This window comes from Rhineura floridana, chromosome 17, assembly GCF_030035675.1.
Source record: "Rhineura floridana isolate rRhiFlo1 chromosome 17, rRhiFlo1.hap2, whole genome shotgun sequence".
In the NCBI taxonomy this organism is placed as follows: Eukaryota; Metazoa; Chordata; class Lepidosauria; order Squamata; family Rhineuridae; genus Rhineura; species Rhineura floridana.
In genome coordinates, this window is record NC_084496.1 from 28,411,512 (window position 1) to 28,649,813 (window position 238,302).

General features: G+C 44.8%; 4 protein-coding genes across 9 annotated transcripts; 2 read left to right on the top strand and 2 right to left on the bottom strand.

Annotated features, from left to right (window-relative positions):
• The first annotated feature begins 9,587 nt into the window (after positions 1 to 9,587).
• On the top strand, positions 9,588 to 42,348 carry LFNG (LFNG O-fucosylpeptide 3-beta-N-acetylglucosaminyltransferase). The gene is made up of 8 exons (XM_061599766.1): positions 9,588 to 10,149; positions 31,744 to 31,792; positions 32,275 to 32,374; positions 33,937 to 34,090; positions 35,383 to 35,468; positions 37,266 to 37,431; positions 38,813 to 38,898; positions 40,479 to 42,348. Exons 1-8 carry the CDS (start codon positions 9,763 to 9,765, stop codon positions 40,543 to 40,545), a joined length of 1,095 nt encoding a protein of 364 aa, XP_061455750.1. The 5' UTR covers positions 9,588 to 9,762; the 3' UTR covers positions 40,546 to 42,348.
• A 14,867-nt stretch (positions 42,349 to 57,215) lies between these two features.
• TTYH3 (tweety family member 3) lies at positions 57,216 to 151,204 on the bottom strand. The gene is made up of 14 exons (XM_061599331.1): positions 150,531 to 151,204; positions 107,932 to 108,101; positions 98,011 to 98,122; positions 95,781 to 96,001; positions 95,253 to 95,348; positions 91,524 to 91,596; positions 90,209 to 90,284; positions 81,045 to 81,100; positions 77,570 to 77,662; positions 77,354 to 77,446; positions 74,207 to 74,343; positions 69,983 to 70,159; positions 68,628 to 68,703; positions 57,216 to 60,521 (listed from the first exon to the last, which is right to left on the bottom strand). Exons 1-14 carry the CDS (start codon positions 150,654 to 150,656, stop codon positions 60,450 to 60,452), a joined length of 1,578 nt encoding a protein of 525 aa, XP_061455315.1. The 5' UTR covers positions 150,657 to 151,204; the 3' UTR covers positions 57,216 to 60,449.
• A 20,278-nt stretch (positions 151,205 to 171,482) lies between these two features.
• IQCE (IQ motif containing E) lies at positions 171,483 to 209,576 on the bottom strand. 4 transcript variants are annotated; one of them, XM_061600328.1, is made up of 20 exons: positions 209,267 to 209,576; positions 208,422 to 208,469; positions 206,028 to 206,070; positions 205,467 to 205,607; positions 204,240 to 204,374; positions 202,736 to 202,806; positions 201,178 to 201,291; positions 198,852 to 198,902; positions 197,116 to 197,186; positions 195,705 to 195,777; positions 195,096 to 195,145; positions 191,369 to 191,494; positions 188,310 to 188,458; positions 186,786 to 186,841; positions 185,819 to 186,009; positions 184,040 to 184,142; positions 182,477 to 182,641; positions 177,209 to 177,336; positions 175,692 to 175,810; positions 171,483 to 172,428 (listed from the first exon to the last, which is right to left on the bottom strand). In XM_061600328.1, exons 1-20 carry the CDS (start codon positions 209,306 to 209,308, stop codon positions 172,265 to 172,267), a joined length of 2,040 nt encoding a protein of 679 aa, XP_061456312.1. In that variant the 5' UTR covers positions 209,309 to 209,576; the 3' UTR covers positions 171,483 to 172,264. The 4 variants fall into 4 exon arrangements, with proteins under 4 accessions (XP_061456312.1, XP_061456311.1, XP_061456314.1 ...); XM_061600327.1 differs by having other exon boundaries at positions 205,467 to 205,637; XM_061600330.1 differs by lacking the exon at positions 191,369 to 191,494 and having other exon boundaries at positions 209,267 to 209,575.
• A 1,650-nt stretch (positions 209,577 to 211,226) lies between these two features.
• Positions 211,227 to 234,460, top strand: BRAT1 (BRCA1 associated ATM activator 1). Of its 3 annotated transcripts, none has more exons than XM_061600324.1 (14): positions 211,227 to 211,426; positions 212,068 to 212,247; positions 216,136 to 216,290; positions 218,176 to 218,323; positions 220,292 to 220,664; positions 221,861 to 221,980; positions 223,120 to 223,211; positions 223,613 to 223,731; positions 224,735 to 224,921; positions 226,122 to 226,201; positions 227,241 to 227,343; positions 228,887 to 228,985; positions 229,733 to 229,914; positions 231,555 to 234,459. In XM_061600324.1, exons 2-14 carry the CDS (start codon positions 212,121 to 212,123, stop codon positions 232,281 to 232,283), a joined length of 2,514 nt encoding a protein of 837 aa, XP_061456308.1. In that variant the 5' UTR covers positions 211,227 to 211,426; positions 212,068 to 212,120; the 3' UTR covers positions 232,284 to 234,459. The 3 variants fall into 3 exon arrangements, with proteins under 3 accessions (XP_061456308.1, XP_061456310.1, XP_061456309.1); XM_061600325.1 differs by lacking the exon at positions 211,227 to 211,426 and adding an exon at positions 211,440 to 211,693; XM_061600326.1 differs by lacking the exon at positions 211,227 to 211,426 and having other exon boundaries at positions 211,439 to 212,247; positions 218,179 to 218,323; positions 231,555 to 234,460.
• The last annotated feature ends 3,842 nt before the right edge of the window (positions 234,461 to 238,302 follow it).

Consider the following 238,302-nt stretch of genomic DNA (forward strand, 5'->3'; position numbering starts at 1 on the left):
GGGTCCTTGTGCAGCAGAGTGAGTAGAAGGGCCCACAGGTGCAGCAGGCCTGGCTTGCCACTTGCAGTACATGTTGCCATCCAAAGATAGCACCCCTCCCCCTTCCGTAAGACTATTAAGTTCAGAGTCTAATTGCACAGCCATCTGTTGCTGGCTTCCTTGAAGCATCTCGTTGGCCACTGTGGGGTTCCCATCTGATCAGGGGTTCCCAATCTGTGCTTCACAAGCAGTGCAGGTGGCCTGTGGCCTGTCTGTGGATATGTGGTCAAAGATGGGATGTCCATCACATTAATATTCATTTTGATCGTTGACTGTATCTGCATCTTTTATTTCTTACACTGTATTTGAATTCTATGGATTTTAACATTGTAATCGAAACGATCCATTATATAAGAAATTAAAGGAGCAAGAAAACTGCATTTGAAACATCACACAGCAAAGAGCACGGCTACAACAGGCAGAAAAGTCATTAAGTGTTCTGCCTAGATGACCCTCAGCAATTTTCAAATGGTGTGTGTGTGTGCGTGCATGGAAGTTTGGGAACCACTGGACTAGAAGGATGTTTGGGGTGAACCCCAGTTCTTCTTAAAATGCCTCTATTCTTTCTTTATCAGGCACTGATGTACAAAAGTCATGCACAACATTTGCAGAAGGCATACGGTCTCCAGTTTTGTTTGCCAATTTCCCTCCCGTCAATTACTACAGATACTCTACACACTGGACTATTCAAATTTCAGGTTGATGGTCCATCGGCCTGTTTCTCCAAAACGGTATATTGCATCCTGCAGTTACATACTTGACTTCAAGAGTCGAATTCTGCATGTGCCTGTTTCATTTGGGGACACAAGGCGTCATGGGCTTTGTAGTCTTAAGACTGCAAGAAACAAATACACCAGCACTCCAGAACATAATCTGAGGCAAAGCTCAGCCCTAAAAAGCTGTTTGAAACTCTTAGCTCAGCCCTAGAGTATGTGGAGCTATAATTAAAAAGAGGGGGCCCAGAGCATGTGCAAATGGCATTTCCCCCCCTCACACGCTAAACTAACCATCCCCATTCCCTATATATTTTGGACCAGGCTCCCAGGTCTTCCATTGCTATGTCTTCCACAGACTTTGCCCTTAAGAGTATGGATAGAAATGGTGAACCTAAGAAAGCCTCTGCTAGATCAGACCAAAGGTCCATTTGACCAGCATCTGTCTGACCCAGGTTGCTCAGCAGAGCGTTTTTGGCTGCTTGCTGTTTTACGGTGATCACTTGTGATGATTTTGTGGTGGGAAATGTGAACATGGAAGGAAGCTAAGGGCGATCACTTTTCAATACTGTTGTTGAAGTGTTTCAAATATTTGTTTATTTTGAAAATCCCCTTAATGCCTTCAGGTGTAAGGTGACACATAAATAAAGTAAAAACAACACCCTTCTCCTGTTTCCAGCATTGGCCAAACAGACACTCCGGGAAGATTATGAAAGTAACAGCTCTCTTCACTGTGTGTTCTCAGCATGATGAAGCCGAACATAGATTTTCCAGTTAGCCATTGCAATTAAAATCCACCTTTCTACCTCTCTGAGTAAAAGTCGGTATTGGGCAGGAACTGGGAACCTCTGTGTGTACTGCCTTCAAGTCGATTCCGACTTATGGCGACCCTATGAATAGGGTTTTCATGAGGCTGAGAGGCAGTGACTGGCCCAAGGTCAACCAGTGAGCTTCATGGCTATGGGGGGATTCAAACCCTGGTCTCCCAGGTCGTAGTCCAACATCTTAACCACTACACTTCTATGGCTGGTGGCTCAGACCTGGTCCACCATATCCTCTTAATCTATCTCCAGCACTCTCCCTAGGCCACATACTCCCCACTCTCCTGTTCCGCATTGAGCCGGCAATGCAGGAGAAGAGATTATACTATAGGTAGGGTACCTAATTCATGTCACATGCTTTTTAAAAATGCTCTTTGATACATGTTGCAAAGTATGTCAAAGGAAAGGCAGTTTGAATGCTGCTCATAAGCTGCTCATTAGCTACCGGGCCAAGGTCAAGGTTCTGGTTTTGGTGTGCAAAGCCCTATGCCACTTGGGACCAGGATACCTGAAAGACCATCTTACCCCTTATATACCCAGTTGATCACTGCACTCTGCAGGCGAGGGCCTCCTGCAGATACTGTCTTATCAGGAGATCTGTTCTGCACAACATAGGAAGCAGACCTTCAGTTTGGCAGCACCTACCTTATGGAACTCCCTCCCCTTAAATATTAGCCAGACGCCATCTCTGTTGTCTTTTTGGAGTCTACTGAAGACTCTTTCGATAAGACTTTAGAGACCCTATGCCAGTCTGCATCTCTGTTGCTTTTTAAGATGTTTTTAAAGTTGCTTTAAAAAAAAAGATGTATTGTTTCAACATGTTTTAAAGTCTTTTGTTTTTAAGATGTTTTAAAGTGCTTTTAAGGGTACACTGGGCTCCTTCTGGGAGGAAGGGCAGGTTATAAATTTAATAAATGAATGAATGAATGAATGTCCTCATCATGGTGTGTTATGTGCTGTACCTTGAATACTAAATTCAGGCTTCACGCAGGTACTGGTTACTTGATTAACTTGGTTATACACAGTTCCCTGGCAGGGCTGCTAATACAGGCCTGAACCAGAGTTTCTTCTAGGCCAGGATGGGAATCTGTGGCCCTCTTAAGATGCTGTTGGATTCCCACTGCCATTACCACTGACCAATGGCCATGCTGCTTGGGACTGGAGTCCAACAATATCTGGCGGGCCTCATGTTCCCCAGCCAAAGGTAGCAGATGGCTCTGGATGTTGGGTTGTAGTTCAGGGCCCAGGGCAGAGTTAATTCACAGTGGGTGCCCAAACACCTGGAAAGGGTCGTCTCTGGCTGGTTTGGGAATTTCCTGGTAAAAATGCCCCGCTTGGAGAAAAGGGAATTGTCTTTTGCTGCAGAAACTCATCTGCTCTGGGTTCAGCAGGCAGTCAAACGTTCAATCCAAGCCAAAAAACCCAAGCAGACGCCTGGAAGGGAAGTCTGGGGAGGGGACGCACAACTAGAGGCCACAATATCCCCTAGGGAGCTGTCCTCTGATGAAACAATTAGTCAAAGAGGGAAAGGGTTGCGTTTTGCCTTGCTGGAGTGGCTGCTGATGGCATGTGCGCTCTCGGAGCCCAGAGCCAGGACAGTAAAACTAAGGTTAACGCCCCCCACCCAGTCTTTTTGGCCTGCAGCCAAATGGGAAGAGCGGGTAGAACTTTGGGTAATCCCTTTACGTGGGGCCTTGAAGACTGGAGGCTTTGTGGAGCTGATGGTCCACAGGCTGTGGACATGCCGAACTGGACAGACAGATCATTGTTGCCGGTGGCACAGTGTAACAGCGGAGCAGGTTGGCAATGCAGTCAAAGCAGCAGCTGGCCTGACAGGGACCCGAACATCTGTCTGATGTATCTCCAGTCGTTTGGGAGATTTCCAGAGAGGGATTGCCAAGGCACTGGGAAAGAGTAGGTCCTTCTGGTCTGGAGTCCTTTGAAAGGGGCCTTTGATTTGTATGTGGATTTCTATTTCAGTATCTTTACTGATAAAACTCATTGCCGTATGTTTACTCCAGGGATTTTAGGCACTGAATTCAGAATCCTTAAAAATTAGAATTGCATTGCTTTCCCTCTCTGCCCGCCCTCCCGCAACTTGCTAAAAGGACCAACCTTTTGCCATGATGAGTTTAGATTAAGAGAAAGGTTGAATGGCTTTTAAAACTTCACATGAAACTACCCCATGTATAAATCTGGGATACCACAAATCTCTTATTTAAAAAACACTTCCGGTCTCATATGTGAAAATTCCCACACATTTATAACTGGACAACACTGGCTCTCAAATCTGAGCAGCACGCACTTTAATACGGACATGAACTGCAGGCCCAAAATACTGTTGCAAGCAGCATACAAGAGTTGACTTTTAAATCTAGGCATTTGTTTAGCATATTTAGATGCAGTGATGGACTGAAACTGGTTGTTTAAATGAGCACTGATGACCTTTGATGGCTAGTGGCTACTAGCTCAGCACACTCCATCTTCTTGGGTGGGTGCTGGAAAGAAGCAGTTTGGGATGTAGCCACCCAAGGAAGCATAAGTAAAGGTTGTTTACTCATTAGTCACCTTGGACATGTGATTTTCCCCCCAGACAAATAATGAAGTCTGAGGTTTTTGCAGCTGGTTGGCAAGAAGTCTCCTTGGGAGTAAAGACCCCCAAACACATGCTTTTTGCTTTTGAGAAACTGGTGCTGCTTCCAAAACTGCTTATCTGAGTGCTCGAGGTGCTTATTCTCAGGACATACATGCATTTATAACAATAACCATTCAGTTTACAGATACTGTACTAACAGTTGAACCTTCATTGCTTCATTAAGGCTCCACGCAGGAGTTGGTAATTAAACAGAGAAGCCTGCCTGGCATCATTTTTAATGTGTTTTAGTGCTATGAAAAGCCCTTTTTATTCTCCTAGGCTTTTTAAACCTGATACTTTAAACCCTGCTGTGCTGTGTTTTAATATGTCTGTCTTACTCTCTAAATGTTAACGGTTGAATAATTTGCTGCTGGGTATGATTTTTGGATCTCTTTTATAATGGTTTCAGAGATGTTACCATGTTTTGATTTGTGATTTTAATTTGTTTTGATAGTTCTGTGTATGTTGCCCAGAGAACGGCAATTATTTAAAGTCAGAAAAATATAGCAAAATGAGAAAACAAACTCCTTTATTTAACAAAGATATATACAGCAGTGTAGTGGCAAGATCAGAAATGCAGGGTCCCTTCATAGTGGTCACAGCCCCACCCCCTTCTAAGATTATACAGCCTTCTAAGATTATAGAATAATCTGGCCAGGCTTGAATACTTTCTGCTTCTCTACCACGGTCACCATCTCTCACTGTCAGAGATATTGCTTTAATTACTGAATTCAATCTCTACACGTTAATAGGATGCTGGAGACATAGGGATCCTGCTGGGACCTGGCTGCCCAAAAAGTAAGGGGTCTAAGACCCCCTGAGACCCTGGATGACTGCACCCCTGTATATGCAGCTCCATGCCAGGGCTTTTAATGCAGGCTTTATCTTACTTAACAGTGCACAGTTACTTTGCTGTGGCCTGAATACAACACAGGGATGCATGATCACCCCTGCCTAAGGGTGCAGATAGTAGGGTTTCCTTTTGTTTAGAATTGTGAGTAGGTTGAGAGAGGCCATGCTTCCCATGGCTAGAGGTGGCAAACCTGTGCCCCTCCAGATGTTCCTGGACTCTTCACTCCCATCATCCCCGACCATTGGCCATGCTGGCTGGGGCCGATGGGAGTTGCAATTTGGTATCATCTGGAGGGCCAGAGGGTCCCCACTCCTGGTGCACACATTTGTTTTGCCTCTTTCCCACCAATCATAATGAGAGCTTAGGCTATGGGGCGGTATACAAATGCAATAATTAAATAAACAAACAAATAAAAAAATGTGTAAAGGAAAATGCTGAGCACTACCTTCCAGCGCTGATAATCCCATGATAGGCTACCCAAACACACACACTCACACAGTGCTGCGTTTGCCGTTCCTGTCTGCGTGTATCGAAGAACACCCAGAACCGATCCTTGGAACAACCTTCTCTTACCTGTGTTCCTCCAGAAGTTCTTGGACTCCCACTCACATCAGCCCCAGCCAGCTGATGGGACCTGTGGTCGAAGCACAGGGAGGGCACCCGGATGGGGAAGCCTGCCTTGTCATACATGTCTGGTTCTGTGCTATCTCCGAGCGTGAGGCCCAAGCAAGATGCACTTGGCAACAGGGCTTGTTCTACTGCCTGAATTATCTCTGAGCCTCCCCGCTTGAAACGTACATCAAGTTCATTCCAGGAATAGAGTCCACACTTGTGACTTGGCTCGTTGTGAAAAGCCAAACTCCCAGGGCTATCAACCAACAATGTGCTTTTAGCTAACCGTCCTGCCTTGATAATCAAGGAATTAACCCATTTCACAATGCAATACGATGGATGTTTACCCAGATCTTCATCCCACTGAGTCGAATGGAGTTTACCTCACTTACTACAGCATTTTGACAAGAGGCAGTGTTTTTCTGAAGGTGAAGGCTGCAGTTTCTTGCCACTAAATAACAAGAGATTTTTTTCATTTATAATTTGAGAAATAATCTTGAACACATTCCCTGAGTCAGCAGATATACCAAGATTATTACAAGGGGCAGTGCAGCAATCCAGCATACTTTTGGGACTACCCATAAGGCAGCCACTTGAAAATGGAAATGGGCTGCCTTCAAGTTGACCCAGACTTCTGGCGACCCTATGAATAGGGTTTTCATGGTGAGCGGTATTCAGAGGGGGTTTACCATTGCCTTCCTCTGAGGCTGAGAGGCAGTGACTGGCCCAAGGTCACCCAGTGAGCTTCATGGCTGTGTGGGGATTCGAACCCTTGTCTCCCAGGTAGTAGTCCAGCACCTTAACCACTACACCGCACTGGCCACTTATGCATTGCTTAAAAAGAGGTTGTGCATTACAAAAAAAAAAAAAAGGCAAAAGAATACACAAATTTGCAGATAATTGGTGGATGGTAATGTATAATATGTATACATGCAAATGTAAGAATAATTACTGCATTTTAAATGGAAATACAGTCCATCTCACCACAGTGGAGAAGACTGTGACCGGATGACTTGTGTACTTGCTCTGTCTGTTGCCTGGGTGCTCACTATGGATGGGCGACTTCGAGGCCCCTGCTGCTCTTCCTTCTTAAGTTTCTTTATCTTGGGCTTGGACCAGACACTCTGCCATACAGAGAGCAAGGAAGCAGCGGCCCTTCAGATGGTGATGGATCCCAGCTCTCATCAGGACCAGCCAGCATGGCCCCCGGTCAGAGATGATGGGAGCTGGAGTCCAAAAAACATCTTGAGGGCCCCGGCTTCCTCGCTGCTGAAATACAAGTCACCTTCACATTGCATTGATTTTGACGTATAAAACCTCTTAATCAAAGAGTGCAATAAAATGCTAGCTGAAATCCACAAACTTATTAAAAAACAAACGTACACCAAATAGAGAACTGTCCTCTGTCAGGTGGGCTACATGGCCACCCTAGAGAACACATCTGGGCCTTTGTTCTGAATCAATACTCTTCTTACGTTATATTTTAGTCCATGGCAAGTGGTAACAAACTGTAGGAAAATTGGGCATGACAGCCAGACTCTCTTTGCTTTTCTATTTGCTGCGGGGAATGAAATCCTTGTTAATGCCTTCTCCCACAACAACAGACATCCCTAGGAGCCAATATGCATGAGAGAGTAGAGTGTTAGCTACTGAAAAGAGTCTTCTCAGTGGCTGACTCACTTCCTTTCACTCTGATTGGCTCCAATCAGCAGGAAAGAAGCATGTTAGAAGACTCCTCTCAGTGGCTAACCTACTCCCCTTTCATGCTGATTGGTTTGTAGGATGCTGGCGACATAGGGACTCCTGCTGGGATCCTGCTCCCCAAAATGTAAGGGGTCCAAGACACCCTGAAGCCCTGGACGACTACACCCTAGTCTACCTGGTCATATTAAGTTGATATGAACATACGAAGATGCCCTTTGCCAACTCTTGTCAGCCTGTTAGGACGGTGAAGGGTCAGGCCTGATAAGAGCTATAGCCCAACAACATCCGGAGGGCTGCAGGTTCTCTTGTGCAAAAGGGCCATAGCTCAGAGATACGGAGAACCTACTTTGCATGCAGAAGGTTCAATCCTTGGTACCTCAGGTAGGGCTAGGAGTGTCCCCTGCCTGAAGCCCTGGATAGCTGCTGCCGGTCAGTGCAAACAATAATGAACAAGGTGGACCAATGGTCTGACTTGGTACAAGGCAGCTTGCTGTGCTCCCTACCTCTGCTTTATACCATCCCCAGAGATTGGTCCATTTCATCCATTACTGTCTGCTCTGACTGGCAGCAGCAGTCTCCAGGGCCTCAGGCTGGGCCTTGTCCAACCCTCGACCCACCCGAGCCTTCTTATTGGTGATGGCAGGAGCTGATCCTGGGACCTTCTGCAGGGCAAGCCTGTGCCCTGCTGGCTGAGCCATGTCACCATCCCTTTACGAAACCATCACCTGCGTCGCTAGACAATGACACAGAAAATGAGGTCTAGGCTTTCCTCCTGCGTTCTTTTCCCTGATAACAGCTTAATGCATATCCCACATTTCTCCAAGGAGCTCAAGGGGGCGAACCTGGTTCCCTCCCCATTTTATTCTCACAACAGCCCTGTCAGGTAGGTTAGGCCGAGAGATGGTGACTGGCCTGAGGCCACCCAGCAAGCGTCATGACTGAGTGAGGATTTGAACCCTGGTCTCCCAGGTCCTAGTCAGACACCCCAACCATTACAACCCTGGGATGACCTCAGAGTGACAGCAAGATGCTGGCTGCACGGTCTGCATAACTCCCACACTAAGCCCACCAAGATCATAGTTAGACCACCTGTCTTGGGCTGGGCAGCTGACTGACTGCGTATGAACACCATGTTAAGTCATTAGTAAACTGCAACATAGTGGCAAATTCAGAAGGGCAGAGTCCCTTCATGTTAGTCACACCCTCTCCCCCTTTTTTGCTGTAGGATTGAGAATGAGATCCTTGTTAATACCTTCTCCCACAATAGACATCTCTAGGAGCCAATAAGCATGAAAGGGGAGTGTTAGCTACTGAACAGAGTCTTCTCAGTGGCCGACTCAACTCCTTTCACTCTCACTGGCTCCAATCAGCAGGAAAGGTCAATGAAACAGTGGCTAACACAGTCCCCTTTCATGATGATTGGCTCACAGGATGCTGGAGACACAGGGACCCTGCTTCCAAAAAAGTAGAGGGTCTAAGATCCCCCAAGACCCTGGACGACTACACCTCTGGTAGTAAACATGGCGCAGTGAGGAACTCAGAGTAGAAGTTTTGCCAACCTCTCCCATGAAGTATGTTGCACCGGAAATCTACCCTTAGCATTAATGCCGGTGAAATGTTTCACGACTTCTTTGCACCTGCCCGTTCCTGCCTCACATTCACTATGGATGCACCCATTTTTAGCTTGTTTTAAAACTGTTTGAAAGGGCAAGGCTGGCATTCTGCACGTGCTTAGAGAACCACTCTCCAGGGAGCCCAGCAAAGAGAAGGAGCTTTTCGCCTGGGCCCCGGCTTCAGATCAAATCTGGATTTCTTCGAGCGCTGTCTAGTCAGCGGCTGGAAAGAGACCTTTGCAGCAGTTAAGCATTTCAGGATCTTGAAGGCAGCAGCCCCCATCTGAAAGTGGGGCTCCCCTAATAACCGCTTCTTTTGCTCCAGATCACATCTTTTGTTGCTGCAAGCGAGCTTTGGGGGGTGGAGAGAGGGGGGTCGCCCTCTCCCTCTAGAGCCCCCGCCCCTCTCCAAGCTAAGCCACGTGGGAGACCAGCCACAAACCTGTCGCCCTCCGCCTCGCGGCGTCCTGAGCCCGCCCCTTCGGGGGTGGGCGGGCGCGACCTGGCCAAGCCCAGCCCCCTCTCCCCGTCCGCCCAGGAGGCGGTCCGAGCCGAGGGCGGGGCGGCGGAGAGAGGAGTTTTTAAATCGCGGCTGAGCCGCGGCGGGGCAGCGCTCGGAGGGCGAGGCGAGCCGGCAGGGCGCGCGGCGGGGCTTCCGAAAGACGCCTTGGCAGGGCTGTTGTGTCGCGCGCGCCCACTCGAGGGAGATCTGCCTGCCCGCAGCCAGGTAGCGGTTGCTTCTCCCCGGCAGGGAAGGCCCGTCCCGTCCGCGATGCTGCAAAGCTGCGGCAAGAAGCTCCTCATCTCCTTGGTGGGCTCCATGCTCACCTGCTTCCTGGTGCTGATGGTGGACCAGCCGAAGGGGCAGGTACTCAGCCTGGGGGGCGGCGGCGGCGGCGGGCCGGGCTTGCTCCGGCAGCTGCGAGCCGCAGCGTCCTCGGGGCAGAGCCACCCCGACGGCCAGAGCTTCACCGCGTACTTTAGCCACCTGGCCCGCGGGAAGCGGCAGCCGCACCCGGAGAAAGAGAAGCCGCCGAGGCCTCCGCTGGAGGAGATTTCGCCCCACGATGTCTTCATCGCGGTCAAGACCACCAAGAAGTTCCACAAGCCGAGGATGGAGCTGTTGCTGGATACCTGGATCTCCCGCAACAAGGACATGGTAAGGAGTGGGGGTCTCTTTTCTCTCACCTCCCCGTAAAAAAAGATGCCCCAAATCCCTCCCTTGCGGCTTGGTTGTGGCGGGCGCAGGGCGTCCTGTGCGTCCTTGGGGCAAAGCGGGCGGCCTTAGGAAGCCCTCTGGCCAGGTGCGGGGCTGCTCCCTGCGTTGGGAGCGTTGCCCACACTGCTTTGGGTCGAAAGGACGTTGGCGGGGGCCAGGCCCCGGGAAGCCCCTCGCTTTGGGTCCGGCGGCCGCGCGCGCTCTCGACTAGCTAGCGCCCATCCCCGGAAGGTGCGGGGGTGCCTGCAGCGCATGGAAGCCGTTGCACGCTGCCAGCCCGTGCCAAAGATGTCCTGATGAGCGGGAAGGACGTGGGCTGGCAAGTAACTGCAAGCCCGGTGCCTTGATCTGTACCGTCTCCACCCTTGCCCCCCGAGGGTGGAGGAAGGAAGGCACGCTCCTCTGCCACAAGCCCACACAGCCAGGCAGCCTCCCGAATTGTCTCGTTTGTGGGCGTCCCAGAAATGGTTTCAGTCAAGAGAGGCTTGCCTGACGCGCGCGCGTGCATGCACACATACCTTTGGTGGTGTGGCATTTGTTTCCGTGCCCCGCAGCAAGGCAGTGCTTGGCACTGGAGGTGGTGGTGTGGGTGAAGCCTGCCTTGGCAGCCTCTGAAGTGCATAGGACTGTGGGTGACTTAAGGGGGTGAGAGGGGCATTCTGCACACTTCCCTCAATTAATCCGATTCCAGATTCTGACTCTGCTATTGAAAAATAGTTTCCTGGTGCAAACTGTGCATTAGCCCTAAAGGCTGTCAAAAGAGGGCACAGGGACCGGCCTTCATTGAGTCGGACTCGCTGGTCCATCCACCTTGGTGTGGACTAACAGTATCTCTCAAGTCTCGGAGAGAGGAGATTCCCAGCCCTACCTGGAGATGCGGGGGGGCGGGCTGTTAACCTGGGACCTTCTGCATGCAAATAGATGCTTTACTCCTGAGCTATAGCTGGCCTTTTCTCCTGCAAATGGAGGTAGCTGTCAACGTAACATCTCTTCAGGTCATCAGATCAATTGCAAAGGGCCAGGGATGGGCTGAGAGGGACACATCATGGTCCTTATCCTTTACAGGGTGTTTGTTTTCCCTCGGAGTCTAGTTTCCTGTAAGCAGTCTGTCTAAGGTCTCTGCGTGTGCCCCCCTGTGTGGTGTCTGTTTACTGTTGGGGCAGATTAGCCTGCAAGGTTTTGAGTAGTTACAGGACTGTTCATCTGGCAAGAAAGCGCAAAGCCTCCCTCCTACACCAGTGCAAGCAAATATACACCCAGTGATCACACCTGAGCCTTTATGTCCTTCCTACTGCTACGGGTGTGAATGCTACCCTTAAGTCACTTAGCTGGGAATTCTGTTCCACAACATCAGAAAACACTATGCCTGCTGCCCCGGCTCCTGCTGGGAGGAAGGGTGGGATATAAAGCAAATAATAAACAAATAAATAACAGCAACCTCCCACCCCAAGCCAAATACAGAAGAAATGTGGTAATTGTGCTTTAGAGACTGGGTGCTTCCAATGACTTTTCAGATTTGGCCAAGTGTCCCAAGCGAAGAGCTCTTGGGGACTGCCTGCAGTTCTGTGAAGGGCTTAAGGCTCTCTGAGGGCCTTCAGCGTGGAATGATGAACAGTCTGAATCTGGCTTCAGACAGTTTACAAGTTGGAGTGTAGAGGAAGTCTTTGAGAAATGACCATGCTAGCTTGTGCCGCTGAGCATTCCGGTGATGGGAGGGTCAGATTCTGTGGACTCTGCCTAGTGTCCTTATAGTATTGGCAGTGGGCAGGAGAGCCTGGCTGGGAGTCCAGAGTCTGTGAGTTCAAATCCCCGCTCGGGTCTCCTGGGTGTCAGCTAAAGATCACCCCCACAGGGAGTGGCTCAGGGGTTATGTGCCCTGCCACCTGTGCAGCCGTGGGCAAGCTGCAGAGTCCCAAGGAGCCCAGTTGCCCCCCAGCTGGCAGTTGTGGACAAGGAAGGGGCTGGCTTGTGGAGCTGTGGCAAGCTGAGCAGGCCCTAGCCAGCTGGGGAGGACTAGCCTCAGAGGGAGGCAATGGCAAACTCCTTACCTTGAAAACCCTATTAATGGGGCCGCCATAAGTCAGGATCGACTTGAAAGCAGTCCAGTTCCATTTTGCCACCAGGTGCTCTCCAGATGTTTTGGACTACAACTCCCTTCAGCCCCATTCAGCCAAAACATCTGGAAAGTAGCAAGTTGGCAGAGTGTGCCTTATAGTGTCTCTGGAAAGAGCACATCGAGGGGTGCGAGTAAGGAATCCTTGAGAGATTTTTCTCGTGGTCTGACCTCCTTAAAACAGCTCCCTAGCCAGCTTTGCTGGCTTTTCCACAGCAGGCATTAAGGATTCTCATTTCTCCTGCTCAGATGCCTGTTTATTCTTCCCCCAAATCTGTCCCTCCCTCCCTTTCCTTTCCTTTTACAGTTTTTTCTCCCTCCAGAAGATTGGGGGTGAGGAGCATGAAATGCGATTTGTGTCGCTGGACTGGGCTTTGTCAGATGTAAAGCAGAGACTAAGACTGGGCTCTTTTGCACAAAGAAAAGGGGGGAGGGGGGAATCAGAATTCTCAGGCTTGTTTAGAGCCAAGGGGGGTGGGGGGGCCTTCAAACATTAAGTGCCTCCCCCCACTTGTGACTGGGATTCCAAGATGTCTCAAAAGTAATCAGAAAGGAAGACTTGGAAAGCGCTGTTTGTCTTTTAAAAGTAGCCTTCAGGTGCTAGTGATTTTTAAATTATTTGTACAGCAATCTTAGCTCTCATTCTTCCCCTGACCCCCAATGGAGGTGGATTTTTTTCACAGGTGGAGGCAGAGGGAATTACTCACACAAGACTTATGAGACCCAACAAAGTCACATAAGCCCATCATGGACCGTCAGTTTTAGCACAGGTTCCCACCTCTATCTTGTGGACCAAATTAGCACCTGATATTGAATCTATACAGATGATAGCCTGGAACCTAAGCTGTAGTATCTGTGTAACTGCCTGGTAACTGGGCACGCCTGCCAAGACTCGAGGGAAGCCTTGGTGCTTTCCTCCTTTTTAAAATCAGGTGCAAAAGTGTGGTAAGAGGCTCCTTGTCACTTGGCAGGGCAGCCATCATACCGAGTGAATGAACCCCTTAACAACTAAATGCTTGTCTTTATTCATCCATTGTTATATACAATACCTGCAGCAGTAGTAAATTGTTTTTCATTGTCAGGAAACTTGGTAGCCCTGCTCTGGCATTTAAAGATATGCAGGGATGTTCCCTCTGTGGCGTCTCTATTGTCCTCTCTGCAGCCTTCCTTGTGCTGCAGGATGACTTTCAGCAGCAGGGTGACTGAGGTACTTGTGTAGGTCCCCTATGTGATCTAGAACCCTACAGGGTTCTAAATGACACGGGAAGCTAGCATGACATGCATGTCTTTCAGTGCATGAACAAAGCTAGTATGTCCATCAAGTCTTGGTTCTTGACTGTCTATGTGACTTGTGCAACGTATTTAGCTTCTGCCTTATTATTATTATTATTTCCATTTCCATTTATATACCGCCCCGTAGCTGAAGCTCTCTGGGTGATTTACAGCAATTAAAAACAATAAAAACAAATATACGAATTTAAAAACACAATTTTAAAATTTTTTAAAACAATTTAAAAACACATGCGTTTTATAATTCATATATAGGTGTTATTGAAAGCCATGGGATTTGATGAAGTCAATAATTCATAGTATGCCTTAAGAAGATAAAAGATGTTTTCACTTTCCTTCCTCCAAGGAGCTCAACAGCTTCCCCTCACCTTTCTAACAACCCTGCAAAGTAGACCAGGCTTGAAGATAGTGACTAGTGCAAGACTTTGTAGTCCTGTTTTCTCCAAATAGAAGCTTTGCAGCCAACAAGTGGGGATTTGAAGGAAGGTACATCAAACCCCAGTGCTCTAGCTCTGGAATCACACTGGCTTTTATAAGCTTGCCTGTTACCCTCACAGATTGACAAAAGAGTCAGTTTATGGGTTGTCCAGTGGCCCGGATACAGCAGCAGTGGTGGCAGGAGGCAGCTGGTCTCCTGGCTACAGGTGGTGACCACATGTCTGTGGCTGCCTTCCATCCTTGCTCTCTTCTCAACACCAGAGGTTACTGTTTTGTTTTGTGTTTTCCATTCTGGGTCTACTATTAACCAGTGCAACCAGTCCTTTGACAAATCAGACGGCACTTGGGGAAAGGCTGAGAACGCCAAGTGAAGCAATATCCCTCCTATCCCTCCAGTGCACCAGTCTGGAACTCTTTGAAGGAAATCCTGTCCCTATTTTTTTTTAAAAAAAGGCTATAAAGCCATTTTTTCTTACAGTTCATGATGTTGCCTTGAGCTCACCAAGGCCAGGTGTACACAGCTTCCTGTAGATATGACATTCCTCTTTTTTTGTTTTGTTTCTGCTTTTCCTCCTCAGTTGGCTTTTTCTAGATCTCATGGGCAAGAAACCTTGCCAGTAAATCTTGGTAGCATTTAGGGATGGATGGGCCAGTCTGTTTCCGGCCTTTGTCACTATCACATGTGTTCATCCATAAGTCCCTTCAGTCCCATTTCTGAATAATTTTTTTTAAAAAAGCACACTACCATTTTATAAGTATTCCCCCCCCCCAAAAAATGTGTTTTTGCATGTACTTTAACCTAAAGTACACTGGGGACTGTGTTGTGAAATTCAGAGTATGAAAACCAAGAGATACCTGCTTTCGTCTCAAGGTATTGCCATGGGGAATAAGGCTATCCGGGGCTACAGTCCACCGGGGCGACGTTCTACCGACATTCTGGAGGTGGCATTCTCTGGATAATACCAGTTGCTGAGAATTGCAGGTGGGGAGAGTGCTCTTGCGTGCAGGTCCTGCTTGCAGGCTTCCTGCCGGCATCTGGTTAGCTACTGTGAGAACAGGTCTTGAACTAGGTGGGCTTTTGCTCTGATCCGGCAGGGCTCCTCTTACGTTTCTCTGTATTAGGGCGGGAAGTAGGAAATTGAGTTAGTCTGCTTAAAGCTGAGGTGCAAGGAAAACCTTTCACCATCCCTAAACGCACTTTGATAACTCTGTTAGCCATGGGAGTAGTGACTTGCTAGCGGTGAGCTGCTGGGTCAGGCTGGGTACCCAGGGCTTTAGACTAGAGCATCTTTCCATCGCTCTTAGTCCTGCTGATGCCTCTTTGTGCCTTGATTGTCCAGACTCCAGCAGAAACGCTTTGGCTGAGAGTTACGTCTGGATCTTCAGCTGCTATGACCGTGTGGGAGCCAGAGGTGGCTGATGCCCCCCACACCTACAGACATCCCTGGGAAAGGCGGGCCTTTTTTCCTCCTGGGCTCGGTCTTTCTTCTGGGTTTTTGTTCCACCTCGTTTGTCCTTTCGGCTTCCCAGAGCCTTGCAGCTCGGCTCTCACGCTGTCTCCCCGGGCGAGCTAACAAAGCCCCTTTTCTCCCGGGGACTGAGAAAAGACTTTGCAGCCGTCTGTGTGGTGCTTTTCCGTGGGAACGGGTCGGGGAGGGGAGGACTAGCTGGAACTAGCCGCGGCCAGGTCAGGTTGCCTAGAGATGGCGAGGGTGGGCAAAATGGGGGTAGCATCTTGGAGGGGTGCCCGTCAGGCAGGCGGCGGAGTGGCACCTCTCCTCCGGCCCTTGAGGGACAGGCTGAAGCCTCTTGCAGGTTGCAGCTGAGAGAGCTGGAGGAGGCTTGAGGGGCCAGTGGAGGGCAGCAGTGGGGAGGGGGCCGGAATATGGGTTGTGTCCCAACCTTTCCCTGCAGATTGGCTTGGTCAAGTTCAAATGCTGAGTTACCTCCAGTCTTAAAAAAAAAAAAAAGAAAAGGAGGACACCTGACAGCTTTGTTTAATGTTGTTGCTTATGATGAAGATCATCCTGGTGCCCTCCAGATGATTTCGACTACAACTTGCAACTCAGGTCCTGCTTGCCAGCTTCCAAAGGCATCTGGTTGGCCACTGTTGGAACAGGAGGCTGGACTAGATGGGGTGCTAGCCTGATTCAGCAGCCAGGCTCATAGATTCTTTAAACGTAGAGTTGGTAACCTCAGGCCCAAGGGTCAAATGTGGCCCCCAGGCCTGTCTATCTGGCCTTCAAAAACCCCTCCAGGCCGCACCCCTCCCTGCCCTCAGGGTAGTTTTGCCTGGCTGGAACTGAACTCTGATAACACCTCTTGCTTGGTGGGATAGAGGGAAGTGTGTGAATGTCTGCAGAAACTAGCTTACCATACAATGGGTAAAAATGTCCTCTGACCCCCCCCCTGGCATTTGGCCCTCGCATGGATGCCCAAGAGAGAATGCGGCCCCTGGGCTGGTAAGGTTCCCTGCCCCTGTTTGGACAGTTAAGCTCTTGCCAAGATTCAGGCGTCACGCTGCTTGGAGGGAAGTGACTGGAGTTGGCTGTAGCGCTTGGTTCAAGCTGGGCCTCTCTTTCTGACTCCCTTTTATCTTCCTCTATTCTACATTTGCACAGTTCCTCTTTTGCCGGCAGCCTCTGTGGCTCTGAGACTTTTGCATGCTTCAAGCCGAGTGGGGAATTCCTTAGGAAATGCCACACTCGCCTCTGGCTGAAGACGTCTGGCTGAAATCCTGTGTGCCCTTTTCGATTTCTGTAACAATTAGGAATCTTTTCTCCACTTCAGTTCCCGTGCATTGCCCTTGCGCACACACTCTACTTTTCCTGCTTTAAATGTCCACACAACCCCCAACAAAGCCAGTTCAAGGGAAACTGATTCCCCACCTTCCAGTCCCAGCTGCTGGCATTTACTCTTCTACAGCTGCACTGGGAGGCTGTCCCACCATGTGGGGTGGTGGTGGTTACAGCAGCAGTGGGTCCACCTTTCTGCATTGCCTTTGCCACCCTTCCTCTGGTGGCATTGACTAGCCTGGTTCCACTGGCAAAGTCAGGAGAAAGGTTTGTCAATTTCACTACTTAAGTTTTTTTTTTTTGAACTTACTACCCTGAGTTCCAGTGCTGGTGTGCCTATCTGTCCTTTTTTGGGGAAAAAACTGGGAGAAATGAAGAAGGCTGTCCACCACCACCTTGGGGTTGAGGGGAGATGAAGGGAATTATTGCTGCATAGAACTTGGATAGCTATTTTGGAATAGTGACTGAAAAGAGAGGAGAGGTGAAAAAGTGAAAAAGCCATTTGCAAATGTTTGAAGAAAAATTTCATTTCCTCTTTAATTTTTGCATACCGGCAGCAAGAGAGAAGCTCAAAGGGGGCATTAAGTGGAACAAGATGGGGGAGGTCTGTCTTAAAGAGGTTTACCTGAGCCACAAGGCAGGACAAGGCTTCTCTCCCCCTTCCCGCCGCTTGTCAACCTGCCATTTAAGAAAAATCTCCTAAAGCCTACCCTTCCCCTTTTAGCTGCCTTCAGAGGTTTGCAAAAGTGGCTATAAGATCTAAAACCAAACATCCTTCCTTCCTGTGGTTGTCACGCAAAGTGTTGGTAGGAGGGTGTTCAGCTCTGAGCTGTGTTTCAGAAACTGCAAAGTGGAGGACAGCAGTTGACTTATCCTGTTCATGCAGAATTAGTGAAATGTGTAATGTTGTAGGTGAGGGCTGCATTCTTCATCTGACCTGACATTCCTAAGAACCATTAGTAGAATCTCAAAATCATAGCTTAACCATAAAATCATGAGATGAGCTTATCAATGACAAGATTCTGACAGGAATGGGTGCTTCCTATACGAGCCTTTGAGGGCTGTTGTCTTGCAGACTTTTTTTAACTGCACATAGATAAGGTGGTAAGGAAAATGACCTCTTGGACCCCAGTTCAAGCCCCAGTTGGTTGACAGATCACTGAGCAGGCCTGAACAAGTGAGTCTTGTGATGTTGGTCCTGCATCTGTTGTGAGGAAAGGAAAGCTGTAACACTCTTTGTTTCAGGCTTGTAAATAGTGACTTCCCTGATCACCGGTGTGGTGAGTAAGAATCGCCTCCAGGTGACTACGCAGGGAAAGCTTTGCAACAGTTGGTTCATTGGCCAAATAATACCTGCGGGTAACTGGATATATTTTCTTCACCCATGTTACATGCATAGGACCATAAGCTATCTTGATTAATCCAAAACAGCTGAGATGCAAAATTCCCTTGCAATTATTTAGAACAATTAAAATGGGGTTGTATTCAACTAAGTTCTAAGAGTAAACCCACTGAAATTAATGGGCCTTAGTTAGTCATGGCCATTGATTTCAATGGATAACCATGAAGAGAAATTCCTTGTTTGCATTTCTTATCTGCCTCATAACTGAAGTTCTCTGGGTGGTTGACAATAAAGGCAAGCTACTATTAATGCATAAGAATGTGTTGTGGGTAAGGTGGTGAAAGCTCACCTCTGATTATAAACATGCTGGCTGAGCTTGGTTAAAATACTTTGTTCTTTGTGATTCTAAAGGAGGATGGTAGTGGTCAAGGTGTCTTAAACTGAGAGTAACACGTCTGCATTAAGGGATCTTCAGTATGTATTAACTGTTTTCTGCAAACAGATGTTCAGTGTACATCTGTATTGCTGTTTGCTAAGATCTTGTGGTGGCAAAGCCTCTTGTAGCAATTGGCTGAGCTGCTCTGATGTCACAGAGGAGGCAAGCAGCCAGGAAGGCCCCTGGCAGACATTGTCAGAACTCCCTTGATCTTAAAGGTCCCTTGGGCTCCATGGGCTAAATGCTCAGATCCAGAAAAGCCAAGTGCAACTGGAATCTCTTAAGAAACCTGAGTAGAAGGTCTGGGGACTCTGAAGGCAGCATCAGGCTGAAGGGGGGAGTGGAGGGGGAGAGAGAGGCTTGTGTTGGACTGCCTTTGAGTCGATCCCGACTTATGGCGACCCTCTGAATAGGGTTTTCATGGTAAGCCGTGTTCAGAGGGGGTTTCCCGTTGCCTTCCTCTGAGGCTGAGAGGCTGTGACTGGCCCAAGGTCACCCAGTGAGCTTCATGGCTGTGTGGGGATTCGAACCCGGGTCTCTCAGGTCGTAGTCTAACACTCTAACCACTATGCCACACTGGCTTGGTTAGGCCATTTGGAAGAGGAGGTGGTCCAGCAGAAGAAGTGGAAGAAGCTTGAAAGAAGAAATGGGGAAAAAGAGGAACATGGGAAGTTGACTCTACTGAGTCAGACCACAGTTCCGTCTAGATCAGTCTTGCCAACATCACGAGCCTGTAGACTGCAGTCCAACAACATCTGGAGGGCTGCAGCTTGCTGGGCTCCATCTCCCATCATCCCTGACTGTTGGCCATGCCGGCTGATGGGAGCTGCAGTATGGCACCATATGGAGGGCCACGTAAGACGCCTTGCCCAGCCCAGCTGAGAGAAGCCAGGGATTGAGCCTTGCAGCAACCAGCCAAATATATATAGCTGGAGGGCAGTTGTTTGGCTCCAGTAATTCAGCTCAGACTGTGTGTAAGGTTCCCTTTCTTACCCCCTCTCCCCCCACACACACTTCTGACATGTAAATTGCTTACGGAAATACCCTCCTAGACACCAAAGTGGCTACTAACCATTTTGGGAATTGGTGAAGTTTCCAGCAACTGTCAGCAGACACCACCAGTGGAGTTCGAATAATTGTTTTTGTTTCGGGTAACAGCCTACCCGGTAAAAGAATTATTGTTATGTATGGAGGGGGAAGGGTTGCATCTAACACCCTGTGCTGGAATGCCTGCGAGGGGTGAGCAAGTAACACTCTGATGGGGTTGGATCCTGTCCCTTGTTTCTGCAAACTCCCCAACCACCAATTTCCTGTGTTGTCTCTAACGGACGGATCTTGCACTGCTAGAATATTTAGCCCCCATTTCTACCGCCCTCACTGTTTCCTCCTTTGTCATCTAGATCGGCCTTCACCAACCTGGTGCCCTCTAGGTTGGACTGCAATTCTTATCAGCCCCAGCCTGCTCAGCTGTGGGAGTTATAGTCCAAAACAGGAGGGCGCCAGGTTGGTGAGGCCGATCTAGATCTGGAGGACATGTTTTTCCCTCTTCTACCTTCTTCTCCCCTCCCGCCCCCCTCCGAAAATCCTTTTCCTGCTTTAGAAGATCTAGCCTTGAGGGAAAGCCTGTGGTTTTGGCTTGTTGTCTTTTGGTCCTACTGGAAGCAAGTTCTTAGAGCCGTGGCTGATTCAGTGTGTAAATACTTAGGAAGCCAGAGGAGAGGACTGTAATGCCAAAAATGAGTTTGGGGGGGGAGAGAGAGAATTGGCTACAGATGCAAGCTAATCCGAACCCAGCAAATTCCTGCTGAGTTGAAGGATTTGCCTTAACAGGATCACACAAGAAAGTGCTCGGGCATGTGGTACGTAACAGGGAGAGAGCCCTCAGCGTGGGGGTTACGGAAGGTGGGTGGTCTGCTGTTTTCTGCCACTCGAAGGCAGAGCCAGTTGGGGATAAGGACTGTCTAATGTCCAGTGGGGTGGAAATGGGCTGGCACAGTTGGGTGATAAGCAGCCAGGCCTCCTGGCACCAGGCTCAGCCCTGGAAAGGGGTATTGTAGCGTGCAAGTTTTAAAATCTTCAAAAACTTTTCCTTGGCTGAAGTTCTCAGAGTGCTGTCTGGGGAAGCGGGTGCATCTTCATCCTTTTTTAAAAAAATGAGACTGCAAGAATCAGGCGTGCAAGGGGTCCCCTGGAAGGATGCTTGTGCCCCTTAATTCGAAACGGATGACATTTTTATTTTGCCCAAGCAGGGTTAGCACAGCACACGTGGTCCTCTCCACTGTTGCTTTATCATCACAACAGCCCTGTGAGGTAGGCTAGGGTGAGAGAAAAAGAGGCCTATGGTTGCCAAGTGCCAGCTTCTTGGCTGGCTGGTGGTGGGTGGGTTGAACCCTGGTCTCCCCAGGCTAATCTGGCACCCGAAGCATTGCACTACACTGGCTGTAATTGTTACAGGAACAGGCTGCAGGTTGCTCAGTGGAGAGGAGAAAAAGACAAGCTGAGAGAGGTGGACAGAGTTCAGGCTTTTTGGATCTACTTTGGGTGTTTTACTAGCACCCCACAGCCTACCAGCCAGAGCCAGGTGCTTTTAGGGTACCCTTAGAATGAAAGTCTAGGGTGCCTCTGAGCACATTCTGAGCCGGGGAATTCACTCCAGCTGAACTCGCAGCCCGTTCACAAACAACTTCAACCTTGCTTGGCCTTCACTTCAGCAGCCTAATTTAGGTGGGGAAATGTGTGTTGTCAATGTTTCAACAACTGAGAAGCAAGACCCCTTGCTGATCTCCTGCACATCGCCCAGAGATCTACCAAGTAGTTCCTGATCCATTTTCTGCCCACCCTTGACTTAGAGGGACTCTCTTTCCGTCATACATTTTTTGCTTGCTTGCTTTAACGAACAAGCATGGTGGGCGCGATGCTGATAAGGCCATGGGAGACAGGATGGAGACACAACGAGTGGCAAGAGATCGGTCTCTGCTTTTGCCGTGGCCTGCATTGTTCCATCTCACACAGTCCTGGCTCCTCTGACTGGCTGTGGCTCTCAGCCAGAGGTCTTTCCCAGCCCTGTTAGATGAAATCCTTTTAAAGCAAAGATTGACGCATTTGTGTGCAATGCATATGTTCTTATTCCGGAGCTCTAGCCCCCTCTAAAGAAGGGCTGTAGCTTAGTGGTGGGAGGACATCTGCTTTGCATGCAGAAGGCTTGAAGTTCAATTCCTAGCATCTCCCGAGAGGGCTGGGGAAGACTAGTCTGAATTCCTTGGGAAGCCACTGCCAGTCAGTGTAGACAATACTGAGCTACATGGGCCATTGGTCTGACTCTGTGTAAAGAGGCTTCCTCTGTTCCCCTTTGATCTTCAGAAACCATAAGAGCTAGAGACTTGGGTTTTAAAGAGCTGCACACGTTGAATTTTTTCAGTCCCACCCTCACTCAGACATGTGATGGAACCCAAGTACACATGCTCTCTCTCGCTTGTGCGCATACACCCGCCACGACCGATGGGTCCTAGGCTCTTTTCTGTTCAGTAATTTGCTGGCCTCGTTTCTTCTTTCTCTCTTTACAAGGAGTGCATTTGCCTTCGGGACAGCACATCCCTAAGCAGCTGCGACTCCCAAAATTTTCATAGCTCCTTGGCTGGAGTCCCTGCCCTGGGGGTTAATAGCTGGCTGAGGTGTGTGCTGTGCACATGTCCCACAAAGCCCGGTGTGCTTGTGTGTACAGAACAAACAGGGCTATGTTTACTGTTTATACTCCAAACACAGGTGTGGGCTCTGCTCAGCTGGATCCAGTGACCTGCAACCAGTTTTGGCCACTTCATTGCAGTGCGGCAGGTTGCTTGGAGAAGCCTGCAGGAGGAACTCAGGTCATCGCCCAAACATTGGGGGCCTTGGGGGGTGCGGAGTGCCAGCAAGTCCTGCTGACTTTCAGAGCGGGAGATTCCTCAAGCTGCTCCCTCTCATTCCAGCAAAAGGAATCCTTGAATAAAGGTCGCCTCTCTTTGCGCAGTTCCAAGTGTGCCTTATTTGATGCTGGCTGGTGAGGAAGATCCGAAGAAAAGGCTGCTTCTTCCCACAGCTCATAGCTGAACCAAGGCATTCTTTCCTACTGCAGGCTGTGGCAATGGCCAACAACTTGGGCAGGTTTCAAAGGAGGTTGCGCATATTCGTGGTGGAGACGGCTATCAATGGCTACTAGTCATAGAATTGAGTTGCCTATGAGGCCATTGAGTCCGCCTCCCTGCCCAGTGCAGGAATCCAGCTTGAAGCATTCCCAACAAGTGGCTGTCCAGCTGCCTCCTGAATGCCTGTCATGTGACCTCCAGTATCGGAGGCCGTGAGCAGACACCCCAGCAAGTGTTAACACTGAATCTGTTGCATTGCTGCCCATGTAGGGTTGCTAACTGGCTGCAGAGCCACCTGCTTGGCCTGCTTTTGTGCCTTGATTGCATTTTTATGCTACCTTCCTCCAAAGCACTCTTAAGCAGCATTTGTGGCCACCCACACCATCATTTATCCTCCCAACAACCCTGTGAGGCAGGTTAGGCTGGCCTACAGCAATTTAGTAAGCCAGAGTGTTTGAGCCTGAGTCTCTCCAGTCTAAGTCCAACAGTTGAACCACTGATGATGATGATGATAAATGTCCCGGGGCAGGTTACAACAATGTCAAATACACCCTTAAAAACAATGTTAAACAACTTCCACCTACAAACCTAGGCAGATTCCCAAAAATATATAGTGTCTTGGGTGTCAAAGGCCGGGGTAAAGAGGTGCTCCTCCTGCTATCTTGAGGCTCTTACCTTGTGTGCTAAGCTAGCCTGAGAGATACTGAATGGCTACATGGTGGGCAGGAGGCAGGGCCCAATCACGTCCCTGCCTGCGAATATCCCAGGGTTTAGGAATATAGGGAGTTTATTTTTATTTATTTATTTATTATTTGATTTATATCCCACCGTTCCTCCCAGCAGAAGCCCAGGGCGGCAGACAAAAGCACTAAAAACACTTTAAAACATCATAAAAACAGACCTTAACATACATTAAAACAACTTTAAAAACTTTTTTTTAAGAAGCTTTAAAAACATCTTAAATAAAAAGGGTTAAAAAACCATGTTGTTTAGGGGAAAAAAAGGTTTTTTTAAAAATATTAAAAAGCAATTCCAACATGCAGACTGGGATGTCACTCTGGGTCAGACCCTTGGCCCACATAGGGATGCCATCTTCAGGTAGGGATGGGAAAGGCTCCCTGTCTGAAAGCCTGGAGGGACCACTGCGACTCAGTGTAGTAAACAGCCCTGACCTAGGTGGGCCAAGAGTCTGAATCAGGGCAGCAGCTCCCTAAAGTGAAGCAAGGTTCCGGTCCTCATGATCCAGATTTAAACAGGAACCTAGGATTCTTCCTAAAGTGAGCCTGACCTTTGTTCCACCAACGTCACTTTTCTCTGCTTTGGCATTCCCAGTCCTACCAGGAGAGGCAGCTGGGGATTAGAGTTTCTTTGGTGTGGGTGACTGGCCACAGTGGGAGCCCAGAGGCCACCCCTTCCAAGCTGGCTTCCGGGCCCATTTGTCTCCTACTGCCTGAATGGCTTCTCTGCACTGCCTCTGTGCCCAGTGTCAGCACTGCTAATTGGCTGCCCCGGGCAATGTGGCATCTCCATTCAAGCCTCCATAATAGCACTCGAAACCAAAGTCCTGGAGAGGCATATGTGGAGGGTGAGGTGGGGGGGATGTGTGGGCACCTCCTTGCACAAGGCCATCATTGTCCTATGCTTGGGGAGGATCATTAAATATAATAGCATTTAAAATTGCAGAGGGTTGCACTCTTTCTGCTGCTCATAAGTGGAGGATAGAGGGAGCCCCCCGCCGCCTTTCTACCAATGCCTCATAACCTCAGGCTCTTCACGGAGCAGGTTCAAGTTCTGCGCTTTTTAGGGTCACCGTGGCGGCAGCAGCCCCGAGGGCAAAGCGAAATGGGTGTCTCTGTTGGTCTATTTTGTATACAAGGGCTGGGTTCAGATCCTGTCTTTTAGTAAATAATCCCTTGCTGAGGCAGGCAAGCAGAAGCTTTGTTCATTTGACTGTTGCTGTCTGTTCTTTCTCTCCCCCCCCCCACTCTTTCTTGGCATAAGTGGCTTTTCCAGCTGTCCAGGAGAGACTCGGCAAAAGGAACTGGAACTATCCAGCCCAGCTTGTCAGCCTATCCAGGGGGAATTTCAAACGTACAAGCATTCTTTTAGAAAAATCTGCCTGGAGCCATTTGGGGCTTAAGTCTGTGTCCTCCCCCCCCCCATAGCTACTACTAAGGGTGTTAGTCTGGTGAGGGGTGCTGGGGAGGGAGGTTCATGAAAGGATAATTCCAGATGATGTCCAAATTCTTCTCTCAAGACTGCATCAACCAGAATATCCTTTCTCCTCTTCTTTTTAAAGGGGTGATTGTGGAACCTCTTTCACTGGTGAAAAAGCTGCTTTCGGAAGTGTGGAACTGAAAATTGAGCCAGATTAAGAACAGGGAAACCTGCGTTCAAATCAAAATGACTCTCGTGGAAGTCTAGACGCAGCAATGCCACCACTGGTGTGCAAAATAAAACCGTTCGTGTGTTCAAAAGCCAAAAGTGCCATTTCGAGCCCCAGGGCACTGATGAGAGCAGGCTCTTGCTAAATTAAAAATCCAGGCTGTTCTTCCTCCAGAGAGGAACACGGGGTGCGTGCAAGGGTGTGTGATGCAATGCTGTGGCTAGGGAGGTCATGATCGCATGATGCTACATTTCTTCAGAGTCTCGAACTGAAATTGCTGTCTCTGCAGGAGAGGAGGATTTCTGCAATCGCATGCTTGCCTCATGTCTCAGCTGTTGTTGTTTATGCCATCTTCCTGGAGTTTTTTGTTGATTGCTGTGAAATGTAGCTGCAAAGAGCAAGAAGAGGAAAGGTCGCCCTCTTTGGGTGCCCGCCCGCCCACCGCCTCCTCCTTGGCCCTGTTGCTCCCCTGGTAGGAGGGAGGGTGGGCGTCCTTGCCAGTCAACTCAGGAGACTTGTTCTCCACTTGACGCTTGGCCTTTGTCGCTGCCAGGAAGGGGAAATGAGTCACAGATGAAAAGAAGTGGGGCCTGGGCAAGTGGGGAGAGTCCTTCTCACCCTCTCTCATTGTGATGCGGGTGGCGTTGTTTGGACTCTGCAGAAAAACCTCCATGCACGAGCAGCAAATCCACAACCAACCGCCATGCAGAAGCTCACTAAATCTATCGAGCGTAGATGCTGCTGGTCCCTATGCAGGCAGAAGCATGTGCATAGGCATTAATGCGTTACGAAGCATATAACGAAGGGTGCGCATTTATTGTAAACGGCTGGATTTGGTAACATATTATGTAGGGCGTAGTGTGATGTGCATTTAGGGTGTCTTCACCTGTTTCCGCTCTGCACAGCCCTCGGGTGTTTCACCCTGGCTGGAGTGTGTCTTTGAACTGTGGTGATGCCTCTTGCCAGCATGGAGGGGTGTGCTTGTGCCTGTGTGTGTGTGTGGCTGGAATGTGTAGCCTGCTGTAAGAAGGTAACGCTTGCCTCCCTAGCTCCACCCAGTTCTGCTTCTGGCCCCACCCATCACTGGCCCATAGCCCCCAGGAGGTTGCCCACAGGGGCACATGTCCCCCTTTAGGCTGAAAAAAAAGGCTGGCCACTCCTGGGCTACGCGTTCCTGCAGAGGGCAGAGAAACCTTTCGCAAAGTGTGTGCAGTTGGTGTGCAGGCAGTGATTCTTTGGTGTGGGAACATAATAGGGGCACATTGTTTTATCTGGCAGAGATGGGCCACCATGATGGCGGAAGTTGAAGCAGGCAGACAAAAGACTGTGTCATTGGGAGCGGCCAGGCCTGGCTTGGCAACCTTCCCCGGAAAGGTTTCAAAGAACGAGGCTCTTGTGGCTCCGCATCCCCCTTGAGCTCCGTCCCCTCGCAGTCTCCCAGACCTGAAGGGCTGAAGTTGCGTTGTCCTGGCTTTCTTCTTATGGGTGTCTGCTATTGTTCGCCAAGGCTTTTTTTTTGCATCCTGTGTTTCTTTAAATGGCAGCCTTCAGAAACAATGACGCTTCCTGCGTGTCCCCAAGCCAGGGTCCTCGGACAATGTGAGCCACTGAGTAAGCACCAGAGAGGAAAGAGAGCCCTTTTTCTTCATTTGAAAAGCTTGCTGGGGGGGGGGGAGCAGTGCAGCATTTATTGTTTATTTATTTATTTAATAGTTGCACTGAGATCTTTACTTAGAGGGCCTTAGCTCAATGCTAGAACAAACGCTTTCCTTGGAGAAGTTCCCAGCTTTGAGCCCTGGCCTTTCCGGTTGGAAGGGGATGGGAAGGGCCCCTGCCAAGCAGGGCTGGCGTCAAAGGTCGGCATGGTTGGGCACCTGTCGAAGGCCCACACTCCAGCTGCTCCTCATCACCATTCATCATCATTGTTTGTATTTTTATTTGCGTGCCGCCTTTGCATGGCAGCTATGCTCAAGGCGGCACACAACATTAAAAAAGCTGCCTAATTTTAGCAGTTGCAAACATAACATATAGTCCTGCATAATAGTCATAAACAATAAACTAAACATCTCAGTACATGCACAATGAAGCAATCCTCACATACTTCACAGTGACGTACAACATCAAAAATCCAAAGCCATAGCCACAAAAACAGCAAAAATGCATCTCCAAAATTAAATCGTGGCCCCAAAAGCAACTCCTGAAAGCCACCCAGCCATTGCAACCTGCTTCCATCGGTGCAGTGCTTCTTGTTCTGGCCCAGAGGGAGATGAGCGTACAAAGGGGTGGGTGGGTGGAGAGGAGAAGGAAACCCTGGTGGGGGGCGCTGCTGGTCAGTGTAGGCAGTACTGAGCTAGATAGGCCAATGGCCTGATTCCAGTATAAGGCAGCTGCCTGTATTCCTATGCCTTTCAAATGTATGCTTAAAAATGCATGTGCACCATTTGTTGCTGCATAACGTGTAAATAGGCCTTGCAAGCAAGCCACTGCTGGCTGCCTGCCTGCCTCTGGCAACAATCCATTTGCACAACAATGTTGTCATTGCCCCAGTTGGTGTCTGTGTTCTGTTTGCCCTAGAAAATTGCTTGGAAGCAAAAGGTGTATGCATGAGGTTAGGATCAATTCTCGATCATCCCAGAGTGCAGGACATGGAATAACAGGTTCAAGTTGCAGGAAGCCAGATTTCAGCAGAGAATCAGGAAAAAACTTCCTGTTAGAGCGGTATACAGCTGAACCAGGGACCTAGGGAGGTGGTGGGCTCTCCAACACTGGAGGCAACTGGATAGCCACCAGTCAGGTATGGTTTAACTTTGATTCCTGCATTGAGCAGGGGGTTGGACTCGATGGCCTTCTAGGCCCCTTCCAACTCTACGATTCTGTTATTTTACCTGCGACCTTTGGGACTGTCTGCACTCAGCCTGCCTGTGTGTCATGGAACTCGGGGCTCAGCTGTAAGAAACACAGTGTAAGTGGCTGCGTTTGAGAGAGAGAGTCTGTGCACACAATAGTTAGGATTTTAATTGAATTTCCTGGCTGGGTTCCTGCAGAAAGTCAGGAAGGGGATAGATTGGGGAGGGTGAGAGGCAGGGAACCCGCAGAGACAAGATTGTTCTTGGTGGTGACACTGAGGGTTGTGGACAGGCTGTACCCTTCCTGCCCAGGGAGCAAAGCAGGGAGGCTGCAACTTTCCGGCGTTGGCTTCCAAAGCATTGCAGGGGCTTTTCCTGTTGCAAGGACTCAACAGAGGATGCTGTATTTCCTAGGAGGATAGCTGCCCCCCTCTGCCCCCCTCCCTGTTTCTCCCAGAGTACAGGTTCAGTTGTGGTGGTGGCATGTTCAGGATAAACTGTTTTGATGCAGCCCAGTAATAAACAAACAGCATTATTATTACTATTGTTTTTATTAGTATTGTTTTATTATTATTATTAATAATAATATCATCGTCTCCTTTTGGTCTATTTACAGCAGCATGAGGATTAGCTAAGGGGCTATTTTTGGCAGTAGGCTAACTAAGACACAGTTGCTGGAGACACCACTTGCCTGATCTAACCATGTAAACATTTCCCTGTTTTCTTTAATGGAGTTCCCAATAAGGGATTGCCAGCAGATTCTGATCTCGCTTCTTTTCCTTGCTGGTTTGTTTCCTTCCCATCCATTTTGCCCCCCCCTCCCTCACAAACATGGGGAAAGAATGCACACTAAGGTTGGTGGGCCCCTGCAATCCCACCCTGCCGTCATCCCCACATTCAAAGGCTGTCAGGAGGAGTTTGCCATGCTTCTAGGTGAACATGGGTACAGCTTCGCTATCAGGGTCTCTTGTCCTCAGATGGGGCTTTACCCGCAAGCATACATAGTGTGTACATCAGGGATTTCAGCCCAAGGGCCACATTCCCTCCTGGGCATTGTTCCAGGGGCCACATGCCAAGGGAGTCGTGGGCCAGGGGATGTGACTCCAAAGTCCAGACACACAGAAGGTTCAAGACTTGCATCTCTCCATCCAGGCAACCGAGAGGCCTCATGTTCCAACCAGGCACAAGCATTGGGGGGAGAGTTAAGATCAGGGCATGGAGAAGTGTGGTCTGGTGAGAGTCCCAAGGGCCAGACAGAGAGGGCTGGGGGCCGCCTTGTTGTGGGAGGTGCAAAGAGCTAAGCCAGACACTGAGCCCCCCCCAACCACTGGAAGCCTTATTCTGCTCTGTCCCCTAGCACAGTGGGCTCCTGAGATGTCAGTGGGTTTTGTCTGTACACAGCCCAGCCAATGTTTAGAACTGAAATGGTCAGGAGGGTGAACTCTATATCCACAGCGCCAAATCCCGCTCCTGCACAACACTGAAGAATTGATCCGCACAACCCCTGCCGATTAGTTTTGAGCTGGGGTGGCAAAGCGGGAGTCCTCATCTGTTCCTAATCTGGGAATCTTCCTCAGCCCTCAGTTTTGCCTCCAGTGCGAATTCTCTTGCCCACCCACACCCAGTCTGTTTTTTTTTTGCAGTCCTAAGGACTAGAATGCTGCTTTTAAAAGAAAAGGACTGAAATGGATTGTGCCTGGCCCTGGCCCATCCGCAGACACTCCCTTTGTCTCCAGGGCTCCTGCGGGGTCTGCTCTTCCTCACTGGGCTCCTACCCTCCTCATTAAACTAAAGTTGTGTTAACGATGATCTCCTCCCTCCCTGTCCGCCCAGCCCTGTTAACCGGCCCAGCTGTATGCTAATGGAGAGCAAACACTCTTTCGGCCTCTCTTGCTTTAAGCCGGCTGCAAGAATCTATTGTTAACAAGTGCATGGCTTCCCTCCCCCCCCCCAGCTAGCTGCATTCTTCAAGGGGGGGAGGAGAAGAGCCACAGCTCAAGCTGAAGTGAATGATGGGCGGCCACAGACTGCCAGCCCAGATTGGACTTCTTTCTCCTATCTCCTTTTGTCTCTCTTTCTGCTTTTAACAAAGGGGGGGGGCAGCTGGCTGTTTTTTCCGCTTCCTCCCCCACCTTTCTCTGTCCTTTGTTTTGCTCCGCTCTGAATTACTTGAGATCCCCTCCCCAGGCGGCATGCTTGCCGCCACCCCCACGCCAGGCAACAGATGCCAGGAATTACCTGTGTAAATAAGAGAGTGCAGCCGGGCAGGTGGCAGGTAGAAGAGGGCGGGCAGAGCTTGCTCCTTTGGCTTAGGTTCACCTGGCACTTGGAGGTGAATCGGCTACACGCAGGAGGGGCTTTGTTGCTGGTTTCCCAATGTGCTTGGAGGGGGGGGGACAGGCTTAGGCCAAGGGCGGCATCCTCTGTCGTGCTGCTGTCTGGGCAGGAACTACCTTGGCAGCCCCTCCCCCAAAATGCAGCACATTTTGAGGTGTAACATACATTGCCATCCATAGAGCCCCCCAAAATGGAAATGGACTGCCTTCAAGTCAATCCCGACTTACGGCAACCCTATGAATGGGGTTTTCCTGGTAAGCGGTATTCAGAGGGGGTTTCCCATTGCCTTCCTCTGAGGCTGAGAGGCAGGGACTGGCCCATCATCTCCCAGTGAGCTTCGTGACTGTGTGGGGATTCGAACCCTGCTCTCCCAGGTCGTAGAGGCCATTAAGTCTAGAGTCTTAAGATTACCAGACTGTGGTACTGCCAGTGTGGTAGGCGAGGCTCCTGTCGGAGATCACAGAAGGGATCTAGTGCCCCCGGATTTGCAGGGGGAAGTTCTGTTTCTGGCACGGGAAGAAGAGCCATGGCAAAATGATGTGGGCTGAAGGAGGACTAGGACTCTGGCACTATAGCAGGTGTGCTTGGTATGCCAGTGTTTGTTGATTGAGCCACTGTCATAAGGATGGGAAACGGGGTGGGCAAGCGAGGCTGGGATAGTAAAGCAAGAACGAGTCGTTTGCTCAGGCTTGCTTGATGAAAACGTCTGAAGATGGGGTGCGGGTGTGTTTACTTCTCCCCTGTTCACATCTAGAATCACTTACCCCCACTGGCAAGATTGGGAAAATTCTCACCAGGAGGGCATCCCAATATGGAAAAGTCATTTGGGGAAGGGCCGTCGCTCAGTGGTTGGAGAACATTTTCTTTGCCTGCAGAAGGTCCCAGGTCCATGGAGAGACTCCCTGCCTGAAACCTTGGACAGCCGCTGCCAGTCAGTGTAGGCAATACTGAGTCAGAGGGACCAGTGGTCTGACTCAGTATAGGGCATCTTCCTGTGTTCCTGTGATTCTGCGTCTTGCGCCTGTTAAGGCTCTTGGAGCAGCTTCCAAATATCAGTCGGGCGAGGGTCCCTGCCCTCATGCGTTCAATCTAAAAAATACGACAGAAAAGGAAATGGGATATTGTGTGTGTGAGAGTAAACTTAGGCACTAGTTCTTTGTTACAGAATTCTTGAACCAACCAGCTGGATTGAGAGCCAAAAGTTGCTCTTCTCTAAGCTGACCCAAGTAACAGGCAAGGTTGTTTTGCAGTATTACGTATAACCCTACCTTGGTGGAAACGACATACTTGTCTCTTGCCAGATTAGCTGCAACAGTTTTCAGCCTGGTGGAATATGATGGTTGCAGAATGCAGCTGGGAAGGCTGGGAGGTGTTGATGGTGGCTCTGCTTTTAGTTTTCAACTTTGATTTCTCTCCCCCTCCTCTTTCAGACATTTATCTTCACGGATGGTGAGGACGAAGAACTGAAGAAGAAAACAGGTGGGTCCATTTGCAAAAGTCCCCCCCCATTAACTTTCTGGAGTGCGGGGGAGGGGGAACTTACTCAGCAAGTATTTATTGAGCAGCCCTTCCCACTCCAGCGGGGAGATCAGATCCATCTATTCTTTGGATGCTAATGTCTTCTATTCATTTCCCCTCGAGACATCCTAGTGGGTAACAGGTGGCAGCTGATGGGAAAATGCTGTCTGAATAGGCAGGCAAGAGTCTCTCTCCTGCATTCTCCCTCCCCCCCATCTCATTAAAGAGGACCAACAGGATTGAGTTGGCAAGTTACGCTTCCCCTCCTTTCTGCGTTAACTCTCACTGAGTTAAACAGCTGGCAGCCTAAAGATGCATCTGACAACCCCTGAAATTCTACCCTGCTTTTCAGCCAGAAAAGACTTCCAGAGCAACTTACAAATTACCAGCAGGGGGTACAACCTTGCAGTGCTAACCATTTGACTTCATTCGTTCTCATTTAGGAAATGTCATCAACACCAATTGCTCTGCTGCTCACAGCCGCCAAGCCTTGTCGTGCAAGATGGCAGTGGAATATGACAAATTCATTGAATCTGGGAGGAAGTAAGCACAGGGAAAGGGGGGCTGTGGGGAATGGGGAAATTCGAGGCTGTGTTTGCAGCTCCATATCAGCCGGCTTCAGTCAGCCCCTGAGCCAGTGTGAGCCAGGGCTGGAGCTCAGTAGCAGAAGGTGTGCTTTGCAGGGCGAAGGTCTCAAGTTCAGTCCTTGGCATCTCCAAGCGGGGCTGGAAAAGGTGCTGCCAGTTAGTGCAGACCAGTCTTCCTCAGTGTGACGCCTGCCAGATGTGTTCAACTGCAACTCCAGGCCAGCCAGCATGGCTAATGGGAGCTATAGCCCAAGAGGGCACCAGACTGGGCAACAAAGGACAGAACTGAGCCGGATGGACCAGTGGTCTGACTCTGAATAAGGCTGCTTCCCACCATGCAAATTCATTCTGAAATTGCCCCACTGAATGCAATGAGTGAGCTTTTTAGAGCAGAGGGATTATGGCCTCCGTTGTAGTCAGGTTTTAAGCCACTTTCCTAGTTAATTGCACTAAAATTGGAAATGGGCCGCCTTCAAGTCGATCCCAACTTATGGTGACCCTGTGAATAGGGTTTTCAAGGTAAGCAGTATTTAGAGGGGGGTTCCCATTGCCTTCCTCTGAGGCTAGCCCTCCCCAGCTGGCTAGGGCCTGCTCAGCTTGCCACAGCTGCACAAGCCAGCCCCTTCCTTGTCCGCAACTGCCAGCTGGGGGGCAACTGGGGTCCTTGGGACTCTGCAGCTTGCCCACGGCTGCACAGGTGGCAGGGCACGTAACCCCTGAGCCACTCCCTGTGGGGGTGATCTTTAGCTGGTCCTTGACACTTAGGAGACACTAGCGGGGATTTGAACTCACAGACTCTGGACTCCCAGCCGGGCTCTCCTCCCCACTGTGCTAGACCAGCCTACTAATTGCACTAAGCAGTGTTCAAAATTAAAACCACCAGTAAAAGCTGTAAAAACCATGTAACCTCAGATGAGGGCTGCGATGTTTAATCAATCAGTGAGATTAATTTAAAGGTTTTTAATGAGCTGATGGGCCCACATCTGGTAAAAGCCAGGAATAGGTCCACCTAATGCACAACAGTGTAGCAGTGAAACTGTTTTGCCCCTGTGGAGTTCTCTCACAATAGACAGAACCAACAGTTTCTGTTGGATGAAAACTAAGTTGGATGAAAACTAAGCACACAAGAGTGTTAAAGCCAACCCAGGAAAGCATAGAAATTAGAACTGATAATTAATTAATTCAGACTCATGGTGTAAACATGCAAAATGAAGTAATTTTTGTTATTAAGGCTGTTTAAGATGGTGATAAGCTGTGTCCCTAAATTAGTTGATAGATCTGAAACAATGTATTGCTCTGTTTTTTTGTACTATATGTTTTATTCTTGGATGTATTTAATGATAGCAATTACAAAAAAAAAAAACTAAGACGTTCTTGTTGCATGCTAAAGTTTGAAAATACATGCTGTAACTCTTGGCTAGGTAATCAGGTCAACCTACAGCAAACCTTATGTGCAAGTCTTGAATTTCATTGAGCTGCATCTAACTCATTCGCCTCTTGTTGCCATTGATGCATTAGGTGGTTTTGCCACATGGATGATGACAATTATGTTAATGTTCGGATGCTGATCAAGCTACTCTCCAGTTATGCCCACACGCAGGACATCTACATAGGAAAACCAAGTTTGGACAGGCCCATCCAGGCTACTGAGAGGATCAGTGAGAACAAGATGGTAAGTGAAGAGGGGGAGCTGTAATGGCCAAGGCTAAAAATAAAACTTTCCCTCATACCTGGATTCTCAACCCTTGATGTTGCTCTCATGGGAAAGGGGCAACTGTCTCTGTCAAAGTATTGTTTGAATACATGTGGGGTAACAACGGGAGTTCTCTCTGCGATGATGCACCCTACTCATTCACACATGCAGGTTGCCACTGAGTGATGAAAAGGAACGTGTGAACTGACCCAAAAGTGTCACATAAGTAGTCTTTTTTTTTTTTAAGGACTTAAAACATCAGACCCCTGTAAGTCCATCTAATTCATCATCCAACTTTTCCCACAACTGCTAACCAGATGCCTCTGGGAAGACCAAATGTCGGGTCCAAATTCAAGAGTCCTCGCCCATTGCTTTTGCCCCCAGCCTCCCCTATTCAGAGATAGACTTCTTCCTCAGTATGGAGGTTTTCCTTGGCTCTTATGGGTAATCACTTTAGACAGAATTATCTTCCTCTCAGAATTTGTCTCTGGATCCCCTTTTAAAGGCATCCAAGGCAGAGTCCGTCACTTCTTAAAATGGCAGTTGATTTTGTAGCTTAACTATACGCTGTGTGAAGTACTTTCTCCCACATGTGATAATTTGCTCTAAACTTAAATATTAGACAGGTGCCATCTCTGTTGTCTTTTCGGCGCCTACTGAAGACCGTCCTCTTTCATCAAGCCTTTTAGATAGAGACCTCATCCCAGTCTGCGTCTTTGTTGGAATTACTTTTTTAAATGTTTTTAAAAATTTTTTAAAGATTTTTTGTTTTAATTTGTTTTTGGAGATGTTTTGTTTTAATATGTTTTATTAACGTCTTTTGTTTTTTAAGATGTTTTAGAGTGGTTTTTAGTGGTTTTTGTTTGCCACCTGGGCTCCTTCTGGGAGAAAGGGAGAGATATAAATGTAATAAATAACAAGCACACGAGAAAGGCTTCAGCCCTTGATCCAGGGTCATCTAAAAATCCCGGGGAATATGGATTAAACTCTTGGTGCCATGGAGCTTGTGTGAATGAGCAATCCATGCAGGAAAAATTAACTTTCCAAGGGAGGACCCATCAGCTGAAGCTTGGCCAGAAGAAGAACAAGCTTTTTGAAACAGATGCAATATTCCCTCCCCCCAAGTCTACTTGGACTCGTTTGGGCTTCCAAAGGGTTGCTCCAGTTTATTCCTCTCTGCAAAAGATGCAGAGCTGAGTGTTTAATAAGCAACTGAAAGGGCAGGAGTTGGCTCTGATTCTTCTCTCTCTCGATTTTCTCCTGCTCTACAGCATACTGTCCACTTCTGGTTTGCCACGGGTGGCGCTGGGTTCTGCATCAGTCGTGGGCTGGCACTAAAGATGAGCCCCTGGGCTAGGTAAGAGATCTGTCGGCACTTCAGCTCAGTGGCGAAGAGTAGAGCAGAACAACATCATTGCCAAGGCTCCTGATGCTTCAGTGCATCTCAATGTCCAATTCCTTAAACAATTTATTGAGGATTTTATCTAATCGATCAAGGTCCATCTCATGGAATTGCAAAGCTCACCTCTTGAACCATATGTTCCTCCCAGATCTTTCCACTCTTTCTCTTGAATTTCCACTCTTTCCACTTTTTCTCTACGACACTGGAGGCATTCAAGAGGCAGCTGGACAGCCATCTGTCAGGAATGCTTTGATTTGGATTCCTGCATTGAGCAGGGGGTTGGACTCGATGGCCTTATAGGCCCCTTCCAACTCTACTATTCTATGATTCTATGAATTCCAGCCCCTAGCACCAAAATGGCTTTAAGCACAGTGAACAATTTTGTGTCTGCACTCTCTGTAGCATGGTTTTAAGATAGGGCTTGCAAACCCCAGTTCAGAGGGGGAACCTTGGTTATCATTAACCATGGTTGAAGTCAGTGCAGTGATGACCGGAAAGGGGGTAGCAGGCATTCCAAAGGCAGAATCGAGGCTTATACATATTTAGCATTTAACCCAAATCTATATTCTAAATTGGCCTTCCCAAACCTGGCCAGACACTGGCTGTGCTAATGGAGGTTGTGCTGCAAAACATCTGGTACCAGGTTGGAGAAGGCAGTTATAGAAATCATGCGAAAAGCTGGATTTTGTGGCCTGCCTAAAACATGTAAATCAAGGTTGTTCAAGGTTGTTGCTTGCCTTTCATCACTGATTCGGCATCTGTAAAATGGAGAGAGGTTGTTGAGGGGGGACACTGTGTAAAGCGTAGAAGCCTTGTCCTTTGAGGTTGTCTTGTGCAGTGCCCCACCTCCCAAGGCTTCTGAGATTTTCATCAGACATTGCCCACACCGCGCACATGTGCATTTATGGATTTTAGGAGAGAAGCAGGCAGAAAGGAAGGCAAGTCCACCAGTGGATCACTGGCCAATTTCAAGTTGCCCTTCTGTCTCTGGAGGGTTGCTAGCATTCTTAAGCAATAACAGGGGTAGCAAATATGATGTCCTCCACATCACTGTTCTTCAACATTGGGTCCCCAGATGATGTTGGACTACAACTCCCATCCTTGGCCATCGGCGAAGCTGGCTGGGGTTGATGGGAGTTTTAGCCCATCAGCGTCTGCAGATCCAAAGCTGAAGAACACTGCTTCAGACGTTGTACTCCACAACTCTCATCAGCTCCAGTCATTATGGCCAGTGGTCAGGGATGATGGGAGTTGTGGAGTTCAAGAACATCTGGAGGGCACCATGTTGGCTACCCCTGAGCAAGGCTATGCTCTTGACATCCCTGAACCCAGGTTAGCTATGCCTTAGATGTTAATGATGCTGTGTGGCCATTCCTACCTTGCAAACTTAAACACATTGGTGGATCAGGGGATTTGGAGCGGGGGGGGACACGATTTAAGGCAGAGGTCTCCTTTATGGTTATGATTGTGGTTTATTATCATTTGCGTACAAAGCACCTACAATGGTCTTAAGTGCTGTACATAGAATAAACATCACACTGGTATCCTATATGCTTTTTGAAAATGTATGTAACATTGAGGGTTTTTTATATCATTTAATATTTTTTGTTTTAAAAATTACTGTGTGTTTGTGTGGGGGGGGACAAATTGTGGGGGAGGGAAGCAATTATCCACCTAACCTGGTTAGGGAGCCTTGTCTGCTTTCAGTTCCTCACCATCTTGAATTTTTCTCCTTCTGCAATCTGCCTACAGCGGCGGACATTTCATGAGCACCGCGGAAAAGATCCGCCTCCCCGATGACTGCACCATTGGCTACATCATTGAATCTGTCCTGGGGGTGAAGCTTATCCGGAGTAATCTCTTCCATTCCCATCTAGAGAACCTCCACCAAGTGCCCAAGACGGAGATTCATAATCAGGTAAAGGACAAAGGAAAACCTCTAAGAGATGATCCAGTCCAGTGGGACCTGCAACAGAATGTTGCAGCATGGAGTGTTCCTGCTCTGCGCCATCCTCCAGGGCAGTCCATTCTGTGCCCCCTCCCAATAGATGGTCACCATTTTATGTCCATACTCAGTCCTTACTGAGTTGTTTTGTGTGTTCTCACCCCCCCCCTTTTTTTTTGCTTTGCATTTTTTGGTACTTCCTGTTCTTTACACTTTCTTCACATTTATAAAGATGGGGCAGTTCCCCTTTTTGTTTAAACTCTTAGGAACTGAGGAGACCTTGTGGCTGAAACAAAGTTTTGAGAAACTCCTTGAATTGCAGCCTGATGTACAGGACAATCTGGCCTAGATACCTACAGACACAAATATGTCTGTGCAGGTGTGTTTCACTCACACATACCAAATGCAGAGCGGAAAGTGGAGGAAATCTCTAGGTGCTCGGAACTATGTTTGAGCCCAACATGTTTCAAATATTTTCTTCAGGAGCACTCTCAAGTGCTACCAACTTGAGTTGTGGAAGGTATTTAAGCAGAGGCTGGATGGCCGTCTATCAGGGATGCTTATAGTAGCAAGAGTCCTGCATTGAGCAAAGCGGTTGGACTAGATGACCCCCAGGGTCTCTTTTAACTCTAAAATTCTGGGTGGCTCTCTGACACTGTTGCAAAAGGTCCTCTGATGAAGTTGCCTGGAACATGTCAGACTCAGAAAAAAAATATTTCTGTGTGCTCTTGCAGGCTTTCACCCTTTTCCCGCTCAGTGCCACTGTGCTTTGCAACCCCAGTGCTAGTGGTCTGCTTGTATCAAGTTACCTGGGAACTGCGAGAAGGGAACGTGGGTATAATAGGTGCACACAACTTCCGATCAGTGTCTGTGCCTGCCCGGTCAGCATTATCCTCAAATTGTAGTTTTCAACAATGCTGTTTAAAATCACAGGGACATCTGCTCCAGTGCCTAAAATCTGAGTTCCCCAATGTGGCAACTGGGGTCACCTCAGACACCACCATGGAGTCCACCAAGGCCTCAGTTTTTCAAAATTATGTTCTTCTGGCTTTTTGTTCTTGTGTGTGTTGCCTGTTTTGCCTTTATTTTATTTTTGATGGTGGATGTAGATGTTTTGCCTGTTTAGGGGAAGGGGGTTTCTGAGCATTGCCAGTTTTCCCCTGGTGAAATGGGTATTTTGTGGTGCCCGTGGCGGTTTCTGAGATCCACATGTCCACCCCAAGCCCCAAAATGTTGGGAACTCTGGCATAGGTCTTGAGATATGATTCTCTCAATTGTCAACGAAATGGGCAAAAACCCCTTGTCCTTTTTAATGAGTCAAAAGGTATCTGTTCTCTCCGCCGCCCCTGAACAGGTGACTTTGAGCTACGGAATGTTTGAAAACAAGAGGAATTCCATTCATATGAAGGGTGCGTTCTCAGTGGAAGAGGACCCATCCAGGTGAGCAGTGAGTTGTTTTGTAAGCAGGATGTGCCTCCCCCCTCCCTCACTTCCTCTGGAAAATTTAGAGTGTTTTTAAGAAAAGAGCTTGCCACAAAACTGTGCTTTCCGCGTGCAGAAGGGCCATAGCTCAGTAACAGACCATGTGCTTTGTGCAAAGTTCGGTCCTTGGCATCTCCAGCTAGTGCTGGGAGAGGCCCTTTCCTGAAACCCTAGAGAGCCGATCCACTGCCAGTCAGTGTAGACAATAGTGAGCTAAATATGGACCCAAAGATAGATCCTGAGGTAAGGTGGCTTCATGTTTACCCCTGCTGCAATTTACTCAGACGTGGGTCCCACTGGGTTCAATGGAGCTTATTCTCAGGTAAATGGGCATAGGCGCACCACATGGGTTGCTTGTCCATCTGCACATATGTGCAGATTTAAAAAGGAATAGGTCGGAAGAACAAGGGCTTGTATTTATTTATTATTCGATGTCTATCCCGCCCTTCCTCCCAGCAGGAGCCCAGGGCAGCAAACAAAAGCACCAAAAACATAAAACATCATAAAAACAAACGTTAAAACACAGCGCATGTGCATTTCATAGCAGACCGCCTTTGAAGAGGCATCCCCTCTGGAGTACAAAGTACATAGGGATGCTTCTTCTAAGATGGGTGCCTTTCGCTCATTGAAATTTTGGAAGTATTTGTGTTGTAAAAGCTTAGAACACACTGGGTTTTGAATCTGTGGTTACAGCACGGCTGGGGAACCTTGGCCTGGGGGTTGAAAGGAGCCCCTCCATCCAGATAATCCTCTCTGTCCAAACGTTTGGCATCTCCCTTTATCAGCTGTGCTCTGCAGCCTCCTTGAGTGGCTGGAAGGTGCCCTTGAACTGTGACGGTGCCTGTTGCCAGCCTGGGTGGGTGTGCGTGCGTGTATCTGCACACACATACCCATACGTAGAAACACCTGACTTTTGCATGGCTGGAACGTGGTCTTCCTTCAGAAAGAAGCTCCAGGCTCTGCCTCTTGAGTTCTGTAGGGGTGCTGTCCCGACAGAGGGCAATGCCATCCGGGAACCTCCTGTTGAAGGTTTCCTGGATTTGAGCAAGAGAGAAATCTCTGGTCCTCCAGACATTGCTGGACTCTCAACCCTCACCAGTCCCCACCAGCACGGCCCAGTGGTCAGGGAGGATGGGATTCGGAGTTCATCGGGAGGGCCAAAGGTTTCCCCATCCCTTTGCTAGCCTAGGACTGGTGAAATCTAGGTTCAAGTCTCCACTTGACTATGACGCTCACTGGGGGGGGGGGGCTTGGAGGAATCCCTCTCTCGGTGGTGGTGTGAGGAATAAAATGGGGCAGCGGGAAGAGAGGACTGTGAGCTCTTTAAAGGAAACCCTGGATTTAAAAGTAATAGTGAACTTACTACATAAGCAGAAAGGTGCCCCCAATTTAGTCAGGCAGCAGATTTTAAGCCTGTGAACCATGTGCTGGCTAAATGTTGCAGCCCTAATCAACCCAGTGATGTTGATGATCTGGCGTGTCATTTTTGGGCGTGGGGCTGATCTCTCTCCCCTTCTCCTCCTTTCTTGGTCTTGCAGGTTCCGTTCTGTCCACTGCTTGCTGTATCCGGACACCCCTTGGTGCCCCCTCAGTGTTGTTTACTGAGAGGCAAGACGGCCCCTTCTCAACCTTGTCCCAAGTTTCCCGGTATCCGAAGAACTCGTGGGACCCGTGTGTTTGTGTGCGTTTGCTGTGAAGCTGTTGGTTCTTAATTACTGTGGTTTGTTCACAGTGCGTGTATGTTTTATAGGCTGCTGTGCGGCCTCTTCATCGCTCGCTCCCGAGGCAGGCTGAGCACGCAGAGACTTTATTGGGTGCTCCCTGATGCTTTTCCCCTTTTGATGGGGTTGTGTGTGCTGCTCAGAAGCCCTAGTCCCTTTGGCGGGGTGGGTGGTGGTGGTTCTAGCTGTTTTTGTATGGGTGTAAAGTGACTGACCCACCCTTAGACAACCAGCCTGGGCATTTTTGAATATTGCTTTGCAGTGTTCTTGTAGAACCGTTGTGGGCTTGTTCCCTTTCCACAAAACATCTTTATCGCTGTGTATGTTCTCCTCTACCGCTGAATTCTTAAACAGCAGAATGAGCAGAAACACAGGGCCCAATCTCAGACAGAATTAAGCACTTTTTTAAAAAGCCCCATGGCTTTCATGGGAGAAGTTAAGCGTTCCGTACATCTCGCCTGTTACAATTGATCGGACGCTTCAAGTGCCTAACACTTCGCTGGGTCATGCCTTCAAGCAGTAGTGGTGAACCTGTAGCACTCCCCAGAAGTTCTTGGACTCCTCCCAGAGCCAGCATGACCAATGGTCAGAGATGATGGGGACTGTAGTCCAGCAATATCTGGAGGGCCACAGGTGAGCCACCATTGCCTTAAGCCAGTTGCGGGAAACCTGTGGCCCTCCAGAAGTTGCCAGACTACAACCTCCATCAGCTCCAGCAAGCATGGCCAGTGGCCAGGGATTGTGGGAGTTGTAGTCCCAGAACATCTGGAGGGTGCCAAAGGTTCTTCACAGCTGCCTTAAACCTTTAGCCCTCTACTCACTAGATTCCCAAATCTCCTTTGCTTCTCCCTGCTTTTTAGGCTCCGGATAACTTTTCAGATGAAGGTTTACAAACTAAAGTTTGTAATGGTTTTTTAAGTTCTCCTTTTTTTGGAATTTCCCTCCTCTCAATAGTGTATGTCTCCCTTCAGTGCAACACCTTTGCCCACCTGTAGTTTGCTCTGGGGCATCTTCTCCAATGATGATAAGAAGCTTACCAAGGTTGTCTCTCAAATATGCCCCTATCCATCTCTCCTGTTCATTTAGAGACTTGTCACTCCAGTCCAAGGAAGCATAAGAGCTGACTGCATTCTTGTATACAAGTCTCCAATCTCTTGTACAAAAACCTGTACAGTGTTTGCTTTATGGGTCCTTGGGCGGAGATAGCACTGTAAGCTTCCATTTCAAATGAAAAAGAAAAGAATGGCCCATACTGGGTAGTGTTTGTAAATATCTTATTGCAACAGTATTATTTACTGTGCCTTTTTATTGTTAAAACTGAGGCCTATGTAGCTTGTGTAAACTGTGGATTTTTAAAATTTTACTTTTTCTGTGGATCAGAAAAAAAATCTATAAAATCTGTTAAAGAATGAAATGGGGATTATGGAGGGAGTCTTTTGTGACTGTCACTTACCCTTAATTTATAATGTCCCAGTATCTGGGAATTTGTTCAGTTCTTCCCCTGTAAAGTAGTGTATATATGTATGTTTTGTGTGGGTTTTCTTTTTAAATGAGGGAAATAGAGGTGGGGGAAAAAATGACAAGGACAAATGTTCTCAGGGAATTAAACCTGATTGCTACCATGGAGACTGTGGTAGCCATCTTTTCTTGGCTCTCAATAAAGCAGCTTTTTGGCTGATTAATGTCATTTGACTGCAGTGTTTTGTGTGTACGTGTTTACAGAGATACCTGCAGGGATAAAAATCACAAATCTTTCACCGCAAGATGTATTTTATTTATTAAATGTATATCCCACCCTTCCTCCCAGGAGGAGCCCAGGGCAGCAACACAATGTAGTGTGAGGAATCCAGGCATTATTCATACAGCAGGAGCTGCAGCAGAGTGTTGTTGTGTGAAGTGCTTCTTTTCAAGGTGCCAGCCAGCCAGCAGTGAGGTGCAGCAGAGCGATGTGTTAGCTGGAGAAGTATTTGCTGGTATTGTAACCCAAGGGGGGGGGGGCTCCTGCACTCATTCATTTCCCTGGCAAGAGCTTTTGAGTTTTATAAGACACCAAGGGCTGGTGGCTTTTTTACATTAAATAGGTTAGGAAGTGCTGCTGCTAAGTTTGGGGGGGCCCTAGGCACAATGATCCCCCATTGTATAGCATTTTCTCTTCCCCCCCCTCACCTGTGCTGAACTGTGTCGTGGTGTGTGTGTGAGAAGGGAATGGGTACCCTTTTTCCTGTTGAGTGAAAGGGGGGGAAAAAAGCTCTCCTCCCCCTCTCTCCCTGGTATCCTGCCCTATAAGAAGGGGTGAGGGTGGGGAAGCGGGCCCTTTTTTCTCCAGCTCTTCAGAAAGCAGTTGGGACTCATTCTCTTCACCGCTGCCTGGTGAACCGGTGAAAGGTATCTTTCCTTTTCCCTTTCTTGGAAACTGGCTTGTTGAGGGGCTGTTGTGTGTGTGTGGGGCAATTCTCGGGACCTGTTGGTGCCACTGAGAGTATCTAATGCAATTGTCCTGCAGTCGTGGGCCTCACCAGTATGTGGAAGGGCCAGCTGTTCATATTTTTATCCTGCCCTTCCTCTGTTGAGGTCACAGATGTAGGTCACCCCATTTTAACCTTATAATAAAGTTAGTGCACTTCATGCCTTCTCAAGAGTCCTACCCCACCCTGAGCTGCCTCCCTGTAGCACACATGTTCACAGATTAACAGTTGCCTGCATTTTTGGATTCTTGCAGGGGTATGTCTATCTGGGCTGTCATGATGAGCTCCTCCACTGCAATCAGCCCCGCCCATTATATTCCACTGAATTTCCCCTCCTCAGTGGCCCAGGTCCGTCTCACCCCCCTTTAAGGTTGACTTTCTTAAATACTTTTTTGTCTTCAATACCTCCGAGCCTGTTGGTACCTCTCTTGCACTTGGGTGTTCTGACTTCATTCTGGAAATGCTGGTGCGTAGGAGCTAGCTGTCGGTATTTAGGATTACAAATCTTGGAAACTGAATGCTGGAAAATAGACGGTCCTTCGGCCTAACCCAGGACAGCATTTTCCTATCCACAGCCGAATGGATGGTTCGCAAGCAAAAGGGGGCAGCTACCCCTTGATAAATAGTTTGGCCATTGCAACTCTGGAGGAGCGATGGAGAGCCTCAGGTCCAGGTGTTTTGTGGCCTTCCAGTCCTTTTTATCTGGCTCTTGCAAGTCTTCCCAGGCCACAATCCTCCTTCAGGGCCACACACTCTGGCTCATGCGCTCAGGTGCTGTTGCCTGGCTGGAACGGTGGTGCCACATGCCTGTGGCTCACCTGCATGTAGGGGTGTGTGTAACCTCTGACTTTTGTGTGGTCTACTCTACAAAGATGAGTCAGATTTTTCCCTGTGGTGCCACCAACTTTTCCTTCCAGCTGTGCCCACGTCTGGGACGAGACCCTCTAATATTGTCCATAAGGGAATGCGGCCTTTGGTCTCAGAAAGTTTCCCCAGCTCTGCTCTGGAGCATTTTTACTCAGAATTTGAGTGTTGGTTTCTAAGATGTAAACTTTACGCTCCCGCTGTGGAATTGCTTGCTGCCAGAGCTGGAGCAGCTGTGTGGCTTCTGTGGGTTGGGGCACAGCTGAGTGTCTGCTCACCCTCCATATACAGTCTCCATTTTCTCATGTCTCATCATGCCCCCTCGCCCCTGTGCCTCAGACCACAATCCATTAGCAGCCAGGTGCTAAAGGCAGGTAGGAAAAATGTAATGTAATGTTTTATTTCTAGGCCGCCTTTCGGCCAAATAGGCCCTCAAGGCAGCTTACACACAAATAAAAATGCAAATACAAAATACAAATAAAAACAATACAATTTACAAAAAAAAAAAATCAAACTAACAAAGTCCTAACATCTCTAAAAAAAACAGGAGCAGCAAACCAAAAGCATTCATCTTCCTGGTAAAGGGCAGTCCCCAGAAAAATGTCACTAAGAGCAGGGGTGGGGGGCAAGGCAGGTGGAAAAGCATGCCCCTTGATGGTCCCAGCACAGTCTCATCTCTGCAGCAGCACGACTCAGCCTGCAGCTCCTCCTGATAAGGCCCAGGCAGAGGGGTGGGGCAAGGCAGATGGAAATGTTTGCACACTGGGAGAGGGGAACTCATTTCAGAGGGTCTCTCTGGCTGTATGAATTGGCAGCCGCAAATGTGTGTTCCTCTAAAGCTGAGACTTCTCTCTTGATGGTGCCTTTTACAAATATTCACACCCATAGGAAACTGTATTTGTATTATGTTGCAAAACTTTCTTTCCTTTTCACTTATTCCGTGGAGGGGAGTGTGTGTCTGTGTGTGGGAGAGAAATGATGCATGGCAATTTGGCTGGGAAAAGCCAGCTCCTGTTTGCTTTGCAATGCTTCAGCCACCCAAGATAGCAATGATAACGGACTGCTTCAGCAGGGAGGGTTGGGTGCTTCCCACTGGAGGAAGCCATTTTTCATCACCGTCTGGCCAAGGCCTGCAGCCTCTTGAATAAATCGTCTGTCCCTCAGTGAGTTATCAGAACAGCAGTATACCCTGGCAAAAAAACCCTACCTTTTGCTCCCTTTAGAAAGCTGCCTAACAGTGAATGCAAGAGGCAGAAGGCGCTCTGCGGAGTGTGAAAGAGCCAACTGTTTCAGTGTGCTTCAGGCCATCCTGCCTGGCAGCTGAACTGGGATTTGTGCTCTTGCCTTCTAGTGCTAGAAAGCCTCCCATTTCTTGGCCGTGTTTTCTCTTACGCACAGACACTCACTTTTTGCATGACACAAATACCCATGAACTAATTCCAAGCTATATTTTTAGGGCTACGCAGGAGAGCGCTGTCAATGGTGGTTTTTCACGATGGTGCGTCTACCTTTGAGTCCCATTGCTGAGGACTAACAAAGATGCTATTGCTTTTAGGTTCTGCTCAAGGGCTTCCCACTGGCCATCTGGTTGGCTGCTGGATTAAATAGACCTTTGGTCTGACCCAGCAGAGCTCTGAAGGCTCATGATGCCTCCATCTTGCTGCAGCTAAGCAGGTCTGGATCTGGGCAATGCCTAGATGGGCAAACACCTCAGAACCACAAATACTCTGCCTTGGGTTCCATGGCAGAAGAAACTAAATAAAACCGTGGCCCAAAATGCATTACAAGTTTTCATGTCCTGTTGCCTGAGGCTGAAATAATGTCTTTCAGTGATCACACTTGACATTGTGCATGGGATGCTTCCTCTTTCTTGACGTTTGAACCATGGTGACAGCATCAGTTGAGGTGTAACACAGCTAGGAAAATTGTTGTACATGGTACTGAATATGCATGAGGAGAGCTTCAGAGAGCGAGGACAAACGAACTGGTGTCCCTCCAGAGCAGGTATGGGGAGTGGGGGGCTCTTCAGATTGTTGGTTGGACTCCCACCAGCCATAGCTTGGTTAAGGGGGAGGAGAGTTGTAACCTAGCAACAACGAGAGAGCCGAAGGTTCTCCATCCCCGCTTAAAGTTCTACAGGAGGAATAGGGAAGTTGTGTAGACACATGATGACAATGCAGACAGAACTGGGCATGGATGGACGAATCTGCCAATTTTTGTTTTATTTTAATTTTTCCAACGTTAAATTCAGGTTTCCACATTTCCACTGCAATTTGCTTCAAAAAAAATCCTCACAAAAATTTTGTATTTTGTTGCAAATTTCTCCTGATAAAAACATTTTGGATGCATATTTACATTGTATGAGTTTATATTTTGTTGTATTTTGAAGGAGCACCTCCAGCGTCACCAACTATGCCGCCCCACAAGATCCGCCACGCAGGGCCTTCTCTCAATCCCACCAACAAAAGTAGTTAGGTTGGTGGGGACTAGAGAGAGGGCTTTTTCGGTGGCGGCCCCCACTCTCTGGAATTCCCTCCCGTTCGATCTTCGACATGCCCCTTCCCTGGATACCTTCCGCCGAGCATTAAAAACTTGGCTGTTTGGTCAGGCCTTTGAGACTATCGGGATGGGCTAATTATATACTCAATCCCCGCTGCTATGTATTACAATTGCTGCTATTCTGTCACTGATGATTATTTGTATTTTATTGTATTTATTGTATTTACTGTATTTTGTATTTTATTGAATTTAATATGGATGCCGCCTAGAGTGGCTTCGGCCAGATAGGCGGCCTAAAAATTAAATTATTATTATTATTATTGTTTTATATAGTTATATTCTTGTTCGCCGCTTTGAATTCAGTGAACGAAAGCGGGTTATAAATTGGCAAATAAATAAAAATAAATAAATATTAATACATTTTGCAAGCAATTTCCCCTTATATAAAACCTTTTAAATTTTTATTTTCATGAATATGTGCATTTATGCAATTTCCTCCTTATATATATTTGTACATATTGTTGAAGTGCATTGTAAAATTTGCAGAAGTGCCAATTTCAAAGGATAGCTGTGTTTTAATCTGTATATGGGTTTGACAAGTGCAAACTTAGGTTGGTTGGGATTAAAATGCAACCCAAAATGAATTTTTTCTCCATCTCTACTGAATACACAGAGCTCTCCTTGATTTCACTGGAATTAGTGAAACTTAAATGGGCTTACCTTTGGCTGAATTGTAGCCAATGTTTTGTCGGTCCAATAGGATCACAGCACTCAGATGTCAAAAGCAGCAGCCAGCCCTGATTAACCATCCTTACATGGTGGGACGTGTAGACTCCTGCCAACTACAGTTATCTCTGCGATAAAGTTCTGTTAAGTTTTTGACAATACTTCAAGTATTATTTATTTCAAGTTTATTTCTATTACAAAGGAAAGGCCCAAAAGCTTCTTATGAAAATCTCTGTCTGTATGGAGCCACTACATGTAAACAGGATGTCCTGTCCTAGAGAAAAGCTGCAAGATGAAAGTGCCGTGTTCAATAAGCTTAAAAAAATTAAATGAGTATGTTAGATTGATATCAAAGTAGAAGATGGGGCAGAAAGGGTGCTGTTAATAAAAAAAAATTGGCAGGGGGACAGGGCACTGTTCCCTTCAGTCACCTGACATCAGGTGACTAGGCACGTTGGAGTTCCAAAGTTGGGACTTCAAAGCTCCGTGCACAGCCCAGGCTTGGAGTCCCCTGTAGGGAACTCCCTCCCACACCTGATTGACTGGGGTTCAACACTACTCCACGTTGGCTGACAGATGGTAGACCCGAAGGCTGGCTTACCTTGCCAATGCACAGTCAGGAGTGCACTTTAAGGTTCCTGACTGGGCATTGACAACCACACCTCTACCTTCCCTACACCTGACGCCACATACAATGTCAGGTGTGGGACAGGTGGGTGCAGGTTGGGGGGGCTTTGAAGCATTGGCTGACCAACAACTGAGCTTGTAAGTGGCAATGTGGGCAGCAGAAAAACTCGGATGAAATCCATCTGGCTGGGTCAAAAACCAAAGACAGCCAGTCTGAGAGGAGGCTGAAAGGAGAAACAGCAAAGGTCACAGAAGCTGCTGTTCCCATTATCCACTCCTTGGATGGGTAGATCACATAGGGTAAAACATTCACAGGGACCCCCAGTAGGAGCGCCATTAATGCTGGAGCCATCCGATGCACCTGACTGCTTTGCATCCGTCTCCATTAAAGGTGAAAAACAATCTGGAGACAGAAAAACGCCAGCATTCAAAGGAAGAGAAAAAAAAAAACCCAAAGCTGAGAGAAAATTTATTTCTCAGGGAAGCCCAACACATTCCGGCCTCTAATATACTGGGCCTTTGTCAGGGGATAAAATTGTCTGTACGGATACTGAACAGCAAAAATGCTTACATTTTTAATGGCATTAAATGGGTTTTCCCCCTCTTTCTTTGTGGAAAAACTATCTGTGAAAAGTCTGCAGCCCCCAGGCTAAGTCACCTCACGCTGGAGGACAAAAAAGAACATCAAGCCCTAATAGCACCAAATGTTTGTCTTTCTCTCTGTGCGTGTTGTGCATTTTATTGATTTATTTATAAATATATTCCCATATCATTTTATTAAAACGTCAAAGCGGTTTACAACTTAAAAATAAACAAAACAAACAACTATACAATAAAATAATTAAAGATACAACAGAAACAAAGGTCACCTATTTTCAGCTGAGCAGAGGCTGAAGCATTGGCTTTGCCCATCAGCTATGCACCCGCTGAGGTGCAATGGGCTCTTTCACTCCTTCCCCTCCAATGACAGAGCCCTTCGGCCAAATCCTTCCTTTCAACTGCTCTTTCCCACTTCTCTGTGTCTTGGTTTGTATGCCAGAGTATCTGTGCATAACTAGGGCAAAGGCCTCTGCCAAGGCCTCTGTTCATACCATACGAGGAAGAGCCCTTTGCCCTGTCTCAGTTACCTATCATTTATAGAGAGAGCTACCCCCACTCTACACTTTGTCTTTTACATATGGCTGTCCACCGAAAACACAGAATACACCAAAATTCACATAGAGGATCTCTCCTATCCAGTTCCTAAAAGAAATTCAGTTGAATGCGTGTGTGCATTTTGGGTGTGGGGACGTTGTCAGGCATTTGAAAGCACAAAATAATAATTTATTCAATGAATATCCTGCACATCCTCCTAGGAGGAGCCTAGGGCAACAAACACGTCAATAATAATAAAAAACTTAATATGCTTTTTAATATGCTCAATAAAAATGCAAAAGCATGTTACCAGCTCAAACACTCAAGCTTCATCGTGTACATGCTTACTCAGAACGTAAGTGCCAATGAATTCTATGGGATTTGCTCCCAGGTAAGGATATTTGGGGTTGCAGCCCCTTTGTCTCCCCTCCCTGGTAGAAATGAAGGCATCATTTATATACACAGCAAAATGAAGGAGTAAGAGTAGACTATACCACTTCAGAGCATGGGGGAGGGAGAGGGATACAATTTTTAAATGTTCTCTAACATGAAAGGGAGGGGGAACCCTCCCTGCAGCTACAAATGGAAATAAAGCAGCACACCAGGTTGGGGCCAGCTCCTTCCCTGTATTGCTGATTTCCCACTTCCACATAAGTCTTCTGCATGCAAAGTCTTCTGCAGTCTGCTCTACCACCCCGTTCGGCTGAACGTGCAGACTAGGAATCAGTCAGAAGGCTTTCTTCTGGAGTTCAGTAAACTTGGCTTAGTATATGTTTTGTTGGGCTGTTAGCTAACTGTCTCGGGGCTTTCTCCTGCTGTTCTCAAATGGTTAAAATTACCCTTGACATCCTATTAAAAGCAGGCAACACTGAGTACTTATATGTTGGGATTTCTGTACACTGACGCATTTGGTCAAATAGATTGGCTTTCGCTCTAGTTTTACTAGTAACAATTTCCAGTGGAGTACCTGTGTTAATTTTGTGTCTTCTTAAGGCTGGTGTTGGATTGAATGGGCACAATGGATTTTTATTACACTGCATGTACAATGACAACACATCTATGCTATCAGCACAACTGTTTTGTATAAACGGGCACTGTTAGTAATGTGATTAGCACCATCTATACCTTTCCACATTTATTATTTTATTCATCTATGTGATTTATATCCTGCCCGTCCTTCTAGTAGGAGCCCAGGGCTGCAAACAAAAGCACTAAAAACACTTTAAAATATATTAAAACATCTTTAAAGGCATTTTTAAAAAAATGCTTTTAAAACATCTTTTTAAAAAAGTTTGAAAATATATTAAAAAGCAATTCCAACACAGATACAGACTGGGATAAGGTTAAAAGGCTTGTTGAAAGAGGAAGGTCTTCAGTAGGTGCTGAAAAGATAACAGAGATGGTGCCTGTCTAATATTTAAGGGGAGGGAATTCCAAAGGGTTGTTGCTATTACACTAAAGGCCCGCTTCCTATGTTGTGCAGAATGGACCTCCTGATAAGATGATATTTGCAGGATTGACTGGGTATATATGGAATAAGATGCAGAGCAGGGACAAGATGGTCTTTCAGGTATCCTGGTCCCAAGCTATATAGGGCTTTGTACACCAAAACTAGAACCTTGAACTTAGCCCGATAGCTAATAGGTAGCCAGTGCAATTCTTTCAGCAGTGGGGTGACTACTTCAAACTGCTTGCCCCAGTGAGCAGTCGCCCTGCCGCATTTTGCACCAGCTTTAGCTTCCGGACCAACCTCAAGGGTAGCCCCACATAGAGCGCATTACAGTAATCCAGCCTGTAATTGTTATTCCTTTCCTTTCAGTGTCACTGCTTACAATCTCACCCCCCCATTCTATCTCTCTATATACCAACTCAAAGTAACACTTCATGCATCTGATGAAGTGGATTGTAGTTCACAAAAGCTTTTCCCATCATAAATGTGTTTATGATGTTTATTATCCCAGCCTGCGTCTATGCTGGAATAGCTTTTTAAGATTTTTTAAAAAGCTTTTTAAAAAAGATGTCTTTAAAGATTTTTTAAAACATGTTTTTAAAGATGTTTTAATATATTTTAAAATCTGTTTTTAAGATGCTTTAGAGTGCTTTTTGTGTTTTTGTTTGCTGATCTGGGCTCTTACTGGGAGGAAGAGCAGCATATAAATTTTATTATTGTTATTGAGAATAATAACAAAGTTTCAAGATTTTTTTGTTGTTTTTACTAGGGGTGCTTGAAATGTTACATGGAATAATGCTGCCACCTGCTGGAACCAGTGTGGCACAAATACTTGAAACCCTTAGTTAGTGGTTTGCAGTTGCTGCTAAATGTAATGTACTGCCTTCAGGTCGATTCCGACTTATGACGACCCTATGACTAGAGTTTTCATGAGGTTGAGAGGCAGTGACTGGCCCAAGGTCACCCAGTGAGCTTCATGGCTATGGGGGGATTCAAACCCTGGTCTCCCAGGTCGTAGTCCAACACCTTAACCACTACAGGATTAATGCCGAGAGCAAACAGCAACTGGAAGAGACAGAGACTGGCTCCTTTCACATAACCAAGTCAATCTATCTGCTACCCCACCAGCTTCTGATTTGCTCTTTTCCAAATGCACCTTATTTTCTAGTCCCAGAATGGCCGCCTCCAGTTGTTTTGGACTACAGCTCCCATCAGCCCCAGCTAGCACAGCTGGTGAAGGCTGGCCTACTTCCTCAGCATGAGGGGCAGACTGGTCCAGCTATGCTATTTGGGGTGGGAAAGATCCATACCCAGCAATGGCATCACTGCAGCTTGTGCACCTTGACCGGGGAGGGCCCAGACCCACAAACTGAAAACTGCGGCAGGCATCTTTTGTTGGAATATATGGGGTTCAACTGCAACTTGTGGGTTGAGGCTGCATGGGGCTAAAGGCGTAGCTAGAGAGGAGACCTCTTGGTTGCTAGGCTATACCTGTCCTTTGATGTCCTGCTGTCTCTTCCTTCCTGCTAGACTGATATGCAAAGGATGTTGATCTCAGTTCCTTCTCTCCTTCCAGTTGTCGTTTCTCTCGAGAGGGGAGCAGACATCTTTCCTTTCTCTCCTCTCAACCAGCATGAGGGCTAGCACTGGGACCAGTGCCGGCTGCTCCAGCATAGCTAGTTAACTAGATATAGAACTCCTTCCTATCAAGTATGTACTTCCAGAATAAAGTAGTTATTTCTTATTTTTAAACCTTAAAGCCTTTGTCTGACTAATTTGCAGGGAAGGTAGAATCTTAGCAAAGATTCAAACACACACACATAAGCTCGCTCAAAACTCTCCGTTCCGCAACAGTACAAATTTAAGTCTTGGCATTCCTGCTGACCAGGGAATCTTCAGAACTGTCATTTTGGGAGTGGAGGGGGGCTTTGGGATCTCTAACCGAGAATTCTGATCACTTTCAGGAAAATACAAGCCATTGTGGCTGGAAATTTTATTGGGGGAGGAGGGAAATAATCAAATACCAGCCAGAGTGTAAAATACAGGGGGCTGATAAGTTTAAGTCTTCAATCCTACACCCCCCTCGAATGCAGAGCTTCTGAATAAATGTCTGTAAAAACATTTTGACAGCTGGTATAGCACAGTGGGGACAGCCTGGCTGGGAGTCCAGAGTTTGTGAGTTCAAATCCCCGCTCATGTCTCCTGGGTGTCAAGGGCCAGCTAAAGATCACCCCCACAGTGAGTGGCTCAGGGGTTACATGCCCTGCCACCTGTGCAGCCGTGGGCAAGCTGCAGAGTCCCAAGGAGCCCAGTTGCCCCCCAGCCGGCAGTTGCGGACAAGGAAGGGGCTGGCTTGTGCAGCTGTGGCAAGCTGAGCAGGCCCTAGCCAGCTGGGGAGGACTAGCCTCAGAGGAAGGCAATGGCAAACCCCCTCTGAATACCGCTTACCATGAAAACCCTATTCATAGGGTAAGTTGGGATCGACCTGAAGGCAGTCTATTTCCATTTCAAAACATGTTTTATGGTTTTGCGTTTCTTAAAAATTATTTATCCCAAATTGTTGTGGGTTCTTAGAATGCCATCAGTGCACATGGCCCTTTACAATGTAAAGGTGTGCACATGTCTGTGTGCTTCTCTTCAGACACCCCCACCCCATCTCTTCCCTGCTGATAAGCTGTTTCCCAATCAGCTGAGCAACAGGAAGAGGGCACTGCAGTGAGGGATGGGGGGGGGGGACAGGCCTGGCTACGCCTATTTTACCTTTGCCCGCGCCTAACACTGGCATGAGGCCCATTAAGGGTTGGCCACAAAAAAGGTTAGCCGCCCTTGCTGCTTTACAGAGGACATGTCCCTGCACTAAGGAGTTTTATGATCTAAAATTCAGCACAGGGGAAACCAGGGGACGCAGAGGCAGAGGGATTCAGTTACACATGCTTAGACGCAGTTACAGGCCTTTGCCAAGGACCATGCTGGCTGGAGTGGATGGGAGCTGTAGTCCAAAAACATCTGGACAGCACCAGGTAGGGGAAGGATGCCATGCAAGATGCCCAGAACTGAATGCAGGCATGTAGTGCCCCACTCCCCACTACCATTTCAGACTCTCTCATTGCAGAATCTGAGCAACCTGTTGCAGGATTTTGTGTATATACACAGTCCTGATGACAAGAAACAGTGTACAAATTTGGTTAAATACAAAATAAAGCTGCAAGGAACAATGACAACATTTTTTTTTTTAAAAAAAAGACCCATTAGCCTGGGGCTATGCCTTTTCAAAGTTTATTTTAAAACATTAAACCGAAGCTGAATAGAAACCACAGAAATTACATTTAGAACTTTTTGTTTAGCATTTACTGAACAGAAAAAAACCCCAGTAAAAAACAGCTACAGTACAATTTAATAAAACCAACTAAGGTAAAGGGAAGGATACAAAAACAGGCTCAGTCCTCAGTTTAAACCCCCACAAAATTTCAAAACATTTGGGGTAAGTGCAGAACACTTGAAAGGAATTAGTTATGTCCAAAGACTTTAAAAAAATTATATATATATATTTATACTATATATGTATATATAAAGTGGTATGATATCCAGCCACTGTGGTTTTAAACAAAACCAGGTTAAAAGAGGGAGGGAACTGTTGTATCTTACTGGTACATTTTTATGAAGATGAGAGTGGGGAAGGATGAGAGACAGAGAACCCAGAAAAGTTAAATCCACAGGTAATTGTTACTGTTGCTAACCAGGAATCTGGGACTAATGTTATAGTCAGAGTTGTCAACTGACCAGGAAAAACACAGCCTGGTCTATTTTTGTGGCATTCATAGCAGATTAGCACACATGGGAATAAATGCAGACATCTGCCAATTGTGCCTGCACATTGGTCTGCCAATAAAAAGCACAGCTGTTGAAAAAGTTGACAAATCCTAGTTGCAAATTACAGCATCAAACACTTGATGCAAAGTGCGTGTGTGTGATAAAGCGGCAACTTTTTTGCCAGCGACTTCAATGCTCTTTGGAGATGGAGCCCTTGCGGTAGAGAGATTCTGAATAAGAATCATAAGGGTGGGCATGCAAAATAGGAAAACCAACATTGCATAGAAAGGACAGTGTTCTTGTTGAATACACTAAGCACCTAGAATGATCCTCTTTAAGATTGAAAGGAATAATACTTCGCATTACTCATAGTTGCCTAGGTTGTTATGGTCACACTAAAACGGGTCTTCATTATTTTTTATTTGGTCTAAGTACACCCAGAAGGGGCACTGTTTTTCTGCTATAAATAAATAAGTTAATTAAAAGCACACCTCTGCACCTTCCATTGCAGGGTGTCAAAGCAAAACTTCACACAGTTGGGTGAGAGGAGTCACCCAGTTTACAGAGGATTATTGAGGACTAGCAAGGCTATGTGATCTCCCCAGTCCACCATGAAACTCACATAACTGTAAGTAAATATTATTAATAATAAAAAGACTAGGGGATCCAAACCCCCAAGTCAGTGGTCCCACCAGCTTTCCCACTCCTGTTTACAGTGGCACAGCTCTAAATGTTCCAGTCACTTTTAATCTACTACCTTCTTTAGAGGTTAAGGGAACTAGAGGTACTAGAGTACCTTAAGACAGAGGTTGCCAATGCAGCATTCTCAAGGTCTTCTCCTGGCACACACAAAGCTTCTGAGGCTCCCCAGATACTGCCCCCTTGGTCATGAAGTGGGAAGGTTGGATAAAATATATGTACAGCTAAAAGAGGAATTTGGAAGAGTGACACTCTTTCACACTTCCCTTTTTAGCTCTGTGAGCTTTTCAAGGCTGAGATTAATTCTACTGGCTTTTCTCCTGACCTCTTGGAAAAGCCAAGAGTGGGTCCGTGCACTTTCGGAGGGTTGGGCGTGATCGCTCAAAGATCTAAATGTGCCCACATTTAGCAGCTCCTTTCTTGAGCTGAACTTTTCTGGTTTTAGCAACTAGCACTCCAGGGTCAAACTCCTCTTGCAACTAGCCATGCATAGCAATGCCTCTTTCAGAAGCATACAAAACAGCTAGGATCCAAAGGAGCTACCCGAGGGATTTCCAAGGGTTTTCACATGCCTGTCTCCATTTGGACAACAAGCCCCCATGCCTTGTATGTGGCACGGGGGCTACTCCTCAAATCCAAAGGAGCACTTTGGGTCCTGGCCAGCATACGCAGGCATTAGTGACAACAGGGGAGGAAAAGCTGCAGTTGCAGTCCCCATCACCCCACAACCATTAGCGCTGCTGGCTGTGGCTGATGGGAGCTGGAGTCCAACAACATCTGGAGGGCTGTGGCTTCCCCACCGGAGTTACATGAAATGGGAGTAATAGAAAAGGGAAATATCATAGCTGAAGAAAGGGTTGGTGGCAGGGGAAACCCAAGTACTCACTGATCTAGCAGGCAAGGATTTTGCCTGGTTTTGCTGTCAATGCTTGTAAGCAAGAAAAATCTAGCACACTTAGTTTTTTTTTTTAAAGTACACAGAACCATACCCTGAAAATTCTAGGAATGTGTGAGACCAATGCTTGTATGGCACAGGGAGTTGAAATCCACCCTAGCCTCCCTAGTTGCTACTCCTCATGGGAGGCTGGTCCTGAAACAGAAAGAGCTTGCCAGATATTCAGTGCCATCCACCATGCGGAGGATGAGAAATCTACGGGAGAGACTTTGTATGCTCCCTTGAAACAGTGGCTGAGAGAAAGAGGCGGCAAGAACAGTAGAAGTCAATATTGGCTTGCATGTGTGTGGCCTTTTTAAAACAGCCTGCCTCCATTCATGGGTACTGCATGAAACCTTGTGTACGGTGCACATTTCCCTCTACAATGGAACTATCCCACAGTAGTCATAGGTTACACTCGGACACACAGCATCATGTAAAATGGTCCTGTGACTCTCAACCTTTTGTGTTGAATTTGTATTGCAGGCGAATGACAAGTCAAAAGAGAGCACCTCAACTCTCTTCTCATGCCCTAGTCAGCCACTGACACACTTATTTCTCCAAAATGCAGGCGGTGTTCCTCCCCTTTGCTTTAAGTTTATACAGGGTGGGACAACACAGGTGTCTATAAAAAAGAAGGGAGAAATAGCAGGGGTATCACAAGGTTTCTAAATTGTGTTCAGCACCAAGTTTCTCAAGGCATACACAGATTCAAGTGGAGCGCAGCTGGCCCACTAACCACTTAATAGTAGACTGCTAGGAGCACCAGCACTATCATTTCTGTAGCCCCAAGCAGGCAGCAATACCAAAATGCCCCCGGAGGCTTACTGAGCCCCCTTGGTAGGTTGCACTAGTAAGTCACAAGCGGTATGGCCCTAATATATCTAGGTGATACTATGCGTCTGTGCTGAGCAGGAATTCCTAGTGCACAAGATTAATTATTCCTGGAAATCGTACCCTTAACACATACACACAAATTTCCATGAAACACAAGAAACGTGTCCTCAGTGTGACTTGGGTAATTTTGGACCTTCCCTGTGCAAGAAGGGCAGGTCCACATTACTCGGTTGTATTCCTTCCATCGCTGCTAAGCTGGCCATACCCGAGGCAAGAAATTAAAGTATGTTTCTAGTGGTATTTTTTAACAAGGGGTGGAACAACAGAGGAGAATCTAACTCCTCAGGTCTGCATACATGGATGAATGTCAAGTTCTTACACTGAACCCTTTTTGTTAATAAGCAAAAGAGAACTCAAAATGGAGTCAGCTAATATTACATACAGGATACAAAACACTACACTTATTTCCAAGACAGCACACACGCAAAAAATAAATTCACAGCCAAGTCTTGATTCGGTTTCCTTTTTTAAAAAAACAATTACAATGCAGTCTTGAACACTGGACACAAGAGAGTCCAACATGCGCTATGTACATTTCACATTGTGGAGATGTTTGTGTGCTTGACAAGGTTCTTGGTTCACAATTCCTGTTGTAAAAAAAAGTGCTGTGACAATGCTGGGTGGAGGGGGGGGGGAAGAGAGAACAAGACACAATCAAAATACACCAGACAAGCAGATGGCCATGAATGTGCTGGGGTTGGGGGGGGGGTGAGGAGAAAGAAAAGTCTTTACCACCCCAATCTCCTATTCCAATGTACCACTGTCTCATTTAGATTCTACCCAAGCAGTACTAGACATTAGTCTCTTGTTTCTCCAGAATTTCAGGAACTTTGTACACAGTCAAAGTTAGGGTGATGGTTTTGAAATGATTTGAGAGTTGCTGAGAAAATCAGCCAGGACCCATTCCAAGCAATATAGTGTTGAGATTTTCCATCACATTACTCAAAATACAAATTAGGTCAGAGAAAAATAAAGTCTTTTGCTATACCAAAGATGCTTAAGAGTCCTGATAGGCACCCAAGCCATCTAAGAGACAAAACCTGCCAGTCACCACTTTGGAATCAGTCTGTTTAGAAGCTGGCCTGGAAGGTGGGGTGGGGAGGGGTGAAGAACCAAAGACGCTGACAACTCCTGAGAAGCCTATTCCCACATACATGCTGCAACTACAGATGCTCTGGGCTTGCACAAGAGACTACACGCAGTTACTTCACTTGCAGGCCACCACTGCGTGCACTTCTCCTCGTGCCAGTGCAAATGACCACACACAGTTCTTTTTCTGAAGTAGGCCCATTTACCCTAGCCCTGGGAAATCTTCATGTGCTGCTGGCATCACCCAGGAATCCATATTGTTTGGTTTTGTTTTTTTAAAAAATTGATTAAAAGCCAAGTTAAGTCTTGCCCACATTAGTAAAGACTTATACCAAGGTCCTGCATTGCATGCAATGAGACAGCTGGGTGCCGTGACATGATGGAAGATGAAAAAATGTCATGTCAAGTCTAGAGGCCCCAGATTGAATCCATGCAGTATTCAGAGACCTTGCCGCTTGCCTTTATAGCATCACATTTCTCCATATGGTCGCCTTCTAGAAATCCACTCCAAGATACCAAGCACATCTTCATTTGGCAGTTTGTGATCCACTAGTGTGCCCAGTTGTTACTTCGTCTTCAGAGCGTAAGTGGTGGCTATGCCTTGGAGGAAGGTAATTCTCACAGTGGTTACTGTAATGTAATTATTGGTTGCTTTGTTAGAATCAGTATGGACAGCACTTACCTACTCTATTCTCCTCTCTTTGCACTAGTGGCTTGGGAAGGAGGGGAGAAGGAAACAACCTATTTACAAGGGGAAGGCATAGAAACCTTTCCCTTGCAGGTGCAGAAACATAACAGAAAGGCATTGACGCAGCCCTTGCCTTGGCAAAAAGCCAAAGGGAGACAGAGATATGGATTGCAAGTCCGGAAGAATTCTGTAATACTGTCATGAGCAAAGGGAAGAATGCTAGACTGACTACATGGTCCAAACTCACAAGTTCTACATTAGCTTCAATGAGAACTCCCAAGTTCTGACAACAAAGGTGCCACGCTAAGTAGCAACTAAGTAGTATCTCAGCTGACATTGGAAGGAATTTTACTCTCTCTCTCTCTAGCCACTTCTTGTAGGAGTACACAGTATTGAAAAATCAAAGCATTAAAAGTGAAAAAAGCCTTCCCTGTTGAATATTTTCCATTATTCCCCTCCCCCCAGAATGGTTCTTATTCAAATAGAGCACCAATTATGGGATTGGTGCAGGCAAGCATTAATTGTGAGCTTTCTCAATGGGCCACTGATCTTTGCTGTCCACGCACAACATATTAAGAGGCAACTGGAACTGGCCGCATGTGCTTTGTGTAACCAAGGTGAGAGGTTAGCATGATGGGCTAAAGGAAAAAAGCAAACATTAAACCTGTTCTGACATTCACAATGTATTTGCTTTCCAAATCTGAGACAAAGGAGCAGCGTAAAACTCAAGATTGAGTATGGAGCTTCCAGAGGTCTGTATCTAAATTCAGTGCTTCCAAGATCTTGCATCTTGTATATATCCCAACACTCAGAACAACCAGTAAGTCTATTTGCCAGAGGAAAGCAAAAGCATTCGCATCGAACCCCCTTAGTGCTGGCACACTTTGTTTGCTCTTTTTGTACGTTAGACTCATGCCAGGTGGGTGACTGCAGAGACTAGATGCTTCCCCTGCCGCCCAATGCTCCTTAAATATTTTCCTGAAATATTTTGGCACCAGAAGGAATGCTGGCTCCAGCTTCACGTCTCTACATCAACGTGAAAGGATGTCTGCCGATTGCTGAGACGGTATAATGACACAGCGGAATGGAAAAATTCAGCACAACCAATGCGAGTCCATGCATACATGTGTGTGTGTACAGTATGTGCACACATGTGGTAGCTGGTGCAGGAAGCCCCCTATTTCTCCCCAGGAGTTTGTACCTGGGCCTAAAGTGAGAGAAGTAAACCTGTACTGGAAGTATCCAATAGCCACAGAAGAGGACGATTGAATCAGCAGGCCTTCTTTTCTAAAGTGGAAGGAAGAAGTGGCCTCCCGTATTCCAAGTGGGAGACTTGTTGATCCTGGAAGGAGGAAATGCTTCTCTAGAGTAGCACAGAGACGAGAAATGTACTGAAAGAGCTGGGTCACATGAACTTTATGACGGTGTGCGCATTAAAGACTGCTTCTTTAGATTAATGTGTCACATACATAGTGCTTCTGTAAGACGCTCCGCTTCTTCTAGGCTTGACTCATGACACCGTTTTCATCCTCTATGAATCAGAAAGAGGCCCGGAAGAGAAGATGGCAGACGGCTTGGAATTTCCCAATTGGCTGTCGACCAAAGCTGATCCCACAGATAGCAGGGCAAAAAGGGTGAACTGGTGAGCCTCCTACATGTGTACGCATGCCCTTGTCTCTCTCTCTCTCCACTCATACACACACAGGTGCAAGTAAACAGAGCCTTAATCAGTAATAAGCTTCCACCCCAAGTGCACATGTACCAGGCCAAAGGTGTAGAGAAGCAAGGAAAACAACTGAGCTGGATTCAGGGCAGGAAAAAAACAGGGTTGTTCTGCAAGGACAACGAAGGATGGCAGCAGTTGGCACGTTTTGTTCCATTTTTTACTTAAACCACATTCTAGTTTTTAATGCACACTGCCAGAGTCCGGCCGAGGCTGGTTGGTGGCGAGGTATTTGGCTCTCATGCTGGAGGTGTACTGGAGAAAGAGAAAAAACACACACAAAAGGAGGTATATCAATTCAGAGTGATTAGCAAGAAGAACTTAAGACCCAAGGATTGCTTGATGCACTCAGATTTGCAGTTATTTATCGAATGGTTACTTATCCTTTCAGACTCCTCAACAAAAGACTTACCAAGGCAATGCCAGATGCCAAAAACCAAGGCTCCTGGATGTAGAAAAAGGGTTGGTGGAAGGATATGTGCATGGCAAATCTACAGGCTGCTACTGCTGCCATACAGAGAAGCTTATCTACACTACAATTTTAAACCAATTTAAGTGTCACTCCTTCCCAAAAAGCTATAGTTGCATGTCAGATATGGAAGGAGGCAGCTGGAGTTCTCCAACAGAGGATTCTTGGCACTTTCACCAAACTGTAATTCCCATTATTCTTTGGGGAGGAAACCTTGACAGTTACCCTGGTATAAAAGCAATCTACATCAGTAATGGAGACAAGCCACGAGTGATATACCCATTACAAAATAGTTGCAGCGCTCAGTCCAAGGGCTCCCTGCTTCGATAGTAAGGAGAAAAAGTATCCAACTTACAAATGAGAAATTTGGCTTAACAGATTTCCTCTTTCAGCCATGCAGAGAAAGGAAGAGTCATGTGTGTGTGTGTGTTTATATGCGTGTGTCTACTATGAGAAAACACGGAAAATTCAAGGACACATTATTTATTGCAAAATGTGGCTGTCCAGGAAAGGACCACTGAAAATCCACAGCTAAACTAGGCCCATGCTGGAGTATAATGCTGGGCCAAGGAATTGCTGTAATAATTGGTACGAGGTGAGGAAGAGGCGTTGGGGGAGGACACACAACCCTGGGTTTCTGTCATCTAATGCAACAAAACACCTTGGGCCTGATAAGAGGCTGGTTGTGGAAGAAAAGGCACGATACAAATAAAATTTAATAAAAGTAAAAGTGTCTCCCAAGGAAGTAAGTTTCTTCAATACAGCCATCTTGGCATTGTCCCAAATTCACCATTTCACTCCTTGGCAGTGAATTGAATTGAAATGAAACTTTATTTTTACCCCGCCCTTTTTCCAAACTGGAACTCAGGGTGGCTTACAAATAAAACTACGTGTAGTTAAAAACATAGAAAAACATACAATTAAAATGCAATTAAACTATGCACAACCTTAAAACCATAAAAGGCACTTAAAAATCTAAAAACAATTTAAAATAATACAGATAATAATATAAAACATTAAAACAAGCCTTGTAAAGCCCAATCCCAAACACCTTCTATCCCAAAAGCCTGTCGGAATAAAAAAGTCTTTACTTGCCGACGGAAGGATGGCAAGGAGGGGGCCATTCGTGCCTCCCTAGGAAGGGAGTTCCAGAACTTAGGAGCAGCCACCAAGAAGGCCCTATCTTGCGTCCCGACCAATGGCACTTGCGAGGGTGTTGGGACTGAGAGAAGGGCCTCTCCTGAAGATCTCAGGGCCCAGGCAGGCTCGTATAGGGAGATACGGTCTGACAGATAGCCTGGACCTGGGCCGTATAGGGCTTTAAAGGTCAAAACCAGCACTTTGAATTGTGACCGGAAACAAACTGGCAGCCAGTGGAGCTGTTGTAACAAGGGAGTTGTATGTTCCCTGTAACCAGCCCCTGTTAATACTCTGGCTGCAGCTCTTTGTACCAGTTTAAGTTTCCGAACAGTCTTCAAAGGCGGCCCCACGTAGAGCGTGTTACAGTAGTGATCAAGTCAGTTTAGCTTGCTGAACCACTGAGCCAGCATACTAAAAGCACGGTGACAGACTCAAGTTGTGATGGTATGCTCAAACACTTGAGAATAAATATCATTGAGTGAAATGAGATTTACTTCTGAGTAAACACAGATAGGATTCCACTGCAAGCCTGCGTCCTCAACACAGGCCTAGAAAGATGGAAATCTCTTCAAATCATTATACTTAGAGCTTCTACTAGAATACTTCCACTTGGGATATTGCAGCACCTTCCTCAATAAGATTAACACCTGCATTTACTAGAAAGACAGATGTTCTTCTGGGATAGGGTCATGCTCAGCTATAACTGTTAATCATGTCCTGTTCTCAAGGTTGTTGCAGTTGCTCCAGAAGTACCCCTTACAGGGCAACAGGCAACACAGAGGTGATAAAATATGCAAGATAATTCATAATGGAATGTTAAGTTTGTTTTAATTTTTTTTTTAAGGGCCAGTGTGAAATCTTGGTGTGTACTAAGAGGTACAGAACAAGTTGACAGAGAGCTAGGTGGACATTGCTACATTTATTTTTGATGTATGCACCAGGTCAAATTGTAAAACGGGGAAGAGACAGCCAGAACAGGCATCTGTTTACATTAGAGAAAGGAGATAAAACCAATGATTCAGTTGCATTTCAGATGGCAGCCATCTTCCACAGGCCCATGTACGCAGCCATCACAGTCAGTCAGATCTTTCGCTACAGATGACTTATTGACAACCTGGCTGGTCTTCCAAATTTAATTAGATGTATACCTCCCAGTGAATATTTGTGCTGTTCTCACTAAGACAGACTCCTTTGGTTCTCATCTGTCTAAAGAAAAGTTATGCTGCACAGATAAAAAGTTTGCCTTCACAGTTCCCTTGACGGAAGTATCAAATCTTACATTTATTACACTTTTATTACATCCTTCCTCCAAGGAGCTCAAGGGTGTGTGTACATTATTCTCCCTCTCTTTTAGCCTCTCAACCAACTTATGTGGGCAATTAATATTTCTAAGAATGATTGTATTTAATTCCTCACCTGAATTACACTGTCGATATATATGCTGGTAACTTTAATATCTTGCAACTGCCATAAACCACACAGAAGTACAATATTTTGCTGATAACGCTTGGCTCCTTCAGCTACTGAACTTACACATAAGACAAAATATTCATGTCCAGTCTGTTTGGTGCTTAATGTTGCAGTCAACGTATACACATTTGGAGCGGCTGGAATATGCATCTTGTCTGCACTAAGCATGTTCGCAATGGAGAGCTCAGGTGACAGATTGTTAAATACATTTTAGGGACTTTGCTGATCTTTTGAACAATCATGGCAAAAACCTGTGCTCACATGTTCCAAGGGATGTTTCACAATTAAGACAAAACCCACTGCTCCATTTCCTTCTTTTCCTTTCCTTTTTGTTTTTTGTGGGGACCACCTCCCCTCTGCAGATGTAGGGGGGAAGGTGGATCTTGAGCAGACAAATGGTTGGCCCAAACCTATCTGCATCACCTGCAACAGAAAGCTTTTTTGAGCAGTTTTATGTAGGACTAAACATAAAATAATAAACATTTTCAAAACATGTTGGGAACAAGACTAATAGTTGCAGCTCTCTCCTTTTTTGTGTGTTTGTTCCAGCTGGTTTTGATCCTGGCTTGTTCTGTAAAATGTTAAACCTGACCGTTCCCCCTGGCAAAGAATCTAACCCTTCCCCCTGCCAGTCCCTGAGATGCCAACCTCTTATGGGAGCTTTTCCTTGGAACGCAAAACAAAAAAGAATAACAGAACCACATGGGATGTCTGGATTGGAAATTCAAAGGCTCTGTCCAACAGAACCACCACAGATATACTACAACATACCCTAACTGAAACCAAGTTTGGGGGTGGGGGAGAAGGATCACAGACATTTTATTCAGGGGTAGGGAGGGCGGTTTCTTCCACCCCCTTACAAAACCCGTGTGATTATGCCTACATTTCTTGTTAGCTCACAGGTTATAAAGGTATTGTTATAAATAATTGCAGGCCTATCTACCACAAGGAACAAGCATTTTGCTTCACACATGAAATAGGGTGAATGCTTGACGTGCTTTGATAAACTTGCTAAATTGATTATGCATTTTAGACTTGTTTATGGTCACACCAGAAAGCTTTATGCCCACTCCCACTGAAATGCAAAATAGGCCCCCTGATTTTTATGTATACATTCATTTATTTAAGGTAGTTATATACTGCTTAATTAATTTTAAGCATTAAGTGTAACTTGTGTTATTTTTAAAATTCAGATAGTGCTCTAATTTTATGAGGTAAATTCTGCACTATAAAACTGTCAAATTTTATCCCAGAAAAAAAAGCCTGAAATACAAAGTTTGCAATATAGAACATTTAAAAATACACAATGCAATGGACAACTGCATTAAACGCTATGCCAAGACTTGGTTGCCCAAGCAACGCCAATGCAAGACTGCTTACAAGAGAGGGAAACACAGTGGCATACTGGAGCGCACAAGCAACATGCATCGAATGACACACACACATCCCCATTCATGCACTTGATGGAGTGCACCTAGTCAAGGTTGTTCCTCTCAAGAAACCCACAAGCACAGCAAGACAATGGCAAGGTAGTGACAAGGATGAAGATCAGGCAACTGACACCAGAGAATGGAAGCCAGCGCAGGATGGCAGCGCAAAAGCCCCAGCAGGAACGGGTGATGTGGAGGAGTAACAGCTTGATGTATACAAACAGGTGTAGGAACAGGGATACAAACTGTGGCTAATGGGCCAAACGAACCAACCAACCCAAACGGAAAAAACAAAATAAGAACTTGCACGACAGCCAGTGCAGGCATTTTTCTGTTTTTTTCAATAGATAAGGGTGAAGGTTCATTGGTTATTTAGTTTTAAAGGGGGAAACTGCACTGGATTAAGCTCAGCACAAATATCTAGCTCTGGGATTCAGTATTGCACATGACTCTCCTCAAAATGACTAGGGCAATGAGTTCACAAACGACGAACATATGACGCTACTTTGTACTTAAGTCAGACCACTGGTCTACCTAGCCCAGGGCTGCCTACGGCTACTGGCTGCCAATATCTGAGGCCTCAGGAATTTCCCGGCTGTGCTACTTGCAATGCTTTTGTTACGAACATAGGAAACTACTTCACACCAAGTCACATCATCGGTCCATTTAGCACAGTATTATCTACATGGAGTTGAAGCGGTTCTCAACAGTTTCCAGCAGGGGCCTTTCCCAGTTCTAACTGGAGATGCTGGGGACTGAAAAAAGCACGTGCAGTAACAGTGAGCTACAGCCCTCTGCTTTTCTCAGGTGGGGATGCCAGGAATTTAATTTGGAGCCATTGCCATAGAAAGCTGGTGCTCTTATCACCAAACTGTCTATGTCCCTTTCCTTTTAAGATTCTACAGGATTTTTTTTAATGATTCTTGCCACCTAACATCATAGGAAGAAGAAAGCAATGTATGGCAACAACTGTGTTTACTTGTTACACCCAACTGTTAAGGGATAACATATTAGTATAGGAAACTCTACAACTAGCTTCTAAAAGCCAGGGGGGAAACTGTTTTTGAACTGGAACATGGGTAGTGATCTTCCTGTGAAACTCTGCTAGCAAACATTTTTGAAAGGGGGAAGGCCGTATGTGCAACGCTGCTAGGAGGCTATTTCAAAACATGCAGTGGCCAGAACTGAAGAGCTTTGGATTAAAACTTTGTTAGCGGGAGCTTTCATAGCAGTTTTATGCCTTTTTATTTTTAAAGAGTGTGTTCCACAGCATCGACTATGATTCAAAGTAAAAGAGATTCACTGAGAGTCCAAGGGGAGACAAACAGGTTTTTCATTGAGACAGCTTTGATATGTACAAGTTAGCTAAACTAGATTCTTACATGTGGAAATCCAACTGTTAACAAGTGCAACCTTTTTAGTTTCAGGTCCTCGGCAGCACCCAAATTTGAGGCCTAGTTAGAGAAGAAGAGACTCCACTTGATGACAAAACTCTTGTGATTCTGTTCATCTCTGAGAGGTGTGACTGACTGACTGACTGCCACAAAGACCACAGGAAGCTTTGCCAAGGAATGATGTCGACATTTCTCCATTAGTAAGCACCAGGGCAGGGCCAGCTACCATAAGCCCTGGGCAGGAAGCGGGTAGGGTGGGAAGTGCAGGGAGAAGGAATGTGAACACTTTGGCATTGGCCTGGGGAAATAAGTGCAGGGATGGCAGGGGGTGGGTGGGTTGGTGGGAGTTCAGCAAGAAGGACCTTATTTCAGTACCTGTTCGATTTTGCGGGTGCTGTTACCAGTACGTCCGAGCACTGTCCGAGGGCTTAAACTGCCAGCTCATATGGCTGCTACTGTCCATGGCAGCCAAATACAACTGTGATGATGCAGGAAAGAGAGAAAAAGAGAGAGTGCAGCCTCAACGTGCATGAAAAACACAGTGCAAGCCAGTGAAACGCTGTGGCGTGTATGTCAATGACAAGGGAGGGCACTACCATCCTATGGGAATAGACTCTGGAGCAAGGAGGAGGAGGAAACAAGAGGAGGGAACAGACAAACAATGAAGGAGACAACTCCTGTTCCAGGAGCAGTTTTGCCTTGGTTTCCACAACAGAAGCTGTGACATTATAAAAAAAACAAAGGACAAGTCTGGACTATACAATAAGCTATTTTGGGCATGTCCTATTTGCAGATTCCTTACCCTCCCCCCAGTCATGGCCAAAGTGAGTAAAAGATGGTACTACATTTCCTAAGGCTGTGGATTTGGGTCTTAGCCGGACAAGACCAATGGGCTGCATAGCTCAGAAAGAGGGCTTAAATCCTGTTCATATGGATCTTGTTTCTTGTTTGAAATGGACTTAACTGCATAGCTTAGGTAGCTGCCTGCTACATGCACAAAAGGAACTCTTCACTTATTTTTTTTACAGGCGAGAACATGACTTTCTTTTTCTTTTTCAACTCAAAAAGCAGGAACCCCTCTGAAGCCATCCTCTTTGCAAGTATCAGTTCAGATGTACTTAGGGTAACCTTCTCTTTCCTTACTTTGTTGGGATGGTGCTCTCCTGTCTTCACATATGTTCAGATAGGAGACACTCTGCCCATCCCACACCCTCAACAGTTCTGTTCCCATCACCCCTATTATCAGCTCCCTTGCTTTGGTGCTCGAAATGCAATTAAGGCCACTGATAGCAACAGGTGACTCTTACTTCCATGGAAAATCAAGATTCCCTTTGCCAAATGAATGAATGAAAGAGCTTTATGGCAAGCAGAACTCTTTGTCTTGGCCAAGTTATGCTCTGCAGGTATGTAAGATTATCAGATCTAGCATGCAGTATTAAGGGAGCAAAGTGTTTGCAGCAACATATACCAATACCACCACCACACTCCCAATCAAAACAGTAATCATTTCCAACAATGTGAATGTGCACTTCCTCTGGAAAGCTCACATCTTGGCTGAGAGAAACTGAACGTGCTCTGAAATAAAACACAATAAATATATAAATAAAGGCTAAGAAAGGGGGAGGGGTGCGGAAATACTGAAGTTTGTTGCTGAGAACTGGTCAAGGTAATAAATTGGGCTGGCAGTGCAGATTTGCTCTTCTAAAATTCTTGTTGCTTTTCTTTTAGCTTTGATGATGTATACGCTTTCAGGGAAGGCTGAAGGCACTTCCACGAGAGGAGATCAGGCAACCTTTTTTTGTAAAAGAAGAAGATGGATTTATGTTACTCATATCCCAGCTGGGTGCTGAAACACACCATCAATTCACCACTGTGAAGGCTGACATATTGCAGGATGGTACAAGGTTGAAACGAAAGAAACTAAGCAGTAAATAAAACAATGCTGAGCCTGAAACAGCTTGCAGGCCAATCAAAACCTCCCATGAAAGGCATTTTTATTCTGAAGATTAGATACATGAAAGAAAAAAAATACAAATACCAGAAGATGGAGCCCCCTAAAATCACAGGCCTGTATGCTTTTTCTGATTCCCTTCAAGGCGGATGTTGGAGAAGGATTCAGTGTTAATATCAAACCAGGAGTTACTTATGGCGAGAAGATACCTGTACACTTATTAGCAGAATTCTTCTAAAGATTCCTCTCTGTATACACAGCTCCAATGTTCAAAGCAACATGCATTTTTGCTTTCCTTTATAAAAAGGAACCTAGACATTTTACCAGAAGACAGGCTGTATTCATGTACATGTGTGTGTAGTAGATCCTGCTCTTGGCTGCCGGAAGCGCTCAATTTTTAAATTTTAAATAGATGCTTCTTCACGAAGGAGTACATAGGAACTGACTACATGCATGTCCAAAGCAGATTTGTTTTACCCTTCAAAGCAGTAATTAAAAGAGACTTACAGAGGGAGGTGGAGACTCTCGGCCAATCAAAGGCGTATTCTCACAGCGGGGGTTCTGGAAATTTGCATTCTGGCTCCTGAGAGGAAGGGGGGAAAGAGTAAAGCGTGAAAGGGTCACTCACTTTTTAGTGTACAACAATTTTGGAAGAGTCATAAAATTGTGGCTACATTCACTGGTCTTAGAATCTTGTACACAAACAAGTAACGTGCGAGCTGAGTCCTAACAGGCAAGAGCCATCCTAGCTTAAGTTCATTATTCCCTTGGCTCTACACTAGACTGGCAAGAGATCTACCACCCCCATGAAGAGTCCTAGCCCTATGGATATGTCCAAACAGGCACATCATCTGCCAGTCCAAAGTTCCTGCCACTGCCAAAATCTGTATATTATTCTGACTTAACTCTGGGTAAGGAATTATCTCAGTCCATATTCTTAAAGTTCGTGCAGGAGCTTCCATTTCTTCCATTACAGAGATTGGGGGGGGGGAGGAAGAGAAATCCTTTAAACCTGAGATGTGGAACTTTTTTCAGCCCAAGAGCAGCATTCCGTTTTGGGCACTCTCCCAAGGGCCACATGACAAAGCGGGTGGAGCAATGAATGTAAGGATTACCTCTGTACAGTACGCTAACTTCTGTGCGCATTCATACGCCCCTCTCTATCCCCCACCAGACAAGCAAGAGGCATGATCAGAGTTCAAGGCTGCCTTCCAGCCAGGGAAAAGCACACAGTGGGCAAAGCAGAGCCAGCAAGGGGTGTGGCCCAGGAAGAACTCTGAGGATGAGGTGGAGAGTCCTGAAGGGCAGCGCTTGGCTCCCAGAGCCTGAGGCTCCCCACCCCTGCTTTAAGCACACAGCAATTAAGCTCCCTGCACTCTTACTTGCTCCTCGAAAGTGATCCCAAGGACCAAGAAGACCTTCCCATTAAGCTCCACAAATATCCATTTACTCTTTCAATACTTTCAGAATGAAATAAACAAGATGGCTTGCAGATTTAGTCACAAACAACTCTTTTTTTGGTTCTCCAGTAGTAACTGCTTTCATTTGTTTCCAACAATTAGCTTTTAAACTAACTACTCAAATACAGAAAGCTGCAGAACGCAGCTTCCCTCCCCATTCATCTCCTCCTTGCAAACATGCAAAGCGGCCTTGCACCAAGTCAGACCATGGATTCATCCAGCTCAGTACTGCCATCTAATCTGACTGGTAATCACACACACACACACACAATCAAGGTCACAGAGACAGGCCATTCGCAGCCACGTTAGTCAGGTATCCTTTTCAGAGGAGATGCCAGGGACTGAGGCTGTGGCCCTGTGGATGCACATAACTTTATTCACCACTGAGCACCATCTACTCACATGTATTCTGTGACAGGAGCATTGCTGACTGTGTGCGCTGCTGCCGGAATGCTGGTCTCGCTACCGTAGCTGCTCCCACAGCTGTAAAGACTAGGCATGTGCACCCTGTACAAGTTGTCATGTGTTTGCCTGTTCCCTTGAGCAGTGGATTCATCCTCTCCATCATCATCTGAGCTCCTGCAGAGGGGAGGGCACCAAAGTTTCTCTCTGGGGCTGCTCCAAAGTAAACCAGATCACACATATGGCATTCCTTCTCATTATCCTCTCCCCCCCCAGTCCCCATGCTTCTGTGTAGTCATACAGGGCAGTTTTGTAGGGCAACAGCTTATTTCTTACAGCAACCACCTCCTGCCAGAGAACAGGATGATTCAGACCTCCCACAACTGCCGTCTGGGCTTTCTAAGGCCATCGCATTTCTTCCCACAGAGCCTGCCAGATAACACAGAACCAATAACGCAGGCTTCCAGAAGCTGGTGCGCTCCATGCTAGCTGGGGCTGATGGGAGCTGCAGTCTAAACCAGCTGGAAGGCATCAGTTTGGGAAAGGTTGCAATATAGGCTGGAAATGAACACAGCATGATCCAAGAGTTTCTGAATGCATAATTGATCTAAGGGGCCAGTATAATATTAAGACAGTGGGGTAAGGGGCAGGCCACATATACACAGTCACTTTTTTACATGTCAGAAGACTGACACATTCCATTGTTAACGACTACTGAAAACTCTCAGGAACGGTTTATATCAGGACAGGCAATCTTTAAACTTAAAGGATCTACTTTGTGTTTGTTTACTACAACGTCTACTGACTGGAACCTGGACCAAAATAATGGCTGAGGCAGGGACAGACACCAAACGGTGGCTCAGGAGTTGAGGCCAATTACCTACCACATCTCAGGAACCCTACATTGGGGTAGCCCGCATAAACAAAGTACCAGCCTATATCCAAGTTGCTACATTCCAAAGAGCCTAACACAAAACTCAAAAGTGACTAGCAGAGCTATACAAAGACTTGGTCAAAAATAACCAATTAAACCCCCTATTTTACAGAGAAGGCACCCTGAGGCTTAGAAACAGCTGATTAGCACAAGGCCAGCCATGGCTAATTTTTTGGTTTTTGCTTTTTTTTTAAGTGGGTCATTGTTAAAATTATTGAAAGTCAAGCCATTCTACTGCAAATCATCCAGAAACCTACCAGCAGATCCTAACCTACCTTTTTTCTATCCTCTATTTTTCCTAACTGGTCACCCCGGGGTTTCATATTTGTGCTTACACCTGATATGCTAAACAAGGGAAATGTTTCCCTCATATTTGTGGTTTTGTACAACAATCTGAGTAGCTCTATCAAAACAGCTTTGTAATATAAAAAATAAATGCAGACTTCAAGACAAACCAATAGGCAGCAAAATCACAAGAAAAGCTCATGCAAGACAGGTCACAAACAAGGGTGGGGTCCAAAGCATGCAATACTTGGCAACCCTTAAGTGACTGGCAGGATTGCTGCATGGCTTTTGTACATCTGAGGGAAGGAAGAGGGGGAAAAGACCACGGTGCCAGCAAAACTCCACCTGAGCATTGATCATTAGCAGTTTATTGGTGTGACCCAATAACTCTCCCAGATATAAGACATGCTAGTTCCATCACACTCCGAGAGTGATTGGGGAAACGGTCGCTGCCATCTGCATACATGAAATGTGTGCCAGAAGGTGCAAGTGAACTTTTGCTGAACAACAGGACTTATGGGGCAGTAACACGGCACTTCATATGGAAGCCTGTAATGTAAACATTTTATGGGTCTCTTAAATTGCTTTAGGGGAAGAAAAAAAACACAATTCTAAACACTCAGGAAGACTTACTCTCCCATGTCAGTCAGTCAGTCCTTCCCACATTGTTGAGACATTTCTATTTTAATGCATATTTTGCAGTTCACTGAGGTCAGAAAGGAGTTCCACCTCCCTTAAATGTAGCATCTTGAGTTGTACCATTGGGTGGCCAGGAGTTGAGGCTAATAATTCTTGTTTGGGATGACTTAGCAGATGGTTTTAGACCAAAATCTAAATAATTGCTGCGTATACAGTCAAGACAACGTTTCCTTCTTGCCCCATTTCTCCAGTTTCTTCCAGAGTTTCACCTTGCACCCTGCAGCACATTGCTTAGGTAGATTGCACAAGTCACATAGAGCTGCCAGCCTCTTTTTCTGTTTCTGGAATACCAATATGCAGACGATACACAACTCTATTTCTCTTTTTCATCTAATACCAAAGAAGCAGCTGGAATCACTGCCTGGAGGCTATATGGGCTTGATGAGGAGTAAAACATGAAGGCTTAATCCAAATACAGGAACTATGGAACTTTCCTGGTCAGAAAGGGGACTCTAGAATAGGGATTCAACATGTTCCACGTTGGATAGTACTCCCCTCAAAGCATGAAGTTCACAGTCTGGGGGTGCTCCCGGACTCAGCCTTATACCTGGGTGACCAAGTGGCAGTTATGGACAGGTGTGTCCTTGGCCAGCTGAGACTGGTACACCAGCTGTGCCCATTCCTGAGAAGGTCAGACTTGGCCATGCCTTAATAACATCCAGGCCATTGTAACATGGGCTATGTGAGGCTACCTCTGAAGAATCTTCAGCTGGTCCAGAATACAGCTGAAAGGATGATGGTGGATGGGATCATGTTACAGCAATCCAGCAACAGCTGCACTGCTTACCAGTGTGCGTCTGGGCACAATTCCAAGGGTTGACAATTACCTTTAAAGCTTTAAATGCAAGTCCAGGATATCTTAGAGACTTCCCTCCCCCATATCATTCTGCTTGCTCCCTAAAATCTGAAGGAGAGGCCTTTCTGTGTGTCCCACCTAGGGGAGAAAGATGTCTCAGTGGCATGAGAGAGTCATGGCCTCCTCAGTAGCTCTATCAGATTCTGGAATGCCTTGCCTTGTGAATACACAGCTGGCTCTCTCCCTTGTGGTTTTTTACGGGTTGTTGAAGGCTTTCTTTATTCAGAAAGACTTTTGGAATATGGAGAAGATAATGTTTTTATACATAGGAAAATAGGAAGCTGCCTTATGCGAATCAGTCCATTGATCCATCTAGGGCTGTACTGCTTATTTATTTATTCCATCTATATCCTGCCCTTCCTCCTGGAAGAGTCCAGGGCAGGAAACACGTCTATAATACATAATAATAGTAGCTCAGGCATTGGTGATTTGAGACTGAATTACTGAAACACACTCTATGTAGGGCTTCCCTTGCACTTGACCTGGAAACTGCAATTGGTGCAGAATCCTGCAGCCAGATTGCTGATGGGGATAAGACCCTGTCAGCATATAACACCTCTGCTCAGGGATCTGCACTGGTTGCCAATTTGTTACCAAGCCAAGTTCAAGATGTTACTATTGGTATATAACACTTAACACCTTGGGACCAGTTTTCTTGCAGGATCACCTTACCCCATATGTGCCCACTTGACTGTTTCTATTTGTGGAACTGGCACTGTTGCAGGTGCCACATAATACTCATTCTGCACTTGCAAGAAATTATTCTTTTAGTGTGATAGCACCTACACTTTGGAACTCCCTGCTTATTGACATGAGGCAGGTGCCTTCACGGGATTTATTGCAACGCCCAATTAAAACACTTCTGTTTAAGCAAGCCTATTCAATGAAATCGTTGTTTTAGGTTACTGGTTACATAGCTTCACTGCTGCGAGTTTCTCGTCTGCATCTTTGGGCTGCAACAACTGAAACTGATCCCACAACCTGTAATTTGACAGTGCTCCAGCAAGCCTGAATCAACTGTGGCATCAAAGTCAACAAGGATCGGAGTAATTTTCCCCTCAAAGTGGTTTCCACTAACTCTTCAAGAAGCTCTTCAGGGTTTCAGACAGGGGACATTCCCAGCCCTTGAAACTGGGACCTTCTGCATGCAAAGCGATTGCTCTTCCACTGAGCTATGGCTGCTGACCCATTTCTTTTGTTGATATGTCGCTTAGAGATCTGTAAACTGCTTAGAGATTTTTTTCTAAAAATATTGAGCAGTATATAAAATTGTCTAAACAAATAAATACAGTGTTTTATATATTGTTGTTTTTATACAAGTGAAATTTTCAAATGTTGTCAGTTGTGAGTGGTACTTTTGCACCAGAAGTGAGAGATATAAATATTTTAATAAGCAAAATAAAACAGTCCAAATGTGAGGCACCAGCATTCCCTCTCTTTGTGTGCATACCTCTTTTGCTGCCAAGTGTGGGGGACGCTGCACACTATGGAACTGAACATGAGGGCAGTGACAAAGGAGAAGAGGACCAGGTAAATAAGCCCTTCCACACCATCATAGCAGAAGCCTGTCAGAGCTTGTATGTAATCCTAAAAGGAGAGAAATATAACATTTTCAAGCTCATAATGCATAGCAACACTGAGGAAATGCCACCTGGTTTCCTGTCTGCACAATCCTGCCAACACATCAAACACTGTGTGTTTGGTTTACTTTTGTGGGGCTGTCAAGCGAACCTCTTTTTTTGAATGCTCACTTTTAAATTTAAGGTTTTTTTTATTTATACGTAAAAATCAAACAACAGTATAAGTAACAAGAAAAGAATAAAGAAAAAGGGGAATTCAAACCCTGTGGGCTCTTGAGGATATTACAGTAATACATTTATTTATTTATTTATTTTATTTGTTTCATTTTTAGACCGCCCATAGCTAGTAGCTCTCTGGGCGGTGTACAAAACAGATTAAAAATACAATATTATAATAAAATCAATCACATATATCAACAACAATATTAAAATAAAGCGTAGACATAAACATTAACATTAAAAAGATTAAAAAGCCTGGGAGTACAGCCAGGTCTTAACCTGGTGCCTAAAAGAAAGCACCGTAGGCGCCAGGCGTATCTCTTCAGGTAAGCTGTTCCACAATTCGGGGGCCACTACAGAAAAGGCCCTAGATCTGGTAACAATCCTCCGGGCATCCTGGTGAGATGGTACCCGGAGGAGGGCCTTAGATACTGAACGAAGTGAACGGGTAGGTTCATAGCGGGAGAGGCATTCCACAAGGTACTGTGGTCCCACACCGTGTAAGGCTTTATAGGTCAAAACCAGCACCTTGAATCTGGCTCGGAAACAAATAGGTAGACAGTGCAAACGGGCCAGGACAGGTGTTATATGCGCAGACCGATTGGTCCTCGTCAATAGCTTGGCTGCCGCGTTTTGCACCAGCTGAAGTTTCCGAACTGTCTTCAAGGGCAGCCCTACGTAGAGTGCATTACAGTAATCCAGTCTAGAAGTTACCAGGGCGTGAACAACTGAAGCGAGATCGTCGCTGTCCAGATAGGGGCGTAGTTGGGCTACTAAACGAAGATGGTAAAATGCATTCCGAGCCACCGAGGCCACTTGAGCCTCAAGCGACAAGGAAGGGTCAAAAAGGACCCCCAAACTACGAACCTGTTCTTTCAAGGGGAGTGTAACCCCATCTAGAACAGGATGAACATCCACCATCCGGGCAGGGAAAGAGCTCACCAACAGTGTTTCAGTCTTGTCTGGATTGAGTTTCAGTTTATTAGCTCTCATCCAGTCCATTATCGCGGTCAGGCAGCGGTTTAGCACATCAACAGCCTCACCTGAAGAAGGTGAAAAGGAGAAATAGAGCTGCGTGTCATCAGCGTACTGATGGCAACGCACTCCAAACCTCCTGATGACCGCACCCAGAGGCTGCATGTAGATGTTAAAAAGCATGGGGGACAAAACCGACCCCTGAGGGACTCCACAATGGAGAGTCCAGGGTGTCGAGCAATGTTCCCCAAGCACTACCTTCTGGTGATGATCCGCTAAGTAGGAGCAGAACCACTGCCAAGAAGTGCCCCCAACTCCCAACTCCGCGAGTCTCCCCAGAGATACCATGGTCGATGGTATCAAACGCCACTGAGAGATCAAGGAGAATCAACAGAGTCACACTCCCTCTGTCCCTCTCCTGACAAAGGTCATCATACAGGGCGATCAAGGCTGTTTCAGTGCCAAAACTGGACCTAAAACCGGATTGTTGTACTTGTACTTGGCTACAGCAATAATTTATCAATCATATCTATTTCTATTTTGTAGGGATCACATGGAGATATCCCAAAGGAAATCAGAGATGACAGGACTTTAACAAGCATTAAATGTTCACTTTGCATCCTAATGCTCTATACAGAGACAAATACATTAAGGTCAACACGCAGGTATATATTGAGAGCTATTGTAGCGTAGTGGCCAAGAGGCTAAGCAGTGAACCAGGATGTTGGTTCAAGTCTCATCTCTGCTAAGGACCCAACTAGGTGGTCTTAGGCAAGCTGCTCTTCCTCAGCCTCAATGATACCCATTTGCAGTGTTCAGGAACAAAATACTTTGCACAGTTGTTGTAAGGATTACAGAGCTAACATATAAGGTACCCCTAAGCACCCTTAAGCATCATTAAAGTTACAAGCTATGCACACTTGAATGAAGGAAGCTAGGAGATGCATGCTTTTTCCTCTAGCTCTGGCTTTTGAAAATCAGTCACAGAGAAGTACATCATTATCCACGTGTGCTGCTGCCCTGCCTTCATGTCCTTTCAGCTTTACACAGAATCATTATCAAATTGTATCAGTGTATCTTTGCAGCCAAGGAAAAAATGGGTTGCCAGCTTGCTCTTTTCCTCTGATATGAAGGCCACCAGACGCAGCTCATTTGATAGTACGTGTCACCCATGGTGTTCAAACCCCAACACTGCATGGTGAAGCTCAAGATGGTACAAGCTGCCTTGGGTTGCATCCAGCACTCTCTGTCTGCTAAGCGCAAGGGCTCTTGCACTAGCAGACAAGAATTTTAATGTTGTGCAGCAGAAGAATCCAATGCAACAGTTGCACAACAAGCTAGCATAAGAGATTGCGCTATTTACTGAGCAACAAAATTACCAGCAACCTGCTTATGCATTCTCTCGCACAACAATGGCCCATTGGTGCAAAACATGTCACCAGTGAAAAAAGTATACTGCTGAGTGACTTTAACTTAGTGGTTAAGGTGCTGGACTGCAACCCAGAAGACCAGGGTTCAAATCCCCACACAGCCATGAAGCTCACTGAGTGACCTTAGGCCAGTCATTGCCTCTCAGCCTCAGAGGAAGGCAATGGCAAACCCCCTCTGAATACTGCTTACCATGAAAGCCCTATTCGTGGGGTTGACTTGAAGGCAGTCCATCTCCATTCATACAGTGGGTACAACTCCTAGTTTCCTTGCAAGAGCAGCAGATTGCCTACGTTCTATCCTTTCAGAGCACATCATATCCCACCATTTCATATCACAGCCCTATAGCCACAACACCAAGTTATTTCCTGGTTTTCCTGCCCTTTGGTACTCACCAAATGCAGACTCCGACAGTCCACCAAAGCAGTCAAGTGTTGCAGGTTGATTTCGGTGGAGTTCAGAATTTCCTGGATTCGACTAAGGTACTCCTGTGAGCAAAGAAGTTGGATAGGAGTTGGAATGCAAACTTTGGTTTTTTCTTTGTAAGGGTTGTGGAAAGGAATAGAGCAACATCCTCACAAAAATACTCCAAAGAATTCATCAAGCTTTACCTTGGAAGCGGGGTATTCTTTGATGGCAGACTTCATGAGCTCCAGTACATCATCTTGCATTTCCACCAGGACCTTGTGGCTTCCTGACAGTTTCTGCCCAACATAAACATCATGCCTCAGTCACGCATGCATGCGATCACTGGATCTTCAGCTGCCCAGAATTAACAAAGTACCATCTAGAACAGTAACCACCAGCAGCCCACACGGGGGAACTATTATGGTTAAGAGTGTCAGCCTGTGACTGGGGGAGGGGGCGGAAGACCCAAGTTCAAATTCCTCCTCAGCCATAAACCTCACTAGGTGACCTTGGGCCAGACAGCCTAACCTGCCTCACAAGGCTGCTGCGAGGATAAAAGGAGCAGCCTTCCATGTAAACAAGATTGCCCTATTATGTTTCATCATCTAACTCTACATTGTGGAATCTTGCGCTTTTAAATAGTTGGTATAGCACTGGCTGGGAGTCCAGAGTCTGTGAGTTCAAATCCCCACTCGTGTCTCCTGGGTGTCAAGGGCCAGCTAAAGATCACCCCCACAGTGAGGGGCTCAGGGTTACGGGCCCTGCCACCTGTGCAGCCGTGGGCAAGCTGCAGAGTCCCAAGGAGCCCAGTTGCCCCCCAGCTGGCAGTTGCAGACAAGGAAGGGGTTGGCTTGTGCAGCTGTGGAAAGCTGAGCAGGCCCTACCCAGCTGGGGAGGACTAACCCCAGAGGGAGGCAATGGTGAACCCCCCTCTGAATACCGCTTACCATGAAAACCCTATTCATAGGGTTGCCATAAGTCGGGATCGACTTGAAGGCAGTCCGTTTCCATTTTTTTCCAGGTTTGCAGATTTTGTACGAACATACATAATTTGGAAAGTGGGTGGCAGAATACAGAGTTGGTACTCCATGTTTATAAGGAAAACACACACAAGTAGCAAACTACAACTACAGAAGCTTTTGTTGTGTATATATCATAAGAACATAAAAAGAGCCTGCTGGATCAGGCCAGTGGCCCATCTAGTCCAGCATCCTGTTCTCACAGTGGCCAACCAGGTGCCTGGGGGAAGCCCGCAAGCAGGACCCGAGTGCAAGAACACTCTCCCCTCCTGAGGCTTCCGGCAACTGGTTTTCAGAAGCATGCTGCCTCTGACTAGGGTGGCAGAGCACAGCCATCATGGCTAGTAGCCATTGATAGCCCTGTCCTCCATGAATTTGTCTAATCTTCTTTTAAAGCCGTCCAAGCTGGTGGCCATTACTGCATCTTGTGGGAGCAAATTCCATAGTTTAACTATGCGCTGAGTAAAGAAGTACTTCCTTTTGTCTGTCCTGAATCTTCCAACATTCAGCTTCTTTGAATGTCCACGAGTTCTAGTATTATGAGAGAGGGAGAAGAACTTTTCTCTATCCACTTTCTCAATGCCATACATAATTTTATACACTTCTATCATGTCTCCTCTGACCCGCCTTTTCTCTAAACTAAAAAGCCCCAAATGCTGCAACCTTTCCTCGTAACGGAGTCGCTCCATCCCCTTGATCATTCTGGTTACCCTCTTCTGAACCTTTTCCAACTCTAGAATATCCTTTTTGAGATGAGGCAACCAGAACTGTACACAGTATTCCAAATGCGGCCGCACCATAGATTTATACAATGGCATTATGATATCGGCTGTTTTATTTTCAATACCTTTCCTAATTATCGCTAGCATGGAATTTGCCTTTTTCACAGCTGCCGCACACTGGGTCGACATTTTCATCGTGCTGTCCACTACAACCCCGAGGTCTCTCTCCTGGTCGGTCACCGCCAGTTCAGACCCCATGAGCATATATGTGAAATTAAGATTTTTTGCTCCAATATGCATAATTTTACACTTGTTTATATTGAATTGCATTTGCCATTTTTCTGCCCATTCACTCAGTTTGGAGAGGTCTTTTTGGACCAAACCAAACTTTGTGGTTTGCTACTTGTGTTTTGTTTTCCTTGTATTGTAAATTATTTTAAAAAATAAAAAACGCAGATTTTGAAGTTTAAGGTGAAAAATAATTATTTTCAAAAGTTGTGCAAGAGGGATGATACAGTTTTATGTTCCATCTCTTTGGGCTTTTGTTGCAACACCCTGGCTGATCCCTACTCGGAGAGTTTATTTAAAGAGCCTGACCTCCTTCCTGCAAGAAGACTGGGTGATGCGCAAGGTAGGATTCTTGAGCAGCTTCTGTTTGCTTCAGCGGAATTTGTTTCTGAGAACTTCCAAGGAACTGTAGTCCTGAGGGATTTTCTACCTCAGTGCTGAAAACTGTTGAGCTGCCCCTGATTCAGGATGGAATACCACACGATGGAAACAGACATGCCCCTTCAAATACAGGTTGCTTTCAAAACGCCTAAACCCTGGGGTGGGTGGGCAGGCAGCGAACAATTTAAGTGGAAAAGCATTTGGTGGGAGACCCAGCTTTTCCTCTAGTCTCTCCATGGTTGTTTTCCCCTGCAGCAGGGATCCTAGAATCGTAAAGTTGGAAGGGCCTATAATGCAGGACTCCAAATTAAAGCATCCCCGACAGATGGCTGTCCAGCTGCCTCTTGAATGTCTTCTGTGTTGGAGAGCCCACCACCTACCTAGATCATGGGTTCCATTGCCATACTGCTCTAACAGTTAGGAAGGTTTTCCTGATGTTCAGTCGAAATCTGGCTTCCTGTAACTTGAGCCCATTATTCCATGTCCTGCACTCTGGGATGATCAAGAAGAGATCCTGGCCCTCCTCTGTCTGGCAACTTTTGAAGTACTTGAAGAGCGCTATCATATCTCCCCTCAGTCTTCTCTTCTCCAGGTTAAATATGCCCAGTTCCTTCAGTCTCTCCTCATAGGGCGTTGTTTCCAGTCCCCTGATCATTCTCGTTGCCCTCCTCTGAACCTGTTCCAGTTTGTCTACATCCTTCTTAAAATGTAGTGTCCAGAACTGGACGCAGTATTCAAAATGAGGCCTAACCAGTGCCGAATAGAGGGGAACCAATACTTCACATGATTTGGAGACCATACGTCTGCTAATGCAGCCTAAAATACCATTTGTATTCTTACAGCCACATCACACTGTTGGCTCATATTCAGCTTGAAACTAAATAATTTCTGGTTTCTATGCTCAGCTGAAAGAAAAGTAACTGGAAGGAGAGGGTTGTGTGGTGACCTGCATTTGAAGACACAGATCTGTTGCCATCGCAGATAGCTCTGCCCGTACATTAATTAACATTCCCTCCTTGCTGTTCCCCTAAATCATAAACTGGTGAGTCTTTCCTGGCATTTGCTTTGAGGGGAGATGAGATCATAGACCTGGTATGGCTGAACAGCAAATCCTTCTTCTGCCCATTGTTCTTGTTACATCTGGTTCATCAGCAGGTGAAAAATTCCCTGATGTTAAGAGAAGCTAACCTTGAGATATGCTGTTAAGACTTCCAGTTATGTCAAAGTATAGCTTAGCAAAAGAGAAATGTGTGGGCTGAGGCACTCACCTGCTGGAACGGATTTGGGGAGCCAGCATTGCAGACAAGATAATAGTTCAGAGTATCTGTCAAAAGGGAAGACAAAAGAAGAAGAAGCAATCAAGCCTTCATATCTGGCTCCAGTTACAGCTTGTTATTCCTGTAATACCTGAAGGTTTTGTTCTGAACAATCTGACAAACAGGAATGCCCTAATAATTGCCAGAGGGACGGGTGGATGTGAAAGAAGTCCAATGAAATTTCCAAAAATGAATATTCTCAAAATTACAATGTGATGAGATGTTTTTTAGAAATTGCAACCACACACAATTTCTCTCCTACAGAGCACATCTGTGGCACCAGATTTATATGGGCCTTTGGCCGCAATAAAGATTGATTGATTGGCACCAGATTAAAAATATCCAAGTCTAAAAAAAAAAAGTAACTCATCACCCGACTTTTCTGGAGAAGCTATTTGAAAGTGTCACATTAATAATAGCTGGCATCTTTCTACTAACCTCCTTGCACCAATCATGAAGCCACTCCTTGGCAGAGTGTAAGAAGTCTTTAAAAACCTTTTTTTTAAAAGTGTTGAACCAAGAGCTGAACTTTTAAACACGCTGGCATTTGGGGGGAACACAAAAGGATCAGCTTGCCTGAAGAACTGGGCAAGTGGGGGCAGTGGGGAGAGGAGTTGATAATCACTTTTCTACATAGACCCAGGAGCAAAGGCAGGTGAGCGAGGAGCAGAGCTCAGCCTGCACTGCCTCACCACTCCAACACTCTCTCCCCTCGCTTTGCAGGTACGTCTCAACACCAGCCTTACTTTTTCTTGAAACAATTTGAACTTTCAACATATTTTCATACTCTGTGAGAAAGCAGGCTTTCCTTTCCTCTTGTGTGATATGAGACTGAAGAGAAGTTGATTACTTGAGCATAAGCCAAGTTGAGCTTGCCACTCACTTCTTACATGTGGAAGGAATGAGATTTCCCACTGTGCAAAAGACATTGAGAAGTGTTTTTGGGGGCACCTAGCATCAGATTAGCTTTTGGAGAAGACACAAAGTGCATTAAGGCACCTAAGTTGGGTTACCCACTATGAAGAGGACCTGCCTCAGGTTCACACAATAAAGGAAGAGTCCTTGAAAAATATGAAAAGAAGGGACCTTGCACGAGATTCCCACAAAACCACACCTGCAAGCACCACTAAGAGGCGTCTACAGCTTACTTAGATGCTCTCACTGAAAAGAAAAATTGGCCCATACAAAGTGGCTTTTAACCCTTTCTTGCTATGGCTGCAAAGGGAATGATTTATGCAAAACCATCTATTTTCTCCCAAAGCATTCCACCCTGTCAGATCCGTTCTGAAGCTGTATGTATACATGTAATTAATATCCCACCCTTCCTCCCAGAAGGAGCCCAGGGCAGCAAACCAAAACACTAAAAACACTTTAAAACAAAATACTTTAAGACAATACATCTTAAAACATCTTTAAAAAACAACTTTAAAAACATCTTAAAAAGCAATTCCAGCACGGATGCAGACTGGGATAAGGTCTCTACTTAAAAGGCTTGTTGGAAGAGACGGCGCCTGTCTAATATTTAAGGAGAGGGAATTCCAAGGGGTCGCTGCCAAAACACTAAAGGGCTGCTTCCTATATTATGCGGAACAGATCTCCTGATAAGATGGTATCTGCAGGAGGTGCTCATCTACAGAATGCAGTGATCGACTGGGTATATAAAGGGCTAAGAGGATCTTTCAGAAATGGGATACAGTAGGGCCCCACTCATAAGGCAGGTTATATTCCGGACCCCCACCGAAAAGCAGAACTCAACACCCGAAAACCGCCATAAAAGCAGAACAATCGCCATAAGAGTGGGGCTTTAGTCTAATTGCATCAATCTGAGACTGCCGCATTAATGAAGCGCCATAAAGTGAAGCGCCATAAAGCAGGGCCCTATTGTACCCGTTTCTCTCACATAATATATTTAGCCCCACTTCCATGCCTCTCTTCATAATGCAAGTTCACTAACAACAGCCACAAGTAAAGAAGCAAAAAACAAGAAAGCCATGTCGTCCTGAAGGATTCTTTTTGCCTATCCAAACCACACATGGAGGGCAGAGAGAGAGGGTCAAGTGGTTATCCTAATTTACCATGGTAGTATGGGGAAAGAAAAAGCCAGAGAAAAATGATGAACAGAGCTGGCCAGATTTCTTCCTCATTTCACTGCACTAACCATTAATATTGCATACACTGTTTCTAGAAGCCAGCACACACATTGGAGGGAGCCTGGTATGATAGAGCCTGCCTGCTTACAGGAGAACCTGACAGTCATTTTTTATGATTCACCAGTGAGTATCTCTCTTTGGGAGAACATCTGTCTGCCACTCAGCCGAACCATTAGACGATAATCAACAGAAACCGGAAAAGTAGCAAGACTCTACACGCATTATCAAACGGGGGTTCACCATGAATGACTATGGATGGGCAACTGTCCCTCAGACTAAGCATCTGACTTAGAGAAAAAACGTCATGTTCAGGTCGCTATTGACAAGTAGGGCTTTTCGGAGCAAGAGTCAGCATATCAGTATCCCATCAAACTGTTCCTACATATTTACCTATATATTTACATATGTGTCAGGCCACGAGGGGAAACACCAAAGAATGTCCGGGAACATGAACACCCCTAGATTTTATTTATGTTAACTGGGAACCAATTCCTTGGTTAGGCCATGGTTATGGTTTGGCATAAACATACTAATGTCAAGTCAAACCTTTAATTTTTAAAGAACAAAATCAAACCTTTATCATTAAAGAAAAATGAGTTATTCTATATTTTTATATTGCTCTTCATCCCTTATAATCCCAGGGCAACACATAAGATGAAACAACAGAACAGTTAATTGAAAATGTAACTGAAACATTCCATTATGTTAACAAAATAATTCAACACCATCAAAACAGCCATGCCCACTTACAGAATTCCAACAGAAGCTGTATGAAAAGATGCATTGTAAGCTGCTGTCTAAAACCCATCAGTGTTGGGGCAGCCTTATCCCTAGAGTGAGGGAGTTTCAAAAACTGAACAGCCACCACCAAGACGTCCATATGCATTTCTGCTGCACACAGGCAACTCTGCATGCCTGCACCTCAGTGTTCCAAAAGAGGGTGGCAATTTTGGTGAGAAGGAATGAAAAAGTAAGACTTACTGCCAGTTTTCTGAGAGAGGCATATCAAACTTCATCAGCCAAATGGGCTGCTTTAGGGACAGACAGGAAAAAAAAAATCAGTGCAACTACCAAATGTGTGAAGTAGTTGTGTTGTATATGTTTCTGGCTTGCCTGTGGAGGAAAATTCCACACTGACAGATCTGGAAATTGAAATTCTGTTTGGAGAACATGTATAGCAGCCTTTCCCAACCATTGGGTCCCCAGATGTTGCTGGACTACAATTCCAATCATTCCTGACCCTTGGGCTGATGGGAGTTGTAGTTCAGCAACTTCTGGAGACCCAAAGGTTAGGAAAGGCTGATGGTATAGCATAAGTGGAGGGGAGGACAGGCTGCCCGTCAGACACACAGAAACAAAAAAAAATGTTGGTTTTAGAAGCCCCTCAACATCTGAGCTAGTGTGGTTTTAGTGAACAGGCAGCAGACTGGCAAAGTATTGTTTCAAATCCCTACTGATTTCTGTATGACCTTGGGAACTAGGGCTCCTCTTTTCTCACATCCAAATTTATCCAACCCCCACTGGTGGTGGAAGGGGCAATTAAAGAGCCTCAATCTGCGTCTCAGAGTGAATTGTTACGATGTATCATAACGTGAGAGACTCATGAAGTATATATATTGAAGGTTTCCCTGGACAGGAAGAGGTTCAGACATCAAAAAGAGGTCTGCTTGTGCCTTGGTCCACTTTGACCCTGTCTTCTTAGCTGCCAAAGGAAAGTGGTGATTTGGGGCACCAAAACAGCAGAGGAAAGGGGCATTTATCCTTTTTCCTGCTTGTCCACTCTCCATTCCAGATCACTCCCCCACCTGCCCACAGCCACTTTTTCTCTCTGCAAAGTTGCAAATGTGCATTTTGAACCTCGGTGTGTGTGTGTGTGTGAGGGGATCTGAAGTGAAGAAACGGTGAACAGGGCAAGACTTACACGCCCACCTCCCCACTGCAAATCCATCCCTCACAAAATGTATTTTCTCATTTAAAAGAAGTCTATTGGTTGCCAGGCTCTGAGTGGATTACGACAATGCAATACATTTAAAGACCAGTGTGGATGAGCCCACAGACCTTGGCAATTAAGAGCAAAGCGGCCCATCCTCTCTCATTACTTCCCAGCTCTGCCCAATGCACGGCCGTCAGACAGGAGAGACCTTTCAGTACAAACACCCAGTATCTGATACAGCACAACTCCAGCCAGTTACCTGAACACGGTCATCTTATTGTGCGTCATCATTGAACTCAATCACTTGGTAATAAAAACACAATCAGTGACAAATGACTGGGGCTGGCAAATGGCCTACTGCCTTGAAAACAAGCACATTGGCTTCACTGGGGTTTTCCTAGCAGTGGGAGATGATTATCCCATCAGTGCTTGGCTGCATTGGCTTTATCATAGTTAATGAATACTGGATGAGCTGAGCATATAATACTCCAGTCTTCCTGAACACCAAACTGCTTAATTTCCCTCTGCTTCATTTTTTTTCTACACTCAGCATGTGGAAAAACAAAAACAAAGAATCTCATCTCTAAAGTGATGAGTGGAGAAGACAATGAAACACTTAATCAGATTATCTTCTGTGCCACTGATCCTGCTTAGATTTGAAGCATGGCAACACAGTTTGGGTATATTTAAAAACCACTTTAATTTCTGCTTTTCATTGCTGTTGTTTTCACACTATCCTGCAATTAAATGTAACTATGGATATCAGGGTCAAAATATCACATGAAAAGGTCACATTTATTAGTCTAGCTGAGATGCTATCAAAACAACCAACTGATATCTCTGATTAGGAAAAGTCAGCTCAATTTTTTTTAAATTTTCTCAAGTCAAGCTAATTAAAGTTTGGCATGGAAAACTCCCCTATCAAAAGCTTCCCAGCTCAAGGACATCTGTGTTTCTTAAACTCAAACTACCATAGCCAATCTTGAGCATTTGGCAAGGAAGAGACCAATCTAGCCCCATCCATCGGCCAAAAGTGTTTGCTTCTCCCCTCCCTGTCAGAGAAAAGCCCTCAGCTCTAACTGCTAATTTCCTGGGATTTTAGAGCTGAAGGGAGGACCTCTCTGGCCTCTGCCACCAGCATGGAGAATTAGGGCTCCTGGAAGGCTGCCACCCAGGAGGAACGTCATAGATGAACCTGGCATTGCTTTCCTCTTCCCTCCCCATTCCTTTTTCCTTTTGTCATGCCTATTAGACTGTGAGCCTGCAGGCAGAGACTACCTTATCAAAAGACATGGCTGCATTATTTTAATTTTTATAAATAGGTTAATAAAACCAGGGCTGTGCAGGAACAAATCTGTTTTTTGGGGGGATGAAGGAGGGGAGAATCTTAAATCACTAGCTACTAACAAATGTTGCTTCCATGCATGCTATAAATCATCAATAAAAATATACAGTTGCTTAAAAAAAAGGAGACTAAACCACATTGTTGACAAAATCATCTCTGCCATGGAGAAAGTCTGCAAGGCCCTACTGGAATCCCACACGAACACCACAGCTGTCACCTGCTCACCCAAGGAACAGTTCAGCAATTTATTTTGGTTTCTCCTTTCCCACCTATCGAAGCACAGTTTTGTCCAATGGACCGTTACCTACAGAGACTCAAATTGAGGGCATCATTCATCTGCTACCTTTCTTAGTCTAGATTAGGCGAGACAAAGCCCAGGAGAGCACATTATTCAGCTAAGGTGTTCAATTACCCCTTTGTCACAGATATGTCAAGAACCTCTGCTACTAAGCCTAATAAATTAGCACAGAGAGCTTTGGCTTCCCAGAGCTAAACACAGCTGAATGGTGAGTTTATATAAAGACCCTGAGGCAGGAAACCCTGGATTTCAGCACATGATTGAATGTGCGTATGAACATCTGTGCAGCTTATTGGGGGAAGGGTAGAGATTTCAGTATTTCTCTACTTCAGACCTAATTTCTTTAAATTCGTTACACAGAAGTGCAGAAACATCAGTTGAAGAAATTACCATTTAACAAATAATTCCAGATTCAAATTTAAGCCAATTTTAAATCAGTGATGCCTCCTGGGAAAGAGGGTTTGTCAGTACATGAAAGTCTCTTGATTCTGACAACATGAAATAGGTGCTTTTTCAAAGAGAGAGAAAAAGATTTGTCTAATAGTTGTGTTGGTTATGTGCATTTAAAATACAAATTACATTCAGAAATTATTTTCATTGCTTTATTTCATTAGTTAAAAGCAAGGATATTAAACTAGAAATTATGGTGAATTTATAATGTTAAAATGGTTAGCATACTAAAGATTGATAGCGGCTGAAACCCCATAAACCTTTTAAAATGCCTGTTTGGTAGTGTGTAAGCCCAATCAATTCATTTCCACCTGGATTGTAAACATTCAGTTATCTATATTGCTGACGTTCTTGCAAAAAGAGAAAAGGTAGATCTTGGTCAAATTCAGCAAGGCAGTTATGTTGACTGTGTATGTCTGCCTATTTACTTTAAGAATCAATCAGCTCATAATTAATCCATGTTAACTGTTCCTGAGCGTGCACTTTCATGTTGTCAGCTTGAACATACTTTAGTGGACCCCTGGTATTCTTTCATTGTTTAATATTGTTTGCTGTTGCACTTGAATATACATTTCCAAAAATATAATTTCAAATTATCTCAAAAATTAACTAGCAGATGATTTTTTAAAATATCATCTGAAATAGTCACTGAACACAGGAAAAAAACAGATGGTTCTTGGAAGGTCATATCTGTATTTCAAAACTACAGCTACATTTTTAAGGATGTGTGGAAATGCTTACATTTATTGTTCCAGTCTATTGGAGAGGCTCGTGGAGTTGGGAGTTGGAGGTACTGCTTGGCAGTGGTTCCGCTCCTACTTGGCGGGTCGTCTCCAGAAGGTAGTGCTTGGGGAACATTGCTCGACACCGCGGGCTCTCCAATATGGGGTCCCGCAGGGGTCAGTTTTGTCCCCCCTGCTTTTTAATATCTACATGAAGCCGTTGGGAGAGGTCATCAGGAGTTTTGGAGTGCATTGTCATCAGTATGCTGATGACACGCAGCTCTACTTCTCCTTTTCATCTTCTTCAGGTGAGGCTGTCGATTTGCTGAACCGTTGCCTGGCCGCGACAATGGACTGGATGAGAGTTAACAAACTGAAGCTCAATCCAGACAAGACTGAGATGCTGTTGGTGGACGGGTTCTCTGATCGGATGGTGGATATATACCCTGTCCTGGACGGGGTTACACTCCCCCTAAAGGAACGGGTTCGTAGTCTGGGAGTCTTTTTAGACTCTTCCCTCTCACTTGAGGCTCAAGTAGCCTCGGTGGTTAGGAATGCGTTTTACCAACTTTGGTTGGTAGCCCAGCTACGTCCCTATTTGAGTAAAGAGGACCTTACATCAGTGGTACATGCTCTGGTAACCTCACGTTTGGATTACTGTAATGCGCTTTACGTAGGGCTACCTTTGAAGACAGTTCGGAAGCTACAACTAGTGCAAAATGCGGCGGCCAGATTGCTGACAAGGACCAAGCGGTCCGAGCATATAACACCTGTTCTGGCCAGCTTGCACTGGTTGCCAATATGTTTCCGGGCCAGATTCAAAGTGTTGGTATTAACCTATAAAGCCTTATACGGTGCGGGACCACGATACCTTGCGGAACGCCTCTTCCGATATGAACCGGCCCGTGCACTACGTTCTGCTACGAAGGCCCTCCTCCGGGTTCCAACTCACAGGGAGGCCCGGAGGGTGATGACAAGATCTAGGGCCTTCTCAGTGGTGGCCCCCGAACTATGGAACAGTCTCCCCGAGGAAGTACGCCTGGCGCCGACTCTGCTCTCCTTCCGGCGCCAGGTCAAAACCTTCCTATTCTCTGAAGCATTTTAAGTTACACTGATTTACTTTTAAAAACGTTTATTGTATTGGATTGTTGATTGTATTTTAGTATTATTTTGTTATTCATTGTATTTTTATGCTATTTTATGTTCACCGCCCAGAGAGCTATTGCTAGTCGGGCGGTATATAAATTTAATAAATAAATAAATAAATAAATAAATAAACTGTCCAATTTGGCACAATAGGAAACTATATGCTTTTTAAATGGAGGTTTTAGTTCTGACTTTTTTTTTTTAAAGAGAGATCTCAGATTCCCAGAACTACAAAAAGTGAAGATCAATCCACAGGAACATGAATCAGTTTTGCTACATGAATGGATTTCCTATTGTTTACATGGACATCATGCCAAGTCTACTTCGATCTATTCATGTGAAGTTACCAACATGGTATGGGTAGTTGCAACTTTGAATTATATTCCTACCAGCTGGACTTTCGTCCTCATACACAGAACTAATCTAAGCAATTACAAGTTCGTTATGGAAACTAGTCAAAACTGCACAATTCTTGAAGCATTCAGCCCCTTTCTCACACAGATGCACCCACACAAAAATCAAAACCTTACATAAAAGTGAACTTCACAATTCCCATTCCCAGGCTTTTGAAAGCCACCAGAAGCTGAAAGCAGTTTATTTATTTATTTATTGCACTTGTATACTGCCCCATAGCCGAAGCTCTCTGGGCGGTTTACAGCAATCAAAAACATTAAAACAAAGACACAATTAAAAAACATATTTTAAAAACAATTTAAAACACAATTTTAAAATTCAAAACAATATAAAAACAATTTAAAAACACATGCTAAAGGTTTGGACTCCTGACAATAGTTCTGCCTTTCCAGACAGTTCACCTTTCTCCTGCCCTCCATCTCCTAGTACTTCATTATCAGGACAGACAATAGGAAACAAATAAAACCTCCAAAAAAAATAAACCCATGTGTACTTCAAATCATGTTTTAAGACAAAGCTCTCTCTAGTATTCTTTTCCCCTACCCCCTCCTTCAACCTAGCCCTCCGTGTCTTCCTTTTCTACCCAAGCACTGCCAACAGCAGCATAAATTAAACTCAATATGCAGTCATTTATTATGGCTGCTCGAACAACCCTTACCAGTAGTGAGCACCGCATGATCCTCCACCACTCTAGAGATGTAAGCATCAGGGTTAACACAGAAGTCACTGGAACCCTAAAGAAGAGCAGAGATGACACAAGTATTAAGAACACAAAGGAAGAAATAATAGTCATGCAGATTACAAAGTTCTCTTACCTTGGGGCCCTCTAGGATATTATCCTTTCATCTTCAGTCGTATCTTAGAAATTATGGTTAAAAAACCCCCACCCAGTATATATATTTGAGAATGTGTGGTACTCTTCAAGATGATCTACATGTTCAGTAAGTCAGATTTGTATCCAGCCCATGCATGCTCCATCTCATCAACCTGCAGGTTCCTCCCTGCATGTAGAAAATTAGATCTAGGAAAAACAGCTTGTTTCCCATGTTCAGGGAAGGTTTTTCTGTGGGGGAACATTCAAATATAGAAACTCCCCACCACCAGAACACACACACATAACTGAAGCAATCCAGTCTAGTCCAGTCCAAGCTTTACTACTTGATTCTGTTGAATGTAGAGGCTCTCCACTACCTTCAAAAACCTTTTTTAAAAAAATGCATTTTATCAGCTCCTCAAAATTATATATTTGAATGTCTTCTTGGAAAAAAAAATAAGGCTTCCAGTAGTTTTTATTTTAAATAAAAGCAAAGCTTCATTGCCTCTACATAGAGACAGCATGTGAACCACAGTCCCACATGACGGCTGCCACTGAGGGTATGGTTCACTCACACTATGGGGGCAGTGCTTGGAGCTAGGTGGCCAACATGGTACCCTCCAGATGTTGCCAGATGGCGGCTTCCACCATCCCTGACCATTGACCTTGCTGGCTGGGACTGATGAGAGTCGCAGCCCAACAACACCAGGAGGGAATCACACTGGTTTTCCTTAGCCTGGAGAATTCCCATTCCTATTCTCCACACATATGTGCATACCAGGCACAGGAATGGTGGTGGCAGACGGGGATTTCAGAGGCATGCAAAGAGCTCCTGTCACCCCATTGGCTCGTGCTACCTGGGTAGGTGCACTGGGATGGGGGAAGGACATGGACCTATTGGGCTTCAATTCTTGTGATTGTAAGTTGTTTTGACTGATTTTAATATTGCATTTTTGCATTGCTGGGACCCACCCTGGGACCGTGTGGTGAAGGGAAGGGAAGACTAATAACAATAACAACAACAACAATAGCTTTTTCTGTGATACAGGTGGATCACACCTCTGGTTCTTTATCGAACAGTAAATAATGTGTCAGTGGAGAGGCTGGTTCACTTGTTTGCTTAAGCTGAAACACAAGGTTTTATATCACAGACACTTACCACAGCAACGGCTAGCTCCAGACCAAGGGACCCCCAGCTCACAATGAGGGCAAGCACCCCTAGAAGACACACTCTGCAGGATGAGAAACAGAGTCAGTTGGGCAGACACATTGGCTCCATTCTAATACCTTAATCTTCAGTGAAGCTTGTAATTCAGAGTTCAAAGCAATAAGGAAAAGTTGCCAAACAATTTATGTTTCTGTAACTGAAAATGTGAAGATACAGCTGCTTAAGAAAGCATCCTGGCTTCTTTTCTTTCAGAATTCAGATCAGTGCTATATAAAGAATTCTTTACAGGAAACCTCAAACCAGCCCACTTATTAACAAAAGTTACTTGGCAGGCAATATGAACAAAGCCAAAGGACTGCACTTCATTTTTTGCATGCCATTGGAATCAATGAAGTTCATTTCCTCCTTCCCTTCCACACTTGGGATGCACAAGACCAAATGGTGCTGGCTCACAATTTTGATGGAGGACATGAGGATTGAATGAGCATGAAGAATACTTCTGAGGTTCTCCTGTCATGAAGACTGGCTATGAGAAGACACTGCCAAAAGGGTCTTGCGACCACTGTCTAAAATCAGGAACGGTAAACATCTGTATCCTTATGCAAGGAACACTCTGTGGTCCAGCTGCTTGTCTGGAACTATATTTCGCTCCACTGACTTCTAAGAGTGCCCTTGAGTAACCATCAGCCTGACTATTAAACACAAAGCTCAACAATTAATAAAACACTGAGGTGTGGGACATATATCTTCTCATACACCTACCGACAATTTCATCTTCTCCGCAAGTGAAACTGTTGGTAATTTTTAAAAAATACATATTGATTATAATTCTGTAGGACAGGAAAAAAATGTGTTCTGTTGTGCAACTATTTACATGCTGCTTTTTGTCCAAAGCCTCTTGGCTAACAATGAAATAAAATCCGTGCCCAGTCAGACACACAGGCTGCAGGGTCAGCACCCCTGATTTGCCATTTTGAGTTGCAAATGTTGCATTTCACAGGGTGGAAAAAACCTTGCCATTGAAATGTAAGCTCTTCCTTAATGCAAGAAAACTGCATAGTTAGTTACTTTGGGAAGTTACATCAAAGCATCATGAAACCCACTGTCCAAATAAAAAACAAAAACCAATAATAAGAAGAGATTGCATAAGTCACAATTAATCAAGACGATAATGGCTTGGTTCTGACACCTCATCAAGCCATAATTAAGAAAGAGGATGTCTGGATTAATAAGCCATGGTTCGCAATTAGCCTGCAAACCATGGTTTGAAGTGGACTTGCAAGTCATAGTTTATAGGAGATATGGTCTGATGTGATACCTAAATGGACCGACTGTGGCTATTTATTTATTACCCATTCTTCACCAATGGCCCCAAAGCATGTTACGTCATAACAAAACAGCAAACTACAATACAAAAATAATGAATCACTAAAACAACAGATAATTGAATCTGTTTTATTGGCTTTTATGTTTTTAAACCATTTTATTGGTTTTAGGCTGTATTTTTGTTTTAGTGGATACTGGTTTTTATATTGTACATGGTATATACCGCTTGGAGATTTAAAAAATATTGAGTGATTTTTAAATAAACAAACAACAGTAGTTATTGACATTGCTCTGCCTCTAGAGGCTGCTGCCCCATGGAGACAAGAGTGAAATCCTGAAGAGGAATGCTGAGAGAACAGAAAACAAAAGCAGGTAAGAAGCTCTAGATAATAGTTTGCCTTGATCATTTTGGAAGCTCAAACTATGGTTGTATTACAACTTATGGTTACTGTCAACCATAGCTTAAAGCTGCTTTTGGTATGATGCCTAAATATTGCTCAGGCTAAACATGGTACAGTATACTGTTACACCCACAGTTCTTTACAAGATACATTGTTATAAGGCTTTGATGATATAGTTATGGATTTTTTGTTAACATATGGCCTTATAAACCTTGAAAAAAATCAGCTTTCAAGTGAACCATGTAGCTGACCCTAACGGATATGCAGATAACCCTCTGTGAATTAAATTTACATGATCCCAACATTATAAGCCTTTAAAAGGAGCCTAAAAACTAATTTGTTCACAAATGCTTAAAAAAAATCTGGGTTGCTGTATGCTATAGTGTGCCTAGTTTTTATTGTTTAATTCCTATTATTGTTCTTAATGGGCTGAATTTTATTTGTGATTGTTGTTCTTGTTTTATAGTTTTATAGTTTTAAATAGATTACAGATTATATATTTATATTCTGAAAGTCAACTTGAAATCCTAAAAGGCTGCATATAAATATTTCAAATAAAAATAAAATAATTTTTTTTGATCCGCTCATTTTAAAAAGGACTGAAATGTTCAGTCAGCAACATGAAGTGGGAATGATCGTCATATTGGCTAGTTGAAAAGAAAAATGGAATCTTTCTGTTTCAAATCCCTGCCTCTTGCACACACATCATAACCTTGAGCTGCCATATATTATTAGCTATGCAGCCTGATCCCATGAATAGTTACTCTGAAGCAAGACACACTGCATTCATGAGTACTTACTCCCAGGTCACAGAGGAAGAGGACTGTACGCTTAAGTAAAGTTTGTACTGAGATCCGCTGAATAGTGCAGTACCACAAAAGCACCAACTGCGTAAGAGAGCTTTGCAAATCCTTCAGAAATGTGACCCTCTAGCCACATCTTGCAATTTCTCAAGTCATAACACAAACCAACAAGATGTCATTGCATGAAAGATTTAAACTTGTCAAAACAAGAACTTTGATTAAGGAAACCATTTGCATAGCGTTGTTTTTCATGCAATACACTTCCACTAGCAATAACGAAGGCACAGCTATGCAATCCTTCTGACGCTAGTAATCAAGTGTGTGGAATAGAGTTCCTCTTGAACTATAGGAAAGCAGTTGCTGTTTTGCATTTTGTCTAAGCTCATGGAAAAGCAACTTAATGGGCTATATACAGTGCTAGTCCTACTCAGAGTAGACCCACTGAAGTTAATGGGCATGACTAACTTAGGTTCATTAATTTCAAAGAGTCTACTCTGAGTAGGACTTGGTTGAATACCACTCAATGCTTTCATTTAGCAGTTCGAACATTTTATTGCCAAGAAACACATCCCTCATGGTAAACATTTTTCTTTCAGAAATGTCAAATTTAAAGGTGTAACGTAAGATCCACCTCTAAATTAAACAAAATTTAACATTTGAGTGCATAAAGCTACATTGCAAATGACTAATATGTAGATGAATTGTGCACTTAAAGCACACCATCTTGGTCATATTGAAAAGTCTATTACAGCAGACTCATCCTCACATGTAAGATCAAAGCACACCATAAGGCCATAGCAGCTATTAAGGTGTGATATTTCTAACCCAGAAGCGCACGGGGCTAATTTTGCATCACAAGGAGATATTTTCAACCAAAGACGCTGCATTGCATTCACCTTTCTTATCTATGATACACCAGACAATTAAATTCACTTTGAGGAACAATTTCTCATCTTTCCAGGTTTGAAGACGGACACAAACACAGTGAAACTCTGCAACTGTTACATGAATAAAATTTCTTGTCAACACACCCCAGATAAAGCCACAGTCTTATGAGAAAAATTCCAGATGACCTATTTTACCTGGGTAAACACTACTTAACAGTATATGAAAAACTTAAAGGGCACAGACCTGAAGATTAAAACAAGCTTATTTTAACACCTTCAGATACTGTTCCCACATCAACTTACCCCATAAGAATGGCCTTTGAGTTTCTAATTAGTCCAAATAGCACCAGCAAACAGATTAGGACATGGAACATGAGCAAGCCCAAGTATCCCAGCCACCTGTAGCAAAAAAAAACCCCACAAACAACAGCAGATAGTCAATTACAGTGTACAAAACAGAAAAGCAAGTCTTGGACAAGAGATGCAATATTTTGATTCCCACACGCAGTATAAAGATCCCCAAGGATTTTGAGAAGTGAATGCTGCAAAGAATTGGTGCAAAGCTCATTTGTTTTTTGGCCTGGAGCTATATGTCATTGCATCGTTATGGTCACATCCATATCAAAAGAATTCAGATTTGGGCTGTGATTACTGGGCAATGCTCAAACCATATTTGAAGGGGGGGGCAGAATCCTAGTGCCTTAAATTATACTGGCAGATTGCATAGGAAGCCCAAGCTTGAATAATGTTGCACACATTCAGACTAAACAAGTACCATTAATAACCAGCACAACTGCATAAAAATCACACATAAGATTACATCCTGCTCACCTGTACCAGTCATACAGATCAATATGATTTGCCAGATCTTCTAGAGAGACTTCATCATTCTTCCAGAAAGGTATCTCTGTTGTCTGCCTTACCAGCTCATCCAAGAGCCCCTGGAGTTTTTGGATCACATGCAAGTAATCTGTCTGTTTGGTGAACATTACTTCTAGCTCCCCCAAACTTGGCTCTGCTGTTTTGTTCAGAGCAACGGCAGTGTTATTCACCTGTGGATAAAGAAAGAGGGGCATGAAGTATAGCCTTGAGGAGATAAGACTGAGGGGAGATATGACAGCACTCTTCAATTACTTGGAAGGTCCCACAGAGGAAGGCCAGGATCTCTTCTCAATCGTCCCAAAGTGCACGACACGGAATAATGGGCTCAAGTTGCAGGAAGCCAGATTTCAGCTGAACATCAGGAAAATCAATTCTGAGAGCAGTACGGCAATAGAACCAATGACCTAAGGAGGTGGTGGGCTCTCCAACCCTGGAGGCATTCAAGAGGCAGCTGGACAGGCACCCTGTTGGGTATGCTTTAATTTGGATTCCTGCATTGAGCAGGGGGTTGGACTCGATAGCCTTATAGGCCACTTCCAACTGTACGAAGTTTCCACATGAGCAGAGGCACAAAAAAAGTCAAGTGGTAGCAAGTTAGTCATCCTTAAGAGAGATGCTCCAAGGCAGCTGTTCTATCACTTAGTCCAAAAATTGGTAATCCAGCTAGCTGCAATGATATAGATTTTGTCCTGTTAAGACACTCTCTCTTAGAAAGCCAGTGAGGTGTTGTGGTTAAGGTGTTGAACTATGACCTGGGAGACCAGGGTTCAAATCCCCACCTAGCCATGAAGCTCACTGGGTGACCTTGGGCCAGTCACTGCCTCTCAGCCTCATGAAAACCCTATTCATAGGGTCGCCATAAGTCGGAATCAACTTGAAGGCAGTACATTTACATTTTAAAACTCTCTCTCACATGCACTTAGCAACGCATGCACAAGCACATACTAATAATATCTCCCTTTGGGTAGCAAGAGGCTATCCAGGAAGAGCTGCTTTCTCTCCTAAAATTTCACTTAGCAGCCAGCCTTTGCTGCTGTGTGAACACATATTACTATAAGCACAATCTAGTCAAGCAAAAATTGCCAGATTCAGTTTGCCTCTCCTATAGGAAGGGGGCTTATGGCTGAGCAGTTGTGAGGGTCTCTGATGAACGAATGAGCACTTTTTTATTTGTGGGTTTGCTCAAGCAAAACATCTTGCCTGGTACTCAGAGGTGGCATTCTTGAACTGACTACCATCACACACCGCCGTAGTGCCAAAACAGAGTCTGCAAATCAGCTCTGGAAGCACACCCACAATACCAAGTGCAGTCAAATTTCATAAGCAAATTACACACAAGAGGACTTTAGCAGGGCTTTCATTCAGTGGACACAAGTTGGATCCCTCAATTGCATCATACCATAATAGATGGCAGCTCACTTGAAGACACAGCAGGACACATTTCTTAGTTTACATTTTTATGTGACTGGCTCACATGCTCTATTGCGAAAGGAGCTACAAAATGGCATACAAGCATTCTGTGTTCACTGAGGCAAAGCATCCTACCTTAAGGTACAATAAAAGTATAGATGCTAAAGATGTCGTTTCAAAGCATCTCCACCTAAAGACTTTCAGAAACAGAGACCCTCCCCACCTTTAAACATCTGCTACTTGCCTCGCAATGAAATGGGCTACCCCATCCTTTTCATGGTTCAGTCCCTGGCATCTCCATTTAAGGAATCTCAGATAATTAAGAATTTAAAAGGCCCAGGATTGCTGCTGCCAAGTAGGAAATACTTGGCTAACTGGATTATTGGTATGAATCCGTATAAGGCAGTTCCCTCTATTCTCATTATCAGACAGCACAGATGTAAATTAACAGTGTGGTTTTGCTGTTTGTCTTTTTCTTTCTGCCCTGCAACCGCTCAGGAGAACTGGGAAAAACATGAACATGTAGCAGCTTGAACTAAGCATAATCGTGACAGAACATTACTTTATTTAACAGGTTTGACTTGCTTGGATATTTTTAGAACAAGGATAGAAAAGGAATAGAACTGCATCTCCCTCTGCTAATAGAAGCTGTCAAGGCCCTGTTGAGAAGCAGAGAAGAACACACCGTTCACCTGAGGGCAAGGTTTCTATAGCCACATATGCACACAGGCACACACTCATTCTTTGGGGGCAGACGTCTTCCACTTACCCTGTCTTGGACCCCAGCAACAGTGCGACTGGCGTGCCGTAGGGAATACGTCAGCCGATAAATGCCATCGCTCGTCTCCCCATTTCCGTAGAAGCCAACAGCTATGCCAGCACTGTGGAGAGACAACATACGACAGAGACAGAGCATTTCAATCTATATGGGCAGCTGCTGACTTGAAAAGCAAGCTTATTCTATAGGAAGAGAACAGCATGCTCTGGGCTGTAAGCAAGGTTGCAGCTGGGTAATTATAATCCCATCATACTGTACAAATAAGAGAACTAGAGGAAGAATAAGGAGAAAAAAGTCTTTTTCCCTTTGCTTTCTTTAGCTCTCAGTTCCAGCTAGAATTGTAATAAACCAAGTTGATGGCCTACTCACCATTAAGCATTAGTTTTAAGACAAGGAACAGTTCACAGTTCTATCTGCTATAGAGGTCCAGCACAATGCAGGGGGTTCTGAGGCACATTCAAGGGTACACATAGTTAATTTGGGGGTATAGACTGGCTTTTTAAATCTGCACAGAGTGTACTCTCTTGCAGATTCACATTTCAGGGAAAGAAAGGTACTTATGGTCAGGCTGCCTTTCAGAGAATGCTGCCCACCATTGCTGATATTGTTGAAGAATTCCCAATAAGCCAAAGAACCCCAGACAACAGTTTAGAAACCACAGCTTTAAGTGAACAATACAGGAGATGTCAAACTTCTATGTGGACTTTCTAGGCTCCAAATCAAGGCTTCCAGGTCTTCTGTCTTAAATCTCTGGCAGGTTTATTTATTTATTTATTATTTGATTAATATCCCACCCTTCCTCCCCGAAGGAGCCCAGGGCGGCACACAAAAGCACTAAAACACTTTAAAACACCATAAAAACAGACTTTAAAAGACATTAAAACAAAACAGCATTAAAAAAACAACTTTAACACAATAAGAATAAAAATAAAAATAAAAAAGAAAAAATTGACTTCCGACTTGTCACAGATCAGCTATAAATATATAATATATATCAAACCTGTCCCTTAATACATACAAAATCACTTTTCTCCATAGTCTATCTTAATTAATCGTCAAATCCCAGTATCATCATTTCATTTTTATCTTTCAACAAAAAGTCTAAGAGAGGCTTCCATTCCTTAAGAAATGTATCTGTCGATTTTTCTCTAAGTAAACATGTCAATTTATCCATCTCTACTAAGTCCATTAATTTCAATAGCCATTCTTCCATTGTTGGTGTTGATTCCATTTTCCACTTTTGTGCATATAATAATCTTGCTGCCGTAATCATATATAATATTATTCTTCCATATTTCTTTTCTATTTGTTTATCCATAAAACCCAATAAAAAAAATTCTGGTTTTGACTGTATATTTATCTTTAGAATTTTTTGCATCATCCTACCTATCTGTGCCCAAAATAATTTTGCCTTTTTACACAACCACCACATATGATAAAATGATCCTTCTTGTTGTTTACATTTCCAACAAGCATTAGAAACATTACTATACATTTTTGACAACTTTTCTGGAGTCATGTACCAACGATACATCATTTTATAGAAATTTTCTTTAAGATTATAGCATAATGTAAATCTCAAGCCTTTTTTCCACATATTTTCCCATTGATCCATTTGTATATTATAACCAAAATTTTTTGCCCACTTTACCATACACTCTTTTACTTGTTCTTCTTCCATATCCATTTTCAGCAAGAGTTTATACATTTTCGCAATTATATTTTCATCATTTGTACACAAACCTATTTCAAAATCAGATTTATTTATTTCAAACCCATACATTTTCTTATCCATTTTATATCTTTCTAACAACTGTAAATAGGCAAACCATTGAGAACTATATCCTTCATCAGTTGTTCTCTCTCTTTCATTATATATTCTCCATGTACATTTTCTAATAGTTCTTGATAAGTTAACCATTTCTCTTTTCCAGCCATTTCTCTTCTATAAAACGCTTCTTGACTTGAGACACATAATGGTATTTTCGAATAAAACCTTAGTTTATATCTATTCCATATTTTCAACAGAGGACGTCTTATAAAATGATTGTTAAAGTCTACATTTACTTTTACTTTGTCATACCATAGATATCCATGCCATCCCCACTTCAGGTTATGGCCCTCCAAATCCAATAGCCTTTTATTCCTCAATAAAAACCATTCCTTTATCCAGACTAAACAACAGGCAGCATAATAAAGTCTCAAATTCGGTAATGCCAGTCCTCCCCTTTCTTTGGCGTCTTGTAATAATTTAAATTTAACTCTTGGTTTTTTTCCCTGCCAAACAAATTTAGAAATATCTTTTTGCCATTGTTTAAAAGGTAAATCAGAGGATATTACAGGTATTGTTTGAAACAAAAACATCATTCTCGGCAGTACATTCATTTTTATCACGGATATTCTTCCCATTAATGACAATTGTAATTTATCCCATCTTAACAAGTCTTTCTTAATCTCTGTCCATAGTTTTTCATAATTATTATGAAACAACTTTGAATTTTTATTTGTCATAATAATACCTAAATATTTCAACTTTTCCTCTATTTTAAAATCTGTCTTGTCCATCAACTCTTTTTGTTCCCTTGAAGATAAATTTTTCACCAACATCTTTGTTTTTTTATTGTTGATCTTAAATCCTGCTAACGGTCCAAATTCTTTTAATTTGTCCATCAATGCATTAATTCCTTCCAAAGGGTTTTCTAATACAATTATCAAATCATCAGCAAATGCTCTCAATTTATATTCATCTTTTTTTACCTTTATTCCCGAAATCCTTTTATCTTGCCTTATATCTCTAAGTAGCACTTCCAAGACCAAAATAAATAAAAGGGGAGATAATGGACATCCCTGTCTTGTACCCTTTTGTATTTCACATGAGTCCGTTAACCCCCCATTAATCCATTTCATAAAGTTATCTCCAAAATCCATTTGCTCCAGGACCTTAAACATAAATTTCCAATTCAAATTATCAAATGCTTTCTCAGCATCTAAAAAGATCAAAGCTGCTTGTTTATCATTTCGTTGTTCTAAGTATTCCAACACATTCAAAACATTCCTGACGTTATCACGTAGTTGTCTTTTAGGTAGAAACCCTGCTTGATCTTCCTGAATAAATTGTTGCAATATTATTTTCATTCTTTCTGCCAAAATCGTTGTAAAAAGTTTATAGTCATTATTCAATAAAGATATCGGCCGATAATTTTTTGTTTTGGTTAGATCCTGCTCCTCTTTAGGTAGTAATGTTATATTGGCATTTTTCCAACTATCCGGTATCTTCCCCTCTTGCAAAATAGAATTCATTGTATACTGTAAAGGTAATAAGAGTTCCTCCTCCAAGTATTTATAATACACTGCTGATAGTCCATCCGGTCCTGGCGCCTTTCCTAATTTAATTTTTCTTATAGCCTCAGATATTTCTCTTGACGTAATAGGACCATTAATAGCTTGTCTCTGAAAATCTGTAATTTTAGGCAAATTCTGTTTAGATATATTCTATTGTTTCAGAGGGAATTTCCTGACACTTGTACAAAGTTGAATAATATTGATGAAAAACCCTTTGGATTTTTACATTGTCTGTCATATTAACCAATTCTGACATAGATGCAGACATAAAATACCCAGTTGATCACTGCACTCTGCAGGTGAGGGCCTTCTGCAGGTACCATCTTATCATGAGGTCCGTTCTACACAACACAGGAAGCAAACCTTTAATGTGGTGGCACCGACCCTGTGGAACTACCTACCCTTAAATATTAGACAGGCACCATCTCTGTTATCTTTCCGGCGCCTATTGAAGACCTTCCTCTTTCAACAAGCCTTTTAAGTTGAGACTTTATCCCAATCTGCTTCTGTGTTGGAATTGCTTTTTAATATCTGCATCTTTTCCAAGTGGCACCAGGTGCCCGGGTCTAGTCATGTCAGGCCCAGGATGTGACTCAGGAACCAGACCAACGATTGTAGTTAATTTGTGTTTTATTAGGGTAATGTCCAAACAAAGACTGCGTTTTCTCATGAATCAATACAGGGATACAGGTCCTGCGGCATTGGGAGAAAGTTGACAGAGCAAGGGACTTCTTCCCGCCTGTTCTTTAAGAAGGGGCCAAACGGGCGCGCAATCTTTCGCTCCTCCTTAACTGCCCCTCAGGTACTGCCCACCTTCCCCCCCTTCTCTCCTGTCTTTTCAGCTGTCTGCGTGTGCGCGGTGAGGGGGGAAGCATCACCCCCTCCTCTTCTGAAGTTTCCGATTCCAGGATGGGGGATAGGGGAGGGGCTGATGGTAAACTGCCTCCCCGCTTTTCAGCTGTGAGCAGCCCTCCCTCTTTCCCCTCTTGCTCTGAGCCTGAAAGAGGGGGAGGCGTGAGAATGTCCAGGGAGGGCTCAGGCTCCCCGTCGCTAAGCGACCTTATCACTGGCAGTTCCTCTGTTTCGTCTTCGCTCCAAAGGGGGGAAGTTCCTCCCCCTTCCCTCTGCCATCCATCCGAATACTCTTCTCCCAACTCTCTGGGATCCAGCTCCCCGGGATTGGGACCCCAGCTCTGCCTTCCGACAAGTCATGATTTAAAGTTTCTCAATATGCCACCAAACAACACTACATTGGGGCATTGTGGGAAATTAAAATGGCAGCTGAATCCAGATGCCTAGAACCATTCATTCAGAGTGCTGCTGCTATCAGCAGGTAAGCTTGTCAGGGCTGACAGACAGAGAAAGGGGCGCAGCAGAGGGCACTTTGCCCAGGGCTCCTCAAACCTTCCAAGGAGGCAAAGGGCGACTAAACTGCCCATACTTACTTGAAATAAACTGAATCTTTGGCCACATGCAGATGAAACAATAGATATGCCATTTCTTCCAAGGAATGTTTTAATACCGATAAAGAAAACAGTGTCTGAATTTACAATGACGTTGGAAGATTAATAATAAAAATCACTTATATTCTTGACAAGGTACAATTCTAAAAGCAAGGAACATCTGTGTCCATCCAGAGTTCTATCAAAGGGCAAAATTAATTAAATAAACATTTCTGCTATGCAATAAGCAGTAATATTCCAAAGCTGTCCAAATTCCCAATAAGCAGTGATAAGTGGGATCTGCAAGAAAATGCTGTATAGTGTGCAATGCTTCTGCTTAGGGTTCCAGGCTACGAGCCAGCCATGCCCTCTTCCAGGATACTCCATTCCATTCTCTCTCCAATCTGGTTTTCCTCCCGACAGTCAGTCAGCATGCTTTGACCACTGAGCATACTCAGTCCCTCACTGGATTGTTTTCCTCATCCCCTTTAGGGTTTTTTTTTCTCTAAAAAGAATTTTTTGTACTTCTGCAAACCCTGTTTTTTCCCTCAAGTGTACACATCTAAAGGATGAATAATATTTGTGACTGCAGAAATATCTGGACCGCGCAGGATGGTGTAAAATTTGAATGCTTCTTTTCAGGTCTAAGGTAACAGCATTGTTGGTAGCTGGGCCTGGACACGGGCTTAGAAATCTTCATTAAATAACAAACTTGACATGATGATACAGTGTCTTGCTTTTTATCTTGTGATTTTAAGCATTGGTTTGGGTAACTGTTACACAGAATGCAGTTCTGGAACAACAGACTCAATTTCCTGTAAACGAACCAGGCTCTGCTGATGCCATATCTCACTAAATTATCTCATCGGGTCCCTTCCATTTTTGCATGGCAAGGCAGCTTTCCTTCCCCATGTGGCCCATTAGTTTACCTCCAGCTGACCTCTGTCTAGTTCATATGAAAACTGAGTGGGTTTTTAAATGGATCAGTTACAATCAGTGGGGATTATCCTCTTTTTGTCCGATGCAAACATGAAAGCTTATCTCATCACCAGATACATGCCTTTGCTCACTAAAGAAAGATAAGTTAGGAGGTGGTTATCTTAGTAGGCCATATGTACCTATTTCTGCCCTTGGACTTGTGTCACCCCAGGTGACAGATTTTTGCTTCTCTCCATCTGGTGGAGTGGCACCCTATAACAGTTAACTTCTCAGATCCTAGACCAGCCTGGGCCACCAGATGTTGTTGGACCACAATTCCCATCTTTCCTGACCATTGGCAATGGCTGAGGCTGATGGGAGTTGTGGTCCAACAACATCTGGTGGCCCACTAGTTGGGAAAGGCTGGTCTAGACCTTCCATCAGCCTAAATCAGCAGGCCAGGAAAGGTTCAGAACCTTCCAACAGCAGTGTCCAATACTCCCAGCACACCACTGAGCAATGGGGGGGGGGAGAGTAAGTTGACTGAAGGCCAGAGTCGCTACATAATGAAGAGTAGTGGGGGCCATGGTGGAAAGGAAGCGGGCTGGCACTCGATTGATTTTTCCCCTAATAGAAAACGTTCCTCCATCCCTGAGAACCATCTTCCTAGGGAAGAAAAAGTAAAATGCTGCAATTTGGCTAGTGTTGTAAAGGAGGTCAAAACTAGACTACCAACCTTAACACTGATTTCACACAATTGAAATTAAAACCATTCATGGGGTGAGGTGGGAAGAGCATATTTATCACTAAGTTACTGTTGTAGTGAGTGGAGTACGTTATGAGAATAGGCCTGTTTTCCAAATCTGCCCTCCCTTGTTATCCCAGTTATGACCCAGGGATGAAGCTAGCTTTTCTGCTTGGTGGAGGTCAACGTGGTTAGGAAAAGGAACCAGAACACCCCAGCTCTCTCTCTTCTCCATTCAGTAAATGTGACAGGTCTTTCATTAAATGAAAGCTGGGGGTTTCAGATGTGTGACAAGTATCCACTGGGTAAAATAAAAAATCTCTGGAGGCCAAATCCAACCCAATGACAAATTGCCTGTTGTGTAAAAGGAGAGCTCAAAAGAGAACATGTAAGCAAAATTGTGCATGAATAGCAGGTGCCATGTGTGGACGCTCAAAATAACTGGTTTTCCTCTTTTAATACTAAACTGAAGCTTCAAAACTAGAGTCCTGCAATTAGATGATATGTACATTAGCTAAAGCCCCTCCTCCGTTTTCCTGATCTGAGAAGAGACCCACCACCCATAAAAGTCTCATCTTTACAAGTTAATATTGCAGTGATAGCAAAACATATTTAATTAAAGGGGTTTTACAAGCTGAGGCCTTAAAAAAACTTGGTTACTTCTGGGGATGAGTTAATTTTCCCATCTAATTACCACCTTATTCTTCAACGCTGGGAGAAAGTGCTATTTTCAGGAGAACTGTAAAAGCCAAATTTCAACACCTGTTTGCACTTATGTCTGCTAGAGTGTCAGAGAGATGAGGTGGTCTAAGTTACCTCCAAGTTTCAGGGTGCACCGATCCAATTTGTACCACTTCCTGGTCCCATGGTGCACAGGTTCCTACCACAAATTATGCAGTTGAGTTTCCCTCATTTTGGGAAAAAAACACTTCTCTGGTGTTTTTTTTTTAAATTCCAGTACTTACCGCTATTTCCCAAGATCACAAAAAAGCACACCTTGAAAAATCTATAGGGTCCTTGGCATGTTAAAAAGTGACAAAAGTGCATTTTTTGGAGGATTAGAATCACAGAGTTGGAAGGTACCTTGGAAGTAATCTAGTCCAACCCCCTGCTTGATTCAGGATGTGCCATGCAGGATGTAACTACAGCATTCCTGACAGATGTCCATCCAGACTCTGTTTTAATACCTCCAGCAAAGGACAGCCACCACCTCCTGAGGTAGTCTGTATCTACTGTCACACAGCTATTGCCATGAGGATGTTTCTCCTAACGCTTAGCTGAAATCTGCTTCCCTGCCATTTCTACCCATCGGTTCTAGACCTAGTAGATCAGTAATTCTCACACTGGTATTGAAGAGTGGCTGCCGGCAAGCCCATTGGATATGTATGGCTACTGCAAGCACACCTACAGTCCAGGCATAAAAGCCAACAGAGCCAACATAGTGCCTCAGTAGCCGCATCATAAGTTCCCGATGGCTACGTTTGAGAACCCCTAGATTAGAGTCACTGACATCAGACAAGACTAGTCATCTGGAATTTCTCACAAAATCTGATGCAAACAAAACAGCCCTATGCTGGATAATGAAGAGTGGGTGCATTCACATTACACTGAGGTGAACCTAATGAACCCCAGTTACAGAATCCAGGATTCTTCCAAGAGTAATAAGGGAATAAAAAATAATATTAAGCATGACTGGGCTTCTTCAGTTTCAAAGGGTGGAATTTGGTTCTCTTTTTCGAGTCAACCACAAAAAACTATTGTCTCCCTTTTCTGCTGTAGGCCTTCTCTTGTACAAGATCAAATGAACTTTAGTCACTGGACAGAGAGCACAGTACTTTCAGAGAAGCCAGATATGTCATATGATGTAAAAGGAACAAGTAGAGCAGAGGTTGCCAAAGTGCAGTCCGTGGACCACCAGTGGTCCATGAAATTCATTCAGGTCGTCCGTGCATTAAATATTCATAATAATTTCGGGTTGTTATTTTAATTGCTCATTTCTAATATTGCATTACAATTTGAATTCTATATAGTTTATTTCTCTCTATAAAAAAGAAGCAATAAAAAGACAATTACAAATCATACCGCATCTAGCACAGCACATTATAATTGCTACAACAGGCAGGAAAGCTACTAAATGGTCTGCCAAGACCTGCAGCAATTTTCAAGTGGTCCATGGGGAAAAAATGTTTGGGAACTACTGAAGCAGAGCATCAAACAGATATCAGAAACAGAGCAGATCTGCTTATTAGGGAAAACCAGATATTCAGCATTCTGAGAAAGAATGATACTGCCCTGTTAAAACTACTCAGAAGTGAGTGCTTAAGTGGAAAACCAACATTCTTGAACAAATTAAGAAATGGGATATATCAAAGAGAGACCCCTGTTTTCTTTCCTCATTCACAGATGCCAAGTGCATCTCAGGAGCACGAACTGGCTCTCATGTCGTTCCCCCCCCCCCATTTGTGTGCATCCCCTTCTCCCTTCCAGTTTTGGAACAAACTATGGTTAGTGGCATGTCTGCACCAGCTTTTAAGCATGGCTGCAAATTGTGGCTTGGGTGCTATGTTTTGCAACAATGCTGGTGCAGATGTACTGCTAACCATAGCTAGCTATGAAATGGAAAGTGACAGGGGAACGTCTGCACAAAAGTGGGGAGACGTAGGTGAGCCAAGAGGTGCTCCCAGTTGCCTAACTATGGTTAGGGGATGGGGCAGCAAAGTATCTGCATTAGCCTAGTGACAGGAATGCCCTGGGATCAAAATGCGGCTGTGGTAGCCATCTTTGCATATTTAAAAAATGTCCTGACTTTTTGAGAAGCAAGAAAACCCTGAATTTTTTCCCAGTCTTGAGGGACTTGTAACCATTACTTTATTTGTCTTAAAAACCTGCTCAAATGCTGTATCAGGGTTGCACCACCATCCTTGCTTTAGTTGCTTTAAGTCCCTCAAGTAGAAGGCACTGCTACTGTGTTCAAAATAAAGTGTGGAGTTCAATTTGAATTAGGAAATGGTTAAAAACACTCTCTAAGGGACAAAACACTGGATCCTCAAATTATAGCGCTTAATAAAATATGCTGTAAAAACTTTCTCCTCTGCTCAGGAACAGTCAAAAACAAAAGTTTGCAAATGCAATGCTTGATGGTAGATTGAGGAAAAGGGCTAGATTCAGAATGGGCAAGAGAAAAGCAAAAATTTAATGTGTCTTTCAAAGGTGAAATAGTTTGTGCTCTCCAGAGACACTGACCCCCGTCTCACCTAGCTGCTGTAAATTTGTTGGTCACACAGCAATGGGTTACCAAGAGAGGTCCAACAAAAGATACTACTATTTAATATGAGATATATAAAGGACATGCTTGAAAAGCTACAACTTTAGGTTGTGACAGAGAGAGAAGTCAACTTCATCTTGCTTTTACTGACTAGTTATGTTCGCTCTTCTGTTAGTTTGGGGGGAGGCGGGAGGACTCACCTGCAGACTAGAGTTGCAATGATGACGCACCAGGCGGTACAGCAGCAATCTGCATTGAGATGGTCTTCACTTTTCCGATGGCGACAACATAACCAGAAGGAATAGAAAAGGAGGAAAAGGAGATCCAGAGCAAGGCAGGACAGAGCAACACCAGCCAACAGCAACAGGGCCTGAATGAGAGAGAGAGAGAGAGAGAGAGAGAGAGAGAGAGAAAATAGTTAAATGAGAGGCATTTGTATAACAGGAACACACAAGCCAATCTCTGATGACCAATTACTGCTACCTCCATGCGTTCTTAAACAGTCTTTATCCACTGTATGTAGGATACCAGTGGCCACCTGAGGGGTACCCAGTAATGGATAGCAATTCAAAGCCATAAAGGTCTTCACTAATACAGTAATAACTCTACAGCCCCTCAAACCCTAGCTTAAAACCACCAAAAGGATACCTCCTTCTGTCAATCCCCAGACACAGATTGCTTTATGCTATGTGTATTCCTAATTATATTCATCAAGTCATTGGAAGACATACATTTTATAGACAGTAGCATCCATCCTGACATTACTGTGCAGCAAAATATGAATTTTAGCTTAACAACCTTAGCACTTTAAGAAGTATTTGACAAATGCTTTTAAATTTTTAACCTGAGGGCAGGAACTGTTATTTCTTTTCAGTGCTTTGGCTGGGGTACCATTGCTGTTTTGTTTTCAAACTGTTTGTTTATTATTGACCCACAAATTCTATTGCTCACAAAGCTCTGAAAGAAACCAACAAATAAGGACTCCCTTTTTAAAATCCAGAGTAAATCACAATAGGTGGAATTTATTTTAAATCAGGGCTATTTCACATTTACAGCTTTCCACTTTGATTCTGTTCCAAATTACTGCAATGCAACATGCAGTAAAACTTTTAAGCAAATTTTTGGAAGTGGATGAATTTTATAATGGCACCTGGCAGAAGCTACTTGTGTGAGCTGAACCCCAGATTCTGCTCCAGATTACAATGCACATGATAAATTCCCACAAGACACATATATGGCAATGTGACTCTGACTACAAATATCTCTGCAGCAGGAGATTGATCCAAACTTTATTTTTCATATGGAGATCCTTTCCCCTTTTGGTAAATACCCCAACACTGATTAGCAAGGATATGTTTAAGAGGGGGGATATTTTTAATTATGGAGGGCTGAAGGCCAGCAACATTGAGTTAAGGCACATGCTATATGCAAAGGGCTCCTAAACCTTCTCCAGTATGGATAGCCTTTGTTTTTGTAGAACCCTTCATTAATATACAATTTTAAACGGAAAGCCAAGCCTATGAGCAAATAATTGTCTTTATAAAGTTTATTGTACAGGCCCATAATTTAGGCACCTTATAAAGAAAATATGATGATGGTATACGCAAAGTAGCCAGAGAATTCACTGCACAGGCAAATGACTGTCTCTACCTCCCAATCTGAGGACAATGTGTATAGTTACTTTCCTTCTCTCAGGCTGCATGCAAGTAGAAAGCTGAAAAGCATAATAGGAGTTCCTACGTCTTATAAAGTTCTAGGGATCGGATGGGAAAACTTTGGAGCCTATCCTCCCTACCCTCACCTTACTAGGGTTATGCCAAAGTGGTGCTTTTGAGGAGTTAGAAATCTTTGCCGTAACCCTTTTTAATTACTGCAGTGTTAACCCCCTCCACCCCAGTCCAGTCCAGTTCACTACCATTATTTCCTATTTCTGTTATTGCTCCATTTCCCCGCTACTTCTGAATTACTCTGCCTTCTTTCTGGATTACCTGCAAGGACAATTCAAACCAATGAATCACATCACGAATGAGATGATGTTATGAGGCTATGCAGTCCATCAAATGTGACTGTGTGACATCACTGAGGACAAAACAGAGCCAACTGAAAATGAAGGCCACACATTTATTTATTTATTTATTTATTTAATTAATGGATTTATATTCCGCTCTAGTTCAAAAAATTTAGAATTCAGAGCGGAGAACAGTAAGGCATAGTCCAATACAAAATACTAAATAACGCAATTAAAAAATATAAAAGTATATCTACTAAAACAATTTTCTACAACATTTTCAATCAGATGTTAAAAGCTTGGTAAAATAAAAATGTTTTTATCCGGTGCCGGAAATCGATGATAGAAGAGGAAAGTCGTATCTCGGGCGGAAGCTGGTTCCATAAGGAGGGAGTGGCAACCGAGAAAGTCTTATTTCTGATAGCCATGTGTCGGATGGTAAATGTTGATGGAACAATCAGAGTAGATTCGGTGGTCGATCTGATAGGACGGGAAGACTGGAATTCAGAAAGACGATTAGTCAGATATATCGTTGCTAATCCGTGTCGGGCTTTAAATGTTAGAACCAGAATCTTGAACTGGTGCCGGAATTCGATGGGGAGCCAATGTAGATGATAAAGAAGGGGCATGGTGTGGACCCATGGACTGGTTCTAGTGATCATTCTTGCTGCTGCTCTTTGAACTAATTTAAGAGGTCGGAGCGATTTTGCAGGTAGTCCGATGTATAGGGAATTACAATAGTCTAATCGCGAGCTCACTAGTGCTTGAGTAACTTTTCTTAAATCAGACATTCCCAGAAACGGTCGAAGTTGACGAACGAGTTTTAATTCAGCAAAAGCCATTCTAGAAACAGCCGTAATCTGGGGTTGTAAGGTCAGAGCTGAATCCAAAATTATGCCCAAGCTACGGATTTGAGTCTTTAGGGGAAGGAGAACTCCATCTAGTGAAGGTAAATTGCCTAATTCTTGTGGAGGACTTTTTCCGATGAGAATGACCTCTGTTTTTTCTGGATTGAACTTTAGTTTGTTCCTGTTCATCCAGTTTTGTACTGCCACAAGACACTGATTAAGGGGATAGACAGCATCTTTTGCATTCGGTGGAAAAGAGCAATACAGCTGAGTATCGTCCGCATATTGGTGATAATGAATTCCAAATTCCTGAATAATCTTACCTAAAGGTCTCAGATAAATGTTAAACAACATTGGGGACAGGACACAGCCTTGTGGGACGCCAAACCATAGCGGCCAGGGTGTGGAATGATAATCCCCAAGGGCAACTCTCTGAGTCCTGCCCTCTAAGAAGGAGCGGAGCCACTGTAAGACTATACTTCTAAATCCTATTTGATATAGGCGATCTAAAAGGATGTCATGATTGATAGTATCAAAAGTGGCAGATAGATCTAATAGAACTAGCAGGGATAAATTACCTTTATCTAGTTCTAGCCGAAGATCGTCCATTAGAGCAACTAAAGCTGTCTCAGTTCCGTGATTCGGCCTAAAGCCAGATTGAAAGGGATCGAAGCCGCAGGTGGAGTCTAGAAATGTTTGTAATTGAGTGGCTACAGCTCTTTCGATGACTTTGCTCAAAAAAGGCAGATTGGATACTGGACGGAAATTATTTAACAGTGCGGAATCAAGAGAAGGTTTTTTTTTAATAATGGGGTAATAATAGCTACCTTCAGACATTCAGGTAAATAGCCTTGTTGGAGGGAGGAGTTGACAATTACACTGAGCCAGTTAGCTAATTCAGCTCTAGATATTTTTATGAGCCAGGAAGGGCATGGATCGAGTGGGCAAGTAGTGGGATTCATACCCTTCAGAGATTGGGAGATGTCTTCAGGGAAAACAAATTGAAAGGTAGAAAAAAGAGAGGAGTCATGAGTTTCAGATGTAGTATTATGTACATGAGTACATTCTGCTCAGCCCTATCTCATTTCCAATGCTGGCTTGCAGGCAAAGTACAAATCACAGTTCACTGGTGAAATGGCAAACTATGATTGGCTGCAAACCAGGGAAGGAAATAATACATGAGCTTGGGTTTCCTTCAATGCAAATTCATGTTGTACCAAACCACAGTTTGGCATTACATCTGACCCAACCTACTATGAGAAACACAGATTCCACTCCAGCATATCTTGATCCAAATCCATCCAAATTCCACAATTTAAATGTAGCCAAAAAAAAAATACTTGAACTAATTGTATTTTGGACAAAAATCTGGAGGTTACTAACTGTAAAATGTCACTGAATTGCAAGCCTCCTTTAATACCTGAAACGGAGCCCAATGGATTTGTGCCACCACAGTAATATTAGTAACCTTTGGTCCACAGACAAACCTGTCCCAGAAATATAGAGGGGATTTTATTTTTTAATCAACATTTCTTTTGCCCTTCCTCTCCTCTTACAATTCTGACAAAATTATAGAAAAGAATTTGAGTTTTTAAAAATAAAATAATTCTCCCTTTGCCTTGGAACTGACATTAGAAATATCACAATTAAATGAAAAGGTATTCCTAAAAACAGATTGTCTGTCACTACACAAGTAAAATATCACAAAAACACTTGTCAAAAAGAAAGTACATAGATCTGTGCTTTTCCCTCCTGGGAAATTCTGACAGCCATGCCATAGCAAATAACTGTGTTTGCAGAATGATACCGCCAATATACCCAAACTCAGATTGCCTACTACACTGAAAACCACCCAAGTGGCAAAGGCGTTGACCCAGGCTTTCAGAATATAACTTGTACAAAACAACCTTCTCCAACCTGGTAGCCTCTGGATGTTGTTGGATTCCAACACACCAGTCACTATGGCCAATAATCACTGATGATCGATTTGTAGTCCAGCAACATCTGGACTGCACCACACTGGCTACCCCTGGTTTAGAATGAGTAGCCAACGAAGCTAACTTATACCAAGTACAACTACAGGCTTGTCTGGCCTACCTCTGCTTATTCTGACTGGCAGGAGATCTCCAAGGCCTCAGGTATTTGCCAACCTTGCTTCTCAGGACCCTTTAATTTGAGACACCAGGAACTGAGTGTGTGACCTTGTTTACTCAAAACACATACTCTATGGGTGGAACACTGTGGACTGTATCCAGCATTGCAGAAGCAATGCTTCACTTGCACAACAGGGTTTTCCCTTACTCTCCTCTCCCTGCACACCCCATCTGCTTCACAGGGTCCCCCAACTCTCTGGAGCAGACTGTGAGAGTGTGTGGGAGCTGAAGGGGAAAGGACAGGAAGGTTTGTTGTGCAAGTGGAACAGCAGCATTGGATGCAACCCTGTGAGTTCCCCCAATTTCACGTCAGTTCCTTGGCTACCACTTGCGTATTGGAAGGAGAACAGAGGGAGAAAACATAATGAAAATTGTAACAGGCACTGCCAATGTTTTGTAAATAGAGACGGGGAATTAAAATCACATCTGCATTTTCCACTGGCGCACACATGCACATGCTTAATGCAAGGTTAACTTAGCCCTGAACTAGGCTCCCCTTCCCTTGAAATCTTAAAGGAGGGGAGGAGTAATGCTATTGTTATTACTTAATACATGAAACTTTATAAAATGAGGAAATGAATTTACAGTTTATAGACAGACACTGATCAACCTCCTGATGAAAAATAAAATAAAATAAAATAAAAATCTGACTGTATTAGAGCATGGTTTACTTCCTCTGGCCCATCGTAGTATCCTCCTGGCTTTATAGCACGCCTGCTAACTCTGGATGTCTTCTGCGTATCTCAGTTGCTGCTACTACCATATTCTTACCTTATACCATTTCCAACAAAATAAACCCAGCTGGATGCAGAACACCAGTTTCTCTACTTTGTTCTAACAATTTTACTGGTACATATAGGGTGCTGAAATTCTTCTGATGTGAACAAGCTGCCTCACAGAAGGTCATTCATTTGACAACAGAGAGTGGAGAAACCCTCCTGTTAATACGGCTCTCTTTTATTTTGAGGGAGTGGTAGTGAGAGGGATCAGAGGAAGCTGCTGTACACCAGGGCAGATTATTTCTCCACTGAGTCCAGGGATAGCTAATGTGGTGCCCTCCAGATGTTGCTGGACTCCCATCGTCCCTGATTATTGACCATGCTGTCTTAGGCTGATGGAGTGTTGGGACTCCCAACAACATCTGGAGGGCACCACATTGGCATATGCTCGGTCTCCTCTGATCAGCAGCTGCTCTTCAGTGTTTATTTGTTAATTACTGAATGTATATGCCACCCTTCCTTCTAGAAGTGTTCTCAGGCAGAGGGAGGTTTGTCCCATCATCTGCTAACTGAACCTTGGATCTGGTAATCCCAGGGATTGAACCTGGGACCTTTCTGTATGCAAAGCTCACTCCCTACTACTGAGCTGCAGCCCCTCCTCATGGATGAGCAAAAGGTATAAATTCTAAAATTAAACAAATATTATGTCTGTTGCTCCTACTTCTCATTTCATGGCAGCATTGTAAAAGAAAATCATATTTACAAATAAGCAAACTGAAGTTGCCTTAAGCCATAGTGCTCATTTTGTAGCAACCTCTCCTCCAAAAACAGCGTGTTAGGTTCTAACTCTCTCTTAACCATGATTAAGACATACACAGGATTGTGTACAATTTGAGAAAATTCCCTCCTGTCTTTCACAAAAGGAAAAAAAGAAAAGAAATAAGACCCAAATGATCCCTACTACAAAGGGCAGCATACACATATGCCCTTAGGCACTTACTATAGCTTCCGTTGTATTATACCAAACAGTGACATCATCTGTTCCTTTGTTGCATTTCTTGAAGCTGGTAACCGGTCTCAAAGCTATATTAAAATAACTAGTGACTAGAGTTCCACATGCCACATTTACCCTTTTAAGGCAGTGAAGTGTGTTTTATTTTGCAGAAGTGACTTTTGCAAATGTTCAAGCATAACTACTGCTGAAGGGTAATTCTTGCCAGGATGCACAAAGACATTAACAAATATCATCCCTCTCCACAGATGTAGTCACCAGGGATGGCTGGCTCTGGTCAACTGGAAACAGTTCCTTCCTCCCCAGGATCCCCAATACCAACGGATTCTCCACATTTTCTCAATTTGTGTTGCATGATATATGGAGTAATGGGAAACACCTGTTCACAAAAGAAGCATGAAGCTTTGCCCTAAGGAGAACCCTGAAGGACAATGTGGAACAATCTCTCTGGGGAGATACGCCTGGTGCCAACACTGCTATCTTTCCGGCACCAGGTTAAAACTTTCCTCTTCGCCCAGGCATTTTAATATGTTTTCGCATGTGTTGGAACTGTTTTACCTTTTAAATTTTTAAAAAACTTTTAATGTGTTTTAAATTGTAAGTATGTGTTTATTGTATTTTGATGTTGGTCTTGTGAACCGCCCAGAGAGCTTCGGCTATGGGGCGGTATATAAGTTTAATTAATAAATAAAATAAATAAATAAAATGTAGCCTGTGGGCAGGCAACCCCAATATGGGTGGTGTACAAGTTGGATTACTGGAACTAGGCTCAGGTTCAAATCGCTGCTTAGTGACGAAATGTGCTTGATGACTTTGGGTCAATCACCAACCACAATCTAATACACCTCAAAGAGTTGTTGCAAGGATAAGAGGGAGAGCAGATATTCATTTCTCTGAACCCATAGGAGGAAGGGTGGGATAAAATTACTCTTTATTGTTAATATTATTTAAGAGCTTTCTACTGAAGACAGTGTCAGAATTAGACCAAGTGGGCTTTCCCCATAACTGAGATGGTCGTATATTAGCAGCAACCTCCAAGGAGAGATAACTGCTTCTTCCCGTGCCACCCCAAATTTCAAATAAGGACCACCCACAACTTATACAGAGGCTCCTATAGGGAAGGTCTTCTTTTCCATTTTATCTGTAACGCTTGCTGAAAGCCCCTCTGCAGAACAACAATTTAGAAAATGTGAATCTCTTCCACTTTCCAAATGCAGTTTGTACTGACATATCCCCACAGACTAAATCATGATTAAATGAAGCTTAGCTCAAATTTGGCAGGCTGTCAACTAAGCGTGCTCACTGAAAAGACAGATTTCCTCACAGAAGCTGCTATAAGTCCAACAAAATGGATGCTTCAGTTGTTTTGCATTAACTGTGTCTAAGGCAGATAACCTGTACGGTGGAAATGCAAGTGGGGTTAGTTTTACGAGATACTCCATATACCTAGATTATCAAGTTCAGCAACAGCTTGTTTGTATCACTCTTTGCAACAGTGAACCCTCAAACAAATGAACAGGAATCTTACAAATCAGCTTCTCAGCCTCAAAATATGTTATTCTCAAGCAAACAGAAAACAATGTGTCTCACTGGAACTTTTTCATGTGTAAAGACAGCATACATCTCTCTCCTTTTCTTTATGGATATTGTGTTATCAGAACTGGTAGCTACTGGGATATGGATGTGTATAGCTATCTGTGCATCCTGCACTACCAACATTCTTGGAAAAGCCCCTCAATATCAAGGCTCATTGACTCAAGGGACTCTTGAGCCTGAGACTTATAGTGAGACTTGAGATAGATTATGGGGAAAATGTGTCCTCCTTAATTTTCAGCTTTTGGAAATGTCCCTGTAGAATGCCAGGAGTGGAGTTGAACTTTGTACCATGCATCTGTTGTACAAGGACACTATAAAGCAGGCTCCTTCTTCCCCAGCCCTCACTTTCTTCTTTCTAGCGGGGACCTTCAAGCTGGTGGCCAGCAGGCACTTTCAGCAATATGAGAGATGGTGTTTGTCCCTGAATGAATGGAACCGTACTGCAATAGAACTCACGATTTAATAACACTAGTACTTATGCTCTGTGTTCATTTAAATCAATATTTACATCCACATAAAGTCAAAAGAATCTTCATCAGTACTGTCCATGTACTGCTTTCTTCAGAGGATAATTCACTGACAGGCTATCTTGAGTTTCTTCCTTCTCTGCCTTGATTTCTGCTACATTTGACACTTTGATTGGATGTCAGTGCCATTTTCTTCAATCCAACCAAAATCAGTTGGAGCAGGTACGACAAGTGAGAAGCTGCAGGCTGCCTCCAAAGGAAAGTCTACACATTGTACATGTGGTTAAAACGCACTCTGTGTTGACAATGGATTTCTGTCTGTTTCCTCACCTTGTTTCTTTTGACTTAAAGTCCTAAACTGGCCAACTCTTCCCTCGAGCAAGATCATTCTTTTTCCATCTCTCCTTGTAGCCAAATGCTGCTACAATGAATAATTCAGCCCATGATGAGCTCTCTCATCCTTATAAAGGACAACAGCCAGAACTGCCAGAGACATTGGCAAGGGAGGAGGGCAACTCCATCAAGCTCTCTCCTGTAAGCATCCCATCTGCAGTCAAGTTTGAGGGAAGAACTCTGTGCCAGGAGCAGTCTTGCCAGCTTGGCCTGAATAGCGTCGACTGCTCTGGTCCCAGATCTGATCTCTTTTTTTTGGGGGGGGGGAGACCAGGAAATTGCTGCTCCCCTAGATAGCCAGAATCTGCATACACATCATAAAAACTCTAACTTTTAAAACTTGAGCTTGCTTTTCCCTCCTCTCTATTCCTTTCACCTCCCTGTGTCATGTGATTGTAAGCCTGATGGTGGAGACCATCTTAGTACTCATTTTTCAAAAACTACTCTGGGAGACTTTTTGGCTAAAGGGACTGAGTCAGGGCTGGGGAACCTTTGGCCTTCTAGATGTTGCTGAACTACAACTCCCATCAGCCCCACCAAGCATGGCCAATGGTCAAGAATAATGGGAGTTGTAGTTCAGAAATATCTGGAGAGCCAAAGGTTCCCTACACTTGCCTTAAATATAGTGTAATGGTTAAAGAGTTGGACTAGGACCTGGGAAACCAGGTTCAAATCCACATTCAGCCATGAAGCTCACTGAGTAACCTTGGGTCAGTTATTGTGTCTCAGCCTAACCTACCTCACAGGGTTGTTGTGAGGATGAAATGGAGAGGGGGAGAGCCATGTACACAAATTTGAGCTCCTTGGAGGAAAGGTGGAATATAAATATAATAAATTAATAAACAAACGAAGAGAAAAAAATGAACACTTCCAAATGTTGAAAGACCAGTTAATATTTCAATCAACTCTGACTATTTCTGGCATTTACATATGAATAGAACTCAGATAGCGCCATGGTATACACCACGGCTGCGCAATCTGAGGCGGGAGGTGAGACGACTAGAACGCCGGTGGCGGAAATCTCGCTCCGAAGGTGCTCGGACACAGGTCAGAGCAGCAGTAGTTGCCTACCAGGTGGCAGTAGAGGCGGCAAAGAAGGATTTCTTTGCTGCCTCTATTGCATCCGCAGAGTGTTGTCCCAGGAGGTTGTTCCAGGTGGTCCGAAGCCTGGTCGGTCCAGTTGCTCAGGTACCCCTGGAACATTCTAAGACCTCCTGTGACAAATTGGCAAAACACTTTGCTAATAAAATCGAACACCTAAGGAGCTCGATTCCGTACGCTGTGGATGCAGTGAATGAACCAGAGTTGACCATTTGCAATCTGGTCCAGTGGGATCGGTTTCGGCCTCTCCCTTCTGAGGAAGTGGACAAGGTGCTGTCATCTGTGAAGCCTACCACCTGTCTGGGTGATCCTTGCCCATCATGGCTCCTTGTGAATTGCAAGGAGAAACTGGGCGAAGGGATTAGGGCGGTGGTAAACACATCCTTAGTGGAGGGTGTGATGCCACTGGCCCTCAAGGAGCCAATTATAAAACCTATCTTAAAGAAGTCCTCCTTGGATCCCCAGGTTTTGAACAACTTTCGCCCTGTTTCGAATTTGCCATTTTTGGGCAAGATCATTGAGCGAGTGGTGGCTAACCAACTGTCAGCACACTTGGATGAAACGGATTATCTGGATCCATACCAATCGCGTTTCAGGACTGGACATGGAACTGAAACAGCCTTGGTCGCTCTGGTGGATGATATGAGGAGGGCATTAGACAGGGGAGAATTCACCTTTCTTGTCCTCCTAGATCTTTCAGCGGCTTTTGATACCGTTGGCCACGGTATCTTGATGGATCGCCTGTAAGGACTGGGAATTGGAGGCACTGTTTTACAGTGGTTCCGTTCCTTTCTCTCTGACAGGCACCAACAGGTAGCATTGGGAGATGAGGTTTCAGACCCTTGGCCCCTCACTTGTGGAGTGCCACAGGGTTCTATCCTCTCTCCCATGCTATTTAACATCTATATGAAGCCGCTGGGATCTATCATCAGGAGATTTGGGCTGCGGTGTCACCAATATGCGGATGACACACAGCTCTATCTCTCGTTTAAGTCTTCACCAGAGTTGGCTGTGGAGACCGTGTCCAAGTGCCTGGAATCCGTGAGTGGATGGATGGAAGGAACAGGCTGAAGCTAAATCCTGACAAGACCGAGGTACTGCTTGTGGGAGACAGGAGTAGGCTGGGTCCTGTTGACCTGAGGTTTAATGGGGTATAATTACCCCTGAAGGACCAGGTCCGCAGCCTTGGGGTTGTTCTTGATTCCAGGCTGTCCATGGAGGCTCAGATTTCGGCAGTGAGCCGGGCAGCCTGGTACCAACTACACCTCATACGCAGGCTGCAACCCTACCTCCCTGTTCATCAGCTCCCACTGGTAGTACATGCCCTGGTCACCTCTCGATTAGACTACTGCAATACGCTCTACGTGGGGTTACCCTTGAAAACGGTCCGGAAACTTCAACTGGTACAGAATGCAGCGGCTCGTTTACTTACAAACAGCCGTCGCCGTGATCATATTACACCAGTATTATTTAATCTACACTGGCTTCCAGTAGTTTTCTGGGCCCAATTCAAGGTGTTGGTGTTAATCTTTAAATCCCTATACGGTTTCGGTCTGGTTTATCTGAAGGAGCACCTCCAGCATCACCAACTATGTCACCAACTATGCCGCCCGACAAGATCAGCCACGCAGGGCCTTCTCTCAATCCCACCAACAAAAGTGGCTAGGTTGGTGGGGACTAGAGAGAGGGCTTTTTTGGTGGCGGCCCCCACTCTCTGGAATTCCCTCCCATTCGATCTTCAACATGCCCCTTCCCTGGATACCTTCCGCCAAGCCTTAAAAACTTGGCTGTTTGGTCAGGCCTTTGGGACTATTGGGATGGGCTAATTATATACTCAATGCCCATTGCTATGTATTACATTTGCTGCTATTTGTCACTGTTGATTATTTGCATTTTATTGTATTTACTGTAATTACTGTATTATTGTATTTTATTGAATTTGTTATGTACGCCGCCTAGAGTGGCTTCGGCCAGATAGGCGGCCTAAAAATTAAATTTTATTGTTGTTGTTGTTGTTATTATTATTATTATTATTATTAATTAAAGTCAACAAAACATAGTATTGAGTGTTACTTTACCAATCCACAGAGATGAGATTCAGGCACCAAACCCCAATTAAGCTACTACTTATTTATGGGAAAAAATTTAAATATTAAAAGTACATTAAAATTCTTATCTCAGATTTAATTTAAAGTTCTACAAAATACAGGGAACCCCTATCAGATAAACAGCTTGCTTTTTTTTTTTTTTTTTTACTAAAAAGCAAGAGATCGAAATCCATGATCTAAACAGCCATTTGTTTTTCCAAACTCCACACTGCACAGCAATGTAAAATTACTGGAAATTAATGTTAAAAATAAATTGCTGGAAAATCAAAGAGAAAAGGAAGCGAGCCTGATATATATATGTGGAATGGGGGGAAAACTGGCAATATGAAAAAAAAGCTTCAATTAGTACTGGAGGAACACGTCAACAGATATCTGTCAAGGGAGAAGGTGGTTTTCCTGTTAAATACCAACACAATAGACAACACAGTTCTGTTTGCTTCAGAAATACAAAAGACTACACAAGTGGGGGCATACAACAAAATGCTTCTTAGCAAAATAAGATAGGAAGCTGACATGCTGAGTCAGACCATTGGTCCATCTAGCCCAGTACTGAGTATACTGATTTGCAGCGGCTCTGAAGGGTTTCAGACAGGGAAACTCTGCTTAGAGATGCCAGGAATGGAACCCGGGGCTTTCTGCATGCAAGGGGGTGCTCTACCATTGAGCTGTGACTCTGTGCTGGGCTCCTTTGGAAGAAGGTGCAGGATATAAATCAAATCCTTACATAAATCCCTTACCATCCCCAGCTACTAAGCAGGGGTGCTCCTGTTCAAGGCTCCCAACAGCATAGAGCAAGGACATTATGCTGCCAGTCCGGAGGGGAGGAAGGTTTCAGGGGTGTGTGTTAAGGAATATAATTATTATTTTCTACCTTCTTCAAACTTTTATCTGCTGGGCTTTAAAAAGCACTAAAGGGTTCAGGTTCAAGGCTGCCTGCCAGTTCCAAACCCAAGATGCAGGTCAGCCTTAACTATTGTTAAAGAGCATGTAGATGTATCCCTTAATTGCAGGAGGGGGAGAATTCAATTTGAGGAGGGGCAGCTATGTTAGATGTGCAATGACAGTGAACACAGATCTGAACCCAAGTTTCCCAGCCCAACACTAATAGCAGGACCACACTAGCTTTCATAGCAGCAGATGCTGCTTCTTAAAAATCTAATGTACTTTATCTAAACAGAGAGATGAGCTAATTTGTTGGAATATTACCAGAAGCAGCTGAAATAAGTGGCTTGAATATTTTAAATCTTAATGCTCAAAGAAGAATTAAAAACAGAAGAAGGTGTTAGATTAAAAAAAAAACACAGCTCAGCTCAAAGAGATGCTCCAGTCTACAACCCGAGGTTTTCTGACATCTGATGTCTCTACATTCAACCTAAGGGTTTGTCAAATCTTATGTCCTCAAGCTGCCTTAACCACTACAATTGATTTGGGTGGTAGTGGTGGAAATCTCTCTCTCTGGTATGTCCATGTTTTCCAAACAGGCTTTAGTACTCAGTCTGCCTGGAGCTCCCTCTTTGTATCACCAACTATACTGACTGTTGCAAGGACTGTGACGTGCCTTTAGCAACACACAGACAAAATATTCAGCTGTATTGCGACAAATTCCAGAAGAAGCAACCACGTTAGACTATGGCAGCAATACAGCATCTGAAGTACTGCAGTGCTTCAGAGGCTAATTGGTTTTCTGTAGTATGAGCGTTTAGCAAGCAACAGCCTACTCTTCATTTTTACCAAGACACAAGCACAAACAGAATCTGCATGACTGTCCTGAAGATGGATTGACTTGCTAGATTGAAAGGAATTTTAAAGAGGAAGAACTCAAGTGTAATCACTGGAAGATCACATGACTGTGAGGGGGTCAACTGCCAAAAAAGTGGGCTGTTTCCTAGTTACTTCCCAAATCCATTCTTTTTGGCAAAGTTCACTTCAGAAATCTAAATTACAGCATAGGCAAGATTGGAATTCTAGAGATGGATTGGGGCCTGCAACCTGGGTAGCCCCAAGCTAAGATGGGCAGCATCTGAAAGGGAGGAAAGAGACAAATGTATGGTGGGGGAACAGAGGTGGATCCCATGAAGCAGACTGGATTTATGAAAGATTTGTAACTACTGATGTACTGCAACAGGGAGAACACACACAACAAATTCAGCCTGAAAAATACTCCGGTCATGAGTCTAATCATTAGAGGGAAGATGATGAAGTTCTGAAGCACTAAGGGAGACAATGGTGGCCTGTTGTACTCTTGTCCAAGGTGACTTCTTCATCCCTGAAATCCAGAGTTCCTAGTCACAAGCGCTATGAAAAATGGCTGCTTTTAAGTACCAATTCATTTTGCCTGATATGAAGCTTCCCGGAAAGGAGAACTGGTTGGCCCTCTCCCATTTCTCCCTTGGGATGGCACCTAGACTTGGAGAAATCATCTGTATCAAGGGTGGGGAACCTGTGGCTCTCTGGATGTTGTTGATCTCCAACTCCTATCAACTCCAGCCATAATGGCCAGTGGTAAGGTATGATGGGAGCTGTAGATCAGCAACAACTAGAGAGCCACAAGTTCCCTTACCCGGAGCTATATGAAACTGAAGCTGAACACTGCGGTACTACATTTTAAAATAGGCTCTTTCAAATTAAGAGCATATCCCTAAAGTCATCAAATGCCAAGTTCCTTCACACACACAGCCTAACAGCAATGGGTGCCAATCTTTCTGCCGCTTTCCATAAATACCTCCTTTCCTGGCTACTCCTGCAGCATTTCTTAAAAAGAAACATATGCTTAATATTGTGTGCGTGCAACCTTCACATTTAATGGAGTGCATGTGGATTTTTACATGTAGGCTTGTGTCTCCATATACAAAAAGTAGAGCAAGAATTGTTCCTGAAAACACATTTACCCAACCATTTTTCGCTGGTGTCCTTGATTTCAAGTTCTTTTCTGCCACCATGAGAGCCAAACGCTGTCCCTCCTCTTTTAAATTAGAGCAGATTGCACGTACAATCACCTGCTTGTATCAGTGAGGACCTCCCTTCCCCCCATCCTCTCCAAAACTCAAAATGATCTAGAAATTCACAACAGAATGTAAGCATCAGTCAGAATTTGTGCATTTCAAAAGTCAGGGTGGGTGGGTTTGTTTATATAAAAGTAGAGCCTGCTTCAAAAAGGGGCTTTCTTGGTTTATATTTATAATAAAGAATGTCTTCAGAAAATAAAATAAAATAAAACCAAAAACCAAATATTGCCACTTAAAATTGGTAACATACACAAAACAGAGAAAAAGCAGCCAAGACCCACCCCAGTTACAGCTGAAGCCTGCATTTCTGACCTGCTGACAAGGCTTGCAAGCTCATTACCCATTTTCCTCCATACTGGAGGCCCTGCCAAAGGTAACCGCTTAGCTAAGAGAGGCCTCATGTAGGGACTTCTTTTTACAGATTTCAAATAAGCCTTCTGGCTGGTTTTATGGGACTGTTTGAATTCTCTTGTTTTTAAAGCTTGGCAGTATGAAACCAGGTGGCTTTATGTAACTAAAATGCAAATAAATATTTTCTCGTGAAGATAATTCTGAAAATGGCCAGAATGCATAGATGCTTCTCATCTAAGATAAGACAGACTGGGAAGGGTATAGTTGTGTCGCTCTTGAACGGAAGTAGGATCTTTTATCCAGAACAGCATTTGCCACACAAGATATATATGTTGCATGGGCTACTAGAAAAAAAAATCTGGGTTGAATGATTTTTTGAATGATTAAGAAGTCCAACTCTGAATGCCTGGGATGGAGGTGGGGGAGGGTCACGGCTCAGTGCCTGCTTTGCATGCAGACGGTCCCTAGTTTAGAGTAGGGATCTCCAGGCAGGAATGAAAAAGACTTCTGTCTGAAACCCTGGAGAGTTGGCAGGCAATACTGAGCTGGCTGGACCAAGGATCTGACATGACGCAAGGCAGCCTCCTGTGTTCCTAACCCAATTATTTATCCTGGGCACGCATGAACGTGAACAGGCTGGGAACACTGGAGCATCTTCAATAGTGAAACTTTATATTTAAGAATAACTACCACACATTGAAATAATGGCAAATCTGCTTTCTATATGGTACTATATGGAAACACAGATGCACCCAAAACTGGCTTTCCAAAACAGTGTAAGAGTCCATATATTTATATTCCACTTTTCAAATCAAAACTGGAAGCTTAAAGCAGATTATAATCTTATATATATACACATACATACACATACACACACACACACACACACACACACACACAAACAAAAGCACAGCAAAAACAGAAAGGTAAAAATCCTAAAAAACCCTCTCAAAGTCAGTTTTTCAGTTATAATTAAAACGTTATTTGTTTAAAGTCCTCCTAAATGCCCCAGTCTTTCTCCACTTCCTAAGAAGAGAAAAAGGTAGACTTCTCCAAGAAGAAGAAAACTGCTTGTCCCTCTCAGGTTGGCTTTTTGAAGCCGGCCTGCACAACTCCTTTCCACTTCCAAAATTGAGGGTGGAAAGGAGCAGTGTGGGAAGGCTTGCAAAGCATAGAGCCGGCAACACTGCTTGCGCTATGGGTTCCTAAATTTGGGAACCCCATGCAAGGGATTTTGACAGGTGGTTGGGAGAACACTGGCCCACAGGGTGGGGCCAGATAAAGAAAAAAGGTTCCCCACTCGCTGCTTACAGATCAGTTTTATTTTTCAAAAAAGAAACTCTAGAGATCTTTAGCCAATGACTACTATCCATGATACTTAAATACACTGCTCCAGGTCATAAGGTTCTTTTTGTGTGTCAGGGAATAAGCCGGGCATAGCTTAAATAAATTGTCATATTCCTGAATGTCATCTTTGCTGTTTTTTCAATAGGAATGATAATAGGTCTTGCACATGTAATGGCTAATTATACCAAGAAAAAGGCATGATTTAGCTGTAGTTACTTAGAAGTAAGCTCCCTGTGTTCATTTACATGGGGACAGAATGGAACCCTCACCTTCCAGGTCCTGCTCCAACACTCTAGCCATGACCATGTATACAATTCATTTTAAAAATAAATTATCAAGTTATGCAAATGTGTGTTTTGTTTTTACTCTTGAGTTATTTGCATGGTTCAGAGTTGGCACTGGGGACAAGCAGCACTCTTGTACCTTTAACAGCTGTGTGTGTAGCAGGCAGAAGTTATTATGAACTAAAAAGTGCATTTGAATGAACTTGAACTGAACTATTTCATTCCTGTTTAAAAGGAACTTTCGAAGCACTGGTAGTTACTAAAAACTATCCTATTCATTTTATTCAGAAGTAAACCCTATTATGTTCTGTGGAGCTTACTCATGAGAGTGAGTGTAGGACTAAAGCCTTTTATAGTATCTACAAAATATATGTGTCCAGCAACTCACTCACTTTGTGGTTTCTTTCTTTTTTTAAAAAAAAAAACAGGATTGGGACAGCATTACTGAAATGGGTGAGGAAAAATATTTTCCCCAGAGGTCTGGAAGTTTATGGAGTCCCTTGGGAATAGGTATTTGCAAGGCCTTTAAGACTAACCAATTCAAGCTGCAATCCTGTATGTACTTATCAGGGAGCACTGCTCATGGAATTCACTGGCGCTTACTTCTGACTAGTATGGTTATTGTGGCATGAACCTACCCTAGGAATTGCAACACCAGGGACCCCTTCTGAACCAAGGTAAGATATTTAGGTGCTAAGTATTAATTAAACTGGCATGTTCAAGTGTCCACTTTTTTTTTTTTACAAAGGAGGAAGATAGTGAGGAAACCAGAACAGGTAGAGACCACACTTCTTTTCTCCCTGCATAAACGCAGATGTGACAGCAGGGATCCCTTTCTGAACCAACTAAGACATTTCTCTGTTTAGTAAGGTGCTACTCGTAAAACTGCAATGCTTAAGTGTCCATAGTATCTTTGCAAGAGAGGAGGATGGAGAGAAAAACAGAATCTGTCCATGCCCCCATAATATCCTAGCAGCCCAACTGGGTCTAGTGGGCACTAGGCCCCACTGAGTACAAAGGTACACATGTCTACTCAGAATTAAGTCTCTTTTAGTTTAATGGGGCATTGGGGAAAACACGGTTCTTGTGTCAGGACTCAGCTGACTTCCCATGGTAAGCATAAGGTTGGGGGGTGCACCAGCAGCAATGACTATACCCTCTCTAGTTTTGGGTTATGCCCCCATGGCAGCCATCTTGTTACTGGAGCCCACAGCACTCTCTCAAAATTTGAAACGTGTGCACTGGTCCAAAAAGGTTGGCGACCCCTGCATTCGACTTGGGCACATCTATCAAAATGTTTGTTGAATTCTGATCATCGGAAAAAGAAAAAGATGATGGTTGATAGAAAGGCAAGTTCAGGCAGGTATCGTAAGATTACACTACAAACATATGCTTCCTTCTCAGTGTTACATTGCTATCCAGTTGTAAAATATGTTTCAGCTACACTATGGAGTAGAAGAAAACATTACTGGTATCCAGCATTTGCTGCTAAGCCTGCAGCTGTGATTAAAACCGATAGGGAAGGCGGGGGTGAAGGGAACCACATGCAAGCGTGTGGGGGATGGGAGAAGAAAGAAAGTGCTACATTTTAACAGCTACTTGTTTTAATTAACAGCATATTCTGCAAAGGTTCATTACAGATTTTCCACAATCATTCTTTTGCATTATCACCTGCTCCTGACCAAGACAAATAAGCAAGGGCAGGAGGCAGCCTTTCTACCACCATTTTTCAGCCATGTCTTGGCTGTCTATGACTGCAAGACTAATGGTTTCCTGACTGATGGATGAAACTGATAGGTATGAAGACAAAAGAACTGCCTCCCACTTGTAATGAAACAAGAAGGAATCACTACAAAGAAAATGGAGAACACCCACTATCTAAAACAATATGTAGAATATGTAGGCGCCAAAATAGAAACCAGGAACTTTAAGACAAGTTACTGTCAAAAAAGGAAGCTGAAACATTTAACAAATTTTTATTCTTAGTTTTGTCTGATAGCACAGACATTTTAAAACTGACTTGCCAGATCCTTTTAAGGATCCAGAGATTTACTGAATGCAAAAGATCCCAAACAAAATGTCTTTAAAGTCAAACAAATTTAGACTTTAGTGGACTACTGTCCACTTATCAGATGCACCCTGAGTTGCAGGGGTGTGTGTATGTTTACATACACACACACAATGGGGAAGGGGGCAGAGAATGTACACAGTGAGGTCAGAAGGAAATGAAGCACAGGAAAGCACAGATGGTGATAATTACACAATGAACTATGCCCTTTCACTAAATTATTGTTGATAATATGGATATCCCCAAAGCTGTAAGCCAATTAACTCATGTAGCATGATAAAAATCCTTTGTCCCAATACAGCCCACAAGTGATAGTACTGAACCTCTTGATGAATTGTAATTCAGCAGATTTCACATTGCTGTCTCCCTTGGAAATTTCTTTGTTCAAGCATAACCACTTTAAAGTCAGTTATAGAGCATTCTGGGAGGTTGAAGTGTTCCCCAACTGGGTTTTTGGATATTGCCATTTCTGATGTCAGATGTACGGCCTGCCAGACATGTGTAGTGGGCAGGAGCAAACTTGGCACACGGTGGCATGTCTCACATTGGCAGAAGGCTAGGTGAAGGAAACCCTGATGCAGCAGATGGGGTTATTAGGTCCTGTAATAAGTGTTGCCAGAGTAGATACAAGAACAGTTAGCATCTAAATCTGTTGCAGCGTCTGATCCCTGTGTCCACATCTCTGTTATGTGGCCTGTTGTTGCTGACAAGTACTATTGTTTCACACTGTGTGCCCTAAATTCCTAGATGCTATCTCATGCTATAAAACCTGTCAACATCCCCCCTTCCCACTGTCTGTCCCAATCTACTGCCTCCCCAGAAAGTGTCCCTCCTCAGAATTCCAATAAAATACTTTCAATCTCCAATCCTATTGCTCTGTTCTCAGCTTAAAGTATAACAAAATCACAGTGCCTCCCCACAAGCAATGGAAAGGACCTGAAACCTAAAGATACAATTTAATAGATGTTTTAAACACATTATATTTCAATAATGCTAAGTCATATAGAGTATTATAGGCCGAACCTAGCACTTTGAATTGTGCTGAGAAATCATTTGGCAGACTGGCCTGAAGTTCTCTCTTTAATCTAGCCCCTAATTCTTTATGTTAGTCCCTTCCTTCTGTACTACTTTTCCTTCTCCCAGAAGACTTGGTAATGCCAAGGGGGCACTCAGTATGAGAATCTAGCAGTTTAGGGCCCTCCAAAAAGGGTGCAAAAGATCCTATGCAATGCCAGTCTGCTGTTGCCACTTACAAAACAATTTAATAGTTGTCAAATAATTGTATCGTATCAATGAAAAGAAGCACAAGCCATTTACAACAACACGCAGATTATGCAGACAGCACCCAAGTAAGAGTGCAACAAAAACAGATTGAGGCTACATCTCAGAATCACTTGAGGACAGAGTTTGAGATAAAAAAATAGAATTTGCAAATACAATAATACAGACAGACAGAAAGCGCTGTGTACACAAAGAACATAATACACACATAGATTTAATAAGTGGGTCTGATGTGAAAAGTACGTTTTTAGTTCTCAAGACTGAATTAATGTAAAACCTGCATGGCGAGTGTTACACAGACTTCTGACCTCAGAGTTATTGAGCTGTTCAAGCAGCATAGTCAAATGTTTACAATAGGAACTGATGTAAACAAAGCCTTTCTTTGGCAAAGGCACACAAATATTGAGAAAAAACAAGACTATGTTTTAAAAGAGAAGAGCTCAAGTTGTATATATTTGCTTAGAGGATAAGAAATACACAACTTGTTTATTTTTTTTTAATTGGCATAAAGGTTTCTCTTCCCCCCCCCCCCAGCTTCTTGTTGTTATATGCCTTTAAGTCGATTACGACTTATGGCAACCCTATGAATCTTTTGGATATACTCATTTATACTCATATTTATCTCAATCCTAGATTCAAATTTAGAAAAGAGCCACTGTCTATTATAGAGAATGTTCCCATTCCCCAAACCCATTTTGGAGTTGTTTAGAATAAAAGAAGATTTTTAAAAACGTCAATATTTTAAAACAGCCAGGGAAGCAAGAGAGCTCTTTAAAAACGTCTCTGAGACGGAAGACTTAAGGTTTCTTAAAATGAACCTCTTAGTAGCACCAAATTTCACTGCCACTGCCAAACATGAAAGTTGCTCATCTGCTGTGGACTCACTGAATATGAGAAGCCACAGTAATATAAAGTTTGAATTCATGAGAGAGAAGAGGTTAAGGGTAGAAATATGTTAACAAATGGGATTGATTTTTGAATTGCGGACCTATCTTATCAAATGTTACACCAAGTACGAATTGTATTGTGTTTAAATTAGGACTCCTTATATCTTGACAAAAAAAGAAGGGTCCACACAGTAACAGCCTGCTCCTCCCTAGCAAGGTCTCTGGCTCCATAAACACAGACCACACATACACACTGAAATGGATTTGCCTCTTGTTACAAGACAGGAAAAGGCATCTTGCAAGGTATCAGAAGCATCTGAAACCCCACCTCCAATCTGGAAGGTATTTTTAGGAATGTAGCTCATGCCTTTCAAGATACTTCATCCTGGCATCACTAGAATAATTAGCAGGTTGACGCAGGTGCAAGGTAATCTGCCATTTTGACAGAGCAATACTTCCTCTTATAACATGTCAACAGCTCTTCAAAGAAGTGCAAGACCTACTCAGAGCAATACCCTGGGCAATGCCATTCAGATGCTGCCACTTATTATATTTTGTGATTATTTGTAGGTTTATTTAATTGTTTTTATTTATTCCCTAGATTTTAAACCATCTTTCAGGATATATTATCCTTCCAAAGTGGTTTCAATTCTATTGCTTACTTGGCTAAGTCACATTAAGAACAGGTTTGGATGAAAGGCAGATTTAAAATGTAATAGAACTGTTCCGTGACAGATTTTTAACCTACCTGACTTTTTAAGTCAATGAACTAGGGTCCCCACCACCAAAATGTCTGATTTGTTCAGGCTTTCCTGATCAACTATAAATAGCCACTTTCCTGATCAACTATGCTGAGGCAGAAATGGCTTCATGTAAAAATGAAATAATTCATTGCATTTGTTTGGGCATTTGCACCCTGCCTTTTGACTTTAGAATTCCTCAAGGCAGCTTAAGCTTGCAGATCAAACACCACAACACAGAATAAAGATGCAATGATCACAATTCAAATAATCTATAAAACAACCAAAGCAGATGAGTCAACAAATGAAAAGATTTTAAATGTCATTAAAACTTCAGAGAACTGAACAGCACTTCTAGCATAGTGATGGAGCCAGGCAAACATACCTACAGAAAGAGTTCCATAACTGGGGGTACTACCAAAGAAAGCCCCCCTTCTCTAGCACCCACCTGCCTCTCCTCTGAAGCCAGTAATTCCTTTTGCTTTGGTGGTGTTATGTGCCTTCAAGTCAATTACGATTTATGCCGACCCTATGAATCAGCAACCTTTTGCTACTGGACTAAATAGCCTACTGTTTATATTACTATTTACTTTTGTTGCTAGATTAAATATGTCCATGGTAATCAAAAATGACACCAACCTCCACTTTTACTTATCTTTAGTAATACATATTATTTATTTATTTATTATTTGATTTATATCCCGCCCTTCCACCCAGCAGGAGCCCAGGGTGGCAAACAGAAGCACCAAGAACACTTTAAAGCATCATATAAAATATGCATTAAAGAGTTCCTTTATTTTTTGTTCCAACTGGCTGACAAAGACATGTATAGGAAAATAGGCTAGTGCTATTTGTGGGTTAGCATACTTGATAGAAGGCTGGGTTAGTATTCACAGATGTTGCTATAATTATCAGTAAGTGGTGAATGGAGCTCTCCTCTAGAGAAGCTGTTCCCCTTCTGCTGCCATCTCATTTTCAAAATGTAAAATATTTCTTCCTAGCTTTGCTATGGGCTGCCTTCCCTGATAAATGCCACCCACAATATTATAAATACCAAGATTTCTTTCTAGCAACATCTCTTTGTATAGCATAATGGAAAACAATAAGGTAGTGTGGTGCAGTGATTATAGCACTGGACTAGGAAGTGGGAGACCAGGATTCAAATCCCCATACTGCCATCAAGCTCACCGGCTGACCTTAAGCTAGTTACCATTCAGCCTAACCCACCTCACAGGGTTGTTGCAAGGACAAAGAGAGGAGGGGAAACCTTCACTGATAAAGGGACAAGAAAGGCAGAGATGGCAAACTGCACTTAAAAAAATAGTTTTCAGCACATAGTCAGAAAAAGAGAAACATCCACATAAAGATATCCAAAGATTAAACATGAGCCAAATGAAAACCTGGTGGTATGTCAGCAAAGCCACAAGCTTTGTTCCATGAGTTTATGTTAGGAGAATACTTTTCCTACTTCCCTGTAAGAAAAAGCAGCTTCATTACTGTCTGTTTTGCTTCCGTATAAGTATTATGTATACAAAAGTGATCACAATGAATGTGGAAAGCTAGCCTAAGCGCTTGTCTGCCTGACACACCAGTTTGTAAATTGTACATAATACAAACTAGTTCAGTTACAGGTACAAAGCCAGCTTGAACAACCTTCCTTGCTTTCAGAGTAGCTTTTCTCTATTTCAGTAAAGTAGTTTTTAAAAACACATTCACACATTGGGTTACACTTGTAAAGCCTATACCATTTTGAGAATTTAGAATTAATAATGGCCTTTGTATAGCATACATGCCTTAAGTAGTTCTATGACAATAATGTTATCCTTTAATTTTGTTTTGTATTTGCAATGGCTTATGGCTCAAGCAATAAAGTTGACTACCAGTACCACACTGGGTTCAACCAATGCCACATTCATGTGTAGCACTAAACAAAAAGAAATGTCTCAGAGATGAAAGTAACATGGGCTGTGTGTATACACCAATTTCAGGAATGGTGTCATTCATATGCCATAGATATGCAATTACTATATTAACAGCTTCTACAACAGTGGATAAGAGAAAAATCAACTCTTTTGAAATGTGATGTTGGAGGACAGCTTTACGGATACCAAATAACTGTGTTAGAACAAATTAAACCAGAACTATCATTAGAAGCTAAAATGATGAAACTGAGGTTATCATACTTTGGACACATAATGAGAACACATGATTCAGTAGAAAAGACAATAATGCTGGGAAAAACAGACGGGAGTAGAAAAAGAGGAAGGCCAAACAAGAGATGGATTGATTCCATAAAGGAAGCCACAGACCTGAACTTACAAGATCTGAAAAGGGGGCTCATGACAGATGCTACTGGAGGTCACTGATTCATAGGGCTGCCATAAGTCATAATCGACTTGAAGGCACATAACAACAAACAACACTGACCTGTATTACTCAAAATGTGACCTAGTTGGGCCCAGTACATATGCACCCAAGGCAAACATGTGTGTGTGTGTGCGTGTGCGTTAAGGGTGAGAATGTTGGCTTGGTACATGCATGGATTTGAATCTCCATTATTTATTTTGACTTGTAGCCCACAGTACTCCAAAGATACTGAGGACAGGTAATACCAAACAAAAGAGAGGATTTCCTGCCCAAGAGACTCAAAGTCTGCACGACACCAAACACTTTGAAATTAAAAAGCTAGAATCCAGCGCCAGAAGCACCCACCCACATACACACACACACCATTCATCTTTCCAAAATTCCCAGACCAACCAGAGCTCTTAATCAAGCAAGGTGTAATACAAAGCAGGGGGTTGGGGTGGGGTGAGGAAAAAACCCACTGGCAGAGCCTGGTCCAAGATTTGGCCTCCCTACCTAATTTAGACCTTTCAGCTCAGGGTCCCCAGAGTTAGTAGATTGAGATATAAGCACAAACTAACTAGATATCTTATTTAGACTAAGGCAGAAGGTTCACACTTCAGGTTTTTCATTCATGAAATACTTCTCTCTTTCCCCCGTATTCAGGCCTGGTTTTACACCCTACTCTAATATACATAGAAGAAATAATGTTTTGGGTATGCTGAATCTAGGCAGTTACATATTATCCACAAGATCAGAGTTCATTCTCCTGACCTATTGAAACTCATGCTAAGGGGCTTCAGGTTACATCATCCAGTTTTCCCCTGAATATAAAAATGTTTTCTGTATTACAAGTAAAATCATGTTTGGAACCCCTTCTCTTATTTTCACTCAACAGTCCTAAAGAATAAAATAAATCTATCAGAATGGATTAAATGCTTGACACTTTAATAAATTCACCTCAAGCTTTCTTTCTTCGACTGTAGCACTTCAGAAGTGTCATCTCCTTTTGCAGATGAAGTTAGCAGGAGCTTAAATTTACATCCAAACTATTCCATTTGCCTGCCAACACATTTCATGCAACCCCAGCTTTCTATCCTGCAAAAAGCATTAAAGATTATAAAAACAGCCAAACAATTAATTGTCAGAAGGAAACAAGCTCTTCTTATAACTGCAGTTTCAAGACACCCTTGGCTAGGATAATCCAGTAACTATCTTATAATAAACCATGCCCCAAATCTCCTAATAACTGCTCCCAGTGACTTCATATAGATATTAAACAACATTAAGGATAAAACAGTGCTCTGCGGCACCTTACAGCACAACTGCCAGGGGGCAGACACGTAATCCCCAATGCCAACAATTCTTGTCAACAAGAATTTATTGCATCTGCTGTTGCCACCAGCACCACACCAATGGTCCAATGCTAGAGAGCAAGTGTCCAACCTTGTTATTCCCACTGCAGTTGAATGCTTCTTGCTAGCACACTATATACAGTAATGTGCCATGCACACTACAGAGCAGAGGCACACTGGAAGCATGTGCCAGTTTCCAAGGCGGTCTCTGGAGGAAAGCAGAGCAAGCAAAGAGAAATCAGACTTTTAATAGTTCAACATCATATTAAGGTTTTACTGACTGTAAGCCAACCTGGAGGTTTGATAATGTAAAAGCAGGATACAAAATGTTTTGCTTTAAACTAAATACCACATCCCCAGACATAACTTCTGGTATTCCATTATTTCCACTGATAACAATATTAATGGAAAGGCAATTTATGTTCTATATAACATTCAGTTATACCAAATGGAATAATACTTTTCAGAAGTACTTATCAGATGATATAGTGAGTTAATTCCATTGGATGTGCCTTCCAAGACTTTTATATTGGACTTTGATTTAAAAGTTGCTGATCTCTCTTCCATATCTTCATTTAAAGGAATGTTAGAAGGCTTCAGAAATGTCAATCCATTCTCTATCATATTATAATTTAGGTTCTGCCTCTCCATCAGCTGAGAGCTGGCTCAAGCCTGGTAGGGAAGGGCCACAGCAAGTCAGGCAACTGAAAAGGCCTTCTGATGCGGTCATTAAAAATGCCTTTGGATACACAGCAGCCAGATGAAAGTCTGCAAAGTGCTTACTTTGTACATTCACATGCACTATCCAGCTCCATACCCCCACTCTACTCTGCCACTTCTAACAATTGTAATTCCATTTGAGTCTCCCAGAGACCTGGCAAAAATTGAAAACAGATTTCCTCTACAGCACAGCTTGAATTTCATAAATTCTGTTAACTCTCTCAGCCCTTCAAGAAAGAAAGAAAGAAAGGAAGGAAGGAAGGAAGGAAGGAAGGAAGGAAGGAAGGAAGGAAGGAAGGAAGGAAGGAAGGAAGGACAGCAATCACATTGCACCTTTGTTCTACATCTGCAAACTAGCACAATTAACTATAGCGACACTTTCTGGAAGCCGCCTCACCCCCCCTTCCACCAACTCACTCACAAGGTAACTGCAGTGAGACAGAGAATTCTTACTGTAACTTCTTATGAACTCTTTACGTTCAAACTATAGCTTAAAGCAGGCATAGTGAACCTGTCACCTTCCAGATGTTGTTGGACTATAACTCATATCACCCTGAGCACTGGACACGCTGGGGCTGATAGGAGTCCATCAGCATCTGTTCAGGGACACAGAAGCTCCCCATCCCAGCCTAAAGGAATAGAACACAGATCTTGAAAATCTGAAGTTCAAACACAAAAGCACAGCCAACAAGATCACATGCTGTCACCCCAAGATGGCCTTGGTTGTAGGAAATAGTCAATAGCACCATATTTCATAAATAACATCACAGATCAGAGAACCTCCTTTCATGTTGCAGGGAATAATTAAGGTTATTATTATTTATTGCATTTATATACCGCCCCATAGCCAAAGCTCTCTGGATGGTTTACAACAATTAAAACATTAAAAACAAATATACAAATTTAAAAACACATTTTTAAAAAGCAATTTAAAAACACATGCTAAAGGTTGCAATTCTATATCCTCTATAGGTTGCAATCCTATATCCTCTTACCTAGTAGTAAGTTCCACTGCAACTCAATAGCGGTTCTTTTAGAGTAGACATTTCTAAGATTGGATATATAAGTAGTGTAAAAGATAATGGGATTCAAAATGTAAGGCCTCAGATTTACCGAAAGCAATCCAAGCATCTTTTTCAATCTTAGTAAAAAGCAGGCTGCTATCTCCCTTGTGCAAAGACCGGTGTAGCAATGCTCAAAAAGCTTCAACAAGAAGTTCTTTCACAATACATTAATGTCAATCATTTCAAAATAGTAACCTTGGCTAAGCACAGTCTTCAAGCTATCAAAAGTAGGCACTGTCTAAAAATACAGTACAAGCAGCTAAAATGACTTTTAATTTATTTAAAAATATTTAAGCCACTTTTCATCTTTATCTCAAAGATGAACTAATGGATAGGACCCGAGTAATCCCAAAACTAAACGGATATACACACATTAATTAGTTCATCTAGTTTGTGTATCCTACCACAATCCTCAAGATCTAGTGGGACTGATAAAAGTCTGTACAAGAAAAAGGAACAGGCGTTCTCACTAGTTGCTTCAACACTATGGAACTGCACCCTCTTGGAGACTTATCATGGATCATGTGGACATGCTACATAACACCTTGCAATTTGGGCTGGCATTCTGTGGCCATGCCTGAGATGTAATATTAAGTTTTGTCTGGATTTTATGGGGTTCTCTCTTAATGAGGGAAGCCACTTTAAGCTTTCAACAAATTATAGAGATAAAATGAATCAATTTCAGATACTATCTAACACTTATTTTGCTATTAAACATTTAATTAGTCTTTCACCTAAGACATCCCAAGGTTACTCTTTACATCTAGAAAGATGCTATGAAGTTATCCTACCTCCAGACAGAACCATCAGTAGTACTATTTCAAATTAACCACTCATCTTGCATCCAAGACTATACTCCTCATCTTTCCTTCTAAGCCACTCTTCCCTCATATTTATATCCCTCTGTATTCATTGACAATGTCACCATCTACACTGCTGAGCAGACAAGAAGTCTTGTCTTTATTTTTTATTCCTTCCGCTTCTATGGTCTCCACAATCAGATCACAGCCAAGTTATATCGCTTCTCCCTGTACAACACAGCAAAAATATCTGCCCTCTTAGTAAAAACTGATTCAGACTTTGCAATAGTCAATATGGGAGAGGATCAATCTTCACTCTGAGTTCTTGCAACTCAGACCTCGCACCTCTATCCAGAACTCTGTCACCAAAGTCATCCATCTCTTATTATTTAAAACAGGTGACATGCAAAGCATGTGCTTTGCCACCAAGCCACAGACCCTCCCATTCCCTAGTTGAGTCTAATGAAATAAAACATTGCCCTCAGATTAAAGTCTACCATACTGCATGGGGCACTGTACAGACTACGATGACTACTCAGATGAATTAGATTAGAGGTACCAATTACTGTCCTCTGAAAGGTGGCAATTATGTTGCTATGTATGTTTACACAAACAGTTTATTCAATGAGTAATAGTCAAATGCACAACAACCAGAATCTATAGGCTTATCAATAAAAAGTATTATTGTGAAAGTTTCTCTAGCTCCCCATCTCACCCCCTACCACAAAGGACATTAAAAAGCAGATGTTACCCCATCAGTATGAGAGTCAAATCTGATTGTACTCAGTGAGATGAAAAATGGGAGCATTTTACAGCGGTTCAGATTCGATCTCCAGGATCAGTTCCAAAGAATAGCATTAACTGATTGTCTTTGGTCCCCTGGCAGTTGTGCTGTGAGGTGCTGCAGGTACCATCTTGACTTCAGTGCTATTTAACATCCCTATGAAGGTGTTGGGAGCAGTCATTAGGAGATTTGGGCAAGGTGTAACCCGTGTGCAGGTGATGCCCAGCTCTATTTCTCTATAACATGTTAATAAAGCCCTAGTGCAATGCTAGATGCTGTGATGGGCTGGATAAGCCTCCCTCCCATGTTTCTGAATCCTGGCAAGACAGAGGCACTGTGGATGAGTGGCTCCCAAGCTCTGAACAATTGGTCAACTGCCTGCTTTGGATGGGGCCATGCTCCCCCTGAAGGAGCAGATTCATAGTTCGTGGGTGCTCCTGGATCCATCTCCATCACTAAAGGCCCTAGTGACCTCAGCGGCTAAGAGTGCCTTCTATCAGCTTTGACTGATAAAGACAGCTATGGCTATTCTTGGACCGAGAAAAGCTTGACCAGTTTCACCTATGTAGTAGTGGCCTCAAGATGACTACAATGTGTTCCATGAGGAGCTGCCTCCGAGATTAGTGTGGAAGCTGCAGCAAGTGCAAAACGCAGCAGATTGAGTGCTTACTGGGCCAAAGTATCGCCATCATGTTATATCACTGCTAAAAGACTGCACTCACTGCCAATTATGTCTGCATAAGCTGCCATAAGACAGCATGAAAAGATATTCAAAAGCATGACCACATCAGCACCTTTGGCTTAACAATATTAGCTTCTGATATGCAACTCCCTGGTTTAAATTTTACCTCTGCTGTGATGAGCCTTTGGTCCAATCTAGTAGGGCTCTTCTTATGGTTTTATGCTAATCTACTACAATACGGGCATAACACTGACTTGCTTGACAGGATGGTTGAAAATATTCTTTAGAGATGGAGAGCTTCTGGCCCACAGGCCAAACCTGGCCTGCCAGGATTCCAAATTTGACTCAAGAGACGGTTTTCCTCAAACCACACCAACCCCAAACCTGACATCATATGTGTGGGACAGGCACTGATGAGACTTCAAAGAAACAATTGGGAGCTTAAAGTGAGCTCCAAGTTGTTCCTTTGCTGGAGCAAAGCAGGCTCCCACCACTCATCAGCTGGTGAAAGGTGAGGGTGCTCCTTGCTCCAACAGAGGGAATTATTATTTCATTATAATTATTTATTTGATTTATATCCCATCCATATTAAAGCAGTGTCCATAGTAACAGTTCAGCAAAGAAGTCCAATAGCCAAGGCAAAGAACAACTGCAAACACTATACTTAATGTTAGTTTCCAATTCTGTCAGTATAAGACAGGCAATCAGTTTTCTAGCACAGAGGATGCTTCACTTTAAGTGACTACTTTGCACCAATTAAGTGAACTGCATGCTAAAGAATAATGCATTCAGATCTACTGGTTTTCCAGTTAGCAGACTCTGAACTACAGTCTCAGGTTTCCAATAGTGGGCAGGTCTCCGGAGAATATTTCAGCACACAGAAACACAAGCTCAAGCAGTGGATTTGTATCTTTCTCTTTTTTAAAAAAACTTTCATTTCCCTATATCTGCTCACCAGGTGATTGTGCAAGATGTGTCAGGTGATACAAACCTGCACTTGAATGAGTTCCCCAAAGTTTTTTTTTTTTTTTTTTAAACCATGAATTTGGAGAGGCCCATTCCTGGCTATGTGTCCTCCCTTCCTGCTGTCACTTTTCCAAGAATAAGAAATAACCCTTTATCAGGCATCACCGCATTCATCTATTGACAAAGGCAAAAGATCATTTCTCACTGGAAAGTTTGATGCAGGGAAGTGGGAAGTGTCAATGAACTGGAAACCTAGTAATGCTAAAACAGGGGAGAAAGGGAATGGAAACTAGCTTGGCAACATTCACATTCCTCTGCACAGAAATCTGTCTGAAAAATATGAAATTAGGAAACTATCAGAAAGAGCACAATATTTTAAATATGTTTTGTAGCCTGTCTTTTAACACAGGTAAAAAAGGATTGTGAAGATCTCTCCAAACTGGGAAATGTAATGCACTGTAAGCAAATTTCAAGTGATGCACGCTGGGGCAAAAAATCCTAACATGACAAATCCATTTACAGGTCTGAACCAGGGGTAACTGACCAGAAAAAGGATCTTGGGGTCACAGTGGTTAGCTCAGTGAAGATGTTGGCCCAGTGTGCAGCAGCTGTGAAAAAGGCGAACTTCATGTTAAGAAACATTTGGAAAGGAAAATAAAACTGCCAGTTATAATGCTATAATGCAAATCTAAGGTGCAATTGCACTTGGAATACTATGTACAGTTCTGATCACCTCAGAAAAGGATATTGTAGAGATTGGAAATGTTCAGAAAAAGGCAATCAAAGTGATCAAGGGGTGGCAACAACTCCCTTATTGTCCTGGCTCAACCCCTCAGAATTAGACTCAAGATCACTGACATGCTTTTCTCTGTTATTTTTCACTTGAAACTTAACTCTAGAGTGGTACATAGATCAGGTTACAGATTATGCAAATCTCTAGATACCTACACGGCATGGTTACTCAAGCAAAGATGTTGTTGCAACAATTTGACACACCGCCTGCGACTCTTAAGTAATCTCAGGACAGGCACACTACTTGCACAGGAATTATTTCCTGAATTGGGACTGGTCTAGCAAACGGGCACTCACGCAGACAGGCTGAAGAGCAGGCTCGCACAGACAGCAACTCATCCTTGAAGACGGTGTGGAGATGTCTCTGCCAGTTCTACCCCAGGCTCCACTTCCACCTGCGTCTCCGACTCCAGCAGCACCAGGGGCAGAGCAGGAGGCAGCTCTGAGGGTGAGGCTGGCACTGGGCAAGCTACTGAAGTCTTCCTCAGTTCCACCCCTCCTCCTTACAGACCACTGGGCCTCTCCACGAGATCCCAGTCTTTTTCCTCCTCTGTTCCACTCTGCCAAGAGCTCTCCCCAGGGCTCATGAGGAACGGTAACATTTGGGGCTTTTTAGTTCAGAAAAGCAAATGGATAAAGATGAGGAAACATGACAGAGGTGTGAAATTATGCATGGTGTCGACCAAGTTGATAGAGAGACCTTTCTCCCCCACTAATAATACTAGAACCTGGGGCCATTCAACGAAGCTGAATGTTCAAAGAGTCAGGACAGACAAAAAGGAAGCACTGTGCTTATTCACACAGCACAGTAAAACTATGGAATTTGCTCCTACAAAATGTAGTGATGACCACAAACCTGGATGGCTTCTAAAAAAGGGATTGGACAAATTCATGAAAGATAAGGCTATCAATTGCTACTAGTCATGATGGCTATATTTTATCTCCAGGATCTGAGGCTATATGTCTTCGAAAACCAGTTGCTGGGGAACACTAGCAGAGAGAGTGATGTTGCACTCAGGTCCTGCTTGTGGGCTTCCCCCAGGTATCCGGTTGGCCACTGTGACAGCAGGATACTGGACTGGATGGGCCATGAGTCTGATCTGGTAGGACTCTTATGCAGGTATTTGGGAAGATCTTCTAACTGGGAAGATCTCCTAAAAGAGATCCAAGACCCAAGCATGCTTTAGTAGTGAATTTCCCAGGAGGTAGAATGAAAAAGATAACTTCCTTGGAATTTTGAAGAAATGCCCCCATGTGGATAAGCTCCTAATCTCCAAACATATCTAAGGATCTCAGTTAATTGGCCTAGGAGAGCCCTCCAAGATACAGCCAATCATAGGAGACAATTCTGGACTAAATAGAAAAATGAAGGCAGACTCATACATTCAGTGCTTGAGCTTCAAGGCAGAAGTGATGCATCAGTAGTATTTTATTATCAATCTTACAATTTTTTCCCCAGGGATACAGAATGCTTCTATAATTTTCATTTTGTTTCTCCTCACAACTTAGTTTGGGCTAGCTATTCTGGATTTGCCCTAGACCAGCCATTTGAGGAAAAAAATCAACATGGATGTCTTATGTTTAAAACCTATATAGCTACTTCTGTGGCTAAAGCCACACAGTGGAGACAAAAGAGTAGTACAGAATTTATAGTCAGAGGTGTCATTTTAAATCTATCTCCAGAAATTGTTCACAACAGCAGAAATTTTACAGCAATGACTGGTTACTAGAACCCCTCCATTGTTCAATCAATATCCAGATTTATATCTTACATATAATAAAAACACAAACTGTCATCACTCGGCGCCCACTGGGAGATTTGTAGTGCCTCATCACAATCCTGGGATTCGCATGAAGTCAGGGGAGGGCAGGGGAGCAAAAGAGAAGGCAGGCTGCACAACAGCAATGGCTGTGGCACGGGAGCAAGAAGGGAGGAGGACATTGACAGGGAGAAAGTGGTGGTTTAAAACAAGAGAGGTCTGAATAGATTGGTTTGGGGGAACATTGAGGGGTTGCTTTTCCCCCCAGTTTTAACAAGGGGAAATAGAGGCATGTGCAATACAGAAGCCAATACAAAAGTGCCTTTCCCAATTCTCACTGGTCTCAAATCCTTGTTCACTGTGCCAAAAGGGGAGTTGCACAAAACATGGAGGAGGAGGAGGAGGCATGGACATGGGGGTGAAGGTGAAAACATGGTTGTGAAGAAGGGCTGCAGATTAGAAGAGAAGCGGCTTCAGATATGGAATTTGAAAGGTGAAAAGGGAGCTTACAAAAAATATATTCTCTATATCTATTTGCTTGCACTATTGATTAGATGCGTAATGCGGCCTCCAATAATATGTTTTGTTATATTTATAGTGTGGAAATAGTTTTTGTGTTGTGGTAATATTTGCTATTTGTTATTTTTTCTATTATGGTTGTATTATTTTGCTTGAAATTGTTTTGTAATTGTTTGCTTTTGTTGTAAGCTATTTCAGTTACAGTGTTTTTGCTTCCTTTTTGTAAGTCGCTTTAAGTTTTATTGTTGGAAAAAAGCGACTAATAAACTCTAGTAATAATAATAATAATAATCCCAAGAATCAAGGAGCCGTTTACACAAAAAGACTAAATTGCATCGACAAGATTGCACACAGTTAATGAATGACCCTAGTTAGCTTTAGAGATTTATAAGACACCATATATCTGGGCACTTTACTGAAGATAAAAAACACAATTATAATGAAATATGTAAACAGCTGGTCAGGAATCCTGTTTTTCTTCCTATATCTATATTTTTGTAAGCCTCTAACCGTCACACTGCAGTTTGTTTCACCAGAGAGAGGTGGCACTGTGAACTGCAGCATGATTGAGCTGCTCTGGGCTCCAGGGTGTGTGGCGGGAGGAAGGAAGGAAGGCGAGTGGCCAGACAAGGCCGAGCAGACAGTGGCAGAGTGAGCGAGTGGGAAGTGGCAGGAGTAGGCAGCAGGCAGCAGCCTGGGTGACTCACGGAGCTACTTAATGGGAGGCCTCGGCATCACTACTGTGAGGCCTTCTCTTCCTCCAAGTCCAGTGCAGACGGCAGGTGACACCAACCCGACAGTTGGAAAATGAGCACGCAGTGGCAGATGTCAGCAGACAGTGGTCTGGGCAACCCATGGAGTTGCTCCATGGGAGACCTCAGCATTGCTACCATGAGGCCTTCCTTTCCTCCAGGCCTTGGAGGGGGGAAGAAAGGAGGGTGTGTGAGACTGGGTGGGGAAGGGCAGAGGACCGGCCTTGGGGACCTGGAAAAGGGTGGAGAGATGGGGCGGCCTTGGGGACCTGGGAGAGGGGGAAGAGCCTGGGGGGGGATTGGTGCACGAAGCATGCAAGGGCAGAGCCCTCGTATTAGAAAAAACTGGTGTCAAGCAGCCGTCACTCCTAAGATTAAAAAAAGGAGCAACTGCTAATGGAGTAACTTCCTGGACCAGAGCTACTAGCAAATAAATTGACCAGGTCTGCTGGAAAAGTCTGTGCAGTTATACTCTCAGCAAATCAACAGCATCCAATTCACCTTAGTTAAAATGAGGAGGGTGTATTTTTATGCCTCTACATCACTAGTGCTTGTAAAGATGTGATGAACCAGATAACAGCTTGACAGTGTAAGGCTTGCCATCTCCTACAGATTTTTAAAAAAAATGTTGGTAAGAAACAAAGCAGTTGGAACTCGTATTGGCACCATGTTGTCAGAAACATTGGCTCCGCACTCCTCCTTATCTTTAGCTTTGGGTTTATGATTCACTATTAAGTAAGAAGCCTTGCAGTATGACTCAGAGATTAAATGGTGAAAAAAGTGAAGAAAAGGACTTATATTTCAAGATAAATGCTTCTATACCACAATGATTCATACTGAATGGGAAAGAAGGCAGAGAAAGGAAAAAATGAGGTTAGGCTGATTACAAATGTTCAACAGGATATGAACATGTCAAAGGAACACGTGATGGGTCAGATTGTTGGTCCAGTATTATCTATACCTCGGGTATTTAATGCGTTGCCCTCCAGATATTGTTGAACTCCAACTCCCATCACCCTTGACCACTGGCCAAGCTGGCTGGGGCTGAAGAGAGTTGGAGTCCATTGACATTTCGAGGGCGTCATATTGACTATGCCGCTCTGGCAACAGCTCTCCAAGGTTTCAGGCACAATCCTTCCCAGCCCTTCTGCAAGGAGAGCATACACTCTACTGCTGAACTATGGTTCTCAAAGACTCAAACTAAAGAAAAGAATGATGTACTTCAAAGTTGAGCATCATCATCTATCAGATAACCCCCGGAACTTTTCCTGGAAAAAGGGGGAAAGATTAAGAATGGCTCCAAGAGGTTCAGCTTCCTGCACCCTAACCCTGTAGCAATGATAGAAAAAAGGAAGCAAGCAGGGCCGGCCCCAGGCATGCCAGGGCCCTTGGGCACAAGTCTGCCCCGGGGCCCGGCACTCCCCTTCCACAATTCGCAGTGGGATCGCTGCCATGTATCGCAGGGCGGGAGCTTCGGAGCCCCCGCCATTGCCTCACTCAACCTCCCTTTCTCAGCTGCACTGTGCGGCTGCGCCAGCCCTGGAAACAAGCATGGAAACTGAAGAAGAGGTAGGATAAGACAAAAAAGCTGTGTGTTCTCAGAGTAAAGGGAGAAAACTGCATAGAAGCATATGAAAACATGAAGATATATGGGTTACAAGAACCATGCTCATTTGTATTGGAAGGGATACCAAGACAGTTTCAGAGGTTTAGTATCTCCTTTTATCAACAACAAAAAAACAGAGGTATTTTTGCAACCTTATACTGGATCTTCATCCAGTGTGAACTCTGTCTCTGAGACACTGACTGACATTAATACTGAGGTGAAAGAGAGCTAAGTAACACTCCCTAGGAAGCTAAGTGGGGTAGAGGTGAATTCTGCAAACAAGGAAAGGGATCAAAGCCAATGCTGATGTTGACATGTAACACTTTTACATAGCTTGGGTCAAACAGACAAAGGGGAGTAGACTTTCATCTCACAGTAGAAAAAGACAACCAAGAGTCACCAATTTATTAGTTTCCAACTTCATTTTTTCAAATAAAGATCACTTCAGGTCTCAATGGCAAAGGCAGCAGACCTAGATGCTTAGTACACAATGGCCACTGCTTTCTCCAGGCAAATTAAAGGCTGTTATGTAGTCCCTCTGCAGAGAGGAGGAACCAAACGCAGTGCAGTCATTCCATTAAGAATCTACCACCAGTTAAAAGCTCAGTGTGCAAATACTCTCTCACGCACAGAAAACAGTCCCAGAATCTCCTCAAAATACAAGAAGGATGTTTATTTCAAAGCAGAGGAATAAGTTCAATATAAAAGTGGAAAGTGGGACTGCCTTCAAGCCTATCCCGACTTATGGCGACCCTATGAATAGGGTTTTCATGGTAAGCGGTATTCAGAGGGGGTTTGCCATTGCCTCCCTCTGAGGCTAGTCCTCCCCAGCTGGCTAGGGCCTGCTCAGCTTGCCACAGCTGCACAAGCCAGCCCCTTCCTTGTCCGCAATTGCCAGCTGGGGGGCAACTGGGCTCCTTGGGACTATGCAGCTTGCCCACGGCTGCACAGGTGGCAGGGCATGTAACCCCTGAGCCACTCCCTGTGGGGTGATCTTTAGCTGGCCCTTGACACCCAGGAGACACCAGCAGGGATTTGAACTCACAGACTCTGGACTCCCAGCCGGGCTCTCCTCCCCACTGTGCTAGACCAGCTGTCTGAGTTCAATATAAAATCCCCAAAAAAGACATCCCACCTTACTCAGTAACTACATATATGCAAATTGTTTCCTTTCTCCATCTCAGCAAGAATGAGACTGAAAATGTTAAAAGGATATATTTTACAAAAGAGAGCATTTATGTCTTACTCTCACTTTAGGAGTTGCAAAAAAACAAACAAGCAAGCTGCTTGCAAAAAATTCATATCTACGCTGTACTTCCCAAGAGGTAAAAACCTACCAATTATGCCGCCTGACAAGATCAGCCTCACAAGACCTTCTCTCGGTCCCACCAGTTAAAACAGCTAGGCTGGTGCGGACTAGAGAGAGGGCATTCTCGATTGTGGCCCCCACCCTCTGGAATTCCCCTCCTTTCGACCTTCGTCATGCCCCCTCCTTGATAGGTTTCCGCCGAGCCTTGAAGACCTGGCTGTTCAGGCAGGCCTATGGGATCTCTGGGGTGGGTTAGTTTTAAAGCTGTTGATTAATATAAGAGGGGTGATTAGTTGATTATTGAGTGTGCTTTGTAATGGTTTTATATTGTATTTTATTTTATTATGTCAATGTACGTCGCCTAGAGTGGCCGTTGATTCGGTCAGATAGGCGACTCAAAAATAAAATTTTATTATTATTATTACCAAGAAAAAACACCACCACAGCCTTGAGCCCAGTTTTACCCCACAATTAAATTTAAAAACACCACCACCATATTGAATGTTTCCTGCCATTTCTCGAGACTTCATGAACCCTCTTTCTTCAAGAGATAGCCTTCTGTCGAAAGTTGGCATTTTAATAAGCCCTTAGTGTACTTTAACCTCTCCAGCATTCAGCCACAATCAGGGGCTAATTTAGAAGAAGCAGATACGCTTTAACTCTTCTAGAGATATTTGCTTAGTGTGCCTATATTGTCAACTGTATGGTCCATTAAAAGAAATGTTCTGTTGACTTGCCCACAATGAATAACAGGACACAGAACAGGAAAAATCACGAGCTATATCTGTAACAGCAAATGTTATCCAGTAGGAGGCTTTAATAGAGAATTTACAGAAGAGGCAAATTTCAGTTAAGCACACAGAAGACTATCTCAGAAACTGACCTCAAATTTTTCAGGAGGCTGAAATTTCTCTCTGCAATAGAAATCCAGTTAGAGATATTTAGCACAGATAAACTGCTAGGTTTTGTCACTACCTAAAAATACAGTGTCAACACTGCAAGCACATTCTTCTCTCCTCCCATAATTTAGCCTTCTTACCTCAATTTATCCTCTCCCTCCACCTACTCTGGTACTGTTGCCAGTCCCCAACAGTACAAAGTCAAAGATACAATGTATTAAGAAAGGAATGGGCAGAAATCTTCAAGTTTTCATTTGTAATCACAGATGCAAGGAAGACAAGTTTATAACAATATAAAGACCAATTATTGGGCTATTTAAATTCATTTCCCTCAAGAAGGTAGCACTTTTTGTGTAACAAATAATAGGCCAGTCTATTTAGCCCACACAACTGAGATCACTATAGAGTAAGAATAATTCCACTTCATATGCTTTGTATTTCTCCACAAAACAGAATATTTATATCCTAAAAAAAAAAAAAGCTACACAGTTGAAGCAGAAAACAGATTTGGTTGGAAACAGGAAGTAGGATTCTGCATTATCTTACACTTCATTTTAAATTTTGCACACTGATCACTTCTGCAAAATGCCTCAACTTACGAAACAAGGTTCAAGAGAGAGAGACATAAGACACACAACCATTTCTATACTTGGTTTTTTTTTGCTGCTCCTGATGTAACCAAGTACACTAAAGGGTGCAAAATGGTGTTTCCCAGGCTAAAGATCATAGCAAAACAAGGCAGCAGTCATGCTAGCTCCACTCCAAAAATGACAGCCAGGAAGAAGAGAACAAAAGTAAATGCTATCCATCAGCATTTCAATTAGATGGCTACACAAACCAAGAACGGAGATTTCAGGTCTACTTGGGGCAGTGGGGTGGGGAGGATTAAGTATTCCATTAAAAAATCCCTGCAAATTCAACAAAGAGCTATAACAGATTAAGTCACTGAAAGTGACAATAGGCTTTTAACTTCAAGACCAAATAACAACAGGACTACAGCAGGGGTGGGGAACCTTCAGCCTGTGGACCAATCATGGCCCAGCAGGGGGTCCAATTTGGTCCATGAGGTCACCTTCCTCCAAACCATGTCCCCCTGCCCATCAGCTGACATCACTGATGATGTCAGCTGATGGGAGGGAGAACCAGGTTTAAACCTGCATCTGCTGCTGGGAACAGGATTGCATAGTCAAGACAGGAGTTTATCCCTGCTCACCAGGTGATGAGTGGGGATTAAAGCCCTTTGTGCTTCTCCTTTAAGCAGGTGAGCTGGGACTCCCCCACCCTCCCGTTTGCTTAAAGGAGGAACAAAGCTGTTTCTCTTTTACACTTCCAAATTCGGGGTGGGGGAGGATGCGGAAGACTGCAAAGGGCTTCCCTCTACTCCTCCTCTCCCATCCCTGCTGCCGACGCCATTGCTATCACTGGTGGGGGGTTGAGGAAGGAGAGAAAGCCTCCCATTTGTCCCATCCCCCCCACTGTTGCTGCTGCTTCAAAGCAGGGTGGAAAGGAGAAGGTTTGAGAGTCTCTCTGCACTACTCTTTTGCACCTCTGACATCCTTGGTGGAAAGGAGAAGAGTGATAGGAAGATCACAAAGGGCTTTCCAGCAATTTTCCTTTGGACCCCCCATGTCGCCACTGTTGCCACTTGCAGGGAGGAAGAAAGCCCCCCCCCCCCCGTCACACACCCCACACTGCTTCAGGCTTCTTTCTGGCTTATCTCAGGTGCAGGGAGTACGTGTGGCATTGTCATGATGCCATGTGATTGACAGGTGTATGGCCTGGCCCACCAGCAGACGGAAAGCTACACAATGAAATCAAAGGTGAAAATACAGTATATGTAGGACTTCCCCACCACACACACAATTGTTCCCCAGTTTCTAGGATGTAACGACACAAGGCATTCAGGACGGAAATTCCAAGCGGGGCTGAAAGAAGAAGCCAGCACAACACAGACTCACCTTCGATCCCCAAGCCTGAATCCCCCCTCTGCAACCTCCACATATCTACATTTGCAAAGATGGGAAGAGGAGGAAATGGATGCATTTCTGCAAAATTCTTAACCACCCCACTCCCGTTCCAAGGGGGGGCAGGCTCAGGCAGGGAGCCTCTCCTGCAGTCACTCCGTTCCTTGCGTGGAGGCAAGGCAGCTGGGAAGGGAACATTCCTGCAGCCTCCTGCACTTTCTCAGCAGTAACATCCCTAATAAGAGACATTTGTGGGGAAAGCGGGAACAGCGCTTTCCACAGCCCCCAGTCCTCAGTGGGCAATAGAAGAGGGCTTATTTTCCCCAACTGTTTTGCGTTGTAGTGGCTGTGCAGGAAGGGAGGGAGAAGGCAGCAGTAAACATGAAGGGGCCAAAGAAGAACTGCCCTCAGCTTGAGCAGCCGTAAGGGAGGAAGAAGAATCAGGGGACTGTGAGGAAAGATGTGAAGGCTAAATGAAGAAACTGCTCCAAACTATCCTAAACCCTGAAACAGCCTGGCCCAACCTGGCCTTCAACTCGCATCAGCCCCAGCCAGCGCAGCCAACAGTCAGGATTATGGAAATTGGAGTCCAGCAACATCTGGAGAGCATCAAGTTGCAGAAGGCTGCTGGAAAGCGCTGTTTTTATGTTCAGCAGTAAAGCCATGCACAGCACTCGTGTCCTGCTTGAAGGTTTCCCACTGGCAACTGGCTGGCCACGGTGAGAACAGGATGCTGGGCCTCTGCCCTGATCCAGCAGGCGCTTCTTATTTTCTTAAGACTGCATCAATCAAGAAACTGACTGTTGGAATGCTCTCAACAAACAAAACTCCCTGCATGTAGAAAACAAGCATGTCAGGCAGAAAAGTACAGATTAGCTTTCTTCCCAAGATGCTCTTTTTCTCTATTCAGGGTGCATTTTGTTTGTGGGATTGAATGTATAAACCCACATTTGGAGCCTTAAGTAGTACAGTGCAGGGGGGGGAGTTTTATTCCTTGATTATGTTTAATGTATTATACTCTAGGGGTAGGGGTAGAAAAGCTGAAATGAGGAAAACATATGGTAGAACAGTGAAAGGCCAAGCTGAACATAAGTGCAGAAAATTCTATTATCAGGAAAATGTCTCCTCAGCCTGAATCACTGCAGGAAAAGGAATAGGGTGGGAGGGAGTGTGTGTTGGGATGGAAAAGATGCGGGGTTGGAAAAAAATGATTAAAGAGGCTATGATACAACTTCTCTTAGAAATCAAGCCTACATGTGTAAGGGGCAAGATTATACAAGAGGCTGAGGAGGGGGGAGCGGTGCTTGTGACAACCCCCATTACTGTTTTTAGAAGGTGGGGGAGGGGCTTGTGAGTTTCATTCGGGCCCCTCCCAACTTCCCATCTTAATTCAAACCTTAATTAGGGGTATTAGTGGAGGAGAGTATGGGGGACGGTGAGATTGCATGTGTGAGGAAAAGGGTGCAAGGTGGGAAAATATGAGGTGCTGCTGAATGGAGGACAAACATAAAATGGGGATAATACGAAAACTCCCCTCTGCCTGGACTGCTGTTAGGGAGGCTGCCTGCCTGCCTATCTATGGTGTACGGGGAGTGGGGGGGAGACGACGATGGGGGTGGAAGGAGGATAAATAAAAGCAGATCTTTTAACAAAAGCACTTCAAACGGAATCGCCTGTAAGGAGGAGGAAGGGGGGTGGCGGAGGAAAGAGATTTCCTTTTGGGGGGAGAGGGATCCGGGGGGAGGCCGAGGGGATGCGGCTGGCCTGGCTTCACAGTCTGGCTGCCTCTCAGATTTAGCTCCCGCACGGGGGAAGCCTTGTCCTTCACACCAGGCTTCGACGGCTGCAGCCCTGGGACCCCTCCGGGTGAAGGGGGGATCAGAATTGTTTTTAAAAGACACTAAAATAAAATAAAATGGGGAGCGAGAGAGAGCATAGAAACAAACCGGCCCTCCCTGACCCCCCTCCCCAATAAGCGACCCCCCTTATAAGCGGAATCACACGCCGAGAAGGAGGAAGGGGCGGCGGGGAGTCGCTTCCTGGCCCAGCCGGCGCCCCGCGCGCCCCTGCCTGCCTGCCTGCCTGCCGCCTCCTCCTCCTGGGCGCCCCTCACCTGCTGGTATTCGGCGTCCTCGGGTCGGAAGTCGTCGGCGACGGCCTCCCAGCGCAGGTTGAAGTGGGGCAGGCGGTGCAAGAGGCTCACCCACCAGGGCGGCGAGTAGCTCACGCCCGTCGCCATGCCCAGCCGCGGAGAGGCGAGGCAAGACGCTCCTTCTCGCTTCCGGGGCTCGCCTCAGCGACGCGCCACCTTCTTCACGCCGAGCCTCTTCCCGCTGCCATAAGGGGCAAATAGGTAGCACCGCCTCCGCTCCGCGCCTTGCCGCCCGGCCTTGCCGCCTCGCCTCCCCGGGAGATTCAGGCGACAAAGGCCCGGCCTGCCCCCCAGCGGCTGCTCTTCCTCCTCCTCAGCGGAGGTGGCGGCTTCCTGCCCCGCATGGCCCCGGCCCCAGAGGCTCCCTCGGCAGCCCCCGCAGCCCGGCTCCTGCTGCTCTTTGTTCGCCGAGAGCCTCCCCTCCGCCTCCTCCGCCCCGGCTGGCGCCGCCCACCACCCGGCTCCCTTTTGGCGCCGCCCGAGCCGCCCGCCCGGAGGTGTGAGCAGGAAAGGAGCGGGGATCCGGCCCGCCTGGTCGCCCTCCGGCCCGCCGGTCAGGCCGCCCCGCTGAGGAAGGGAAGGTGAGGCGCGGCCTCCCGGAGCAGGCCTCGGCGGCGCTGCGGTGGCCTCCCTCCTGCCCACACGGCCGGCCCTGGAGGGAGGCAAAATGACATCATGGCCATTGGCGCGGACACACGAAAAGCCTCTCTCGCGCGCACAGGCACGCACCGGTTGTGGCAAGGCACAGCGCTGCTCGGGTGGGCCATGCACCAGGCGGCAAGCTTGGCACCGACCGCTCGCCGTAAAACAAATCTGGGCATCCTTTGTTTATAGGGTTTTCTTCCTTGTTTTAGCCACACGCGCTTTGCATGCCCTCCTGACACCTGGCATGGCTCATTCTCCGCTGGCCAACGTGGCCGCCGAACCTTGCGCAGCCCGCTGCCTTGGCACACCGGCACAATGCTGTCAAATCATATCGCTTCGCCAGACGCTCAGAGGGTCTTGGCAAGTGACATGGCCCAGTCGCTACTGTTGCAGCGCCCTGCAAGGCTTGCTTAAAAAACCCAGATCTGGCATGGTTTTAGCACACATACACACAGTTCACAGGCGCATTGCCATGGCATCGGCAGCGCCACACCAGGGCCACCAAGTCACACTGCTTTTCAAGACACACGGTCCCTTGGCATTGATGTTGCCACACTACTGACACAGCAACCACTGCTAATATTTGGCTATGGCATACTGCTGCCACTGCAGCGCTATCATGGTTCCAGTCTGTTAGAACCAAATCTGTGCTGGCACACACAGCTTACTGCATCTGATATCATTTTGCCACACACACTTCACATGCACATTGTTGCCTTGGTATCACTGTTGCCACATCAACTGACACAGCAGCCCTGATAAAAAGGCTCTGATATTTTTTTTAAAAAAATGACATAATTTTACCACACACACACACCCTCAACATTGCTATGGATTCATTGCTGACATGGCTGCCACTGCTAATGCACCAGTTTGTCATGATACTGATGCCATCACAACACTTAAGACTGTTCCCTTGAGCCCCCACCCAAACAGCTGGGGATGTCCACTAGCTAGCTACCGTCACCAAGCTTTGAGCACGCTTCTTCCACCAGCATCATACACAAAAGCCTGGAGTGGAAATAATTTTGCATATCCGATGCTTGCAGACATATGTTTTGTGTGTGGATCTGTATTGCACACACTAAATATGTCCTATTTCCTTTCCAAAACACATTTGTGATATGGATATTCCCCGCAGGGAACTCCCAAATGGTTGCAGCTCCCTGCAGCAAGAACCATATGTGAAGCGATCCTCCATTATTCTTTGGCAGTCTTAAACCGTTGTTCTCTTCTCTTAAAGAGGATTGCCCTTGCACAGTGTGAGCTTCATTTTCCAGCTTTTATTTTTATTTATTTAAAACTATTTATATACCATCTATGTTTCAACAACCATTGTTTACAACTTCATTCAATACAATAAGTAATAACCAATACAGCAGCATCTGTAACTGACTAAAATGTAGCAGTTCAAACTCCTGGACCCCAAAGACCTGAATAAGTAAGTACATTTTCAAGAGGCACCAGAAATACATCATGGTTGGCACTTGACTAATTTCTGAGGGTGGGTGGTTCCACAGGGTGGACACCGCAACAGAAAAGGCCCTCCCTCCTGGACAATGTAAGATGGACATCTGTGGCTGCTGCATAACCAGGACCACCTCAGTTGCAGCACTCAGTTATCTGCAGGTCTGTACAGAAGGAGGCACTCCCCTCAGGTAGTCTGGTCCTGTTTATGGCTTTATACCTCATCAACAAAACCTCAATCGGGGCCCAGTAGCAAACTAGCAGCCCATTTGTTCAGTTCTTTTAGGAATAGTGTTACATGCTCGCAATAGGTGGCTCTGCTTAACAACCTAGCCATGGCATTTTGCATTAGCTGCAGGTTCTGGATCCCAACTTTGCCTTCAGAGAATCAACTAAAAGGGCTTTAATTGGTTAACAGCCCAATGTATTAGACTCATTAGCAATTGGCTTTGAAGTTCGATACAAGCAATTCCTACCATTCCTGAAGCTTTCCAAATTGCTGCTGTCAAGGAATCTGCTTATACCAAGTTCAGTAATTCCACAGTGCACACTAAATCATTTCCACAGGCTCCATTCAAGCCTAGGATAAGATAAAGCATAGGATGATTAGGGAAGCATTTATTTGCATGTAGCACACCTTAGGGAAGAAAGCTGCCAATGGCAAATATACTGGCTGGACAAACCCAAAACTCCAGACGTTTTTTAAGACTGTGGAGGCACTCAGGAAAGGGCCTTGGAAGAAAGTCTTAATGCTCAAGTAGATTCATATGGGAGCAACAGTTCTTCAGACAGCTGCGTCTCAATCTATAAATGTAGCCAGAATGAGGATCTAAAACTTCCCAGCAATTTTTCTTTACTTTTTTTTTTTAAATGTTACTATTTATCCTACTCTGGTTTGCCAGGCTCTGTCCCTGCCCACAAGATTCTACTTTGTTCCCACCCCTGCCTGAGCTGTCAGATTCTACCTTGGCTCCATCCCTGCCCCCTCATTCACCTGAAGAGGGTGGTATTTTGAAAGCCAACATTTATTATAAATGATTAAATTGTGGCTCCACAGCCAGATTTCTCTGGGCAAATCCATCAATCAATATAAATAACAGCATAGAAAATCACATAAAACAATATCACCACTTCAGAGCCAAGGTTAATGTAAGTTCAACCACATTCTTACAACAAAGAGAACCCCAAACACTCCTAGAGCTAAAACCACATCCTAAAACCAAAGTGAAATGCAGAGATTAAAATACTCATATAAACTATTTTTAAAGGCATGGAAGAATTAAAAATATATATTTGCCCAATACCCCTCCAGAGTGGATCAATTTTGCACAATTACAGGCAAATAGATCCAGTTTGTGTGTGTGTGGGCACCCTTTAAAGTTTAAGAGAGAGAGAGAGAGAGAGATTAAACACCATTAGTTTTTGTTATGGAAATGTGGGGCAGAACTGGATGAAAGTTGCAGGTTGCCCCTTTGAGGGTATGAATTCTGCCAAATTTCAGAAAAATAGGTGCAGTGATTTTCCTGCAAGGGCAGCTGTTACTGTTGTAGGGTGGATTAAAAAGGAATCACAATCTCCCCATGTGTTTTGTGGGCAATTGGTCTGAAAATTCCAGACATGAGAGAAATGTTCCTAGATACATAACCAGCCAAGTTACAGACAAATTGGTCCAGTGGCTTTTGTGCTAGGCATCCTTAAAGTCGCAATAGAGCTGTCCTATCCTCTTTCCACATTAGTGTTTTGTCTCTTTCCCTGTCAGCCCAATTCCCCTTCAGCTCATAAGACATTATTATGTGATGATAGGCTTAGAGCATTGCTTTTGTTTTCAGCAGACCCTTGTTAGCAGCATTTTTAAATGTCTGGAATACCGAAGCACCACAAAGGTCCCCACTTCAGCTCATGCCATCTTGTAGAGATCCCACTTCACCTCTGACAAGCCCCAGATCCCTCTGAGGTACTTCAGTTCACTTTGACATTCTCCCAGATCTGATGCACATCCCTAGCAAAAACCTTTTTGTTTGAACAGGTGTTTGGCCACTTGGCTAATCTGTTTTTTCCTTGTTGCTCTAATTAAACTTTTAACATTTATAGTAATTTGTATTTTTAACTGGCTGCCATTTGAATTTTCTTTTTAAACCAGTGGATCCCAGGCTATCTTAGCCCATCCCCACCCCTGGAATGCCTTATTTTGGCTACCTCCGCCCCATCCAACTCTCCCCTCCAGTGCAGCAGACCAGGGACATAGATTGTACCGTAAGCTGGTAAACTGCACTCTACTCCACAGAGAGCACTTGACCCTCAAATGACAATGGTGCATTTACAAGCAATCCGAAGCTATAAACATGATCCTTTGGGGGAGTGTATCCTTCTCCAAACATGTGGAACGTGACTCATCTGGAATCACTCACCAAGAATGTCTCTGTTTTACCTGAATTGAGCTTCCATTTGATAGCCGTCTTCCAATCAATTACTACAGCGAGACACTAGTCTAGCATTCCCACTGCCTCACTTGGATGTGATGAGAAGGAGCTGCATGTTACCTGCACATTGGTGACAATGCTCTGTAAATTCCTGGACCACCTCACTCTTCATTTAGATCAAGGGTGGCTAACCTTTCCAACTCAGGACCTGCTCTCTGAGGCCCTACATTGCTACATCTACGCTGAAGTTATCTTGGTAATCCTACTGATTTTACGGCACCTGAGAATGCATGAAAGATGCAGCCAATCATCTCTGATGTGGCACATCCACTCAGGCTTTTTTCACATGGTACAAGAACCAAATATATGGTTTTAAAGATAATCTACATGTGGCAGAGAGCACGGATAACTCACTGGCCTTCCTCCTGCTTTTATATCAGCATCAGAGCAACATGAAGGATGAACATGAGTGAAGCTAATACTTATAAATAGTTGTCCAATTGTTTGTTTAGTTAGAAAAAATGAAGAAATTATTACAGGTGGGGACATAATACGGGTTTATAAAGCTATGCATGGTGACGTGGAAGTGGATCAAGAGAAAACTCTGTCCCTCAAATTGCAGAACCTGTGGTCATCCAAAGGAATTGACAGAGACAAAAGAAAGGACTTTTGTAATCAGTGCATGGAATTCACTACTGCAAGATATGATTATGGTCATGGGTTGAAAGGGGGATTTGACTAATGGGGCAAGAGGGCTATTGACAGCTATGAGTCATATGGCACCTCTAGAATCCCAGGCAGTGTGCCTCTCATTTTTTTGACCTGGGATTTTCTCCTTCTAGCAATGTGGGAACTTGTTCTGTACTGCCATTCTACATAGATGCAGAGACACTCCTTCCTTTTGTTACTTCTATGTATTCCAGACCTGAGTCCTGATTCTGAAAACAGACTCTGCTTTGGAACAAGGCCATGGGTACCCTGGCTCAAATTAAACTTCAGTCACATGTGTATCATGGAGTCACTGAATACATATACAACATAACATTGGCTCCAGGCCAGCCCCATATTGGAAAAATCCAGGCCAATCCCAGCTGTGTGAAATTAACCTTTGTTTCAGAATGTAAGGGAGCTATATCCTCTCAGGACTAGAAATAAGTTTTGCTCTGATTAGCTTCAGGATGGCGTAGAGAAACAGAACATGATTAACAAGGAGTCTTTGTTTTTTAAAAAACCACCAAATTTACTGCTAGGGCTCATGCAAAGATTAGTGTGTTGGTGGGGGAAGAGTCTTTGTGGAAATGTTTTGTGTTAGGTAAGAATGTGCCAGATGAAAATTGAATCTTGCTGTATAGCACAAGAATTCTTTAAACTTGTCCAGAGTATGGATCCCATTTTAATTACCATGTCCATCTCACAGATCATGTGCTTTTCTGCTCAATTTATGGACCACATTATCCTCAGATGCTTAATAATCCTGTGTCACCAATGTATTAATGAAGAAACAAAACATATTTTGCTGCATTTAGAACAATGTTGCCTGAGAAAAAAATTGTAGCCCACACAGATTAATTTTACATGGACCACCATCAACTCTTCTACACAGTAATATGGGAACACTTCTAAACGAATTAAACCGGTTACAGAAAGGCAAACGGCCAAGTCACAGCAGCCCCAAGTCTTAGTGTACCAATGTGGAATTCTAGAAGGTTTAAACTGTCCTGTAAACCATCAAAGGTTGGTGCCTTTGCACAGCCCTTTAACAGGCCTTCGGTATAGTGTGTGCTTGCTGTCTCAATACATTTGCTGTCGCTCTTTTCATGGATGCAATGCATCTTCTCAGCAGATGTTCTGTTTCACACAATGTGCAAAGATAGATTTTTTTCTTAATGTATGCCATAGTACTTTTCCAAGTGTTGACTTTTAAAATTTCATCTTTCCCAGCATTGTAAATGGCAATTTGCCTCTTTGCCTATGGCAAATAAGAATTGCTTCTAAGCAACAAAGCTGGCAAGTTTTACCCAAAGGGTTTCTTTTTTTTCCCTTTCAGGCAACCCACATGTCAGGTATATAAAGCTATATAGCGGCAGGATGGGTAGTAAGACCTGTTCTGGGCTAGGGCATTTGATAACATTACATGCTTCCCATTGCTCTGACAGGATAGGGTTGGTTCCCTACTTGCTGGTGGCCCTCCAGATGTTGCTGGACTCTAACTCCCACCAGCATGGGCAGAGGTTGGAGAAGATGGAAATTTTCATCCAACATCTGGAGGGCCACAGGTGCCCCACCCCAGCTTTAGAAAGAGAGATCACTGTAGACTTGTGTGTGTGTGTAGTATTTGGGTTGACTTACAAATATACAAGTAGAACATAGGTGGAGACAAGTAGCATAGCATTCCTACAAAGAGCAAGCCCCAATGGCCCCCACAAAAGATATCCAAAGGCAGACACCCTTGCTTTGCACCCCCCAGATGCTTTTAGCTTACAGTTCAGCTCATTCTGTGCCCCTTTTGCTGTGTAAATGTATATTTAAAGCACATGGCTTCCCCCAAAGAATCCTGGGGACGGTAGTTTATCCCTCAGAGAGCTACAATTCTCACTCACCTCTCTTAATAAACTACAGTTCCCAGGATTCCTTGGGGGAAGTCATGTGCTTTAAATGTTTGGTGTGGACCTGCCAACTTTCCTCCCACATGCACCAGATCTAGATTACATCATCCTGAGCTGTTGAAGGATGGAAAGGCATACCAGCTACCCACTTTTAAACCCTCACGGAAGACCCAGCTATTATCTGGCTTTTGAGAAAAAAACACCACCACCACCCCACTATTCTGGACTGTTAGTTAAACCAATCGCTTGACAAACCATGTGGCTAGTACATTTGATAAATGGCCATTAAGTAACTTTAAGCAGTTCTTCTGGCCCTGTTAATGCTATGGTTTCCCGCAAATGTGGTTTTCCCCTCACAGTGCTACAAATTCCCGCCACCCTTAACAAACTACAGTTCCCATGGTTCTTTGAGGGAAGTCATGTGCTTTAAATGTACCTTAAATGTATTGTGTGGACCTGCCACCTTTCCTCTCCAAACCTCCAAAACTCAGCAACAGCATCATAAGCTTGATTTATCAGCAGCAGCTTCCTTCAATGAGAGACAGTGGTTGAAGAAAACCACTTAGTGAGATTAATATATCTCAATATTTCAGTGACTAGCTCTTAAGTTACCCAGTAAGCTTTGCAGCCAAGTAGGGATTTGGAATTGAGTGGAGCCCAAGTCTCTCTGGTCAAAGAAAGTCCAACATTCTATCCTGCACATCTCACTGGTCTCAGGGTCATATGAAGCTTTCTGGCCTCAGTTCAGCTTGGTGTCCACAGTATTTGCCCATGATTTTTAGGCATCTGAATCCTTCACGACAAGCTGTACCACCGTATGGAGCCATGTGAAATAGCTGATAGATAGGGTTGCCAGGTTCAGGGCCTGAGACTGTTCCTATATCTTTAGGAGAAGAGAAAGTCAGCCAAGTGCAGGTGTTCTTGCCAGCAGTGTCACTAGCGGGAGTGCAGGGGGGTGCAGACCTCAGGTGCGTGCCCTCCTAGGGGCATGGACAAGGTGGCTGGACTTGCGTGCGCATGCACTCAAGGCCAGCCACCCTGTCCATGCCCCTGGGAGGGCGTGCGCCAGAGGGACACCCAGCCGGAGAAGGCCTGGGAATGCCGGCGCACCTCCCTCGCCCCGCCAACGCTGCTCCCAGTCTCGCCCGCCTGCCCACCTCCGAGGAGTTGGAGCAGCCTTGCTGGGCAATGGCACGGGGCGGGGCGGCTCTGGGTGTCACCCCCCTCATGGTGACACCCGGGTGCGGGCCGCACCCTCCGCACCCTGGTAGTGACGCCCCTGGTTCTTGCAACATGGTAATGGGAAAACCACAAGGTGGACTTCTCCCTTCCCCCTGCACAACTTTTAAAGGTACAGAAGACCTCTTGGTTGCCAGGCCCAGGGTGGGAGAGGTACTATTCGAAAGTTCTCCAGACTATTTGCACATCCAGAAACCAGACGATCCTCTCACTAAATAAAGAGGCAAAGATGGCTCTGCTCAGCAGGCTTGGAAGCAAAGAGACAACAGAGGCAAGCAGCACAGCTACTCTACACACTTTCTGGTGGGCATTTTGCTAGTCTGAGGATTAAAATGCTCATTCTACGTATGCCATGTGGCAAGACGAGGGTACACAGATATGGGAGCGGGACGGCATTCTAACCTCTTGGATCAAGTCGATCCTATGTAGGAAATTTTGCTTACATGAAAGTAGATGGCGAGCCAATCCCTTACCAATTATGGCTTGATTAACTGGTCTAGCAAGTGGGGAGGAGAGCCTGGCTGAGAGTCCAGAGTCTGAGTTCAAATCCCCGCTTGTGTCTCCTGGGTGTCAAGGGCCAGCTAAAGATCACCCCACAGGGAGTGGCTCAGGGGTTACATGCCCTGCCACCCGTGCAGCCGTGGGCAAGCTGCAGAGTCCCAAGGAGCCCAGTTGCCCCCCAGCTGGCAGTTGCGGACAAGGAAGGGGTGGCTTGTGCAGCTGTGGCAAGCTAAGCAGGCCCTAGCCAGCTGGGGAGGACTAGCCTCAGAGGGAGACAATGGTGAACCCCCTCTGAATTCCGCTTACCATGAAAACTCTGTTCATAGGGTAGCCATGAGTCGGGATCGACTTGACGGCAGCCCATTTCCATTTTCATGTCTTTCACTCTCTATAATTTTAAAGGTGCTTCCCACATTACTTCCACTGGCACCGTTCTCCACCCGCACCTTCCGTCGATTTTGTTTGAAAACCAGAATGGTAAGCAACAGATAGAAAAGGGGGGGAATGCCTTGAGGAAGCCTCTCTTGAGGAAGCAATCCTAATCTGAGAAAAGTTAAAAGACTCATTCAACATGATGCCGTGATTGCTGTTGGGCTCTTATTTCCATGTGCCAAAGGCATCGTTATTCCCCCTGCCCACCCCAGTATTGGAGGAGCAGGTTGATCTGTGTTGTGACTACTCCATGAAATTTATGAGGTTACAGGGCCACTGCAGACATTTATTGGCCGGAATGAAATATCATTTTGGCTCAGTGGTTTTGTACGAGACAAAACAAACAAACATACTCCTTTGTATTTATTGAATGTAGCTCGTTGCTGAAGGAAGGGAGCAGGGATTCTCTAGGAGCAGCTCACATAATGGAAACCTGGATGCTGATGTCTGCTTTTAATTAAGACCCCTGAAATACAGTTTATGCTATATCAAACTATCCAGCAGAACTGCTGAGTTCTCAGCAAGCAAAAAGAGAAGTGCATTATTTATTTACATGCAGTTTTCCCACATGCGCCAAATGCCAGAAGGTCAGCCTATGACCTTAGCTGTGTCAGGGGATTAGTCAACAGGAAGTCAGAAAGAGGTTGACGAACCAGATGTCCCCTCAACACTGCTTTTGGCACCCAATTCTACTCTTCTAGCAAATGCAAACGCTGCTAACTAAAAACCTGCATGGAACAGTCATTGGCTCTCTACACCAGCAAAGGTTTCTTGGCCACGTTCCTCCCCAACTGAATGAGGCACACTATGGCTGAAGAGGAAAAGAGATTCCCTCTCACCAAAATAAAATAAAATAAAATAATCGCTGATTTATTTATTTAGAAAAAGCAAGGTTTTTGTTTTTTAATTGTCTTCAGACCCCGTCCCAAAGTAGATTCATTTCCATGATTTCATCAGCTCAGTAACTGATGTTACTCCATCTCTTAAACATTAAGGCATCCTATGCATTTTTACTCATAAATAAATGTGCACAGGAGTGGATGCTAAAAATGTCCCAGGGCAAATAAAGGAACTGATTAAACAAAAGTACTATTTAAGAAATCAGAATTTAAAAGGCCAAGCACATAAAAACATAAAATAACATTTGATTGGAATGACAGAGCAATTCATATTATACAGTAATTATATAGGGTTGCATCCAGCTAAATTCTATTTAGAATAGACCTACTGAAATTAAAGAACTTAAGTTACCCTTGTCCATTAATTTAAATGGGTCTATTCTGAGCAGAACTTAGCCGGATATAAGCCACAATTAAAATAAAAATAAAACTACAAAGCAACCAATAGCAAAGTAACAAAGCAGCACAGAACAGGAGTGCAGAGCAATGTGGGAGGAGGGAAGACTCATCCAACGGCCTTAGCAACTTTGACCAATTGTTGGAAAGCATACAATGATGATGCATGCAGAGCTTGGAAAAGTTACTTTTTTTGAACTACAACTCCCATCAGCCCAGTCCAGTGGCCATGCTGGCTGGGGCTGATGGGAGTTGTAGTTTAAAAAAGTAACTTTTCCAAGCTCTGGATGCATGATGCACCTTGGAAGGGGGGCACCACCGAAAAGGCCCTCTTATGTATGGCTATCCCTCGAACCAGAGGTTGGTGGTACTGTCAACGGGCTGCCCTGCTGATCTTAACACCTTGGCAGGTCAATGTGGGAGGAGGTTCTCCTTCAGATATTTAGAGTCCAAGTTGTTTAGGACTTTATACGTTTAATACCTTAAATTGAGCTCAGTAGCAAACCAGCAACTAGTGCAGATCTTTCAATACTGGCATAATATATATCCAGGCAGATACACCAACCAGCAGCTTTGCTGCTGCATTCTGCAGTAGTTGCAATTTCTGAACTGTCTTCCAGGGCAGCCCCACACAGTATGGCTTACTGTGACCAAGCTATCCCTCTTCACGGATAGCTGCAGGTGGAAATAGGCACTCCTAGTCATCAAGGCCACTCGGGCCTCAAGTGATATATATGAAGGAATACCCACAACCTGTGTGCCTATGCCTTTAAGAACCAGCCATCTTCCTACTTCCCAGACTTCAGAATATGCAGCACATGGTACCTCTCTCTTGTCTGGGTTGTTTCCACTTATTAGTCCACAACCAGCCCAGGCAATGGTCTAGCACCTGCCAATTCAGACAGAATGGAGAGCTAGATGTGTGCTGATATACCGGTAGTTCTAAACCAGGGAATATTGTATGTTATTGTATTACTATATTTTGTACGTCGCCTAGAGTGGTGACTCAAAAATAAAATTTTATTATTATTATTATTATTATTATTAGAGCTACATGTCATCAGTGCACTGAGGGTGCCTCGGTCCAAATCTCCTGGTGACATCCCCCAGTGGCTTCATATTTATATTGTTCATTAGATTTCTTACTCACGCTTCACCATGAGATCCCAGGGCGGAGTTCCAACAATTTAAAATACAATGATAAAATCAGTTAAAACATGGGGGACAAGACTGACCCCTGGGGAACCCCACACGTTCGCTCTCAAGGTGTTAAGCAAATATAGCAGCCTCTCGTGGTTACTCTCTGAAACTGGAGGTAGGAGCAGAATCGCTGCAACACAGTGCACACCACTCCCAGCCCCTGAAGCCGCTCCAGGAGAATGCCATTTATTTATTTATTTATTATACTTGTATACCGCCCCATAGCCGAAGCTCTCTGGGCGGTTTACAGTAACTAAAAACAAATACAATTTAAGATACATCTTTTAAAAAACAATTTAAAAATGACATCAAAGCCACTCAGAGGTCGAGGAGAACCAACAAGGTGGCAATTCCCCTGCCCTTCTCCTGACAAAGGTCATCAACCAGGCCAAAAAGGAAGCGCTTCCTATTGCGAGTCCTCAATTACCCAACACTCAGCTTCACTTGATGACTAGTCTTCTGAGAGAGAGAAAACCCCATTCATTTTCTCTGCACTAAACACAGTTTTATAGACCGCTGCTATTTCTAAACAAAAAAGACCCAAATGCTGTAACTGTTCCTAATGGGGAGATCCTTCACCAGCCCCTTGATCATTTTGGTTGCCCTTTTCAGCTCTGCAGTATCCTTTTTCAGATGAGACAACAGGAACCATACACAGTACTCAAAGTACGGGTGCCCTCCAGATTTGTATAAAGGCATTATGATATTGGCAGATATATTTTCAATTCCTTTTTTAAATGATCCCTAACATGGCATTCACCTTTTCCCACAGGTGCCACACACTGGGTCGATGTTTTTATTGAGCTGTCCACCACAACCCCAAGATCCCTTTTCCTGGTCAGTCACTGCTAGCTAAATCTCCATCAGTGTATATGAGAAGTTGGGATTTTTTGATCTTTCAACAGTTACTGATCCATAAAAGGACCCTGGCATACCATGACTGCTACGCTTACAGCAGCCTTTAGGGAGGGACTTTGTCAAAAACCTTTTGAAGTCTAAACATGCAGGGTCTACCAAATTACTCCTATCCACATGCTTTTTTAAGGGTCTCAAGGGTTAATGAGACATGGCTTACCTTTACAGAAGTCATGTTGATTCTACTTTGGCAAGACTTGTTCTTCTACATGTTTGATAATTTTATCCTTAACAATGTTTTCCACCAATGTACGATGAACAGAAATGAAGCAAAGCAGCCTTTCATTTTCTGGATCCTCAGTGGTTCCCTTTTAAAATATTGAAGAGACTCTGGCTTTTTTCCAGTCCTTTGGTACAGAGGTCAAGTTGAGGGACAAGTAACATATTTTTCTTAGAAGATCAGTAGTGTCATATTTGAGTTATTTAATACCTCTTGGGTGCACATACAATCTGAACCTGGTGATTTGTTGATTTTCCTTTAAGGCCCAGAACTTTGTCTCATCACCACTATTTTCCTTCAGACTCACTTCCTGAGAAAGCTAATTTAGGCCTAGGTACCCGTACTGCATCTTTCATAGCAAAGACAGATGCAAGGAATTCATTTAGAACTTTTTACAATTTCCCTATCTTCTGCACACCTTGAACTCTCTTGCACCCCCCACCTGTTTATCACTGGCGTTGTTTTTAATCAAAAGCTCCTGAATTATTTCTTTTGCTTCTGCTTTTTCTGCTCCTGATCCCTCCTCCTTGTATCCATTACTGTCTGCTTGCCCTTTTGTCTACATTCATGTTGTTCGTTATCCTCATGGGCAAGACTCCATTTTCTGAAGGAAGCCTTCTGGCTTCTAATAGCATCTTTGGCTCTGGTTATAAACAACACTAGAATCCTCCTGGATCTGTTGGCATCTCTCCTGAGCTGTGGTATGCATTTTATCAAAGCTTCTGTCCAAAGCATTCTGGAGACGTCTGACCCTCTTGATTTTTTCAACTTCCTTTTTACCTATCTTCTCACTTAACTTTCCTCTTTTGAAATCACTTACTCCTGTCTTGGCAATTGACTGCATACTGTATATATCTTGAAAGTGACAGCAGTGTGATCAGTGTTTGCCGTTGGTTCAATGCCTACACCAGGTCCTGAGCGCCACCTAGGAGGTCCAAGGTCACCTCACCTCTGATCTGTTTTGTGACCGAAAACTGAGTTCTGCTACCTTAAAACTCAAACTACAGCTTCAGCATATCAAAAAAATAAAAATAAAAAAATAAACCACACAGAGTACTATATTGAAAGAAGTACAGCTACGGGTCCATTCATTTCCCTTCTGCGTAGAATCTTCCAGGGCCCAACAGTTTAGAGCAGCCTTCCCCAACCCGATGCCCTCCAGACATTCTGGCCTACAATACCCATCACCTCTGACTAATAGCAAAGCTGGCTGGGGCTGACAGGAGTTGTAATCCAAAACATCAAGAAGGCAACAGTTTGGGGAAGGCTGCTTTAGAGCATCTAGAAATGTTACCTGTTTGCCATTATAGGATCATGCACTTAGCAGAGCTTGGAAAAGTTACTTTTTTGAATTACAACCCCCATCAGCCCAATCTAGTGGCCATGCTGGCTGGGGCTGATGGGAGTTGTAGTTCAAAAAAGTAACTTGTCCAAGCTCTGCACTTAGCCAGTTGATGGACAATTGAAGTCATCTATTTCTATACTTGCCCCCATGCATTCTGCCCTGATTTCATTCTCCATCATTGTTAATGAATATGTACATCTCAAGGTCACCCTGAGCATTTTGGTCAAGAAGGCAATAACATCTTCCTAGTACTGAATTACTGGGGGTGGGTGAGTATTGCCACCTCTGGCAGTGATCTATGGAGGAGTCTACCCCTTCTGAGATTTCCTGTTTGCTTGACTCAGCACCTTCTCTGATGTATGAAGTGACACCACCCCCAGCATGCTCTTCCCTATAAAACTTGTATCCAGAGATAACAGTGTTCTACTGGCCTTCTCCATGCCACATTTCTGATATTCCAACTATGCTCCTCTTTACAACCAGCCACTTTGCCTCCCCTATCTTGGCGCAGAGGCTTCAAGTATTGGCATACAAACACCTGTGCGTGACTGTTCTGTCCGAACTCGAAGAACTCAGACTCAGACACAGCTGTGGTTTTTTCTTTCATTGTAGTAAGAGAAAGTTTCAAGTCAGTGGGCTTCATGAATCTACCTACGGCTTACTCAGAACTCAGCATCTTTCTCGGTCTAACTAGGCAAACTTCGCGGCACTAAGATGTTGACTTAGCAACTACTTCCCCACCCTGCTTAAGTAAGGCTGGGCAGGCACCTTACTGTGTGTGCTGACGGTCACTGTTGGGAGAGCATGCGCAGGCAAAGACTCCGCCTCAACTGTGTCTGTTGAATCTCCCACTATACGGTGCGAGGCGAAGGCGGAGCCCCCGTCACCATCCTGTCTTCCCCCTCTGAGGGAGGAGGGCTGCCTGTGGGCACAGGGAGAGGGGAAGCATCAGGCTGGGAAACAAGTGGCTGTTCAGGTTGACTCTCCACAGGGGTATCCGGAGCTGCTGCGGTTGCACCGTTAAAGTCCAGAGCTGGGGCACTTCCTGAGTCCAACTCCCCACTTGGCCCTTCTCCGGCTCCACCATCCCACTCTAAGTCCTCCTCCTCCTCCTCCTCTTCCTCCTCCTCTGCTTCGTTCACATCAGTCCACCCCCCTCCAGCAGGGCTCACGACATTGACACTCCTCTCCAAATGTCTCTGAAGCAACTGGCATCATGCCCTACTTTACACTCATTTCCAAATGGGCAACTAGATTCAACACAGCAGGGAAATGAATGGACCCGTAACTCAGTATAAAAATGTAAATGTACTGCCTTCAAGTCGATTCCGACTTATGGCGACCCTATGAATAGGGTTTTCATGAGGCTGAGAGGCAGTGACTGGCCCAAGGTCACCCAGTGAGCTTCATGGCTATGTGGGGATTTGTACTCTTCATATGACTGTCCATAATACACTGAGGTTGCAGTTTGCATTTGAGGGTACTAGAATTCAGTTTTTAGAGGAAAAATAAAATAAAAGGAAAGGGGAGGCTTCCAGACATGTCAAATCAAAGCAATAATATAAGTGCAGCCAACAGTTTGCAAGTCAACCTGATTGATAGAAACCCAATAATTAGGGGGGAAAGTATCAGTTGGTTGCCAAACCAGAAACCTAACACTAACATTTTAAGATTTGCTTAGTTCTAAAAGAAAATTATGAAACAATTGTTTATCCATTTTTAAACAACAAAACTGCCACATGCTACTAACCAGATGCTTTAAACCCAGGCACTTACCACTACCATATAGACAATAATGAAAACCTGCAGGGTTTAACGCCAAGGGATGGCCAAGTAAAAGCTCTTCCAAAACTTCAGCAAATCAAAAAAGAGACTGGTTCAGGGAAGTTCTTGCATGCATTTAGACCGCAATGAGAAAGCGACAAGCTATATCTTGTGCACCACCCTATGAAATTGATAAGAGGAGCTGTGAAGTTGCAGCACTGGGAGGATCTCCCATCCAGGCACTAAGCAGACCTAGACCTGCTTTGCTTCAGCAAGGGGGTGGCCTCATGTGCCTTCAGGTCATACCGCCTGCACAATCCAACCCCTGAAACTGACAAACTGCAGCCCACTTGCACCAGAAACCTGGGTGTCTAAATCTTCACGTTGCCTTTAACCCACCAGAAGTAAATAGAAACTGAATTAATGAACAAATATAAAACGGATGCTGGGAGGAAGGGATTATTCCTGTTGCTGGTTTTCCATGTGGGTGACATGCTGCATCATCGCAGTATGGCAACTATGGAAATGAGGGCGCTGGCTTTGTTGAATATAGCTAGTAAAATCCTGAGAACCTACAGGGTGTTATGAGGAAAAAGGCACATGGGATGCAAAGACCCTGGGGTGCATTGAGTCTGTGTGCTGGGTAGAGACCAGGCCTCAGTATGTTCGGTTAGGGTGCACTTAAGGCATTGCAGCACTTGTGTTCTTCAAAGGAGTGTTTGACACATCACACCTGACAACCAGCTTAGCCCCATCTTGAGAATGTATGCTGAACAGACAGAGCATCAATCCTTTTGTCAGAACTGATGCAACGCTTCACTGCCACTAGGGCTAGCCCTGCCATTGGGCAAGTGAGGCAGCTGCTCCCCCTGACCATTCCACTTAAAACTCCCCAACATGGATAGATCAGGCTACACAAGTAGTTCCTCGTGAGTGAGCAAAAAGGAGGCAAGAAGGATTCATAGAGGCAGAGAATATACCGTGCCTTAGAGCAAATATTCCACCCTGGCCCTGCCTAAGGTCTTAGGATGTGGGGTATCTATATATGTGGCCACATGAGAAAGGAGGCAGTCGGCACAGTAGCAGAGATCAAGTTGGTCTGTCTACTGATCTGACAGAAAAGGTTCCTTTCATGTCAATTCTGTCCATGTTCAGGGGCACTATACACCTTGACTCAGTGCTCAGAGGCCCTGCTTCCCATGCAGAAGGTCTCAGGTTCAATCCCCACCATCTCCAGGTAGGACTACGAGAGACCCCTGCCTGAAACCCTGGAGAGCCTCTGCCAGCCAGTGTTGGCAATACTAAGCTAGATGGACCAATGGTCTGACTCAGTCTAAGGCAGCTTCCTATGGTGTGCCACCATTTGCTGCTCTGCCTCACAAAGCAAAATTGTCTGGGCCAGTCCTCAGCCCCGTCGTTGCTACCAGGAATAAAATGTACTCGCTGTCTCAGCAGCGAGCCAGATTACTGGGTGACCAGTCTACCTATATCTTTAACGTCCACTCTCTTGCAAATCTAAACAGAGTAACAGGCACCAAGTTGAAAGTGGCTCACTGTCCTATGGAAATGCAAACCTCTCTCACACATGCTTTGTTAATAGCACTCTCTTACTGCTTGCTATTGTGAGAAAGAGGATCTACTTCCATCAAATTAGTCATGCTGGTAGCTCCCCAGGGACTGGAGTCTGGGAAACATTTCGCTCCTGTCTTGGCCTTTGTACACGCTCCGAGATGTATGAAAGCCTGAGGTTTCACCGCTGCCTGCCGAGATGCCTCTGAGCCTTAATTACAGCTTGCAACCGTCTTCTCCCTGCACATAAGATGTATGCAACTTCAAGATACCAGCGTTTTCACTTGAGCCATTGACAGTGCCTCACTGCACATAGAGCTGTGCAGACGTCTCCAGAATGCACACCAGAGCCACCTCCTTTGCCTCCAACAATGATCATAACGTGACTGGAACAGCAGCCGAAATTAATTTACCCAATGGTGTAAATGTCACTCCTGATTGCCTTTGCTCTGGACAGCTCCCAGAAGCTGCCTTTGGCAGACAGCATTTCCACTGATGGGATTAAGCAACAATCATCTGCTCTGTACTGCAGCCATCCTTTTTGGCTGCAAGTTCCGGCGTGAATGACAGCAAGTACCAGATAAAGAACAGACTCCTTCCCAGACTTAGCAAGCATTCACCATAAATGGGGGGGGGGGAGGGTCAATTTCTCTCTTCTATGTTGGGGACTTACTGGAAGCAGAACAAGCAATATTTTCCAAAGAACAGAGCTCAATGCTTACTGAAAGGCTTCAATGGTCACCACTGCCATTGAAAAAAGGCTATTATTTTTCTTTCCCGGGCTGTGATACATTGAAGTTGTTATTAAGAGAGCGGAGTTTCCTTCTTTGGCTTTGTAAAAAAATGAGACTCTCACGGAAGGCAGAGTAGCCCTAGACACAACATTTCTGTTTGCTAAAAGTCAGCCAGTAAACACTGCAAAACCCCGAAAGGCAAGACTGCAGCCGGAGGGCAATGCTCCACAGCTGCTAGTCGTGATGGTGTCGCTGGAGGCCAGATCCTGGGAAGCAAGAGCACAGACTTCCTGCCCCGACTGTGGGCTTCCTGGAGGCCTCTGGTCGGCCACTGAGGGGAAGCAGTGCTGGGAGAGATAGGCCTTGGGCCCAATCCGGTAGGGCTCTTCTTATGGAAGAAATGGCCCTCAGTTTCATGGTCCTGAAAGTGGCAATGCAGACCTAAGCTGGCAGAGCCAATCAGCATCACCCTGCAAAGGAGGAAGCATTTCCTCCCAGCTGGTCCTGAACTGGGGCTTGTGGAAGGCTAGGAACACAGTTATTCAACAGCAGCCTCCATTCTGCTTTAGCTGTGTGAACGTGCAGGTGCCTTTGCTTCCAATTTGAGAAAGTCGGGATTAAGGAGATTCTGTGCATCCACACGCCACCAAATGTACCGCACACGTGGTGACAGGTTGTGTTCTAAACAAATCCAGCTGAGGCTGCCACTCTAGATACATATGCTTAGAGCAGGACCCCCTTGAACACAGCATGACCTGCTTCTGAGTCCACATGCACAGGATTGTGATGTCAGTTTATTATCTTTTCTTTCTCTTCTAAAGATTCATTTGTTTACAAATATCCATTGGGTTGATAGAAGAGTTACATTTCCAATGACATCATTTCCCCCAGTCCACCCCACAAGAACTGAATCACTGGGCCAACGGCTTTACTGTCAGACTCATCACACACCCATTACAGCACATAATATATATATATCATCTAAAACACCACAAGGCTTGGAGAAATATTTAAGTGCAAACATGGTTGGCACAGAGTAGGTAGCCTTCTTTTAGCCCTAAAATAATATGGATTTCTGCACTCGGGAAGTGTCTGTGGGATTTGGACTCCAATAGATCATATACATTGCTATCCAACATATTTAATTCCCAAAAAATCAAGATGCTGATTAACGCCAGGCCAGCCTGCTGATTCCTCGTGTGACAAATCTGTACTTAGCTGTCCCTACTAAACCTCATGAAAGGATGGTAAATCTTTTGCTCAGTTTCACCTGAAATGACACATAAGTGCTTTTCATGTTGCTGAAGTGCTATTTCATGCTCATGCTGGATCAGTAAAGGGCTACTTCAAACTATGGCTCCTAAGAACTTTCAGGAAGCATTTATTAATCCTCGATATACATATTAAGCAAAACCACATGGAGAAGTTCTCCTGGGCTGCATCACTTTAAACTGCAAGTGAAGGTGTATGAGCTTTTTTGAATGATACCCTCTCAAAAAACACCAAATAAAAGTGGCCCACATGTGAAAAACTAACACATCAGACAGCTATGCTAGAGCATCTGTCCATGTGCTAGCTTTCTACTTGCAAGTCTATGTGAAGGACCAACCCTCCACTTGGAGGATGAAATTGTACAGGCTGGGAGGAGCAAAGAGATTTTGTAGCTTTGTAAATGTTCTAAGATTTGGAAAATAGCCCCAACATAACTAAAGAGGTCACAGGGAGCCTCGGGGTGTCACAGTAAAGCAGAGTTGGGAGACTTCATGTCACTTTGCAATAGCGAGAGCCGCCACACTTGGCTTCACACATGCCCCTCCCTCAGACCAGTTCCTGAAATATTACACCTCAGGACACAGGTGGCAAAGCCAGGGTCACCCACAACCTACGCTGCTGACAAAATCCACTCTGGTTTGCACACTGGTGTGGCATTTCCAAGATCTTGCGGGAATCCATGCTTGACCTGCTTTAGGGAGCACTGGTGTTATTGTAATCTTTTTGTTTGCAACAGGGAGCGGCTTCAGAATTCCTGGGACTTGGGCTCTGACCGGGAGAGTTGGAGCAGGGACTTCTTTCTCAGCTGCAAAAGTGGGTGGTTGAAAAGTGGCGTTTGTACAATCAGTAGGATGATCGGCAGCACAAAGTGGACCCTCCGTCTTATGCTCCATGAGGTCAGGAAAGAAGATGAGCGATTGCCACTGCTCTGAATAATTCATCAAATCACAAGTAATGACAGGCAGGAAGCTGTCGCGTCCATCACGTAAAAGCCACAATTTGGACTCTCAGCATTATCTCGAGTAGCAGTTGCAGTGTTAAGGTGGACTACAGCTCAGTGGCAGAGCATCTACCTGGCACACAGAAGGTCCAGGTTCAATCCCAGGCAGCTCCAGTTAACAAGGAATCAAGGAGCAGGCACTGGGAAAGACCTTCTCTGCCGCAGACCCTGGAGAGCTGCCACTGCTGCCAGCACTCTGAATGCCCCCTACTGGGCCAGATGGACCACACAAAGCGACGGGTGGAAAGGCACACACAAAGCAAGCTTCTGAGGTTCACACAACTCTTGGTGAAGGGCAACACGAGCACTTTATTTAAAAAGAAAAAGGATCCATGCTGGTAAAGTATGGTTGTTAATATGCCACCGGTTTGGAGATAAAGGCACATCTCTAGCAAGGGAGAGACAGTCTGAAGAGAGGGCCAGAAGATAAAGATTGGAGCCTTGTTCTGTTGATTTAATATTACTTAGCAAAAAACTTAAAGCCAGACATAACTGTTACCCCTTTATCTTCTATCGCTTTCAGCAAATTATCTCCCTTTTGCTGGAGATACTCTTCTGCTTTGAAGTCTTTGATGCATTCGGCTCTGACTCATTTTGGTTCAGAACCGTGCAAAGCCCAGAAGTTCAGGAGTTTCTGTATTTCCTGCCAACACGTTGGTTGGGCAGAACTGTTTGTTTTAGGACACAACTACATGTTACAAGGAAGGTGTTCCCACCTTTTACTGTGGAGCTCCACTTGCAAGGTGAATGAGCACGGCTGTATATTGCCATGTATATTGGGCACAAAAACTGAATTTTGGGAAGTGAGAAAAAGAATAGGCAACTGAAATACATGGAGGTGGTGTGGGATACCACAAAAAGTTTGAGTCTCGCCATTGGGACCAGCAGGGGCAGATTTGCCAGTACCTGTGAACTGTGGGCAAATGGATTCGCTTCTAGCCCCCTTCAAAACCACCTAATAAAATGTGGCTTTACCCATCTTGAGCTCTCTCTCTCTCTTTCCTTTGTGGAAAAACGAAGTTCAGCATCACACCCTTGACCAAGCAAAATTAAAGTATCCTTGTTTTTATGCTAGGAGTGCAAGACAGAACGTGACAAACGGCTGGTGAAATCAAGAGACAATGTTTTCTTCACCGGTGATGGAGAGACTGTGATGATGTCATCGGAGTCGTCTGAATGAACCTCCTCTGCAGGTGGCGAGGGGGAGGGTTGCAGCCGATCATGGGTGGACGTGGCTGAAAGAACAACACAGGAAACAGGAGAGTGGATAAAAAGGGACAGAGACGCCAGCCCTTCCGGGAGCCGTAGGGTTTCCAGAATGGGCTGCAGTTATGAACGATTCTGACCGCCCTTTTTGCTTCCACATCAGCACAGCCTCTCCTGTACAAATGTAAGGCAGGCATGAAACCGATCACCACTGGCTTTAGAATTACAAGTCCTTCTCTGATGACTGCACATGCCATAAGCAATGTTTGGCACTGAAGTGTATGAACTCGCCATACAAAGCAACATTTATTATTAGTCCTAAACAGAACAACAAACTCGTTCACATGAGGTGATGTTCAGTGGAAAAAGTCATACAGGAGCCTTTATATTTCCCCCCCTCCCCCCAATGGCCAGAATCACAGATTAGAGGATTGCCTAACTACAGACAGAGATTCTCCTCAGCTGAGATAGAAGCATGATGATGATGGACTGCCTTCAAGTCGATCCCAACATACGGCGACCCTACGAATAGGGTTTTCATGGTAAGTGGTATTCAAAGGGGTTTCCCATTGCCTCCCTCTGAGGCTGAGAGGCAGTGACTGGCCCAAGGTCACCCAGTGAGCTTCATGGCTGTGTGGGGATTCGAACCCTGGTCTCCCAGGTCGTAGTCCAGCACCTTCACCACTACACCACACTGGCTCTCGATAGAAGCATACTATGCAAAAAAAAAATAAATGGAAATTTTCCTTACAGTGAATTTTGAAGAAGTTTAGAGACCCTGCGTCTCATGACTAGTAGGAGGAGTCATCCCTAACCAGGAATGTCCTCCAGCCCTATTTAGCAAATGGAAGGGAACCACAAATAAATACTAATTGGAAAAGCCATCCATTTTGATATTACCAATTCAACTCCATTTCAAGTAATTTTTAGAATCTACCCTATGCTGTGATTTTAGGTGTTTTTAACTATTGTTAATGCCTTGGGAGAAGGGTGGGTAATAACTATTATTAATAATAATATTAACAGCAGCATCAACAGCACAATGGACAATCTATTTCCCCCCTCCATGGCCCAACCCTTTTCTTTATAGGTTTGAACTGCATCTTGGACTGATGGTTTCTTCTAGAACAGTTAAGTAGTTAAATAATGGTAGTTATTAACCTTCACATCAACCCTATGAAGTAAACAGTAATTGATACTTATTCCGTGGCCTGTGTAAAAAAAAAAATCAATGTGATGGAGCGGCTGTCAACACATAACAATCGAGAATCAATAAAACTGCCACTTTGCTGCAAGCTGAGGACCGAACCCCTATTGAGCCTCAGGCTTGCTTTGAGCTCCTTCAAGACTGAACTTCCTCTGCACCTGGCATTATGACTACACTAGCATCACCTGGGGGGTTTGCCACACTCCCCATAAAAAAAGGATCCAGATGATGTAAAAAAAATACCCTTCCTCCCTTCCAATTTCAACGACAACTTCCATAGCTCAGTGGCAGAACATATCCTCTGCATCCAAAAGGCCCAGGTTCAATCCCTGGCATCTCCAGTTCACTATGGATTTGGGGTACCACAGCGGGAAAGAATCTCTGCTTGAGACTCTGGGGAGATGTTGCCAATCTGGACAGACAATGGTAGGGTAGAAATGGGCCAGTGGTCTCAACCTGGCAGAAGGCAGCTTCCTATGCCAACACTCAACATAGCTCCGGGGCGGAGTAAGTATGGCACTGTTGGCCTGCCAATGGGAAAGTAATGGCAAGATGATGGGCAGGTGTCAAAAGTACCATGCCAGAAGCCATACTAATTTGAAGGGGGAAAATCTTCTCCATTGTGAGCTGTTGAGTAATAGAAACTCTCCCAGATGGTTATCCCGCAAACTGGGATGATACCACCGTTTGTTGGGTATCCTGGTTATGCCTCCTTTCTCCCTAGTCCTGATTCAAATGATGAAGTGCCACTTAGGATGTGGCTGGGATAAAGAATGCACAGTTTATGTGACTTTCACTTAAGCCCATCAAGCACTTTAAAGTTTAGTTTTCATTACTTGCCTGAGATCTCTCAACTGGGCAGATTAGAAACATAAATATAATTTAATCATTAAGCATGAAAGGCAAATGTGGAGAAATGGGGCAAGCAGGCAAGGCAAGGCCCCTACATTTCTAGAAGAAAGCCCCCCTCCCCCCCGGAGGAAGGGCAAATGGCATGATGGCCTTGCTCCAAGATACACCCTTTGTGGAGTCACCATCCACAGTTGCAACCACTTTCACCAAACAACTCCATCTGCAGCCAAGCAGAGAGGGAGGGAGAGCCCTTTCTACGCCCCCACCTGCCCCTGGCCTGTCAGGCTCAACGGCCATCTTCCCTCTTGCACAGCAGCAGCAGGCATTCGTTCTGCATAGGACGGAGGGAGGAAGAGGCCCTTCCATAGGCCTGTTTTATAACTTTGTTCATTAAATTTGTACCCTGCATTGCTGCCAAACGATGCTCAAGGGGGCTGCAAGCAATTTAAAAAACCAAACAGCAATAAAGCGTGAAGTAAATACATCAGTCAATAAAAATCAAACCAACAAACCAATTGCACCAATTCACAGTGACGGCTACAAGACACTTTATGGGCTAAAGTCATATCTCAATCTGCTCTGCTGGCTGTCAGAAGGTCGTCCGTCGGAGATGGAGCCAGACGGGCCTGCCTTGGCAAGCAGCTTTGCATGGGGGCCGCCACCAGAAAGGTCATCTCTCAAGTTCCCACCCAACATGACCAGACAGAAGCAAGGGCCTCTCCCAAAAGTCCTTAAAGCAGCTGTTCACCCCAACTTTTCCCAAATGATTTTCCTTCCCCCTTTTCCTCCTCCCTCCTAACACCTTTACCTTTAGATTGTAAAGGCTGAAGGCAGAGCCTGTGTTATTTCTTCGACCATCACCTAGCAATTTTAGGTTCATTACAATACAACATTCGGCATGCTTGTTATGTATAGCTGCCCCGTGCCACACAAGAAATGGTACCCTTTACCAAACGCGGCAGCGGCTGTGCCTACCTCTTAGAGCAGCCTTTCCCAGCCAGTGTGCCTCCAGATGTTGTTGGACCACAACTCCCATCAGCCACAGCCAGCATTGCCAATGGGAGGCTGATGGGAGTTGTGGTCCAACAACATCTGGAGGCACACTGGTTGGGAAAGGCTGGCTTAGAGCATCCACCTTTTGGACAAGATTAATTTGAATCAAAGATCAAAGGAGACCAATGTAATAACATCCGATTGACCGCAAGCCTAGACAGATAAAGTAAGTGAAGTTACCATGAGCAGCTGAAGTGAAAACTAGAGGTGAACATTTGAATGGGGACCAGATTTGCTCCTTTTCTCTGCTGCAGGGAGCTGGGCTTGTTCTCCCACTTCCAGGACTGAAGTTCAGAGGCCTGCAAAATAGTGGAGAAAAGCAAAAGAGTTGTAAAACAGCCCCCCAGCAGAAACGCAGTCCAGAGTCAGAGAGATCCAGCTGTAAAGAATGACATCTACAGAAGTAACTCTCACAGGTCTGAGCCTCTAAATCAGATGAGGGTTCACAGGCAGGCAGGCAGGCAGGCTCTGTTACATCCATCACTTTGTTTAATCTCTACGTGGAAAGCATCTAATGGGATTTAATGCTGTTTGTGTGGGGTGGAGCAACACTTCACAGAGTGGACATACAGAAATGCAACAAGTCTGAAGAAGCCAGATGACTGAATACCTGCTGTCTGAAAACGACCATCGTCAGAGACTGATAACATTTTTGTGATGCCTTTAAGTGTGGACATTTTGCTGGCATGTCTGTCAAATGGCACCTAAATGCAACACACACCTTGAGAGACCAGGACAGACCTCCTCAAGACTCGAGCGCTATACTGTATTTCACGTTTTTTATTTACCAAACGGATTTTTCATCACCTTTCAGGATAAAAATTGCCTTGAGACATATTTAAAAGGTGATTCATAAACAAATAATAAATAACCGTTCCAAGGTGGTCCATGATAGTCAGAAAAACACCACAGTAAGATTACACAAAAATAACAGAAACATTAAAATATTAAGACACCAGTAGCACATAATTAAATCAGATAAAAAAATACCAGCAACAAAGAAAACAACTTTAAAATAGTGTTAGCACCCTCAAACACCCAGAAGCCGATTGGATAAAAGAGGTCTCTAGAGTCTCCCTCAAAAGGCCTGTGGGGTGGGGATTGGGGTGGGGCAAAGGCATTGCCTAGGAGATCTGCCCTCCTCCTGCCAAGAGCCACTGAGCACCACACGCTCTGCTATACTGCAAAAAAGTTGTATGCATCACATATGGGGCAGCCTCCATCACATCAGAGGTCCTGCTACTTTACTCTTTTATACCACCCTTGAAATCTTCAAAGAGTTGCTCAGCCTTTATTGTGTCTGCACTTCCACCAGCTGCTATTTCTTCCCTTGAACAGATGGAGAAATGCCGGTCTGTCTATTCTAAGGAGCACAGGAAGATCACTGTGGGGCCCGGGAGGGGTTTGACCCTTGGCCAATTAGGGCTGTTCTACCATCAGCAAAATCATGCCGCGCAATGATACATGTATTTGCTGAAACAGCGTGGAATTCCTCGGTGGTGCAGCCAGGGATTGCAATTTTAGGAATTGCCTCAAGATTGCTATCAGAGTGTTGATTGCATAAATGGGTCCTCAGAGCTCTCTCGCTCTCTCTTTGTATATTTCAACACCCCAAAGGTCAAATGTTCTGCATCTATAGATTCTGCTCCAGTCAAGAAACAGGGAAACCTGAATCTCATGAAAACAATCTGACTTACCTTTCCTCAAGCTGTGTGCGTTTTATGTGAGCCCTGAAAACAGACTGGATGAGCCTCACAGCCTCTTCCTCTGCTTTGCAATCAGCAGCTGTTTGTGAAGAGCTGGACCCAAAGGACAAACGTGGATTCTAGGAACACAGAAGAAAGACATATTGCATTTAATACATCCTTTGGCACCTTATCCAATTCTAATATTTCCACGCTCAATTCAAAAGATGCTTTTCCCATTAACAGCAAGAAAAAAATTGCCTGCTTTTGTTGACTGCCAATGCAAAGACAGAGCTTGGAAAAGTTACTTTTTTGAACTCCATCAGCCCCAGCCAGCATGGCGCTGGCTGGGGCTGATGGGAGTTGTAGTTCAAAAAGTAACTTTTCCAAGCTCTGTGCAAAGATGATCTGGGCTTTTCACAACTTGCTTTGGCATCATCAGGATATGGAACTGGGATAACAAAGGAGCAAGGCTGCTGACTATGAAGAATCCAAACCTTTAGACAAGACACCTCTGGGATGTGAGGTAGCAACCTTCCCTAGAATTGCTGATCATGACAGGGACACATGGTGCCAGCAGTTTCCCAACTCTGAATGTCTGAGAGACTTTGCAGGGTTTTAGTTTTGCACACTTTTGCAGACATGCTTGAGGACACAGAAATTTCAACATTAGGCCCTCCAATCTCATATTCCAGAGATTAAGCAATTCAAGTCTGAGATCTGTCACAGCAGAAGCTTGTAAATAATGTTCTCCCTCAGGCCTCAGCTGCCAGTCAGCCATGGACACCCACAAGCCCCATGGCTGTTCCGTCCTTTGCCTCCCCAGGCAGTGGGCTTCCCCAGATCCATCTGTCAATCCCAGCCAAAATGCCAATCAACCAAAAGCAACAGCCAAAACAAACTAAAAAAGGACCTTGTTTTCTTTTTTAAAAAATTATATATTCAAACTATTAATTTATATAAAGAGAACATTATTTTCTTCATCTGCACTTCTGCTGGAGAACGTGGATGGCTTTTAGCCATGGCTGACGGATCCTCGTTCGGGAGCAGAAGTAGAGACCAATGGCAGGAAAACTCAGACTTAACTCAAGCTTGTCTAACAATAAGACAACTGTACTCCTGATTCAGGGGTAGCTTAGTTGGATTAGTAAACATCAGAACAAGTTTAGCTTTAGCCTTCTGGCAGCAGCAAACTTGTCCGTTGCATAATACTGGAAAAAGGCTATGCCTGATCAATTAGATTCTGGTTAAGCAAAATCTGGAAATGTTAAATATGGACAAAAGAACAATTTCTGTGAAATGTTTAGAAATATGGTATAGCTCTAGATCTTCCAAATATGAATATTGAATCAGGAATGCTATTGTCTTGTGTCAAGTGAGGAGACAACTTCAGCTATTTGGATGCAGGCTAAATCTGATTAGTTTAGCAGTTAGAACAGAGCCAACAATGGAAATGGAAGTCTGGAGGTTTTGCAGGTGGCTGTGAAAAAAAGCCCCACCTTTCGGTTGGGGTTGTTTTAAGTACATGTCGCTTCCTTTTGTTGCTTGCATTTGTGAAACTTATGCTGGTTTAAAGAATAATGCTATCTGCCTGGGTGTTTCACTGTTCCCTTAAAGTGAAACTGTATGTTTGTGTTGGTAGTGGTCAGGGTATTAGGATATGACCTGGGAGACCAGGGTTCAATCCCCACTCAGCCATGGAGTTCACTGGATGTTTTGGGGCCAGTCACTGTCTCTGAGCCTAACATACCTCACAGGGTTGTTGTGAGGATAAAATGGGAAGGGGGGAGCCATGCATACCACCTTGAGCCCTTTGGAGGAATATGAATGTAAGAAAACAATCAATCAGTCAGTCAATATACTGAGAAGGACAATGGCTTGAAGCTCAAGGCATCTGGTGCAAGTAGAAGGGGCGCTTGTGCTAGCCTGACTCCATCCTCCACCTGCAGCCTTCCATGGCAAACTCCTCTCTATCCAAAAGGTACCTTAACTTACAGCATTGGGGGCTGCAACAGGGAGGAAGGGATAAAACTCAGTTTTGCAAGTGGAATGCTGCTTGCAGTTTGAAGGATCCAAGTCAATGTCTTTGATACTTGTATCATGACCACTGCACAAAGCCTCCATGTTCAGAGGCAGTCTACCCTCTGAACGCCAGATGCTGTAGGGCAATTGGGGGTGGTGGTCTTTATGCTCCGCTTGTGGACTTCCTGGAAGCATCTGTGCTGAACTAGACAGACCTCTGGACTGACCCAGCAGGGCTCTTCACATGTTACTCTCTACTCACAAAGAAAACGCTCCTTTTAAAGGTCAGTTTGCCCTCTTGGAGAAGTGGAGAAATGTGAAAGAAGCTTGACAGAGATTCGGGAGAAATTTGTTGACATTTATTTTAAACTAATTCTATTATTTCATGGTTTGATTTCATTATAAGAAAGAGAATAACGATAAAAAGCACAGCTCAGTCTTCCAGGATTAAAGCTCGGGATGTTATTCCTTCGCCCTGCAGACTGTCTGCATGTCAGGGAGAAAACACACACAGTAACTTCATCTTGACTTGCCCTGATGGTACCCTTGCTTCCAGTACTAAGCATGTCAGGAGAGTTCTGACCTTGAGCACAACTTGATAATAGTTTCTGCTGGGGGTGAGCGTCCCTGGGCAGCTGCCACCCTCCCTCTCCCTCTAAAATAGATGTTAACTCCTTTGAAAGACAGCAGCTAAACATTAATACACAATCCCAGGGAGAAAAGGTATTCCAGGAAAGGACTGTTTTCCCTGTGCAATAAATGTTTTCTGGTCAATCAAAAGGCAAGCTGAATCACTGATATGGGATTCAAAAATTAGTCCCAGCCAAAGAAGGATAAAAGAAACCTACACAGAAAAAATTAATTTGGGAATTTACACATGATCAAATCTGTCAAATGCATATAAACCCTAGCAACTAAGATTTCATTGGCAAGGCTATACTAATGTCTTGGATCTTCAAATACCCAGCAGGCTCTGCCAACTGATGTCAACATCAGATCTGAGTGTCCAGGTGATGGAAGTCTCCATACCTTGATGCAGAAAACTACAACCGCACAGGACCTTGAATGACAATGAACAGTTGTAGGCCTGCACCAATTAAACTCAGTTAGATTAACTGTGTTATTTAAAAAAAAATTAAGAAAGTACTCTCATTAATCAGGCAACAAACACCTCCCATATGATCTAGCCCATCAGCCAGATAGGATTTTTTGCACATCCCACCCACATTTGAGGTACACGAGACTGCATTTGCTTTGGAAAGAAATCTCCCACTGGCCCTAATGGGGAATTCTCTCCCAAAAACAAAATCAGCTTCGGAAGAGGAATTTTCCTCAGAATTGCAGCAGGAGAGGAAAGATCCCCTCTCCATGCCTGCTCTGATCCCATTAATTATTCCCCTTCCTTGCCCCACAAAACCTGATGCACTCTGCCTTTTGGAAAAGAAAATGCACAATAGACACAAACATGCATTTAAAATCTTTTGCTAAGAGGGCTAATGGATAGTTTGGCATTCATACTGCCAAAATATTTCAAAGAGACCCCCCCCCAAAGGCAAAAATAGTGAGAGTGATTTAGGGACAGAGGCCATTAGGATGGATCAGGGCCACTGAAGCACATGAAACAAGATCAGTCACACCTCAGCTGAACTCAGGAGGGACGCAGCAAATCTAGCCAAAGGAGTGCCACAAGGAGTAAGCACAGAGGCACAAAGTAGCTACTGATGCTGTTCCACTTGGCAAGGCAGTTAAGAACTAGGCCTGATAGATTTTTCTTTTGGGTTTGGCATATGGCCCATAAAGTATTTGCTACCTTTTCAGCGCCTTTTGAAGACTTTCCTCTTCCAACAAGCCTTTTAAGTGGAGACCTATCCCCAGTCTGCGTCTGTGTTAGCATTGCTTTTACTATGTCTTTTACTATGTCTTTAACCCTTTTTTAAAAAGATGTTTTAAAAGGTTTTTTTTTAATGTTTTTAACATTGTTTTGTTTTAATGTATTTTAAGGTCTTTTTATGATGTTTTAAAGTGTTTTTAGCGTTTCTGTTTGCCGCCCTGGGCTCCTGCTGGGAGGAAGGGCGGGGTATAAATAAAATAATAAATAAATAAAAGTATTTTGCATTATATTTTTCTCTAATTAGGCTGCAATCCCATACAGACTGACCTGGGAGTAAACCTCATTGAATTCAGTGTGGCTTAGTTATGAGTAGACATGCACAGGATTGCACTGTTTGCCTTAATGAAATCCACTGTATATGCCTTGTCTTTGGTGATCCAAGGAACGTACCTGACATGCAGACGTATACGCTGCACGCAAACCCCAAGCAGTCTAAAACTGACACAGGCCAAGAGTTTACATGCTCACCTCATTCAACACAGCCCCTTCAATCTGAAATGGATAAATGTTGGACTAAAATTACGCCTTTTTCATTCATTCATTCATTCTCTGATTTATATTTGGCCCTTCCTCCCAGCAGGAGCTCTTTTGTGCTGAACTTGCTCATCTCTCTTTTGGATCTGGCATATACCCCTGGCACTCTGAGGTCCATAAAATGTTTGGCATTTTATGTTACTCTAATCATTTATACCCTGCTTTTACAAACAAGGTTATCCAATGTGTATCCAATGTGGGAAAGTGTGTAAGTACAACAACAAAACAGATTGAACATATATTGATCTTTAATTCAGCCAAGTCATAAGTCATACTCCTCAGCAGTATTTAAGTACTGATATATGAGCGCTGCCTTACACGGAGTGAAACCGCCGGTCCAGCCGGCCAGGTTTCGGCTGTTGTGACTGGCAGTCGCTCTCCATGGTCTCAGGCAAGAGTATTTCCCAGCTCTGCCCCCTGAAACCCTTTGCAGATGGAGGTGCCATCCTTGGGGCCTTCTGCAGGCACAGTGTGGGCTCTACCACTAAGTTAAAGCCCACTCCCAACTTTCAGTATCCTTGTGCCTGGCACATTCTTGGGTGCCAAATAAATGGAAAGCTGTAGGCATTAAGCAAGTCTACAACTGCCCTGCAAAAGTGCAGAAATCTGCACTGGACAACTTTTGCTTTAAAAGCAACAACTTCTTAGTCCTTAGGGTTGTAAAGATAGGCTTGAAAGCATGTTGCCATTTGTGTGGTGAAACCTCAGAGACCAGAAAGGGGCTGAGCAGATTCCCGCTACTGTGCACAGCCCTCCTCCCTGCCACGGCTACGATTCCTGCGCTCTTCTGTTCCCAAAATATTCCTCCCCGCATTTAGCTAAAAGAGCATCACCTGGCTTTTGTAGGTCTTCCATTGTCTTTGGATGACTTGAGCTGCTTGCTCCTTTCTGTGATGCTCAGGACAGCAAGGAGATGAAACCTCCAAATTTGAACCCATTAAGTTTAGCATGCACACTGGATTCAACTGTTGACGACCAGAGTGAAATTTCTGCAGGCCCTTATAAATATATATAGAGAGAAAAAATATGAATTGGATGGGCAGCAATCCAGAGGAGTGGCGATTGCTGCTTCTCAGCAAAGAGGCAACCTGGGAGAAGAGAACACTAGCATCAATGAGCACCTACTTGTGCCAGCATTGCAAATGTTTTTGTTGTAATATATATATATGCATGCATACACACGCACACACAAAGGTGAAATGTTGAAAAGCCCCATACACCTATGGGAGAAGCAAGGATAGGGTTGATACACTGATCAGTTCACCATCTATTATTTGATTGTTGGATTATATAGAATTTCTATGGCTCTGTTTGGACACACATGATATACCGACTCTGAATGTAATGCCAAACCATAGTTTAGTGCAGGAGTGGTGAAGTGGACCCAGCCAGCAGGCCAGATCCTTGTCTCTCACACACCCCATGGACCAACTTTGACTGGTGGGCAGGACCCTTTCATCCAACCCCACCTTTACCTGCCTCTCGTAATGCCATATACGAGATGTAGGACAGACAGGCATGGCTTAGCTGAAAAAGTGTTGTGCAATAAAAATAAGAAGAAGAAAAAGAAAAAGAAGAAAAAGAAAAAGGCCCATAGGTTGGAGGTTCCCCACCCCGGTTTAGTGTTTCATAAATGAACTTCCTTGAGTCTTGAGCTTACATGCTCACCCCTTCTTCCCCTCCTGTGGTGCAGGCATGAGAAGATATGAAAGCATCCCCTTCCTGGCTTAAACTAACTGTAGCTGTCATTACGTCCAAACCAGGAACTGCAGTTTGTTAGAATAAAGTGGGGGAGACCTATGCAAGAATCGAGAAATGGAAAGAAAAACAAACTAATGAGGGATATAACAGGAAAGAAGAATGTGGCAAAGGACAGAAGGAATGAAGTGTGGTACAGAGAGAAACAGAGATTGGGACAGTGAAAGAGATGGATGGGAAGAAGAGGAAGGAGTAAATGGAGAGAGAGAATAAACACCAATTCCAACATGAGAGCGAAGGCAAAGAGACAGTGTTGCCTGTCAAAACAGGGGACTTCTCTGCCATTAACATATCAGTGAAGGAGCAAGCAAGGACAGAGATCTCCTAGCCAAGTTACAGGTGACTATATGTTCTGCCCCTAAGCTATAAATTTCCACCAACCCAGCCTTCACTGTTAAAAGGCCAGACATCATTCCCCTCTTGCTGCCTAATGTGGGAATATGGAAGGTGCTCTCTCTCCTCCACAGCCCAGGAACATAAAATCCAATACTGGGCTGGAGGAAGGCCTCAGGAGGAAAGCTATACAAGAAACTACTGAAACCCACAGCCATACCACATGCAAACACCATGCAGCTCACACAGAGGTTCCAAAAAAAGCCAATCAGTTAATACTTGGCACATCGAACTGTGTTTTTTACCTGACTGGGAGGTTCTGTGGCACCAATTCCAGCCAGTCTACACTTTGCTTCTTGCTTTTCCTCCAGTTTTCTCACTTTTTCTGTCAGCTTCTGGATTTCTTCCCTGCAGAAGCATAAAAGGAATAATTTGCACGGAGTTTCCTGTTCCACAGAACTATGAAATCTGTAGAAGCCCCTACAGAACACACAATGCTAGGAGTTAGTTGGGGTGGTGACATTCTGAGGGACACCAAGGAAGTAGCATGTGCAACTTCATAAAGGAATTCTAAGGCACAACATCTGGATGATCTGGATCTTCTATAACATGACATGAGGTCCTGCAGCATACCAGCTGTATTGCATGGGGCAGCCCCTTGGAACTGCAAAATTTGTTGATCTGTCCGTGGATGCACAACACCACTGCTGTGTAAACTGGTTGAATTCACTCGTTCTTTAAGATTTAAATACACCTTTCCTACCTTGCACACACAAGGCAGTGTGCAAAATTAATCATTCAAATCCATCCCAAACAAACCTTCCTATTTGAGAGAGGTTTTAATGGTTTGTATTTGGAGAAGGACAAGAAAGAAATGATAGTTTCTGTGTTCAGTGGTAGCTTTGGAGGGATAGTATTTTCATTGTAATCTGGCTATTTGCTACTTCCAGGGCAAAGCACTTTGAGTTTTATTCTGCGTGTGTGTATATATAAATAAACAAATAATTACCACAAGGGACATTTGAAATGTGAATGTTAAACATAAATTAATTGCAGCAAAAGATGGCTGGGTAAGTCAGCCTTCCTCAATCTGACGTCCTCCACATGTTTTGGACTACAATTTTTTCCTGCCCCAGCCAGCAGGGCACCCGGTTGGGGTAGGCTGGTGTAACGCGTAGAAGCGACACAAAGAATCCTGAACCGAATCCAGGCAAGGCAACTACTTAGGTCCTCGAAGTGGGCACAGACATATTCTGCTACTCTCAGTCCCACTGTCAAAGTGATGATGTGCTGTCACCACCTAGCCACAAACCTCTAAGTGCTCAGCAGATTCTTTAAAAAGATGGTGGTCACAGTTCAATAGCTTGGAGAGGTTAGATGGAGCCGAAATGTGGGCATTTTGCTGTGCTTTGCACAAGTCACTCTATCAGGTAATGATTGCCAAGTCTCTTTTGCCACTATTTGCGAGTTCAAATAACTATCCTGTAGGGTCAGAGGCTCCAATGACTTCCCTGGATTGTGGAGGAGGAATGACAATCATCCTGTAAGGAACTAAGGCACATCTGGCACCATCTTTGTTTTCCTACTGGCATCAGATGAAGACCTGCTTGTTCACTTGGGGATCTGTGAATTGTTGATTGTGCAGCTGAGTATCGAATATTGTAGCAACAATAACCGCTCTGTAGTTTTCAGACTATTGATGTGGTTTTTAGTGGTTTTTTAAATCTGCTCTGTACATTAATGAAATTGTTCTGATTGATTTTTGTGACGCTCCTCCTGAGAGCGATATGATATACAGGACAAGCTATAAATATTTTTAAGTAAATAAGCAAACAAACAAACTTACAACTTTAGGTAATTGGTAGCAAATCTGGCTTTTGCATGTATTTGCTATAAGCAAAGCAGCATTCCTAAGATGTGGATGATGATGATGATTATTATTTTAAAAAATTCTTATTTTACCTGCCAGAAATGGACAAATGAAAAATGTTTAAAGGTTATTGCACAGAGGACAAAAAGATTTTCAGATCATATCTTTCACTGTATCATCGAAGACTGCAACAAGAGACACCTAGAGACTTAACTCTTTAACAGCCAGCTGATTCTGAAGGACAACCCTTTGGCCTTTCAGCTTGTTCACCACTCTCCGGAGACGCTCACATTCTTCTAGGAGATCACATTCCTTAGCAACTGACTGATCCAGCGGTGCAAAAACCAATGGCGGCGTGTAAGTCTCTGAAAGCTGCAGCCTGCTGTTCTGCATCTCATCCATTTTCTGGAAAGTTGGAAGGGAAAAGAGTGATGCACCTTATAATGCTCTTCCATGGATTCCTATCAAGCTAGAGGCACAAAAAACCCTGCTCTAGTGGGAAAACGTTCACCTGCAGAAATCACCTACGGTCATAGAACATTAAGCCCATGACAACCACCAGCCCTGTCCTTTAGAGGCTGATGTAGTTTTCATGGCTAAGAACTGTTGACAAAGGAAGCTCGCCTTTAAAAGGAATCATCATTATCATCATCATCAAAATCTGAGGCCATCTTCTGTCAAGAGCTTCAATACTTTGGTATCTAATCCAAGACTAACCTAATTCTACCTGGAGGCAGGAACCTCCAGCCTGGGGGCCAAACACCTGGGGGTCTTCCTTCCTTCCTAGGCCACATCCCTTGCTGGCCCTCCTCCGTGCCCTCCTCGGGAGCTTTTGCCTGGCTGGCGTGTGTCCTGGAAGTGCAACAATGCCTCCTGCCTGCCTGGATGGAAAATGGAGAGCTACTTATGTGTGTGTGGAAACCTCTCCCTTGTGCCTTTTGAAGGTTGTGGTTGTGCATGAGGGAATGTGGCCCTTGGGGTAACCACCCCTGTTCTACATAGTCCAGCCCAATTCCAGCCCCCCTCCCCAAACAACAGCACAGTAATGGGAATGGTCACATCCAAATGGCATATAGGAAAAGCAAGTTCTTTGGTTCTGTCCCTTTGCCACAGACTATTTGTAAACGGACCGGTTTCTGTCCTACCAGCTCTAAGATAGTTACGTGGTTCCCATCACTCACTTTTTCCAGCTTTGAAATCCGCCGAACCAGTCTCTGTCTGCTCCACTCAGTGTAATCTGGGGAAAGTTAACAAGGTTTTCAGTCTAGAAGTCAAGACTGTAAGAGACACAAATCCCTGAAAGGAGAGGCCTACCAAACTGCAGGCCATCAGAGAAATGCTATTTATAAAAGCAGAAGAGCAGATTACTTCAAGACATTTTGACATCCCATCAAGCTCAATCAATCAATCAATCAATATTTATTTCGGTCACTAACCAGCCAGATCCCATCAAGCTGCCTCCTGTTGGTTGCAGCTAAGGTGGGGCGAGAGAAGGATGTGCCCAGAGTGCAAAAAATGGGCGAAGATCACAGGGTGTTTTGACATCTATTAAAATGGCACTCTCGGGTAGTGCACCCTCTTCAGCATGAAACAGTTAAGCAGGTTTTCAAGATGGCGGCTGAAAAGCAAGCTATCAGCCTCACAGAGGCTTGGCAGGGGCTCTAGGAGCATGCAGGTCTTTTGCTCACTCCCTTTGGCTACCACCAGATGCAGCCTGCTGACAGCCCGTGAAGCTGCTTTTATCTCCTCCCTCGTTCCCCCTATCATGCCAGGCTTGCACCCAGTCCCCACAAATGCTTCAGGTTTCCCTTATTCCTGTTTGGACTCCCCCCCCCCCCCCCCCACACAAGACCAGTCTCCTCAGTTATGCTCTGGCCCTCTCACAGCCACAAGCAGCTGAGCCAGGACAGAGCAGAGGAAGCAGCGCCAGGAGCCAGTGCGGAAGGACAGCGCTTCTTCAGGGCGAGGCCGGACATGACAGAGGCCTATGAGATTATGCACAGTGTGGAAAGAGCGGGCAGGGAGACGTTTTTCTCCCTCTCTCATTATACTAGAACCTCCGCAGCCGAATGTTGGAAAATTCAGGGCAGACAAAAGGAAGGGCTTCTTCACACAGGAAGCGATGATGGCCACCAACTTGGATTCAACAAACTGATGGAGGAGAAGGCTATCAAGGGCTACTAGCCACAATGGCTCTGTGCTACCTTCACTGTCAAAGGCCCCTGAATGCCAGCTGGCCACGGTGAGAACAGGATGCTGGACTAGATGGGCCCCTTTTGGCCTGATCCAGCAGCCAGGCTCTTCTGATGTTCTTAAGGACAAAGACAAAAGAGGAAACCAAAACACACCAGAGCCAGGAAGATCGCTGTTGCCCAGGCAAAGTCCCAGTCCAAAAATCCAAGTTTTTTTTTCCTATTTCTGCCTAAGAGGTCCTGATGGCCAGTCCAAAGCCAGAGAACACCCTGCTGCCCCTGGAAGATGCTCCAGACTACAGCCCTGGTGGTTCCCCACGTGGGGCAGTCATGCAAAGAGTTAAGGTGCCCCAGTTTTAGCCCAAGCAGCTCATGACAGATCCCACCTTAAGGCTGGAGACTGTGTCTGCCGAGATGCTGTCCTTGCAGGGCCTGAATTAAGACCATAGCTCTGCAATCCACTATCCCTTGACCCAGTAAAATCAAAACATTTGGTATTCTAAGGTCACTTACTCTTTGCTTTACTGGAGGCAGGGGAGCCGCTCAGCGCATGGTCTAGATCTGCTTTCAGTTCCCGATTCTCATCTTGCAGTTCTTTGATGCTCCTGGATAACTGCAGGACGGCAGTGCTAAGCACCTTCTGCTGTTTGCTCTCGGGAGACCTGGGCATGGGGGAAAGCAGCTGCAGCCAAGACTGAAAATGCAGGGTAAAGCATGTCTCACTGGCTGACTGAGTCTTGCACCAGGCATATGCACAAGTGGCAGAGGCCAACTGCAAACATGCCCCAGGGTAATTCTTTCCACATGGGGAAGACTTGAGAGCCAACAGGATGAAGTGGACAGAGTACTGGGGTAAGTACAGGAAGCCCTGGGTTCAAATCAGGTTCACAGTTACACTCTCCAGGCCTAATTTGCCTCACACGGGTTGTTACAACCATTTTATTTATTTTGGGGTTTTTTTAATTACATTTCTATCCCACCTCTCCTCCCAAGGAACAGCCCCATGTGCCATGTCCTGAGATACGTATTCATTTATTTCATTATTTGGGGCTTGTCATTAATAAGCCATTAATAACCACCACCAGCTACTCAAGAACGGCACAAGACAGGAGCTAATGCTATCAGCAAGCTCCCTAGTCAGCAGAAGACAAAAGAAGAGACCATTCAGTAACAGGTTGCTATTTTGCCCCTCAAATCATACTTCACAAAGTTGGCCTCATGCTGGCCTGACCCTAGACCTGTTTTATGGCATGCAGAAGTATCCAGATTGATGCAAAGAAAAGACCTATACTTTTGTTCCATCTGCTGGAAGATCTGCACTGGCTACCAGTTGTGTACCGAGCCCAATTCAAGGTGTTGGTGTTAACCTTTAAAGCCCTATACGGTGTCGGTCCAGTTTATCTAAAGAAGCGCCTCCAGCATCACCAAATATGCCGCCTGACGAGATCTGCCTCACAAGACCTTCTCTCGGTCCCACCAGCTAGGCTGGTGCGGACCAGAGAGAGGGCATTCTCAGTTGTGGCCCCCACCCTCTGGAACTCTCTGCCATACGACCTTCGCCATGCCCCCTCCCTGGTAGGTTTCCACCAAGGATTGAAAACTTGGTTGTTTCAGCGGGCATACAAGTCTCCTAGATAATTTTAGTTTACAGTGTATAGATGTAGGTTGGTGGATTATAATTGTTTTATATGTTAAAACTATTATATGTTGTATTTTTAATTATGTACGCCGCCTAGAGTGGCCGTTCATTCGGCCAGATAGGCGGCCTAAAAATAAAATTTTATTATTATTATTATTTACCAACCTGATGCCCTCTAGAGATGTTTTGGACTCCAATTTCCATCAGCCCCACCCAGCACGGCCATGACAGCTGGGGTTGATGTGGACTATAGTTCAACGTCTTAGAGGGCATCAGGTTAGTTTATTTATTAAGGGGGAACCAACAGCCTTTGCCACAACATAAGAGTTTTTGGAAGGGCTAGAGCAGCTCCTTTATCTGAAACTTTTGTCCTGACAAGAAAATGATGCCCCCCCCCATGTGAAACATTCTGCTTGCAGATAGAGTAACTTGTCTTAAATCTGCCACCTCACTTATTGAAAAGATATCTGTCCACTTTGCTCAGTATGGAATATTTCTTAATGATACAATTATATAGTTTCCAGATTAGGGTTTAAAGAGAAACAAACAAAAGATATTCAAGTTAAAGAAACCAATTTTTAAAAAACTATCTAGTTGAAGAGCACACTGTAATTTTATTTTAAATATTTATAACTATGACAAAGTCTGACCAAAGACTGTGAGGAAAAGTCCTTTCTATAAAGGCCGCCCTTGATGAAATCATCAGGAACTACTCAGCTCAAAAGCCGCTATGTACAACACAAGGCAAGGAAATGGAAGCGTATAATAGTTTCACTTGTAACTTAAAAGTGAGTCTTCAACAAGGAGAAGCAGCTCCCACAAAATATTCTGATGCTGAGCCCAGAAGAATCCGGACTCTTGTTCAGACCAGTTAAAAGGTGAAATCCCTGCATGGATTGCTCCCACCCATGTCTCACCACTTCCTCTCTGTTCTCAGAGTTTCACATCTCTGTGTTCATGAGCTTCATTCCTCCAGCACCCAGAGCTCTGCTGTTCCCTCAAGGCTCGGCCATTTCTTCCTTTCCACTCCTTGTGCCCAGAATTGCCTCCCAGAATACTTTTGCAGCAGAAACAACAAAAAGTCTTCTGGACCCTTAAATACATTTATTATGGCATAACAAGCTTTGCAGAATATAGTTCACTTCATCAGATGCAAGACAGAAGTCCACAAAAGCTCATTATGCCATAATAAACGTGTTGGTATTTAAGGTGCCACAAGACTCTGTGCTGAAATAGTAACATATTCTTTCTCTCTTTTAAGCTTGCCTCCATTTTCCTCCCACATAAAATTTTAGATGGCAAATTCCTTGGGGCAGGGGCTATCCTCTTGTACTTTGTAAACCTCGATGTATATTGGTGGTACTATATGAGTATTAATAATATTTTATTTTACAAAATGTATATACCGCTTGATTGTAAAAAACCTCGAAACAGTTTACAAAATAGTAATAATAATAAGCAGTATGGTACAGTGGTCAGAGTGTTGGACCTCTGAGACCAGGGTACAAACTGCCAGGCAGTCATGATGCAAACTAGGTGATCCTGGGCCAGTCACTGTATCTCTCTGCCTAACCTGCCCCACAGGGTTGTTATGAGGATAAAATAGGGAGGGGGAGAGCCATATAAAGCTCCTAGGAGGAAAGGAGGATATAAATGTATTATTATTAACAACACTTCTCAATCCCACTTACTCCAACAAAGCATGGGAAGATAGAAGAAAGCCCCCCAAAACAGCTGATGAATCTATAATCTGCATCCACGATATAGAACCCGGTCCGAAACCATCCCAGTGCAAAAGCCTCACCTTTCAGAGGTCCAGTCTGGAATTCCCACCCTTAGATCCATTTAGGTGTCTTACTGTGCTTTCAGTCGTGTTAGTGGCATTCAAGAAACAGCATTAAGTCAACCTTACTTTACATTTTCCCAAAACTACCTTGAGCTCCACAGTCCTCCAGTCTTCCTCTGATGGCACAGACCTTTCTCTCTCTCTCTCTCCTCTTCTTCAGAGCGTTCAATATTTTCTTCCTCCTCTTGATCTTTCACCTGATATCTATAGTATCTGGGCAACTTTTAGTATTAAAGAGTCTTTTTTCTAGGAATAGGAAGCCCTGCTAGAATTCATCTCCATTTGGGCTCCCCAAATGCACACATTACAGAAACACTCCTATTCACCAAGGGCTCGGGTTTCAGAATGAAACAACAACAACAAAGTGCTTATTCAACTTCCAAAGCTCTCTTGATTTCCCTTGCTCCCTTCAAGAGCGTGGCAGTAATTTTGGCATGTATACATGAAGAGCTCCTCTCAAGACTGTGTTACCTTGTTCTGGATTAATTCACAATACCTATCACAAAGGAGGCCGTCTTATCCCAGGTCGGACTATTTGCCTATCCAGTAAGAACATAACAGCCCTGCTGGATCAGTCTAAAGGCCTGTATGGTCCAGCATCCTGTCCCCACAGTGGAACCAGATGCCTCTGGGGAGCCTACCAGGAGGATCTAAGTGCAACAGCAACTCTTCTGCTCAGGATCCCCAGCAACTGGAATTCAGAGCCCGAAACACACTGTCTCTGATCCTGGGGGTAACATAGCCAGCGCAACTTGTAGCTAGTTGCCTAACCTTTTTTTAAAGCTGTCCAAATTGACAGCCATCACTACATCTTGTGGCAGCCAATATTGTGGCAGCCAATTCCACTGTTTAACAATGCACTGTGTGTAGTTATATCTACTGACTGCCAGCTGTTCGCTAGGATCTCCAGCAGAGGCCTTTCCCAGCACCCGGCTACCTCATTATATGTTAGTATTTTATTGTTGAGACAGCTGGTGTAGCACAGTGGGGAGGAGAGCCTGGTTGGGAGGCCAGAGTCTGTGAGTTCAAATCCCCACTCGTGTCTCCTGGGTGTCAAGGGCCAGCTAAAGATCACCCCCACAGTGAGTGGCTCAGGGGTTACGTGCCCTGCCACCTGTGCAGCCGTGGGCAAGCTGCAGAGTCCCAAGGAGCCCAGTTGCCCCCCAGCTGGCAGTTGCGGACAAGCAAGGGGCTGGCTTGTGCAGCTGTGGCAAGCTGAGCAGGCCCTAGCCAGCTGGAGAGGACTAGCCTTAGAGGGAGGCAATGGGAAACCCCCTCTGAATACCGCTACCATGAACACCCTATTCATCGGATCGCCATAAGTCGGGATCGACTTGAAGGCAGTCCATTTCCATTTTTTCATTTTATTGTTGGACCTTATGATGAATCACAAGGGTTTACCGTATATTTCTTAATAAGATGTTTTCTTTAACATATCATTTGACTATTTGAATTTTGTTTCGTAACAAGTGAATTATGCAACTGTCTCGTGTTGTGAGTCGCCTTGAGCATAGATTACCCTGGAAAGGTGGCATGCAAACAAACCATGGTGATGATGATGTAGAGGAGCCAGGGACTGGATCTGGCCAAGTCTACATGCAAACATGCAGTCTACCAGTAAAAGCCAGGGTCCCTCCTAGGTTAACCCAAGATTCTGTTCTCATTGACCAACACAGACTAAAAATTGCCACTAGGTACTTTTATGTTAAAATGGCTGAACTGACAGCCCATGGCCTTCAGCCTCCTCAGTCCGCTTCAGTGAAGCTGGGAATGAGGAAGCTAGTCACAGAGGCAGCTCTGCCCCAGCCTGCGGCTCAACAGAATGCCTGTGTTTGTGTGTATTACCCGGGGGGGGGGCATACCTGGAGACGCAGCACAAGCATTCAAGGTGAGACAAGAGGCAAGCATAGAGAAAAGTTGTGAGTGTGTGTATTATATCAAGCCAGTAAGCAGATTTAGGCAGGAACAATTTCCCAGCTATTTGTTCCCCATTTTAGGTGGGAACAACTGCAACCCACTAGACTGAAGCAAACATGTGCTAGAAAAGTGGCATCTGGACCTGCTTAGACAATGTGATGAAAAATCACGTGGCACAGATTTGGTAACTTTAATGCTGTCCTTTCATTCACAGAAATAAGTGGAATTAAAGAACAGTGAAAAGAGGATAGTGACATTATGCTATTTCTACTGCACTTTTACAGAAGTGTTCCCACAATCTAATTTCACACCCTCTTACTTTTACAACCTGCTTACGAAATGGGTACACGAATGTGCATTTTCCCCCCAGTTCAAGTAACCTGGGGAGTTCTCAAGTTTATTAGCATAGATTAACCTGCTACTTGAATGTTTAGAGGCTTGTTGCAAGAGTGAAATGGGTCCATCCTTTCATCACTATTTAAGTACCTTAGTGGTAGAGAGAGGAATGGTTGTGCAGGACCACCCCCAACTCTGGAGGTGCTGCCTGGAGCAGTAGTGGGAGACCGGTGGCCCTCCAGAAGTTGCTGGACTACTTCTGATCGTCCCTTGCCATTGACTACACTGGCTGAGGATGATGGGAGTTGGAGTCTAACAACTGGAGAGCCACATGTTCTCCACCCCTCTCCTAGAGTTTCTGTTGTTTCCAAGCCTGGGGTAATTAACACTCTCTCTCTGTTTTCAATCCTTTCTCCTTATGTAACCATTTTAACCAATGAGAACCTTGGAGTTTCCACATCTGTGCCAGGTTAACTTACGATTAAGCATGCAGAGAACATACAGAGCCCTGACTGTTGAATTATTTTCCACTGGAAGATATACGATTTCCTTGAAGCATTTACCTGAGAACACCTATGTGATTAGATGATTACACAGAATACGATCAATTTCTTTCAAAGACTATACCAGAGTGTAGCTTCATCACTTTTGACTGCCTGCTTTCAAATCGTTACAACCTGATTTTGCTACAGAACCTTATTTTATAGCAGCATGTCCTTGACTTGGTAATAATCCAGGGGAAATGAAGTAAATACATTTAAGATGGTTTAGCTACAGTCTGAAGGGCATCCACTGAAGCTTATTTTCAGTTCCTTGGAAATAAGGTGCAGTAAAATCAATAGGGTTTATAGGATCAGAGAGGGTGCTAACTTCACTGTGACTTATACCTCAATCTTAAAGTAAATCCTATTGATTTCAGCATACCCATTTCTACCTAAGTGGTAGATTGCAGCCTTAATTACCTTAGCTAGACTTTCACCTTTAAGAGGCCATTATCTTGATTTAAGAGTACAGTTTTCATTTTATGTGGACAGGAATTTTAAAACTGCAATGCAGAGGTTGGTGACCTGCAGCTCTCTGCCTAATTTCATGTGGCTCTTGAACTCATTTCAGAATTCATGACCCTGGCAAGAGCAATCTGTTCCTCCCCCAACAGCCCACTAAAGTGAGAAGAAAGACTGAAAAGGGGACATCAGAGGGAGAAGGGGTGGCCCCACTTCTGGCCCCACCCACTTCTAGCTTTTGCCCAGCCCACCACCCACATGCAGCCCTTGGCAGATTACCCAGGAGAGAGAGAGAGACAGACAGACAGACAAAAGGTTCCCCGCTCCACTTTTCCTGGTGAAATACATTACCAGTAAATACCTTCAATGAAAGAGAAAACCTCCTTTTCTCTTTAGGTAGAAATAACAAGACACGACATTATACAAATCATCTAAGTGATGAGGTTTTTTTAAAAAAAGCTCTTAACATCCTCTTACTTCACAGCTATTAGTGAAGTATAAAAATTAGACAGCAAAAACTTAAACACATGCACACAGCCCCAAAGAAATAAACATACTTCCGTTGCACGGCCTTCGATTTTGCCAGGAGGGTTTGGAGTCGCTGGATCTGTAAAAGGACAGCTTGCATTAAGAGAATGACAGAGGGAGGACCAGGCTGCAAAGGAAGGTGTTCCTTAAATGTACTGCAAAGCTGCATCCAGTGGGTGAAAAGGAAGGAAGGAAAAGGGGGAAGACAAGACGGTGACCCTTTGATGCCTAAGTGTGATCCACGAGACGAACACCAGGGTCTCTTGCAGTTCTGCAGAGGGTTCCCAGAGCACAACTCTGGCACTGAATGTGGCCACAGGTAATCTAAGTTTGCACCTCTCAGGTCACAAACTGCTTCGTTGGCACCCGTAAATACTGCAACTCTAGCAAACTACTTGGGTTGTCTGAGTGAAGCCCTCAGAAGCAGAAAATCTATTGTCAAGAAATGCGCAAGATACAGGAGCACCAAGAATGGGGATGTTTACCCATAATCCTTTAGCAGGGGAACTCCAGCCCACCTGGAGCACAGATTCGAACTGAGCTTCAGGAAGCAAAACCAAGTTAGTCCCAGCTTTTTATCTAAATTTTCTAATTATGTTTTCCCCTTTGCAACAAGCAGGAGCTAAACAAAGATGTACCTCCTCATAATAGGTCTGCAGGGAAATTCTCATTTCTTCCACATTAGTGCTCTTCACGTCGGTCTGGAGTTTGCTTTTTAATGATACAAAAAAACACATTAAAAAAGATATAGAACTGGCAGAATGGAAGAAGAGACAGAAATTAACTATCAATACTTGGTTAACAGTGCAGGCAGGAGAAATTCCTTTTCCCCTCCACTGAGAAAACCAAAAGTAGCACCAGGAATACTGATCACCACTTGTATTTTGGTTGCTCCAATAGAGATTTTCTCCCAACTTGCACTGGGTTCTCTTAAACGACGTGTGCGCACTCTACCAGGCCACCCACACTGCTGGCATCCCCAGTGCCCTGAGGAACCACTGCGGGCCCCACAACTGCAAGAGGATGCTCCCACTCTTCTCCTAGCAACTGCACAGCTGTCAGAAATGGGGCAATCATCAGTCGGGCAATCGACATTTCATCAGGGTCCAAGTCCAGCTGCTCCTAACTAGATTGCCTTGGCTACAGCATCTGCTTCTGTCACATAATTTCTTCTCTGCCCAGCACAACAGACTCCGTAACACAAGTGTCACACTTTGGGACTGTGATGTCATGAAGACGGCCTGCTCTCTGAAGAACTCACTCAAATGCTTTCATCTTCCAACAAAAGCCCTGCTCCATAACCCACAAATGCTGAGGCGCAGTGGGAATGGTGAAGTAGGGGCTTCCCACTGGTGGTGGCCACTATGAATTTCTTTGCCCTGGAATATCTAACTGGTTCCCTGCCCTCCCTGCCTTTACATGCCAGGCCAAGATGCTGGCCTTTCAGCAGGCTTTTAGACTGTACAATAATTTCCTGTTTGATCCTGGCTGGGAATTTGCTCCTGGTTCAGCTGCCCCTTTTGTTAATTTTGCTCCCTGGTTTTATATTTATTTTACGATGCCTGCACAGTGGGGAGGAGAGCCTGGTTGGGAGTCCAGAGTCTGTGAGTTCAAATCCCCTCGTGTCTCCTGGGTGACAAGGGCCAGCTAAAGATCACCCCCACAGGGAGGGGCTCAGGGGTTACGTGCCCTGCCACCCGTGCAGATGTGGGCAAGCTGCATAGTCCCAAGGAGCCCAGTTGCCCCCCAGCTGGCAGGTGTGGACAAGGAAGGGGCTGGCTTGTGCAGCTGTGGCAACCTGAGCAGGCCCTAGCCAGCTGGGGAGGACTAGCCTCGCAGGGAGGCAATGGGAAATCTGCTCTGAATACCGCTCACCATGAAAACCCTATTCATTGGGTCGCCGTAAGTCGGGATCGACTTGAAGGCAGGCTATTTCCATTTTCATATTTTCAGTCTGCTTTTATAATTGACTTATTGCCAGCAACCTTGAGCTTTTGCAAGGATGCAAGGCCAAGGTAAAAATGTTCTAATAAATAAAGTTCACCATACTTGATAGTGTTGTCTTTCTCCTTGCATTGCTGTTCCAGTTTGAGGATCTTCTGCTTCAATCCATTGAGCATCTATCAAGAGGAACGCACAGAGGGCCTCTCCTGAAGCATAAGTTGCCTAAAATATTGCATGTACTCCATTCACTATTTGTCTTGTGTTGCTTCCAAACCCATGCAAGGTGGGACCTTCTCAGGAAAGGCAGATAAATATGAACCTCCTGAGAGGCAGAGACCAATTGGAAATACAACAAAATAAAGGATCAGAAAACAGAAAACATTTTTGTCCCTTTCATCAGAAGTTTCTCAAGGGCCAATATTAGGCCTTCTATACAACCTTATAGCTCAACCGTTGTTCACTCGTTCTTTCCATTCTTCTCTTGCCCCAAACTCGTCTGCTCTCTCTGCTATCACTTACTGGGTGGATGCCCATTTCCCTTAAACTCAACTATGCTAAAATTTCAGGTTTCCCCCCCCTGCTCATCAGCCTTTCTTAACATCACTATACATGGATAATTTGGTTCTCTGTACTTTTTTTTGAAGTTCAGAATCTTTATGTTCTTTTTTTTAAAAAAAATCCCTCTCTTTTTCTGCTGATGTCCAGACTCTTGCCAGGTCATTTATTTATTTATTTATTTTAAAATATTTCTATCCCTACCCTATAATAGGGCACTCAGGGCGGCTTACAAAAATAAAATCAAACACGTACATAATAAAACTGTAAACAGTAAAATCACAAAAACATTAAAATAAATTAAAATACATAAAATACAATTAAAATTTGTGCAGGTCATGTATTTTTTTCAACCGACAATACATCTGGTATTTGTGCTTTGCTTTTTACAGACATGGCTAATATTTCAAGGCACTCTCTTATTATTTCCTGCACTCATCACTGTCCCAGGCTACGATCTGAAGGCACCTGAGGCCAGCACCCTGCTGAAGCTAAGCAGGGTCAGGTCTGGTCAGTGCCTGGATGGGAGACCGCCTGGGAACCATTTGTAAGCTGCCTTGGGTTTCTATCATGAAAAGAAAGGCGGGGTATAAATGTAATAAATAATAAATAATTGTAACTCTCCTCTAGTTGACCTTCCTACACCAACCCTTGGGCGCTTTCACTCTGCCCTAAATGCTGCTGCTTGATATTTTTTGCTTGTTGTTTCAATCATGCTACTCTGTGCTGTTCTCTTTGCTGGCTTCCCTTGCAACTCATGCAAGTTTCTTGCATCTACTACTGAAATCTCTTATGATTTTGCTCCACTTTGTCTCCCTAGCTGCTTCTCCTTGGACCCTTTGCTCTGCCATTCTTCTAGTTAAGTCTCCTGTGCCCTGCCAGTGTCCCTTCACATCTCCCCAGGACTGGAATTAGCCTTTCATCTCTGATTTCTGACTATCTTCCTCTGTTCTTACATTCAAGTGCCTCCTTACAACACATCTATTCATGCTGCCTTATTCTGAACTACCCTCCCCTCCATTTACTTTATTGTTCTCTTTAATGTTTCTTGTATTTATTCTTACACTATAATCTTGGAGGCAGTTTTTGTACAGCGCTTTGCAATTTTAGGTAATTTAATAAACTATGTTCTGAATAACAGGGAGAATTCAGAAGTGAGCAGGCCCATATTAAAACAACTTTGGCATTTTATTGTGTACTCTTTTATGGTCACTCTACAAATTCAGTATGTTCTGGTCCATCAACAATTATTAATCTAGAAAGGAGGAGAGAGAAAGGGCAGTTACCAAGCTGGTATCACTTTTCTGCTCTGTCCGCACCCAACCAAATTCAGAGCACTGTAAAAACAAGAAGTGTAATATTAATATTACTTACAAAGTGCTTTGCACAAGATTTAAAAAACCCAAGATGAGCCTTTTTCACAGCACTTCTTATACTTTTATCTTATCACGATCCTAATAAAACCCCTGCAAGGTACTTGGACATTTTTATCCCCAACTTGCAGATTTGAGAGGTGGTTGTGGCTGAGGCTAAGAGAAAAAGTGGCTTGCCTAAGATTGCCTGATGAATTCATGGTAAAGGGAGGATTGGAACCAGGGATCTTCCTGGATCAAATTTCAGTCACCCTGCTTCTGGTTCTCACTGACACACTCCAGTGGCATTCCTCAGGCTGCCAGACTTTCCAGCCATAAAGAGTCCCAGGCAGGGTCTCAGTCAGTCAGATTTTATTACGGTCAATGACCCGTCAAAAAAGGTAAAATAGAACAGATACAAACAAATCTAGACACTTGTATCAATTTGCACTAAAACTACTAAAATTATACACTAAAACTACTAAAATACTATTACATAACAATTAAGGAGAGTGACGATGACCAAATACAGAACGTTTACACTGGCATATGTATAGAAACTTAGCGACAGGTATCAGATGTGAGCTGTTATTACCAGACAAAAGCTTAGACGTCCAATGCTCTACAGAATTAGGGTACTCTTGGATAAAAGGTAAAATAAGTTGGTTCCTTTCCGTGGAATATAGTGGGCAAACGAAAAGAACATGAGTAAGCGTCTCTACATATCCTTCACTGCACGGACGTTGCTCCAGAGGAACACCCTGAAATCTACCCTCCAGAAGAGCCGACTCTAGACAGTTAAAGCGTGCCTTAGAGTAGGCCAAACGATATTTGGGGTTCGTAAGAGCCTCCAGATAGGGAGCATATTTTAAATGATGGAAACTCAAATTATGATGGATAGGGGAGCAGACTTTAGCTGCTGCTTGGATCGTAGCTTGTGTGTCAATGTCCTGAAGCCGGGTAATGATAATCTGTCTAGCCTTATTAAAAGCTTGGGAAGAAAGAAATTCAGTTGTATGGCCCAAATAAGGAAGCTTAGCTGCCATGGATTTTTTCCAGGAGGAAAGGAAGTTGTCCTCCTCAAGGAGTGACAGATAGCCTGGCGGACAAACATAAGCAATTTTAGCCCATAGATTAAAAGCCATAGACCACGCTTGGCATTCGACCGAACTTAGGCCGGCTTCCAATCTTAAGGCCGCATTCAGAACACAGTTGGGAATTCCAAAGATTCGGCGCAGGAAGATAGATAGAACTGCTTCAATTGTGGAATTAAACGAGTATATCCATAGTTGGACCCCATATAATAGTTGGGTTAGAACTTTGGCTCTAAAAACCTGAATGGCTGCTGGTATAAATCATCCTCCTTTACTATAATGATAACGTAGAATGGCCTGCCATGTTGTCCGTGCTGTAGCAACTGCCGCACGAATGTGAGGCGCCCACGAAAGAGAGGAGTGGAATATCATCCCTAGGTATTTATATGAACTGACTTGCTCGATAGAATGGCCATTGATTTTCCATCTGGAAGTCGAGCAGGATTTTGAGAACACTAAAATTTTGGTTTTGGTGAAGTTAATTGTTAGTGAGTTCTCTGCGCAATAATTCATAAAAACTCTAATCAGTCGTATAAGGCCTACTTTTGAAAAGGAAAGTAGGGCCGCATCATCTGCGTAAAGCAGGAGGGGGCATCTACTTCCTTTGATTTTGGGCGAATGAAGGTCCTGCTCAAGACAGTTGGAAGCCAGGTCGTTCAAAAAGAGATTAAAAAGAGGAGGAGCCAATACACATCCCTGTCTGACACCTTTTGACGTGGGGATTGAGTCCCAGGCAGGGTCTGAAAACACACAGTGGAGCTACCTTAGCAAAGCTAAGCAGGTCTGGGTCTGGTCACTGCCTGGATGAGACACTAGGTGGGATTCTTCATGTCTCCTGTCTTGAGTCCAATGATGGAAGACAGGCAGGATTACAAGTGAAATAAATAAAGGCTAAAAATGTGCTCTGAGTTGTGCAACTGGACTCTAAAACATCATTTTGTACAGAACACCCATTAAATCAAGGTGATTTACAAAAGTAAAAAAGGAAGTCTCTCTCTATTCCACAACTGTACAAATAAAACAAACAAATAATATGGACATGCAACATTGTCTTCCTTGCCCTGATGAAGATTCTTCCTTTTCCTGTTTAGAAAACCAAGACCTATGTAAGTAGATTCAAACATGGTCCCCTAGCTGCACTACTGACTCAGGAGCACAGAACCTACCCTGGACGGATCCAGCAGCTGTTCAATCTGTTTATCCTTTCGGTTATTTTCCTCTTCCAGTCGCCGAAGCTTGGTTTTCATCCGGTCTGCTTCACATTTCTGGGCTTGTATTGTCTACACAGGGTGGGGAGTAAGAGGAGACATGATAGAGGTATATGTTATGCACGGCATGGAGAAAGTGGTCAGAGAAAAGTTTTTCTCCCTCTCTCATAACACTACAATCTGGGGGCATCCAACCAAGCTGGAATCGTCCAATCAGTGTTGGAAGATTAAGACAGACAAAAGAAAAGACTTCTTCACACAGTGCTTAGTTAAACTATGGAATTCACCCCCATGGGAGGCAGCGATGACCAGCAACTTGGATGGCTTTAATACAGGATTAGCCAAATTGATGGAGGATAAGGTCATCAGTGGCTACTAGCCACAGTGCCTGTGTTCTCCCTCCGCTGCTAGAGGCAGGATGCCCCTGAATACTAGTTGCTGGGAATCATCAGCGGGGAGAGTGCTGTTGGGCTCAGGTCCTACTTGTGGGCTTCTCAGAGGCATCTGGTTAGCCACTCTGAGAACAGGATGCTGAACTAGATGGGCACCTAGCTTGGTCCAGCAGGCTCTTCTTAATGAATTACTTGAGTTGACAAGACAAGCCCTGCTGGATCAGGGAAGTGGCTCATCCAGCCCAGCATCCTGTTCTTACAGTGGCCAACCAGATGCCTTCATGAAACCCACATGCCGGATATGAGCGCCACAGCACGTCCCCTCCTGCAATTCCCAGCAACTGGTATTCAGAGGCTCACTGCCTCTAACAGTGGAGACAGAACATCCCTACAAATTTCTCTTTGCAGCTCCACAGTAAATAAAAATCAGCGACAGTCTTCATTTTGCATTTGTTTTTTCTAAAAAGCAAAGCAGAACTACCAGTCCCCAGATCTCACAGAACGAACTAATGGAGAGAGTGGATGCAACAACAAGATGAAGCAGCCAGGTTCACCCCTGTGACTCATCCTTCCCCTGGTAGCCTCATCCTGCTTCCCTGACAATGTCAGACATCTTTCCGTGCAACCAGGGAAGGGAAAACTGAGGAGCTGCATTAAATGGCAAGGCAGCAGAATACCAAATATCTGATCATGGAATGCAGAAGCAGAAGACCAGAAAACAGGGAGGGAGGCTTGGAGCAGCCCAAACAGGGACATGATGCAGCTGGGCAGGCTACGGGAGCCCAGTTCTTCTCTCCTCCTGGAAATCCTGCCTGAGCAGATACTCTCTGCCTATTTCCAGACACTTCTTTGCAACCATGAAGACCAAGCTATTTAAAACAACAACAACAACAACTATATTCTCCAGTCACCTTTGCTTTTTCAGGCCTACGGAAATGGCTGAAGTCAGATCTAAGTTGTTGCTAGATTTCCTTTTGACTTTGTTATTTTAAGTTTTTATTTCCATTTTATTTATATTGTTTGTTTTATGATTTTTGTACAGGTGTGTGCGTGTACCACCCTGTGCACTTTGGGGTAGGATAGAAATAAATAAATATGCAGACTATGTAAAAGCATATCCATACCTTCTTTAATTCAATAATCTCATCATACATATCTTCCTTTTCTTTGTAGTCCGGAGTTCCAGGGATGTAGCCTAGAAAAGCCCCCCCCCCAAAGTAAATGGGAGCTAGAAGGAACACTAGCAGTATTTCAAGGCTGCAATTCTGACCATTACAAAACCCCCACAGAAAACGACTGAGACAGCTGATTTCTCTATTTTTGAGACATTAAAACAATACACTTGTGCATATTACTGAATATGTTGTATCCTCAATGATGCATTTACCGGTATTCAAAATTGCATACCACCCCTCTTCACTACTGCGTTGTGTTGTAAAGGTCTTCTCTATGTCACAAGATTACTATGGGACACCAATGGGCTAAAACTGATTTGTCTTGCTCCAGGATTCCATGAAAGCATATCCAGGTTTCCTCAACGACAAGCTATGCTGAAAGGCTGCCTGTCCCCCACTACGGAGCTTCTCCCACTACGTGAGGAGGCCAGAGTGGCTTCAGCACATTCTAGGATGTGTCCTCTGCTCACATGGGCAGCAGCAGGGCTGGCCACTGGCACTCCTTATATGAGGACACACCCCAGAAACCTCTCTCAAAATCACAAGAGATCCAAGGCAAACAAATTGGCATGGACGTTTCTCTGAAAGTAGGAAGTCTGGCAGATATACGCAGCAGAGCATGTGTCTTGCATGCAGATGGTCCTGGGCTCAATCCCTGGTTTCTCTGTTCGCAAAGGATATCAGGCACCAAGTGATGGGAAAAAGCGCTTCTCTGCCTGAACCTCAGCAGAGCTGCTGCCTGTCACAGCAATACTGGGCTGGATTGACAAAAAATGTGATCAGCTGTCTACATTCCCTATGAGATGTTGGGTCGACAGGTGTTCACAAGTGAAAATATCAGGGAATCAGTGCAGACGCCACTGGAGGCCGAGAGCACAAGTGTCAAATCATAGAGGAGCCCAAGCGTAAGGCTTCAGTCACGCAGAGATTCAAGGCTTGAGATTCGTTCCGTGCAAGTAAGAAGGGCAGGGGCACCAGGAGATGTGGTGCTTCTCTTCCGCTTGGGCGAGTCCCTCATGCCTCCTGGGAGGAACGCAGCACAACAGCTGCAAATAACAGTAACGGTAATACTTAGCATAACACTGTTTCAGTGTCCAAAGCACTGCGCATACGTTAACTCATGAATCCTAACAAAAGTCCTGTAAGAAAGACACCCATTTTGCAGCTAGTGAGCTGAGGCAGTTGGAGAGATGTGGCTTGACTAAGGCCATCTCGTGAGCTTGTGGCAAGGTTTCTTGTTCACAGGTCAGCCGCTATCCAGTATAATATAGCAAAGATATCAGGCTCCAAGCTCTCACATGGAGAGGTCCAGCTTTAATTTTCTGTAGGGGGCTTGATGAGAAGATGTTTGACAACCACAGCTTCGCAAAAGCCATCTTTTTACCTACATTCACTTAGTTTAAAAAATCCTGTCCTGCTGATTTGCATCTCATTTCTATAAAGCTGAACTCACCACTGCTGGCAGAGCGAGCGTGTTTTGGCTTCCTCATGCCCAAGGCTTCCTTCAGATACTCTGGAGTGCTGCCAGAGAGAGTGGCCAGTACAGGACCCACATCAAGGCCCGATTTCACCTGGCTCATCCAGGCACCTAGCAAAAAGGGGGTGGGGGAAGAACACCCAGAGGTGACTACACATGAATTCGATGTGCTACAGCCAGACAAAAGCCATGCAACCCAGGGGGTAGTATTTAAGGCTTTAAAGTGCCCGTCATTTTAGTACCCACTGAAGATGTGATGTTGCAGTAGTTAGACAAAGCAATGTGTCCAGGGAAAATTCACTCAACTGGTGAACAGGCAGAATGAATAATTGCATCAGGCATTTTATTCAGGTTAGTCTTCGGCCTCAAAGAGTGCATGCTAGGGCATTCAAGGCTGATGCATTAGTAACCGTGGTCCTACAACTTGAAGCAGGCCAAGGGATGGTGCACTCTCCCCACTCCCTGCCCCCACCCATGGCCACTGGCAACCTAATACCAACCTCCCAAAGCAAGGCTGACAGAGGTAATGCATCATCCTAATTATGGTGAAACAATTGATGCTCAACACCACAAAAGGTAATACAAGAAATTCAGGGTCACCTGAGAGGAGCACATCTGCAGCTCCTCCCAGAAACTGGGGCAGGAATAATCAGCCTCCCACTGTGGCCAAAAACAACACTATTATTATTATTACTATTATTAGAATTTAAATCCCACCCTTCCTCCCAGAAGGAGTCCAGGGCAGCAAACAAAAACACTGAAATTAAAACAAAACATCTTAAAAAAACATTCTTAAAAAAATACTTAACACATATTTTTTTAAAAATCTAAAAGCAATTCCAACACAAATCCAGACTGGGATAAGGTCTCTACTTAAAAGGCTTGTTGAAAGACAAAGGTCTTCAGTAGGCACCAAAAAGATAACAGAGATGGCACCTGTCTAATATGTAAGGGGAGGGAATTCCAAAGGGGAAGTGCCCCTACACTAAAGGTCCACTTCCTGTGTTGTGTGGAATGGACCTCCTGATGAGATGGCATCTGCAGGAGGCCCTCACCTGTAGAGTGCAGTAATCGGCTGGGTGTAGAAGGGTAAGACCTTATATATCCAAGGCAGCAATGGGAAAGATATCCCACCTGTTCCCATATCACAAAGATTAGGCAGTAAGAAGCTTGTAGAAAGGAACTGATATTACATGTGGTTACCTTGTTTGAAAGATCCACGCCAGACCTGCCTCGATGATTTAACCAAGGGGATTTCAAAGTGCTGACTGTCTGTGCCTTTAAAGGTCCTCAAAAATCCAGCCTTTTTAGAATGGAGACATGTGCTTGAGGTGTATGGAGATTCTGAGGCAAGGGGGGAAAAATCCACCAGTACTACGAATTAAAACACAACAAGGAGGTTCTAGCATCTCATCTGAATAAAGTTGTGATGGATGGGCTGTTTACCTTAGAGTTGCTACTTAGAACTAGGAGGAAGCAAAATGTAAGTAAACTTACAACTGACTGTTGCATAACATAATAAGAGGCTGTACTTCATAGCCAGGTTAAAAAATCAGCTACTTTTAAACTAGTCAGTATTTCTGCAACATGGGTGCCTATCTTAAAGCTTTTTGGAGAAACAATTCAATTCCCTATCCCAGCATGCCCAGCCTCTCCTGCCTGTTGCATTGGAACATATCTCACACTAGGGGATGGCTCAGAGAATCGGGTGTTGCACTGTAATGAGGCGGTTTCAGGGAAAGGGCTAGAACTGGCCATGCTTACTTGGTGATTTTGGAGGCTTGCGAGATGTTTTCTTCTTCAGTTTCTGAAAGAAATATTTCTTTTGTACTGAAATTTACCAATGTACAATTTTGTGTTTGAATTCATATGATGGCTAACAGACAGCAATTCCTTTTCAGAGAAGAGAACAACTGTTCCACTGCCATTATACTTATGTAGCGAGTGGAGTTCTAATTAGCCGGCCAGGTTGATCTAGGGTTAATAACATCCTGAGACTGCTAGGATAGCTACTCCAAAAGCTGACATTTTCATCTAAATAAGTTAATGGTGGGGAACCTGTGCGCCCCCCCCCAATGTGGACTCCAGTTCCCATCAGCTCCAGCCAGCATGCCCAATGGTCAGGGATGACAGGAGTTATACACCAACAACAGCTGAAGGGTCACATATTCCCCATCCCTGCAATAGATAGGGCAATATCTTACAATGGTGTACAAGCAAAACTTCTAATTCAGTTCTATTTCCAGGTGTCTCAAACTTTTATATTTCAGTGACATGCCTTTTATTTTTAACCAGGGACACCCCACTTATAGTTTAAAAAGTGCTTACAACTTCTTATATATTAGCAATTACTACTAGAACAATGAACTCTGCAGGTTTGTGATCAGTGGAGTGGTCCAGAGTCCTGTAGCAGAGAAACACCCCAATGTGTTCATAACTGTTGCCTGAAAGCAAACAGGTCAACAGATGAAACAGATTCACATCTATGTGCCTGATATGAAGTTTGTTGCTGGGGGAAAAAGGGAAAGAAGCCACCACATTATACAACAGGAGAAAATTCCTCCTAAGGAGTATTAGAGAGACTCATCAAGGTTACTTACATCAAAATCACCACATTGTGCACAAATCAATCCAAATGGAATATTTAATAAAGGGAACTTCAAAACCCGCAGCCATTGGACAGGCAAGGGAGTGCAGGGAACGCACACGCCGTCCGCATGCCATCCTAGCAAAGGGTAGGGAATGTCTGGCCTGCCAGATGTTGTTGGCTTCCAACTCCCATCATTCCTGAGTCTGAGCCAAGTGTTTGGCTCAGGCACACAGGCAAGGCTGGGGGCGGCGAAGGCGGCCGCGCCAGTTCGGAGGAGGCATCAGCAGCAGGAATTTCATCTCCTCTGAGAACTTTGAGGCTGCTCTGGGCATTCATCTTTATAAAGCAGGCAGACTTCTGCGAGATTTGCCATCTGTTTCACAGAGGCAATGAAGGAAACAACAGCAACATACTGGGAATTATGACCATCTACAACCCATCTTTCAACTGGAAGAGTTTTCTACAGGAGGGGGGGGGGCAGCAAAAGATAAACATGAGAAGTTCTCAGTGCCTCCATTTTCGACACCGGACAGAGCAGGTTTCACAAATTATACTACTGTTGGGATTGATTGTGCTCCTAAGTGGTAAAGTGCAAGCTCCTTTTCTGCTGGTCTTTCCTGGTGGAGAAATGATTGTTGTCCCACAGAAAACAATTCAGGCTTCCAGGACTTTAGTGTAGCTGTGGCTGGGAGTAGTGTGTCAGTTCAAAAACAAAATGTAGCAATAAATACAGGAGTGTAATGTGTAATTTTCTTCTAATGTAAACATTTTGAAATGATTCTGGTAATGCCAATGCAAATAACATTCATAATTATTATATTTATATTACAGGGGACAGGACTATGTCTGAGAGAGTGTGGCTAGCCTTGCAAAATAACCCAATGTCTATAACACCTATTTTGCCAGAGTGAGGGGAGAGGTAGTTCGTGAGAACCTTGAAATGTATTGCAAATTGTATTGTTTTTATTGTTTTATTGATGTATTACTGATGTTCTATTGATGTATTATTGTTGTTTTATTGGTGTATCTTTATATTGGTGCTCTTTTGTAAGCCCCCTTGAGGGCCTTTTGGCTGAAAGGCAGGGTAGAAATATTAAAATCAAAATCAAATCAATCACACGCTCCCCCTCTCCTTTGCTTCTGAATGAAAGGAGGGAGGATTCCTGCTGAGTTCAGTTTCACTTTTAAAGGATCCCGGCTTAGCACAAAATTCAAACCAGGGATCCTGTTTAAAACAAACAACAGTCAGTTTAAGAAACCAGATTCATAACCCATAGATTCAAACTGGCTTGTTATGAAACGAACCATAATTTCAGACAGGATCCCCTGGTTTGAACAAAAGGCTAAGCTGGGATTCCTTAAAACTGAAATTAAATTCTACCAAATTCCTCCTCCTGATTACACAGGAGGAGAGGTGAGCCTGACACTTTGATTAAGCTTGTTCAGGCAGGCTCGCCCATCCAACCCTCAACCATAGTTCAGCATTATATGAAAGTGTGGCCACTGTAAGTCTGCATAAGGAGAACTTTAAATTTCCATAAAAACATCATATTCCTTGTCAAACTCACCGTTTCTGTGTCAGATTCATACGTTATTGCAGAAAGGCTGTCCTCTGCCTATGGAACAAAAATGCACACACTTAAAAACAACAACATACCTTTGTATGTGAACCTGCCTGTATCTACTCCAGATATTGTATACACCTGTACCATGCCTCTCCCCCCTTGCCATTTCTTACAAACTAAAAAAATCCAGACGCTGTAACCTTTCCTCAGAGGAGGGCTCCTTCTCTACCCCAGACTATTCTGCCTGCCCTTTCCTGCACTTCATACATCTGGCAAAGGGAGCCTCTCACCCGCCCTTCAATCCAGAGAACAAAGCATGCCGTAATAAATAAATAAACCTTCTAGTCCAGCCTTCCCCATCCTGGGACCCTTCAGATGTTTCAGGCTGCAATCCAATCCAATAATAAAATAATCGGAATGATTTAAGTTAACATGAGTAACAGTTGAAAAGCAAACCCCATTGAACCCAATGGAGCATCCTTCTGAGTAGACGCGCACTGGACTGCCGCCCCAGCCTGCACAGCTGTGCAAAACATCTGGAGGGCACCAGGCGGAGGAAGCTGCCTTAAGCCTCTCCGGTCCCACGCAGAACTATCTGTGGAGTGCATCGTTTTAAAGGGGTCTTTTCGGGGGGGGGGGAGAGGAGGACCCACTTCAGAGCTCGCCCGCAGGGGAAGAGAGGCCCTTCTCACGGCGCTCTGCGGGGAAAATGATTCCCCCGCCGCAGCATCCTCGGCCACGCCGGCTGCTGGAGTCCAGCAGCTCCTGGTGGGCACCAGGTTGGGGAAGGCGGGCCGAAGGCGAGCAACTCCCCGCGTTTCTGCCCTCGCCGGCTCATTCTCTCTCACCAGGTCCCGCTCCGTGGCGGTCTCGCTGGGGCTCTGAGACATGACGGAAAGGTGCCGGCCCGGCCAGCGGAACCACCATTTCACCCGCGGCGGCGCGGCTCAGGTTCAGGCTCCGGCTGGGCTGCCTGTTTCCCCGAACTTCCGGGTTTGGGGCTCCATAGCAACCAGCCAGGGCAACCGGGAGCCGAGGACCCGGATGGACGCGCCCGGCTGAGCGTCTGCGTCTGCCACAGGGTTGACAATGGAGCCGAGGGCCGAACGAGAGCGTGCCCGAAGAGGCGCACTCCCCCCTCCCTTCTCGGGCCGAGGAAAAAGCTTGGCCAGGCGTGCCGCGCATGCTCAGAAGCGGCCCTGGCGGCTGCGCCCAATGCACGCTTGCCTGGGAGTCACAGCGGCGCTTCCTCCTGAGTAGATGGCGTAGTGGATGGCAAGACTTACACCGAAATAAACAGGCACAGGATCGGAGCGCACGCAGACCTCCACGCCGCTGCCGGATTCTGGGCGGGTTTGCTCAGGAGTAAGTCCCAAAGAAGGCTAGGACTGCGGAGGGCAGCTATGAGAGAACTGGAAAAGGTCCTCAAATGCAAAGATGTATCCCTGGACACCAAAGTCAGGATCATTCAGACCATGGTATTCCCGATGATATGGACAATGAAAAAAGCGGATAAGAGAAAAAAATCAACTCATTTGAAATGTAGTGTTGGAGGAGAGCTTAGCGCATAACATGGACTGCGAAAAAGACAAATAATTGGGTGTAAGAACAAATTAAACCTGAACTATCACTAGAAGCTAAAATGATGAAACTGAGGTTATCATATTTTGGACACATCATGAGAAGACATGATTCACTAGAAAAGACAATACTGCTGGGAAAAACAGCAGGGAGTAGAAAAGGGGGAAGGCCAAACAAGAGATGGATTGACTCCATAAAGGAAGCCACAGACCTGAACTCACAAGATCTGAACAGGGTGGTTCATGACAGATGCTGTTGGAGGTCGCTGATTCATAGGGTCGCCATGAGTCGAAATTAACTTGAAGGCACATAACAACAACAACAAGTCTCAAATGCAGTGGATGAAACTCACTCGTTTCCCAGGCAAGTAGCCTGAGATTTCAAAGGGGACCTGACGCAGTTTGGTAAATTACAATTCCCCGGGAAGCTACCTCGGGCTATGTTTTGCTTACATACCGTTTGTATTGGAACAAATCTCTAAGCGACTTTCAACATCTTAAAACAACAGATACAGAAAAACCCACAATCCATGAAATACAATTCATAACTGCACAAAACATCCTCTTTACTATCAACATACAGTATAAAAATTGCATATAAAATTAAGAAACACAAGAAAAAAAATCACAGCAAGCACAGTAGATTCAGCCAAAGGTGCGCTCCCTGTTCTGCTTGCATTTCATCGCCCTCCGCGCTCTCCCCCCGCATGCAGTTCTCCCTCCACCCCTTAAAACCATGCCCTCGTGCACCTGAGGATGATACTTTACGCATCTGAGGAAGCGGACTGCAAGCAAAGGGCACATTATGCTATAATAACACATTTGTTAATCTTTAAGGTGCCTCAAGGCTCTTTGTCGGTTTTGCTGCACAGACAGACCAACAGGACACCCCGGCTAGAGATGCATAACGAGACATTGAGCATGTGCCATCCTTGCCTTAAGGAAAAATTTGGAGGAATTATCCCAGAAGTGCTGAACATCTGGTAAAGATCAACGTGCTCAGAGAGACAGAGAGAGAGAGAGAGAGAGAGACAGAGAGAGATCTGCCCCAACCTGGTCCTTCCAGATGATTTGGACTGCAATTCCCATCAGCCCTAGCAAGCACAGCTGTGCTCCCATTAGGATATTGATGTTGAGGCTGATGGGAGTTGTAGTCCAAACATCTGAAGAAGGGCGCCAGGTTGGAGCTATCTTTCTGTAAATATTTTCCTCCGACGGGTTTTCGTCTGCGGCAGCCGTCGCGTATTCTTTGCATTATCCATTCGCTGCGCCTCTCGCACCCAATCTGGACCTAGCCTGGGCCGGAGAAACGCACGCCGACTACTGGCAAGGAAAGAGGAGGGGGCTTCGGTTGCGCCCGCTGAGCATGCTCAGTTCTTAAAGTGAACTGAGCATGCTCAGTAGTACTTGGAAGGGAAACCTGGGCAGGTAGGGTGCTTATGTTGCAGATACTCCTTAAAAACCCGGAAGGGGCCAGCGCAACCCGCTCCAACAGGAGCTGGAAAGTTTCGTGCTTCCCTTTCCAGTGAAGGGCGCGCAGGGCTGCAGCGCTCATAGTTTGCATATTTGCTCTCTGCCCCCCTGCGACTAATGGGGCTTATTCCCGCGTGAAGCAGCAATAACAGGGGCATAAGCTATTTGGGAGGAAGTTCTGTGGAAATCGGGGACGCTTATTTCTGAGTGAACACTGATAAGGTCGGGCTTTAAGTTACATTATTAAGTGGCTGCGTGATGTGCATTTACTAGAGGAGAGGCTAAGTACACTTACTCCTGAGGAAGTGGGTGCAAGAGTGAGTAGTAATGCTTGACTTATGGAGCAGGAAAGGAGGGAGTCTTAATGGAATCGTTGACATCCTCCCACGCTCGATGCTCCCCAATTTTAGTCAAGTTGTTCTCCTGCCCCCCATAGCCTTCAAAAAAAGTAGCTTTGGGGGCTGATTACAGTGTAAGTGGGTGAAACCCACTGCCCTGCTATTACCTGAGTACTGTTGGGCTGTTTGAGTTAAATGCAGGACCCCATGTTCCTGTTTAGTTTTCTCTCCAGAAAACAAATTATTCCGGTGCTGCAGGTTCTGCCTTCTTTTCATGAGGAAAAACAACAACAGACAAAGCCAAAGCCACCATGGATGTAAAGTGTTCCCAACTTCTGCCTTCCGTATCTACGGTTCTGGCTGACCCAAGACACCCCCTTTCGGATGACACTTGTTTGGAAAAGCTGCTGGATTGGTTTAAGTCTCTGATTAACGCTGGTGAGTTACACTTTTAGCTTCTTTTTTTTTAAGGCTCCTCATAGGTGTGTGGAAGGGAACCCACCCCTTGAAAAAGGTGATCAGCGGCCTTGAGGCCATGTCCAATGACAGGAATCGAGGTGCATGCCCTCCAAATCCCATTATAATCCCTGATCATCAGCTACTCTGGCTGCGGCTTATGGAAGCCGGAGGGCTACAGGTTTCCTCGTCTGGGGCCTATGCTGTTGGTGTTAAGTGGTCTGTAAATAGTGGAAATAAATAAATGAATAAAGGAGGAAAAGAATTTCAAATACTTAGCCTGGCAAAGAGACTGTAGAGAGGTGATATCTGAAGGACAAATGCACAAATCAACCTTCCTCTGCCTGTTGTGACACCCCGGCCAGATGTTGTTGGACTCCAATTCCCATCAGCCCCACAGTCGGGGACGATGGATGCTGTAGTCTGAAATGTAGGGAGGGCGGGACTTCCGGGAAGGGTGACTTAGCCTGTGCCTGCTTTTGAGACGGGCTCCTGCCTCAAAAGAAGCTTATTCAGATATATCAGTCAGTTTTTTCTTTTTTTTTTGACTGATTAAACTTCTCCCGGGTAGGGAGAAACGAAGAGATTAACCTCAAAGCCTATTTTTGTTGGGACGACCAGATCTCATTAATTTATGGGACGAGGTCCAGCCGACGAAGGTGGGACGGATTTTCAACAGCAAGCTCTATCTGTTAAAGCGAACGTTCATCTTATCTTCTAAGAGAGAACGCACTAACAGGCAAGCACCCTTCTTTCTATATTTTTCTTTTACTTGACTTAAATTGTTGCTGTTTAAAAGAGATTTGCCAGATTGATCGGTTTTTGACATCTCACTGGGGAGCCATAACTTCTCTCTGCTACGCACTAATTAATAGCTTATCTCTGTTTTTGTTGCAAAAAGCTGTCCTGGATTTGCATTCTAAAGATACACACAGAAGAGGGATTTCTATTCCAGATTTTTATTTTGAAAAATATTATACTGTTTTGAGACTACTCTCTTTTTGGTCTATTTTATTTTGACGAATCTGTTTCTTGACGATTGCCATTAATTGTTTCGATCCTGGGAACTGCATTTTGTTTACTTAACTATTGGAGAGATAAGGCTGTCTGCTCTGTTTATACTGTGATGTCACCAAGTTTGGAGTATTAACCCAATTGTTGCTGAAATAAGAAGTGGTTTTCCTATATTTTTCTTTTAAAATGGCAATTAAGAAAGTGGCTGAGAATCTGGAAATAACTATGTTTCAGAAAATAATGGATGAGATTGAGATAACGAAAATTGAATTGAGTAAAATGAAGCAGGAGATTAAAGATATAAGGGTCCCTGTGAGAGAGGTGACCCTGGAAGGGGTCCCTGTGAGAGAGGAGACCCCGGAGATTGGAACAGGGGTCCCTGTGAGAGAGGAGACCCTGGAGACTGGAATAGGGGTCCCTGTGAGAGAGGAGATCCCGGAGATTGGAACAAACGTGGAACAGGAACAAGATTTGGAGTCTATGGATTTTAGAAATAAAATCTATTGTTTGGAACTCAATGTTATCTCTGAAGAAATTAATGAAGATTCTAGAGATAAAGTTATCAATGGCATGGATTATCTTCTGAACTGGAATGATGTGATGGAGCCCAATATAGAGAAAATCTATGGAATTAACTGCAGCCATGTGACAATGGAAAAACTTTTAAGAGATGACCCAGTGTATTTTGAAAAAAAGAACAGAGACATGATTTTACAGCAGTATTTCAGCAACCTATTCAGAATGGATGGCAAGAAAATATTTGGGATAGAGGTAATTCCCATCAGACTCTTACTATATGACTATGGCTTTGACAGCAAGATTATTATGGAATACTGATAATGGAAGATTGGATATTGAAATTACTGGACTTAACAAGACTACTGAAGATGGAAGATGGAAAATGGAACTAATAGAGATAATAGAACAATGGCTACTGAAATTACTGAACCTAACAGATTCTGATGTGATGGATTAATTGAAATGTTTATTTTGACTATGGTTATGACAATAAGATTATCATAATTAGTAATGAGATGGATTAATCGATATGCTTATCTGGAAAAAAAAATTGATAGATATATTTCTTAAAGAATTGAAACCTCTCTTTGACTTTTTGTGGAAAGAATAAAGTAATGTTTATGAGATTTGATGATTAAGTAAGATAACTACTGGAGGAAAGTGATTTTATAATATGACTTAAGAGACAGGATTGCTATATATTATAGACTTATAACTGATTTGATCTTTGACAAATGGGAAGCCAATATTTTACTCTTTATTTTTTATTTTTGTTTTTTTTTTCTTTTTTTCTTTTTGTTTAACTATTTTTGATTTTGTTTTTTTTTTTGTCTTTGAATGTTTTATGATTTTGTCTTGTATGTTTTATGAAAATCTGAATAAAAATTATTGAAAAAAAAAAAAAATGAAATGTAGGGAGGGCACCCGGTCGGGGAAGCCTGATGCAAATGATAGAGCAAGTTAGAGGGCAGGACCTGAACCAACTGGTTGAAATGACAAGAAAGGGGTTTTTGTTTTAAATGTTAGGAGGTGCTTCCCAAGGGTGTCAGCTGCTTGATTGTAGAACAGACAGCATCACTCAGAAGGCTGTGAACTCTCCATCTTTAAAGATGGTTAAGCAAAGTCTGGATGACCACTAATAGAGATGCCATTGCAACACACATCCTGCATCAGTGGAGGGATAGGCTAGATGACCTTTGAGGCTCACATGAACAGAATGTTTCTATGTGAATGTATGCTTTTGAACTGGAGCTCCATTTAGCAATGGAGGCCACTGAAGAAATGTATCATGAACTAGTAGGCCACAGCTGAACCATACTAGTTGCCACACACACCCGGATTAAGCAAACATAAATGCGATAGGCTTCCTACTATGGCTAGTGGGATTTTTTAAAATTAACAGAGGACTGCTATATTCTTCCTTTAAAAATAAATAACAGTATTTCACAAGATAGGCCTATCATTTTATCTGTCTTTGTGCTTCCCTTTACCCTTATCAACGTGCTGTTAATCTGAAAGTCCAGCCAATTTATTAGGGAAAGAAAATAGACTGAGAAAAAAAAGCTGATGTAGCATAGTGGTTAAGGGACTGAGCTATGAATCGGGAAGTCTCTGGTTTGAATCTCACCTCTGTCATGAACTCACTGCCCCTCATCTGCAACCACAATTTTCTGATATTTATATTCTGCCTTTTTCTAAACATATAATCAGGGCAGCTGGGCTGATTTTTGGGGTTGGTTTCTCCAGATGCCTGTAAAACTTCTGCCCAGTTTTTAAAAATTGTTTCTCCCTGTCCTTCCCACCCCCGGGCTTTTTTCAGTGTTGTGTATCATAGAGAGGAAGAAACTTGTGCCTTGATTGGGGGGGGGGAGTGTTGTCTGATGTAGGTTGTACCATATTGATCTGCAGGTGGTATCTTATTGACACCTCTCCTGTCTCCAGATAATAGACATTTGGGGGCTTCCAGATTAGGATGGGACATCCTGGGTGCAATGTTGCATTTACACCCATTTTCAGGACATGCCAAATCTCTCAATAGGTTGAGGCTGCAATTGCAGGAAAGGCAAGTTGAGGCTGCAATTGCAGGAAAGGCAAGTTGAGGCTGCAATTGCAGGAAGGGCCTGCCTGAGGCCCTGGAAAGTTACTGCCAGTCAGTGTCGACAATATGGAGCGAGATGGACCTGTGGCCTCACTTGGTATAAGGCTGCTTCCTGTGTCCATAGGACTTAATTTTGAGTAGACATGCATAGGCTTGTAATGCAAAAGTTCTGCCTTGTAGCTAGGCATCTGGACAGAGCCGCCATAATTTCCTGATGGCTTGTCCCTGCCCCCTTCCAGGATCCAGCCTGCTGCTGTTACAGGAAAATCCATGTTTGACAGAGCTCATCCTTGCAGTGCTCAGAGAAGAGGAACCAAATCCTACCATACTTTCCTTTGTCCTGAGGCTCACCGGGATATTTGCTGCCTCTGAAAGCAGTTTCCAGCACCTGCAGGTCAGTAAAGTTTCAAGTTGGGTACTATTGCTTGTATCCTTGCAACACTGGAGACATCTGTAGGCTGTGGAAATGAAGCTTCCTCTAGCACACTTGCATGTGATCAAATTGCGGTGGCTGTTGCTAACAGACATTTCTTTAAAGTGCAGTGTTAGTTGATTGCTGGATGTAACTAGAGGTTTTTTTAATTACTTAACTAAATGCATTCCCAGTTTTTGAGGAGTTGATCTGAATGAGCAAGTAAAAAGCTAACTTAAATGCAACAATAATCAAAAGACAAATTAACCACATAAAAAGACAAAACAGGACTAATAATCGATACAATCAAAGGTTGCATGTATTTCAGGATTCTCAGTGTGGAAATGGACATTTGGCACAGTAAGATTCTCAGCTTTCGTATGAAATACAGACATAGAAGTTTCTAGACTTTATGGTTGCAAAGAGGCTGTGGGATGTCAAGATCTAGTAGCAGATTCGGGTAGTGAGTGCCAAACGGATTGGAGCTAAAATGGGGCCATTGAGGAACAAAAGGGAGGTATTGATACTCATGGGGGAACTCCAGATTTGCCGAAGTACAAATGTTAAAGAGAACATCCCAGCCCAATGAGGACTGAGCATGCTCAATAGCCATGGAATGTTTAATATCCATTGGACAAGAAAAACAACAGAAAGGTTGGGGTGCCCAAGAGAGAGGCTGGCTGCAACTTTGAGCAGGAGCACTCTGGTTAGGACATAGGTCACCAACGAGGTGCCTGTCGGTGCACATACACTGGCAGAGGGCAGTAGCCAGAGGGTCCCCTCCCTTGCTGAAATAAGGCTTGAAAGAAGCGCTTTATTGTAGTCGATAGGATAGGTTGTGGTGTGTGTGGTGCCCAGAATCGTTTTAGTTTACAAATGTGAGTACTAGCCAAAAAAGATTAGTGACCCCCCCCCATGTTAGGAAGTGAGAACACACTGCAACACTTTGTTGCAGGTCTGCATGTTAACAAATTTTGAACATTAAATTCAGTTTGAAAGTAAGTGCTAAGTCTTTTTCATGGCCAGTTCTTTTGCCAAGGTGGCCCAGGGGATTTTTGTGCCTGATGTAGAAAATATAGTAATATATGCATAGAAATGTTAAAGTCTCACTGTTTAATGCAGGGATGGCTCTCTATGACCGTTTAGATGTTGTTCGACTCCAACTCTCATCAGCCTCAGCCAACATGGCCAGTGGACGGGTACAGTGGGAGTTGGAGTCCAGCAACATCTGGAGGCCACAGATTCCGCAGTCCTGCTTTAATGGTAGCCTCAAATCTCCCACTTGGAGAGGGGCTGTTGCTCGGTGGATGAAGCACCTGCTTTGTATGCCTTGGAAGGCCCATGGCCAGTCTCTGCTGTCTCTGGGTACGGCTGGTAATATCCCCTGTTCGAAACCCTTGAGAGCGTGGACAATACTGGGCTGAATGAACCAATGTTTCTTTGCTGCTGGCCAGAGCACTGAAAGTCACATCAATTACTTACTGAGCAGCTGGGCAAGTCCCATTTGCAGGCTTTTTGTTACATATGGATGGGGAACGTGTGGCCCTCCACGTGTCGGATTCCACTTCCTGTCGGCCCTAGCCAGCATGGTCAGTGGTCCCACTTGATGGGACTTGGAATCTAGTAATCTCTGGAGGTTCGCCCTGTCTTAAGCAAAAGGGTTTCAGGCTTATTTTTAAAAAATAAAAACAAGAGCTGAAAATCCAGGTGTGTAACATGGCTCAGGGGAAACCAAGATGTAGCTGTCTCTGTTCCAGCCTTGCCTGTGTTTTGTGTAGCTGTGAGCATTAGGTCAAACGGAGACTCTCCGTGTGATGAGGCAGCTCTAGAAATGTAATCCTTGGTGATATTTCTGTTTTCCCTTCAGCAGAGGGAAGTGGTGTTTGGCGCCTTTGGAGAAGCAGGCCCTCTCAGCAGTGCATTGTGGGAAGACATGTCCATCCGGAGTGGATGGGTACAGGGTGTTCACAGTATGCTGCAGCATTTCAGTGCTTTCCAGTTCTTGTGCAACTCAGGTGAATATGCCTTGGATGCTTTTCCTACTGAAATTTGTACACAACGTGCCTGGGTCTGCTGTTGAGACACAGAAAAACCTAGGAAGTGGACAATGCTGAGCCAGACCATTGGTCCATGTAGCTCAGTATTCTCTATTCTAGACTGACTGGCAGTAGCCCTTGAAGGTTTCAGACAGGGGCTTTCTCAGCCTTGCCCTGAGATTCTGGGGATTTGAAGCTGGGACCTTCTGAGGGTGAATCAGTTGCTCTGCTACTGAACGATGATTTTCCCTTAAAGGAAGGCAATGAGACTTCCTAAAATGAAAAAAAGCAAACCTAAAAACCCATAGCTGTCCTGTCCTGTGACTCCTGTTAACAGTCTTCAAGTTCCCAAAACCTACTGCGGGGGTGGGAAACCCGTGTGGCCCTCCAGATGTTGTTGGACTACAACTCCCATAATTCTTGACCATCGTCCAAACTTAGAATCATAGAATAGTAGAGTTGGAAGGGGCCTATAAGGCCATCAAGTCCAACCCCTTGCTTGAGGCAGGAATGCCACTTAAAGCATATCCAACAGGTGGCTGTCCAGCTGCCTCTGGAACACCTCCAGCGTTGGAGAGCCCACCACCTCCCTAGGTCATTGGTTCCATTGTAGGAGTGCTCTAACAGTTAGGAAGTTTTTCCTGATGTTCAGTTGAAATCTGGCTTCCTGCAACTTGAGCCCATTGTTCCATGCCCTGGGACGATCACGAAGAGATCCTGGCCCTCCCCTGTGTGTCAGCCTTTCAAGCTTGCTAGGGCTCCTTGCATCTGAAGTCAGATAACACCTGGAGGGCTACAGGTTCCTCCTCTGTGCCCTACTGTAATTTAGCTCAAGTCCACGTAGCTGAATTGACTGCACGTACTTTCCTTTTGTACTCTTGTAAAGCACCATGCACGCTGACGGCCCTATATAAAGAAGTCATCAACCTTGTGATTCCAGAGCAGAAGAATGACTTGTAACTACAATCTCAGTTTAGGGAAAGAAAGAAATGGACCTTTGTTTTAGACCTAGTGATGCACAACTCTTTATTTTCTGGGCCTTGCTTGGGTGACACTTTCCCAATTGACACGTGTCTGTGATGCCTGCTGTCCCTTATGGCTGAGTTATGGAGCTTGCTGGCCATTGGGGTGATGTTGCTGAGCAGATGGAACCTCCTGTTTCCCTCTTTTGTCGTCACTCTCTTTCCAATGTTCATGCTGTGAGTGCCATTGCTTATGTAGCCCAAACAGCACCACCCTCACATGCAAGAGGGAAATATCAGCAGGCTTGAGGGGAGACCAATATTTATAGAAGTACATTTTTAATACGTAAAAAAAACCTAAGGGGGGGAAACTCCCAAAACAGCCCAATGAGGACTGAATGTGCTTCATGGCTACAGAATGCTGGCTAAGTGTTGTATTTGGGGGGCCTGAAAACTTCGGGGGGGGAATGGAATAACCAAGATCTCAAGCAGGGACCACTCTATGCTGCAACATTTTGTTGCAGGTCCTGCTCATTTTGTTGTACTTCAATTCCACCTTCCACATATAGCATCCAAGGCCCTATTTGATGATAGGAATTTACAGTTCAGATTTGAAGACCTACTGCATTGGCAGTGGCTACTTGGTAATTAAATCACTTGCCTTTTAACTGATTAGATTTAAATGTGCATGTTACCCACACCTTAATAGAAATAGTGATGAGAGATACTGAAGGAAGTACGAGATGACTTAAAATGTTACTAAGCAAATGTTTGTTGAATGGCACTGTCTGTAACTTCTTCTCCTTTGTCATCTACCACAGTGACAAAGCAGAATAAAAGCATCTTCACAAAATGTGTAGTTAGACAGCAGTCACACAAATTAAAACATTGGATAAGAGCATTTGGTTCCCACCCCAAATGTGGACAGCGTGCTTTATCACAAAATTATTCAGCATCCTTGTTTCTCTCTCCCTTTTAAAACCAGGATCCCTAGACGTGATTTTCACTCTTCAGGGAGACCGTAGCCTATTCATTGCTTCAGGAGCCAATCGGCTTCTTGCTTGCGTGCTCATCTTCTCCGTGCAATCTGAACCATCTCGCCTCCTTAGCTCGAAGGACTGCGATTGGCCAGCCTGCGCTCGGATGATAGTAGCTCGTGTCGAAGAATCCCTTAAATCCCACTCTGCCGTCCGTGTCAAACATTCCTTGAAACTGCTAACAACGTTGTTTGAGCATAACCAAGATGCATGGACTGAAATACTTTGGTCGCGGATAGCAGAAACAGTTGAATCCCTTCTGAGAGAGGAGTCGGTCCAAGCCGGACACTCGCTGGTGGACCTGTTCCTTAGTATGGCAAGGTAGGTGTCTCTTTGATAGGGCAGTGTTCATTCGTATGAAGGCAGATGCGGGATGGGGAACTCCGTGGTCCTCCAGGTGTTGATGGACTCCCAATTCCCATCAGCCCCAGCCAGGATGGCCATCAGTCAGGGATGACGAGAGGTGTCATCCATCAACATTTGGAGGGGCACAAGTTTCCCGTTTTTGATCTAGTTCAAAGCTGTTGAGGTCCTCAGTGGTTAAAACCAATATGTTGAGTTAGTCTTGGAATCCAACTGGGAGCTGTTGGGGAAGTAGAAGGGCTGTTGATCTGTGGTGGAGCATTTGCTTTGTATACAGAAGGTCCCAGGTTCAGTCCCTGACATTTCCAGGTCCCTGTCTGAAACCCTGGAGAGCCGCTGCCAGTCAGTAGAGACCAGGAGCGGTGAACTAACGGCTGGGTCACATGCCAGGGGTGGGCAGGGCCAGAGGCAAAAAGTGGGCAGGGCAACGCATGTCAGTTTCACCTTTGCCCAGGAGTCCAGCTTCCATGAAGGCTCGCCCACACCCCTCTCTGTCTTCCACCCAGGCAAACAAGAGGCCTGATCCGAGTTCAAGGGCGCACATCCCAGCCAGGCAAAAGCACTCGAGGACAAGGAAGTTATGAAGTAGGGCTGATGAGGGGCGTGGCCTGGGGAGAGCCCCATGTGTGGCCCCCAGGCCTGAGGCGCTCCCCCCCCGGCACAGACCCTGCTGAGCTAGATGGACCCCGTAGTCTGACTTGGTATAAGGCAGCCCCCTGTGTTCACCATTGCTGAACTTCCAGCACAGGTTGCCACCCTGGGCTCCTGCTGGGAGGAAGGGCAGGATAATAATAATAATAATAATAACAATAACAACAACAACAACAACAGCAACAATAATAACAACAATAATAACAACAATAACAACAACAATAACAACAACAATAACAACAACAATAACAACAACAATAATAATTAATAATAATAATATATGTCTGGCATGCTTCTGTCAGCTCTGTCCAGCTAGTAACTTGGTCATCTCATTTAGCGCTAACTCGGAATGGGATCCTGAAGGTGTTTATTTGAGCCATACCAATGGGAAAGGACGAAGTAGAGTCTTGGCAGAGAGGCTCCACAGGCCAAAGTTATGCCGCTCAATGCAAGGAGACATTCCCACTAATGCATCTCCCTTGACACACCTCTCCCTCCTGTAGGTCTTCTGCCTTTAGCTGCCCCGAATGCAGCCTCTGGAAGCTGGTAACGCTTGCCCTGAAGAACATCATCCTCACTCAGTCTGGCCCTTTGGCACTGGGACTCCTGAAACTGGAGGCATGGTAGGGATGTATGCTCTTGAACTTAAAATGGCAAATGGCTAAGGGGCCGCATGAGTCGTACTGCGAAGCAATGACGTGTTTTTGGTTGACCTTGTTTTGCTTTAACAGCCACACATCCCTCTTCAAGCCCACCTTTTCTGTGAAGTCATGCTTAACCTCCAAGTTTTCACCCCCAACTGCACCAAGTCTAAGGCTTCAACTCTACTTGCATTTCTTAGGGAGCAATGTTAGCAAGCTGCTTCAGTGGGCACGTGTTTCACGTATGCACGTTCTAGGAGTCTTGTGAATGAGGATCTTTAGATAGTGGCCTTGGCAGATTTATCCAGTAACTTACGCTCACACAGGTCTTTAAAATTGGACATTGTTGCAGTGGGGAAATAGCTCAGCAACAATACAGATCTATTAATCTCAGTGGGGTATAGCTAACAATATGCATTTTTTTAGTTTGGGGGAATTAGCTGGTGAAGTCTAACTACAACTAAACCGAACACAGGCACATAACATACACCCACATGAAGGGAAAGCATAAGAGGAGGTGCGCACAGGAGGGCATACCAGCCTGCTCTCTTTCTGGGCTCACTTTGCAGATGAGGCCTCAGTTGTGCTGATGGCTGGTTGGGTTTGCATTGCAAAAGGCCATGTCCTCTGCATATGGCTTGAAACATCATCTCAGCTGAGATGTCAACTTAACTCCTTCAGACGCATTTTCCATCAGGCCTCCTTGCAAAGGGAACCAATCTGAAACCATTTCAAAAAATCATAGAGGAAATACTAGGCTGGAGTGTCTGCCAGGCTCATAAGCTGGTAGCCAGTCTCCCAACAGGGAGCCCCATTGAAATCAGTGGGATTTAATGTACTCGTAGGACTGCCCTGCAAGGACAGGTGAGCTGTGTTCTTGCTTGTTCCTCTGGCCTTCCTGCCCTTCCATCGTCTCTCCTCTGACAAATTGTAATTATAAATGGGGCTGATGGGAGTTGCACTCAAAAGCATCTGGAGGGCACCGGGCTGGGGAAGGCTGTTCTGTTGCTTTTGTGAGTGCACTGGTATTCAAAATAAAGTGTAACATTCATGAAAACCATGGGGGTGTTCTATTTTTGAGGATGCAAGAGAGACGTAACCTGCCCCCTCTCCTGTTAAAGCCCACAGGCAATCCAGATGCAAGGTCTGAATATTTTGCTCCAGCCAATGGGCTGTGTCTTTAGAGCCGCTTCTCACTCCTTAGAATCCCCAGGTACGTTGCAGAGTTGCGATGCCATCTCAAAAGGAGGTGTCCGTGTGCGTTAGATGGGATGGGAGGAGGGAAGAGAAGCGCAGGGCTGAAATACTTGGTGGGGTCTCAGATCAAAATGGCAAGAATCCTTGCTGGAATGTCCTAGGTGGATTCCTCCCCTTCCAGATGGAGGGGAAGCGACTTTTCATCCCCTTTGCATATGTTTGCCCAGGCTTTTTCACCATGGTACCGTCCAGATGGTTTGGACTACAACTCCCATCAACCCCAGCCAGGCGGCTCTGACTAAAGCAGATGGGAGTTGTAGTCCAGAATGTCTGGAGGGCACCACGGAGAGGAAGGCTGCTCTGGCCATCCATTTCAGAGAAGCATGTCCTGCCCCCGCCCTTCTCATCTACTTGCAGGTTTTCTGGCTGGGCCCTCTCCTGGGGCTGCCTCCGTGGAGTCCCTTCTGTCCTCCAGGGCTTCATGCATCAGTCTGCTATGTCAGACACTGGCTCACCTTGAAGAGATCCAGCACTTGGTAAGATCAGAGAAGGAAAGGATCCAGAGTGGGGAAGTTTTCCTAGTGGCACATGGGGCACCCCTAGAGCCATACGCACTCTACATGTTTTAAAATACACACACACACACACACACACAAGATTATCAAGCAAATTAGGCTGAATTAGGCTTAAATTTGCATAATATTGGAAGGCTGTGTCATCACTTCTTTACATTATATTTTGCATAACTTTATTCTGCTGCTTCTAGTTATGGCAAGAAAGGACAGGCAACCTTTTGGGGACTGAGGACTGCTTTGGTCAGGGGCCACATACAAGTGGCAATGGGCAGAGGCAAACCAAAAAGTGAGTGGCACACCTCTCTCTCTCATGCACATGTACAGCCCTCTATCTGTTCACATACACACAGACACACCTCTGCAAGTACACAAAAATACACACACACACCCTATATTCATTCACACACATGTGCACACCTCTCTCTGTTCACACCTTCCCCCCCCTCTCCAAGTTGCCCCTCGTTGCCCACCTATGAGTTATGGGGATGAACTAGGAGGTCTGGAAGATGCAAAGACAGGGGTAATGAACCTGTGACCCTTCCGGCTGTTGTTGGACCATCTCCCATCAGCCCCAGCCAGCATGGCCAGCGGTCAGGGATGAAACTCCAACAACATCTGGAGCGCCACATGCTCCTCATCCCAGGGTAGCACATGGTTTATTCTAGCCAGGCTTTAGACTCCACAGAAATCTCTCATTAGCAGGGAACAAATTCCAGAGGTCACATTTACCAACCCAGGGAAGTCAGAAATGGATCCAGCAGACTTCAGAGCAGAAAGGAGCTCTGATATTCACAAGCAGGGCCTGTGACTGGCCAGGCCCTGCCCTTCAGGCAAAGTTAAAGGTGATTTCAAGAGCAGTGCTCTGACAGGAAGCCTCTCACTGTTTGCTCAGTAGAAATGTTCAAGGTGGTTTACATAGAAGTGAAACATGTGTGGGGACTTCATGTATCCCTTTCTTTACCAGGCCTCCTTGCCAGTGGAATTTCCTCAGCAGCCTTTGCTTCACTCTGTGGTGATCATGCTACAGTTCTGTGCTGGTCTTGCCATTCCGGTCTCCTCCCTGGGAGCCACAATCAGCAAAACCCTGATTGGCTGCTTCAGAGTTCAGCGGGCGGCCCTCAGCCTCCTTGGGGCACTCTCTCTGTGGGCGAGTAAGTAGCTTCCCCCTCCCTTGTGATTTCGGTCTTCTCTGTGCATTCCAGGGTAATCGCACCAGTGCAAGAAACACCCTGGCAGGGTCCCATCCGTGGTGCTTGTTAGCTTACAGCACACAACACGGGCAGTCTGTGGATGGTTGGTTTCCCTCGAGGCTGTGGTCTGCCTCTAAACAGATCACTCTGCCCATCAACGAAGGTCTTCATCAGAAGCCCTTCTCTGGATGGCCCCAACTTCTGAGGTCACGTGGGTGGCAGCTGGGTGTGGGGGTGCCCAAATTACAAAACACCCTTTCTAGGCAAGTCTGCCTGGTGCGTTGTTGTCCTTTCTCAGACTAGAGATGGAGCACCTTTTCTACCCTGAGAGCTGCATTTCCTCCGGGGCCACCTCCCGTGGGCTGCATGTCAGCAGTGGATGTGGTGAGGGGCAAAATTGGGTAGGGTAACAGATGTGACTCCTGCCTTTTGAACAGCAGGCAACATTCCGGCCATGGAAACATCCTCAGTCCACTTCAGTCCATCCTCTGTCCTGGGGAGCAAAAGGCATTATCGTATGCGAAGGACACGTTCCACCCAGGCAAAAGCACTCGAGGAGGGGGCGTGGCCTGGGAAGAGTGCCGAGGGCCAGATGGGGAAGCCTGCAGAGCCACATTCATTCTTTGGGGCTGAGATTCCCCTCCCTTGCTTTAGAAGCCAGGCAATGTCTGACTGCTTCTCCGTTTGAAATCTTCTGCTCTCATCTGAGAGTCTAAATGTTGGTATTATCATTTCAGCTGCTGTTTGATATCTGCTGCTTTTTGTTTTTAATTGTAAGGCATCTTGAGGCTTTTTCTGTGTGTGCGGGTGTGATCCCAAGCATGCATGCAAAAGATGGAACAGAAATGCCATAAATAACTTTTTTTTAGCAGTACTCAAACTACTGTGTATATACTTATATATATGGTGAAAATGTCATTCTTCCTTTTGCCAGTGAGGTCACTGCAATCTTGAGATCTCCCCTCTGAGGACCTGGGTTTTCAGGTTGCAAAATGAGTTGCATTTTGATGGGCAGAATTCTAGAAACGCCGCCCTACCCCGCCCGAACCATTTTCCTATTAAATTAGACACAGATACTCATATTTCTAACGACATAGTGAGTCTGGGAGCTCTGTTTAGTTCCTGATTATAATTCCCATTGTTCTTCTCATTGTGTTTTAGCTTCAGTTTGTGATGAAGCCATGGAACAAATCTTTGACGTTCTTCTCGTGTACTTAAAGAGCCCAGATACCAGCCCCACTGTAAGTATGAAATACTGGGTAAGCAGCAATCGTGTTTATAGGGAGAATGATGTTGGAGGCTAGTCTCCCATGCAGTAATAGTTGGCTGCTGTAGGCAGGCAGGCACCTTGCTCTCTTAGGACAGCCCCATGCTCACCACTCACATGAGGCCACCACCATGAACGTCCCATTTTGCACTGGTTCCTGTAAGGAGTATCGGCTGCCAGGGTACCATTGCAGCGGGTTGTACCTCTCTCATGTGGACGTCTTGGCTCAGAAGCACTAAAATCGGATGCTCCTTTCTCTCCTGTGTTCATGGCATCCGTTACTGCTTGGTTTGGAAGGTGCCGTGGAGGCCATCTAGTCTAGTCCCTGTTTCAATGCAGGATCTGCCATGCACAGCGCAACTACAGCATCTGTGACAGATGGCTATCCAGCCTGTGTTGAAGTATCTCCAGCCCAGGAAAGCCCGCTGCTCAAGAGGCAGTCTCTGATCCGCTGCCAAACAGCCCTGAGGAAGGTTCTTCTAATGCTTACTTGAAATGTGCTTCCCTGGCATTTCTGGCTCTAGTCTTTTTAGAGCACTAGTTCGAAAGCCGGTTCTCAAAAGGGACTGCAGCCCGGACAGAGCTGCGCCCCACCTAGTTGTGCTGTTTGGGAAACCCTAGATCAGAGCCACCAGCATGAGAGACAGACAAGGCTACCCCTCTGGATTTGGGGGGCTGTGGTGGAGCCAGTAGAATCGAGGAGTAAATCATCATGCAACTTCCTCACTCATTTGTTAAGGGGTGTTTACAAGCTTCTGGTTTGGGATTAAAGGCTCCGTCCTGACTGGGTGTCCCCAGCCTGAAAGAGGGAACCTCCATTCTGTTGACAGGGAGTCCTCCAAGTGCCGGCAGCTCCCAGTTCTTGATTGCAAAAGGAGCAATTTGGGGAGAAGCCGGTGTGGAAGCACCAGAATGTTGGTCATCCTGCAGAGGCCAATTATTTCGCCTTCATCAACAGGTCAAGGAGGAGTTTCTTCCAGACACCCAGGATCCTCTCTTTCCCTCCCTTTTAGGTTTTGAAGAAGGCGTTCCAAGCAACGCTGAGGTGGCTGCTGAGCACCTTGGAACCATCTGGCTCCGCCACTGACTTCCAGCGGCACAAACCGTTCCTTAGAGGTAAACGGGTGAGCTTGCAGCTGATACAAATAATATCACAGCTAGCAATAGTTAAATTAGCTAACACTTGTAGCAGGGGTGGGGACCCTTGGGCCCAAGGGCCAAATGCAGCCCTCCAAGCCTGTCTTTCTGGCCCTCAGCATTCTCCCCAGACCGTGCTTGAGTGTTTTGCCTAGCCAGAATGTGTCCTTGAATAGGTCTCTTGCTTGTCTGGATGGAGGATAGAGAGGGATGTACGAGTGTGTGTAGGAATTAGCCTATTGTACAAAGGTAAAGTTTACGTTTTGCCTCTGGCGCTGCCCATCTGCCAATAGATTTTCATCTGGCTTCTGTCCACCTCTGAATTTTGCAAGGCACAATCCATCACCGTATTGAGACTGAAGCAATTTACTTTGTCTTGTTTGTGGACAGCAGATGGAAATCGTAAGTGTGTAGGGCGTGCTTTAGTTTTCTGGCCTGGGTGCACATAGACGTATGAATCAGTTGCTTAGAAGGCAGGGCTTAGATGCAGGGAAGCTGGGTTCAAATCCCATACGTACTGTGGTCTCTCTTTCTCAGCCTCCATCCTTCTCTGTGCAATAGGAACAACCGTAACCTACCCTGCAGGGTTGTTGCCAAGATAAATGCAAAGATTATTCAGTACTCTGAAAATGAGAGAGGGATATGAGCAGCCTAGCATTACTTTCATTTTTTTATTTACATATTTATAATCCGCATTTTCATAAAGGTGTATCAAGGCCAAGAGCATCAACTGTGAGCTGGAAAATCCTCAGCTCAACTCTCACTTCAGTCATAAATAAAACAGATAGCCTTGGGACAAGCCACTACTCTCTCAGACTCAGCATTCCCCACTCCTACCCCATCTGCAAAATGGGGGCAGTAATTCTGGCCTACCTTTTAAGGGCTGCTGTAAGGATAGTGTGTGTGCAGCACCCTCGAAATGCACTATAATGAACAATTGGGACCTGCAACAAATGTTGCAGCATGGAGTGCTCCCTGTTCAGGCTTCCTGGCCCTCCACTCCATTCCTCTTCCCTGTCTCCACCCCCCCCCCAAACAGTCCATCAGCATTCTGTACCCACTGAGCATGGTCAGTCCTTGTTGGGCTGTTTTTGTAGCTCCTGCCTCTCTTAGGTTTTCCTCCCTAAAGATTTTTTGTATTTCTGTGAACTTCAAGGTTCCCCCACATCTGATGATACCTCCCTCTTCTGCATGGGTGATGCTGTTTTGGCTACATAAGCAGCGGCACTCACCGCCTTGACACTGGAAATGCAGGGAATGCACTGTAATAAATGCTAAGTATTCTGGTGATCTTCTTTCAGGTAGCTCCGTGTGACTTGGGGACTTCTGCTGGCCTTCCCGTCAAGGTACTGACTGGATCGTCTCTTGCAGGGCAATCCAATCAGTACTTGGAAGGAAGCCTCATGAAATTCAGTGGGACTTAACTCAGAATGTGTACAGCATTGTAAACTTAATGTTGCTTTATAAGCAGGAATAGTTCTGTCTGTGACTGTCCCTCTTCCCTCCCTGCGTTTTCTGGCAGAGATGTTGCCTGTCTTGCAGAAACGCATCTGCAGCCCTAGCTGGGAAGTACGTGATTCTGCCGTGGAGTATCTCACGCAAGTGATGAAGCATCTGAGAGGTGAGTGCAGAGATGGCGTCATGGAGGAACAGTCTACCAATAGCCAGAGCCTTATCTCCCCATCCAGGATCATGGAGAAGGGGCCTATCAGCAGCCATGATGACCTAAGCCTGCAAGCTTGGAGGTGTCTACCTTGGCAAAGACCTTTTAATTTTCCTAGGCCTTTTAAGTTAATTTCTCTAAATATCTTAATCTAGCCTTCACCAACTTGGTGCCCTCCAGATATTTGGACGGCTGTTTGGACGGTTGATGAAGGCTAGATTAATCTTTGCATTCAATGACGCTTTAGGATGGTGGCTTTTAGCTTTGTGGGAAGATTTGTTTTTGCAGCTGTGTGTATTATAGCCCCTAGTTTGGGGCTTTCTGCATAAGAACGTAAGGAGAGACCTGCTGGGTGGCCACAGGAGGCCCTTCTAGTCCAGCATCTTGTTCTCACAGTGGCCTACCAGATTCCCCCATGGGAAGCCCGCAAGCAGGACCTGAGTGAATTTGCCTAACCCATTAAAGTGGTGGCCATCAGAACACCTTATTGGAGCGAAAGTTTTAACTATCTGCTCTGGGGGGTCAGTCTGGAGACTGTGAGCCTTCCCAAGGAGCCTGTGTGCTCTTGGCACGAGTTATGCAGGGCAAATGCTAAACTAGTTGGCGTTTGTCCTGGTGAGGTCTTTGTTTTAACAGCAGAGAGCGGCTTATGGGATATAAGGCAAAGCGCGCTGGCATTCTTTTCTTTCTTTTGTATCTCCACAGGGCAGGAGTGGTTTTGGCAAGAGCTGCTGCCTTCGGAAGTGCTGCCCCTTGCGGAGGGCCTCCTGGACGACCCAGAGAGCTACGTGCGAGCCAGCGCTGTGGAAGCCTTGGGGCAGTTTTCCTTAATTGCCGGCACTGGCTTGAAGAGGCCTGGCTGGGACAGCAACAGGAGTAACAAAGCGGTACAGTTCCTTCCGTGGGAGTACATTGTGTCCTGCCTTTCTGTGCAGCTTGGTGGGGCCTCCCCCCCTCATGCCTCGGTCGCGTTCAGACTGGCATACTACAGTGCGGCCGCTTTGGATGGGTTTTTCCCAAAGGCCCAGAAATATCTTACAATGATAAAAAACAATTCAGAAATTGCAGCCGCTACAAAAGGTGGTGTACAGCAATCCAGAGCACATCACACCAGAGTGTTGGTTACCTGTGTGTTTCTGGGCTCAGTTTGCTTGTGTAAAAAGGAAAGTCTGGGACCAGGATAGATGAAGGCTAGGGTGGGGAACCTGTAGCCTTCCCAATGTTGTTAGACCACAACTCCCATCATCCCTCACTAGCCATGCTGTGGCTGATGGGAGTCGGAGTCCAGCAACATCGGAAAGTCCACGGTTCTGCATCCTGTTTACACGGTTTGTCAAAAGCAGGGATGGGGAATCTGTGGACTGCCCAGACATGGCTGGACTCCATCTTCCATCAGCCACAGCTGTGCTGGAGAGGAGTGGTAGGCCAGATATCTGGAGGGCACCAGGTTGGGGAAGGCTACTCCACATATTTAGCCAGAAGAACGTCCTGCTGAATTCATTGGGATTTCCTCCTGGATAAATGTGCTTAGCACGGGTGGTTAGCCCACAAGCCACCCTCAAGTCTTCCAAGAGGTTTTTGGGGTCTCCCCCCATTTGTCTTTTTTTAAAGGGGGTGGTTTTGGGTTTTTTTTACACTTCTATACTTGGGCCGCACGTGGCACCTGGAGGGTTGACTGTGGGTTAGTACAGCCCTCTGCCTGAAAAGTATTGGCCACCCCGGTGTACAGAATTGTAGCCTTATACCTAGAATGCTGGCAACTTGTTCTGATGTTGTACATTGAGATGGCACCAGGAACTTTTCCTGTTGTGCTGTCGCGTTGGCCTTTTGGGAGAAGCACTGATATATGTCAGCAGCAGGGGGCAAGTACACAGAGAGGTAGAGAGCCACTGTTGTGTACTGGCTAGAGTGCCAGACGAGGACTGGAGGGACCCAAGTTCAAAGCCCTGCTCCGCCTTGAATCTCACTGGGTAGTCTGCAGCCAGTTGCTATCTCTCCGCCTAGCCTATCTCACAGGGTTGTTGTGAAGATACGAGGAGGAAGAGAACTATATGCATGACACTAAGCTCCTTGAAAGAAAGGTGGTATGTTATTAATGTAGCAAGTGGGAGCCTGCAGTGAGATGTCAGACTGTGGAGCACTCCTCTTTCGGCTTCCAGCCAGTCACACCCTTTTCCCGTTCCATTTCTCTTGGTTTTCTGTTCTCCCCCTTCCAAATATCAGCCAGCCAGCATCCCATGGCCACTCGGCATGCTCAGTCCTCGTTGGGCTGTTTGGGTCCTGCCCCGCCCTTTAGGGCTCCCCCCCCAAAAAAATTTTTTTTCTGTATTTCTGCAAAACTTGGAAGTTCTTTCAATACCTCCCTCTTGTGCATGGATGGTGTTGTTTTGGCTATATAACGAGAATGAGTTTGCTATTAGTATAGGATAAAACAAATGTGCATGGTGTTAACTGCTGTGGCACCAGGAAGTCTAGAATAGATTGCAAACAGCGTTCAGATTCCACTCTTCTTCCTCTTGTTCTCAAGGCCAACGTTGGCACCCGTTTGCTGGAAATCTTGTCCACTGACTCCGAGGGCTTCCCTCGCAGAGCTGTGATCGGTGTCTTCATTGACTGGCTGCGGGAAGGTCACCCGGATGTCCTGGCTGACCCTGAGCAGTTTGTTTCCAGAGTGATCCAAGCTGTGAACAGAGACTTGGACTGGGAAGTCAAGGTTACCAGCTTGGAATTGGCCAATGTTTTTGTTGCCCAAACGTTTGGCCGGTTTGGGGTCACCGAATGCCCATACGCCGCTGACTCATCATCTGCCAGCCAGCCTGCCCATCGTCTTGAATTGCTGCAGGCATTCTGCCGAGTGAAACTCTTTGAGTTTCTCTTTGGAGCCCTGCGCGACTGTGACAGGCCAGTAGCACTGAGAGCATGCGAGATCCTTTTAACTGTGAAATCCAAGATTTGCAAAGACAGCTGCCTGGAGGAGAGGAGGTTAGAGCTGGACAATGCCGCTCAGCTGAAGGAGGAAACTCTGAGGGGGGAAGCATCTCTGTGTGATTTGACCCTTCTTATAGACAATTCTGCTAAAACTATTTCCCAGGATCCAAAGTGCCTGATCCTGTTTTTAGAGACGATGGACCTGGAGGGTTTGCAGAGATCTTTAGACAGAAGCAGCGATCACCTGGAGAAGAGCCCCCAGTCCCTCTTGGAGGATATCCTGTCTGCTGCAGGGAATGCAGAAGATAATGAAGCAGACTGCTACTGATGTGGGAGGGGTGATACCCAACTAGCCTTACTTGATCCTACAGCATAAAAGGCCACATTGCAAAAATGCCTTCTTGCACAGATGGACACTGTCGTGTGGGAGTTAGTATAAAACCCATGCAGAGAAAGCCATTTGTAATTCAAATCCAAGAATGGGAAAAATCAAGGCGGAGTTAAATCTCACGAAAAAAAACCTGAGACACACCCCAGCCAGAACAAGTGACAAGTTTATAATAAATGGGTCACTGTTAAAACTTGATTTGTAAAATCACCAAAATCAGGGATGGGGAACATCTGTGGCCCTCCAGATGTTGCAGGACAACAACTGTCATCATCCCTGATCACTCCAACTTCTGGGGAGTCCCTGGCTCCCCATCCCTCACCTAAATGCATAACGTGGTAGATCCATTTTGAAATTCTAAGAATGAGTTGCTCTTAAAATCAGCACCACACAATTAATACAGTCAGTCAATCCTTGGGAGCTGACACTGTCAAAACCTTCCAGTATTGGCTGCATGTGGCAGTTTTTAATGAGCGAACTGTTAGTGGAAGATACTGAGACGTTTCAGGGCAGATCTACTGTTGGACTGCATTTTGTACTTGTGTGTCCTGAGCGCACCAGGAGTCTTCTTTAGAGGTGTACAATCCAAATCTACATATGCTGAGATTCAATGTTTGATTACAAATGTCAAGTCGGGAAGCACTATGCGTAACTGTAATTTGCACATAGGTTTCCAGGCTTTTCCTGTGGTCAAGCTCTTTAACTCATAACTCAGTCCTTAGTCTTGAAATAACCTTGTGTAAGTATTGCAGCCAAGTCCAATTGAGTTTTAGGCTTGTTTCTTGCTTGCAAGGGGATTGGTGGACAGAGAAAGATTTGTCTCATTACCAATAATTTTTTAAAAAAAATTGCAGCTGGATTTTGTTAACCTGAGACTGGATGGCTTGTCTAAGCATGCGCCAAACCTTACTTTCCTTTGTTAAGACAGTAAGATCTTTCAAGATGTTTTGGGGAGGGACATGCACATGCTTTGTATGTAGAAGGTCCCATGTTCAATCCTTGCCATCTCCAGGTACGGCTGAGAGAGACCCGTCTGACAAACTTGAAGAGCTGCTGCCAGTCAGTGTAGACAAAACTGAGCTAGATGGACCAATAGCCTGAGACCCTGGGAATTAGTGTCTGGGTGCTGCAACAAGACTCTTTAAAAGCTGGGGGAGGGGAGGATATGGAGGGGGTACTGTTTGCACTGTTACAACTATCATAAATACACATTCACAAGTAGCAGCATGGGCTGTGCTTGCTTTGGCAGCACATATGCTCGCCACTAAAGCGAGGCCACCACCGTGAACGTCCCGTTTTGCACTGGTTCCTGTAAGGAGTATCGACTGCCAGGGTACCATTGCAGGGGTTTGTACCTCTCTTGTGTGGACGTCCCGTTCAGAAGCACTAAAATGGGATGCTTCTTTCTCTCCTCTGTGTTTACGGCGTCTTTTGAGCTGCACTTTTAAAAAAAAATAGTGCTTTATGCCTTAAAAATGAAAACCACACATAAATGCAAGACATAGTTGCTAAGTGACCGTGCACAGTGTTTGTATAGAGCTGCTGCATTTCCCCAAGTGCATAAACACTACAAGGCTGATATTGTTAAATCTTGTTTCTCACTTAGGAATACGTAGCAGGTGTGGGGATGTCCGTGACTGACTGTGGGCCTTCTACACACAAGCAGGTGCTTTGCCCACAGAGCTACAGCCCCTCTCCAAGGTGGAAGAGTTGAGGTTATTGTTAAAGCATGACTGGGGAGCCTGTGGCCTTCCAAAGGACTCCATCTCCCATTGTCTCTGGGTCAGAATGATGGGCGCTGGAATCTGACAGCGTCATCTAGATCAGCCTTTGCCAACCTGGTGCCTTCCAGATGTTTTGGACTACTGCCTGGGGCTGATGGGAGTTCAGCCTAGGGGGTCACAGCTGGTTGTCCAAAGCTGTTAGCCACAACAGCTAAATGGAACCTTTATGTGTACTAAATTCTGGGAGCAGGCAAAAGGCATGGGGTGCTGCCACCTTTGCTCCTGACTCGTGAGCTTCCAGATACATCTGTCTGCTGTTGGAAACAGAATGCTGAGCTTGACAGATGGAGCTTTGTCTGATTGGTTATGAGTTTGTATGTGTGTGTATTTTAACAAGAAAAAAAACCATCGCTCAATGGTACAATACTTGCTTTGCATGCATAAGGTCCCAATTTCTTCCCTCTCCAGTTGAGAGGCTCAGACAGGAGACGGGAATGACTTCTCTGAATTAAATCCTGGAAAGCCACTGCCAGTCAGAGTCAACAATGCTGGGCTAAATGGAGAAATAGTTTGACCTGGTATAAGTAAAGTAGATTCCTAAGTGACAGGAAGTAGACTGTAGCTCAGTGGTAGAGCATGGGCTTTGCAAGGAGAAACTCCTAGTTTTCTTATAGCAATGAAGTAGCAGGTATGTTGAAATGCTTCTTTGTATGAGAGTCTGGAAAGCTGCTGCCAGTCTGAATGGACAATATTAGGCTAGACAGACAAACAGTGACTGGTCTAAATCAGTTTCCTATGAAAGGCACGACTGTTGGGATTCTAGCCAGGAGTACATGGACCGTGGGTACCTGTGACAGTGCATCTACTTTAAGGAGTCTTGGACATCTGCTTGACCTTGGTGAAACATTTCTTTGGCACTCTGAAAGTGCACGTGCGTACATGCAGACACACACACACAAAAGGGGGTGTCTTGGCCTTAAAAGCCTGTTCTGAGCTCAACAACACCCCAGAGGCAGAGAGAGAAAAAGACTAGGAAGAAGCCAAGTGTGCACAAGGCATCTCCCCCACACATATTGCACCATTATGCAGCCCCACAGACCGTTTTGTGATGACTCCTAGCAGCAGTGGGAGAGATGGAGGCGAGAGAGTTGGATATTTCCAAGCCACTCGCTGCCCCCTAGTATGGAAAAACGGATGTGCAAGCTGCAATTCCGTGCATGCTTACCTAGGAGAAAGCTCCATTAAACTAGCGGGGGATGCTTTGGAGTAACCATGCACTGAATTGCACTCTAAATGAGGAAACCTGTACAAACTAAGAAATCGGATCCACAGCAGGACTTGAACCAGGGTCCCTGGGACTCCAGAGTAAGATTCAGACCACCACTTTTACCTCAGTAAAGGAGAGCAGAGACATGCAGGTCTGTTACTGGGTTTTGCTATCCCTGGAGCTGGGACCATGTTGCAATTTTCTGAGCAAGTGCTTTCTGAGAATTGCAGTGTTCATTTATAAAGCAAGCAAGCCTCTCTAGGGTTTGAGGTTGGACATTCTCAGTCCTAACTGGAGTTGATGGCGACTGAACTGGAGCTGATGCGCTACATCTGAGCTACGGCCATCCCCCAAAGTAAATTAGGGTGGGAGTGGGCTGGATGAGAGAAACCAACATTTCCTCACAAGGGTTACTTTTTGAAAATGAACCTCCTCAAACTATCAGTCAAGCGGAAAAAATCAAGCGCTTTCACTGACTGCAAAGAATCCCCATCCACCTCCCATCAGCATACTTCACTAGTGCATTTAATAAGACTCCAGCACAGAGAGAGAAGCCAGCAGGAAATGTCGGCTTGTGCCAGCCCTGGAGGCTAGATCTGGCCCACGCTTGAGTCTGTGGGGCTTTCCCTGCTCCCGTCAGTGAGAGCCAGCTCTGGCTTCTAATTACCAATGCAAATTATACATATAATCACATTAAGAAACCCTGAAGTGGGGAATGATCCAGTGTTGATGCAGGCTGCCCGGACTCCCCAGGCCCTGGGAAGAGCCCAAGGCATGAATTAATACTGAGCAAGCTGAACCCTGCCATGTCATATGGCTTAATTATTAAAGTCCAAAGGCAAAGCCAATAACAAGCAATCCCAGTGACTGAAAAGGATTACAGCTGTTAAATCACAGGAAGCGGAGAGGCAGGACGGTGCAGATAAGAGAGATTTAAAATAATAATGTTTTCTGTAAGTTGCACTATAATAGGCCCAGAGTATTTACTTTTTGCCTTTATTTATAATATTTATATCCTACTCTTCATTCAAGATCAGAGCAGCATACACGGAAATCCCACTTTAACTCTCACAACAACCCTGCAAGGTAGAATGATTGGTTAAGGTCACCCACTGAACTTCATAGCGGACTGGGGATTTGAAATCAGCTCTCCTGAGTCTGCTGTTCCTCAGTCAACCCCAGTTCGCTTAGCCAACAGCCAAGGGTGATGGGAGTTGTAGTCCAACAACATCTGGGGACCCAAGGCTGAAGAATGAAGCTCTAGTCAGTCCACAGACAGATGGATCGACTGAGAACAGCTGCACTCTGTACAGTATGCTTACTAAGCAAATTTTCACGTTTGTTAATATTTTGCTACTGGGGAGGAACAAGGCACACTCCCTGATCACTGGATATCCTACTGAGCACCCTTATGTACACATGCTTTCTGAGATTTCACCAGGTAAAGGCACTATCAAGCTGCTCTTAGGAATATGAGAGTCTTGCTGAATTAGGCCAAAGGTCCCCCGATAGCCTTCTCCATCTGTTTGTCTAATCATCTTTTAAAGCCACTCACGTTGGTGGCCATCGCTGCCTCTTGAGGAAGCAAATCCCACAGTTTATGCACTGTGTGAAGTTCTTCTTATCTGTCCTGAATCTCCAACATTCAGCTTCATTGGACGGCCCCGAGTTCTAGTATTATGAGAGAAGGCGAAAAACTTATCTCTGCCTACTTTCTCCACGCCGTGCATAATTTTATACACTTCTATCATTAGATCCTTGTCCATCCTGGTTTATTAGAGCTAGCCAGAGTGGGGTGACTGAATGGGTCACAGGTATAGTAAACACATCTTTGAGTGATGGTGTGATGCCCACTACCCTTAAAGATGCGGTAGTGTGTCCACTCCTTAAAAAGCCCACACTGGATCCAATGGAGTGTAATAACCTTAGACCAGTTGCCAACACCCCTTTCTTGGCAAAGGTGGTGGAGAAGGTGGTTGTAGAGCAATTGCAGGTATTCCTGGATGAGACTGATTATCTGGATCCATCACAATCTGGAGTCAGACCTGGTTTCAGAACAGAATCAGCCTTGGTTGCCCTGGTGGATGACCTTTATCGTAAGATAGACAGAGGGAGTTTGATCCTGTTACTTCCGCTGATCTCTCGGCGACACTTGATACCCTCCTGGACCGACTCAGTGGGATGGGGATTGGAGGCACTATATTATGGTGGTTCTGCTCTTACCTTCAAGGTCACGTCCAGAGAGTAACACTGGGTGAGTGTTCCTTGGTCTCCTGGCAGATGTGCTACGTGGTTCCGCAGGGTACTAGTCTCTCCCCAGTTCTATTCAACATCTATATGAAGCTGTTGGGAGTGGTCATTAGGAGTTTTGGAGAAAGGTGTCAGCAATATGCTGATGACACACAGCTCTATTTCTCCATAACATCTGGATCAGGAGAGGCTGTGTATGCTCTGAATCGGTGTCTGAATGCTGCAGTGGACTGGATGAGGGCCAGTAAACTGCTTGAATCCTGGAAAGACGGAGGCTCTTTGGGTAGGTGGTTCCCATGTCCAGGAGATAGGCAGGTTCCCTGTTCTGGATGGGGTTGCACTCCCTCTGAAGGACCAGGTCTATAACCTAGGGGCACTCCTGGATTCATCTTCATCACTAGAGGCCCGAGTATCCCCTGTGGCTAGGAGCACCTTTTACCAGCTTTGTCTGGTTCATTAGCTATGGCCATTCCTGGACAGGGATAGCCTGCCCTCTGTAGTCCATGCATTGGTAACCTCGAGGCTGGATTACTGCAATGCACTCTGTGTGTAGCGGCCCTTGGCCCTGGTTCGGGAGCGTCAGTTGGTACAAAATATGGCAACTAGACTGCTGATGGGGCCACATGACCAACAACATGTGACATCACTCTTAAGACATCTGCACTGGCTGCCCATCCGCTACCAAGCCAAATTCAAGGTTGTTGTATTAATTTACAAA

What these genes read in the sequence shown, in the direction of transcription:
- LFNG (XM_061599766.1), top strand. Translation starts at nt 9,763, where the DNA reads ATGCTGCAAAGCTGCGGCAAGAAGCTCCTCATCTCCTTGGTGGGCTCC. An exon ending in TCTCCCGCAACAAGGACATG is followed by an intron (nt 10,150 to 31,743) that starts GTAAGGAGTGGG and finishes CTCCTCTTTCAG; the next exon opens with ACATTTATCTTCACGGATGG. An exon ending in AGAACTGAAGAAGAAAACAG is followed by an intron (nt 31,793 to 32,274) that starts GTGGGTCCATTT and finishes GTTCTCATTTAG; the next exon opens with GAAATGTCATCAACACCAAT.
- TTYH3 (XM_061599331.1), bottom strand. Translation starts at nt 150,656, where the DNA reads ATGGCGACGGGCGTGAGCTACTCGCCGCCCTGGTGGGTGAGCCTCTTG. An exon ending in TTGCTGGGGTCCAAGACAGG is followed by an intron (nt 96,002 to 98,010) that starts GTAAGTGGAAGA and finishes CTTTATCCACAG; the next exon opens with GTGAATAACACTGCCGTTGC. An exon ending in ACTGTCGGAGTCTGCATTTG is followed by an intron (nt 74,344 to 77,353) that starts GTGAGTACCAAA and finishes CTCTCCTTTTAG; the next exon opens with GATTACATACAAGCTCTGAC.
- IQCE (XM_061600327.1), bottom strand. Translation starts at nt 209,308, where the DNA reads ATGTCTCAGAGCCCCAGCGAGACCGCCACGGAGCGGGACCTG. An exon ending in AGATTATTGAATTAAAGAAG is followed by an intron (nt 201,292 to 202,735) that starts GTATGGATATGC and finishes CACCCTGTGTAG; the next exon opens with ACAATACAAGCCCAGAAATG. An exon ending in GGAAGACCTACAAAAGCCAG is followed by an intron (nt 177,337 to 182,476) that starts GTGATGCTCTTT and finishes CTGTGTTCCTAG; the next exon opens with AATCCACGTTTGTCCTTTGG.
- BRAT1 (XM_061600324.1), top strand. Translation starts at nt 212,121, where the DNA reads ATGGATGTAAAGTGTTCCCAACTTCTGCCTTCCGTATCTACGGTTCTG. An exon ending in TTGAAGAGATCCAGCACTTG is followed by an intron (nt 223,732 to 224,734) that starts GTAAGATCAGAG and finishes TTTCTTTACCAG; the next exon opens with GCCTCCTTGCCAGTGGAATT. An exon ending in GCACAAACCGTTCCTTAGAG is followed by an intron (nt 227,344 to 228,886) that starts GTAAACGGGTGA and finishes GTTTTCTGGCAG; the next exon opens with AGATGTTGCCTGTCTTGCAG.